The sequence below is a fragment of the Thunnus thynnus genome, chromosome 6 (assembly GCF_963924715.1).
Source record: "Thunnus thynnus chromosome 6, fThuThy2.1, whole genome shotgun sequence".
NCBI classification, from domain to species: Eukaryota; Metazoa; Chordata; class Actinopteri; order Scombriformes; family Scombridae; genus Thunnus; species Thunnus thynnus.
Window position 1 is genome coordinate 21251147 of NC_089522.1, and position 285631 is coordinate 21536777.

At 38.7% G+C, this 285631-nt stretch overlaps 21 protein-coding genes across 53 annotated transcripts in view; 11 read left to right on the forward strand and 10 right to left on the reverse strand.

The window, feature by feature from the left end:
• Positions 1-5311: 5311 nt before the first annotated feature.
• On the reverse strand, positions 5312-11999 carry abtb1 (ankyrin repeat and BTB (POZ) domain containing 1). 2 transcript variants are annotated; one of them, XM_067592540.1, is made up of 12 exons: positions 11775-11999; positions 10822-10884; positions 10676-10731; positions 10381-10525; positions 10046-10205; positions 9874-9919; positions 9102-9218; positions 8819-8931; positions 8609-8707; positions 8312-8479; positions 7717-7917; positions 5312-6480 (listed from the first exon to the last, which is right to left on the reverse strand). In XM_067592540.1, the coding sequence occupies exons 1-12, from the start codon at positions 11828-11830 to the stop codon at positions 6274-6276; spliced, it is 1431 nt and encodes a 476-aa protein (XP_067448641.1). In that variant the 5' UTR covers positions 11831-11999; the 3' UTR covers positions 5312-6273. The 2 variants fall into 2 exon arrangements, with proteins under 2 accessions (XP_067448641.1, XP_067448642.1); XM_067592541.1 differs by lacking the exon at positions 11775-11999 and adding an exon at positions 11396-11750.
• A 195-nt stretch (positions 12000-12194) lies between these two features.
• Positions 12195-20832, reverse strand: LOC137184664 (deoxyribonuclease-1-like). Of its 4 annotated transcripts, XR_010928696.1 has the most exons (11): positions 20698-20832; positions 16676-16758; positions 16438-16526; positions 16271-16357; positions 16048-16160; positions 15577-15689; positions 14739-14896; positions 14482-14578; positions 14242-14368; positions 13656-13815; positions 13347-13476 (listed from the first exon to the last, which is right to left on the reverse strand). XR_010928696.1 is itself a non-coding variant. In XM_067592546.1 (10 exons), the coding sequence occupies exons 2-10, from the start codon at positions 16754-16756 to the stop codon at positions 13364-13366; spliced, it is 978 nt and encodes a 325-aa protein (XP_067448647.1). In that variant the 5' UTR covers positions 16757-16758; positions 20698-20832; the 3' UTR covers positions 12195-13363. The 4 variants fall into 4 exon arrangements, 3 of the variants coding, with proteins under 3 accessions (XP_067448647.1, XP_067448649.1, XP_067448648.1); XM_067592546.1 differs by lacking the exon at positions 13656-13815 and having other exon boundaries at positions 12195-13476; XM_067592548.1 differs by having other exon boundaries at positions 12195-13815.
• Positions 17983-21592, forward strand: LOC137184662 (keratin, type II cytoskeletal 8-like). The gene is made up of 9 exons (XM_067592543.1): positions 17983-18243; positions 18436-18644; positions 18761-18821; positions 19097-19192; positions 19326-19490; positions 19707-19832; positions 20689-20909; positions 21103-21158; positions 21267-21592. Exons 1-9 carry the CDS (start codon positions 17983-17985, stop codon positions 21350-21352), a joined length of 1281 nt encoding a protein of 426 aa, XP_067448644.1. The 3' UTR covers positions 21353-21592.
• A 2656-nt stretch (positions 21593-24248) lies between these two features.
• si:ch73-233m11.2 (NACHT, LRR and PYD domains-containing protein 3) lies at positions 24249-29159 on the forward strand. 2 transcript variants are annotated; one of them, XM_067592538.1, is made up of 9 exons: positions 24249-24390; positions 24582-26197; positions 26305-26466; positions 26548-26721; positions 27159-27332; positions 28188-28361; positions 28465-28638; positions 28738-28905; positions 29020-29159. In XM_067592538.1, exons 2-9 carry the CDS (start codon positions 24594-24596, stop codon positions 29087-29089), a joined length of 2700 nt encoding a protein of 899 aa, XP_067448639.1. In that variant the 5' UTR covers positions 24249-24390; positions 24582-24593; the 3' UTR covers positions 29090-29159. The 2 variants fall into 2 exon arrangements, with proteins under 2 accessions (XP_067448639.1, XP_067448640.1); XM_067592539.1 differs by having other exon boundaries at positions 24262-24411.
• LOC137184663 (ceramide synthase 5-like) lies at positions 29137-36223 on the reverse strand. 2 transcript variants are annotated; one of them, XM_067592545.1, is made up of 11 exons: positions 36112-36223; positions 35692-35848; positions 33888-33990; positions 33539-33669; positions 33369-33426; positions 33155-33205; positions 32867-32959; positions 32243-32371; positions 31830-31936; positions 31453-31609; positions 29137-29894 (listed from the first exon to the last, which is right to left on the reverse strand). In XM_067592545.1, the coding sequence occupies exons 1-11, from the start codon at positions 36119-36121 to the stop codon at positions 29751-29753; spliced, it is 1140 nt and encodes a 379-aa protein (XP_067448646.1). In that variant the 5' UTR covers positions 36122-36223; the 3' UTR covers positions 29137-29750. The 2 variants fall into 2 exon arrangements, with proteins under 2 accessions (XP_067448646.1, XP_067448645.1); XM_067592544.1 differs by having other exon boundaries at positions 35692-36223.
• Positions 36224-36300: 77 nt separating this feature from the next.
• LOC137185268 (uncharacterized) lies at positions 36301-61248 on the forward strand. The gene is made up of 20 exons (XM_067593615.1): positions 36301-36397; positions 41167-41351; positions 41715-41774; positions 43916-44044; positions 44186-44260; positions 44367-44666; positions 45114-45351; positions 45512-45683; positions 48965-49099; positions 49570-49652; positions 54382-54466; positions 54575-54620; positions 55948-56074; positions 56807-56963; positions 57828-57941; positions 58049-58181; positions 58468-58625; positions 58740-58794; positions 58888-58988; positions 59980-61248. Exons 3-20 carry the CDS (start codon positions 41723-41725, stop codon positions 60157-60159), a joined length of 2340 nt encoding a protein of 779 aa, XP_067449716.1. The 5' UTR covers positions 36301-36397; positions 41167-41351; positions 41715-41722; the 3' UTR covers positions 60160-61248.
• A 97-nt stretch (positions 61249-61345) lies between these two features.
• On the forward strand, positions 61346-64523 carry kctd6b (potassium channel tetramerization domain containing 6b). Of its 2 annotated transcripts, XM_067592550.1 has the most exons (3): positions 61392-61529; positions 62400-62501; positions 62852-64523. In XM_067592550.1, the coding sequence occupies exons 2-3, from the start codon at positions 62475-62477 to the stop codon at positions 63536-63538; spliced, it is 714 nt and encodes a 237-aa protein (XP_067448651.1). In that variant the 5' UTR covers positions 61392-61529; positions 62400-62474; the 3' UTR covers positions 63539-64523. The 2 variants fall into 2 exon arrangements, with proteins under 2 accessions (XP_067448650.1, XP_067448651.1); XM_067592549.1 differs by lacking the exon at positions 62400-62501 and having other exon boundaries at positions 61346-61529.
• Positions 64524-66497: 1974 nt separating this feature from the next.
• On the forward strand, positions 66498-72624 carry LOC137184668 (small integral membrane protein 4). The gene is made up of 2 exons (XM_067592552.1): positions 66498-66804; positions 70256-72624. Exons 1-2 carry the CDS (start codon positions 66651-66653, stop codon positions 70345-70347), a joined length of 246 nt encoding a protein of 81 aa, XP_067448653.1. The 5' UTR covers positions 66498-66650; the 3' UTR covers positions 70348-72624.
• ognb (osteoglycin, paralog b) lies at positions 70526-72799 on the reverse strand. The gene is made up of 6 exons (XM_067592551.1): positions 72533-72799; positions 72339-72417; positions 71923-72087; positions 71630-71832; positions 71419-71511; positions 70526-71279 (listed from the first exon to the last, which is right to left on the reverse strand). Exons 1-6 carry the CDS (start codon positions 72626-72628, stop codon positions 71109-71111), a joined length of 807 nt encoding a protein of 268 aa, XP_067448652.1. The 5' UTR covers positions 72629-72799; the 3' UTR covers positions 70526-71108.
• Positions 72800-76904: 4105 nt separating this feature from the next.
• On the forward strand, positions 76905-81749 carry LOC137184672 (14-3-3 protein beta/alpha-2). The gene is made up of 6 exons (XM_067592561.1): positions 76905-77060; positions 78121-78422; positions 78563-78686; positions 79328-79491; positions 79626-79721; positions 79809-81749. The coding sequence occupies exons 2-6, from the start codon at positions 78129-78131 to the stop codon at positions 79863-79865; spliced, it is 735 nt and encodes a 244-aa protein (XP_067448662.1). The 5' UTR covers positions 76905-77060; positions 78121-78128; the 3' UTR covers positions 79866-81749.
• Positions 81750-82032: 283 nt separating this feature from the next.
• Positions 82033-95101, forward strand: pabpc1l (poly(A) binding protein, cytoplasmic 1-like). Of its 3 annotated transcripts, XM_067592559.1 has the most exons (17): positions 82033-82178; positions 83761-83965; positions 85360-85553; positions 87059-87174; positions 87386-87472; positions 87888-88027; positions 88143-88237; positions 89044-89181; positions 89429-89524; positions 90204-90464; positions 90780-90867; positions 90981-91097; positions 91186-91322; positions 92779-92887; positions 92997-93127; positions 94516-94591; positions 95026-95101. In XM_067592559.1, the coding sequence occupies exons 2-16, from the start codon at positions 83773-83775 to the stop codon at positions 94576-94578; spliced, it is 1965 nt and encodes a 654-aa protein (XP_067448660.1). In that variant the 5' UTR covers positions 82033-82178; positions 83761-83772; the 3' UTR covers positions 94579-94591; positions 95026-95101. The 3 variants fall into 3 exon arrangements, with proteins under 3 accessions (XP_067448660.1, XP_067448659.1, XP_067448661.1); XM_067592558.1 differs by having other exon boundaries at positions 94516-95101; XM_067592560.1 differs by lacking the exon at positions 87386-87472 and having other exon boundaries at positions 94516-95101.
• A 3148-nt stretch (positions 95102-98249) lies between these two features.
• On the reverse strand, positions 98250-106412 carry LOC137184669 (RNA-binding protein 39-like). Of its 2 annotated transcripts, none has more exons than XM_067592554.1 (15): positions 106321-106412; positions 104656-104713; positions 103013-103062; positions 102710-102901; positions 102195-102248; positions 100990-101107; positions 100752-100904; positions 100352-100489; positions 100188-100253; positions 99905-100109; positions 99533-99619; positions 99336-99432; positions 99106-99211; positions 98889-98967; positions 98250-98780 (listed from the first exon to the last, which is right to left on the reverse strand). In XM_067592554.1, the coding sequence occupies exons 2-15, from the start codon at positions 104704-104706 to the stop codon at positions 98680-98682; spliced, it is 1497 nt and encodes a 498-aa protein (XP_067448655.1). In that variant the 5' UTR covers positions 104707-104713; positions 106321-106412; the 3' UTR covers positions 98250-98679. The 2 variants fall into 2 exon arrangements, with proteins under 2 accessions (XP_067448655.1, XP_067448654.1); XM_067592553.1 differs by having other exon boundaries at positions 106181-106393.
• A 3663-nt stretch (positions 106413-110075) lies between these two features.
• Positions 110076-111536, reverse strand: rh50 (Rh50-like protein). Its single transcript, XM_067593616.1, has one exon. The coding sequence runs from the start codon at positions 111492-111494 to the stop codon at positions 110076-110078; it is 1419 nt and encodes a 472-aa protein (XP_067449717.1). The 5' UTR covers positions 111495-111536.
• Positions 111537-113617: 2081 nt separating this feature from the next.
• slc12a5b (solute carrier family 12 member 5b) lies at positions 113618-163823 on the reverse strand. 2 transcript variants are annotated; one of them, XM_067592556.1, is made up of 26 exons: positions 163395-163823; positions 134777-134880; positions 134420-134560; positions 131374-131520; positions 129709-129763; positions 129472-129602; positions 127277-127524; positions 126976-127187; positions 126705-126872; positions 126401-126499; positions 126222-126279; positions 124716-124890; positions 124359-124477; positions 124115-124213; positions 123099-123218; positions 122168-122272; positions 121834-122002; positions 121470-121665; positions 120761-120930; positions 120473-120604; positions 120157-120264; positions 119797-119913; positions 118989-119164; positions 118738-118752; positions 118496-118629; positions 113618-116878 (listed from the first exon to the last, which is right to left on the reverse strand). In XM_067592556.1, the coding sequence occupies exons 1-26, from the start codon at positions 163447-163449 to the stop codon at positions 116787-116789; spliced, it is 3345 nt and encodes a 1114-aa protein (XP_067448657.1). In that variant the 5' UTR covers positions 163450-163823; the 3' UTR covers positions 113618-116786. The 2 variants fall into 2 exon arrangements, with proteins under 2 accessions (XP_067448657.1, XP_067448658.1); XM_067592557.1 differs by having other exon boundaries at positions 118989-119191.
• A 19312-nt stretch (positions 163824-183135) lies between these two features.
• LOC137185271 (probable G-protein coupled receptor 139) lies at positions 183136-184382 on the forward strand. The gene is made up of 2 exons (XM_067593617.1): positions 183136-183313; positions 183487-184382. The coding sequence occupies exons 1-2, from the start codon at positions 183136-183138 to the stop codon at positions 184380-184382; spliced, it is 1074 nt and encodes a 357-aa protein (XP_067449718.1).
• Positions 184383-189612: 5230 nt separating this feature from the next.
• On the reverse strand, positions 189613-201840 carry eif2d (eukaryotic translation initiation factor 2D). The gene is made up of 15 exons (XM_067592562.1): positions 201601-201840; positions 199810-200000; positions 199630-199713; positions 199464-199554; positions 199271-199378; positions 197467-197720; positions 196976-197093; positions 196847-196892; positions 196633-196739; positions 196366-196521; positions 194952-195041; positions 194328-194423; positions 191830-191950; positions 189910-190084; positions 189613-189803 (listed from the first exon to the last, which is right to left on the reverse strand). Exons 1-15 carry the CDS (start codon positions 201654-201656, stop codon positions 189733-189735), a joined length of 1764 nt encoding a protein of 587 aa, XP_067448663.1. The 5' UTR covers positions 201657-201840; the 3' UTR covers positions 189613-189732.
• A 2608-nt stretch (positions 201841-204448) lies between these two features.
• On the forward strand, positions 204449-219383 carry LOC137184674 (MAP kinase-activated protein kinase 2-like). 4 transcript variants are annotated; one of them, XM_067592565.1, is made up of 10 exons: positions 204449-204602; positions 212295-212434; positions 213075-213139; positions 215147-215226; positions 216127-216253; positions 217083-217158; positions 217240-217364; positions 217892-217977; positions 218078-218158; positions 218353-219383. In XM_067592565.1, exons 1-10 carry the CDS (start codon positions 204567-204569, stop codon positions 218500-218502), a joined length of 966 nt encoding a protein of 321 aa, XP_067448666.1. In that variant the 5' UTR covers positions 204449-204566; the 3' UTR covers positions 218503-219383. The 4 variants fall into 4 exon arrangements, with proteins under 4 accessions (XP_067448666.1, XP_067448665.1, XP_067448667.1 ...); XM_067592564.1 differs by lacking the exon at positions 204449-204602 and adding an exon at positions 207636-208265; XM_067592566.1 differs by lacking the exon at positions 204449-204602 and adding an exon at positions 207638-207910.
• A 260-nt stretch (positions 219384-219643) lies between these two features.
• Positions 219644-224951, forward strand: fmodb (fibromodulin b). Its single transcript, XM_067592568.1, has 2 exons — positions 219644-223215; positions 224791-224951. The coding sequence occupies exons 1-2, from the start codon at positions 222306-222308 to the stop codon at positions 224943-224945; spliced, it is 1065 nt and encodes a 354-aa protein (XP_067448669.1). The 5' UTR covers positions 219644-222305; the 3' UTR covers positions 224946-224951.
• Positions 224952-226742: 1791 nt separating this feature from the next.
• csf1b (colony stimulating factor 1b (macrophage)) lies at positions 226743-235386 on the reverse strand. Of its 7 annotated transcripts, none has more exons than XM_067592570.1 (9): positions 235129-235386; positions 233244-233363; positions 233092-233154; positions 232801-232971; positions 232421-232622; positions 232197-232333; positions 228145-228188; positions 228013-228047; positions 226743-227840 (listed from the first exon to the last, which is right to left on the reverse strand). In XM_067592570.1, exons 1-8 carry the CDS (start codon positions 235222-235224, stop codon positions 228014-228016), a joined length of 867 nt encoding a protein of 288 aa, XP_067448671.1. In that variant the 5' UTR covers positions 235225-235386; the 3' UTR covers positions 226743-227840; position 228013. The 7 variants fall into 7 exon arrangements, with proteins under 7 accessions (XP_067448671.1, XP_067448670.1, XP_067448673.1 ...); XM_067592569.1 differs by having other exon boundaries at positions 228013-228050; XM_067592572.1 differs by having other exon boundaries at positions 226743-228047; positions 233244-233357.
• A 5695-nt stretch (positions 235387-241081) lies between these two features.
• ren (renin) lies at positions 241082-244819 on the reverse strand. The gene is made up of 9 exons (XM_067592577.1): positions 244554-244819; positions 243969-244116; positions 243373-243496; positions 243165-243283; positions 242845-243041; positions 242156-242278; positions 241908-242049; positions 241712-241810; positions 241082-241619 (listed from the first exon to the last, which is right to left on the reverse strand). Exons 1-9 carry the CDS (start codon positions 244628-244630, stop codon positions 241458-241460), a joined length of 1191 nt encoding a protein of 396 aa, XP_067448678.1. The 5' UTR covers positions 244631-244819; the 3' UTR covers positions 241082-241457.
• Positions 244820-263486: 18667 nt separating this feature from the next.
• The window catches only part of LOC137184680 (membrane-associated guanylate kinase, WW and PDZ domain-containing protein 1-like), a 96898-nt gene continuing 74753 nt past the window's right edge, over positions 263487-285631 (forward strand). For 4 of the 13 annotated variants that reach the window (XM_067592583.1, XM_067592582.1, XM_067592581.1 and 1 more), the window contains exon 1: positions 263497-264334. In XM_067592583.1, coding sequence (XP_067448684.1) covers positions 264037-264334 — 298 coding nt within the window. In that variant the 5' untranslated portion in view covers positions 263497-264036. Of the gene's footprint in view, positions 264335-285631 lie in introns of all 13 variants that reach the window. The other 9 variants (XM_067592580.1, XM_067592585.1, XM_067592586.1 and 6 more) reach the window with 5 other exon arrangements.

The following is a 285631-nucleotide window of genomic DNA, read 5'->3' on the forward strand; positions in this document are numbered from 1 at the left end:
TCAGTGATGGTTTCACCCTGCAGAGAACAAAAGCTCTGTCAGCAGGACAACTGCTTTCTGATGCCTAAAGGGCGAAATGGCCAGGAAACAGGAAAGTGACTGGAAAAAAATGCAAGTTTGGACGCTCACTGTTTGTAACTGTGACAAAAACAAACCTTGAATCTCAAGTAGCCGAACACACACGGAGGAGAAAAAAAAAAAAAAAAAAGCTTTATCTAACTTGTGTCAAGTCACAACAGCAGGCATGTTCAGAGAGGAAACATTGTACTTTGAAATCATTCGGACTCAGTTTTTACATCTCTTATAAAGCCATAATCACGCACTATTTAGAATCCTTGCAGCAGTTTTGATGCATCTACTCGCAGAAGGCCGCCTGATTGTTTACACTGAAGAGTTCGGGGACAGAGGTTGTTGTCCTAGATAGATTTAGCCTGTCTTTTGTTAGAGGTCTGTCTAAGGGCAGGCCAGTCACATGGTAACAGTGTAATCCTGTCTCACATGCAGACGCTGTTTGTATCTCTGCAGAGCCGGCCATGTTCTCTTCCACTGGCAACCTTGTGACTCACCTCAGGTGGAACATTATACACAAACAAACAAGATAGAGGCATGAAGGAAGACATGCACACTCAGATATGTATCAGAAAAATAAAACCACTATCTCCCCTGCAGCATGTTGCTCCTGCACACATAAGGGCCAGATATATTCACCCGGTTTGTCAGAGAGCCCGATGTCTTTGACAAAGCTGACTAATAGGACCACTGCTCGCTTGCTTGTCTCTGCCCCGGCTGCTAATACTTCAAGGGAGCATGTAAGGCTTAATCCCATATTACCGTGGCTATGTTAAGTGTAAGCATCTGACTGTCACACACTTCCAAGAGGAGCCTCCATGCTGAGCAGGGAGATAAACAGAATTCCTGCTTGATAAGCTTGAGCTGCAATCAGTGTTGTCATGAAACTTTATAGGCATCCTCAGCCTGGTATTTGCATGGCATGTCAGTGGAAAAATGGGGGAAAGTGACTAGCTGCTGAAGTGCTCTCATTTCAAGACAATCCTATAAAGAGATCGTCTTGGCGGCAACCTTTAGTTCAATTTAGTGCGTGCGTAGTCTTTACTGTGCCATTTCTTACATAATGGCTGGCTGGGACTATACAACCCTGGTGTGAGTCCTAAGTCTGTCTAATGAAATTTAAACAGACTTCCTGCTATGCCAGACTATGACTGAAACTGCAGCATACGGACAAAAATAATGCTTACATACATGTTATGTGCGTGTAAATTTCACACAATGTTGTTTTTTTCTGTGTGTGGGAATATAAAAGTTGGGTATCTGAGAAGTATAGGAGACAGAGTCAGGGAGTGGAAGAGAGAGCCAAAGCTTTTCAGGTCGGTCTCTGGCTAAGTACGGGCTTACCACTCTCTCTCCCAGGTGGTAATCCCTAACTAATAGCAAATTAGGATATTGGCAGTGACAGCAGCAGTGAGTATGTCTTCCTATACTTGAGGACAAGGTCGCAAATGTGCAGGTCCATCACAGAAAACAACACAGTTATGGCTATAACACCTTTAAGACAGATGTTGAACTAGATCTTGTAGTGAAGAGATCGCAAACGATGTGGTAGAATTACTCTATAAGATCCAGGAAAAATACTAGTATTAGTATTCAAAATCTGATTAATTGTATGTCATTGTTATGTCACTGTATTGTCATTACTGACTCATGAATGTGTAAGCAGCATTGTAATGTTGCAGCTGGCAAGGTTGAGGTGATTTAAACTACTTTATAGTATACTCTTGTATAGTTTAACCTACAGCAGTGCATTGTATCAAAGGTTTTGTAGGTAAAATCGTGATTTGCAAAGCAGTGGTGAAATGTAACTAAGTACTCAAGTATTGTACTTAAAGGATAGTTTCACAATTTTTCAAGTCTGTCTTAAAGCAAGAGTCAGGTGCCCAAAGGCACATTGAAACAGGTTTTGCTCACTGTAATCATTCCTCCTGATCCACCCAAAATGTGTTTATAATGTCAGTGATGGAGGACAAAATCCACAGTCCTTGTTTTGAGAAAAAAAATGTCTTTAAGAGTTTATCTGAAAAAAAAATATAATAATATTTCCAGCTGTCACAGTTTGTCAAATAAAGTGGATATCTTCCACAGTTACAGTCTTTTTAGTAAAAATGTTCCTCTTTGTGTCACAGTGGACAATGTTTTCCTGTTCAGATTCTAACAAAAAGAGGAAATTTGGCAATGAAATGACAGTAACTTTGAAAGATACTGATTTGGAGAAATGATTACAGCAAAAAAAAAAAGTGTCAATGTTCATTTGGCAACCTGATTTGAAACCAGACTTGAAAAATTGTGAAACTATCCTTTAACCCTGACATACTGTTCAGGTCAAATGTGACCCATTTTTACATTTGAGTGCAGTAAAAACACACACAAAAAAACACTTAAGAGACTAATTATGAGGGGATACTGTGAAGAGTTAGAATATTAACAGTATGTAAGGATTAAGTAAAATTTTGAGTATTTCTATTCTGTGCTACTTTATACTTCTTCTCAATTACATCTGAGAGGAAAATGTACTTTTAACTCCACTAAATTTATTTGACAGCTATGGTTACTTTGCAGATCAACACTTTATACACAAAGTAAATGATCATTACACACAATATTATGCATTGTTCAGACATTAATACACCTCCTACAATTATATATAATAGTATAACACTCACAGGGGGTCATTTTTCTGCATTATAAGTACTTTTTCTTTTTATACTTTAAGTACATTTTGATGATGATGTGTATGTACTTTTACTTAAGATCCTGAATACAAGTTGCAATGGAGTACTCGTACGTTGTTGCTACTTTTGATACTCCTGCGACCACTGCTGCAAAGTAACTAGTAACTATAGATTTCAAAGAAATGTGGTGGAGTAAAAAGTACAATATTTCCTTCTGAAATGTAGTGAATATTAAGTATAAAATAGCATAAAATCGAAATACTCAAGTACAAAAAACAGAGTAACCACACACATCTTACTCCTGTCATCAGCTTTATATCTGACCACCTGCGGCTGTCTCCATCTGCTCCAAATGTAATGAATCCTACATGTGAGCCACATATAGAAGGACGGTTGAGATGAACACGTTTCTTCCTGGAGAGACAGGCAGACAGATGGTATGACACAGCCCTGCATGCTCTATACACGTCATCCAAATAACACCTGAAATTATATTTGATAATGAAACAGCAGAACCTGAATGTAAGAAATTAGCAGGAAAAGGTGAACATGGTGGACCTGAAAAGAAAAGAAACTCTATCTGATTCTTATCATGTTGTTATTGTGAACCAAACCTCCTGTGGTTGAGCTTTATTGTCAGAGAGATTCGTGTTTATTACACTGCACTAACACCTTGGTAGAAAATTAAAAAAAGGAACTGGTAGGAGATTAAAGGAACAGGAACAAAACAGAGCTGTTTCTCTGTTTGTCTGGTGGTTTTCCACCCTTGCAGATTTCTGTACGAGGAGACAGATGTCACCATGAAGTCAAAGTGAGTCACGCAGAGGCATGAGTCAAGAGCCAAGCCAAGAGATTTTACCCTTTGCTGCCCTCTTCAAGATTTCTTTTAGTTTTGTCTGCACAAACACATGGAAATTGTCAGTGCAAAAAAATGTTTTTTTAGGACTGTGCTGGAATAATAACAGACATGTGAGTCATAATTTGGCCTGAGAATAAAATGAAAAAAAAAAACAGTTTTATTACAAGTCAGTGTCTTCTGTAAAGAAGGTTGCAAATGATATGAAAGGAAAATGATTGTATTAATCATGATTAAAAGCGTCTGGTGTGTGCCACGTTAAAATGGATAGACATATATAGGTTTGATTATTGACTATTAGAAAAATCAATTCATGCTGGCTGAAGATGACAATTAACATGTAAAACAATGACTGACAGTGATGTTAAACCTTAGACTGTTTGATTAATTGCTTTACTGGCTGTAAAGAATATTTTTACTCTACTTTTCCAAGAAATAAACTGATCACCTTCTTCAATTGTGACTAAACTGACAACCAAAGGTTTGTGCAATCAAGGTGATGGGAAAAAAGAAGTGTCAACAGACATTTTAAAGTCAGATATAACTGAAAATATCTCACTTTCAATCGAATTTAAACTCAGTTTTCAGGACTCACTCTATGTGGTTCTGATGTGGGGCCAGTGTCGAGGTGTCGAGGAGTTGAATGGGAACTAGCTGAGGCACCACAGAGAGGCTGGTTTGACTTGTAAACACAGTCTCCATGGAAATTGAATAAAATGACCAAAAATATAAGTTCCTCCTGTACACTGCATAAATATCTGTTTGTCCTAGCAGTGCAAAGTAGATCTGAAACCCAATAAACTTGACTTTCCCACCCAAAACCACAACGAGTTGCTTAGCAACAGCCATAAAACATTTGTAAAAGAAGCTTGCTGGGGTAATAACTAATTGTGTTGTCTATTCTTGTCTTTTTCAGCATGTTAAGCCCTCAAGACTCTGGGCTGGAAGCCAAAGGTTTTGTTTTCTAATGGATGGTCTTAGTTTTTCGGTTGAACTGCACTTTAATGTGTTCTAACAGCAGCTTCGCTCCACAGTGTAGGCCTACACCCTGTTGGGATTTGAACTTACCCCACTGTCCTGAACCTCAGGGCTCCATTAAGGTGACACACAGCTTTGTCTTCACCTAGAAGACTCTTTGAAATGAGAGTGATGGAGCCCACAGGGACGCCAATTATAAACTATAGTACACTGACACTGACACACACACACATACACCCATCTAGATCACTGCTAACATGTTAACAGTAGCTCACTATTTACTGCCCCTCTTTATACCTTTGTGAACTTGTGATGAATGGCTGATTTGAAAAACGCACAGCAGTCAAACAGCCCCATTCAGGAAATGTTCCCATGAGTTCAGAGGCCTTGATGAAGGAATTATTTGTTTGCATCTCCAAGGAACAGCAGTCTGTGACAGCGACAATAAGCTGAGAAATGGCGCCATCCTCAGGTGTCTTCCTAAACTACTGACTGTATTTGCAATCGTTTTCATAGAATAATAAAAACAAATGGAAGGAAAACTTTTTATTTTTCCACTTTATTCCACTGGTTAAACTCTGAATATTATGCTAAAAATTTTCCCACAGCTGTAAGACTTTCAGATGATGGAAAGTAAAATATAACTTTGCGAAATAAAGCTGTTACATTTATGAACCCATGACAACATACGTCCTAATCCATGAGATATGTTGAATGAGGACAACACTACTCATGCTTGTCATACTATGCTTTTAATAACCAAAACAAGAGCAGTTATTTATCCATTTTTCATAGCAGCAGGGTGAGAAATGAATGACATCACCATATTTCCCTGTGTTAATGGTGGATTTAACATGCTAATAGCTTGGTAACAGCTTTATTTTCTTGTGCATACGTGGGGGAAGAGAGGTGTGCTGTCATACAGGGAAGCATGAAACAGATTTATCACTTTAGGGTTAAACAAGCAATGTGCTCAAGGGGGAGTAAGTGTAAGTAACCATGCTGGAGGAATGTCACAGGTCTAACAAGGTGTTAAGGTGAACTACAGCCACCAAATCCAATCAAATCAAAAATAAAAACTGCAGGCAATTTATCATAAAATTGCATTCTATGTGGCCTAAATTAAGAGTTATCAGCTAAAAATATCTTCTGGATGAAATGAAAATAAATGTCTTTTTTTTGCGAGTCAGTACATAACAAGGACTCATTTGGCTTTCATTTAGCATAAAAATAAAATTTCATGGAGTTGGATATGAGGGCTGATGCTATAACAGTCTGGGGCCAAACTACAACTTAAAAGAGCTCAATAAGCAGCTGGTCTACATTCTAGTAGCTACAAATTATGAAAAAATAAATTCACGTGCAATACAAGCGTAATCTGTTGTAAATGTATAATCAACAGATTCCTTGATCATCTGCACCATCTTGCAGAACCTTTACAACTTATTCACGTGATACTTGATACTCAAGATCTTGTTTTGAGGTTCAGTCTGTCAGACAAAGACACTTTCAAACAGCAAACATTAACAGATGTCTCTGAATATGCCCTGCAAACTCAGTACCAGCGCCTTCTGAAAATATATATTCTGTACAATATACTGTAAATAAAATAAACTTTCAAACATACAGAAGCATATGTTTTTCTTTTTCTTCTCACTACAGATACGTCCCCAAACTCCACAACCTGCCGACCCCTCAACAGTCAATATTAATGCTTGACAGCAGCTCCTCCAAGGCAGCCAGTTTCTGATTGGCCTCCTCGATGGCGCTGTAAGTCTGGACGTTGCTGGCGATGTGGTAGCGGATGTCGTCAACCAGGGGGACAGAATCGGTCTCGTGTCTGTCCTCCAGTGACGAGGCGTCTTCTTTGATGATCTCGGCAAACTCGGCCTGCTCCACCAGCTGTGACAGACAGGTACGACAGGTGTGAATTTCTCCTGGGGAACTGAGTGTGGCTGACCAGAACATCCAGAACATCCACTTAATCTCACAGCTGTTATACTGTGAAAAATGGGATCTGGCTCATGTAGCTCCCAAATCAAAAGCTTAAAATATGGCCTCATATTCTTAACTTTACTGTGACCTTTGGCATAATGCAGATAATATGTAGACCAATAATGACAGTAAAACATTTACCAAAAACTAAAGTCCTTGTGACTTCTTTTGATCTTAATTTCCTATTTTGTGTCTTTTTACTATTTTTCGGCTTGCTCTTTATACTACTTTTTGTACATCACTTTGAAATTCTGGTTCATGGTTAATCTTCTACATAAATAAACTTTGTATTATTTAAATATTACTTTATAGTTTTTTATTATTTTTATTACTAGTGCATGTATAGTATTCTTTCTTCTAAGAGTTATACACATCTAAGAACTAGTTCACTTACTATTAGGAAGAGTTCACATAGCAACCAACAAACACAGTATGTGTTTTTTAGAAGCTAGAGCCCTTTAATTCCATTAAAGGAATAGTCCTACATTTTTGGGGGAACAATGTGTATTGCTTTTTCTTGCTGAGAGTTGGATGAGAAGATTGATACCACTCTAACATACAGTGTGTCTGCTACATATGAAGCTAAAGCCAGAAGACAGTTAGCTTAGCTTAGCATAAAGACTGGAAACAGGGAGAAACTGCTAGCATGGCTCTGTCCAAAGATAACAAAATATGTCTACCAGCACCTCTAAAGCTCACTAATTCACACGTTATATCTTGTTTTTTTTAATCTGTGCAAAAACTGAAATGTTAACAGAAGGTTGTGATGTTTACATGCTGGAACCATTCTTTGCTAGTTGCAGTGACTTTGACCCCTGCTTCCAGTATTTATGCTAAGCTAAGCTAATCACCTGCTGGCTTTAGCTTCATATTTGGCAACCAGACACAAGAATGGCATCCCATTCAACTCTGTGAGAAAGCAATTTGCTGTATTTTCCAAATTGTCCAACAACTCCTGCAACAAAGGAGTTAACTTCAATTGATTTATGTACTTCACTGACACCACCTGTGGTCTTAACATCTATAACTGTACATACACAGTACAGTGAGCATGTACTTGACATTTTGTGTGCACTTCAGCCACCAACTGCAAGATGCCAGACAGTTTCTTGCTACCCAGCCAGTGTCAACACACACACCCACCCGCTCTATGATCTTGGCCATGAACTCCGCACAGTGATCCTCCAGCCTAGAGAGACGGAAAAGCTTGGCCGTCTTCCACATGTGCAGAACATTGTCCTCACATATAGCCTTAGCGAGTGTCTTCCCACACAGACGCTTCAGCCCCGGCAGCAGGTACATGTCAGCCACGCACAGGACGTCAAACACGTTCTCCATTGTAAGCTGGACATAAAGGAGAACCAGTCAGTTGTCAGATAATGATGATGAGCATTCAAAAGCATTACTTTTGTTGTTTAAGGGGTTTTATGCACTCTGTAAAGGTGTAAATACTATTTGGAATATAGCAGAAAGAGCTGTTAGTCAAGTAATTATGATTATAAACTTATTTTAGGGTTATATAAAAGAATCAACAATTCAACTTTTTTACAGGCTCTTTCCTCTCAGTAGGAAACTAGTTTATCAGCCACAAATTGATGCATAAATGTGAACCTCTGCTGGTAGACTGATAAGCCATTTTTTCTAATTTTCATGCAACAATGACAAAGTTGCATTCCTGATAGACAATGAGCAAAAATCGAAAAAATCACTTCAAACTACAGTTAGATTGCAGTGAAACCTCTGTGTCATCACTGTAGATGTAATACATGACGTGGATGAAGATTTCATGGGAGATGTTGTGCAGAGTGATCACTGGGGTGCTGGGCTGGGACTGTAGCTGCTCTCCCTCACTGAAGTGGTCCTGCAGTAAGGCTTTAAAGTAATCACTGCGCCCACAGAAGAACACCTGAGGACACACACACATAACCAGACATGCAGACAATGCAACTCCAGCACTTGTAGTAACAGGATCTGGACAGGGTGTGGGGATCTGTAGTGAGCCTGAGGAATGTTTTAAGACCTTTGTAGTTTGTACCTTATGACACAAGAAATTGTAACCATCGACTCTGAAGCAGACATCAGGATAAGTGGGTAAATGGTCGACTCTGTTAAAGGGAAGTTCTCCAAATCCAACCTGGGGGGAAAACAGCAGAGGGACCCAAAAAAAAAACATGCTCATTGAAACTGTAGCAGGAGCTATAGTAAGTGTTCGTTTAAATTATGTTTTCTGCTATTATGTCCTTACTCTTAGTTCAGTGGGCAGTGCGCAGTCTGCTAACTGAGCCATCTCTTCCTGGAGTCGACAGCTGTGAGGCTCCAGGCTGAGAACTTTCACACAGATCCCTGGCTTGTTGGATACTTCAGTGTGAAGAAAGAAAGAAAGAAAAAAGAAACAGACAGTGAAAAAAAAGTCAATCCAAGCTCCCAAAAAAGTTTTTAGAAACTACAATTGAAAAAAGACAATGGAGACCAATTAGTGAAGAAAATTAGTTTTGGTATGTGTTTATTAATCGTAATTACTATCTTACCAAATTCATACACCTGCTTGCATTTATTCTCCAGCTCCTCTATGAGATCTGCCATTTTGCACTGTTTAGCAAGTCGTCTGCACTCCTCTACAAGGCTTACATCAATATCCATACGTCCTGTAACATCAAGGAGAAAAATGGATAAAAACAATTGGGCACTGTTGTTTGTATGTTATGGAAAAATATTATATGACTGTATTCAGCTGTTTTATATAGTTCTTAAAAGGTTACCTTGATTTTTTTTTGTCTGTACATATTTTTCACACACTGTAAAAGCTGATTAATATGTTTAACTGGGTTGCTAACATTCCTCATTCAAGGTACCTTGTTGTGATTTCTTATAAACAATTTTATAAACAAGAAACAATTGTATGTTTATATTTTATGTTTACATAATGGTGTTTCTCACCAAAAACACTGCGTGTATCCTTGAGGCTTGAGAAATATGATGAATGCATTTCCTTCCTCATTTTTGAATATTTCATATTGTTCATTGTTTACATCAAAGTTTGTTCAAGTTTCTTCACTGCCTTTGCAGTTTTTCATTGCAAATCACAAAGAAATCAGGAAAAATATAAAATGCACTGCAGATACAAGATGAGGAGTTACACAATTATGTTATCATATCATGTATATTTTTATTTTTTGATTGGGTTTCTAATTAATCTTGTGTGTTAAAACTTTTTTTGACACATTAAAAAATAGTATGGATTTTTTTTTCCTGCAAACCCTAAAAATTGCAACAAAAGTAGATGCTCTAATATTCACCCACCTGTGTAAATATATTGCAGGATGGCTCCAAAGGCTGCAGGGTTGATCTGAAATCAAAACAGCTTTTATCCATATAGATATATAGATACATTATGTGTCTGTATCGTTGTATATTAGACATAATAATCTAATAACACGCAGCAATTAACCAACCGGAGCATATTTTTACCTACCAAAGGGTGTTTGAGGGTGATCAGGTTCTTCCCTCTCCACTTGGACTCAAACATTTCAGTGAAGTACTCTGAGTGTGCGCTGAGAACGCAGCGATGGGCTGAAAATGTTTGCCCATGAACGAGGAACTTGACGTCGCTGTGTTGACCTTGCTCCAGTAACCTAAAGCAAAAACACACTTAAGTTAAGATTAAATTGACATATTGGAAGGTGGTTCAGCAGGTTAAAATGCAAACTGTACTTTTCTTTTGCAATTAACTAAAACAACTGAGGAGAATGAACTGCTCCGTCTCCTGCTCTGAAAGTTAAGAATAGCTGATGGGCACTCGACACTTACATGTGCAGAAAGTAGTTAAAATCATCCCGCTGCATGGCGCGGACACTGATACACTTATAATCTTTGAGCAGGCGTCGAACAGAGTCATTCAACGAGCCGTACACACAACGTTCGCCATCAAACGTGTTGGCTTCACACTTGGCACCTGAAGGCAAAGCAAAGGAGAAAAAAATAGGATTATACTACAGAACATTTCAGTGCAATAATTATAAGGCTCACCATAATATCACAGTATAGTGGTTTCGCCTTTTATTATGTTTGTAACAAACAATAGGTAACTAAATTCCAGTCTTACCACTAGCCAACAGGTACCGGACCAGCTCCTCATGACCACAGAGACAAGCATAATACCTAAAGAACAAAAGTGTCCACAGTTCAAGGGTTAGACTGATGATCCTGTGTCAGCCAGAGAATTAGACTAATTACCTGAAAAATACTTACAATGGGGTGCTATCCCATTTATCTCTTACATTGAGGTCAACATCTCTTTGCTCAACAAGGTATCTTGGAGAGAGAGAGCAACAAAACAAGTGGTTACTAGAGTCTGCAGTCACCATTAACTGATTAACCACTGACTGCATAAACATTTTCACTTGCAAATCAAGGGAGGAGAGTGGTTGTAAATCTCTAAACTGTGTGTCAAAATGGGCAAAATGCACTGTTCAAAAAGCTGCATACATGCGATATAAAGTACATAAGCAATATTTAACATACAAGCCTCCGTCTGTTTGGTGACCCCTTTAATTTTGGATTTATTATTATATATTGATTGCTGTTTTCATCAGCACAACAGAAGCAAAGTATTGCTGTGCACAAAGCATGTTTGTATTCACTACTAAAGAACTGTACATCCATTAAAACCCTTTAAATTGGTTTGAAACAAACTCTATGTGCTGCAGTGCTGGAGAAGTCTAGGCTTGCAGTTTGGGACTAGGTCAGCTGAATAATTAAAACTGTGCATAGTTCTGTCTTGACGTGACTAATGACTGCTGTCTTTGTGATTAGCAGGACATACCAGTCTGTCTCTGAGCAGGGGGAAGTGTCTTACATCTGTCAAAATATCAGCTAACACTGGCAGCTAGTTATCTACGTACGTTGCATCTGGAAATTGAGGAGCTGACCTACAAACGTAAGCTAAAGTTACCAGCTGGGTCATGACAGCTAATGATAGCAACCCGTGTTTACGATGCAGTGAGCTTTGGGTTTGGCTGCAGGACTGCAATCCACAGCTGGCTAAAACAAACGATGGCTAATATTTTGTAAGACGGAAAAGAGGAAAACAAAATATAAAAAGATTAACTAGAACCATGTAAGGAAAATTACGTGAGCTTTTAGCACAGAGACAAGGACAACCCAGCCATAAAAAACCGGTCAGCTGAGCTGCTGGTGGTTACCTGACTCTACAAATGTCGCCCTTTCTGCAACTGCTAAACAAATCGTACACATCCATGATCCCCTCGGTGTTTTCGGTTCTCTGTGAGGCATTGAGACGGCCTGTCTGCTGGACAGGTAAGCGATAACTTAGAGAAGCTTCAGAGTTTGCTCGGTCGACGCGGAGAAAGTTGTTCTTAGCGGTCAGACCCTCTTGCACAGTTGTTGACAATCTAGCACTCGGAGCCTGGATGTTTTGGTCGAAGAGGTCCAGCGGTCACGTGACTAGAGCGCGTCCCCTTCACTTGCTGTACGGTAAACTCATGGATATACAGAGTTCTCTTTATACATCCATGGGTAAACTGAGGACGCTTTACAAGACGGCAGGAGTTTACTGTCCTCCAGCGGCGAAGGTTAAGTAAAGCTTAATTTTATACATCATACGAATATCAGTAACCTAAACCTCATTTTAATACAAGTGATCGTAATACAAGTGTTATCGTTTCTAAACCACATAAATGTAACTTCAATGAGCAACAATTCGCGTTTCCGGCTATGAAACTGCTGAAAATCCGAGCTCCCGCGGGACACTTGAATGCAACATACGTCAGCGTATTCTATCGACCGTTTGTTGCCTTTTATGTATCAAAACCTGCAATAAAACTGAATCAAAATAGCGCCATCTACTGTAATTTAGGGATTTTCTCTCGGTTTTATCAAAGTTTACAGCTCAGCCTCTCAGCATCTTTGTGTAGCACTTTGGTGCAAAACCTATTTGCTTTTTAAAGTGCTATATAAATAAAATAAACTTGAAACTTGAATAAAATCTGTTTCATCCCACCTTTCGACTAATTAGACTAGACAAACTTTGCCCCAGTTTGCACCTCTCATAGGCACAGTGGGCCATTACAAAGCCACAATGTTGATTTATATAAAGACAGTTTGTTGTTGGGCCCCTACAGCTGAAATGATTAGATGATTAATCGATTAGTTGCAACAATTTCGTTAATTGAGTAACTGTTTATGAAGTCATTTTTAAGCAAAAATGCCCAAAATTCACTGGTACCAGCTTCCAAAATGTGAATATTTGCTAATTTCCCCAGTTTTCTGTGATAGTAAACTTAACATCTTTGAGTTTTGACTGTTAGTCAGACAAAACAAATAATTTGAATGAGTTAACTTGGGTTTCAGGGAATAACAATCAGTATTTTTCAGTATTTTCTGACATTTTATACACTGCACAATCAATCATTTATTATAAAGAAAATAATTGTCTGACCTAGATAATGAAAATAATGGTTGGTTGCACTCCTGGTGAGGAAATAGGATGGAGGATGGAGGACCTGTCATGGCTGATATTGTACTTCAGTGGTGCAAACTTTTAACAAATTTGCTATTAATCAAATAATGTAACCAAATTAAATGGAGTAAGTCTGGGTTTTGGGCCTGTAATATTTATATCACCAACATTACATGGCAAATAAATTAAATGGCAACATCTGTGCATGATCCATTATTTATTTGTCTTTTAATATAAACTGTACATCAAACAAAAGTGATGAAATGGAAAGAAAAAAACAGCTTAGAAAGAAATTGTCTGATCTTTTTTTTTCTAATGGGGTTTGACAAGCCGTTGTTTTAATAAGGCAATCTGAAGTTCAAGTTTTTCTCGCTCCAGCAGGAGGTTTTCCTTCTGCAGTTTCAACACATCAACCTGCAGATTCTCTGTCAGTAGAAAAACACACACAAACACACATATAATTTTGTAATTCCAGATACATAATAATCACAATCATTCAGATATCAGGCATGTTATAAAATTTTGTTTCAGTACTTAGCAGTCAGAATACGTATCACAAAATATCATTTTGAACAATTTACTCAAGTACAACGGAGACACTTACCAAATTATGTGAGTCTATCTTAAAGGCAGGTGATACTCTAAATTGCTGTTATTGTCAACAAATCCCATTAAAAGACCAAAATCAGTGTGTTCATCCATCTCTCAATACTTTTTGACATCCCCATCCTGTCTGTGGCCCTCAGCCTCAAACTCATTTGGTCCTAAAGAAGACATTTTTAAAAACTGGTTAAAAAAAAGTATTCGGTATATAAAAAGTATGTACACAGCACAATGGTGTACTGGGATCAATTGTTCATCATATTGAAATAATATGTCACCCAGTGTGCAACGGTGTGGCTCATTGATGAGTTTGTAATCATTTTTGGGCAACAATGGAGATTTATTGTACAAAAGAATAAGATATCAGATCGGACTACATTTGCTAGTAGGATCAATTCGTTGATTGTTTTGGTCTTTTAATGAGATTTCTAGAGAATAGAGATGTCATTTGATCTATTTGATCTATCTATTTGATCTTCAAATTTGAAACACATGCCACACAAAAGTAAGGCTTTTCATTAGTAAAACCTTTAAGTTGAGCTGTAAAATTGATTTACAACAAACACTCCCAAATTCCAAGCATTTACCTGTGACAGCTCTGCTCACAGATGCTTGCGGTGCATCAACACTGCTTTGGTAGCTCTTTCTCATCCAGAGAGGAGGGGAGCTACGCAATTCTACCTCAACAGGGTAGTGGTCGCTCACTCTCAGGGCCTGTGGGAGTGTACGTATACTGAGTGAGGACTATGCCCACAAAACAGAACATAGAAGTGCTTAAATATGCATAATGTGTTGCTTATAAGGGAAGAATTACTCCACAAACTGACCATTTCTTCTGTCATATCAAACTCTTGGTGAAAATTGAATGGTTTGGCTGAGTTTGGCACGATGGCTGCCAGCATGTCTTCTCCATACACGACAATCCTGCATGTAGAGAAATTAATTACATGAATTAACATGTAACGACAAGTACATTTTCTTGTTGACAGAAATAATCCTCTAATTGCTCTTTGCTTTCTCAAAAGAAAAAGACAACCGTCCTCTCTTGAACTGTGTGAATTAAGTAAATTAAATATACACATACCTGTCATAGGTGTGCTCATTTGTTGTTTTCGCAGTGGTGTCGACGTCATCACCAATCAGCCAGTGGAAATTCTTGTTGCTGCGAATACGGATCTCCTTCATTTCTTTGTTTGTAACGTATGCACCATCTGCGTTGAAGTCACCCAGGATCATTATGTTCTAGAGGAAATCAGAAACTGACATTTCAGCAATCTGAATCTCCTATATCCCTTAGTTTAGCATCAGTTATCTATAAATCATATTAAAAAAAACACTTAATAGATTAGCCCCAAGCTACATCTCTGACATGTTAAGCTCATATGTACAAGGGCTTAAGGACTTAAGGCAACAGAAAAAAACATTCTCGCAGTTGCAAGTCTAGACTTGTAACCAAAGGTGGAGACTGTGAAATGCATTTCTGTTTAAAATCTACACATCTACTTCTGTATTTTCTTTTAAACATCAGCTAAAAAAAAGCACCTTTTTATACTGGCTTAAACTGATTTGTATGATTTTATATCTCCTGTTGAATATTATATAATTTAATATAATTTATCTGCTTTAAATTTACTGTATTTTTTAAGCACTTTTCTTAACCATGTTAAAAAAGTGTTATTAGTATTATTATTATCAAAATGCAGAGAAATCCAATCAAAAGTGGCCACATTGCAAAAGTGTTCAGTGACAATTTATAGGCCATACAGTCGTTGTGATTCCAGTTTCTAATCCATATAAGCTTATATGAAATAGAAGTATTTGTGTTTATACCTTTATTATTAATATGTACTATTACATTATTAGTTTACTGTGTCAGGGGGAACCATGATGTTCAATTGCTGCAGAAGGACGATGCAACTCACATCAGTTTTCCATTTGTCTCTGACAGCCAGGAAGACCTCATACAGCTCATCCAGCTCTTTCTCTGAGTCCGACGGTCTGGTGTGGACCGGGATGAGCACAATGTCCTTCAGCACTGCAACACAAAACTGTCCAATGAGCTACAAACCTCACATGACACTCCCCAATCATTACATGAAAAATGTACACAGAGAGGATGCTGGTTGACAGAACTGGAAAAACCTGTCATTTGCTCCTTTGAATCGCAGAACTACCTAAGGGAACTATCAGACTCCCACATCTTAAAAAAAACCAAACAGGTCCACATATAGGCTAGACATGATTCAGACATACCACAGCAACCACTGTTGTTACAGTGTCAACAGCAACCGACCACAAACCATAAAAACAAACATGCTGATATCTATATCTCCATGCCATTCCTTTATGTGTGTGTCACTAAACTTTCTGTACCATAAAAAGCAGATACTGACCGGTATTGTGCGGTTTGAAGTGCAGAATATACGGCTCTCTTGCGAAAGCATCCATGTCTTCCACCTGGTTGTCTTCATATTGATAGCAGTCAATCAGGTTGACCACGTCATCCCTTCCAGTGGGGCAAAAATGGCTTTTAGTGGAACTGTTTAATGGTAATACTCTCTACATGTGACATTAATGATTACAAACATATAACAGTTTGATGATTTGTTACCTTACCTGTAGAGAAACAGAAACTGCTCCTTGTATCTGTTCCTTCCCAGTCGGACACTGAGCTGCAGAGTGTAGTGATGGGTTGTGTTGGCTCTGTGAGGCACAGGACAGTAATGAGCAGGCAAAACATCAACAATCTTTGCTTCGTCAAGACAGAAGAAACATAAACGCACCTGTTCAGTTCTTCCAAGAACACTTTGACAGCATTGCCGCTCACATCCACCACCTCCAGAATCAAGATGATATCGTATCGAGACACAATCTACAAAAGGAAAACAAGCTCAGTTAAGTAGAAGTGTGAAGTTTAGATGAAAGATGAGTCCCTACTGTCTAGTAAATGCCTGAGATTTGTAGAAATCAGCCACTAGATGCTTTACTGTGCCCCAACATGTCCTAGGAGACGTGTTTTACCTTAACCAGAACTGAAAGAACATCTAGATCTGAGACTTTCGTCAGCCCAAACCTCTGGACGTTGAACGAAGCAATCTTCATGTCTGACAAAAAAGAGAAAATAGAGATGTTTAAAATATTGTTTTTACAATGATTCAATATTATTTTAAATACACATAAAAACAAAAAAAACACTCTCTTCTTCTCCCAACTTTACAGGTACTTACCTACAATAATGTATGGATACTTTGTGAGGTACAGTAGTTGGCACAGTGTCAGTAGCGCACAAACCACAAGAATACACAGACACTTGGTTGCATGAGAAACTTGTTTCTCTGTAACTGTTTTTTTAAGGGAGGGCAATGATTGGACAATCCATATGAAAAGGGAGACAGTCTGAAAAGAAAGCCAAGATTGTATTGAGAGGACAGACCAGTTTGTTTATAACCGGCTCTCACCAGTGTTGGTTTATGACGTAACATTTGACAGATAGTGGAAGCTAATCTGGCATTCATAACATACAGTACTAGTATGTGTGGACACACCTTTCCATTCACTTGAATGAGAGGGTGTGTTTTGAACAGAACTGTATCTGTGATGTTTTGACTCAATACCCTTCTGTCTCTGATCTTAACTGTTTTCATGCTTAAGACTCATTTCTCAAATATTGATATGATCTCTGAAAGATCACTGTGATAAATGATAAGACGCTCCGGAAGCCAGTATATTTTACATGATCTCATCATGTTTGGGCACATTTTCTAGGTAATCTATATATTGTGTGTATTATTGTCCTTTAGTTTAAGCAGCATTTGTGACCTTAATTTTCATGAAGGATAGGTTAAATCACTCATTTGTCTTTAAAAATCTGTTTCCTTCATTGTTCCTGCAGCCCTACAACACTTAAATCTCAATCGGGCATAAAGCCAGTATAAATAATTCCTCTGATCTGACAGATGCTCTAATTTATTGTCACTAAAGATTTTGGCTGTTGACATCTTCTTGGATCACAGTACTGACTCTTCTTCTTTGTGACTTTGAACAGATCAAGCAAATGCCTTGCTTAAGTGAAGCAAGCCGCGGAGCAGGCCCGGATTCCAGCAAAACAACAGAAACAATGCAACCTGCACAGAGGGGGTAGGTGGGAGAACAGGAAGCATGCTTCAGACTGGTTTACCCACATTGGGAAGCCACATAACTTAACTATCACACCACACCCAGTCTTGCCTATAAAGTAGCACCCAAAAGATAAGAGATGCACAACAGAGCTCACTTGCTGCCTGATCTCTCCATCGTTTCCATCAGTGAAATCTCCACACAGCACTACCATGAGTCTGAGAAGCAAGCACAGCAGCCGTAAAGGACTGCGTGTGTCTCCAGGGGGATTCAGCAGCATGTCCATGGGATCCTATTCCATCCCTAAAATGAGCACTGGGGTTAACCATGCCCAGATTACACCAGTGACCATCAACAAGAGCCTGCTCACCCCTCTGAAGATAGACATCGACCCCAGAATCCAAGCTGTTCGCACTCAGGAGAAAGAGCAGATCAAGACTCTCAACAACCGCTTTGCCTCTTTCATTGATAAGGTAATAACAAATTTCACAAAAACTTTTGCTCAGTGTTGATTGTGAGATTTAAATAATTTTGAATATCCTGATAACCTGTTTAGATACACTATTGGCTGAAAAAAATAATGTTGAAAGCTCAATAATTTATCTTCTTTCTATAAAAAATGTTGATCTGTTTGATTTGTTTGGTACTTCTTTCTTGTCTCCCAGGTAAGATTCCTGGAGCAGCAGAACAAAATGCTAGAAACCAAGTGGAAGCTGCTGCAGCAGCAGACTGCCACCACCTCTAAAGTTGAGCCTATGTTGAAGTTGTACATCAGCAATCTGCAAAGACAGCTGGAAATTGTCAACAATGACAAGCAAAGGCTTGACATAGAAAACAATGTCATGCACAAAAATGTGGACGACTACAGGACAAAGTAAGATTCCAAAAATGTAATGCAGTGCTTGTGTAAGAAAGTGATAGTGAATGAAGTAATGAAGTGCATATTGACAACATCTGCAAGCGTAATCTGATATCTGTGGGCTGTTTCAGGTATGAGCAAGAGATCAACAAGAGGAATGATGCAGAGAATGAGTTTGTCATGCTCAAAAAGGTCAAGTATGCAGTCATGATGATACTTGTTTTAGTGTGTGTGTGTGTGTGTGTTTTAGTAAAGAAAAACAACAAATAAAAAATCCAGATTAACTTCTTGTGTTAACTCTTATTGCATCTATAGATTTACAAGCAATTTCTCCACTAATAATGTTTGTTTTTGGGTTACTACTACAGCTATAAGGAGGTAAACTTCACCTAAAACATACCTGTGTCTGCTAGAGGTAAAAGCACAGAGAAAAGGTTGTTTGATGTTTTTTTACTGACTCCCCCCAGGACGTGGATGCAGGTTATTTGTCCAAGGTCGAACTTCAGGACAGAGTGTCTTATACCAACGATGAATTTAACTTCCTCAAGGCTCTATATACTGCGGTATATACAACCATTCACTGTCAATCTTTTTTTTTTAAATATAAAGATATCAAAAAAATATGTGTGAGATTGTATAGTGTTTTCTTACTGTTGCTTTGTGTATGTTGTTTTATTTAAAAAAAAAAAAAAAAAGGAACTCCAAGAGCTGCAGGAGAGCCTGAAGGAGACCTCTGTGGTGGTGCAGATGGACAACTCTCGTGGCCTGAACATGGATCACATCATGTCTGAGGTCAAGGCTCAGTATGAGGAAATTGCTGCACGCAGCCGTGAAGAAGCCGAAAACTGTTACAAGAGGAAGGTAAGGAACAACAACAAATGACGCTGGATGTAATGTGAATACTTAAACGTAGCTGTGTTGAATGATAACAAGTTTATCCTTAAAACTAAGAGTGTGAAAGGAGTCAACCCATAAATCTTCCAGAACATCCTGTCTTTTTGACACGAACCACCCTCGTCAAACCTGATAATCACTGATGCCACGTTTGTTTTCATGATTGATCTGTGCCGGCACCAGTTTGACCAGATGTCTGCCGAGGCTAACCAGTATGGTGACGAGCTGCGTAGCTCCAAAGGGGAAATAGCTGAGCTCAGTCGAAAGATCAACCGTCTACAGAATGAGATCCAGGCTGTAAAGGGACAGGTGAGAGAAAGGTTTATAAAGTGCCTGATGTGTTGAAAGTCAAAGGCAGCTGCACTTGCTGTTTGGTCTTAAAGCTGCTCATCCAAAAGGTTTCACCAGTTGAGATAATGTATGAATGAAGCATCTTAGAGCTTTGAGCACAATATAGATTGGTGAACCAGTTTAATTTGCTGATACAAATCGGTAAAGAATCAGGTGCAAAAGGGAATACAAAAAGCAACTATATGACATTTACATATACAGAGGGATACAACTAACTATTATTTTCATTATCAATTAATCTGTCTGTTTTCTCGACTAACTGATTAGTTGTTTGCTCCAAATGTAAGTAAATGGTGAAAAATGTCCATCACTGTTTCCCAGAACCCAAGGTGATGTCTTCAAATGTCTTGTTTTGTCCACAATCCAAAGATATTCAGTTTACTATCATAGAAAACTAAAGAAACCAGAAAATATTCACATTTAAAAAGCTGGAATCAGTGAATTTGGACATTTTTCTTAAAAAAAAGACTATTAATTGATTATGAAAAAGTTTCTGATTCATTTAATAATTGGAAACAAATCAATTAATTGTTGCAGCTCTACATATACGACATTTTTCAAACTTAATACTCCTCCTCAGGCAGCATCAATCACATTAAGAACAACAGAGTTAACTGCTGTTTACAAGACTGTTAATAACAGCCTGTGGAAGATTTAAGTATTTTGGTTTGGTTACCACAAGCTTACAAAATGACGTCACACCTTCACAATGATATAGTCAATAATAAATCTCCAATCCTGTATTTTAAAGAGTTGATTGTTGGCTCAAATCTTACTGAGCGCTTACACCATCCATCCCTTCACTTTCTTTCAGCGTACCAACCTTGAGGGCCAGGTAACCGAAGCAGAGAGGCGCGGGGAAGCAGCCGTGCAGGATGCCAAGGCTCGCATCAGGGACCTGGAGCTGGCTCTGCAGAGGGCCAAACAGGATATGGCTCGGCAGCTCAGAGAGTACCAGGAGCTCATGAATGTGAAGCTGGCCCTGGACATAGAGATCTCCACCTACAGAAAACTGCTGGAGGGAGAGGAGGGAAGGTGAGTTGTACAGTTTTCATAATGTAATTACTTCAGAACTGAAGGCTAATTTAGGATTTTATGGCAAAAATCCTAAATTTCTCTAAAAATCTAAATTACTTTGCCTCATGACGATCAGTTAATTGGAGCTTACAGCTTTTACTTTACCATTACATCACTGCTCATAGTGTATGTCCTGCTTTTTCACAAACAGACTTGGAAAGGAGTCTGTTGTCAACATCGTAACAGTGCCAACCAAAACTAAGCAAAGTAAGTCTTTTCAACTGTAGATCACACCATTATTATCACAATCACTATGACCATCTTTCTGTGTGTGTGTTTGTGTGTGTAATCTCTTTACCGTCTTCTTCCCAACAGCCAACCTAGATCACAACCAGCAGCAGCGAAGATCAGGCCCAGTTCTCATCAAGATGGTGGAGACCCAGAACATATCGTACAACTAAAGCAGAAAACACACTGCAGTACATTAACCTACTGGATCACTTAAGCCTTTCACCTTTAAATTAATCTCTTTGTAAGCTACAATACTGCACTGATGAGCCAAATGTGTATGATTGTTTATTTTTCTTCTTGTGCTGAGTGTCACATTAATTACCACTTTCTGTGTTTAAAGTAAATGTACTCGGCTGCATGATCATGTGTGTCCTTTTTGCTTGAGCAATAATCAAAAGACATCGAATTCAGTACATTTCATCATTCTCCTTTTTCCATCCCCATCAAAACACACTGCAAACATCAGCAACAGCTGCTGATGTGACAAAAAACTGACAAAGAAAGGAAAAAAATAATATAATGGTATATACAAATATTATGGTAGCCATAAAAAATACTTATATCTATATATCAAATTGGTAGTTTTCCAGAGATGTTTGTATTGTTTGCAGGTGGCGAGTTACTGTATAGTTACTGTATATGCAAATAGACAATGTTGCAGACTTTTGTTCTGACATGTTATGTTTGTGAAGTAAATAATGTAAACATGGATTATAAATAAGTTGGTGGAACAATGAGACAAGAATGGAAATGCATGTACCTGTAAATAGACTTGTCACCTAATTGTTTTTTGTAATTCCAACACAGTTTGCTTTTCAATCTGTATATTAGGTCTGAACAAAAGTATGTATGTCGCTTTAATTTAAAATAGGAGTTTTGAATGAGAGGAGACAATGCAGATTGTTGGAAATGTAAAGGATCTGGAGGGACGTTAATGCTTTGGGAATAACCTCTTGTTCAGAACTACTGGAGGAAAGTCCATAAATCTTTTTGTGATTTTTCAAATGATAATTCAGACTGGGACTTCAATCCCAGACATACCAGGTGACCCACTGGTTGTGGCAGGCTGTCAAGAATCAGATTTGACACAGACTGGTATAATGGTCAGATTTTGTTATGGGGTTGGAATCACTCAGTGCCACGTTTGAGAAAATCTCATTTAGAATGAGAGACAGGGTTGATCAGTATGTGATCAGATGGGAGGGGTTTTTGAAATATATTAATGGCATGAATTGATAATACAGACAATAAGGACACTTTGGACAACACTGAAGGTTAATGAAATGATTATTTGTAGATAGTTTTTTGTCACTGTTTTGTACAATTCTCTTACTAGAGTTTCTTTAAAATATAAACCAGACAAAGAAGATTTTTTTGGATAAGACTTTTGAAAGACTACTTTGCTCTTTTGGGTCAAATGCTGAACTTTATGTAATGTAGTTCCAAAGCTCAGTAGACCAGAACAAACCAGACTCAAACTGGTCTCTGGAAAAAATGAATAATTTGCATTGCTGCCATCCAGTGCTCATTTAAAGAAAATACAGCTCAGACTGACCAGAATAGACCAGTTGGTTAGTACAAGTGCTGTTTTCTACAGATTCAGGGAAGGTTTAGTCATTGACTCGGTCAGTGACTGTAGCTTCTTACACGCTTACACGCAAGTATGGTGCCTTATTTTGTCTGACAATATATAAATAGACAAATGGAAAAAAAAGGGGGAAAAAAGTTTAATTTTGGGATATTATTTTTGTTCAGAGAGGTCTGTGGTGGAAGAAGTATTCAGATCCTTAAGTAAAACTAGAAATACTGTTGTCTAAAAAAAAAGTAAAAATCCTCAATTCAAAATCTTACTTAAGTAAAAGTATAGACGTATTATCAGCAAAATGTACTTAAAGTATCAAAAGTAAAAGTACTCATTATGCAGACAGGCTTCTTTTAGAGTGTTATATTATTATAATATATTATGATGTTGGTTTTTACCACTAACAAATACACATAAGAACATTTTAATGTTGTAGTTCACTTTTGGTAGATTAATAGTAATAGTGCTGCATTCATATTATATATATAAGTGCATCATATGTTTTTATAATGATAATAATAATACGCTTTATTTATATGGCACCTTTCACACAGTAATGCAGCTAAAAGTGCATTACAAATCTTAAAAAAGAAATGAAAAGAACAGACAATTTATAATATTTTATGTAAAATCTTTAAGGGTGGGTTCAAGATTTTACAATGTGAACTTAAAACAACAGTCAGGTGCCCATATGAACACTGAAAGAGGTTTTCCTCACTGAAAAATTGTGAACCTGTCCTTTAATGAAGTGATTACAGGTATGTGTTTCTGGGAAGGTTTTTTTTTTGTTTGTTTGCTTTTCCTAATAGATTATCCTACTAGAGACTTTTTATGTTTGTTTATACAGTAAGATGATAAAATGTAAATCAGAAAAAAAGACTTTTGAATATGACTTTTGAAAGGCTGCTACACTTTGGGTCATACATTAACCTTTATGTAATGCAATTCCAAAGCATAACAGACCACAGCAAACCAGACTCAAACTGGGCTCTGGAAAAAATGAATAATTTGCATTGCTGCCATCCAGTGCTCGTTTAAAGAAAATACAGCTCAGGCTGACCAGAATAGACCAGTTTGAAAGTACAAGTGTTTTTTCCTACAGGTTCAGAGAAGGTTTAGTCATTGGCTTCCGACACACAAGTATGGTGCCTTATTTTGTCCGATTATAAATAAATAAATGGATACATGAATCTAAAATGAATTACAACTTTTCAATTTTGGGATATTGTTTTTGTTCAGAGAATTATTAACGATTTAAAACTATTCACACCACATGGATTCAGACATGTGTTATGTTTTGCTGTTTCTTCCTTAATTTAGGAGGATATTGCAGCTGTAAAGTGTTACGGCTAGAGAGAAATACCCAAACTCACCCTTTCTTTAGTATCTTTCTTTGTGTCGCTGCAGGTCGCCTGTAAGGCAGAATTCAGGGCTTAAAATCACAATTGTACTTCCTACTTTCAGCCACTCGTGGTTCATACCGGGATAGGCAGCTTACTGTACGTGTAGTTGCTGCAGCTGCTGCTGCACACCCAGAGCAGGCGTTACAAATCTGTCAGCTGTCTGAAGATATTCTTGTCTTTGCGTCTCATTTAATAATTGTTTTCCAACAACACTGCGTCCAAGGTAACTGATCTCTCCACTTTGGTATGTTGAACATTTACAATGTTTATTGTACTGTATCTTTTAGGACATATGGAGCAGTTTTAGGGAGGGTAGGGGGGAGGAGCAGTTTAATGAAAATATGAATGACATTTGCCTGCATGCAGTCAGTTCTTCTAACTATGTATTATATTTTATGTACCTTCTTTTAACAGTGATATTACACAATGGACAAAGACACCGTGTTGACTCATATCCTGCAGTTAAAGGGCATTGCAACACTTCTTGGTGGGGAGCCGCCTATCAGTGTGATAAAGAACAATAAATACATATCCCAGCTGACCCCTGAAGCTCAGGTGCCAGACAAAAATGTGGACAACAACTTGCCCTCCCTTGATCACGCCATCCACACTGCTCTTACTGGTGAAATCAAAACTGTCATACTGGTTGGTCCAGAGGGATCAGGTAAAACAACAGCTCTAGAGAAGCTGGCTGTGGATTGGGCAAAAGGAGAACACCTTCACAACTTCTCTCATGTGTTTCATTTCCGGTTCAGGGAGATGAACTTACTTGAAGGGACTCTCTCCCTGGAGACATTATTGTTAAACCACCACGGTCTTGTCCCTCCTGAGTCCATACCGCTTATTCTGCAGAGGCCTAAGGCTGTGTTATTAATTTTTGATGACTTACATCAGTACAAACACAGTCTGGACCCCTCCGTCCACACCCTCTGCTCTGACCCCAGCCAAGCAGTCTCAGTGTCCTGTTTAGTGGCCAGCTTGCTTCACGGATCGCTGCTGAAAGGAGCTGCCTTCCTGGTGGCGACCAGGCCGACGGGATGTCTGAAATTTCTGAGTGGCAGCCGAGTGGAAGTGTTGGGGTTTCTGAAGCCCCAGAGAGAAGCATACGTTAAGGGGTTCTTCACCGACCAAACTGTTGCCAACAAATCACTGATGCACATGGAAAGGACTCTAGGCTTTTATGATTTCTGTACCTCTCCTAGATTTTGCTGGATGGTTTGCTCTATATACAAGTCTCTAATGGAAGCAGGAGCAAAACTACCTGAAACAGTATCTCAGCTGTATATAGATATCCTGATGCACCTGATTCAGACGCTCTCGCTGAATGAGGCTGGTGTCAGAGAACTAGTGCTGGCTCTTGGCAGGATGGCTGCTCATTGCTCTCTCAGCCAGCATTCGAGCTGCACCAAAGAAGAGATGGATTCCTTTGGCTTCCAGCAGTTTCTTACCTCTCAGACTTCTGTGGGTGTTTTCTTGCAAGTAGATGGCGACCCAGAGTCAGACAGATGTGTCTTCTCCTTCCACTCCCAACTGATGCAGGAGTTTGTCTTGGCCGTGTCTTTCTTTTTGGACAAGTCAACGTTGGAGGGTGTGGAGAAGATGTTGGAAAAGCACAAAGGCCATGCAAAGTTTCTGGATCTCTTCCTGTCAGGGCTGTCGGAGCCAGTTCAGCGCAGGCCGTTGGAGACCCTGCTGGGGGAGTTCAACTTGGATCGGATCACAGATTTCAAACGTTGGTTTAAAAGCAGCTCAGAGACCACACTGAAGGGATGCTACAAAGATGCGCACCAACACTGCTTCCATCTGCTTCACCAAGCTCAAAACGAGAGCTTGGTGAAGGAGATCATCACCTCATCAGTACGAAGAGGCATCAGCTACGGTGATCTGAGCCTCCAGGACTGTGCAACACTGAATTATGTCTTCACGTGCCTCGGTGAGATGGAGCTGTTGAATCTGTACCTTACGAGGGATTTGACGGAGGGGAAAGCAGAGATCCTGGCTCCCGCTATGAGCTTGTCGCGTAAGATAATGTAAGTTATGTTTATAGAAAACATGGTAAGAAATCCAATATCTAGCCATTCACTTCATGTGTTCTATATTCTGTCATGTGTAAGATCACTCTGTTGTGTCCCCCCAGCTTGTCAAGCAGCTTTCTGAGAACTGGAGCTGTCACTCATCTGGCTTCAGCTCTCAGCAGAGGAATCACCACAGATCTGGATCTCTCTCATACCCGCCTTGGTGATGAAAAGTTCAAAATTCTCTGCACTGGACTCAGAGACTGCAAGCTGCACACATTAAAGTAAGATTAGCCAAACATGTTCTTTAACAGGCATTTCCTAAAGGTGAACGTCACTTGATGTTTTGCTCTTTATTTACCTAGACTGGTAGCATGCAGCCTGACAGAGGCCAGCTGTGAAGATCTGGCGTCTGTCCTGACCTCAGCCACCTCTCAGCTGCGTGAGTTAGACATTCTGTTCAACGAGCTCGGGGACCAGGGCATCACGAAACTATGCCAAGGACTGCATAGCCCTCACTGCAAGCTACAGGACCTCCAGTATGTACCTTATATAGTGCAGTATTATGTGTAGCTTCTTAAACGTGTCTCAAAAGTTGACCATTTATGTTTGAATCAATGTTTCATTCACATATTTTCAATATTCAGGTGCCCATATGAACATTGTAACTGGGTTTTCTTGCTATAATCATTCTTCCCGTTCATACTGACCGTTAGAAGCTCTCCTCCAAATGTGCTTACATGGTAAGTGATCGGGGACAAAATCTTTGCACAGAGGGAGGACTATGGGGTTTGTCCCCAATCATGTACATTGAAAGTGCATTATGAAGGGATCTGTGAACAGGAGGAAAGGTTACAGCAAGTAAAAAACCTGTTTCAGTGTTCATTTGGGCATCTGACTGTTGTTGACAGATTTGAAAAATTGTGAGCCTATCCTTTAAGGTTTTAAAAAATGACCAGATTTTGTTTGCTCAAAGCCTACAAGGCTGCAAGTTGACTGAGGCGTCCATGGGGGGTTTGTCAGCGGCTTTGTGTTCTGGCCAATCAGAGCTGAGAAAAATTAACCTGACACAAAACCAGATTGGTGACAGTGGAGTGGAGGCGTTGTGCAAGTCCTTGCAACACCCACTTTGTAAACTGCAGAGCCTCACGTAAGTTTCACCTTTATAAAACTACAGTCAATGCCTTTTCCTCTGATGTGCACCCTGACTTACAAAAGTGATAAAAATATTTCATATCTCTGCTAAATGTTAACACCCTAAAACAATCCAGAATGTGTTGGATAAACAATTACATCCATACAGAGTGATTTCTTGGAATAATTTGGAGTAATTTGCAGTTAATTTTCTGAACATTTTACAGAGAAGGTGATGCAATTTGGTACTAATTATTTTTTTAAAAATGTGTTGGTTAAGTGGTTAAGTCCTGACTCACTATATTTGGGTTCATACATATTCATACAAATTCTTGATAAATTATACTCCTTTAACTGACAGAAAATACTTTGTTTTCAGTGTGTAGTTTTGTGTGTCAAACTACATATTAGCATATTAGGTTGTTTCTTAAAAACTCTATTATGAGCACATTTCCTGTATACTACCACATTATATAACCTTTTCAAAGACATGCTGTAACAGCAGCTACTTTTAGGAAATTATTTTAAAAACCTAATATTCTAATATATTGTTTGACAAACAAAACTACACACTGAAAACTATGTTTGTCGGTTAAAATATTGTCGAGAGTCTAATTTATTTTTGCAAATAAACAACAATGAATAAGTAGGCACACATCAACTACTTAACACCTTTTCTTGCAATTTGTACCAAATTGCACCACACTCTCTGTAAAATGTCCTAAAATTAACTGTTAAATACCTGTAAATTACTTAGAAAATCACCAGGAAATTTGTATAAAATTAAGGGATCTGTAAAATAAAGCATCACCATAAATCCATGTTTTTTGCCGTCTGTGACCATTTATTTTTCTTTCATTCATCCATCTAGATTGTTTGATAGCGATCTGACAGGCACCTGCTGTGCTCATTTGATGGCGGCCTTGATGTCAGACCACTGCTCCCTGACAGAGCTGGATCTGTCAGTGAATGATTTAGGCCAGGAGGGGGTGCTCCAGCTCTGCCAAGCCCTCAGTAGGCCCCAATGCCCAATAGAAAAACTTGGGTAGTCACCTCAACTGAATTAACTTCACTGATTAAGTACCTTTCACAAATATTTGGTGAAATTCAGATAACTGAATTGGTGTATATTCTGCTCTACCCCGCAGGTTGACACGATGTGAGTTAACTGTGTTGGTCTTCGAAGAACTGGGCTCATTGCTGTCAAGTGGGACCTCTCGACTTAAGTCCTTGTCTGTAGGCATAAATCAAGTAGGAGAGCAAGGGGTTAAACATATTTTGGACGCTGTTGCACATCCAAGCTGCCTGTTGGAGGACCTGGAGTGAGTGTACAAAATGATACAGAAACACAAAACACTCCTTACATCATGAGCATTCTTGTCACCCCACATATAAACCTGTCTTCCTTTCTTTCATCGTAGTCTTGAAATGACTGGTTTGACAGATACCTGCGTTGAGCACTTATGTGCTGCTGTAAGAGCCAGTAAGACTTTGAAGAACCTGGAATTGAGAAACAACTCACTGACTGATGCTTCCGTTCCTGCCCTCGTCCAAACCATGCAGGACAGCCACAACATGCAGGAGATGAAGTAAGTGTGATTCATCGTGATTATAAACCACCTTATAAGCCAGTGTGGATTGACAGTTTCACAAAATTTATAGACTATCATCTTAACTACTGCTTTTATCTCCAACTCTTTCAGCCTGAGGTACAACGAGTTCTCTGAGGATGTTTTTGAAATATTGGACGAGTGTGATAAAATAAGATACTGAAGAGGGCGGATTAGTCCATCCATCTCACAGTAAAGAAAGACTGCAGGTTGATCACAAAATGTGTTTAATGCTTCAAGTTCACCATTCATAACATAATAAAAAAATCCTAAATTTTTATCACCGTGATACAATAATGTTTTATTAAGAAACCTTTGTATTTGGTATTTTAAATTGACATTTGGCATTATGGAATTTCTAAGCTTACGGGAAAGTAAGCAGTATATTCAGTAAGGCAGATGCAGTGATTTGTTTTACAGCTGTAAAATATATTACCAATCTGTAATAAAATCTATTTACATGTATAAAATGAGTTTTGACATTTGCATTTGTGTGTATATGCACTGTTTCTACATTTTAGAGCGCACACACACACAGCGAGGTGCAGACTGCAGGCACACTTGCTATAAAACATTTCTCTGTCGCCTCTTTGTAAAGCAGATGTAAACATGACACATTGTAAACCTGACACAGTAAGACAACGCTAAGTCTGTAATCCACACACTATCCAGTCCTCTCTCCATTTGGACTCAGCAAATCTTCATAAGTGAAAAAAAAAAAAGAAAAAAAAAGTTGACTTCTTTTCAAGAGGTCAAAGTGACACAGTGGGTTTCACAGGCGCAAAGGAGGTGAAGAAAAGCCACACAATATCCTCTCTTGGCACTCAATGGTCATGACTGTCTCCATTCAGGATACCGGTGTGTCTGCCGTCTTTTGGTTTTAGGGTCTGACTGGGTTTTTTACTGCAACTGGAATTAATCTCCTCGTCCGAGCTGCTATCGATGTCACTGCGGTCGTCTTTTGACACCTGAAAATAAAACAGTAAAACTGTCATTCTAACAACAGGAACAGTGAGGAAAGTAAAAACAAGACAAGCCATCCTCTGTGAGGCTATCAGTGTCATAACACGCTCACAATGACAATGCTAACATGCTGATGTAATGCATGTGTGTAATGTTTCCAATGGGAAAAGAGTAACACCCACACATTTACTCCAAAGCAACAATCTTTATTCGAATAGACTCTGATCTTCATCAGGTCAAACATGACCTTTTTTTTCCATAATGTGCAATATCTCCTCCCAACTCCCTTTTTATTGAAGGGAGTTAAATACAAAAATAAGTTTCATAAAGAAAAGTGTTTCATTTTTTCCCCCACTTTAAAGAAATCCAAACCCAAAATGCTGTTAGACAAAACCTAGGACTGTCACATATTCATACATAGCCCACCCAAATACAATCCCTGTCCTGATGTAAATATCAATATCCCATAAGTGATGTAAAGGCTATTAAGTCTCTTTGTTTTTAGTGAAATTTAGCAGATTTTGTGGGACACTGATAATTATAATCAGTGGGCAGGGCTTTATATAGACCCCAAAAATGTTTGGGAAAAGCTATCCCAATAATTCTGCTGCTGTGGGCAAGACGAAAACATGTGACTGAGACTGCAAGATGTGTTGTGGCATCTGTCCCATTTTCCATAAATATGAGAGTACATTTTAGCCAATTTTGATTTAGAAAAGGTGTACCCTATGTATAATCCTGAACTGTAAAAGACTGAAGTGGGCACAGGAAGTCGTAGTGCCATTTTTTTCTGCAGGAAAATTAGGAAATAAAGTAATAATAATAATAAACAAATGCCTGATTTGAAGATTCCTAAAAAAAACTGCTTGAGATAAATTATACTTAGTCATTAAATCCTGGATCAAATCGTTGCCTAGTTGAATAAATATTATGGCTTGGGAGTAAGTGTGTGGGTGTTACTTTTTTCCTATGGGTGCTATTTTTTAATAGCCTTGCACCAACGGGATGTGCCTATGTTTACACCCCTTCAATCTAACATGTTTTACAATGGTCACCATCTTAGTGCTGTGTGTTAGCGTGCTAACATTCTAACATTTGCTAATTAGCAGAAAACTAAGTACAGCTGAGGATACTGGGAATGTTAGTTTTGCAGGTATTTGGCCAAAGAACAGGACAAAGTGAGCTGATGATGGTGCTGGATGAAAAGTCAAGGGATAACCAAAGTTATTGCAACCCACTCTGAGGGGAATATGAACATCTATACCAAATTTCATGGTAATTCTGTCCAATAATTGTTGAGACATCTCACTTAAAACAAATATCAACCCGCTGGTGGCACTAGATGAAAAGTTATGTAATCACCAAAGTTATTAGGATTCATCCTATGGGGACCATGAATGTTTGTACTGCATTTCACAGCAATCCATATTTCAGTAAATATGAAAATATCTCTTTTGAGATATTTCTGTACAGACTTAAGTGGTGGACCGACATTGCCATAAATAGAGCCACAACACCAGCGTAGCTAAAATTATAATTCACACAACAGACAAACAGACTAACCTTTCCCTTGAATATGGCTTTGATAGCAATGCGAGCGATGAGGTAGAACCAGATAATGTGAAGAACCTGCAGGACCAACAGCAACCCATTGAACAGCCACCAGGACTGGTATGGCCCAGCTATCTCCCAGCTGTCAAACAAAACACTGTAAACAATCCTACAACAAACACAAACACACACACACACACACACAAACACACACACACACACACACACACACACACACACAGGTTACTGGAGCTCTCAATGCATTTTTTACAATTACATTTTTCATTAAGGCAGTAATTAAGTGTAAAAACGGCCTCTAATAGTTAAACATGTGACAAATTGACAAAAGTATGTCATTTAATATGTAAATAAGCTCTCATTTGTCTCACCAGAAAGGATAGATGACAAGTCGAGTGAGGAAAAAGCTTATGCTGAACACCACAAACAGGCCATCACATAGCCGCTGGTATTTGGCATAGTTGGCCAGCTTGGCTGCCTTGGGGAGTAAAGAAGGCATGAATTATTTTACAGTGATACAATAACAAACTCATCGCTGTAATGCTAGTGAAACAGGTATTTTCTGTCAGGCAGGTAGTACAAGTAGTTTGAGATGTTGTTGTTGTTGTCCCCAGCTGTAATTATCTTGCCTGTGCCAAGAAGCAGATTTACTTTGTTATCTGGAAATTTTTACTGAGTTGAAACCCGAAAACCTGTTTCTGGTGTCAAACCTTTCCAAATAACCTGCTTCTTGGAGCAGGTTCCACAGGTTACTAAACATCATCTTTATCACTGGGTTTTTTACCTCAAGAAAGATGTCAGATGCATCATGCACACACATGACCATAGTACCCATTCTTATCATGTTGTTGGCGTAGGAGAATGTGATGAGGATTATGGTGGCCAGGTGGTGGACAAGCATGATGATGAAATCCTGTCATCGGTGAAATGAAAAGAGATGACAGAAAGAGAGAGAGAGAGAAGAAAGGTAGATTAGTAAATAGGACACTCAAGCAATCCACAGTGTAAATTTATGAGCACATATAAATACCAATGGAACAATGAGACTTAGCACATTCATCACGACTGTCAATTACAACACCTCCTGAAAGACCTTGAATAAATACTGAGATGACAAGCTAATGTGAGGCTATACATAAGAAGCGTTGCATATCTGTGTGGTGCAGCAGCATTTCAGTGTCTAACCTGTTTTGCTAGAGCATAAAATCATGAGCTGATTCTTTTATATTGCCATTTGTTATAATTACTGTGACGGTTAAGCCTGTTAACACATATCCTTTAAGAAATTCATAAAAGTGGATAAGATATGAAAAGCTAGCACAGTAGTTATAATACAAATGGTGTTAAGTATTCAGTGGGACGACTGAGAGGCAGCACAATAGTGTTAGTTAAGCTGATGTTGACTCACCTTACGCTTTACGTCTATGAACTGGGAAAACATCAGAGACCAATAGAAAGCCAGCTCTGCCACATAGTGATTGTATTGTCCGGGACTCAGCGGCTTTGGGAAGGAGTGCAACAAAAAACACCTTTAACAAATATATAGCCCCACTAACCTGCCAACATTATGGTGCAGGGTTTCCCACACACAGACTTTATTTGGGCGGGCGGCCCAGGTATATTAACAACCGCCAAAATATATTTGGCAACCCATTGACAGATTGTAGAAGTAGTTAAAAACAATAAAAATATTAACCTGAAGAGGATACTTGTGCCAGCACTGCCTGACGTCCCACATCCAGGGAGACTGAGGGAAACAGATAAAATGTGAATAAGATTAAGCCTGTCTCCGGTTTGACGACATATTATTACTTCATACCTGTTCAGCAAGCTTACATGAAAGCCAAAGTACGTCAGTGCAACAATATCAGTATTGTGCAAAAAGCATACAGTACGCTAGTTCAACTCACCGTCCACAAATGGTGAATGGCATAGATAAAAATCCCCAGGTAAAATGTAAATCGCCACCTGACGTGACAGAAAAGAGTAGAATTGGGAAACAGAGCAGCGTCACTTGAACTCTTATAGAATAATGTTTACACGTGGAAGCACACAATACAGCGGTTTATTAGGAACCTACATGCTCTCACAGAACTTTTTCTGCATACTGGGCTTGTCTTGGTTGCGACGGATGCGAAACCATCTCTGAATTTTCCGTACATCCCAGTCCAGCTGCTTGGAAAGTCCCTCCAGTTGCCTTGTGTCTGGACACTTGAGGAGGACAGTACAGGACAATTACAAAGTTACCTGATTTCTGTAGCACACAAGTTTTACATGTTGAACCAGAAAGGAATGTCGCACTGAAAGATATATTTACTCAACATATCATTATGCCTGTGGTGGTGTATTCAAGTGCAAAAACATCAGTATTCCAGTGTGTCGAGGAACATTAAATGGACTACAAGACAAACGTGGGCCTTGTTTTGTACCGTTTTAGACTGATACACCCTCTCCAGGACAGCATTGGGTTGAGCTTGCCGATGCACTCCCGCCTGAATCTGAAGTATGTGGGCACAGGGCTTGGCCACTAGCCTGTATACACACAGACGAAGGCAAAAAAAAAAAAAAAAAGAGAGAGAGTGAGGGTGGGGGCAGGGAGGGGACATAGAGATGGTGTGGTATTGAGAGATATTCAGACAAGGACAGAGAGAGAGAGAAGTTACCCACTTTTTGCAGGCTGTGGGAACAGATGAGACTATTAGACAAGACTTGCAACAAGCTTCCTTCACTGACATAAACTGCTGAGCTTTCGCAGTTTGCCCACAAAGTTACATCTGACATGTATGCTAGTGTGTGTGTGTGTGTGTGTGTGTGTGTGTGTCTTAAAGGGAGAGCATAATAGAGGCTATAGGGGAGACACAGGCAAGCGTTAGAAAGAAGGGATCCCTGGGGAATGTAGCACCTAGTCTAAACAGAGCGTGATGATCTGTCATGTGAGTGTACGAGAGACAGAGATGGGACGGACGCCTCTAACCAAAATACTGATGTGTGTCACAAGATCATCCGGTTGAGTTGTCCAGTGTTCATGCTCAAACTCAGAGCCACTTGTTTATAACATCTCATTCTTACAACAACCCACTTATCTGAAATAGTTTTCCCCCAACATGGAAAAAGACCGAATAAATAGACGTGCAGACCTGGTTTTGGCCTTCCCCTTCACTGGCGATTTCACTCTAAATAAAGAGCTCTTCAGAAAGTCAGGGCCGCTTACACGACCCCTTATTTAGCTGAACTTTACAGTAAAAAGATGGTGGCTAGTGGTATTTCTACCATGATATACTGCACAGAAGCCCCTAAATGACACACTCAATGCTCTGTTCGCACATCAGACTGTGTGACAATTGTATGCCATCTATATCTGTTTCTATCCAAACCATCCTTAGAAAACTATCCCTGCTGGGTGAGTGAGGTGAACAAGCCAGAGGAGTGATATTCATGTCATCACCTCAAAGGAATGCTAACACTGTTAAAGGAGAGGCTAAGACAAAAGCAACAACAGTGAATCCTCCTAATCTATATGATCACACCCCTCCTATATTTTATCACGAAACAAAAAGGGAGAGAGGCATCTGTCACACAAAGAGACAGTGGCTGAAACAGAAGTCAAAGTGCATTTGTATAAGGGATTTTCATTTCAACTAAAATGTGTGTCTGTGTGCCTACAGAGAGGTGGTTCTCTGTAGTTTCCAGATTGTTTGTGTTCATAAAGTTTGATTGAACTGTCCAAGATCATGGATATACATATTATCTTACATATAATCATATTATCAATAAAATAAGATCCCTGCAAAGAGTATAGGATAACAACAACCTAGCCATACTTGTAGTTGTTTGTTTTCTCCTTTATGAGCACAGATGCCACATGAGCTTGAAGCCCACAATCAGAGTACTACCACAGACCAGGCATCCAAGTGAAGAACTGCACTAGAATTATTTAATTTTTTAGGTTTTTATCATTTCATGGTTTATAGTTCTTGTGGAAGTTGATAACTTTGTACTGAGGACATGATAGAAGTGAATGCATATCAATAAAAAAGGTGTGTAAAATACAAAACAGTATCTTTCATGTCTATTACCTCTGTTTAAATGATGACATTCACCTACCAAATATACAATTTAAGCCACTTAAATATGTGACTCATTAAACAGAAAACACGAGTAAGTAAATCACTGTGGCAGAAAAGTCACTGTTTAACAGCAACGACCCAACAACAAAACAAGGCCCACGTTTACCTTTCAAAAAGCAGTCTCAGAAGAAAAACTCCGACGGCCAGCGGCAGGGCGTACAGTATCTGTCCCACCCGGGGATACTCCATGCCGGGTGGCGGATGCTCCAGGTCCACCCACGAAACATTTTCGGGAAGCCAAAATCTCTCATTCCAAAACCAGGCTGAGATAGAGGAAGTCATCGGGGAAAGAGAAAACACTCGAGATTAGCAGCAGCAGCAAACTAAACCGGGAGGGTGGAGGTTTGGGGAGGGGGGGGGAAACTACTTGTCGCACATCTGGTGGTTTCTGTTAAGTGAAAACCCTCTCGGTGATGTCTCCACCTTCCTTCCTTCACATTACACTGACGCTAAGTTAAGCATCACCTCTGGAGTGAACTGGACGGACCGCTAGCTTGACACGTAAAGACTGAAAGGCAACACCCACCACAAAACATGAGGCAACCCACTCAATGAAGTTTTCCACTTGGAGGATGAACTCTTTTATTGTAGACTTCCTCTCCTGCAGTAAAAGCTTCATTATGCCTTGAAAGTAAGTAACTTAGGAGCTTTGCTGAGGAGTTAATAGCAGTTAATGTTAAAGTTAAAGTCAACCGTTTCCAACACACACACCTACAATTTACGGTTAACGGCTAACTTGTGACGTCATCTGATTAAATTAACTGGCGTCAGCTAACTAATTAACTTGACCCAAAGCTTGGAGTTGTTTGGTGGTAAGTCACGGTAGTCTAAATGGTTTTTAAAGCCATATTTAACTCTAACTTATTATTAAGTAAACTTTAATATAATATCAAGTCATTAAAACAAGTATCAGTTTATATTCAGTAACTTCAACTAACGTGTTTTTTTTTTTGGCTAACTTACCTAGCTTAAATGAAAAGCACCACTCTGATTAGCATCTAACGTTTGGTTATTTTTAGATGATTTGAGGTCAGTTTAATGTGTGGGATATACAACAGAGTATCAACAAATACTTTAAAGTATGACAAAGTCACTCAAGTCATCCAGTTGAGTACAGCTTGCTAAACTCTGATTTCCAGTGGATGCTCGTCACAAAACTTACAATTCACTGAAAGACATTCATTCAGTTCCCTTCCCCCCAAAGGATAGGTTCTTAGTTTTTCAGGTCTGGCTTAAAACAACAGTCAGGTATCTATATGAACACTGAAAGAGGTTTTCCTTGCTGTAATCATTCCTCCTGTTCATACTCGGTGTGTTTAAAGATCCCCTTCAGGTGCACTTTCAATATGATGGGGGCCGAAATCCACAGTGTGTCCATACAATCATTCTGTGCAAAAATGCATTTTAAAAGTTTATCTGAAGCTTATATGTGGCTTCAGCAGTCTGAATTAATTATATCAGGCGGATACCTGCCACATTTACATTCTTCTTAGCATAAAATTCCCTCTTTGTGTTTCATCGGACAGTGTTTCCCTGTTGAGCTGCAGTGGAATCATAGTAACAAAAAGTGGGACTGTGGCACCAACAGACTGTAACGTTGAAAGATGACCACTTTATTTGACTAGTTTGACTTCAGATCAACTTTTTAATACGTTTATGCACAGAAGGAGGCTTTGTCCCCCTCATTTACATTGGAAGTGCATTGTGAAGGGATCTTCTAATGGCCAGTATGAACAGGAGGAATGATTAAGGTAAGAAAAACTTGTTTCAATGTTCATTTGGGCACCTGACTGTTGATTTGAGCCAAGATTTATATGTACAGCCAATCGTTTATCTTTACTGCACAACTACGCAGACCTTTATGACACAATGCTGAAACATAAAGATTTTTATAGCTAGATTGAGAACAAAAACATTTCAGTGGATTACAAGTTCAGGGGGGTATTAAATGTGAAAGCATATAGGACAAAAGCCTTGGAATTTAGCATACAATTTAACTTGAAACATGTGACTCAAGGGCAGTATTTTGATCAATTTTAGATCTTATTGATTCTGTAGGCTACCACACATTTTAATAATGAAGTTGTGCACATTTTTGCTGCAGAACATAATGTCAATAACGGTGGGTGAATCATAAAGCTGAAATCAGTTTGTGTGGGTTTATCCTCACTTTGGTGGAAAGAACACTGTTTAAAAATCTTAATCCACTTAACTGAAGATAGGCTATTTTGTGTTGTTTAGAGTAAAAGGACACCTTCACAGTATCCCAAAGTAAAGCAAGGTTTTGTATATCTCCTGAGAACAGAGAAGAGGGTTAGAGTGGTTGATAATTGACTGTTAACTTAAGATGTGTCAATGATTTGCCACTTTATATCTTAAACCTTTACCTCTTGACGAGCTTGCCCAACTAAGGGCAAGGTCTCATGCCGGAATCTGGCCTCGAAGCAAAAGTCATTAAAATCTGTCCCTGGTCATGTTTTACTCAGTTCATTGGATCTCACATTTCACAATGCGAGTCCCCTTATACTTATGGTCTTGTAGTCTTAAATAGTTATTGCAATGTCCAACAATTGATGATCTTTTCCTGCATAGTTAATAAAATGAGTAGGTTGCAGCATTTTATTGTAAAGCACTACCTGCATTAATTATGCACTGATCTGGAAAACCAATCGACACAAGAGCTGTTTACATTTTTACCATTGAGCTTGTAGAATTAATATTTAGGGCTGCAATTACAATTTCATTTAGCAGACACTTTTATCTAAAGTGACGTACATCTGAGAATTGAAATAACACAAGCAAGAATCTAGTCAGGAGAGAACAACGTGAATAAGTACCATAAAGCTAAGTTCGAGTCCAACAGGATTAATTAATGATTACTTTCATGGTTGGTTAATCTGCCAACTGTTTACTTGATTGTTGTGGTTTTGTCTTTAAAATGTGAGAAAATAATAACTAAATGCCTGTTATAATTTCAAACAGTCCAAGGTAACATTCACATTGCTTGTTTTATCCAACCAACAGCTAAAAACCTAAAAACATTCAGTTTACTATCTTATATGACAAAGAAGCTGGAACAGGTGAATATTTGGCATTTAAAAAAAAAAAAAACTGAAACGATTAATCTATATATTTAAATAGTTGGTGATTTATTTTCTGTTGATCGATTAATCGACCAATCATTTCAGCTTCGTTAGTTTTACGATAATACATAATATTTGCATTGATGATATGGAATTTTACAGCCTTAATTAAAGGATAGATTCACAATTCAGGTCTGTCTGAAAATGATTATCAGGAGTCCAAATGAACACTGAAACATGTTTTTCTTGTTGTAATAATTCTTCCTGTTTGTACTGGCTATTAAAAGATCCCTTCATAATGCACTTTCAAAGTAAATGGGGAACAAAATCTGCGGTCCTCATTTTGTGCAAAAATGTATTCAAAGGTTTATCTGAAGCTAACATGAAAGGTCAACCATTCTTAGTACAATAACCCCTCTTTGTGTTTGCCTGTTGAGCTGCAGTGGAGGAATAGTAACAAAAGAGGGACATTTGTACTAAAAATATTGTAACTTTTGGAAGGTATCCACTTTATTTGATATTTAACTCGAACAGTTGAACCCCCATATAAGCTGTAGATAAATATTTGAATAAATGTTTGTACAAAATGAGAATTGGAGATTTTGTCCCACATTGCTTACAGTTGCGGTCCAAGCAGGCATCTCGGGGTCTGAAAAGTGAAGCTAGTGCTGAAGTGCCTTACCTGCATTCTCTCTAATGGCCATCGGGGGGCGACTCCAATGGCTCCAAAAAGAAGTCTTTGTATAGAAGTCTTTGGGAAAATGACCCTACTTCTCACTTGATTTATTACCTCAGTAAATAGTTTCCTAATGAGTTTATGGCCTCAATTCGTATCAAGTCTTTTTCAATAAATCATGACATTCATTTTGTAAATTATGGTCCAATTTAGAGTAAAATAGACGATAAAGCAGGGTGTGCTTTAGGGCGTGGCTACCTTTGATTGACTAGTCTCTACCACAGCAGTGTGTGAGGTTCTGTAGTTGGACCCTGGGGACATCCTCCTCAGCTCCACACTCTCATCCAAATATGTTCACTTCTCATCACTTGTGGCTCCAAAAAACCAAGATGGTGATGGTCAAAATGCCAAAGTCGAGAGTCGAGTTGTAGAAATTGTTGGAAACTTGATTGCCATGACATAGGCTACATGTTCTTTATAAGCGTATGTAAACCTTTGACCACAACTGTACATTGAACACATGAAACCTGCAGTGCAGAACTTTTACATATAAATAAACATCCGTTACATTCAAGCCCTCACCAAACAAGTTCACACAATGCTGATTAAGCCTATCACAGCCAGATAAATCTCTCTGTATTTCACAATATAGAGTTTTTAATCTGGTGTCGAGTTTGACATTCCTGTGTTGGCCAGATGAATGCAAACTTCCAGTTAGCTCTGTGCTAACTTGAACTGGGATAAATACTTTAATCATGAATCCAAATGGATCAAATTCTGATAGTGAAACGAGTCATTTTGCGAGGGCTTTGAAAACTAATTATCCACTGTCTTACATTTGCAACAGGGGTGATGGAGTAGGCTCAGTTTCAATGTTCTTATGAGTGCTCAACTATTATTTTAATACAGACTTGAAAAATTGTGAATCTGACCTTTAAATAAGAATGTGAATTGTTAAATAACAAAGAATCAAAGAAAGGGAAAGAAAGAAAGAGAAATCAGTTTAGTTACATCAATAAAACAGCAAAGTTGAACAATCTTGAATCAACTAAAGTGAATGTCCTCTAAAACATGGCCTCCCACCCCCACCTGCATCACAACCCACATGTCTGTGTGTGGACTTCATACATTATTTAAAGAATTTTTGATGTGACACAATTAAGTTATGAAAGCTTGTGACCAGAAGGACACATTTATTTGCTTACATATGGAAAAGGGTACTTAAATATCACAATTTAGGCTACTGTTGTCTTTCATTATCTTGATTTTCATCTCAGCCGTTCAATCATTTCATAGCATGTTGAAGAGGCTAACTATGGTATTTTATAGTCCAGTACAGTATAAATTAGCTGAACAACACATACAGTTTATCCCTGTAATATTTACAGTAAAACTTCACCCTGCAGGATGACATATCTATCTACAGACTACCCTAACCCTAAAGACCAATAATTCATGAATTTAAAGTGACAACAGAGTGGTCTGGAGGGCAAAACAAGAGAGGAGGTGTGTGTCATGCACATACATGACACACAGTCCCTGTTCTGTGTCATCCTGTACATTTTTACATCAGTACCAACTGGCCAGAGAGCAGCTCTGCTCCCTGAACAAAACCTCTCTGTGTCAGTATGCAGCTGCAGCTTCCGAGATGCCCTACTCGGATACATGACCTAGTGTGGAGGGGCTTGGGACTTCAACCACAGAATAGGGGGGTCATGTTTTAGAGGACATTCATCTGACTTACCTGCAGTTTAGGATTTTAACCACACTCGAGAAATTTGTCCATTTACTTCCTCTGGTTTTTTGTCTTCATCGGCTTCAGTCCAGCAGTAACAGGGAGCTCTGGTACACGGTGTTTGTCTTGCCCTGTGTGTCCTCCCCCCCCTTCACTGCTTGGACTGTTCCATTTCGCATCTGAAAAATCAGATAGTTGGAGAAGAGTTCCTTCATGTCAGGGACTGCTGTAGCCACAGCACATAGAGTACTTTAGCTCCTGGATCACCTAAGGTAATATTTCCTGTTAAGTTTTATTATTGTTAATCTTTTCTTGTTATTATTATCCTGTGACGTAGTCCTCAAAGGAGATTTCTCAGCCTCTGTGCAGCTGCCTCTTCCAAAATTGTTTTCTGTTCATAGATGAACAAGCATTTTTTGTGTTTACCTTTTAAAGACGACCCACATGCTTCACCATAACAACAGCATAATCTGAGTGAGGATAAATCTGAGTTAGGATATTTTTTATTTTCATCACCAACTCTTGATTTTGTACTATGTACATATATATATGTATATATATATATGTGTGTGTGTGTATATGTATATATCTTTGTATCTGTCCTCATTGATATGTGGTTATACTTTCTTTTACAGATAAGCAAATGGATGAGAAAGAGCTGAGTGATCCCCTGAATAACGTATCACTGATTAAAGGTAACCCAGCTGTCTTTTTTTTTTTTCCTCTAAACTTGGACAGACAGAAAGGAGATGAATGACTCGGCATTGTTTTGCTCCTCAAATAGCTCTGACCCGACGCAGGTCTGCATATCTTACTAACTGACATTGTGAAGAGAGGGGGGGAAAAAAGCATGAGTCACACTTAAAATGAGTGTCTGGACCTATTAGGGCAGTTAAGTTGGCTTTAGAGCTCACAGTGCTGTAGATGCCTTATTTTAGGGGCTGATTTCTCTAGTGTCAACAGCTTATTGAAGATGGAGTCTCTATGCACAGAGAGCACATCAGCTGACTAATCTGTGTTGACGCTGACATTTAGGGTGACTGATTAAAATAGGATGCACTGGATAATGCAATCGTAGTGCAATACAGAAAACAAAAAAAATCAACAGGGACATTCATGACTTGACAAAATGTACAGGATTATTCGTGAGTGAATCAATTTTTCATGATGAAACGAATTTGTTATGCTGCACCGCACAATATATAGGCAGCACAAAGCAAACAGTGTCCTCACGACAACAGTATCTCAGTCCTTGCTAAATGATATGGATATTTCTCAGTTTCAGTCACATATAGAACATTGTGTAGCTGTAAATTAATATCCGGGCAGTTTCATCAGCAGTTTTAAAGAGACTCATCGAAACTCTAGATGTTCAGTGCGAGCAGTGTTCACCCTCTGATTCAGTTTAAGAATGCTGTCACATTCATTTGGGAAGGAAACCGACAGCGGGGAAGATGGACCATCATGGCTATAGCCTTCAGCACTTGAGCTAAAAAAAGACTTTCTCCTACTTTTTTTTTTTTTTCTGTCGTCACTTGAGGCAGTATGATGCTCAATAAGCCAACCAGTCTGAGGGGTGTTTTTACGCTCACACACACACACACGCACAGGCTAATCCCATTATTATTTTGTCAGGTGTCATCCTGTGACACTAAGACATAATGGCTATAATGACTAATGTTACTAAAGATAACACGTCGGACGCCCTCATCTGGAATTTTCTCTTTCTCTTGTGCTCTTCCTCTCTCATACAAACTAGACACAGAAAACTTACAGGGAGCCCACTCACATTCTCATACTCACTCATTCATACTCATTCATATGCATGCATGAAGGAACACACAACCACGTACACACACATACTGGACTAAACACTGCCCGCCCGTTCTTTGTCTGGCACACAGCAGGGTGGTCATGTGCTTGAGCCAGAGGGTGCCACCAGCCTCCAGTAGTCGCTTTATAGCCTTTCATTTTAGTCACATTTATCTGTGCCACCTGATAGCACTGCTAATATTATGTGTGTGCATGTGCGTGTGTGTGTGTGGGGGGTGTGTGTGGGATTATACAGTATGTGTATGCAGCCATGTGCACCAGACACAATGAAATCACAGTTTTCACGACAAATGCAGCATTTCATGGCAGTCCTCTGATGTTTCCATTTATGGTGCACATGCTTGACCTGTTTTGACTCTTGTTTTTGCCTCTGCCAAATGCTCGGTCTGAGATGAGGTCATCTCTTTTCCTAGGCACAGTAGATTAGGGGATCAAGATATTCACCGGGTATTGCAAAGCCCAAGTATTTGTGGAGCTGTTTCCACCTCTGGGAAACACAACAGACCCTTGACAACCTTGGCTAGTGCATTCCCTTTGTGTATTGTTTACTGTAACTTACTGTTAACAACAAGCACTGTAGACGTGCCAAAGACTCGTACGGCGCTGTGGTAATGAACAATTTGGACTGAAAGCTTGGATAGAAAATACAGAAAATGCAGTTGTTTCTATTTCTGGGTGAGCAATTAGTTTATGTAATAGGCCCATTTTAATATCTTGGGAAATCATTTAGTATGTCAGCCCTGGTTAAATATTTGGGACTCAAGCTGAATGAATGTGGCAGGACTTTGAGTTATCCTTCTATTTTTATGGTTTTGAATTGCCATCATTACCTCCTGATGTGCTAGAATGGCTTCAGCTTTACTTTTCAACATCTCTGAGTCTGTACACATTACAATGACTTTGCAGATAGATAAGAAATTCTACCCTTACAGCTAGTTACTCTCATTTTAATCATAGATCTTTTAATTTGGATAATAGTTGTTGTTCTGTGTTTCATTCTCAGATGACCTCACCAAGTCAAACATGGGATCATCTGGTGACTCAGAAAAAATTATCCAGCGTTTGAATGATGAACTTCAGGCAGCCCAGGAGCTAGCTAATACAGAGAAACACAAATGCATGGAGCTGCAAGGTAACAAATTATTTTTTAAATAAATATTTGATGTAAATAAACACCTGTCTTTCCACTTCATACACATGCACACACACACACACACACACGTACAAAGAGATGACCACAAATGCATGAAATAAATGTCATTATATTTTGTAGGTATCCTGGAGGAAGAGAGAAAAGACAATAAACAACAAGCTGATGAATCTGCAAAACAGATAAAACTTCTTCAAGGTATATTTGTGTGTTGCTTGGAGCTTCCTGTTTTCCCTTGTGAGTTGGAGAGGTTTCTGTTTTTGTCATCTTAAGTAGCTGAAATGTACCACTAATTTAAATACAGGCCAGCTGCGGCAGCTCCAGGATGAAATGGGCATTCTCAGAGAGCAGATAGATGACTCCGGTTCACGCGATGAGTTACAAAGTTCACAAGATGAGGTGAAGTCACTGAGACGTGCCCTAGAGGCAGCTGCTGCTGAGCGGGACCATGACGTCAATGCTGTCCAGACTAACCTGGCAACTGTGTCGAAGGATCTGGACAAATGGCGTCAGACTGCCAACAAATATGAGCGTGAGATCGACAATCTACAGCGTGACCTTCAGCAGCAGAGCAAGCAGTGGCAGAAAACGGCAGAAATACAAGGTACTACGTGGTGCAAATACACATAATGATACAAAATATAATAATGATAGCTTGGAAAAAGGATGCTGTATGTGTCTGATACAATAAATGTAGTGATCATTTAATGAATTTAATGAAGGCAAATGAAAGGAAAAATTTGCTCAGAGAAAAAATGTGTGAGCTGGACAGTTTTATTAGTATAATACAACTCAAAAAACAACCAAATCTGCATAATAGAAACTTTATTGTGCAGTTTTGTAGTAGTATTGAACAGTTTTAAACTACAAATTTATATACTCAGATGTATACCAATTTGTCCAAGCCCGCAGAAAATGTACTGTAACACTTTTTATTAGAAAATTGTTTTGCTATGAATTTTCACTTTGTCTGTAAACCAATTAAAACACCATCTGCTGAGAGAATACAACGTTACATAAATGTTTTTTTTGTTGTTGTTTTTTTTCACAGCCAGTGAGCTGCAGTCCATGCAGGTGGAGTGTAATGGCCTTCAGAAGGAGTGTTCTGTACTGCGATCTGAAAAACAGGACATGGTGAATAAGCATCAGAAAGAAATGAGCAGTGTGCAAAGTGAGGGTGCTTCCCTCAGGGCCGAGAAGGAGGAACTCCTCAAGACTCACCAGAAAGTGTGCGCTGAGAAAGAGGGAGTGCTGCAGAAACAGCAGCAGCTGGAGAAGGACCTTGTCAGGTCAGTGCTCTCTAGCATTATCATGAGCTCACCTCAGTTTCACCCCCATCTCAGTGCTCCCTCTGTCTCATTTGCCTGACTTTTGCTGTACAGTACAAAACACATTTCTCTCCCTGTGATCCTCCACCTATTGAATACAGCGTTGTCTTTTTTCTGGTAGCTCGCGTGCCCAGAATGCTGAGCTGAGCAATAGCCTTAAAGCCCTAGAGAGATCCCAGCAGGAGTTGGAGAAGAGGCTGATGGCCCTGCAGCTCCAGCAGCAGCAAGATAGCAGCAAGCTGCAAACCCAACTGGATGAGGCAGACAGCCGCAGCAAGGCTCTGCAGAAAGAGGTATGCTTTCAAAACCCAGAAGACATCAACCTAATTCCACTTGGCCCATAATTGTCAAGCGTCTCAGAGGGAGTCATGACAGTTACCTGACAGTTGCATCCTGTCTACACTGAATTCCTTTCAGTCGCATTTTTAAAACATATTGGACTAACCAATCCAGCTGTCTACACTGGCCAAGTTAAGACTTGTGCTTTCATACATAAACAAAAACAAACCTGAGTCCATAGCAGCACTGTGGCAGAATGGATCCAGTGATCCACACTGCTGGAGGACTGCAGCTGCTGACATGCTGCTTTATATGGCCAGTGTAGACAAGGTGTTACAGTATTTATGAAATTTCCTACAGGCTCTCTCAGCAAGGGGTAGATGGTCCCCTTTAAAAGCAAAGAAATTCACAGTTTTATTACACACATCCATAAAATGAAATTAAATCCATTTTTGTGGCAGTTTCTGTGTGGATTCAACATATTAAAAAAATAACTGCTGGTACAGTATTTTTATACAGGTGAAACAAAATTAAACAGAGAAAACAGCCTCACTTGTGTGAAAAGCTACTTCCTCAAAGATAAAGGCTAAAAATACATTTAGAGAATATATAATTATAAATATAATACTATATTATATTTAGACTACAGTAAATTGATTTGAAAAATGACACATCATTTAAAAAGGCAATTTCATCTGCCTTTTTAAGTGATGTTCAATCAATGCTGTATTCTGCTCTGTTTAACTGTACGCCTATTTATTTTTTGTTTCAATTAAAATTTTGGAGCATGCCTTGGTAATGGTAATAATTTAATCAAAACTTGCCACTGCTGTTGGTCCATTTTCATGGTCCAGGCACATCTGTATTACATGGACCATTTGGCCACATCAATGATCAAGTATGCATAACCAATATATTTTGGTACTATGGTGTCTCTCCATTTGGAGTTCATCCTCTTCTATGCTTGTAGGAATTATTTAATACATGCATGACACAAACAAATCCAAATTTAAATCCCCAAATCGTGTTAAATCCTATTATGTTAATTGTTTTGACCATAAGCGACGGTGGGGAAATTGTTGAATTTGCATGCTACTAGAGCTAGAAGAAGTGGATGACTTTCTGATACCTCTAAGGAGAACCAAACAAGCTCTTGTGCAACAATTTTTTTTTGCCAGTTAGAACTGATTTTCTACTCCTCTACTGAGAGGATTTAATAAATAAAGGCCCTCATCCTTTATCTGTCCATCTAAACCACTGGCTGCTTTTTCACTGGGTATGTATTATTATACTCTAGGCATTTATTTGCCTGTAATCATGACTTTATAGTGTAGCCTATCTTACAATCACTTCAAATGTGATTCAAATAATGTTTAATCTACAAATTTGACTATCCAACAGACAGCACCTCTTTGTAGTCATCTAATCCAAACTCTGTTTTCATTTGTTGTGGCCATCAGAGACTGAGATTAACACCCGGAGGAAGGATGACTTCCCTACATTTGACAAGTGCTTTCTCTCATGTGCCTAATAGTGGGGCAAAGTATGTGATGAGAATTTTGGGCCAGTTAGGACTGATTTTCTATCCTGAGATAACTAATAAATACAGGCCCTGAACCTGTCATACTCATTGATTTTCATTAATGGAGGACAAAGTGGCAGTCACTACAGCTTAATGTTAAAGCCAACGCAGAAGTGCCTTACTGGCTTCCTCTAATGGCTGTTAGATACCGATTTCAAGAAATCTACTACTGTATCGAAATGAAACTCCCAGCACAAAATTTAAATTACCCTTCAGTCCAAACTTGCTCAACTTGCTGGCGTACTACTGTGCGCTCTCTGGCAGATTTAGCAGGTTGGATGGGGATCATCCACCGCAGTGACTCTCACACAAGAGGAGCAGTGTTGAATGACTGAAAGCAGAGATGAAGTCATCCTTAACCACAAGTCATTCATCCCAAAGTGGTTTTGCCTTTCCAGTTACTGAGTGAAAGTGCCTTTATTGAGGATAGACTTCCCTCATTCTGATTGGGCTAAGTATATAGAAATTCCGCAGTGCTCTGCTGTGCAGGAAAGACTGGTTAAGCCTGTGAAGTTCTGCTGAAACCCTCACTAAACCTGTGAGTTACCATCCTGTAACATTCAACAGTAACCAGATCAGCAACCTTTTGTCTCAGTGTGCTCCTTTATCAGCCAAATTAACATTCTGTCGCCACTTTATCAGGAATACCTTTCTAATACTTCATGGCATGGATTCAACAGGGGGCTAGAAATATTCCTTAGAGATTCTGGTCTATGTTGACATGATAGCATCATGCTGCAAATCTCCCGTTCTACCACATCCCAAAGAGGTTCTGTTGGATTGAGATCTGGTGATTGTGGAGGCCACTGGAGTACACTGAACTCGTGACGTGTGATTTGTAACATGGCATGTTATCTTGCTGGACGTAGCCATTAAAAGATGGGTAGACTGTGGCAATAAATGGATGCACATGGTCAGCAATAATACTCAGGTAGGTCATGGCATTTAAACCATGCTCAGTTGGTGTTAAGGGGTTTAATAAGAAAATATTTCCCCACCACCAGCAGCCTGAACAGTTGACATAAGGCAGGATGTATCCATGTTGCCAAATTCTGACCCTACAATGTACGTGTCGCAGCAGAAATCGAGATTTATCACACCAGGCATCATTTTCCCAATCTTCTGTTGTCCAGTGTTGGTGAGCCTGTTCCCACTGTAGCATCAGTTTCCTGTTCTTAGCTGACAGGAGCTGCAGCTGTAGCCCATCCTCCTCAAGGTTTGACGTGGTGTGTATTGAGAGAAGCTCATCTGCATAGCACTGTGGTAATGTGTAATTATTTAAGTTACTGTCACCATCCTGTCAGCTTAAACCAGTCAGGCCGGTCTCCTCTTTCATTAACAAGGTATTCATGCCCACATAACTGCTGCTCACTGGATGGTTTTGGTTTTTTCGCAGCATTCTCTGTAAACTTTAGAGACTGTATTGCATGACAATCCCAGATCAGCAGTTTCTGAGATACTCAGAACCAACCATTCCACAGTCAAAGTCACTTAGATGACATTTCTTTCCTGTTCTGATGACAGCTGAAGGTCTTGACTATATTTGCTTTCATGCATTGAGTTGCTGCCACATGATTGGCTGATTAACAAGCGGTGTACATACTAATAATAAAACAATAAAATGGCTGCTGTGTGTACACTGAAAATACATTTAAGTGAAGTAATTTTTCTTGTGATTACATTAAATAAAAAATTCTAATTTGCTTTATTCAGTACGAGGAAGCTAAGACGGAGTTGTCTGACCTGAAGGAAAAATATGAGAAGACTGAGCAGGAAAAGCAGCTGCTCACAGTTGAACTTGAGGAGTGCAAAGCCAACATGAAGGACATAGAGGAGAAAGGGACAAAGGTGAGTACTGATCCAGCTTACGCTGTCTTAACTTACATTTAAAGAGGTGCATAAAGTGTAGAAATTATGATCTGTAATTAAGTTAAAAACAGCATTATGGCTATAATTTGCATAAGAAGCAAACATCTTCAGTTGTTTTGGGTTTGGGAGCATGAGCTTTGCTTCAAATTTTGCAACAACAGAACATTAAACATGTTTTAATTTTGTGAAATGTCTCTAGGCACATAAGTGAATCTTTTGTACGATTCACAATATTGCTTTTTTTAATCTCAGCACACCTGCTCCCCTCTACTCATCCACCTTATTTTACAGTTGCTTTTAGACATTGACAGCCATGTGTGACTTTGAGATTTGTATAAACACCAGTTACAAACACAGACTACTGACTAAGGGGTCTATTAATAAAGCTACGCCCAACTAAAGTATGTCCCATTGCAGTTGATTACAATAATATCCCTTCCCTTCTGTAGACTTCCCTATTGCTGCCTGTTCAAGCCATAGTCATCGGCCTTATCCTGGCTTTGCTGTATTGGTGCTTCGGCGCATTGTGGTAGTAAGGTACACATTATTCCTGTCAAGTTGGCCTACATCTTTCATTCCCATCAGTGTCTTTTAGATCATTGCATGACATAATCAGGCTTTCCTCATTCCCCAGAATGCCTTCCTTTGGGGAAACTCCAGAAATTGATGCCTCAGAAACCTAACCTTTCTAATCATACAGTTCCAACATCTGACATCTGTTTGTCTTGTCTGGATGGCTAATGCTTAACAACTGTTTCTCTCAGTGGGCTTGAATGGGCTTATCTTTATCTTAAAGAGCTGTTTTTAACTCACATTCTCTGTGCACTGCATTGGTCTTAATGACAAGCTCCCTCTGTCAAAGCTTTGGCGATCCTTGGACGGGCGTTTTCATGAGGTGATGCTAATGTTTCCGTTTCTGTGTCACCATTTGTTTCAGAAACCGTGGATGATCTGGGGGCCTGCGGTCGCTGTGGCTCTAACAGCTGTGACTGCTGCTGTGCTCTTCAGGACCTGAGGGCAACTTGCTCAAACACACGCACACACACACACACTAGTGAATCCATATTTGTCATCAGAAAAACTTGCCCCCGTATCATATCTGCACTATTAATTAGGAGGGCTCATACTTAACCCTGTTTAATTTTTAAGATGCTCTATTTTAGATGGCAGAGATGTTAATAAAAGAATGTTGGTTTTGTGTGCAAATGATTAAGTTTGTTTGTATGTCCTTTATTTGAAGGAATCCAGTTGGGTCCATTTTTTTCCTCCAGTTTACTATTTTGAGTTATAGGATTGTCTATTAATGAATGTAAAGATACTCTGCACACTTAGGTAAAGTTTATTTATATAGCACCTTCCACAGACACCAGTCACAAAGTGCTTCACAGGCACAAAAAAATTAAAGATAAACATCAAATAAAACACATAACTAATTCTAAATATATTGGATTTCATTTTAGATGGATTGCCTGGAGTTCAAACCTTCCTAAATGTAACTCATCTATGTAATTGTCCAAATAATAAATATTGTCACAGTAACGCAGCCCCTAACTGAGTGCATGATGAACGCCCTAGATAGATAAAAATACATCAGTGGCTGTTTGTGGTGGATACCACTTAGTAACGTCCAGTTAGTGTAAGCAACATCTATGTGAAAATGGCTAGAGGCCTGTTCAGCACATTTTGGGCAAAGCTATTTCAGAGTTTAGCTGATCGTTTTTCTATCCAGTGTCGTCCTGAAATCTATTTTTGATTTATGATGATTAAAGTGATACAGCAGCACCTGATATATGTAAACTTTAGCAAAATCTAGTTCAGGATTATAATTATCCAACTCCTGTGTATGTGTTTTGACTTCTGCTTTCCATTTAAGATACAGTTGCTTAAAGGTAATGATGACAAAATATTACATTTATGTAGGACAACTCGTGTCAGCACCAGCTACTGTTTGTCGTATGACTTTATCAGATTCAGTTGACATCCTGGCATCACCCATTCACTGTTTCCTAAAAAACAGGAAGATAAAACAAAGAACAAGAAATATCAGTGTTACGCACATCATTATTGTGCCAATAAAAACACAAGTTAATGTTAGTCATGGAAATCAAGTTTATACATGAGTCACTTACTAAAGGGAATCCTGTGACATATGAAATCACAATATTATGAAGCAGTTCAGTAACATGTCCTGTTTTTTTTAAACTGATGCAACACTAATCTCAACTTGCTCACTGTAAACTGTACATAAACCCAAAACCTAAATTTGGTATTCATTCAAGTTTTTTGTCAGTTAAATGTTTGCATGCATTTAACATTACATGATCTGTGGAACATCTACAATGTTATCATAGAGTAGCTCTATTGATTTGCTGTGTTTATGATCATTTTGAGTTTGTAAATAAGTACAAAATCTATGTATTTTGTAAAGAGATGGAAAGGTATAGTTTCTTGGGTTTAAAGTTTATGAATAACTAACTGCTTTACAATGTATGAGTGACTTCAATTAAAGCTCTTAACCTCATTATTGTACCTTTTATAGTCATTGCGTAAGCACCGGCCACAAAGCTTTATCGAGATGAGCTCAGATCTCCTGCAAGATTTAGTTTCCTCTGAAACCTTTACATCCTATTGAGCTCATTGCAACCCTGTAGAGCAACACATAAATATCTGAGTTTCTTTTTTTTTTTCTTGTGTGTATTGCCCACTTGTATAATGATAAGTGAACTTCCTTTACCAAAAGATATTGTAGGTTAGATCCTCTGATATCACTTGTTCAAGCCCTGTTCTAATGACACCGCTGTATTGCAGGTGGCATGTAAAGCACCTGGTTGACGCTGACAGCAGGAAGTACAGAATGTTTTCCTCAGAGAGCGAGGTTTTCTCAGGTGAACACAGCACGCACGTCAGCTGGCCAACAATGCACCACGGAAAAAAGACAGGACACACAGTATACACAGTGATACAGTGAACACCTGCACTGTGCCTGCGGTTTGACCTGTATGATTGAATGACTGTGTTTGAGATGGGTCACAGTATAATGACCAGGAAATAATAATTATCATCTGGCATGTGAGACTGGACAACTTGCACATGGTTTTAGAGTTTTTGAGCAAGAGAAGTTCAGGCTGGTTCCACAAATTCAAAAGGGGAACATTTCAGAACATTTAGTTTACATGGATTACCTGTTATAATGGATACAGTGTTCTCTGTCTCAGCAGCCAAGCCTCTCCTATAAATCTCGCTAGAACAAAAATCTCCATATTAAAATGCCAACTCAACATACCAGGTTTGGACAGCCAGAACAAATCAAGATTTTTTCATTTGGATCTTTTTAAACAAACAATTCCTCAAATCATTGTACAATGACACCAAGATCACAAAAAACAAACGTTGCTCTTCAGGAATACCTTTATATCTGCCCACTTCAGTTGCTAGTGTTAAAGTACCAGTTGTTAACTAAGCACACAGAGACCTTTGCCTTATCTGTAGTTTTCATTTTTTATATGGTTCTGTATAGTAATCGTCTTTGGTTTGAATGTAGTTTCTAAACTTTGGCTCAGAAATCTTACAAATGCACTCATCTGCTCCAAAAGAAATACCCTAAATGTTTACATATACTATATACTGTACATCTTGTCATAGACATAGGATCCAGCCATTGTTGGTACACAGAGCGAATAACACCTGATTCTTGTAGACCTTTAGAGTTGAATCATTGTTAATTTTAAAATTTTGTAATCAATTTCCAGGGGTTTTAATATCAACTGTGCACCAATTATATATTTTTATCTAATGTTTTGTAAGAGATAACTGCCTCTTGCCATTGCAAAACTTCTCAGAGGGAGTGAGTTTACATAATCATTGCATTGTTTAAACCAGTACTTTTTCAATAATCAACAATATCACTCCTTTAAAGATGTTAAAGTAGCATTTCACTGATTTTTAAGCATGAAGGTCATCAGGTTTACTACTCATTCTCTGAGTTGTTTAATATCTTCTGTGGCATCAGGGTTATCAGCCTTCTGCTAGACCACACATTTACAACAGGAAGCTTGCATTGAAAACAGGAAGTGTTGGGTTTTCAAGAAGTGGGCATTTAGTAGGCAGAGAGTGTCTGATGAATGATGCCGTTGGGTTGAGTTATGGGAACTGGAGGATACAGTGTTTTTGGAGCTTGACTCATACTAGGAGCTTTAAGTCTGCCTTTTTGATTTTGACCATTCTTCTTTTGATCTAAGTACTAGTAAATTGCTGGAGTGGTCCCTTTAAGGGGGAGCAGATGTGATATAATATCACATAAACACAGTTTGATCATCTGCTGTGGGGACCTGAACCTCTGCAGGAAGATTACAGGGCTAAATGCTCAGTGCAGCCGCACCCTTCAAGCATGCAGACCACACTGATGGCAAGTCTGTGAGCAAGGATGCAGTGTATTTCTCAACAGGATGACAAGTCTGTTGCTAAATTTCAGATTTCACAATGTCCCATAAGTCACAGCTCCAGAGGAAATCACTGACCCTTGAGTAGATGAACAGTTTGACATGATGCACCTGATCCACATTTTTGTGTTGCTATATTGGCTGTGTCATTTCCTCTGTGCAGGCTTTGCTGTGTTAAGGATACAATGTGACGACCAGGATGACGTGACGTGAGGTTCTAGCCCAGACAACCTAGAGAATAAAATGTGTGTGTAACGGTTGATGCAGAACAGATTGAGGACAGTCCTTTCGTCCTATATAAACCGAAATATGAGAATAATTCCCACGCAAGGGGAGCCTCTCTGCGGAGTTGCTGTGTCCATTTGTTCTGCTCTAGTTTGTATGTAGGTCATCTGTAGTGGTCCAGAGATGCAGCAGAATGGCAGCACTACACTGCATGAGATGGTATTTTGCAGTATAATATTGGGCTTCAAACAGCTCTAATTTAATGCAATGTAATTCTGTGTATATCTGTAATAATTAAACCCATTTCTCAAATCACAACACTGTAAATAGCTGAGACCTTTTCTGCAATCCTGATCCAAATGTTATGAGAAATGTAACTTATTATCTGCTTCTCATAGTTGTGATACACCACATGTTTTTATGTCTCCCAGGCCAGCATATGCAGAAAAAAAAACACTGCATGGACCTTTAAATAACAGCAGTCATTTTGATTTTCACACCATCCCAGAGATCTATCAAGTCTAAATCACCTCTGGAGGGCAGTGTGTTTGTGAGATGAGGCTCTCTTGGTTCATCAGCTTTGATTCTTCCCTTCAGTCAAGGAAATCCCTTCAAAGTGCCTGTGAAAAAAGGATCTGAGGCAGAAGTCAAAGTCTGTGGTCCACAGCTGGATCAGAAGTCTGTACACCAAATCCCTCAGTAAGCTTCACTATAAGCTGATGCAGAAGTGATGACGCCCTACAGTCTGTGGATGCCATGACACCCCTCAGATCTTCACTGCTGACTGCAGGAGTCAGGGGACACGCCACAGCTTGTCTCTCTCATGACACCCAGTGGTAAGTTTTGTACTTGAAGCTTGAGCTCCAGAACAGATGTGGATGTGTGTTAAAGTTGTCTGATTTAGCCTGAGATTTTCAAACAAACCAATAGTGGATATAGAAAACACATTTGGTGCTTTACTTAAGTCTCCTTTGGTGAGAAATATGTTTTTCTTCTTGTTCCTACAGTTGAATGTTTGAGCTCCTCCATGCAGAGTTTGACACTAGAAGGTTGTTTTCACATCCATCCGCTGAAAGTGGAAAGTTTCTCTGAGCTCATTTAAAGTTCATGGTACTATGAACATGATTTGTGACATCACAAATAGTTTGGAAGCCAATCCTGGTCCAGTATTCAATTTACACAAGTGTGATATGGAAACTTGAGGCCTGCAGTGCGTAAACACTGAGAATGGATTTTACAGTGAAGTAGGAGACATCTTGTGTCCAAGAGTTAAACTTTTGAGATTAAATATGTTTGTATATCTCTAGTTTCTTTTAATGAGGGAGAAGGACCAGATGTCATTTTAGGGATTTTAACAAGATAATTTGACTTTTTTGTGGAAAAACTACAGACACAAATTATTATTCAAAGTGGAGTATTTTACATACATTTGACAAACATGTCAGGAAGGGATGTTAAAAGTAAGACTGTGAAACATGCTGTACACTGCCTGAACTCAGTCAGAAGCAAAATCTGGATTGTGCGTTCACTTTAAAAGATTGACCGAATGATGTAGCGGCCCAGTTTTCCCCAATGATGAGTAATAATCAATGAGTTTATCCAGAGCAAACATAATCTGCCGGAACTAACTGCACTCCACAGGGACACTTCTTTGTTTTTCATTTCAGAAATATAAGCTACTATTGGTATTTATGCTCTTAACGCATCAACAATACTAAAGATACAACTAAAGTATCTGCATGCTGTAAAACGAATCAACAGAATCGCAGCGGTCACATGTGCCTGCCTGTGACAGAAGAAACGAGGAGGAAAAAGTCATCTGAAAAGTAAATTTTTACATATTTGAAAAGACATTTTGTGGGATAGAAAGATGTTTTAAATAGTTTATCTGTGCACAAGTTGTATATGTAGGTTACAGACTTTCAATGTTTGTAAAATAGCTTAATATAGATGCACATTGCATCATTTTATCATCAGTTCTTTTGTGTACTTCTCTTATCATGTGTTATTTTTTAAAAACTATTATTTCTCATCATCAACAAAACATTGTATGGATGCAGGATACTGACTTTTCCCCTTCCTTCGACATTTCATGCTCTTGATATTGCATGAGTGTAATCTGTATTCGAGTGTATCATGTTTTTTTTGTTTTTTTTAGGTGAGCTATGGCAGCTGATCTGGATGTTGTGAACCTGTTTATCATTGCTGGGGGAACACTGGCTATTCCCATCCTGGCCTTTGTCGCTTCCTTCTTTCTCTGGCCCTCAGCACTCATTAAAGTGTATTACTGGTGAGGTTGATAACTATGTTGTCCTCTGCTTCACTTCATATTTCAATACCTGGTGTTAATTCCCTCTGGAAGTCCAGGGGGAATTAACACCACCATAAACACCTTCCAGATGTGCCAGAAATAACCTTTCTACCACAATGATTGCAAAACATGCTTCCAATCAAAATAAATGTCATTTGTCATTCTGAAATTAGAGATATGTAATTTCTGAAAACGTTTTTAACTCATTCATATCAAGTTTTCATTCATTTTCCTCTCAAGTACCTTAAAGGTTGGAAAAATATCTCTATATCAGCATGTTTATCTTATTCCACACTGTCTCTCAGGCTCCATTGAAGCTAGAAGATGTTAACATTGAGTTAGATAATCAAACCCAAGACTCTATGTTGCTTATGGCTGTTCAATTCCTTAAAAATAGAAAAATTGCAGATGTCTTGTATACTTAAATACCCAAAACTCAGCCTGACAAATTTTTTATCCACTAGAATTTAAACTATAATTGTTTGGCTGCACAGTGTGGCTGAAACAGTAAATGTGACCTTTATGAACATATACTGTGAGAAACTGCATGTCAGATCAAGTCAGTTTATTTAAATAACCCAAAATCAATTTGTCTTCATGTATCTAAGCAAAATTTGCATCCAAGTCCATTATCACTTTGCCTAAATTTGAATTCCAGTGCAGTCATGTCTGTGTGTGTGTGTGAGCTCAGATGTACCTGCTCCTCTACAGGTACTGGAGGAGGACTCTAGGCCTGCAGGTGCGTTATGCAGACTGCGGTGGCTATCGCTTCTGTTACTCCTACAGAGGAAAGCCTGGGATGAGACCCTCCATTTTAATGCTGCATGGCTTCTCTACTCACAAAGACACCTGGCTCACTGTTGTCAAGGTCAGGGGATCCGCAACATAACACATCACAGTTTCTGGCTATGAACTCGTGAGAAAAGCACTCAGCTGATTTCATTTAAAAAGAAAGAAATGAGTATCAAACTTAAGATTCGCCATTTTTGAAGAAGCAGTGACAGCAAACATAACTAGATCACAGGCTGTTAAATCTTAATAATAATGTAAAACATGGTCATTTAAGTACTTGAAGCATTTTGAAGAATTTTGAGGACAGACAATATGGAAGCACAGAAGGGCCATAAGGATTTGAATCTTACAAACACCTAATTGAGGAATTTACATACCTCTAATTTAAATACCATTGAACTTGTAGCATTGAAATATAAATGTATGTGGTTTGTATTTCCCTCTTTGACATGTGCGGGTCATTTCAAAAGTGCAGTTTGCAAAACCAGATTTTAAGGCTTTTGTTTGTTTGTTTTCAAATTCAGCAGGTTATTTTTGGATCTAAAAATTCAACTCAGGTAAAAAAAATTCAAGTTACTCAAGTTGAGTCAATGAAATACAGGATGAGAAATTCAACATCTGGACTGCCAAGCAATCGATCAAACCTCTGGCCAATCAGGCTACTTTCTGTCAGTCACATGATGAAAGATCAGACACTTGAATTTTCTGTCTGTATTTATATCCCCCACCCAAAAAAAATCTACTTTTTGAAATTGCTACAACTTGAAATGACCTATACTTCACTGCTATAAAGTCAGTGATGTTTAAATTTCAACATGAAGTATTCAGCAGTAATTAAATTTTACAATAAGGTGTTCAGTTCAAATTATTTCGACCTTTCTTTGCCTCCAAACATACATAAATGGTTTTAAGCTGTACTTTCTCTCCTCTATTCCTCCAGTATTTACCAAAACATCTGCACATTGTGTGTGTGGATATGCCCGGCCATGAAGGAACAACACGCACCAACAGGGAAGATTATTCCATTCAGGGGCAGGTCAGAAGGATCCATCAGGTACACTAAAGACAGAGCTACTGTATAAAATGAATGGATGTACAGTGTTCGTCAGCTGCCTAAATCATTCCACTGAAAGTCTGTTTTTTGTACCTCGTTCTTTTCAGTTTGTGGAAACCATTCGCTTAAACAGGAAACCTTTCCATCTGGTTGGAACCTCCATGGGGGGAAACGTAGCGGGGGTTTACGCAGCCTGCTATCCCTCAGAAATCTGTAGCATGACTCTCATTTGTCCAGACGGTCAGTTATTCTGTGTGTGTGTGTGTTTTAAGTCTGACAAAGAAAGTGCAAAGAAATGTATACTAAACATGGGTTTCTGACCTTTGATTTAATATGATTTGATTTCATTTGTGTTTAAAGGTTGTCATAAAGTACTGATTATAAATAATTAAGAATCACAAGACACATAGCACAAACACAAATTTTTATTTCACTTCAGCTTCAATTTTTTTGTGTGTCTATTTATGATTCCAAACAAAATGTGAGTGTCAGTTTCTAATCAGGAAACGCTGATTTTGTCCTGCAGGTATAAGACACCCAAGTGAGACCAAATTTGACAATCATCTGCAGGACTTGGAGCACAGCAATTACACATTAAACATCCCGCTGATTCCTACCACACCCGAGGAGATGGAGGACATGTTCAAACTTTGTTCCCATGTCCGCTTTAAAATCCCTCAGCAGGTCAGGTCCGCACTTGAAAATGAAGGCGTCATTCATTTCACTTTATGTGCACTCAGAAAGGATGACAATCAGAAAAAAATTGTGGGTGTTCATACATGTGCTGTCATTGTTTAGATTCTCCAAGGATTGGTAGATGTCCGGGAGCCTCACAACACATTTTACCAAGAAGGTTAGTTCGCCTGAATTTCCTGTGTAACAGTATAGTATACAGTATATGTTGCATGAAACACCGACCAGTCATTTTCTTTCTTTTTTCAAATAGTATTCATGGAGATTGTTGATGAGACTTCAAGATACGCCTTACAGGAACACTTACATCTGATCACTGCACCTCTACAAGTGTTATGGGGCAAGCAAGACCAGGTAAAATATGATGTTTCACTAACGCCGTGACTCAGCAAAGCCTACATTAGTACACAATCTGGCAGCTTTTGGTTATAAACTAATCCTGAAATTCCTGTGTACCAACTTGTATCCTGAAGGTGGTGGCTCATGTCTCTTGCTGCTCTGTTAGTGTCTGAGTAAGAATCTGTAGGGAAATGGCAGTCACATATCTACAAAGACATGATAATTAAGGAGCTGAAATGATGGTTTGATTAATCACCATTTTGATAATCAATTAATTGTTTAAGTCATTTTTCAAGCAAATATGCCAAACATTGCCTGGTTCCAGCTTCTCAATTGTGAGGATTTGCAGCATGAAGACATTGAGTGGTGGAATGTACCTAAGTACTTTTACCCAAGTACTGTACTCATGTACAATTTTTAGGTAATTGTACTTCACTTGAATATTTCCATTTTGTGCTACTTTATACTTCTACTCCACTATATTTCAGAGGGAAATATTTTACTAGTTACTTTTCAGATCAGTATCATATATCTTATACATAAAACATATGATCAGACAGACTATCCAACAGTATAAGGTCTTAAAATGTGTTCTCCATTGACAACATTAATATTCTGCTTACATGTACACATCTTTTAACCAGTTTTAATATTCAAATAATATATATATGATGATAAATATAACATTCTAAATTGGGCCATTTTGCATAATTGGTACTTGTATTTTTGGCATTTTAAGTGCATTTTGCTGACTGTTTACTTTTACAGGACTTTCACTTGTAATTGAGTATTTTTTGAATTGCAGTATTGTTACTTTTACTTAAGTAAAAGATCTGAGCACCTCTTCCGCCACTGAAGACATTGATGACATTAGGCTTTAAGAAATCTATAGATATCTATTTTCCAAATGACTGAGTGATTAATCAAGAAAATAATTGCCAGATTAGTTGATAACAAAAATATTTGTTAGTTACAGCCCTACATAAATGTCCCATATTTCTTCCAGGTGGTGGATGTCTCTGGAGCTTCAGTCATTGCAGAGATGTTGCCTGGATGCAGGGTGGACTTGCTGGAGAATTGCGGCCACTCAGTGGTGATGGAGAGGCCTTGTCGGACAGCCAAACTCATCCTGGAGTTCATCATTTTGCAACAAGAAGCCAGGGGAGGCACAAAGAAATCTTCCTGAACCAAAGACTTTTAATAATTTCCTTCTATTGTAATGCTGCACGTGTTCCTTGTACGTGACATGCATGTAGACAGATGTCCACACTTCAAAATTTACATTAAAGGAGAGGTTCACAATTTTTCCAGTCTGTCTTAAAAACAACAGTCAGGCGCCCATATGGACACTGAAAGAGGTTTTCCTTGCTGTAATCATTCCTCCTGTTTATACTGGCTGTTAAAAGGTCCCCTTCAAATGTACTTTCAGTGTAAGTGATGAGGGCCAAAGTGTGGCATCAGATTGAGTAAGACATCCTTCACCCCGGCAACACCCTGCAGCTCCTCCTGGGGGATCCCAAGGCGTTCCCAGGCCAGAGGAGATTTGTAATCCCTCCAGCATGTTCTGGGTGTGCTCCAGGGTCTCCTACCAGTGGGACGTGCCTGGAACACCTCCAGAGGGAGGCGTCCAGGAGGCATTTTAACCAGGTGCTAAACCACCTCAGCTGGCTCCTTTCAATATGAAGGATTTTGTGATTTTGTGCAAAAACTCATTTAAAAGTTTATCTGAAGCTTATATGAGTCTTCAGCAGTCTGAGTTAGTCATATCAAGAGGATATCTGCCACATTTACAGTCTTTTTAGCACCAAATTTCCATTTTGTGTTTCCTCAGATAGTGTTTCCCTGTTGAGCTGCAGTGCAAGTATAGTAACAAAAAGAGGGACTGTAGCAGTAAAAAGACTGTAACATTAAAAGATATCTATTTGATTTGACTAAATTGGATGGCTGAATCTTCATATTAGCTTTAGATAAACTTTTAAATACATTTTTGCACAGAAAGAGGCTTGTGGATTTTGGCTCCCATCACATTGTAAGTGCATTATAAGGGGTCAGTATGAACAGGAGGAATGATTATTGCAAGAAAAAACCTATTTCATTGGTCATTTGCACCTGCCTATTGTTTTAAGACAAACTTGAAAAATTGTGAACCTGTCCTTTAAGACAGTGAGCAAGGTTTATAGTGTTCCAGCGTTTCTTACATGTAAAGTAAATCACAGTGAAGCATTTAACTTGTAATGTAAACTAATCATGTGAATAAAAGTCCCAGGTATGTGCATGGTGTTGTGTTGTGTGCATGCAGAGGTGGCTGCAGATGCAGATGCAGACTGTGGCTGCAACAGGACCCCCTCTCCTCTCCTCTCCTCCCCTCCCCTCTCCTCTCCTCTCCTCCCCTCCGCGGCTCATGTGCGCAGTGTTGCTGCAGCCTGGAGCCGAGCACAGCTGCCCGGTGCGACCAGCGGTGAACATCAGCAACTATCTGGCTGCACCGCTAAATGCCAACCTCAGGCCGCTGTCGCTCAACAAACAAAAACATACAAGCACCTAAAAAGAGAGCTGGTAAGCTTTTATTTGGACGTTTATCTCACTTCTAGACTAATTAAGATCCTGGCGTTAATGTTAGTAATAGCAGCGGATAACGTCAACGCACCGCTAACTGTATTAGCTCGCTAGCTAGCAATTAGCTAGTAGGCTATACGATAAACATTTCCAATGTGGCGGTCACATTTCATTTAAAGCTACACACCCCAGTGAAACTGGATCTGCAACCTCATAACGTCATTTAACTTTGAAAAAAATCAGGTTGTGTTTTTACGATATCAGTTCGCTGCAGTTCGCTTCGTTTTCACAGCAGATAACAGTGAAAAGCTCTGAGGTTTGGATGGCTACTCTGAACACAAGCTATCAAACAGGCGCTAACGTTAGCTGGTTTCACCATCTTCCACCACTTCAGTGCAGATTGTGGTCCACTCGCACTGTTTTGTTTTTGTTTTTTTTATATAGCTGAGCAGGTTACAAAGTGTAAATCGATGGCTTTATTGGTCATATGATTGAGCAGCGCCAGGTTTCACTTTCAATTATCTGGAAAATGTCACTTAATCTGTGGATGAATCCTCTCAGTTCCTATCTGTGGTTGTATTCACATATGCTGTCGATTAAATGAGGAAGCACTGAAATGTACCCAGTTTAAAGAGTAAATAACTCTCATTGCATGATTAAAAAAAAATATCACGACTCATAAATAATCCATTAAATCCACAATGCAGCAGCATCACCTTCACAGTCAGCAGACTCACAGGAAGAACTTAATTTATCTCATTTAACAAACAAAGAGGTGCTGCAAGCTCTCAGATGCTCTAAGCACAGTCCTCCCTCATATTCTGCTTAACTTTATCACAGCTCCTGGTAATTGTGACTGTTTTTTCACAGGTGAAATTGAAGTAAGACAAACCATATCTGTTCCCTCTCTGTTTTGGTTCTGACCAAGCGGGTATTGCTCTACAAATGGATAATGGAGACTGGGGCCATAGGGTAAGAGATGGCTAGAGATTGGACTTAAATAGAGCAATGTCAGATGTTTTGAATTAAGAAATGTTGGCTTATTTTAATGTTAAATTCACTCATGAAAGTTGCAATGTTGAGGGTTTTTTTTGTTGAAGCTGTTGTTGAAGAGCTGTTTGCAATATTTAGTCTGTTCTCACTGGTGTAAAGGGTGGACAAAATATTAGAAACACCCCTTGCTGTAATGAATACCCAATGAATTGGTAATTGGTTGCTCATCTGCTTCTCATTTTAAATTCACACATGTCCTTGGCAAACACTAACTTACTTTAACTTAATAGAAACATGTGATTCTTATCCTCTTCTCCTTTTTGCTCTAGATGACTACTCCTGTTACTTTGAACGTGGGAGGCCACATGTACACCACCAGTTTATCCACCTTGCAGCGTTATCCAGACTCTATGCTGGGCGCCATGTTCCGGGGAGATTTCCCCACAACTCGAGATTCCCAAGGGAATTATTTCATCGATCGCGACGGCACACTTTTCAGGTACATCCTGAACTTCCTGCGGACGTCTGAGCTTACCCTCCCAGTGGACTTCACAGAGACAGATCTCCTGAGGAAAGAGGCGGACTTCTACCAGATCGAACCTTTGATCCAGTGCCTTAGCGATCCCAAGCCGCTGTACCCTCCCGACATCTTTGAGCAGGTGGTGGAGCTCTCTAGCACTCGGAAACTGTCAAAATATTCCAACCCGGTCGCTGTTATCATCACACAGCTGACCATAACCACAAAGGTTCACGCCCTGCTCGAAGGCATTTCCAACAACTTCACCAAGTGGAACAAACACATGATGGACACCAGAGACTGCCAGGTGTCCTTCACCTTCGGACCATGTGACTATCATCAAGAGGTGTCCCTACGCGTTCACCTCATGGACTACATCATGAAACAAGGCTTCACCATCCGGAACACACGTGTACATCACATGAGTGAGCGTGCAAACGAGAACACGGTGGAGCATCACTGGACTTTCTGTAGACCAGCTCACAAAGTTGAAGACTGAGTTCGCAGCACAGTTGTTGTGGATGACTGTTTGATATGTCATAATATTACACAATCAAAAAAAGAACAAAATTGACCCCTGTTTCAGAAATGTGTCACTAATAATGATTTCTTTGGAGGCTGAGTGACCAAACAGATAACATAAAAAGAATGAGTGATTCATCTGTTGGAGTGCAGAGTGTTATCTTAGTAAAACACTTTGTCTTCACTGCTACAACTGTATATTAAACATTTCTATAAAAATGGATACTTCATTGACGGTAAGGTGTACAAAACAAAAAAAACCCCATTTCTTATGAAGCAGAAAGACCCTATATCAATAACTTTATTTATTTAGGAACACAATATTTTACCCCATTGCAAAAGATATGCTAAAACTGTGGGCATGTTCACTTTTATAGGAATAATTTTTATTTAATGTGGTTCCAGTACCTGCCACCTGTTACAACTGAAGTCCGCAATAAAGTGATTGTAATATGGTAGCCATGATTTGAGACTCTATGCGTACATACGGTATCAAATCTTTATCTTAATAAATGAAGATCATAATTTGGTGGTAAAAGTCAAAAAGAAGAGGTTGTAAAAAGTCTGTACCACATACACAACCTCTTGGTCACAAGTTAAGCCAGTTTTGGACTCAAGACACTAAACAAAGAACTTTTTTTTGGATCTGAAGTTGTCAGGAGTGAATCTTTTTCCATAATAATAATAATAAATTATGATTATCTTTAGCCCAATTTCTTTCTGGTGAGTTTAAAGTAGCTAGATCTTAAAATTAGTCTCTCGGCTCTCTATTATCTCTTTGTACGGTACTATTTCTGGAGAGCCTAGTAGTCGTTGCATGTATGTGTCTGAGTGTCTTGTGTATGTATATGTATTTGCTGCGCGCGCTTTGCAGTATTATGTCATACTGTTACACTTTAGAGCTCATATCAACAGTGATGTGTTCAGTCATTCCAGCCCAATAAACCCATTTGTCAGTCTCATTTGTATTTGTCAGTCATTAATTTTGCTTTATGGTTGAACTTTTCATCTTAACTCTGCAACATCAGCTACTCTTAACATCCAGCCACTTATAAACTGCTTACAGCCAAGTTCACCACAATTTTTTAGAGCTATTAGGGAGGAAACTTGAGCTATGTCAGTGATCCAACATATGACAAATTGTGTTAATAACAATTTTGATCAGTATATGACTGATACAGCAAGAGTTTTTAAAATTTAGTTCATTCAACATTCATAATGGAGTGACAAATGGAGAGCTCCACATTTTACACATGCTAAACTGCTGACTGGACTAAACGTTATCACTTTCTCAATTTCTTTCTCATTAATGTTTTGTTAGAAAGTTAATTTATTTGAGTAAAATGAATGCAATGGAAAAGATGTTTTAGTAATTGCAATTTTTGATCATTCATAAGTTGAAAGTAATGTTTGGGTTTGCGTTCTTGTCATAAGTAATTGTAAGAAATTACTACCCTTGTTGATTTACATCGTCAAGTTTTCTTTTTCATGCCAATGCAACCCTGTGGCATCATTTGATTTCCAGCCAGTGACCTACTTTGGAGTTTATTTATTGAATCCCAATAGAAAAGTCATCAGGAAACCAGAAACATACTGAAATGTCTATAAATTCAACTGAGCATCAAGTAAAAATTAAGATTAAACAACCAAACCACACCAAGCAAGATTTATTTTCATGTGCTCATTATAATACACAACATAAAGGTGGCCATCATGTTAAATGTTTTAAGACATGAAAAACAATGGAAAATATTTGTATTTTTTTTAATTGGACAACAGTGTAAAGATGTCCATGATGTCTCTACAGAATGCTGCAGGTCTCCCCCTACACTAAAAACACAGATGTACAGTAATGTTGTCTGTTTCTGAATTGGTAATCACTTCTGTTAAGGTCACGCATAAGAAATGAGAAGATGAACGTATGACCAAGTTATGAAAGGTGCTAATTTAGTCAATTGTAGAGATTATTTGAATAGATATAGTTCATGTGTGGTTTTAAAGTGCACAACTTTGGCCTGTCTGAGTAGGAGTAAGAAATCTGTCTCCGTGTTAAACAAAATTTCTTTCACATAGGAGCTTAATGCATTATGATGTTATGGTTGACATGGGCTGCCACAAAGACCCCAAGAGGCGACTAATTCTTGAATATTAAGGAAATCACTTCCTCTCCAACCTTTATTCTTGTCATCAGTGATGCAGAATCAAATTTGTTCTCTTCCATGAAAGACCTTGGTGAATTAATACCATCACTACAATCAACTCTATGGATGCTAGGCCACCATCACCACAGCATTTCACATTAGAATTCCTGTCAAAACTTGACTTTGTAAGTACAGTATGTGCTCTGAGTTCGACCCTGTTTTTATAAAGCCAGTCTTATTATCTCTTTTGTGTCAGTGGTTCAACACACAGTCAAAAATAATCAATAGATTTTGTATCACTTTTCATTGGTGGGCAGGACTTTAAAGATCCAAAGCTTTCATATAGTACAGACTGTATTGTTTTCCATTCAACTCTGGCCACTAACACTTTATTTTGCAATATTAATACCCAACCAATAGTTATTGTTATTGTTGCTGTTATGTCACTCTGAATAAAAGAGCAGATCTTCTTAGGAAGTCCTTCTTTTATTTAAAGTTGTATTTTCATAAATATTTTTAAAAACAGTTTTTCTATTTTTTCACTTCTAAAATGTAATAGTTTAACAAATAAGTCCACAGAAAAAGATAGAAAGAAACTATTAAAATGTTATGTGACCTCTACAGTCTTTTCAGCTAGTTTAAACCATACGCTCGTTTACACAACCGGATATTACGTCATAACTTTTTTGGATGCGTTCGTTTTTAACTCCAACGTCCAGCTGTGATTCATTCTTCAGCGGCTTTCAGATCACCGCCCGTTTTCTTTTTGCCAGGTTTGCAAAACGAGCGCACCCTCTCATTCTCCTTGCTCTTATAACGTTTGGAAAGGACAAGTGAAAAAGGTCCATACCTGTAACATGCTTGAAATAGCGTAACTCGAGAGCCTCCCGGTGGCATTGTAGACTGCCTGTCGACACCGTTTAACGTTATAAACGTCTGTTACTCAGAATGTTTCAAAGGAGTGAAAGCTTGAGATATTTCCTGAGCCTTGTGCCGGGTAAACGTCAGTTTGGGACGTACAGGTTTCTACCTATCTTTTTTTGCATCGGAGGCGTCATGGAGTGGATCATGATCAACGTGAGGATAGGACCAGAAAGTTTCTGTAAGTGTGAAGAGACATTAAGTTCCTCTCTTAATAATACAGTGTTAGTTTAGTCTTGGTATCTAGCTAGCACCTCTGTTAGCCCCGCTCCTCCGTGTGTCATGAATCAAGTGTCTGTTAACGGCTGTTATAAACAAATAAAGAGGCTAAAACCTGGTAATTGGCAGCAGTTGGTCGCCTGGTTTGTGTTTTGCTAGACATTATTGAAAATTTCCTGTCTGGTAAACTGCGTCACTTTATTTTAAAAGTTGTAGCGACGAGACGTGGAAATTGCCATGCTAAGCTACCGTGTTGTGTGTTTACCACGAGTTTACTGTGGTCCCACTGTTATGACTGTGCTTGTATAATTTACACCCCTTGTTGACCTTCCAGATATTATGTCCTCAAATTTTCCTACACTGCAGCCTCTCTCCTGTCCTCTCCTCTGCTCCCCTGCCATTAGGAAACATGGAAAAAGTGAGAGAAAGAGGAAAAACAGACATTTTAACTAGACAAAGTACAGACAGTGAGGTGGGTCAGACAGATTTACAGCTAGGAGTGTCAAATACTAAAATATATTACGACTCTGTATCGATTAAGTGAAATAACTATCAGTGATTTCATACAATATATAATTTACAGGTGGGTCATATTGTCTCAAAGATACAAATCAATAGCCTAGATGACATTTAGTACATAAAACCATTGGTGGGAGAAGTGATTGGGTTCTTTACTTAGATAAATTTATAAATACCACAATGTAAAAATATTGCTGCAAATAAAAGTCCTGCGTTCATGACAGTACATACACTCGCAGGCCACTTTATTATGATCAGCTGTGCAATCTAACGCAATCCAATGCAACAGCTCTGCCATAAATTCTACATTCATAAAGCCTCTACATTTTCAGTTTTTTTGACATTGTCAGAAAGGGGATGATTCTCCTTTATGTTTATTATTGAGGTCATAGTGGGTGGTGGTGGTGTACTGGAGTGCATTATACTGAAAAGTGTTCCTATTTTGCCCCCCCTCCTCATATATGTTAATGGGGTGAATAAAACATTAGGAACACCATTCAATATTATGCACCCCAGTACACCACCACCGTCACCCACTACAACCTCAAGAATAAACATAAAGTAGAATTATCTCCTTTCTGATGATGTCAACAAAAACTGAAACGTATAAGCTTCATTAATGTAGAATTTATGGCAGAGCTGTTGTATTGGATTGCATTAGATTGCACAAGTGTACCTAATAAACTGGCTGGTGAGTGTATAAGTATTACTGGCAAAATGTACTTGAAGTATCAAAAGTAAAAGTAGTTATTATACCAAATTGTCCCTTTCAACATGTTTTGTATTATTTAATTATACATATACTTTATATTGAGTTAAGTAGGCTATACTGTTGAGTAGTATAACAATGCATTATATTTTCAGGAAAAAATTACTGATCATATGTTTTGTGTTTAAAAGATCTGACTCCGCAAAGTAACCAGTTACTACAGAGCTGCAACGACTGGTTCATTTGTCGAGCGACAGAAAATTAATCCGCTACTATTTTGATGATTGAATGATCGTTTTTCTGATCATTTTCCAAGCAAAAGAACCCAACATTTTCTGTTCCCAACTTCTCATACGTGATGATTTGCTATTTTTCTTTGCCATATATGACAGTGAATTGAATATCTTGAATTGAATACGTTTTTGGACTGGTAGTCAGACAAAACAAGCAAATTTATGATGTGACAGAGGTCTCTAAGTAATTGTCAATGCAATATTTTTTTTACAGTTTTTAACATTACATAGACTAAACCATTAATTGATTGAGAAAATAATTTTCAGATTAAAATGAAAATAATATATAATAAGCCTTACCAATAACTATAGCCGTCAAATAAATAAGGTTGCAACTAACTTCTATTTTGTTATCAGTTCATTGTTTGGTCCATGAAATATCAGAACTAGAGCCTGACTGATATATCAGTCTGTGGATATTATCAACCGATATTGGCCTATCACAGATATATCGGTATATTTTTAAAGGCATATAGGCAGCATTCTATGTATCTTTGATTCTTTTTCTTATTTCAAGTTTAATACATACATACATATGAAGTCTTTTTTGTTCTGTTTTTTTTATTTATAGTTATTTATGATTATTAAATTCCTAGTGAAGTTTACAGTTTCAGTGCACTGATGTCATTTTATGCAATAAATTTTATTCTTAAGCTGTAAAATATCCTGCCTCCATTATATATCTTTGTCACCAATGTTTGATAACCACATTTGAAGGATCATTGCAAAAAATGTGTGTTTATGTGTATATTCAGTATATATAAGATTATCGGCCAATATATCCATCAGAATTTTTTTACTCCCTAATATCAGTATTGGTATTGGCTCCACGAATCCAGTATCAGTCGGGCCCTAGTCAAAACATTGTTTTTAGGAAATACCAAACACAAATTTCTCAAAGCTTAACTTGACATATTTAAATGTTTTTGTTTTATCTGGCTAACAGTCTAAAATCCAGTGATATTTAGTTTAAGATCATGGATTAAGAAAGCCAGGAAACACTCAACATTTGAGAAGCTGGAACTAGCCGAGTATTTGGCATTAAAAATGACTTCCTGATTATCTTTCCGTTAGTTGACTGATCATTTCAGCTCCATAAATAAAATTTGTAAAATATTTCCCTCTGAAATATAGCGGAGTAGAAGCACTATGAAGTAGAATAATATTAATTGCACTCAAGTGCATTACTTTAGTGAATGTATTTTCCATCTCTGCATCACAGATTGGTGATAAAGTGTTGATATGTCTCAAGCTAAATCTGTGGAGAGTAGATGTTCCACATCATCACTTTAAAGATCTAAAAGAAAAACAGCCCTCGAGTGTTTCTACTCTCTTCCCCGACCCACCCTCCCTTACTTCAAATGTAGAGTTTCAGGAGAACTAAAATGACTCCTCTCCTCTTAAGAAAAAAACAACAAAAAAAAGCCCTGCATGTTTTTTTATCCTGAGGGCATTTAGAGATACAGAAAATGTTTTCCTCTACAGACAACAGACTCTAATTTCCAGTTTCCTTCCTTAGCTTGTAAGTAGTTTCCTTATCACATTCTGCACCCTTTGTAGTGGCAAACTGTTTGGCTGTCATTCAGGATTTGCAAAAATTCTGTATTATAACTAATCGTCCATTTCCACGGAAGAAATGTTGACATGTTGCAATCTGAAAAGCACAAGTGCAAACAATAAAATGAACAATGGGTGAATTTTATTTAGCTGCTTTGATTTCAGGGTCCTTGTATTGTGAATAATGGCTCACTGTCACATATCTTGGCTTGCTGGGACACTTGAATGGGTCAGAGCCATCGTTAATGTTATTAATAACACCTGTGTTCTTTAAAAACTGCCTGTTACTACAACTATGTCATTACGGTCTCTCAATTCTGTCATTTTCTTTCCAGATGATGTCTACCGAAGAAAACGGTCCGAACGGGAGTACCAGCAGAAGATAGCAGACGGTCTGATAGTTGTTAATGAGCCTGCAGCCAAGTGAACAGTGGTGTGATTCAATGTGGACTCCACGTGTGTCGTCTAAGGACACATTCTTGGACTCTTCCTGCCTTGATTATTTCCAGCTGGATTGAACTTTACAGCGTGCTATTCAGTTACAACAACAGTGTCACAATTATGAACATTTTTAAGGCTTAAAGTATGAAAGGCTGGTGGAGAAATCAACTTCCAACATGCACATTTTATTGTTAATATGGTCCTCAGCTTAAGAAACATTAGCAGTAATAATAGCACTAGTGTGAGATCAAGGCTGAAAACAGTGGCCTCATTTGTTCATAATAGCCATACCAAGGTCTCACTAATGATTTGATTCTAAAACATTGCATAGCATCTACAAAGATGAAAAAAAGCTGTCAGCCAAACTGTAACAAAACAAAAAATTACGAAAAAGTATCACTGTATTTATAGATATCTTGGATGATTTTGCACAGATGTTTTTAATACTGGCAGATAGCACCGATAAGAAACAAAAACCACTCGCTCTTTCTTCCCTCTTGGCTAAATCTTGCTCTTCTATAAATTTTATCTGATTATAAAAAAAAAAAACAGTTAAGCTGCATGAGATTCACTGCTGAAACGTTTAAAGTCCTGAACTGTACAATTGATTTATTGAGTATATAAAAATGTAACTTATGAACTGTATTTTGTAATATTTTACCATCTGTATCTGCATCCTACACTCTCTCAGTTTACACAGAATTTCCCCCAGAGGTTTACATTTGTCAAAAGCATGCTTTGGTTATTTCAGTTGTACCATCCGAGAGGGAGAGTGTGCAGACAGATGAAGCTGTTGGGATGATTGGACAGTATGACGGGGTTCCCATCCAGTCTCACCTCATCCATGTTGCTCCGTATGTAGTAACTGGTGTTTCCTTTGCAGAACGTCTCATCTGTTATCGATGCGATCTTGTTGTTCTGCAGGAGACATAAGAGACCAATCCAAGGACACTCAATTTGGCCAATTGTGTAGCTACAGTACTGCTGGCTCTAATACATCTAGTTGGCTCTTCAGGAGCTTCTCTGATTAGTTGCAGTGAATTACAGATGAACTTACATGCAGGTGCACAACGTGAAGAGACTCTGGAAGGTTGGGCACCGCTGTCATCTCGTTGTTTCCGAGGTAAAGATACTCCAGTTTCGTGAGTTTCTGCAACAAAAGACAGCTTTTTTAGAGGAGGCTTGGTGCTCTATCAAACAGCTAAACATATGCAACAATATTTAAAGTACATAATGTCACAACATTAGTGGAATCACTTGCTACTTACTTTAAAAGCATTCGCCTTTACACCCTGGGTTGTCAGCTTGTTGAAGTTGGCATTGAGTGATACTAGCTTGACGGGAAGTATGGGAAGCCTAGTCAGTTTGTTTTCCGCAAGGGTGAGCTCCTCAAGATTTGGAAGTTTTGAAAAAGCTCCATCTTCTATCTCAGCAATGAGATTCCCAGTTAGGTCAATTCTTTTTAATGTTGCTAGAAAAAAAAGAAAAAAGAGCGTGAGAGCATGAAAAGAAGACATTCACTGAAGAAGAGAACTGACTGAATACTGAGTCATCTATTTACCCATGTCTGCAAAGTCTCCATTGCTTATTTTTGTGATTTTGTTGAAACGTGCATAGAGATATGCCGTTTCCTTCGGCAGCGCTGGGACAGCTGACATTTCAGGGGACACCTCCTCGCAGTAAACGGATCCACTCAGGCAAACACACAGTAGACATGTTGGCAACTCTGCAAAAGAAAAAAAGAAGCGTTTTTATAGATTGTTGTTTTTAAGTTGGCTAATTGGTCTGAGTGATGTTACTGTGCAGCTTAAAATGCTCTTCACACAGTTTAGATGAGGACACTTGATCAGCCCCATTATTACATAATACAGGCTTTAGCTGCATTCACAAAAATGTGGAAGAATGCCTCAGCAAGTGTTGCATAATCGGCTTTGAAACAGTTGTTGAAAACTATTTATCTGTTTATAGAAACCTTACCTTCAGCTTTTGGACCTGCTACAGAGATAGTGTCTGTGTCGTGAGGGATGCCGTAGTCAGGGAAGTCTACCGTGTCTTCCTGTAAAAAGAAGAAATCCTCATAATAGCTATACTTTTCCTCCCAACTCAGACTATTATGTGTTTCTTCCAGACGCTCATTAATGAAGTGTATAAACCCCAAAAGATGTTTTTACCTCAGGTTTTCTTGCTTCCATGTATTCATTCGCCGCTGAGGACAGGATCCACGGGAGCATAACAGATGTGAAAATTAAAGTCCTTAATTTCATCATTGTGTCTGTGTTGCTGTCTGTGAGAGAAGAAAGTGCTGTCTGCTAGGCTTGGACCTGAGGTACATGTGAGCAGGAAAATTTTCCATCCAGCTTTTATTAAGCTGCCAGTATACTGCCCAGTAAGAAAAGGAAACAAACTTTAACTCAATACATGCTGTGTTTGTGTTGCTCTCAGTGGTGGGGATGACTCTTTAAGACAAGAGTATTACTATGTCTTTTTTTTTCCAGAACTAGTGATAGTGAAACAGAAATGGTGACTGTTGATGGTGAGTAGAGCATATTGAGCACAAAGTGACAAACTTGGCTGTCATTAAACCTATTGGACACCAAATTTTTCTTTCGGTAATAAGGGAAGGAATTGCCAAAGCAAGCACTGAACAGGAAAGAGAAAAGTATTTAAAAAATGTCCCTAAGTTCAAAAGCCAATTTACAAATACCATGATTTGTTCGTTTCTCTCTTTAGGGGAGTCTTATTTGCCTGTTAAAAGTGACTCTTCTTTCCAGAATCAAGAACCAAACATATCATTTCTCATGGTGAGAGAGTATTTTTCTTTTGTTTGTTAAACTGGATAATTAGATAGATAAAAATCCTTCAACAATAACTATGTCAAAAGTATAAGTACTCATGTAAGTGAGCAATACTTAAATGTTGTATGTGATTGAGGTGGAGCTAACGACTTTCTACACTGTTGGTAAATCTAATCTATAACAATCATATTTTATAAAATGAGCATATGTATTGTATGTGAAATCCTCTTCTGAAAAGTAACTGCAGCCCTTTCCCTCTAAAATGTAGTTGAGTAGGAGTATAAGACAGCAGGAAATGGAGATACCGTAGTACAAGTACCTCAAAATTGTACTTAAGTACAGTACTGGTTTAAATGTAATGTAATAGAGAGATAATACAATTACTACCACTACTCTGCATGCAGTGAACAGCCACTTTCAGCCACTCACTCTGAAAACTGTCATATAGTGCTGAAATGATAAGTCGATTCATTGGTAAGTTACTTGACAGAAAATTAGTCGGTCACAAATTTAATTGAATTAATAGTTCAAGTCCTTTATGAAGCAAAAACAATAAACATCTCTGGTCGGGTTTGCTGCTTTTTTCTGTTAAATTACACATTGGATATTAATATATTGTATCATGTTTTGGACAATTTTTGGGAATTTTGATGAAAATGTATCACTATTTTCTGACATTTTACAGACTAAACCATCATCAAGTAATCAAAAAATAATCAGCAGATTAATTAATAGTGAAAATGATTGCATATATGCACTGAGACAAAGATCAAACCATACCTACAGGAAAAATGTTACAATATTTAAAGAAGTTTTTTGTGTTTTATTGTTTTTCTATTGCTTGTACTGCAAGCAAAATGATTGATTACAGAAACCAATCGTAAACTGGGGTATCTGGTTTCAAGTCCATGTATTGATAAGCATCTGAACTACTTAAGTGTCCTTAAGCAAAACACTGAATCCCTGCAAGCTCCAGAAGTGCAATTCTGCAACTGACCTTCACCTTTGACCTTGCTGTGCAGGGTGGAGAGTAAAATGAACTTGTGTTACAGTCTCTTGAGTATTAACAATTCCCCACCTTTAATTGTTTGTGTAGTAATGTAACACATTAAAACTAAAGCTAAACTAGCTAACTTTAGCTAAACTAAAGCTAATGTAAAAGCAGATGTTCCCAGTCTTTTAAAAACCCAGAATCTAAATCATTTTGTCTGAGTCACTAAAACATTAAGCCCCAGCCAACCGTGCTGCATTGTCAGACTATTGAGTCAGCAACATACTGTGTACAGAGACTTTTTGATATAATTAATACTCTGAATGCCCACTTTGTATAAAAACCTTGTATCCACCGCCTGAAAGTGATGATGACCTTTTTAAAACCCCATTAAAGGGGAGAACGGGGTAACATGAGCCACTTTTTACGTTTGATGATTTTACTGCAAAATGAAAATGTATTTGTTTCAAATAATAGTTACTATATATACCTCAGGTTGTTGTGTACCCATGGAAATTAAAAGAAGTTATCTAATTATTATGGTTTTAGAACAATGACTCATCAAAAAAAGTTAGTCCTATGGCACAACTTACCCCAAGGAAGGGGTAAAATGAGCATGGGGATGGGGTAAATTGAGCACTCTATGGGTAAATAGTGTTACCATTAAATTCTGTCCCCTGTCCAGGGGTGAATGCTTGACCCCTACAGTGAGGGGATCTGGTGGCTCTGTTATGCTTTGGGGGGGCAATTTGCTGGCATGGTTTGGGTCTACTTGCCCCCTTAGAGGGAAAGGTCACTGCTAATCAATACAAAGTTGTTGTGAGTGATCACCTTTATCCTATGATCAAACATTTCTACCTTGATGGGAGTTGTTTCTTCCAGGATGACTGCAGTGGGAATTTAAGATGAATTCACAGAGAGCAAGTTGTCTTTCAGAGTTTTATTGCAATATCCAGAATACATATTTGCAAGTCCAGATCTCCCAGTTTGTTAGGCTGAAGAGATGTTGAATGAAGTTCAGTGTTGGTACTTGCATATACAGCCACATGCATCACAATCATCACATATTACCCTAACCCTAACAGTTATTTTTAATTAATTCACTGTATCTCTAGGGAGTTTCTTTCAGTCTCTGCTGAGAATTAAGAGTTGAAGGCCAAATCCTTATCTGTCTTTCCTCCCTGGATATTCCCCCTAAAGTTACAGTGACTGAGTCCCACATCTCACCTTTGATAATAACTGTTAGGAACATTTTCATAAGGGAAGCAGAGATCATAAAGTCTTACAATGAGCTTTTGACTATAAGGCAGTGTAACATAATCTTAAGACAATAACATAAGTGTATATGTTTCCATTTCAATGACAATGCCCCCATTCACAGGGCACGAGGGGTCACTGAATGGTTTGATGAGTATGAAAATGATGTGAATCATATTCTATGGCCTTCACAGTCACCAGATCTCAACCTATGTGAACCCCTATGGGAGATTTTGAACCGATGTGTTAGACAGCATTCTGCACCACCATCATCAAAACACCAAATGAGGGAATATCTTTTGGATGAATTGTGTTCATCCCCCTAGAAGAGTTCAGAGACTTGTAGAATCAATGTCAAGGTGTATTGATGCTGTTCTGGTGGCCCAACACCTTACTAAGACACTTTATATCAGCTTTTCCTTTAATTTGCCATCCATCTGTATGTACAGCATGTTTGTGTGTGGCTTAAACTTAACATCAGTCAACAATCAGGTATTTATTCATCAACACTGTAATACTTGTAACAGTGATCAAACATAAACATGAACAGGGTCTCTAGTCTCTAGAAAATCAGAAAATAATTTTTTGGGGTAAATTGAACCATTGACTCATCTTGCCCCCACATCACTGGTACGTTTTACCCCACTACCCCCATTTTGACAAAACTGTTTCACACAGTGGCTCAGATCCACAGTTATGCTAAGTTTATGACCTTGTTTTGTAGCTTACATTGACTTAAATTTACATGTAATAATGTCCAAAACTTATCTTTTTTAATTAAGATACAAGACTGATAACTTTAGCAATATGATGAATTCACTTGGCATGACAAAAAACATTTTTTTTGCTCTGTTTTGCTGACCACTCTCTGCATGTATTTGAGTCCAAGATGGATTGAGTAATGTGAACTATACTTTCTTAATTTGTGATCACATGATTACTTTTGCTTATGGTTACCTAGATAAAGGGGGTGGCTCATTTTACCCACTGGCTCTATTTACCCCGTTCTCCCCTACTATGAAAATGTGATGCAACGGCTCATATACAGCGTGTTTCTGGAAAAAACACTGTTATACATATGTCTACATTAATTATCTTATTTCATTTATTTTTTCCATCACTTCATTTATAGAAAGTGTCACATGTGTGACATCAATACAACAACAGAAAACAATTAGGCATCATAATGAAATAAAGATAACATAAAGCACATGACTTCACTCCCAGTTTGTTGATACAGTCAACATGGTGACAGGACAAAGGCTAAAAGTAATAATAATACATAAACAGACAGAAAAATAACCATAACAGAAAAGGTAGGCTACAAAATCTGATTTCCTGAAAAAAAAAAAAACCTTAGAGCATACTAACTGTATGTGCTCGTTTTATTTCATAGTATTAGTATTACATTCTTTGGTGTCAAATAATCCTCTTTTTGTCCAGAGTCCTGATGTATAATTAATGATCTTATTTAGTGCTTTTGAGCAGTGGTTGCATTACGTAAGGCAGATGTGGTGGGAAAAAGAGGAAATACAAGTGCCAGTGTAGCGGAAGTGGTACTGCCCTGAACGAGACGCTGAGCGAGACGGAGGACGGAGGCTGAATCGTCCAGAGAGAGAGTGAGAGAAAAAAGCAGGACTAAACGTCGCCAATATTGTAAGTATAATAATCTCACGTTTATGATTAACGCACTCTAGTATCAGATTTCCTCCGTGTGTCAGCGTTAAACGCGCTGCTTCCATCGTGTCCGGTCGGATCCTTTCGAGCAGCCATCATGCTAACGGAGCAGGCTAACTAGCATTAGCTGCTAGCTAGCGAGCTAATCGACGGATTCCATGACACTTTGTTCCGACAGGCTCGGCAGCCTGGGCGGGCCGTGCTACCGCTGCTCGAAATGAATTAAACGCGAAAGTAAAACACAGCAATAACACATTTTCTTATATGTTTGTTATTTAAATAATGGCCCCTGTTGGTTGCCAACACCCTAACCGTGGTTTTTAAATGAAAGTCGCTGGCCTAGCTAACGGGACGTTACAGTCAGTTAGCGAGTGCATTAGACAACGGCGGCTAACTAACCGTTAGCCACCGCACTCGCTTTGCGTTATCATGAATACGACAGATTAGCACTAGAAACGTTATCTAATCCAGTTAGGTTGCCAGCGTCAGTGCGAACAAAACATGATGATGATGATAAATCGGATCGGTCGCATTTTTTTAACCGGTTAAATGTGTGATATTATCAGGGGGGATCCGGGGAGGCTTCGGCTGCTGGAGCAAGTGTCGATTGAAACTTAATGTTAAACGAGTCGGTAAAAACCTGCTGTGCATGTTACATTTTCCATCACGGCAGCTGCCAAGACTGTTGACGAATTGGATTCAGACCTGTTCAGACATAATTAGGTGTAAAGACGATATGAACGAGACAGGATTGGAGGACGCTTTCAGTTAGCCAGCAGCTAACCTTAACAAGTGTATGGTTGACCCACTTGCCAAGGGGCCCAGTGTGCAGTGCTTCCTCCTCACTTCCATTTGAATGCAGTGGTTTGCTTGCATTAATACTGGTGTGTCAGCGCTAAAATAAAGTTCATAGCACATAATTCAAAGCACACAGAAGAGAAATAGACAATATGAAGACAACTGTGAAACAATATTCCTTGTCTTTTTGATAAACCACATATAACTTCTTCTAATAATGCTTTTTTTCTCTGTCCCACAGTCTAGAAAATGGATAAGAACGACCTGGTACAGAAGGCCAAGCTTGCTGAGCAGGCTGAGCGCTATGATGACATGGCTGCAGCCATGAAGTCGGTGACAGAGCAAGGTGCAGAGCTGTCAAACGAGGAGCGCAACCTTCTCTCTGTTGCCTACAAGAATGTGGTAGGAGCACGCCGCTCATCCTGGCGCGTCATCTCCAGCATCGAGCAGAAGACTGAGGGTAATGACAAAAAACAGCAGATGGCACGTGAATACCGGGAGAAGATTGAATCTGAGCTGCAGGAAATCTGCCATGATGTGCTTGTAAGGGTTTCTGATTTTTTTCTGTCTTTCTTTTTTTTCTTTTGATGTTAACACTCCTAATTCATACACCTGTGAAGACAGTGCTTATGTGTAATATAGCCTGATTGTCACAACACTGAAAAATTTAACTATTTTTTCAGGGGCTACTGGACAAGTATCTCATTACCAATGCATCTGCTGCTGAAAGCAAGGTGTTCTATCTGAAAATGAAAGGCGACTATTATAGATACCTGTCTGAGGTTGCATCTGGGGATGCTAAGAAGGGTAAGTGAGAACATTAAGTTTTTTGCAAAGTAATTTATGACACATAGTAATTTAAGTTGCACTAATCAATTTCTCAATGACAATGAGTAAAATATATTTATGTAATGTGAAAGTGGTTGCTCATTGTAACGATCCTGCCGAGAATTATTCCCCAGCTGGAGTTCCTTTTAGGTATACGTGGCTCCACGTAGCATTTTGTTCACTCTCACCATTCATCAGCTTTGTTTCTAGCAGTTAGAGACAGTTGTTTTTTAGCAAAACAAACAAAAAAACCCTTTTATATACAGACTGTAGGCTATATGCCCAGCATCAAACAGTAGACAGACAAAGTCTGCCCCTAGTTGGTGAACATAGAGGAGCATTTAGCAGGCAAAGGGCCAGATATATCCCTCAGGAAAACTAAAAGGAGAGTGAATATCAGACTTAACATTTGCCAGGTGGACACAAACATGACTCCAAATTATTGCTACTGTTAGTCTGTGTCCACTCAACATGTAATAGACAACTTTTTGCCAACATGTTGTTTGCCATTACAATACAAGGTGATGTGTCAATTAGCCAAAAAAATATTTAATACTGTTTTAAAATGTACTATAAATAGTGAATGTTAATCCTTTTTGTTCATGTTATTATGCCTACAGATACAGTGGATAACTCCCAGCAGGCGTACCAGCAAGCTTTTGACATTAGCAAGGGGGAGATGCAGCCAACACACCCCATCAGGCTTGGCCTGGCCCTCAACTTCTCAGTCTTCTTCTATGAAATCCTCAACAACCCGGACAAGGCCTGCAGCCTGGCTAAGACGGTACAAACTGAAGACATAGTTTTGAAGCTGTTTAAATGCGGATCAGTTCAAATATTTTTTATTTGTTTTGCTTAGTCACTGCCAAACTATGTTTAGAGGATGATTCAGTATTAAGTCTAATCTCTGTATTTCAGGCATTTGATGAAGCCATCGCTGAACTTGACACTTTGAACGAGGATTCTTACAAAGACAGCACCCTGATCATGCAACTACTAAGGGACAACCTGACTGTGAGTTCAAGGCCAAATGCTGTTTTGCTTCTGATTAATCTCTATTATTCACAGCGAATCATAACATTGTTCCTTCTCTGTTCTCAGCTGTGGACATCAGAAAACCAGGGAGATGAGGGAGAGACCGGAGAAGGGGAAAACTAATGGAATTGCACTGTTAATCCACCTACACTCTTATCTTAAACACAGACAGCTTATATACATCCCCCTCCACTCCATCAGCCCCTCCCTCTTCTGTATGACAAGCAGCCTGAATTGCTCCCGACCAACTAGTTTACCCCTCTCAGTTCACTGTGAGGTGACAGGGTAATTTTCAGTTGTTAGCAAATTCAGTCACTTTTGTGGAAACATGTTGTATTGATTAGTGAGTCCATGTTGCTGTTGTTTTTTTTTTGTTTTTTTTTTCGTTGGCTTTGTATGTCTGCTCGTTTGTATGTGACGAGTGAGGACGTGTGACTGGATGTGAAAGACATAGTGTGTGTGTGTGTGTATGTGTGTGTGTATGTATGTGTGGTCTGAGGGGGGGAGGGGGGTGTTGTGAATTCTAATCGTCCTTCCAAATTCCTTTGTCCCAGCTAGTTTGTTGTGCATTTTTCATCCCCCCCTTCTTTTTTTTTTTTTTTTTTGTTACTTTTCTTATTTGTGATTCCTCATGATATTTACAGGTTTTATTGTATGGTAATTAAACTGGCAGTTGATTTCCACCAAACACTGTGATGGTAGGTGTTCCATTTGCTTCACAAACCCCCCCTGAAACAGTTTTTGCGTTTTTGAATTTTCCAGACACACGTATACAATCCTCTATTCAACTAACTGCAATTCTGCTGTGGGCTCATACAGAATGGAGGCAGGCTGTATTGTGACACTGACATCTTGGTGTAATGCTCCTCGATCATGTTCATAAATTCACAGTTTTAAAGTTTTAAGGGACCCCTTAAATTGTCATGTTAGATTTGTTCAGACATAAGACATTCCGCATTATTAGGCTTTCGGAAAGGCAGTGCTCCTTTTTGGGTTTTTTTTTTTTTTTTTTTTTTTTTGGAACTAAGTATGGATTGTCTTTATAGTTTTACTCACTGTTCAGGTGCTGCTTGATCTCAGTACAATGAAAATTGTATGTGCGTAACTGTGGTTCCATGTATTTTGCAAGATTGACTATCATCTGTATGTAAAACCTAAAGTAACCTTTTATTGATGTTAATTGAAAATGTCTTACCACACTGTATCAACCCTGCTTGCAAAATATCCCTCTTAAAAGCGGTTGTTTTCTCCAAAAAAAAAAAAAAAAAAAAAAAAAAAATTGTGCCTGGCTTTCTCTTTGCAGCCTTTATTTTCATTTTGGTGGCATCATCTGCTTGTTGTTTTCAGAAAACGAACGAGTTAGACCAGACAAACTTTAAAATTGGTCAATCCTGACTTCAGTTTTTAAGTGAGATGCATCACTCTGCTGTTAAAGGTAGCTGATGTGAATTGATTGCCTCAGAAATCAGGTCTGTTGTGAAGGTGCAATTTGGAGAAGCCCAGTCCTCCCAGTTTGGAAAGAAGCTCAGTGTCACAATACCATGTTTATCACCACTACATTCCACATATTGTAGTTGAAGACACCATTCCACATTATAGCTGACAGTCTGTTTACTCTGACAATGCTCCGATGAATTGAAATAATATTCTGTTGAAAAAAAATAATGTCAGTTTATTATTATGCTTGATGAAAATGCAGTTAGTGAATGTGGAACGAAGCCTGTCTGTATATCAGGTATCTACTTGCTTTGTTTTTACTGACAAGTCTTATGGCTAAAAAAAAAAAAAATTTTTGCTTCTGTAACAGTCTATTACCCAGTGCACACACGTGGTTGTGAAAATTTTAGAATAGCTCTAAAAAGCAATGACGAAATGGAGATAAACAATGGTTGGTGTAATTCTAGCTTTGTGTTTATGTATCTTAAAACCATTCTAGTTTCACTATACATGTAAGAAATAGGAAAGTGTCAAAGACCATTCAGTGAAATAAAGTTTCGTTTAAGATAACAGGCAAATTACGTCTTCATTTTTATTCATGAGGAATGCTTTTTATTTGTTTAATCGTGCGTGGCAAGACATTTTAAGATTAAGCAGAGATTTGATGACAAAGTGTATATGTGCTGTGATTGTAGTCAGGGCCTTGCTAATGTTATGGCTTTTTTTGTATGTCACCAGTACAAAATAAATGTTACAATTGGGGAAATAACGATTTTGAACCCCTGTTCAGCGGGAACTAGTTTTCCTCGCGGAGCGTCACATCAGTTTCTCTGCCCTCTCACAGTACAACTGAAACAGAACTGCGCGGAGGAGAGATGCAGGTGTTCCACGGTCCTAATTAAACGAAAACAACCTCCCGCCCATGTGTGAAGTGTGAACTCACAACCTGCTACACTGAAAATCACATCGAAACCCAGACGAATCGGCTAGTTAAAAGCTGTAAGTATCGTCAATCCAGGTGATTTTGATTGGATTGTTTGATTGAAATTTACTTGCTTCACCTTCAGCTAATTTTGAGGTGAAATGCTCAAACAATTTATGTAAATTTAGCCAACTTTAAGTTAGCAAAGTTAGCCATCGATACTTTTTTTTTTGTTTGTTTTTGGGAACATGGCAGCTAATATTTTTTAAGCTGAATTTTGAACTCAATTTTCCGTAGTCATGTGTAAATTGAAGCAAACGTCAAACTTTGGCTAATGTAAGAAGCTAAATTTATTTCACCTCAGCATTCTAGTCACACCTTTTTCTCTTGACACAAAGCTAATTTAAACAATCAACGATTATAAATTTTACAATCAAATAGAGCTGCAACGATTATTCCATCTACAGAAAATCTGACATTGTATAAACAAAGTGACTTGATTGAGAAAATGGACAGATTAGTCGATAATGAAAATAATCATTAGCAAAACTTCTTATGACTTGTATTTATCTCCTGGTCTGTGTATTTGCACTCAGTAGCTTTGATAAATTTGTTTGTCTCAAACAACTTTTGTTGAAACTGTATTAAAAATGTATTGATTCAACTTCGTGGTCATTTTGGAAACTATAGTCGATGGTGTTGAATTTTATTTAGAGCTGCAAGGATTAGTCGATTGATTAGTTGCCAACTATTAAATTAATCACCAACCATTATGATAATTGATTAATAATTTTGAGTCCTTTTTTTTGTTAAAGGCCAAATTATCTGATTCCAACATGAATATTTTCGATTTTCTTGAGTCTTCTCTGATAGTAAACTGTATATTTGGGTTGTGGACAAAACTGGTCATTCGAGGATTTCATCTTGAGCTTTGGGAGACAGAGATCAACATTTTTCACCATTTTCTGACATTTTATAGATGAAACAACTGATCGTTGTATCGAGAAAATAATCGACAGGTTAATCGATAATGAAAATAATTTAGTCGCAGTCCTAATTTTATTGCATTATGTTTAGAGGTATTCTAGATATTTTATCTGCCCTCATTAATATAAATGGGGTGGACACAATATTAGAAACAAGCTGCAGCCTCATGTGAGCCTGTTGAACACATTTAGGAGATGGACAGATGGAAATAGTGAAGGGTGTTTCTGATGTTAGTGTGGCTGTAAAGTCATATCAACACTTCTTTGTCAACTAAAATTCAATGCGATGATCTTTATAAATATAAAAATGAATGCAGGGTTGTTTCGTAGGTTTGCATTAGATGTAACTTGGTGTATTAGTATCAGTTTTTATACAAGTTTACTGTTTAAAAAAAAAAAGACTTTTGAGCAGCATTGTTGGCTTTTGTCCAGACTAACAGTCCACAACCCAAAGATATTTAGTTTACCATCATAGAGGACTTAAGAAACCAGAAAATATTCATATTTAAGAAGCTGGAATCAGCAAAGTTGGATATTTTTTCTCTTTAAAAAAGACTCAAAACAATTAATTGATTATCAAAATAGCTGTTGATTAATTTTCTGTTCATTCGATTAACTGACTAATCGCTCTAAATCCAACATTCTTAACATTTCTTCCTGTCTCTTGAACCAGCTGTTACCCAAGATGAACAGCAGTGGACCAGCATATCCCCTCGCCTCTTTGTATGTAGGGGATCTGCATCCTGATGTTACGGAGGCCATGCTTTACCAGAAATTTTCTCCTGCTGGGCCCATCATGTCAATCCGTGTGTGCCGTGACATTATCACTCGCAGATCTCTGGGATACGCCTACATAAACTTCCAGCAACCAGCTGATGGTAAATTACCCACTTTTTGGCCAAATCCATCTAAGTTAGAAGTTAAAGGACAGGTTCACAATTTTTCATGTCTGTCTTAAAACAATAATCAGGTGCCCAAATGAACATTGAAATAGTTTTTTTCTTCCCATAATCATTCCTCCTCTTCATACTGACCATAAGAAGATACCTTCATAATGCACTTACACTGTAAGTGATGGAGGCCAAAATCCACAAGCCTCCTTCTGTCCAAAAATGTATTTAAAGGTTTATCTGACGCTGATATTAAGCTTCAGCTGTCCAAATGAATCAAATCAAGTAGATATCTTTCAACGTTAGTCTTTTTAGTGCCAAAGTCCCTCTTTTTGTTACTATACTTCCAGCACAGCTCAACACTGTCAGAGGAAACACAAAGAGATAATTTTATGCTAAAAATAATGTAAATGTGGCAGATATCCCCTTGATATGAGTGACTCAGACTGCTGAAGCCTCATATAAGCTTCAGATAAACTTTTTAAATGCATTTTGGCATAAAATGACTGTGTGGACACACTTTGGCCCCCATCAATTACATTGAAAGCACATTTGAGGGGATCTTTTAATAGCCAGTATGAACAGTAGGAATGTTTACAGTGAGGAAAACCTCTTTCAGTGTTCATATGGACACCTGATTATTGTTTTAAGGCAGACTTGAAAAATTGTGAACCTCTCCTCCTTAAATGCAATTTTTATCACTGAAAAATGGAAAAAAAACAGACATTCTCTTTCAAAGGTCCTTGCTAGTGTGATGAATGTATGAAGTTGATTTTGCTTGGCAGGTGCTATGAAATGTGCTGCAATAAACTGTGCAAGAAAGTGTCATCCGCTATGGATCTACAACAACGATGTAGAAATACAGAAATGAGACTTTCCTTTTGTCAAGAGACATAAGCAACGGCGTGAAATATGTGATGAGAAGAAAGAAACTCTCTGAAGCTGAATTTTCAAATGAATAAATGTCAGATGTTGTCATCATAGTCTGAGGATGAGGCTGCAAATTAATGAGCAGCTTGCATAACAGTGAAAATTGGGAAATGAAACAGAACATGAAGTCAAACTGGAATTCACCTGATATCCTCAAGTAATTCAGAAATGACCCTGGGAGAAATCTGACATATTGTGGGTACTTATGGGTGGAGCTTTTAGTAGCACAACGTGTTATCAGACATGCACTTGCCTGATAAATGAAATATAGTGGAAAGTACGTTCTTAATGGAATTAGAGGCAGAAGTTCAATCCTCTGTGGAGCTTTGACATAGTTTTGCATTATAAGGAGCTGTGGTGCTTTATGACATGTATTGAAAACTTAGTTAAATAGAGATGTATTGTTTTAACTAAAATGGACTCTTGGCAATAAGACATGTATTTTGTTTTAGCGGAGTGCGCCCTCGATACAATGAACTACGATGTTATCAAGGGTCGGCCTATCCGAATAATGTGGTCTCAGCGTGACCCCGGACTTCGGAAGTCTGGTGTGGGTAACATCTTTATCAAGAACATGGATGAGTCTATTGACAACAAGGCCCTGTATGATACCTTCTCAGCCTTTGGGAATATTTTGTCCTGCAAGGTAAGTGGCCTTCATCATCATCATCATCATCATCATCATCCGTCTGACTATATTGCATGGTTGCCAAAGCTCTGTGGTCTTAGACAGCTTTGTTTGTTCACTGATTATTAAGCTGATGTTTGTATACAAGGGTAGAGCTGGACAGTATGTTTTTAATCAGTGTAAATATAAATATTTTATTTAGCAGTTTATCCCAATATGGAAAATTTCTGAAAAATCACATAAAAAATATTCAGGTAAAACCCCTTTTTATACAAGTAAAACAAAAATATTAGCAACTCATTTAACTTTTAATTACAATGTGTTTAGAATATTTAATTATCACTAACTTATTGAAAGGTTAATTGTGGCGTTTTTGACCTCTAGTAGTGCTTAAGTTTTTATGAGTGGGTCCCAGTTTTGTTTGTCTCGTGCACGCACATCGGCAACGCAATGTAGTCACAAACTTTTTTTTTTTTTTTTAAAAAAAAGGATGTTGCCACTGTGACGTCACCCATTAGTTTGTAGACTTCTGTTTTGAAGCCTCAAGTTTGCATTTTGACCGTCGCTATCTTGGATTTTTGGAGCCAGAAGTGACCATACTTGGATGAGAGGGTGGAGCTGACCCTAACGCTAGCTGCTAGCTTGGTTAGCACAGTGCTTTTACAGTTTATGGTTAGCTGTGATAATTCCAATGCTAATTTTTGCTAGCAAAAAACAGGCTTAAAACCATTAAAACAAAATGTACTTACTGGAAAAACTGAACATCCAACTCCTTAGAGGGTGTTTTAACAACCAACCACTGAACAAGACTTTTTAGTTGACTAAAATGTTACAATTTACTGTCATGAACTAAAAATATACTGAAACAGTGACGGCTACGCCTATACTCTGTGAATCTGAGGTTACACCATGGTTACGTTACCTAACCAACGTTGTCGCCGTGGTAGCGACTTGTCAATCACAATGTAGCTACGGCCTAAAGCATATCCTGCTTTGTCTATTTTACTCTAAATGGAACATCATGATGTATTGAAGAAGAGTTGAAACTAGCGACTGAGACCATGAACTCCTTAGGAAACTATTTACTGAGGTAATAAATCAAGTAAGAAGTAGGGTCATTTTCTCATAGACTTCCATACAATCAGACTTGTTTTTGGAGCCAATGGAGTTGCCCCCCTGCTGGCCATTAGAGAAAATGCAGGTTTAAGTCACAACCCACTTGAATACAATCGTACTGATCTACACGGAGCTCAAATGCACCGAGAAACACAGCAGTGCATCAGCAAAGGTAGAGAAGCAGCTCGTAAACAATCAGTTTTGCAAATGTTTAATGAAGAGGGAAACTGATTCAACACGTTTCTTAGATAACAAGGCCACACACAATGAGTTTTGGTGAGTAAGAGTGAATGTAAACAACTTTTTGTTTGTATAAAGGAAAACTCTACAGGGCCCCTTTAACCTGTAATGCAAGGAACATTTTTGCAGCAGAAGTGTGGTGTGATTTAAAGCTTTTGTCTTTGTAGGTTGTTTGCGATGACAAAGGATCCAAAGGCTACGGCTTTGTTCACTTTGAGACTCAGGAGGCTGCAAACCGGGCCATTGACACCATGAATGGGATGCTGCTGAATGACAGGAAAGTGTAAGTAAACTAAATACTCTGATTTGAACAGTTAGGTTTTTCAAACAATGGCCAAACAATGCTTTAAACAATATACAATGTAAGAAAAGTAAGTTGAGGCAAAGAGTAGTGCAGAACATATTTGTATGTTAACTATATTAACTGCTGGTGACTCTGTTGAAGACATCAGACTTTTTGCAGATGACTTTCCCGTGTTTTGTTTTTTGCACAGTCGAGAGAAAGGTAAACAGTTGGCATCTGGCATTGTCAACCCAAAGGCCCATTTCCTGGGGACAAATTGTCAGTACACCCTGTTTAGGTCAGTGAATTGGTAGGATCTACGTCGAGGTTTGTTGTGTTTGTGTGTGTTTTGTAATTTTAGGGCTAAACAGGCAACAGCATTGCGCAAAGCAAGCTCACAAGAGAGCCACCATGTGTTAATACAGTGTAGATTTTTTTCTTTACTTAATTTAATTCGCAATGGAAGGAGAAATAAAGCCTTCTTATTTGTCCTTAAATGCTGTGATCTGGTGTGAACGATATTTATAAATTTACTTTTTTTTTTTTTTTTGTGATCGTTGTGTCTGTAAAAGGTTGTCATTGGTTTGTTTTTGTTTTGATGCTATGTGGTTAAGCCAAAGCCAATTTTCTACACTGTGGATGATAAAGTTTGGAACTTACTTTCTTTTACCACTTTATTTTCCCCTTGGTGACGGGTGTCATTATGTCTCTAGTTTTGTCGGCCACTTTAAATCCCGCAAGGAGCGAGAGGTGGAATTTGGCACCAAAGCCATGAAGTTCACCAATGTCTACATTAAAAACTTTGGTGAAGACTACACTGATGACAAACTCAAAGAAGTCTTCTCTACATTCGGTAATAAAGAATTTTTTTTTTAAATTATTTTGATGAATTGGTAAAGTAGTCCGTTTATATAAATATCACTTTGTATATCAGATAGTTAAAGAGTGGTTTGTGCTCACGTTCTCAGGGAGGACTCTGAGTGTGCGAGTGATGAAGGACGACAAGGGCCGTTCACGTGGATTTGGCTTTGTAAACTACGCAAACCACGAGGATGCTCAAAAGGTAGCGTGTGCCAAGTTTCTGTCTACTCAGACTGGATGTTGCGTTGAGTTATTGTTTTAGGTTAGTTTAATTTCAGTGCATTGTCAAAGAGTGATGTGCAAATAATACAAACTGTGTTCACACACAATCAAGAATTCAAGTTGCATTGAATGATGTTTGACTACCAGGAGGCAGAAAGACAAAACAAACCTGCAGTCCTGATACCAATCTGTTTTTATCTGTTTTAGAGAAGGAGTAGCATTAGGGGCTACAACTAACGATAATTTTAGGTTTGATGACTTTGTCCAGAGCAAGAAACAGACCTGAACGTTATTGAAACCCACAAAGATGAAGCTCTACACTCATATTTGCTTATTTCCACCAACATACACATGAGGAGTTAAGAGGCTAAATTAGTGACTACAGCAGACAACAGGAAGTCTGATTCACTTTGTGTAGTGGTTAAACATTTTGGTAAACCCTGCAAGTTCTAAAATAAAACTAACTGGGTGTGGCTGTTAACAGTTTTTCTGTCTCATTCATGTTGCAATTTGTGCGGAAAAAATGTGCAGAATCAGGAAAAAAGAAACAGTGAAATATTATTTGAAGACAAGTGGACAATAATGACTGTAAACTCTGCAACATTTTAAATCTTAAATGGAACTGATAACAATAATGTGATTGTGTTGATATGAAAAAATTCACTTGATTCAGTTTCAAGTCTTGTTAAAAAAAAATGTTTAACCTACCCAGAGCTGTAGGAACAATGTGACTTTCTCCCGTAAAGGTAGCGTGTTGATGATCTTGAACTCTTGCTCTGTTTCCAGGCAGTTGATGAAATGAATGGAAAAGAGATCAATGGGAAAATCATCTACGTGGGGCGGGCTCAGAAGCGGCTGGAGCGCCAGGGAGAGCTCAAGCGCAAGTTTGACCAGATCAAACAGGACCGCATCCAGCGCTATCAGGTGCTGCTGCATTATATGTATATGAGCATTTTAAAGACTTGTTAATGACTTTTATTGTTATTGATCTGTGTTCACCTCTTTAGAATTTATATGTTGAATGTTTACAGATTATGATGAGATTACAGCGATTACAAGGGTTTGTTCAGTTGATAAGTTTGGTAATTTGAAGCTTTTATGTCGATCACTTTGACTTACCGAACGGTTCAGAAGCATGAAACTCAGCATTTCTTACTCTTACTGATTCCAGGGAGTGAATCTCTACGTGAAGAACTTGGACGACAGCATAGATGACGACAGATTGCGGAAGGAGTTTTCCCCCTACGGCACCATCACGAGTGCTAAGGTATTGTCATGAGTGGAGACGACGTCTTCCTCCCTCAGAAAACACCAGCTCTGGTTTATTTGAACTAGCTACAGTGTACATGAGCAGTAACAAGTTTTCACAGCGGAGTGGGGAAAAAAAATCATCAAAACACGATACAAACTTCTGAAACCCTCCCGCTGCATAATCAGCCTCCCTCCTTTATACGCTCAGCTTGTTCCAAACGATCATATAACAGAAATATATCAAAATATGGACCGAACGTCATCTGTAGAATAAAGTCTGTGCTGCCTTTGTCATTCTGAAGTTCTCCTGCCTTCTTTGCAAGTTGTTATGATTGTTTTTTTTATACTTTGTGAAGACGTGATGGCTACAGAAAGGATAAATACAGAGCTTCCATACATTGTTCAGTCACCATGTTTGACAGCTGATTGAACAATAGCTGTTTGCACACATTCTGCCTGATAATTTCTATGGAAATGGCCAAATTTGAGGTGACTGTGGAGCCCTGGAAACCAAAGAACTTCTGTTGAAACAATTTTTGACCCCTTTTTAAAGGTTATCAATGAGCCTTATAGACATACAGTAGTCTGATATAACTTGGCTCAGGAAACACGACTTAAACTTTGACCCCTGTCGGTTCCTTCGGTGTCAATTATCTCGAACGTTTTCTGAACTGGGGCTTCTTTGTTTCCCGTAGGTCATGACAGATGGCTCCCAGAGCAAAGGCTTTGGCTTTGTCTGTTTCTCTTCGCCCGAGGAAGCAACAAAAGCAGTGACTGAAATGAATGGAAGAATTGTTGCAACAAAGCCGCTGTACGTGGCTCTGGCTCAGCGGAGGGAGGAGCGTAAAGCGATCCTCACCAATAAGTACATGCAGAGACTCGCAACCATGAGGACCGTGTCAAGTCCGATCATTGACTCGTACCAGCAGGCTGCATACTACATGAGCGTACCGCAGGTATGCAGGTGTGAACGCTGACGGAGGAGGAGAATTTTTCTTTTAATTTGTTGATTGTGTTGTCTTACATTGCATATAGAAGACATTTGGTCAGCTGCATTCCAACTTATTGATGGGCGACTCTCAAAAACTAGTCAATGTTATGATGACCTTTTTTTGATATATCTGCCATTAACACATTTCACTGGACTTTTGTCCTTGGCAGGTCTTCATAATATCTGTTTATTATCGACCAATAATTAGAAATCCCTCAAAGAATCGGGGGAAATTTGACCCCATGCAGTTATTTAAGATAAGATAATATTTATCTTTCAGCCTCCCTCTCGCTCCTACTACAACCACAATGCTGTCAGCAACATGAGACCGGTGCCTTGTTGGACGGGACAAGCACCCAGACCACAGGGTGAATGAATAACTTGTTTGTGTACATATAGATGTGTACAGTCAATATGTATTTGCTGTAAATATGCAATATGTGTACAGCTTGTTTCCCATGTTTTTTGTTTTTTTTTTTAGGCCCGTACTCATCCCAGTTTGGAGGTTCTGTTCCTCGACGCGGGTCGACTCCCATCGCTACAGTCAGACAGGCCTCCACCCAGGCGCCGCGTGTTGTAAGTTCATCACAAAAGACAAGTGAGTACCTGAATCTGCACTGACAGCCTTCTAAAATGTGCCATTGATATGAGTAGTTGTATCAGACACGTCTAATGTCTTGATTCAGGTAATATCGGGACTCAGACTGTAGGAGGGCGCACTGACATGCCTGGTGTGACCAGAAGCGGTCAGTACAAGTACTCATCTGCAGTGAGGAACCCGCAGCAGGTCATCACTGTACCTGCACCCATGACAAGACTACAGGTGCTGCTGTTTGTACTGTATTCTCTCTAATTCTGAAAAAAAGGAAACATCTGTCGAACCCAAACAGCCATGTAGTCAAACTCAGTCTGGAGTTTTCTTGTAAACTAAAGTTATGTTTACATTCAGACGCCTTCTGTGTATCCTTGAGGTCTGATAAACATGTTGATATCCTTCCTCCATCATCAGTGTGTTTACATGAACTTAATTAACCCGGTTACAGTCGGTGTTTCTCCAGAAAGCTGATATCTTAACTGTCATGTAAACGAGGTAATCGGGGTAGAGGATTAGAGAAACCAGATTTCTACCAGAAAATGCCAGTTTCTATGTCATGTACACACATAACTGGGTTTCTAACTGGCTTTTTACAAGTACGCATGCGCATAACAAAAGACTGCAGACAGGGAGCGATGTGTCATTGTAAAACTGAAACTAAAACAAAGTAGTCTGTAGAAGTTTTAAACAAGTCCGTTTCCACTGCTGAACGTCTGTTAAGTTCAGACACTTTCGTGCTTTGAGGAAGAACTCTGCTCCGTCTCCCAGACTACCTCGTCAAGCTGTTTCAACACAGACACCAAAAAAAGGGAAGTGTCTTCTATCACTAATACAGTTTAAGTCTATAAGCCATGTGTCCAAAATAAGGTTGATGGTAGACGAGAAGTCTGGTTTCTGATCTGCTGCATGTATTCAAAGTTTTACAGTAACCGAGTTATTACAGTGCATGTAAACTCGTTACCCGATTAGCCATATAACCTGGTTTCTCTGAATAAACTGGTTATTTAAGTGCATGTAAACACATGGTGTAAAACATTTACAAAGCTGATTTTATGAATATTCCAAATCCTGCATTGTACATCCATGTTTGCCAGCTTGCAGTCTTCTTTGGGTGTCACTGCTGCCAACTGTTGGATTAGTTGAACAGTGTGACACTGGTGGCAGGAATGTGTAGTGTGTCGCCTGTATGCTTGCAAGTGTGCATCGACCTGCATGTGTCCTGGAGACCTACTTGTAAAAACATTGCTCCATAGCACTACTGAGTACTTTTTTTTTTTTTTTTTTAAAGCATTAAAAGATTAAAGCTGATTAACCATTGATAAGGTCACAAAAAATATGACTTTTCAGCACAATAAGGACTTAAAGTGCAGTTCAAATGTTTGAGATGAGTTTGGCCTTGTGGCTGAATGTTAGCTTGAAAATGAAAGAATTTCATCATGTTGGCAAAAAACTGACAAAACGTGGCTCAAATTCAAAAGAAACAGATTTGACCTTTAATCGTCTCTACTTACAAATGTTTTGACACACAGAATCAAATGGGTCTAATCAATAACTTTTCTTATTTCTTGTGTCGATTTTACAGTAAAATTTCACTTGGTATCTCAGGGTGAAAATGTATTTTAAGAGAAACTCTTCAGCTCATTATTATATTACAGAACATTTGCGTTGTACTTGATGTTGTCAGGTTATTCCTGCACCTGTGATGGAGCCACCAGTGCACGTTCAAGGCCACGAGCCACTCACCGCCTCGATGCTGGCCGCAGCTCCACTCATGGATCAGAAACAGCTTCTCGGTGTGGCATCGCTCACCTCTTCCCCCCCTCCTCCACTGTTCATTAATGTAGATCGAAACAACTTGGCTGTTTTAGGTTGTTGATCTTCTTTCTCCGCTGTGATACACAGGTGAGCGATTGTACCCGCTGATCCACGCCGTTCACCCAAACCTGGCTGGAAAAATCACAGGAATGCTGTTAGAGATCGACAACTCTGAGCTGCTGCACATGCTGGAGTCGCCCGAGTCCCTGCACTCTAAGGCATGTAGTTAAGTTCACTTTTCTAAAGGCTTTTTTGTTGTCTTACCGCAGCAGGGCCGCCGCTAAGCAAAGTGAAGTAAACCTTTTTATAGTTTTTTTTTCAATAAGTGGTAAACATTTTGTACATATCAGGTCTGTTATTTATTGATTATGCAGTTCATAAAAGTAAGCTGTTTTGTAAAAATCTAACTGTGAAATGATTTACATGTTAAACATTAATTTAACCCTGCTGATATTTACATTATTCTTACTACTACTACTTTCACAATTGTAATTTTATCCAAGCAATGATCATCACTTAGTGAGGTTAAAGGAAAATAACTTCCTTTGGGGTGCAGCTCCACAACAAACGTTGGCCTCAAACTTACTGCAGCTGAAGTTTGGTGAAAGTTCATTCTTGACCTTTTTAATAATAATTTTTACAAAAAAACTGGGTTGGGGTGTTCTTTTGTGTGTATATGTCAAACCACAAAGTCCACTTACTAGCTTTTTCCATAGCTTTCAACTGCATCTCATAGTCTTCATGAGCACATGCAAAGTAACACTTTAAGTCTCCATATTTAATATTTATAATCAGTGTATAAACAGTTAATAAATGGTTAATAACACACTATAATGTAGTTTTCGCAGATATGAGACGTGTTAATCAATGAATAGAAGTTTTTGTCAACAATTATAACTTCTCCAATGTTGACATATTTTACATTATTACAAATTTGTTTTGTTTTATTGTCATTCATGATCTGTTCATACAGCAGCTTCCACTTATAGATGTTCACATTTTATTCTATTAGTAATAGAATAACTAAAAAACATTAATAAACACTTATAACTGCTTACAACTAAGTTACTGTTATAACCAATTTACTTCATGTGTGTATAAATTCACAACAAGGGAACTGTTAACAGAGAGGGATGTGCAGTGGAAAGCTCTGGAGAAAACCTGCAAGTGGACTTCAAGCTATAAATCCTTGAAAGTTTGTGCATTTGAGAAAAAAATCTTAATTAATAGACATGGGTCATTGAAAGTGCATGAACTCATATATTTATGCAAGAAATGAATATTGTTTAGCTGTGTTAGAGAAGGAAAGAGACCACATAGTCTGTGAGCTTCTGTAAAGCCTGCTAGTTCTCATTATGATGATTCTGTGTCTTAATACTAGTTAACCTTGATTCATGTCTCAAACTATGCCTTGTTTGGTCCTTGAATTTGAGGGAATTGGGCCTGAAAAGTCCTTGAATTTTTTGCAGTTTACCAGATTTGCCTGACTTAATTTGGGGGGAAAGACATGAATCTGCCAAGAAATTTGTTTTTACTGTTTTAAAACTTTGCTCTTTTATTTTTACATTAACGATCCGATTGTCTTCTGTCCCTCTCCCGTGGACAGGTGGACGAGGCGATCGCTGTCCTGCAGGCCCACCAGGCGAAGGAATGCTCTCCCAAAAAGTGAAGAGCCCTTCCAGGTCAGCAACAGCTTCTCTTCCTCTGTTGAGACGTTCTTTCAGCAGTGGAGGGATCTTTACAGTCTGTTGCTGTATATGTAGTGTGTGTGCGCGCAGTATTCAAGGGTTACAGTCAGTGTTTTTTGGTCGTTGAGACCGACCTCACATCATTCAGCACCAACAGGGCTGTGGTGGTTTTCTAATTAACGTCCTGTTGTGGAAAACCTAACACACACGTGCTACTAAGTCCCTCATACCAAATGTCTTGAAAACATCTAAATATTAGAAAAATTAATTCAATTTGACAGCATTGATGAGCGGAACATCAACAAGAGAAATCGATTCTTCCCGACAATCATAATTTGCCATTTCAGAAAAAAAAATCCTGCACAGCTGTTTCATGGAAAGTGTGCTGTGTTGCCACAAAACATTTAACCATGTCATGTTTTTTCCAGATGTCAACGACTTTCTGGAGGAGGAAAAAAAAAATATAAAAAGAGTAAAATTTGGAAAAAGAGAGAAAAAAAAAAAGTAAAGAGAAAATGTTCTATGTAGATTAAATTGACAATTAAGAAATATGTGAAGTTAAAGCTATTTTGTTGTTGTAATACCTTTTGTTAGAAGATAAAGTTTACAATACATGCATCAAACCTGTCTTGTGTCATTTGTTTAACACAAACAGTAAATGCAAAAAGTACAGCAGCCACAAGCAGCACTTGCAGGATAACGGTACGTTGAATTTCCCATAATTATCCAAGATTGTGTCACGCCTGCTGCTTTAAAGACCACCTGACTGAGAGCGAATCCATGTCTGAAATCACTCCCTATTTTGTTAGCTGGTGATTTATTTTTACTTTCCACCATATAGTCCCCTGAAACATCTTGCTTTCCACATGTTTCCTGTCTGCCTCTTCAGGGATCAATATCTAATAAAAGCATAAATGTCAAATCTTGAAAACAATTGGAACAAATGAGGGATTGTGGCATTAACACTTATTTTTAATACTAAATTCAACAATATGATCCCCACCTTTTGATAGATATGAAAGTTTGTAACATATCTGTGCAGTGATGATGCAAAATGATCCATTAGTGTCCAACAATCTCAATTTACTACATAATAAATTAAGTGTTTTATTATGTAGGGAATATGGAACGACACAGTGCAGTAAACATGTCTCAGTGTGTGTGTGTGTGTGTTCTTTTTGTGCTAACCTGTTGCATGCTGAAACATGGACATCATAAAGTCAGCAGTCTGACTCACACACGTCATTCACACTGCAGTATCTCATGTTTCCTAATACAAACTGCTGGTTACGTCACTGCAAGCTGAAGCATAAAAACCACAGAGTACTGCACTGAGGAAGGGTGTTATATTTCTTATGAATTCAAACTAAATTTGTAGTCTTTCATAGTCTCATTCCTAGATGTGTTACTGAATTGTAAGATTATGTGGTGGATGAGATGTCTGGTAAAAGTAAACCGATGTTAATACAATACATATATTATTTTTTACCTGTTTGTATTGTCCATAAGCTCTCTGTATAACATGGCTATAACCGGTTAAAATTAAGTTGGCTGTGTCAATTATGAACCTAATTAAACCTCATCAGACCTGTGTAAGTATTATGTTCATGATACTGATGGAAAACTACACATATGTGGTTTCCATTATTCAAACTCATGCCTGTGAATGTGATAAATGCCAAACAACCCATATGTGGACGTCAACCATGATCTCTATTCAAGTGCTTGTGTAAAATGGTGCAGGTCAGCAGCTCATGTAGTGGGAATGTGACTTGTATCTTGTTAGATGTTTCCATTTATATAGATATGGACAATTCGTACATTAAATGTAAAAAGTGTTAAATTAGAAACTAAGGACGTTGAAAACCACAATTCTTCAGCTCCCCATCAGCCGCTCCATTTAACTTCTCACAATCTATGATATTAACACTTTCCACGTATTATGTATTTTTATATATGATACAATTCAAAGAGGGAAATATTCCAGATCACTCCAAGTCATATTTTAAAACTAACTCTCAGATTCACTCTTACTCAACCAGACAATCATTTAATCTTCGTCTTTCTTCGTTGTTCTCATTGGGTTAAAATTTCTTTGTCCTTACAAGTCTCCCTCCACTCAAAAATGTGTTTTTCTTCCTGCTCCTACAGTTGAATGTTTGCATATCATTCTGCTTTCACATTCATCTGCTGAAATTGGAAAGTTTCTTTGTGCTCATTTAAAGTCCAATTTTCAGGGATGAGCCTCCAAGCATGATTTGTGACTTAACAAATAGTTTGGAAGCCAGTCCTGGTCCAATATTCAACTTGGACAGGTGTGCCTCCAGTGCACGAACACTTGAGAATTGACTTAACAGGGAACTAGGAGACATCTTGTGTCCAGCGGGAAAATTAAATGAAATATATTTGCACATTCATGAAGTCTGGAATTTTTAATGTGGTAGAAGGAGTAGATGCCGTTTTAATGACTTTAACAAGATAATTGTTTGTGGAAAAAACTAACATAAAACTATTTTATGTACATCTTAAAACATGTATGGATGGGATCTTTAAAGTTCTTTAGAGTATATTTTAAAAAGGGCTTCAATTTTGGTTTTATAATCCTATTTTTTTGAATAGTCTGCCTTTGTTCTTGTATATTATGTAGGTAGGTCATCAATAAGCCTAATAGGCTATTTTCCCTCTCCCTGCACAATGTTTTTTTTTACTTTATTTTGATTTATTTGCACAGGTTAAAATAAAAAAATAAAAAAAACTCCCCTCAAACTTAACCACGTCACTATTCACAAAGTTGAAACACTGAATAGGTGCAAAGTCCAAAGTATCCTGAGTCACACCCAGCCACTGCTGTGGTTTTATTCAGCTGATAGCAGCCTCATAATGTTGGGCAGCGAGTTCTGAGTGAGAAGAGTCGCAGCTCAAACTTAATCTCAGACAAACCAAAAGAGATTTGTTTTGTCTTCTTCTGATTATCTGCGGTGAAGTTTTAGCTTGTTTAGTCACATTCATATCCAGTTATTGAAGGTTACTAAGAAACTCCATGGCAACAAGTAAGAGCAGGGCCTCCATTTAAATCCAGTGGAGTTACAAATATGAATGCATGTGTGTGAACTAATTACATTATAATAAAAAATGTATATATTTATTAGCATGGTCCACTTATTCATTTAATAGGCTTGGTGGTTGAATGTTACTGTATATTATAGAGTAAATTTTACATGTATTCATCTGACAGACAAAACAATTAAGTGTAATATTTGAATATAAGGACAGATTCAAATAAATGAGTATGATAAGTAAAGACTGTCCTTCTAAAGAACGAACCTCCAACCGGGACATTTATCTTCCTCTTCCTGATATGAGCTTAGATCGAATGTGAAACAGTGTGTTCCACTGATCTTTAACTTTTTATTTCTTGTAAACATTAACGTTTCAAACAAGTTAAGTATGTTCACACTGATTCACTAAGCCCAGAGGCCGACTGTTTTTTTGTACCCATTTTCCATCAAAATTAAGAGGCTTCTCCACTCTGCTGAAGAAATTAAACCATCAACAGAGAAACGTGGCGTCCAACGTTGTAAATCAAAGGCATTTTCTGAAATTAAACACAGGACTGACAAACCACTTCCAAAAAAGTGACAGAATGACAAAATGAATTGTCAAATTTGCCAAAGTTTATTGGGAGCCTTCATACAAAAAATGAAATTATGGCTGTAAAAAGTTACAAAGGATTATTGTTGACATTGATATACTTTTGGCATTAAGGCCTATTAACCCAACACATTTTTGTAACTCTCTGCAAACCTAAAAGTGTTGTTTTAAACAAGCAGATAAGACGGGAATATTTAAAAACATACAGACCAATAGATACCTGCAGATTACTTCAGTGGTAGTTTTACAACACAAACCCACAAAAAATCTGAAAGCCAACTCAAAAACTGCCTAATTTTCAATGGTGAACACGTGAACTTGAGGCAACTTTTATTACACACAGCCAACTAATTTCAATGCATCTGTTTCAATGACATTTTCATGAATGCAAACAAATGTATGTACACTGACTTTCATAAGCTTGTCTCAGACTATCGACGTGCCGGCATTAGAAGTTGCTTTGCCGTCACTGAATCAGGGAAGAGGTTGTGGTAGGTCGGTAAGGGAACGTAGGCGGCTGTTATCATTTTGCCTGGAAGTGAAACAAGAAGAAATATTAAAGTTAAAACCTGGAACATTTTCTCCACATTATATTTTAACTTATGAGGATTCAAAACTAAAAAACGGCATTAATTCATACCTGCAAACCAGCGGCCATGAAGAGCGTTTACAGTTGCCATCGCTGCTGGTATTGAGGGGCACTTCACATACACGTTACCCTGTGTGAACAACAAAGAAGAGTGAAGATTAAGACATTTATCGACAGTTTTCCCTCTGAACAATTTCTACCAAACGATTTTCACAGTGAGGTTAAACGGGACAGACATTCTGGCCACTGCTGTCAATCTTCAACTTACTTGAGCAGAGTTCTTATCGACATAAATGTGAACGATTCCGCCATGTTTGTTGCACTCCTCGATGACATCATCTTGGATCTCGATGGCCCAGCTGGGATCGTTTTCCCTGAAAAAAACAAACAAACATGTTCAGTAATGTGAAATTCAGTGGCGTCAAAAGCTTTAAGATTGTTCTTGAAAAAAACTGGAGGTTTGGATCATTAATGAATGTTAATGATTTATATCCTTACGATTGTGGGTTGAACAGGTTGGACAGCTGAAGGCAGTGTGTGGCCAGCGGCTGTGATGGGAGGTTCAAGGCTTGGCTTGGAGCTGGGGTTGGAACAGCTGAAGGTGGAAAAAAAATTTACGAGGGTGTCAGTAAATTTTCTAAAAATGAAACAACATCAACAACCCCTCCCCCATGGTTTCCATCGTCCAGACTCACCTGTTGTGGCGGCTATGTTTCCGAAGGGTATGGACCCAGTCATCTGTAGAGCCTGCTGAGCTGCAGGAGGAATCTTCAGACCAGTTCCTGCAGAGAGAAAATGAAAAATGGTTTAATAAAAGCTAAATATAAGGCATTTAACTAATAGTCTGACAGTTTGAGAAGTAGGTTTGTTTGCATCAAATCCACTGCTGGAAAGGAATAATGGATATTCTGTGTTATGTACATGTTGAGTCTTGTTTACTACACAAAGATAATCATGGTTAGGCATCAAATGAAACTTCTCCAATTAGTCACCCTGACCGCAGACAAGTGCGCCATTGTACTGTTCATAAAAAAAGAAACAGAAAAAAGAAACAGGTTGTAACAAACCTTCTGCTAGACGAGCCATGAGCTGTAGACGCCCTGTGGTGCCGAGGTCGATGCCAGTCCTCTCTAATTCGTCATTGTCCAGGAACGAGCTGGCTGTCGATGAATCTGAGCGCTCTGTAACATGCCCCACCTTCATCGGACGCCCGGCCAGCTCAAAGCCGTTTAGTTGCTCCAAGGCCTTTTTTGCACACTCTGCATCTGAAAACTAAAAAAAAAAAGAAGCGGTTAGAGTCAAATACAGGTATCAGCTCACAATATATTCCTCCATGTGTTTATTAATTACCGATATGAAGCCATATCCTTTGGACCGTCCAGTTTCACTGTCCATCATCAGCTGTATTCCTTCAATCTATGGAAACAAAACACACCGAGAGAGAGGAATGTAATGAATGCATCTGCACAAGCAATTAAAACAATTCTCACTTGGTACTGAGACTTGTTCCTGACCTTTCCAAAAGGCTCAAAGATCCCTCGAAGCATTTCTTCAGTAATGTTGAAGTGCAGAGAGCCCACATACAGCCGCATCGGACCTGAGCTGCCCTTCTGTAGATTATTGGCAGCAGCTGCAGCTCTATTTTTCTCTGCCTGTAATTGGATGTAGATAGTGTTACATAATTACATTAATTCAGTGTACAATGTAGAGAAACCTGACGTACTCTGCGGTAAACTAGCTTTCATTTGTAAAAATCTCTTAAATATGTGTGTATTGGCTAACAAGGTATTTCATATTGTATTTAAATAGGCTCATCACTACTTTTTCAGCGTGGCTTTGTTCAATTACAAACATTTCATCACATAATAAGTGTCACATCCAGTTGTAGTCTAAATTACCATGATCAACACCCACCTGAGAGGCCTGGACGATGATGGGCACGCCTAAAAGCCGCTGGCCAGTCAGTCCGATTGCCAGCGGTACTGAGGAAGCCTCCACAAACTCAATGTATGCAATGCCCTTTGATCTCCTGGAGTTTCTGTCAGAGATCATTCTCACATCTCTTACCTACAGAGAGAAACAAGTGACAACCTTCAAGGATCGTTTCTACATTTGTTGAATTACACGACAACTGATTGCAAATTGAACTGACTTTTCCAACAGCTGAGAAGAAATCCTCCAGGTCTCGAGCTCTAATTCTAGCAGCGAGCTGCATGCAGAAAACTGTGCGGGCATCCCTCTCCTCTGGTGTTAGATTGTCAATTGGTTGCCTGAAAAAGAGAAAAATTAAATTTAAATGCATCTGGAAACATTGAAACAAGCCATTTAAAGTTACTACAAGGAACTTTCATTTTGTGTTGAGTTTGGTGGCCCCTGTGGACAAAAGCAGTAGTGTTTCCCAGAATAAAGACTGCATTTCCCATGAGCATCACTGCCTCGTTTTGTAAAGATCTGGCTAGTGTGTGCATTTCTTTAGGAAGCGATTGAAAGAAAGACTATTTTTCTGTTTTAAAGTTACTACAAGGAACTTTTAAAACTTTTGGTTATGAAACAGTCTCATGATGCCTCTATATGACCTACATAAGCAAACGAGACCATCAGTGAGACGATTGGCTGTTTCTATTTAGTTATTCTAAATGCCTGCAACCAGGTCAGATTTCCCATGAAATCAGGTTAAATGATTTACGGCACGCAGACCAGAGGAGCCATGTTTACATTACATGTAGCATTGTAACATGAGAGAATACAAAGACATTACTAGGACAAGGGGAGGATATTCTCTTCGTTTGAGAACGTTAAAAGCAAAGTTAAAACTTGTTGTCATTTTAAAAAAAGACAAGAAAAAGAGCGAGAGCAAGATGAGAGCACAAGCAAGAGAGACAGCAGCGGTGGTCGAGCGAGCTAAAGAGTGAATGAAGAGAGCGAGCGGTGGTGTGGAACAAAGGAGTGAATCTGAGAAATAAAATCTTATTTTCTGAGTGTTTCACAGCAGTTATGATCAGTATTAAACTGAGACTGTTTCATAACCAAATAAAAACTCCCTGTAGTTTCTTTAATACGTAATTGGTTATTAATACATATGACTGTGAATCAGACACACTCCCTGATTTTGTTATAGTGCCCAACAGCACCCTCATTTCCAGCTTATTTGTATGTGTATATGTCTGATCCAACCAGGGCTTAATGTTTGGTTCCTGTTTATTTACTGATGATAAAGATGAATGATTAAAGATCTGTAAAGTGAGTTGGGAGGAAATCTTTGGATTTGGGGGTGCTGTAACAAAAATCAGGCAACGTAACCTTCGACCCCAAAAAAATAGTAACATTCATATTATATATAAAGAATATTCATCTCACCTGATGGGACTCTTCTCTTTTTTGAAGGGGCTGCGACTTTTGGAACGTTTCCGGCTAAAATATAAAGAATAATAATTAACTTTTAAATATTTTTTTTAGACAGAGTCAAAAACATTGAGATGCACACGCACAGTGTGAGAAGATGAACAGGGTTCTGTTTCAGCCTGTTACATGCGCTACTGTGAAAGTACCAACATGTACAAAGATTTTTTTTAAGCCATATTGATTTAATTCAGAAGTTTGAGTAGAATTTGGGTCCAAACCAAAGTTGTGTATGGATAGAATCGAATCACTGACTCTTGTATCAGGTTTCCGATACACATCGGATAATCTTTACACCACTATAAACTACTGTTTTCAATGTTTTCTGAACGCTTTTGTTTCTCTGTCCAGGTTAAGTGCAGAAAGCTAAGAAGGCAATATTATTCTATCCTGTTTAAAAATACAACCAACAAACCAGACAGGCTCACTAGTGATTAATACTTATACACCATCAAGTTTAAAGGGTTACATACACAGGGCTCCTGCGTGCTCTGTACCGCCCAGAACGTTCTTTGCTTCGGGAGCGGCTGCGATGACGCTCTTTGCTGCGGCTTCGTTTTCTTTCTCTGCTCCTGCTCCTCTTCTTGCTCTTCTTTTTGTCTTTGCTTCTGCTTCTTTTCTTCCTAGAGCCTGGGCTCCGGCTCCTGCTTCGGCTCCTCCTTTTCCTGAAACACGTTACGACACGGCTATTCTCGTGCAAACTGAACAATTTTCAATCCGATTAAAACAAATTACTTTTGGCAGTTTAGAAACAACATGTTGCATGTAAAACTTACTTCTTGTGTTGGTCGTCATGTCCGTTTGCATGAGAGGACTTGATCTCATCCTAAGCAAGGTTGATAGAAGAACATCATGAGGACGTAGATGAAACATTTCAAGTCGTCATGGTAAAGAGGATGGGGTGGGACAAGAGAAAATGCAGAATATATTCAATTAATAATAATACTTCAAACTTCCTACTGTCATGCCTGGACAGTGTCCTTCCACCACCCCAATAGCTTCCCATCCCACTCCTGTCTTTTACAAGACTGCTCAGTACTTAATGCAACAAAGCAAAGTTAAGGGAGAGTGTCCAACATATTAGCTGAGTTCAGGAAGCTTTGACAATAGCCAGGTCATCTCCACCATTCCCCTTCTAATAGGTCGTACCAATGCCACTATTTGTGCCTAATCATGTGACCACGCATGGCCCACGGCCACTAAAAGAGATCCTGTGTGGTTGGTGTCAGTCCAGTGATCTTCACCCATTTTCGTTCTTGGACTGTAAGAGCTCGATGCCACCTCTGTCACACATCTTGCCCTGAAGCAAACAGGGATTCACACTTCTTAGTAATATTGACGCCCAAGAAAATAAATTAATAAAAAAAAAAAAATTAAAAAAATGAAATAAATCCATTAATTCAGCCACGTGTTACACTACCATTATCTTAAGTTTGCAAAATGAAGTCATATTTTTAACCTTTTGACTTAAAGAAGAAAAGATTAACTGAAAAGTAACTCACTTTAAAATACAATGATGCTAGATAGAAGTATTTATTTTACAGTCATTCTAGTAATATATCAATATCTGTGGTGTTGTGTAGCATGCAAAATCAAGATGCTGATTCACATTACAGTTGACTAATGCAAAGAGGCAGTATTCATATTTACGAGCAAGAGAATATTGTTCGCCAGTATTTTACCATAAAATCTTGACAAAGCACTATGACGCTGTGCAATGAATTTCTACATTTTCAAGCATACTGTTACACAACTACAACTGTAATTAGAACAGTTATAGTTTCATACGCATATAATTCAGTATCTATTAATTTGGGGGGAGGGGATTACACATAAACACAGAACTCTATCCATTAAGATTCTTGCTTAATTAAAAATCAAATCACTTTATGTGATTGATTCATTCTTGTAAAAACCACAGAGTTCAAGACATTTTCTCTCATTTCAGACCAGGGGTTTAATTCTGATTATAAATGTCTATACATTCAGAAACAGTGACAGTATGCAGGTTGTAAATCTGAATACTGCCTCCTTTGCTGGACAGGTAAAGATGGGCTTATCAACCAATTGGCATTCACCTTGTTGCAACCGAATAGGGATTGGATGTTCTAGGTTGAATCTCTTTTAGTCCTAAGGTGAACCACAGTACATCAGTATATGCGCAATAACTACCTTCCTTTTTTTCACAGTTCACAGTGGAATCAAAGATGAATTCATGGGAGTAGAGGTGAGATATCATTAGGGAAGTCTATAAAGAGAGATAGATGCGGATTTATTTATAATTCTGTATTGCGTTTTAAATACTCAATCACACCACACAACATTCAAGTAAACTTTGTCACAGTAGCAAATATAAAAAAGGACTCAAGAGTAAATCATAACAGTGAAACAAGCTTCATTTCTATAACTTTCAACCCACCTTTCGGTATGGAGCCTCCAGCATGGCCTCAACGTCAAAATCATCAGCCATGATGAACCTATGAAGAGAAACAATGACTTTGTTAACATGCAAACGAGAGACTGGATTACTGCGAGTTATCACCTACCCGCAAAGAATCTGATGTTTTGATTAGATTAAAGGATAGGTTCACAATTTTTCAAGCCTGCCTTAAAACAATAATCAGGTTTTTCTTGCTGTAATCGTTCCTCCTGTTCATGCTGGCTATTACAACATACACTTCAAATGCGCTTTCAATGTAAGTGAGGGGGGCCAAAATCCACAGCGTTTAGTACAAAAATGCATTTAAAAGTTTATAAGAAGCTTCAACTGTCATATCAAGTTAGTCATATCAAGTGTATATCTACCACATTCAAAATCCCTCTTTGTGTTTCCCTGTTGAGCTGCAGTGGAAGAATAGTAACCAAAAGTGGGACTCTGGCACTAAAGAGACTGTAACATTGAAAGATATCTACTCGATTTGACTCATTTGGACGGCTGAAGCTTCACATTAGCTTCAGATAAACTGTTACACACACAAAAGGAGGCTTGTGAATTAACCTCCCTCACTTAAATGTAAGTGGATTATGAGGAGATCTCCTAATAGTATGAACAGGAGGAATAATTATGGTAATTTCAGTGTTCAGTTGGGCACCTGACTGTTGTCTTAAGACAGACTTAAAAAACTGTGAGCTCATGTTTTATCCCCTTATTTACACGCAGCTGGTCTGATATCAACCTTGCCTCTGTGATACTTCCGATGTCTTCAGGGTGTTTGTTGTGCAACTGTACATTAGTTTTAGAAGAAGCAGCCAAACAATCGCATTACACAAACAGAAATATCTGGTAACAGCTTTCACGTAACCTAATAAACGATCCCAACGTTTTAGCTTACATGTTGTGTTTGCATTTGGTGCCGAAAACAAACAAACAAACAAACAAACAAACAATGACTGACTGGATAAATTGGTAGTGGGTTAAACGCTGTGAATGAACATCTAGGTTTGCTAAAAAAATATACATAAATAAGTGAGATAGCAACGATTAAGATTTTCCTTCAGATAACATCATAAATAGACACATATGACCCCGAAAGCGGTAACATTCAAGTTAAGATAAAAGTCATCTAAATTATACCAACATCGATGGTACACGTTCAGCAGAACATGGTATATTGAATGCTAGATGTAGCATAAAGGATAAACATGCGTTGAAGCTAACGCTAACTAGCCACATCAGGAAGCTACATCGCCGTCGTCTCAACGCGAGCTACCGTTAGCTTAATTTCACGGCCCATATTCATAATTAACCGCTAGATTTCTCTAAATTGATAATATCAACATCATCAGTCATGTAGCATGGCGTAGTAAGAATTGATTTGAGACATCTTTACCCCCCAAAATATTTACAGTAGTCCAAGTACGTTAGAAAAATAAGCGCTCAGGTTAACAGTCAATATGGCTAACAGCGTTTCGGCGGCAGCTGGAGTAGCAAACATTGACGTTACCGTTTGAAAAATGCTGAAAATGATGTGCCAAAGTCTAAATATCACGGAAATGTGCTGCTGAAGAGACTCGTCTCGACGCCTCCCTCTTGGCAGATCATACAAAGCGACGATGAAATCACACTTTTCGACAGTTATATAACCTTTTTTATAAAACTGTCGACGGCAGGCGGGTCGTGGCCTGGTTCCTCTTCGTCCTCCTTCTGCTTCCTCTTCTTCTTCTTTAGTATTTATTGGAGGTCGGTAAACCAGCTCAGAGGCGCATTACCGCCACCAACTGGACTGGAGTATGCAACAAGAGATAATGCAGGAAATTAAAAAAAACCCCAAACAAATCTAGATTCTTTTAGCTAAATCGGTTCATTTTAAATACTTATTAATGCCGCAGTATATTTTGCCTGCTGTTTTCCCCAAAGACATGTGAAAAGTCATGGTGTTTTGCCTTTTTTAGTGACTTAAGAAGGTGATTATTTCCCACAATGAAGCAGTACAGGTTTGAGTGTTTCTAGTTGGCTACAGTGAGTGCATTTACCAGTTGGGTGCTTGCATATTTTATATAACGTATGATTGAGACATGTGTGATCTATTCTCAGACGAGTGATGACATTTTCTTCCCTTCGTTCCCAGCCCACCATCCTCCCAGCACCAACATGTCTTATATACTGTAGATGTCTTCCAGTCTCATTATCATCACCAGTACTCCTGCCATACTTGTGCATTGTGCACGTCCTAATGAATGTCTTAGTTTCAGCTTTGCTTGATGGAACTTGTAGGTCTATATGCTTAATTCTGAGTATGTTTGGCCAGAATATCCACCTGCTCATTTCCCTCCACACCAACATGAGCAGGAACCCAAATGGAAAGTTTCTCTGACCTCACCTTCAATCTGAGTTTAAGGTATGTACATTTGAGCATGATTTGTCACATCACAACCTTATTTATACAACACAATTCATGCAGAAAATGTAACACAAATTGATTAACACAAAAACAGGCAATCATAACATTTACAATAAAACAATGATAAATACAAACGATAAAAGGATAAAATTAAAATTCATCATTAAAATATGTTTGGAAAGGATCTTTAAGGTACACAACCACTCAGTTCTTTTAGATTGAGGCTGAAAATTCAAATTTATCTTGCACTGTAATATTTTATTCATCTGTTTCTTATAAAATCATATTTATATGTGTCTTTTCATAATATATTTCTTTTATATTTTGTCTTAAACAGGCTACTTTTTACGTCTTCGGTAAAGCACTTTGAACTGCCTTCACTACCTTTTGCTTTTAGACCCTTTGACGTTTAAACTGTTGCTTTCGCGCCTTCTGCGAGGCCGCAAACAGACTCTGAATGGCGTCTGACCTTGTATGGCATCATGAGGATGTAAATTCAAAGCCTCTCGTTCAATCTGACCCTCCTCTTGTTCTCCTGTAGAACAATACTGAGGGCATAAAAGCCATGGACTTTAAAATATCGTTCCTCCTCGCGAGAACACAGTCAGGTCAGTTCGTTTCACGGCCCTCTGTTGCCATCTAGTGACCGTTGAAAGAAATTGGTTTTCTTTATTTGTTTTAAATGTATTTATTTATTTTTATCGGGGTTAGGTTTATTGACTACATTTGAAACATCAGACTTTGTTAGGGACAAGAAATAAAACTTATTTCCATTGTTGTCCCATTTTCTTCGGTTGATTTTTGCTTTTGTTTTTCCTTTTCCAGAATATTTTCATTAAGCAAACGTCACATAGAAAACAGTGAAGGAATATCAACATAGATTTTTCTTTTAATTGGGCCTATTAACCCTTTCTCCTCCAGCCTTCATATACACTGCTGTTAGCATTAACATAGTACAAAAATAATGTTAGATAGCCCATTTTAATATGTAGTAATACAGTTAGAGAAAAAAGAAAGAAAGAGAAGTCATTTATGAAAAAAGTAAAAATTAAAATGAAATACAATAAAAAAAAAAAGAAGAAAAGAACTTAAGTAGAAAATAAATAAAAGCATATATAAGTAGAACCCTTCACATACAGACGGGAAGACTCCTAATTTTATGAAGGTATTGGATCAGGCAGTACCTCTCTGTGCAAACTTTATTTTCTCACGATTCATGATCATCAAAAGTCTTTGAGCCAGAGGGCGGCTGAAAGTTTCCAGTTTAATAATGTTCCTCTTCTTGCCAGTAATGATGCAAATGCTAAAATGTTCTTTAATTTAATGTAATTAACTTAAATGTTGTGATTGATCTTTGTCTGGAACATCAAAGATAACCGTCCAAATGTTTAGCCTCAAGCTTCTCATTTGTAGCTTTGGAGAGATGCTCAAAAACACTTTTTGTTTTCAAGTGAATTTGCTTTAACTATCTTTCAAATTTAAAACAGCTTTTAGTTTACTTAGACTGACATATTCACAACATCATAATTTTTTATGTTGCTGTAATTTAAAACTTTAAATTTAAAACACCATTGGGCTGGACTAACTTGCTCAGCTCATCAGAATTTAATACTTCTTTTCATTAATTTAAATGACTGTTTTACTTGTTAACCTCAGCTGTGTTTTTATGTTTTTGACTGGTTTACTTTCACCTTTCATCATTCATTCATCTGTTCCTTTTGCGGTATTTTAACAGGTTTCATTTCTCAGTACTAAATTTAACACAATTTGGCAGTTTTTACCTCATTTTATCCCTTGTTAGTTGTTTACAGATGATAGAGATGTGTGGTGGTTATGTGTGTTTGTTATTGCACCTTTTATTTTTATTGTTATTGTTTTTTTAATCTAATTTTACTTCTTTGTTTTGTAGCTGTAGTTGACGATTCTCCCTCTGCACAATTTGAATGATAGATATAATCAATACAAAAATAGTGTGCACAGCTTAAAAACAGTTTATTTCACATCACAAACTTATGACATATAGGAGAAGCGCCATATTGGCCAAGAGAGCCCTCATAATCAATTTCCTTTTATGTTTGCATGTAGGACAATAAATAACACTTTTACTGTTAGATAGTGGTGTCACTGCACTGGCATTGTTCTTCATTTCTATCTATGATCACATGTTAAACCTATTTACAATGCATTTGAAGCAATAGCTACTGTAACACACTGTCAAAGTGATGGCATTGCGAGGTGGGGACATTTGCAACAGTGTCTAATTCCTCCAATCAGAAATGTAATTTTGCACATGCCCAGTTAACCCCTCCCTTTAGCAGGAAGACGGTGGCTAACTGTGACTTTTCCTTTTCCCTCTGGACTGGACTGAAAAGATGTTTTGGTGGTATGAAAATGGGAATGAAAAATAAAAAAAACAAATTAAGCTTTCCTGAATTTTCCATTTGCTTGGAGTCTTTAAAGAAAATAATGTTGTAGCTTCAATTTTTTGTAACCGTTCAAAAGTTTGAATGTAATTACATTGAAAATTATTGTCCTATCTTAATGAAACATGGTAAGATTAACTGCCAGACAATAGTAAAAGGCCTTCTCTATGCACAAACAAAACAAATTAACTGCAGTTTTCATAGATATAGTACATTGTAAAAACAGTTAAAATTAAAACTAAGTTAATTAGTACCATTTTAATGGATGTTGCAACCCTCCCTGGAGACTGTTGCAACTGTCCTCAGGCATGGTTTCAGTTGCAATACCTTACTTCTTCTCTTCAAATGCAAATTCTGAATTTATTATCATATGTGGAAATATTTTAATAATGTGGGTACTGAGCTAACATATGGGTTGTATATATTAAAATTCTGTTGTTCTAGTGTAAATAGTCTCAGAATAACAACTGCCCCCACTCTACCCTAAATTCTACTATTAATAAAGGAAAATATAGGCATATTTACATTTTCTTCTTCAGTCAAATGCATTTACAGCACTTGGTATGTGTGGCATGTCAGGCAGCAGAGTCCTCTGTTGTAATGGAGTTATTGAGTGTTGCATCATAGTCCGATGGAACATCAAAAAACAACTCGTCGTCAAAACACGAATCGTCGGATGGTGGTGCGAGGTATGACAGCTTCAAGATGAAGCCTGTAAGGACACCTCCTATCGCTGACACTCCTATGGTGGAGAAAATAGCTGCAACCTGGAAGAGAGCCTGTTCGCGAGCAGTCCTTCCTAAGCCCGGCTGTAAACTGGGAATCAACATCTGGAGCTCAAGCAGCTTCGGGTCCCCTTCCACAGGTGCTCTGTGGGAAAAGATCTCATACAAACTGGGGCCATAAACTTCCTCACTAGCCATCAGTATAGCGCATATCCCTGCAGCACAAGATATCAGTCCCGTTAGACCGTGCAAGTTGTGTATTCCACATTGATCCTGGATCTTGAGGCGCTGTGCCAGGAAGGGGCTCAAGTACTTGTAGCCCAGCATGCATGCAATGCAGCCCATCATACCCAGAGCATATGCAGCTGCAGGCGATATCATCATATCCACAGATGCGCCGACCGTCACGCCTCCAGCCAGGGTGACATTCTGAACATCGGCCATGGTGAGCTTCCCGTTTTTGTTGAGCATCGCAGAGAGAGCGAAGGCTGTGAGCGTGGAGGCACTGAGGCTGATGAAGGTGTGGAGGATGGCCCTGTGCTGGTCGTCTCCTTTCAGGGTTAACGCCGAGTTGAAGGAGGGCCAGAACACCCAGAGGAACAAGGTGCCCATCACAGACAGCATGTCAGACTGGTAGCTGGTGTTCTCCTTAGCGTGGCCTTCATTTAACCGAGGCCTGTACAACACAAAAGTGACACCCAAGCCAAAATAACAGGCAAAGAGGTGAATCAGAATAGACCCTCCTGCATCGTTTATCTTCAGGTACTTCAGCACGGCCCATTCTGTGACTGCAAACACCGGCACTTCCAGCAGAGCCATGACCAGCAACTGCAATGGACTCGTCTTCCCAAGCACTGCCCCGAAAGAAATCAGCACCACAGCGCAGGCGAACTCTGCATTTATGAGGTTGATCACTCCAAGGTGGATCTTACCGTCATGGCTGAACTGGAAGTAGCCCTGCACTAGAATGGCCCACTGGATGGCAAAAGTAGCAGTGAGGAAGTTAAAAACCATCCCGCCAAAGCCATAGAGGCGGAAAAATGCCAGGAGGCACCCAAAGCCGAGGAATATCATCACCTGTATGTCCGTAAAAAAAGGGTAGTCCCTGTACATTGCATTGTCCAAGGGGTTAGTTTGGTTGGTTTGAAATTTGGCATCAGCATGGTCATCGTAGGTGACAAAGATGGCATAAAGGGCAACAATAACCACCTCTGTGACAAACACAAACACAGGTAACCTCACTCGGAGGCTGGTCGAGCGTGTCTTCATCCTGAGAGCTCTTTGGAACAAATGCCTGTCATTTCTTTTCCAGCCTGGATTATCTCTGTTTAGATAAGACAGGTCCAGGGCCATTGATCAGGCGTGCTTTCTCTCAAACAAACACAAGCAATATCCCCCTCACAGAGAAATACTGCTGTGTGAACTTTGACCAGTGTAATAAGACATTTAACAGCTCTGCTGTTAGAGCAGCATTTTTGTGGTTATTTTACAGCACAATACACCATGTGTGTGTATCTATAAATCCACAATGGCTTGTTTCATAAAGTGTATACGCACCTGACATCAGAAACATTTTTTAAATAAATAAAGTGATAACAACATTAATGCATTTACCACAAAATGAGTGTCCTCTAACCTAAAAATCGTAATGTTTTTACAAAAAAAATCACGATTTATTTTTGTTTTAAATTTTTTTAAATCCTGCTAATTTCTTTTGGAAATATCAAAGAAAGTTTGCTGACCTATGAACAGGCCTCTGGCACATTGTCTCTTAAATTACGGAGTTGGTGATAAAAGCTGCAACTGGCATTTCACAATCAGTGCAGTTCAGCATGTTTTGTCCAGATCAGTCACTTTGACTGAAACATTTTCACAAGAGGTGAAGCGAAAACAAGATTGTGATACAACAGCAGGTCTCCCATAATACATTTATGCAGCCTCATTGATAGCTGTTTTAAGCTACAATTTTCTTTTATTGGGAACATTCGGCTGAACATGCATACTGTTCTCCAGAAATGCTCCACTTAACTGGAAATTTGGAGGTTCTGTGCTTCGTTAAATGATTACTCCACAGGAGGTGTTTAGTGAGGGGAAAGTGTAACTTATTTCATCTGTTCAATGCGCAATGGAAAAACCTCCAGGTCAAGCATCATGTCCTCCTGTTTTTATACTACTAGTATAATAAATTTGTTATTGTCAACAAATTTCATGTGCATAACCAAACCAACAATGAACTCATCCTACTGTGTGAGTATCCAAACCCTTATTCCTTTCTGCTGTTGACCTCTGTTGCTGTCCAAAAACTATTAAAAACATGTCAGTGAGCCACACCGTTTCACGGGGTGATATGTTCCTTCACCCCACAAATTTATGTTTGTTTAGAAACAGCTCCAAAGACTTTTAACAGTAAAGTTTTCAGTCTCTGGAGAGTAAGGCAAGTCGCTGTGCAAGGCAGGCAGACACCACTGTGCATGCACGGGAACATGGTTCTGTTTACAGAGCTTTGCTACATATCACAACCTCTTGGCTTTGTACTAATTTTTGTTTTAGAAATTTACAGTGTACAGTGTACTAAAAAAAGTCAAAGTCAAGTGATATGTAGCACAACAAGTTAATGAAGCACTATATATCTGCTGTGCACGGAACTACTCTCTGGAGACTGAAAATGCAATCACTGTTATTAGTCTTTGGAGCCGTTTCTGAACAAACTAATGTGCCCATACTCTTCGCGGTGAAGGAACATGTCACTCAGTGCAACGCTATGGCTCACTGACATTTTTTAAATTATTTTTGGACGACAATGGAGGTGTACGGCACAGAAGAATAAGATATATCAGGGTTTGAATACAAGCACATCACTTAAGTAAGTAGATCAATTTATTGTTGGTTTATCTCTGCACAGCAATATCCTTTAACCATCAAACTACTCTAGTAGAGCTGCTCAGTGGTCATCAGATCAGACTGTGCAGCTTCCAGGTGTGAATGTGTGATAATTGTGAGTGTGAACAAGTCGTTACTGACAAACGGAGGATTGTTTTCAGTGATTAATTATGAATAATTAATCACATAAATAACAATTAATAACAATAACAAAATGACTTCAAAAAAAATGATATTAATACTTACTTCCATATATAGGAGGCTGTGGTAACTTTATTGGAAACGTAGCACAGTTAACACACAAATCTATCTGTTCTTGCTCAGATGCAGTTTGTGTTTATGTGTGATGCCATTTCAACTCCAAGCACTATCAAATCTTTATTGTGTGACTGATGAGTTTAGTGATGCTGGGAAAGACTCATGTACAGTCAACATGTGCAAATTTTCAAACCATAAATGTAAATAATCTTGTTACAGACACAGTAAAAAAAAGACAGATTCTGAGCTCTCACTCTCGTATTAAAATGATTTGAATTTATTGTGTTTTGTGCCGACATACAAAATGGTTTCTGTTAACCATTACTTGCACGTAATTGTATAAGACATGGTAGAACATAAAATAAAGTTTATCATTTTAGAAGACAATACAAACTGCCTATTTTAGATCTATAAAACGTGTATTGACACATGTTACACTTGTTACCTCTAAGCCTAAAATCACAGATGTATTTACAAGTGTCCCATCTTCACTCGATCTTGTTGTTCAATTACACACATTGTCCTCACTCAAACAAGTGTCAGGTTCACACACACAGACACACACAAAGGAGTAAGGGAGTGTAAAAATTGTGACTTTTGCAGACCAGTGACCAATATATCTACCTGTAAGACTACATCATGTTCTTTTCAGTCAAAAGTAAACACAAGACTATTCAGATTTGGAAATGTAGTTCTTGTTTTTTCTTGTTGCTAATGTTCTGCACCCACACAGTTATAAGGGAAACATTGAGGGCTGTACAGATTCACCAAACAGAGATGTAATGATGAAATGAGATTCTGTATGCTACAGTACTGAAAACAATACAATACTTACAAGTCTTATGATTTTCTGAAGGATACTGAAGGCTAATAGTTTTCTTTTTGCTAGAAATTGTTGCAGAATGTCCTAATCAGCCAAAGGAAAGAAGGAAATGAAACCAAACTACTGTAAGCATACATGTTTGGACTAAAGCTTCCATCATGAACTATTAATACTAAATGCTTTGTTTGCATATTCTTGGGCCAGATAATACACGCTGGCCAAGCTCCTAGTTGATTTTGACAAGTGTTAATGTCTATGAAAAAACAACATCAATGTGCATGTGCATCAATTAATGTGTGTTCAAAAATTGCAAAACAATACACAAAAAGAAACTAAACATCTGTTGTATGTACATATACTCACACACACACACAAACAAAAAAATTCTGGGAGCTGCTTTGCAGGAAAATGTGACTCAGCATAATTCATGCTATAACGATGTAATATGCACAGTTTAATATTTCTTCTGATCTGTAGGTATTATTCTATGTCAAAATCTGTTAGTCTCGTCATCACCACAGCTCATTCATTTTTATTTTTAAATGGCATGCATTAGTTCAGCAACAGATGACAATAATGAACATTTTAAAGGTGCAGTGTGTAGAATTTAGTGGCATCTAGCAGAATGGACTTGGCAGAAATGGAATATAATATTCATAAGTATCTTTTAATTAGTGTATAATCACCTGAAAATAAGAATCATTGTGTTTTTGTTATCTTGGAATGAGCCCTTTATATCTACATTGGGAGTGGGTCCCCTTCCATGGAGGCCACCATGTGCACTGCCATGTTTCTAGAATGGACAAACCAAACACTGGCTCCAGGGAAGGTTTAGACTTTCATGTTTTTCGTGAGTTTCGTGGCTACCGTAGGTTCTCCTACACGTTTGGAAGGGGATGGTGAGGGGAAGGGTATTCAGTTGGTTGCAATTTGTAACCTCACCAATAGATGCCACTAAATCCTACACACTGGTCCTTTAAAGTAGTTTGACATTTTGGGAAACATTCACCCTTTTGCCAAGAAATAGACTCTTAACTGTATAAAATACACTATATTTCAAATTATTTAAATAAATTACATTTATAAACCTTTTTTCTGCTCCACATTGTTGAAGAAAATAAATTCTCTGAGATAAAATTTGTGACGTACTGTTGGAGCATCGCTCTCATCTTACACTTGCTTATTCTGTATAATATCTGTTTACAAACAAAACAAATGTAAATATGGGTAAACATAGTTCATGTTTTCACTGAACTGTCAAAATGAAGTAAATTAAAAAAAAACCTAACATCCACTAAGTTTCTGCTGAAGACTTGAAGAAGATAGATTGCCTGGTTCAAAATCTTTTGCAATATAACATTTAATTTCTACTTAAAATGTTTGTTTTCACCTGTTTGACTTTATTCTAAAAAAAACAAACAAAAAACGTTGGTATCAAAAACATGTTTACATTATATATTGGCACATTTTGTTCATGAGTATTCAGTAAAGAGTTTAAAGGATTTATCAATCAGAAGAGTTTTAAAGGATAACTTACTGAACTTTTTTTGTAAAGAGATACCATGTGTAGATTTCATATGCTATTAGAAATCATGTATCAAAGACATGTTTTATCCCTCATATATACTTAATAATTTACACATATATTCCAAATATTTCACCATGAAAACAACAGAGAAGATAGAGATCCCAGTGCACCCTCATCAACTAACACAACGTCTACCGCAGGATATTTTCTGGGCTTTCTGAGAAGCATGACTACATAACCAGAAGTAATAAATATCAAACGATTAGTGAATGTGCTCAAAAACTGAGTTCATATTGTATTGCAGCATGTCACTGAGTCCATTAAATCTATATGATCCCTGTGCAGCTCTGGGGATAATGAAGTCAGGTTTGGGATCATGATAATCTGCATCAAATCATTTTTTATTTGATTTTAATTTCTGTTGAGCTCTCTGTACCAAGAGAGTGATGCGTATGAATAAATAAAACAGATAAACAGATAAAACAGATAAATCCTTGCTACAGTAACAAGAACGGGCCAGCGATGATACTATTGTTGTTGTCATATTTCCACTGTGAATTAACATCTTTACTCTTCTCTCATCACCTGTGTGCTTACAAACATAGGATTAAAGACGAAAAAGAGACCAGACAGAGACAGACATGATTAGATGAATAAATACATAAATAACATCTATAATAAATAATAGAAAACAAGAAAAAAAAACATTCTTCATTTACAAATGACCAGGAACAAAAGCAAAGTTGATTAAACACATCAGAATGAGGAGAGAAATTATCGAAAACCTTCCATTTCTGTGAATAAGTGAAAAGCTTCAGAACTAACCATAAACTCATCTGCTGCTATCAGCTGACAAGTCGAGAACAGAGAGGTGACTGTTGCATAACTCTTTATGTACTCTAACGGATGAAAGGTAAAAGATACAGCGAGGTCCACATAAGGAGATGTCACCTGGAAAACACTGGAGTCTGAGGACAACACGTGGCGACAGGTGACAGGAGGTGTTTTCCTGGAATGACACAAAGCTGGAGGGAGGAGAGGGCAGAGTCCATTAAAAGACCTTAAAAGCCCTTCAGGAGTAGATGGTGATGACCTCACGTCCGCCTCCGCGCACCAGGAGGACCCGATTGAGACCTTCAGTGAGCACCTCGAGGAACTCCATGTCTGAGAGACGCTCGCAGTGAAGGAAGTTTTCTTACATAAGTGAGAAAGCGATACATTAATACAACATGTTTCATATTCTTCAAATATGTTATCAATCTATCAATCATTTTTTAATCCTGTTTTTCCATACTGTAATTTTGTATAGTTTGTTATCTTGGGGTGAGTTTTTCCTTATTTGAATCAAGGGTGTGAGGATAGAGGATGCTGTATTAATGTACAGATTGTAAAACCCCCTGAGTCACATCTGTGATTTGTGATATTTGGCTATATAATATATATAAAAACTGACTTGGAGAACATCACAAGCTGCTACATCAAGGTACAGAGAATAAGTGATGATCACTTTCAAAGACTGCACATTTGTAAAACGGCACGGTTAATGACTTCAGAAAAGCATCACTTCCATTTTCTTTGACCATTGTTCAATAGTAAGTGGAATCAGAAACTGTGGAGAGCTTTAAGTGCTTATATTGAGCTTTGACACTGCACAAGCACACAAGTTGATGGTGTTATTTTACAGATCCATCAGTGAAACAGTCCTGACCCTCTCACTGATTTGTTGGAATGGGTGGTAATGGAATTTTAAAAAAGTACTGCACTTGTACAGTACAATTTGGTACTTTAAACTAGTACAGAGAAAAAAAAATCTATGTGCAGGGAGGAAAAATCCCAGTAGATGTATTGATTACATCCACCAAAATAATATACATACATAAATATAAAAGAAAAACAAACTGTCAACTTTTGTTGAGTATTTCCATTTTCTGCTGCTTGACTTTTCTACCCTGCCACATTTCAGAGGGAAATATTGTATTTTTCTCCAGTACTCTACTTATTTGACAGCTGTACTTACTAGCTACTTTGCAGATTACTCACAGAAATATATGATAAACTTAATATTACATACATTACAATTACATATCACACATAGACATCTATGAGAGAGTTATTTCTACTGTAAATGTCTCAGATGGTTTCATTAAATTTTGAGGCCCAAAGAGGAAAAAATCACCTAATATTTCACAAAAAAGCAAAGATTAGAGAAAAGTCTGAAAAACTGTACATATTTGTTTTGCAGAACTTTCTTTTTTTGTTGTTGTTTTTCCTACCTCATTAGTTATCTCACAACCCCTCAGATTTATCTTGTGACCCTTTGAGGGGGCCTGACCCTCTGAGCCACTGGACTAAACTACCTAACTGCAGATACAGTAGTTAAAATGACTTTCACCTCAACCGTGCTGCTTACTCACTGACTTGTCAATATTAAAAATCTGATATCATACTATATAATAATACAATATATCAGTTACTTTTTATGCAGAATGAGTACTTTAACTTTTGATATCTTAAGTACATTTTGGGAATTTCTCCCCTCTGCTCACGTTTAAATAGGGGCAATAGGTTCAAGTTTTTGCTTATTTCATGTTCAAAAAATGCCCTTAATTGTAATATTCCATAAACCCCCTAATTCCTATTCTTATTGTTGCAGTTTTTCTTTGCTCTTATCACATGAAATCTTTATTGTGTTCCCTATTGCATATATAGAGCCAGCACCTTTCTTCAGTTGTCTGGTTGTGTTATTATTATGTGTTAATAAGTACATAAGACGAAGGATACAATTTTCATTGCCAACACGGTTCTTGGGTGGTCCAGGCATGTTAAGCAGGACGAGTTTTGCCTCCCTGGACTTCTTCAAGATGACCTCATTGAGTCGCATCGCTGTGTGCATGCGCCTCACGTCTGTCTGGTTCCTGATGCAAGAAACATTCGGCCACATTGGGGTTTAGTTTGGTTTACAAATCAGTCTTTTAGCTGCTCAGCTCACACAGTATGTCTCACAGCAAAATGTTAATACTTACAAGTTCTCCCATTCCCTGCAGCAGCATGCCAGGAGGGAAATAACAATGAGTGAATTACATAAAGGGCACGTGTTCACACGGGGAGCTGCATTTGTTAGTGGTTTAAGTTCAAAGTTTTATTTGTCACGTGCACATGTAACTCTTCAAAACCTGGAGCATGGGTCGATGTACACAAATATTTACCAATGGCCCACGTCATGTCTGCTTCCTGTGCGGCATAATGAGTTGAGAGAAACTGATGGGTCACTCACGGCTTCATGTTGAAGAGGTCTTTGCCTGCCTCAACATTCGCTGCTGTCAGGTTCTTCCCTTTGTCTGCACCCTTGTTGTCTGTCCAGGTGGCAGCGCCCCCTGCAGGCGCAACGGGGGATGTTGGGCTTGTGGGGCTGGCAGGTATGGAGGTGTTCTTACTGTGGATCAGCTGAACCTGTTTTGGGTTGGAGACAGCCACAGACTGAGAGAGGGACACCGTGACGCGACATTGTGACAGGGTGAAAGACAGAAAAGAGACACCTGTTAGTAAAGGTGAAGGTGACAAGCCAGTGGCCCGTTGGAAATCACTGAGCAGCCACTGGAAAGAGTAAAACACTGTGTGAAAGCTGCTCTGATGAGATGAAACATGTCTGTTTAAGCCGGGGCGCAGGGAGACAGCAGGTGGAGGGATTGAGGACAAAGGTGTAGGGTCGTGAAGCGGGAGGAGCTATTTCAGATGTCTCTGGATCCAGGAGTAAAAGTCCCCTTCATTTTTCCCATAGACAATATTACATGACTCACTTCTACGGCTTGGATCGGCATGAAACTCTTGCAGTTGAATCATCAGTACAGGAGATGAACAAGAAAATATCTGTTTCTTTGATAAAAAGTGGAAGGTACAAGCCTGTGTACATAAAAACTTTGGGAGAGAATATGATCCTTACATTATCTGGGTGTGTCCTGTGTTTCTATGTTAGGCAACATTGAGGAGATCGTTTTAAGGAAAAAAATTAAATTGGAATACAGAAAAACACTTCAGAAACCAGCGACTATTGTAAATACAGATGCTTATTTCTATGACAGTACCTCCTCTTCTGGTCTTTCTGCCACGCTGGCTCCTTCGTCAGCGCTGTGTAGGGAGCGCACAGCAGATGAGTTTTTGCGTCGGATGGACCCACGGGATGAATCTGTAATGCTCTGGATCTGTAAAGTTAAAAAAATAGAAAAAGGATATGGTTAAGTTTCTGATTTCCCTCTGGAATTTATTCTGTCTTCCCTCAAATCAGTGAGGACAAGTCCAGACTCAGACACCAACACTTCATTATAAACCAACTCACTGCCACAGAGCTGATATTTGCAGCGCACAGAGCAATAATGAAGATGTCAAAATTAATGTCACGTTCTTTACTGGCCAGTGTCACTGCATGCAAACTTTTTCTGGCTCACCTCTCTCTCCATCTCATTCTTGGTCAGATGCATTTGTTTGAGGATCTGTGAGCGTTGTTCCATTACCAGTGTCTTTTCATAGGTGTAGGCTGAGATGTCACTGTCATGCTTTGAAAGGAAAACACATTTCCATGCATTATATGAGAGTAAAATACCAAAACATGCATCCTGCAGTATTATGGGACAAGTTTGTTCTGTGCATAAGAGATTATTTCAGACCAGAAAAACACTTTTTCAACAAAGTTTCCAGAACAAAAATCCTCCCCTTGCAGAATTAGTTTGTGAACTCTGATAATGTGTCAGACAAGTCTCTCACCATCTCCACCACTTCCACTGCAGCATCTATACGCAGGTGATAAAGGAAGGTGATGAGGTCTTTCTTCATCTGGATACTATTGTCATCCAGCTCAGCCACAGTGAAAATGCGCATCTTGCACTTCCTCCACACCTACAGGACAAAAAAGGGAACACTAAGTCTGCTTTCTTTTGTTTAACCTGCTCTAATACAATTTTAACTTTAACTGTTCATTAAAGTTTTCTGCAGACAAAATCACTTTAAACTTTTTTTAATGTAAAGAATATTTCATAGTGTCTTGTTTCCCACCTTGTGCTGGCGCAGCAGGAAGGGCAGAAGCATCAGCATGCCTCCATCGTGGACAATCCACCACACATCTATGTGGCCTTCAGTGAAGCGCTCACCGTTGGACGGGTAGCTGGAGATGTTCTTAGGAACCAACAAGGCCAGACTGGCCACAGTCGTCTCTCTGACCACCTCTGCAGAGCGACAGAACAAATGCATTTGCTGTAAAATATAATGGAGTGCCTGGAAATGATTCTGCTTTAGTTAATTTGTTGAATTAATCTCAAGGAAGGGAGAGGATTGTTTCTCTGGCACTGGTGTTAATTATTCATCATAATTAACAAATTATCTTACAAATTATTAATTAAAACATTATTAAATGAATTACTAGCCCTTACTAGCTGCTACTCTCTCACAGGCCTTGACACCTTAAACCCTCAACAGGGGACAAGAAGAAAGTCCCTCAAAAATCAAAGAGATGCCCGTAGGGTAACTCAAAGAGAGACTCCCCTTACTGTATTTATTCATGGATTGGTTGTTGTTGTATGACAGAGGAATACACTTAAATAATTCACAAACTTTTTAGCTGGTTATAGTCATTTTAGGGTTAAAATTAGATTAGTCTGTCCTCCTATTTTTGGCTGCTTTTAACACCAATATGTTTTGCTTAGTTCTTTAATGAGACCATTTTGAGCCTAACATTTGAAGTATCTGTTATGTCACTGATATTTACCGATAAAGTTCCTAAATTGCTGGTGGTACTCGGGCTGTTTCCAGTTACGAGGCCAGCTGACCATCACAGTGTTGTGCTTCAGACCTCCCAGTCCTCCGACCTGGATCAGGTGGGACGTCGCATCTCTCAGATTAGAGGAGATGACCACCTGAGAGAAGCCCTTCACCTTCTCTGTCTCCATCAACTTACGCAAAGACTGCAAAGATACAAATGAGTGAGGGCAGTTAGGGGCGGTGCAAAAACATGCGGTATTACATGTCATACTTGTCATTACATGCAGTAACTGGAAATGTGTGTTGTACACACAGTAAGGGGGGCGTGTGGTGCACAAGTCAGAGTGTTTGATAGAGATTAGAGGACAGACCTGGTCTGCCCTCTGAGCCTCAGTATAGTTGTCGAGGAAGGTTCCTTGGACTGAGGTGCCAACGATGGTGAGACCCTTCCCTGCTTTCAACTGATTGGTCAGAGAAAGCAGACGAGGCTGCTCCACGTTCTGCTCAGCATCCACACTCACCAGAACCAGGATCTGAGGCCTGAAGAAACATAAACCACCAAGTCAGTGACTTAGCTCAGACATGATAAACTAGCTACATTTACATTCATCAGGTAAAAGCCATCTGATCATCACATTTCCTTTTATAATTATAACTCAAAACAAGCATCTCAAAATACAAGCTTAACTGGGACTGTTTACTGACCTCCAGTTCTTGGTGTGTGGCGGTCCCTCCTCCAGCCTCATGAGAGCGAATCGTGCAGCGCTGAGAGAGATGCCACGTATCCCATCGCCCCATTCCTTCTCAGCTCTGCCACACAGCACATTAATGAGTTATTTGTATGATTATATATATGATTATTAACATGGCCTCATGTTAAACTCAGTTCAGCTCTGTCATTCAATTAACACAATAACCTCAAGCAGAATAATTGGAAACTAAAGTTAAAGGGGAACTCCTGGGTGTAAAAAGTAGTATGAAGCCTTTTGTTGCTCCAGAAGGAGCTACACGAAAACAAATAAATTTCACTTGTCACTTGAGTCAGCGTTGATTGTGGCTGAAAAAACTCAAGGGGTGTTGAGCTAGAAAGAGGTGAAGACCTCTGTAGTTGTTCCTCATCTCTGCTTGAGGCTACATTAGTCGCTACTCACATAATACACCCAAATCTTTGACTTAACTGTCTGTGGTCAAGTTGAATTGTAGGTAATGGAGACGACAGGTTTCGACAAGGAGGAAGAAAACAGACACTATCTCTGGTTGTGCTGTATTGATTTTGATCCTTTTTTCGCCGTCAACAACATTATAATGCAATGCTAAATTGGTGGAGTACTCCTTTAAAGATAGCTGGTGAGATATCCATGACTGGCCTAAGCTAAAAGTACTATTCACCCCTTTCTCTCTGTAATTGAAAAAGACACATTTTGATGATTTATTTACACAATTTGGTGTGTTTAAGTTACCTTTAAGCCACATATTTAAGTGTATTAAATTGTTTTTATTACATTTTAAAAACTATTTTTTTAACTGTCCATCAGCCTGACAATGTTATTGGATGCAATGTTAAATTGGTAGAGTACTGTTTTAAGCTGAATGCTGAAGTACAATCCTATTCTGTGCTGTCATGGTGATTACTTACCCACAGAACTCAATGTATTTGTAGATGCAGGTGGCGATGCCCATGGCGACTATTGCGTAATACCAGGAACAGATGAACATAAGCGACAGGCACAAACTCATACCCAGGAAAGACAGAGCCCTGTGGGGGACAGGACATCACATATTTGGCCCAACTGTGAATTTCAGCCAGCTTCACACTGCTGGCTGGAACACAGCAATGACCACAGCTGTAAACTGGAGATTTTGTATTAATTAATTAAGTCTGCTGCTGCTGCTGCTGAGCCAAGACCAGAACACAGACAGACAGTTTCAGCTTGCACACTGCTCCACTATCATTAGCAAAACTGACCTCATGATGCCTGCTGTGTCTGATCTTGCTCATTTAAACCTGCTAGAATTTGCATTAAATGCAGGGGAGACAGCATATCTTTCAGCAGGGGTGTAGTCTGAAAACCTGGCTTCAAATCTTAAGCATTTCTCTAAAACAATGAATATTCATGAAAACAACAACGTTAAAAGCATATTTTGGTATTAATTATTAAAAGTTTAATGCTCAAAAACTCAATTAAAATAGCATATTGAAAAAATATGCAATTTTGGTTTTAAGGGCCTTTAAAGTGTGTTACTGTACCAATATACTGAACTGAATATTTGTGGTTGTGCTAGCTGAGCATGACCTTTTATTATATAGAAACTTTCAAACCTAAATTAAAATGTGTTGTAGATATTAAATGGCATTCATGTATGCAAAGGTTTTTAACAGTGACTTGGGGCGGCTGTGCCTCAGAGCAGGTTGAGTGGGTCGTCCATTAATTGGAAGATCAGCAGTTCGATCCCCGGCTCTTCCAGTCTGTATGTCAAAGTGTCCTTGGGCAAGATATTGAACCCCAAATAGCTCCCAAAGGCTGTGCCATCAGTGTGCGAATGTATGTGTGTGAATGGGTGAATGTTGGCATGTAGTGTAAAGCACTTTGACTGGTTGATAAGACTAGAAAGGTGCTATATAAATACAGCCCATTTACCATATAAACTCACCAGTGGTAGAACTTGAAGCGTGGCCTCCAGTTTGGTGTCCTCAGTAAAGTCTGCAGTGCACAGGCAAGATTGACAAACATATAGCACATCAAGAAGAACCTAAAGGAAGATGGACAGATGAAGGGAGAGAGAATCAGAGAGAAAAAGATATAAAAGAGAAGAAAGAAAGAGACAGACAAAGTGAGACAGTGAGACGGATCTGTGTAGCAATGAAGATACAGCACGTACTTGTGGATTTACTTACATGGAGAGGATGGGTGCGACTGCATCCAGAGAGGCAATGATGATGCCAATCTCACAGATGCAAGCTGTAAGCAGGAGGGCCCAGGTGGGCTCCCCGTTGGCTTTGCCATGTCCGAACACCTGCAGCAGCAGGAAATGATTAAATTAAGTCAAATTTTCCAGCACATTCTTGCACAGTTAATGTTATACTAATACATTATGGGATTTAAATAATGCAATAATAATAATTTGTTTCTGCAGCATAAGGCTATAGAAAATGAACAAGCCTCCACAAACAGCCTGGTGCAATTGATACAATATGTTAGTGACAGACATCTGAAATATTTTCTGCTTTTGAATGTTTCAATAACACACTCACTCTAAGAAATGGGATGATGCCGTCCCTTGAGATGGCCTGTAGGAGACGTGGAGCTCCAGTCAGACTCTGAAGCCCCGCTCCACAGGTGGAAAAGAAAGAGCCAAACACAATGACCCACGGGGACGGCCATGCCAGAGTCCCAATCACCAGATTACCATTGACCCCTTCACCAAACCTGGGGAGGGAGGTGAAGACAAATGAGCACACTAATAAGACACACACTGACTTGTTCAACAGTCACTTCAGCACATAATCTAAAATAGAGTTAATGCTCTTAATCTGATAATACACAATTTACTGTTACTAATTTTTGATTTACTAATCCTCACCCTCTTAGTTGCTGTTGCTACACTTGTCAAGTTTTATTCTATATTATAGGTTATAGGTTATATTGCTTTTGTTATTGCAGATTACATATGCAGTTTAAAATGATAATAGATTTCACACTGGGAGCGAGTAACAGTGGTACTGTAGGGTTGCAGTGTTTACATCACATTTTTCTAAGGTAAGAAGTTGAAACCAGGAGTGATTACGATGACTGTTAATTAGCAGTAACTATCACAGGATATTAGCACTATAATTTACAGTATTTGATCTGGAGCTAAATGACGGTCGTCTTTTATATAGGTTACTCAGTGAATAATGACTTAATTTAATCAATCAATAATCAATATTAATATTGATATCTGAAAGTCACAAAGATTAGGAGACACGATGGTAACACGATGTGATACCAACTATCACATAAGATGTTTCTTCCATTATTAATAACTAAATAATATAGATATTTGAAACACTGATTTGCAATACACAAAATTAGTTTGCAAGGCTGTAAAAGTCATTAAAAGTTGTTTGCTGGTAAATCCAGCTGTTTCCTGTAGAAAACAATGAAAAACAATTCAAAGCAACATGAGTCACATGACCTGCTGTGTTTTTGATCCCTTGTTAGCTAATTAAGCTTATGTTAGCTCCATGAGTTGTTTAATGTTCCCAGTTGACTCTTTTGGAACGAGAACCCTGTAAAGTGCTCTTATGTGTGTACTTGATGGCTAGATACATGATATCATACTAAAAGACTGAAGCTAAAGCTAGATGACAGCCTAACAGCATCCTCTCCAGCAGATGATCCATGTCAAAAACATACAAATAAAGACACAGCATTGTTCTTGTGTTTCATTGTAGAGCTAGTTAGTCCTCCTAGTAATATAAGTATCATAAGGAAAATCTAAGATCAAACTTATACTTGGACAAACAACAGGTTAGTTGTTTTGGAGATAATAAAACCAATCCAAACTCATATATGGAGTATCATACACAAGTTACTACAGCCCCATACTCACTGCTTTAACGTGCGGAGAAACCCAAAGCTTTACAGGCCCACCGTGCTGAGTTACAGTAGCTAAATTATCATTGGACAATCCCCATTAGAGGGAGGGGTTTCACGAATGGTTGACTCTTTTGGACTTTGATAAAATAGATGAAATTAACACACATTTACAGACTTACTTGTCTCTTAAGACTACTCCTTCTATACAGGCACCAAACAGCACCACACAGGACATGTCTGGGAAACAAACTGTTAAGGAACACATTGTTGGAAATGTTTGAGCCAAATACCAATATAATAATCATCAAAGTCATTGACTTTTTTCACTTTTTAGCAACCTTGGCTCAGTGAAGGATACACACAGTAGATGTGGTGGTGATGGCTGCAATGGTGCCGATGGGTATCGACTTCTGAGCATCACGCAGGTCTCCAGAGCGGTTGGAGCCCGCCATGATACCTGCGAGTGGAGCAAAATGAAATAATCAGGAGCTTTGCACTTTTAGACTCACAAATCACAAGGTATCACCATTAGGTTCTCAACGGGGACATATCTTCAACTGTGGAATACTTAAAAACTTTATGAATCATGTTTTTCAAAAACTGTTTGGTGCTGGGCAGGTAGTGCCTTCAGAAGTCTCGTCCTACACTTGTCTGGTGCTAACCTGTGACAGACGGGAAGTATATCCCCACCAGCAGGGTGAAGAAGCTGGTTATGTCAGCCAGGACGTAGCGGTTGGAGTTGGTTACGGGACTGTCTGGATCCGCGTCTGATGCAATTCCACGCTTCTCCAGTAACATCCCTTTTTCCAGGTAGTTACCAAACAGGTTTTCTGAAAGACAGAGGAGCATGTAAAACGTAAAACACATGAGATGGTCTGATCCTTTATCATATTGATGAGATATTGTCATTTACATTGATGAGGCACCCATTACCTGCCAGGATGCCACTAGTGACCCCGGGGATGCCCTGTATCTCTGTGACATTGTTATTGATGAAGTATTCATCACAAGTGGCGTTGAGAGAGTCAGAATCACAGAAGGACCTCCACAGTTTGGTGGTGACGGTGTCGTTGTCTATTTCGATGACCTTTGCACAGACGTCATAGCTTTTAGAGAGAAGAGTTCGATTTCCCAGAATGCAGACGCTGCAAAGAAAGTCAACAGAGGCATCGTCGTCACATATGACATACAATCAAATCTGTTTTCAAACAACAATGTGGAGCATGTCACTTACGGGAAGACAGGGGGGTCGATGGCAGTCTTGATGACTCCAGCGTAGACAGCCAGGATGGAGAGGATAACACAGGCCAGGAAGACCAGCGCCAGCTTGTTAACATATTTCACCCCCACAAACACCACCAGTGCCATAAAACTCAATACAATGGTGCCGTACACCCGCATGTTATTCAGGAGAGCAAGCTCTGCCTCCGGCCCCTCCAGGCCCTCAATCTTGAAGATGGCTGCCTGAGGAATGATGTAAATCTGACAGAATGGAAAGGTGTAGGAAGAGGACGTAGAGGGAAGGGAATGAATAAGGTGTGGTGGAATATGGTGGAGAAGGGTGGAGGCACAAGGAAATAATAATAAATGAGAATTAAACACAGTACATCCATGCTACATTTTTATACTTATAAATATTAAATATCAAATACCATATTATTTTATCAATAATTTTGATAAATACATTCCTTCCTTAAAAATTGTATTAGACAGAAACCAAATATTATTTTATTATGTCTCTTTTATGTGCAGCTGACTTATGTGCTTCTAGATAACTTGATTTATTAGATGTAGGCACTCCTCTTAGCTCCTGAATGTGCATTTTCTTACTGTCATCTGAATTTAACTGTAATAATGTATGCTCGATCCTATATATTTGTTCATTATGTGGAAATGAAATAAAACCATCAAAACATCTGAGATCTATCAAGTCATCTACGTGTACAGGATGTCCAGTCAAGTGTGTCCCAGTGAGCTAAAATAACAAGTGGGCACTCTGGCAGTTACCAGAAATATGTCTTACAAGTAGTGTGGGCATCCGGGTGGGAAATAATAAGTGTCTTTTCCTGTGACATGTTTTACATATTTATAAGGAAAAAAGTATCTCAGCTGCAACAATGACTGAAGGTTAGAGAGAAAAAAATAGAGAAAAGACAGAATAAACTCTTCCATGAGGAACAATGCAAAATATTACAGTCATCTAAGCACACACAGAAATATGTGGTGTCCATCTACTAATGATAATCACATTTAACATCGCATTGCTTAAAAAGAGCAAACTGTAATTTTATATTTATACCAAAAAGGAAGACTTTTAATTCTTTAACAATGTAAGTTGTGATTTACTCCACAAGTTCAGATAACGATTGTATCTTATTTAAAAGAAGATCGAATGTCCTTTGTTCATCCAATATTTCTGTTTTTAGTGGCCTCTAACAAACACCATTTTCCGTAAACCCTAGATTATCAGGGATTAAATGTCATGGCTCAACAAAAGAGATGAGTCCATGAGCAACTTGACGAGTCGTTAGTTTAGAAATTTTTGTGATACCAGCAGGAAAGGGATTGATTTATATAGAAAGCAGAGATTACAGCTAAAATGCCAGAAAATTTACTTTAGACAAAAGTGTTTGTGAATACTATGGACATAGATGAAACTAAGTTGCGATGACTTAAGTAACATTACATTTTTATGGGAGCTGTAATGTTTTTTGTGAAACAGAGGATATGCCGGAGATCACGTCATGATTTTGGCAATAGATTTATTAAAATGCTCAATTTCTGCAATATAGCGGTGAAAACACTATTTGATGTGTAATTTTCTCATTATAACAAGGCATTTTATCATTATAACAAGACAGGTTTTCTTGTTATAATGGCAAACTGTGTTGCAGTAGTGAAAAAAATGTTTGTTTTTTTCTAATGACACCAGTGCAGCTTGATGTATCCATTGGTTCTAATAATGTTAATTTAATAATATATATTATTTAAAGCTATTTATTTATCTCAGTGTAATTGTAACCCACTTATTAATAAGTTCATATTGTGTTCACTGTTTTGTAGAGCAGATGTTATTCCTGAAATCAGGTTTTTATACACACCCATAATGATCATAATGATTTTGTAGTCTGTAGCAGCATCATCTGCCACAGATTAAAGGCAGGACAAGACATGAGCTTATAAGGCCTTAGCAATAAGATCACAGGTGTGAGTAATTAAATTAATGATGCATCTGTTGCATTTAGGCCTCCCAGGGAGTCACATCAGTGAGCTAGCAGCATTAGATAATAGCAGGACCTGGGACTGATGATACCTGAATGGAATGCAGCCATTAATTAATTATGAGTTACACCTGTGCTTTTCCTGCTAAAATCAACACAGACCACAAGAGCACACAAAGCAAAAAATGTGTGAGTTTGGGCCACTTACCAGCAGAATTTCAATACAGCCAAGAATGTACATGGCACCTGCAAAAGTGGTGCCTAAGTAGAAGCAGATCCCAACAGCTCCACCAAACTCCGGCCCCAGGGAGCGAGAGATCATGTAATATGAACCTCCAGCTGTGAGTCACAAACACACACAAGAGTCAGTGCACTGCTCTGTCACACACACACACACACACACACACACAAACACACTAATACGTTCCCTCAGAGGTCCACTCACCTGGAACAACTCCATTTGTTGCGATGGCACTCATGGAAATGGCTGTGAGCATAGTCTGAAAAAAAGAGCAGCACACGACAAAGTCTGGGAGGCAGCAGGAGGAAATTTGAAATTAAGTATGTCTGACAGCGAGCGCTTGGTGAACTGAGGGAGTGAGCAGTGAGAAACATCCAACAGTAGAGAAGTCTCACTCATCAGGTTATGTTGGATGGTTTGGTGCAGGGATGACTGTGTGATACAGCCAGAGTTGGAAAGCAACTGATTATTTCAGTTATTCAGTATTAGATAGAAAACAGTTTTGTCATGTGCAAATTGGTTGCTAGGAAACATTTGTAGCGCTGTCCAATAAGAAGCAAACAACTATGTAAAAAGAAAGTCACTGTGGCATCACAAGCTGTAACAAAACCCAAACAGTTTTAGAGGCTAAAAGATAAAATAAATTAACTGCCAATCCTTTATTAATGTGGGTATGACCTTGGAGAAATACTGTATATGTGTTTTGTTTAGTAGTATTAAGCATGCCAGCATTATTTGGCCAATTGGTCTAACTTTATTGGCATAAAGTTTTGTAATTTCAGGTTGTCTGTTTTTTCTGTGAAATTTAAAGCGTCAGGTCAGATATATTGACATTATTCTATATTACCTCTTTTACTCTTGAACCTAAACTGGTCAGATATAAGCTAACGTTATCTTTGTTGGTTCATCTTACACAACAGTTCCACCTGGTACCTAAAAGGTATAAATATTTAACAGCTAATCTCTACTATACTCTAAGAACTAGTTTGTTTGGTGCAACCAGTTTTAATTTAGTGATTCATAAATCTCCACTTAGTAAACACTTGCGTCATAACTAGGCTAAGTTTGAACTTATGAATAGCTGATGCAACTGGCTCCTGCACAGTATTTGAGTTGTCTATTTCCATTTTGTAAAACCTTTATTCCACTATATTTCAGAGGGATTTATTTTGAGCCATGCTGGTGGCCATGAGTGTCAATCAGTCTGGTTTGGTCCAGACCGAAATATCTCAACAACTATTGGTTTGATTGTCATGAATGTTTTCTACATAACATCCATGGTCATCAGAGGATGAATCCTTTTGACATGTGTGATTCCCTGACTTTTCCTCTTAATGCTGTTTAGATGATTTAAAATTCATTATAGTCAAAGTGCAATGCTGATTACGTTGTTACGTCTTTTGTCATGCTGGATGGGACATAAAGCGGCATACAAGGAATTCTTCTTTACTTGTAAAATTTACTGTACATTATGAACTACATTTTCTAAACCAGGCTGTTGACAGAGCAGCATATGACAGATTCAAACGGGGAAAAGGTCGTGTTGGAGGTGTTAGTGGGTTTATTGGCAGGATGCCTTATACCAGGATTTACTATGTCACCTTCAGCATCTGCGTAATGCAAATTATAATTATATAGCCTGTTATAGTAGTTTAATCTATACGCCCCTAATTGGGTATGTGTGTGCTGAGGAACCACTTTAGATTGATAGAAGCTTGTGGATGGATGTTTGCGGCTCTACTGTACAGCATTAAATCAAACAAACATATTTTAATGTAACATCTGTTTCCTGAGTCGACCACAGCCGTCAGCCTACAGAGTGCAGTCGTGTTACACAACAGAAGCAGGGACGTCTGCACTTTCACTCACTGTGGAACAACACATGAAGACAATTATGAAGGAACCAAAGACGCCTCCAATCCCGACCATCCAGGTCATCCGCAGGAAGAGGATCACGCCAAAAATATTCTGGATACACGGCAAGTACACTCCCATCAGAGTGCCGAGCTGTGGAGCCTGAGACACACAAAACAATCAAATGTGAAAAATTATGAACCACATTTTTGATGTCTTAGTTTTCCATCAAATTTTTCTTATTTTCTATGTGAATGGATTGAATTGAGTTATAATCTGTTCGTATGCATTTTATTGTTCAGTCTTTGTCTCCTTAAATCTATTCTGGCATTTAAATTCATGAAAAGAGGTCTGATTCTTTCATTAGAAAGAAAGGGGTTTATTCTTTTCAAACATATAGAGATGGTAATCCTGCAAAGAGGAAGACAATCTCTTTGTTCATTTGAAATGGGGCTGTTTCCTCTAAGTAACCTTTCTGAAGAGAGGTAGGAAGATAAATGTTTATTGTCCTTTTTCCTCATTGTTTCCGACAGCAAATCTGTAGCTTTAAAATGATTGAGAAATGATTTTGTTTTGATGTAGCTGAACAGAAAATCAAATTTTGTGTCTGACAGGTCTCAAATTCTGCGTGAATATTGATGTGTACAAGAAAATACAAAGTCTACAAATGGGGCCAAATGTGTTTTGGCTTCTGTTTGTGTAAGATTAATGTCCCTTTCAGCCCTAAATCACAATAATTAATTACCTACTGTTTGTGGTTTCAGTTCTCACTTGGAAGTAGAAGGCAGTAAATTTAATAGTAACACATTTTAAACTGTCAAAAAGCGACAGTGTAAAGAATACATACAGAAAACGAAATAATTTGTCACGTAAGTCCTTGTTTGCCCCTCTAACGTCCTGATTAAGTGCTTGGGAGTCCGCATTTAAATTCTGCAGAGCACGTTATGGGGATATGTGTGTGATAAAGAGGACTTGAAAGATGAGCTGACGGATGAAAGTCACAGCTCTTGTTCTGTCCTCAGGGGAGAGCTGGTGTGAGTGAGCCCAGTGATGCTCTGACTGCCAGCACTGCAGGAGCCTTCGGATGACTCAGTCTTCACACTGAGTGACCTGCTCCTCTCACAGTGACATTCTCAAATGAGAGCAAAGAGTAACAACAAGCCTATCTGTGTGCAAATATGCACAAACGTGTTGAATGATTTACCTGTTTTATTGTCTTGCACATGTTTTTGTAACATGTAACTTTTTAAAAAATATATTTTTGGCATTTTTTGCCTTAGAGGACAGGTTCACATATATATATATATATATATAGGTTTTGTATTGAATAGTTTCTAGTTGCATCATATGCCCAGTGAGACAGTGAGTATAACCTGAAATGGGCAAGTCATTTTAAATGTGAAAAGGGTTTTTACAGAGTAGAATTATTAATTAATAATTCACCTATCCAGTATCCATGAGGTTTTTAATAGACAGACACTCACTGAAGGCAGCGGAGTCAGCTGAGCTTCAGCTAATGAGCTCACTACCTGCAGGTGTATGACCTCAGGTCACTGCCTCCAGTGCTCTGCATGTGGGAACACACAGCAGCTCTCCACCACAACACCGCACATACATTTGTAGGTTGTGAAATTAAAAGACAACATCTGTAACACACCTGAAAATGTCCTTAAAAGCAAAATGCAAACTCCTTACATATCCTTACAAACCTGTATGGATAACTTGGCTACCAGTTGTATCACATGTGGTTCAAATCTGGTCACAATTTAGGACACTCTTTGGCCCACAAAGTCATTTCAATTATGACACCCATAGTGTCCAGTTTATTAAGTCAATTGAAGAGCTATTGAATTCTTTTTCATTTATGCTAGGATACTTTCGTGTCTATCTATCTATCTAGCTATCTATCTATCCCTCTATCCCTCTCTCTCTCTCTCTCTCTCTCTCTCTCTCTCTCTCTCATTTGGTCAGTTTACAGTTAGCTTTGAAGCCAAATGACAGATTAGGGCCACCAAAGTAAACAAGAGTAGCGAAAATCCGGAGAGGATGCAGGTTATTGTGCAGCTAACTCTGTCTTATGCTCCACTGAGCACATGCAGGATAACCAACATAAACTCTGATGAGGGCCAATGTGAAATAAGTCCATGGAAGGCCGATTTAGAGCTTCAGCGAACAAATCAGATACAACATAAGCCAGTCAGAAGAAAAAAAGGTCAGAACAGTCAGGTGTCATAAACAGGATTTAATGAAACTTCTGTAAGAGGACTCAAAAGTCAAATAAACAACTATTAGTAAATATTTACTTAGTTCCCCACATTTTCCATGGAAATTAGAGAGTTCTGTGACAACAAGTATTAGAAAATGCAGACTGTAATCCATCAATTATATGAGACCTCCACCGTAAATTTCCTGTGAAAACCCTGTGCGGTTTTCAGGATTTCCTGTGTCAAAAAGTTAATGAGAAATTAAAGGCATCTGGCTAAATTACACATCATGTAACATCCGGTGACTTACTCCAACGCAGGATTTTTAATCACTTGCATTGTAAGAAAGTTTGTCCTGATGCTCTCTTTCTTTGAAATAACCACACTGAGCAATAACTTGCCACTGCTGTAGCGGATGTCTGCTGGTTTTCATGAACAGAAACTGAACAGAAACTGAGGACAGTGGAAAAAATATTGACCGTTCTTTGACCCTCCACTGACAGCTTATAAAAGTAATAAAAAAGTAATAAAGCCTTTGAACTAAATCCTAACTCATTTTTTTTGAGAAATGGTTAAATTAGGAAGTCAGTGAGGCATGCAACTGTTCATGCACATTGGCATGGTGTGTAATTTTTACTATATTATTAGTAGATAATATTTGTTTGGCAAACACTGATCTTTCTCATATTTCTTCCAATACGAAACCTCCTACATGAAGACAAAAGCTTGCAGACATATTAAAGAAGACATGTAACCCTTCCTGTCTACTGCCTGTCAGTTTCATGATTTTTAATAAAGCTATGTTGTGGTTCAAATGACTGCAGGATGGGTTGAAAGGATCACATGCAGAACTCTACCGTGACAGGTTTTTTAGACGGACGCGCTCCCTCCTCATTATTCTCAGCCTCTTCGTGCTCTTTGCTGCCTGTTGGCAGGTTGGAGTAGTTGGCCAGACTGCTGAGAAGAGAGGAGACCATTGGACTGGTATCCATCTCCTCCTGCAAGCACAAACACACACACACACACACACACACACACACACACACACACACACACACACACACACACACACACACACACACACAGATATATTAGTCCTGGGGATCCACTGTTATGAAACTCTCTGCAATTCAGAGGCCCTGAAGGACTGATTTTACATCCAGTGATCACTGATCCCAGTGTGTTTGCTACTTGGATTTGAAAACTGCCCTCACCTCAAACAGAGCCATATTCTTGCCGTCATACTGCTGGCTCTTCTCCACATCACTGGCTGCACTGCTGTTAATGAAAGGACTGCTCTCTTTGGGGTTCCCATCACCTGAAACACAGAAACACCAACCAGCAGCTTTAGAGTCGACTCATCTTCACACACAGCTGCACACAGACTTTGTAATTAGAATGCCAATAAAATTAACAGTAGTCCACCTCAATTATTTTGATAGTTATCATGCTACACAAGATGACCCAAAGAGAAACGTCTTTTCAGTCATTTTTAAGAACTATGAACTATTTTTGCACATACATATACCTACATGCACGCACATTACATCCTTGTATTGTTTTCATTTGTCCAGTCAGCACTTTGTTGGAATGCTTGGCTTGTTTGCATCTCATTCAGGCTCATGATTGGTATGACTGTGTCTGATCCCTGCAGTGTTCATGCTGCCTGCCACACACACTCAAAGCTCATTTAAATGTGTATCTACAGCAGCAGAGATGGACTCAGCCTGCATGTAATTCCGAGGAAAAACTCTCCTCAGTGCACCAGAGCCACTTCAATAAAAAGTTATTCCACTTTATTCATTTCTGACTTCTTATGTAAGATGATGTTATGATGTAGGCTACAGTAGCAACAAAAATAAGTGCTCTATCTATTCAAAGCATGTAACTACATCTTCTTTTGTCCAGTTGGTCAGAATTGAACAACACATAAACAGAGCCGTTTGCAGTCTGAACTGCCCGTTAATCCCACAGGGAAACCTCTCCACAGATGGCAGGGTCCAACATAATCCATGGCCCGATGGCCCGGGGCCAGTAAAAGTTTATGCAGGGAAAGTTGATTCAGAGTCATTTTAGGCGATGTCAACATTTTCAAGACATGTGACCAATGAAATGCATTGTGATTTGCTGAAATACACATGGGGAAGGCTGCGCTCTTAGCCCACTAGCCTCTTACTGGTGAATCTGATGGGTCACCAAATATGGTGTAACACCGTTACCCCAAAAAAATGTCAGCAAAAGAAACTAAGGAGGCTACGAAAAGAAAGTGGGGTTTTCTACTTCCATGGAAGCAACAATACTGCTGGTGGGAAAACAGTGACTGTGTTAGGTCTTGTACAGTTTGCCGGCTAACTCGCTAGCCGGTTAGGATCCTTACTGCGTAGTTACCAAGATAGCAGAGGCATTTGGCCCGGATTTGGCATGAAGCTGGCACAGCTGGCATTCAATCAACACTGGTAATAGGCATATGAATTGAACACGGCCCAGGTGTGGCAGGGGTGGCACCATCTTTAAGGCGGCAAACAAGATATGGGCCAGTTATTGAGCGTAGTATTTGGCCCAGATGTTAAATTAGAACTGTGGGCCACATATGTATGGCTGGTCTTGTCCTGCAGTTAAGATGCAAAATCAGATATTTTTGAGAAAGTGCAAATATTTTCATACACACAGTCAGATGTTTTCCCCGTCCTGTTTGCAACATGGGTTTAATGCCTTCAAGCTAATCCATCCAACAATGTTGCATCAAATAAAATGCAAGATAAAATAAGTAATAAGTGCAGTCATATGCCTTCCTGGGTTCCATACTCTGACACTACAGAACCTGGGAAGGGACATATGACTGTACTTTTTTTTAAAATTGAGCATGGCTCTGCGATACAACTCACAGATAGGCTTTCTCCTGGAGCCACATTGGAGCCTGGTAGGAGGAAGTAGTATGTCTCTATGTGTAGATATCACACCAGAATGTCTGTCAATAGGGCCTGGGTTCAGTTTTAGTGGAATTGTCCTTTAAAATCCAGTAGCCACATTAGCTGATGATACAAAAAGTTAATTTCAAACCATGTTTGCATGTATGTTTTAGCTGCTGTGAAGCATAACCAACCGTCTGACGTCTGGGGCCCCAGACCAAGAAATAGATTTCACCATGAAAAGATGGCTACATCTGGCTCCACACAGGGATGAAGGCAGGAGAGAGAGGATGAGGAGAAAAGCGTGTGAGGAAAGTATAGGTGGTTAATGGACTGATTGGCATGGCATGGATGTTCAAGAGTTGCAATGATTAGTTGATTAATCAATGTAGTCCATTGAAAGAAAATTACTTTTTTGATTATTGATTAATTGTTAGTCATTTTTCAAGCAAAAATGCCAAACATTTGATGGTTAAAGTTTCCCAAATGTGATGATTTGCTGTTTTTCTTTATCATAGTTGACAGTAAATTGAATATATTAAAATTTCAGACTATTAGAACAAGCAAATTGAAGACATCACCATGGCCTCTAGGAAATTGTGAATGCCATATTTTCAATGTTTTTAAAATTGAACATTTCATAGACTAAATGATTAATTAATGAATTGAGAAAATAATCGTCAGATTATCTGATAACGAAAGTAATTGTTACTTGCAGCCCTAGTTCATTGTCTTATATTGTGCAAACTTTTAAGGCTCTGAAAACATCTTTTCTAAGCCAGATTCTCACTATAGGTGATGAACAGATAATATGTGCCAAAGTTATAAAAGTCAAAATTACTTCCCTTGAGGGATTTCTGGGTGTGTTGTGTTTTTCACTGAGCTCTTCTCACTGGTTTGAAGTGGGTGGAACTTGGAAAAGAGTCGATGTCACATATTTCCATGAAAAATCAATAAATATTTGTTCGTAATGCTGTCGTCATTGAAGCATTTTTCATCTGGGCCAAATATGACAAGTGTGTGTATTAATGAAGTGGCTTGGTTGAGGTTTAGTTGAGGCTGACATCTGGAGCCAGTGCTGAAACTTGTCTGGTCCAACACTGGGCCAGAATATGGCCAGTTATGGTCATACTGTTTGCTGAGATAGGGCTCTGTCATGGGCCCTATGTGGCCTGTGTTCTAACTACCAGATCTGGATCACTCGTGGACTGTAATTCATTGCTGTATTTGGACCAATTGTAAGTAGGCTGTGTAGCCCGTCACTAGGCCAGAACGATTTGCTATGTGGGTATGTGCAAGTCTTCTGTGTGACAGCTGTCTGTATAAGTGTTAATCACCAAGCATGAAAACATATACAGTTTAGTTAAAACCAACAAAAATGTTTGCTGCTGATCATTTATTCCCAGTTTTGCTTATGTGACGATTTCACACAAATAATATTGTTTCCATGGTTTATTTTGTTTGTTTATTTATTTATTTTTTTGATGTGCTGGTACAGCACTTTTTATGTCCTGTAATGAATATTGTTTGGTGTAGTTTATTGTGTTTATTTTGCTCCTAAGTTGCTGGTTAGGTATTCAACCATCTGACCAACTGATATTGTTTTGGAGAGTGTTTCTTTAGTTTAGTTTAGTTTGTTTCTTTCGTCATTCTTCATTTTTGTTTGTTTGGTTGAATACTCCACTAATTGTATATATTCCTTTTTTTATTTTTTCAGAATTTGAGACCCCAAGGTGGTGGGGTTGATGTTTGTAGGTGTTGGTACCTCTTTTCCTGTGTGCTATGTTCATCTGAGCATCCCTGGGTTTTACCCTTCACCACTGTGTGTGCATGTGTGATTCGTGGTCTCTTCTGGATACCTCTCCTTCTCCCCGTCCACTGGTAAGCCTCAGCTCTGAATAATTCATCTGCTCCTTTTTAATGAGTGGATAGTATGTTTATTGGCTCTTTTACTACTTTCTTTGCTATTGTTAAATACAGAATTATTGCTGGATGGAACCACATCTCCTGCTTCCTAGTATAACAAACCTGATTGCCTCTTGGGTTATTGGCACTGGCATGAGGTAACATTTGTCCTTGAGTAAAATCCCCAGGGTGGTGTAGATTCCTTTGATTACACTGATTAATGCCCTACATCTCATTCTCATGCCACACATGGTTTTCATCTGGTTTGATTTTCAAAGCCGTACTGGTCGGCTTCATGGGTTACCTCAAGCAATGCTAACAAACACTCATTGAAAGGCGCCTTGACCCCCACTTGTCTTTTTGTCTAAAGGACTGGGAAGACTTTGACTGGGCTGGAGGTAGCATTGTTGCATTTTATTTTAGTGTGAGTTAATTTTTGAAATTCTAGGACCGGAGGTACTATTGTTGCACATTTTGGGTGCTCCAATGTAAAATCTCGCCTGGGGTACCAAAAGGGCACAACAAGCTGTAAAAACATTATCCTGTTATAAACTTGAAAAACTGTTAGCGATCAGTTGCCAGTTTACACTTTCAGCAGACGTAAGGCAACATTCATTTGGAGTCGTGTTTCTGGCCTTCTGATTAACATCAATATTCACTCTTTTAGCTCTGTTTGGTCTCCATCAACTCTTGAGGCGAAATATCCAGCTCTTTATCTGCTAAATGTGCAGCTATGTTCACCAGCTAGTCTCTAACTTTGTTTGTCTGCCATTTGGAGATAGTGTACAGTGCACTGATCAGAGTTTTTTCATTTAAAACAGCTGCCATTTTCAAATTGCACATGGTTGTTTGATCCATTGTGAAAATTAAAATATTGATCAAAGCAGCTTTAACTTTTGTGGTCAGGTTTGTAAGTCACCATGACATCTATTGTCTAAATTTCAGATGTCATGATGGATTCATTACAGTTTCCTGATGTAAGCCACGAAAAGCATCCATATTCGTTTTTACTTAGTCCAGATACAACATGGTTTGGACTGTATAGCTCACCAAATGTTGGTATCATTAATCATCTGTTCAGGGATCACAAACCAATAAATAACTTTGAGCACCTCCTCTTTAATCAAAGCCTAACAATCTTATATTTATGTTTACATTTTGGGCATTTAGGACACACGCCTGTTCCGAATTTGACAAATCAGTTTCTCTTTCTCTAGTATAATGTCATTTAAAAGCTTGCAGGAGTCATGAAGAGAGCCACATGAGGTGACTTTTTGGCTGGTCAAAGCCACACAATCAAGTTACCCTCCCAACTCCCCAAGCTGCAGCAGTGTTATACACTAATCTTTAAAGCAAAGAGGAGAGTCAAATGCCAGCCAAACTGCTCGCACACAGCACGTAATCCTTTGAACGACGGACCGTTCTCCTAGAGTTGCGTTGCCTGTCAAATTGGATTAGAAAACATTTCAATTTTATGTCATTCTGAGTTTGCATGAAGGATTAGAGCGTTTATCAGCATTCAGTCAATACCTGAAGATAACATACCCAAAATCACCTCTATGATTGTAAATGTGAAAAGACAATGTGACATTACTTTAACACCAATGTGAACGCCTCATTTTAAAGAAAATAAAACCCTTCAGTTGTAGGGGAAGGAACATTTTTGCAACTGCTCTGTATAATAACATGATCTCATGTTTTTATAGCAGACAAGAATAAAGAAACCTATTTATTAGCTGCTGTGATGAAGCAACTGGAACTGCATTTTGTAAGATTGGACCCACAGCAGGTCTTCTATTTCAACTCTTAGTTGTAGTTTTATGTTAATCCACCATGATTTTTAAATCTGCATTTTAAAGCTCATTTCAGCTCTTAGCTTAGAGTGAAATCAGCTTTTAAAAAATTGCGATTTAACCATGTTTTACTAAATGCCTTTGTGTGTGTGTTTGCATGTGTGTCTGAAAACTACTCTGTGTGCATGTATAAGTACAGTATTGTATGTGTTTGACTTATTTTGTACAGTATAGGTTGTTCATATCCCTCCTTGTGCTGCCTTACTCTCCTCCTGCCTTTAGCTGTGAGCTGTGAGCAACAGTCTTCACATCATGAAACTAAAAATATCTCTGTCTGTGTGGCAGAGGAGGCAGATTATCTGAGCCATCAAACCAAACACTTCACAGTCTGGATCTGACCTCTGTATTCTGCCTCCTGACCCTAAAACATTTTCATGTTTCTCACGCAACAAAGCCATGTGTCAAAGTCAGTGAATATGCAATGATTGATCCTCGCCAGTTGCCCTGAGATATTACCCGTGGGAGTGTTCTATAATAAATATCCTTGATTAGACTGCAGAACATTATTACAATAGTAAGAGCTTTCCAGAGCTGATACATTTGGGGGGATTTTTCTACTCAAATTGTCAATATCAGTGTTGGTTTTTCTGCAGCTGTTATTTATGAGCTGGACAAAAAACAGACCTCGTGTGTATTTCTTTCCTCAGATTAGAGACCACCACCTCCTCATCATCCTTCACTGCGAGTGACCTTGGAGTGTAACCATCCAGTCTCTCTGAAATCAATTCTGATCCATCACTGTGACAGGCAAGGTTACGAAAATATTATGTTTTTCATTTGTGCTCCTATTATACCACTTTATAATAAGGGTCATGCAGCAACATGTAGATGTCTTGACTACCAGTTTTATAAAAACAGCTCCATATTTCTATGAGAACAGGTAATATTCTGCTTTCACAGAGGCTGATCACATGCAGTCGGTCTGAAATACCCTTTTCTATAAAACTGGATTCCAGCTATTTTGGAGGCATATCAATTAATGTTTGATGATCCATTATCTTTTAAATTATCACATAACCCAAAGTGACTTGATCATCTGTTAATGGTGAGGAATTCAGCAGGAATTCATGATACATCCTGCATTGATTCATATTAAATCGTCATAAGTAATGTTAAGCATGTGTTTTTATAACCTTATTATAAAATGTTTTTACTTAACATTGTCACATTGCAAATGTTTGTTTTATGTTTAAAATGAACAATAAAAAGCAGCTTACTACTTTAAGACATAATGCCTCTCATGCCGTGAGGATGTACATATTTATACATTTACAGCAAATGCCCAGACAATAAATGAAGATTAAATAAATATTTGGTTGCACAGTAGTAATCCTGCACAGGTAAGACACAGTCTAGACTCATTTTTATCCAATTAAACCTGCCTCTTCTCCCTGTCTTCACAAATCCTCCTGCCCAGAGGGGAAAGATGTGCTCCCTGTGAGGGCTCAGCTGTGTGAAACCTCACATATATGAATCTCGTTGTCCTTCATCTTCTGAAGCAAACTACAACTCAATCCTTTACTCCTGCGGGTCTACTTTTGTTTTTCTACAGAGCAAAAGACATGGACTTAGTATTAATTGGACTACTGACACGCAGTGTGAAGACCTCTGAATTTCTGAAGTAAACTTGCATTTCCCAGCCAGAGAAACTCTCTGCATTTCTTTCCAAAGGAATGAAACTGTTGTTGCCGATATAATCAAAAATATTAGACCTGCAACTAACTAATATTTTTATTATTGATAAATCTGTCAATTATTTTCTCTATTAACTGATTTGTTTTTTGGTCTATAAAATGTCAAATAATAGTGATAAATGTCAATGTCGGATCACCATTTCACAGCCCAAGATGCAACCTAAAATGTTCTTGTTTTGTCCTGATTAACAGTCCACAACCCAAAGATGTTCAGTTCACTATCATAGAAGACTAAAGAAACCAGAAAATATTCACATTTAAGAAGATAGAATAAGAGAAGTTTAGCATTTATTCTTAAAAAATGACTCAAAACAATTAATCAATTATTTAAATAGCTGATTAATTTTCTGCCAATTACCAATAATATGTGAGGACCAGTTGTAACAGTTATGCTGATGACATGTATTTTTTTAAATTTTCCCAGGCAGGGTGAGTCCTGTAGAAAAAACAGAAAATCTTCACATTTTAGATGTTGTAACAAGAAAATGTTACTGGATAAATTACATGGAATGACTGATTTATAAAACTGTCATTGATTAATCTGATTTGTTTAATCAAGTTATCACTTATACTACCCTGACATTTTGCAGCCCCATTACAAGCTCTGAGTCCTTCTATCATTTGAGTAATATTTCCAAAATGTTTCTAAAATCTGATTCTGCATAACTTGCTCTGACCTTTGTGACAGCAGGCTGTTTAAAGCACTTTTCCAGACTTTTAAAAGAAGATCACGTTGTGTTTTTAACTAGACATGATAAAAATGCAGACCACAGATTATGTAGAGGTCATCTTGTAAAAAATATGTTCCCAAAATGTTTTAAAAGTGAGTCAGCTAGTCTGGTAGTGCTGTAGGGGGCTATAATGCAAGAACAAGAAAGCATTTTTGTTTTTTAACCTTGACTATAAAACAACCAGAAGTGCACTGCTGGAGGATTTCAGCCTTTGCTTGAGCCCATAAAAGGCATCTTGGTATAGTAGCTTGGGACTAATCCAAGAAATGTCTTAAAGGTGTTGCCAAAGTGACGAGGTGAACCCAGTAAAGCAATATACCGGTCAGTCTGTCCGAGGCACTCTGGACCACCTGTAGTCTTGGTAAGCCCTGTGAAATTTAGTGCAGATCTGATGAAATCAAAGCACAGACAATTTCCTTTTGATTACACAACACAAAAGAATCATTGCCCGGGTGATTAAAGAGTATTGAAAATGACCCACATAGATAAATTCCCACAACTGAAGAGCACTAAGAGGTTTATAGGGGTGTGAACAGCACTTAAGATTCAGCTGTAAAAGATGGCTGCAATATCTCTGAATATCCGGACATGTTAAGTCGCCACGAAGAGCTACAGCTGCTAAACATCATCACAGCAATGAAAGCGTCAGTTAAGAGCTGGAGCGAAATATAATCTGGAATCAGAAAATAACCCACATAAGGTGCTCATTAAAGCAGCAGGGAACAGACCCTGTGAGTGTATTCGAGGTGATATGTTGCTGACTGTGGGGCTGATGTGGACATGTGAAGCAGCATGCACCACTGTGCGGACTTTGTCTTTAACATATGGGTCAGATCATGACGAGCCACCCTGTCTGACCTATATTCATTGTTTCCACGGCAAATTACTGCTCCAGGAAAGGCTCTTTTGTATTCTTGTGTCGGTACACATGCACTAAAACACTAAAACACACACAATTTCTAAAGCACCTCTAAAACACAAAAATGCATTAATTTTTAGTCTGTATCTTAAAGGTTGGAATGAAAAAGTCAGATTTATTGGCTTATATGAAATTCAATTTCTGCTATAATTAAATGACACATCTTTGACGGTACAATAAACACTCTCAGTATTTAAGTTCAGCTTTTAGTGGCTTGATCAGTCAATTTTTGACCATGAAAATTTGAACATAATTATGTAAATGTTCATGCACAAAATTTTAAAAGTTTCAGTTACAGATAAGATAAGATGTACTTATTGTCCCTGAGGGGAAATTTGTAAAGTTTTGAATACAGCTACATATAGAAAAATACAAGGTAAACACAATATAGGTACATAATCTCCATATGTGCATGATACCGAACAGACACAGAAAATGCACTATTGTGCTAATGTAGATGGAACATTAGCATCTCATTTGTTTTCAGCTGATCATGACATGAAGATATAGGCTTATGTTACACCAATGTTTTAAAGATGACTTAAATCTCAGATACTCATTCCTCTTAAACTTCAAGCTCATTTGTTCACACAGTGAAAAACCATCTGACCTCCTTGGATGCTGTGGGTGGTGAGACAAGGAAGGAGAACTAAAGGTTGATCACCCAGAAAGAACAATGAATCTCCACCTTTGTGTCGTGATGCCCTAACCGTTACGATTATGCAAAAGAAGTTTTAAAATCTAAGGATTTCAAATAAAGAATGAGCTGTTATCACAACCTGTTAAACCACAGATTGTGTAAATGAAGAGTACAGAGTTTATTAGCTGGATCCAGGCTCTGCTTCTAAATTAAACTGCAACATTTACTACACACAAGATTACAGAAATAAATTGCCCCAATGCACCTCCTTCCTTTAAGCAACACACTTGTTCCTGAAAACAAAACAAAATTTGCAGATAAGTTTGTGACAAACTCAAATGTTCAGGAGCTTTAAATGATTTGTTTGCCACTAATGGATAACCCTTCTGTTTTAGCCTCAGGACAAGCAGCCATTATTGATAAGAAGTGATCAGCTCAGAAAGATGACATCAATGCAGTATTACAAGATCTGAAAATATTTATACTGATGCCGCCACAGCAGGCGCGACTTGACCGAAGCACGCAGATGAAAGGCAGTGGGTGGTGCAGATTTGTACCCTTGATGTGACATGGCTATTACAAAATGGACAGTTTATACCGGCTTTTAAAAGCTTAATAGGACACAGGCTCAAGGGGATTATCCAGCAGCTGCTGGAGGCCACAGAGGAAGGCAGACATTAACTTCTGCATGGCAGAGAGCTGCACCAATCAGCTGCACAGCAATCTCACAGCTACATCAACCACACATATACCTTATTCATTTTCACCTCGCCTGCTGTAACTGGGGAATTAAAGCTAATTCCATGAAGTCATTTGTCTAATTTAAATTTATCTCTTTACTGACTGTCTTTCACACAGAGCCTGTTGCCTCTTCGTCTCCCACTGAAATGTGACACTGAAATGTGTTGCATTCTGCCAGAAATGGATCGACTTTAAATATAAAACCATCAAAACAGGAATGAGGATAGAATATTGACTATTATTATCTTCAACAGGGACAATACTATATGATGAATTATGTCACTTGGATCAGGCAAATACCATCTTCTTTGTGTAACGTAAGCAAATATAATCAGTGTTTTTAGTCATGCTTGCAGCATGGCTCTATGGATGTCAGTGTTGGTCAGTCGGTTGGTCCACCACTTTGGTCCCTGACTGAAATATCTAAACAACTACTGTGCAAAAGTTTTAGGCACTTTAGATGTTTAGACTCTTATCCATTATGTAATACCATCAGAAATGTATCTGATTGGTCCTAAATTTATTCTGCAGCATGAGAATGACCTCAAATACACAGAGTCATGAGGAACTGTCTTCATCAACAAGAGGAACAAGGAGTCCTGCAACAGATGGTCTGGCCCCCACAGAGCCCTGATTTCAACATCATTGAGTCAGTCTGGATTACATGAAGAGACAGAAGCAACTGAGATGTCTAAATTCACAGAAAGACCTGTGGCAAGTTCTCTAAGATACTTAGAACAACTTACCTGCCAAGTACCTTGAAAAACTGTGTGTGGGTATACCAAGGAGAACTGCTGCTGTTTTAAAGGCAGAGCATGGTCACACCAAATATTGATTTCATCTAGGTTTCTTCTTTTTTTTTGAACTTTGTATTACTATTTATGGTATTATCTTTGAAAGCATCCTCACTTTAATTTTAGTGCCTAAAACCTTTGCATAATACTGTTGACTGTTGCTTAAGTTTGTACATTCATGGTTTCCAGAGGATGAATCCTACTAACTATGGTGATTCCCTGACTTTTCCTTTAGCACCACCATGAGGTTCACATTTGTGGTTTCTCAACAAGTATTTGATGAAGTACCATGAAATTTGGTACAGGTTGGTACAGGTATTCAGGTACCTCTGATGAATTGCAGTTACTTTAGTGATTCCCTGACTATCACATAGTACCATCATCAGGTCAAACTTTTAATTTGTCCAATACTTTGGTTTATCACTAAATACATGCAAAACTAGTGACACTCCCATCAGCCTCAGCTGTACTTTGTGTTTTACGTTAATTAGCAAAAGTTAGCATGCTCACATGCTAAACTAAAATGGTGAACATGGTACACTATACCTGCTTAGCATCAGCATTTTAGCATTGTCCTTATGAGTATTTGTCTTCTGACGGAGGTTTGAGAGTGGCTGTCACAGCTGTCAATTATGACGTAACACCCCCTTTTTATATTGTCAAATAACTAATTAAAAACAAACTTATCAGAAAAATGAGCACCTGGGCAAAGATCAGTTTGATAAGAGCTACCTAAAATGACAGAAACCATCTTTAGGAATAATTCATTTGATGTGATTTGATCTCATGTCCCATCCACTAATTGCTGCCAGCCACCAGGGGGCGATCGAGATGTTTTGGCTTCACTTTTGGGGAGCTGTCATGACGTCCATATTTATATACAGTCAATGGTAAAGATGAACAGAACTGAGGAGTAGAATCCATGAATCTGCATTCAGTAACTACATGCAGGTTATAAAATCACAGTGAGTGTTTCACATTAGCCGTCTCATAGCCATTTGCATAAGGTCCTGATGTCTGTGTGATGGCTATATATAATTTAATCATCAACAACACATCACCAATTCCAAGATGCATGAACAGAGGTGTATAAATTTAAGAGCATCCATCATCTTATCAACAGATTTCATCATGCTGAGTCCAAAAAGGAAAATAAAAGGAAGCAAGGAACTGCTTAAAATACAAACCAGCCTCAGCATTTCCAGATGTGACGCTTTTTCGTGCTGAACAAAACAATGTTGTTGTCTCTGAAATCAATTTGCACTTTTGCTGCTCCAACACATTCAAGCATGTTTGCCAAAGAGAATAGTGCCGAGTTACTGGTGAAAATTGGCATTCCTTGTATAACTTAATGAAATGTGTGTAAATACAGGCATAGCCGATATCTGGAGTTACAGCATACACAGTCAAAGATTAAACAAAATCAAAATTATGTTTCTAAGCCAATATCACATATTTTAACACTTTAAAACATGATGTGTTGATGATACAAACGGCTGCACAGCCAACTGCAACTATGAGCTGAAGCTGCAGAAGACTCACAACCACTGAAGACTATACAGATTTTTATTTGATAAATGCAGTTTTATGAGGAGCTTGTGTCCTGTATGTCCTGGTGCACCATTAGCATTGAAGGGGATGTATTATGTTTTTTGTCATTTTCTGTCATTTTTATACTGTTATGATGTTGGATGTCTATGTTAAACATGGTTGAAGGTCCAAAACATGAAGTGAATATATGTAAAAATGCTCCCTATGAGTCAAAAGTCCGGGCTCTGAACACTCCATTTGCAAAGTTGCCTCTACTTCCTCCTCAAGATCATAACAATGAGTCATCTCTATTCATCCCATTAATGTGGAGTTGGGGGGGGGGGGTTGATGGAGAAAGAAACATACACATAATGATGATATAATGACTTGAACTGAACGTCTCAATCACGATACTTCCCTGCATACCTTACACATGCATTTATCGTCTTGCACATACTGTACAATTAGACTGTCCACAACAAATTTACATTTGTATCTAATTTTGCATTTGTATTTTATCTTGTAAAGTTTGTATATGTTGTGCTTATAGTTTAAATTTTCATAGTTTTATATTTAATTCTCAACTCTTTGGGTCTTGGCTGGAAGGGAGCACCAAGAATTTCATTGTACAGTGTAGTTCACTGTTCCCTGTGCATATGACAACAAAGATTTGATGTAATATACAATATAGACATAGTCATACAATCACAACTGAGGCTGGTAGACAAACAGCTCACAATAACACATACCCAAACTTTAACGTATATATATTAACGTATTCTTTGCTTCAGTGACACTGGCACACTTTAACAAAAGCTTCTTTTCATAATTATTAAATATCTTTATGTTCATAAATTCATTGGTACCTCACAGCAAATCTGTCATTACGCAACAGCATGACTAATCTCAAGGATGCTTGAAAAAATGAGTCACCCATCCACCCTGATCTCTATACCAACACTTCCCACAGTGGTATAAGAAAGTGACACCACTTGCTCCTTGAATGTGTACAGCAGGTGGTTTTAAGTCACTTGAATAACAAACCAATGCTGCTGAGAAAAGAGACTTTTGTTTTTGTTTATAACCCTCTGTTTGTTTATCCTAATTCAGGTCTTTCAGCCCCTAAGTCTCTATGTCAGACGGATTAGTGTTTCTCCCTTTGAGCTTTAGCTGGTGATAGAGCTCAGCGGGGCACAGATTCAACGCAGGAAGTAACAACAACAGCTGCAGATTTTCAACTGGACTGAACTGTACTTTATGTGCAACACCGAAAGGTTCATGAAAACAACAAATATTGCTGTTAGGTTTGACATTGACCTTTCATGCTCACAAGCAGGATTAGAGATGCATATGTGCATGGAACATAAGATTGCAGTTATGACGCAAGATTTAAACATCCATAAGCAGGGACATGAATGTGGGAAGCAGATTTATCAGTACTTTTGTGGTAAATCATTTACTCTCAATTTTGGATTTTTACCGTTTCATCATGTGTGACATAATACAAATGTTTTATATTACAATGTAGAAGTATTACATATGTTTAGTAATGTTTTCACAGACCCTTTAAGTCATAATTTTGTGCATGGATTTTCATATCAAAATGTAATCTTAAGGTTTTGCAGAAATTATGAATCCAATTGATTTTCAGGCCTCAGACACCTTTTAATAATCATACTACAGCTGCGAAATCTACAGACAAAAATGAACACAAAACACCCCTTTTACACAGTTTTACACAGCATCACTGAGCAGTAGATGGTGAGAAACTGAGGTATCAGCACATCAGTCCAACTCTGAACCAATAAAAGGAAAAAGCTCTAAAGCTAATTTTCCTTTAATGAATTTTCCATCAACTTATTTGTTACAGAAAAATAAAAATGAGAAAATAAATTAGAGTAATTTTACCACATGAGGTGAATTAAAGGGATCCTCATTATTTACTGAATTACAAATCATCGTCATCTTTCTCTGTTTCTGACGTGCAGTTTGGCATTTATACAATGAACAGGTGCCAATGAAGGCACTCTAGCAGTGTGAGAGTCAAAGGAAATGTTTCTGTTAATGCATGTAAAGAATATGACAGAGTTGAGAAAGTAACGTAGAAAGAGTATGCAGCGATAAAGATGAGTAAACTGATGGAGAAAAGAGAACGAGAAGAGAAAGACAGACAAGTGTTTGTTCGGATATACTCGTCATATGGAGCCAGAACAATATTAAAGCTGCAGCCAACAACTCAGCGACCAGCCTGCGGTCTAATTTACAGAGTAAATACTGGAAATTAAAAGTTTGAGTATGAGTAGATTCTTATGCATGAAAGCCTATAGGGTATGATCATTTTAATATAGTTCGCTACAGGCTTCCATACTTATTTATGGCTAGTGTGTTCTCAATATATTCCAGGACAAAGTGCATGTCTCATAAATGTTCCTGTTGACTTACTATGTCTTTGTCTCTACAGTCAATTAACACTAATTTGATTATAGATCTGAAGTGAAGTTGTGATTTAACCAAATTACATATATACTAATAATAAGCAACAGAGAAAAGTAATGCTGCCTGCAAACCATTTTTTAAAAATCAATATGACAAAAAAAATGTTTTAATGAAGGTATCTGCTGAGTCACAAAATGTTCAAACAGAACACTGACAAAATATTTCTTCTCAACGACAATGTTTTTTGCGATTATGTTTAGGCACTCAAAGCACTTGATTAAAGACTGTAGCGTTGGTTAAATATAGAAAAAGTCAAGAGTGAAGCCCAGGGCAGGAAGTGTTTATTAGCTAAAGTTATTAACTTTATTAACTTCTAACTGAAGTCACAATCTTTCCCTAACCTTCACCAAAGTACTTTTGTCACCAAACTTAGAGAGTCGATCGTAGAGAGATGACAGGAAATGAGGGAAGAGAGAGATGAGGAATGACATGCAACAAAGGTCTCTGTCTGATCTCAAACTGGGGACGCTGTTGTTCACAGTCAGCCTCTAGACTACCAGAGCGCTCCCCTTGGCCCTTAAATAAACCTCAACTGACAAGAGTTCACACAAAGTTTGAGCATTAACTCAGGTTTTAACAGCACTAACACTAGACAGTCTAGCTATTTTGAACACTAATGACAGAAAATCTGTGTGATGGGAAACACTGATGCTCTGTTTCATCACTGAAAGTAATGAGGAAGAAAGGATTAGACCGCACTGTATTTCATAATCTCCAATCTCAGAAGACTGGGTGGGAGAGATGTTGTAGCTCAGTGGGAGGATTAGAGGAGAGCTCTGTCACTGTTCTCTTTCTCCAGTTCAACTGCTTCTGGATCTCCAAGTGTTGGCCTCTGCAATGTGATCATGATCTTAGTAAAGCCATCAAAGCTCCAGTTAGTCACTGTGAACTGACTTATATAGGATGATCTCACAGGGGAGCACAAGAAAGATGCGTCTGAGACTGTCCTTACCAAGAAAATGAGAGCATTGGTTGTTTCTCCAAATGCTTAAATTAACCTGCAAGTGTTTATATTTTTGTGGTCATGCAAATACTGACTGTTGGCAAAGGCAGACATGGTTGTTAGACTGCAGCAAATGGTCTTAGAGGACGTCTGATTGGAAGATTTGGTGTGTGACTTTGACACTGTAGATGCTGGTTTCTTTCAGCTGTAGATTAGCTTTCCACAACCTTAAAGGATAGGTTCACAATTTTTCAAGTCTGTCTGAAAACAGGTCAGGTGCCCATATGAACAGTTAACAGTTTATCTGAAGATAACATGAGGCTTCAGCAGTCTGAGTTAGTCAAATAAAGTGGATATGTTCCACAGTTACAATCTTTTAAGTAAAATATCCCCTCTTTGTGTCTCGATGGACGGTGTTTTCCTGTTCAGCTGCAGTGGAAGGATCTTTTTTTTAACCTTTATTTATTCAAGGGAATTTCACTGAGAGTAATGCTCTCTTTTTCAGGAAAGTCCTGATCACATTCACACAGTTACACACTCACACCTGGAAGCTGCCCAGTACAATCACAGTCTGATCAGCCGGCCACTGAGCAGCTCCACTGGAGCAGTTGAGGTTAAGGGTCTTGCTCAAGTGCACCTCAGTGGCAGTAATGAGCGAGGGGCAACTTCACTTTCCCCACAATCCCTTGGACCAGCAGATTTATCCTGCCGTTTTTGAAACTTTCAAATGGGTCATTTTGGAAAACACTGACAAACGTCTAATTTGTCATTTAGTTCCTTATAGTGTCTCTCTTGATATATTTTTGTGACAACCAAAGGAACCAAAAGTAAGTGCCAAAATAAAGATAATATTTGAGTCATAAGGTAAGACTTACTTTCAGTCCATATTAACATTGTGTCATGCAGTGACAACAAAGTAGTGATGTTACATCATCTACAGTAGGTTATTGATGATGGACTGAAGCTTGTCCAGTGAGAAGACATGACAGTAAATGTGATGTAGGACTGTTTATTTAGATAGAAAATGCAGCATATACGCACATTAAACATATTGAATTGGATGAATCTATATAAATGTGTACAATATGTGAAGACCTTCTTAATCCAACTTGGACATTCTGACCTCCTCACTCTGTATGGATTAAAGTCAGCACACTATACAGTCAGAGGTCAGTAATTGATGAGGCAGGACAACACGTCAGAGGATTACTGGCAATCACTTACGGTTGTAAACTTCCGTCACACACTGGAGGTAAAACGCATTAGCCTGACATGTCAAACCTGTATCAGTACTGTTACTGCAGACAAATGGTCAGTATCTTCTGTGCTGAGCCAGTTTATTAAAGCTGTAAATCAGCTGAGAATACATCAGTGAAATTACCAGGAAGCAGCAATATTAAAATTCTTTATATGATATTAAGAGGGCAGCTTTACATAACGCAGCATTACACTACAATGAGATTATACCTGATGCAAAATTACATTGCTGCTCATGTCCACTACAACTTGGTCATAGACGCAAAAGATGAATGAAACACAAACTGGTAAAAGGATTTGGCTGTCAATTTTCTATACATTTCTTGTTGTCAACAAATCTCATGTGCAGAGCCTAACCAACAATAAACTCATCCTACTAGGAATTTTTTTTCTGTTTGTATGAACACAGCTGTAACAATGAGGAGAGTCTAACTGCCTCGCTTGTCTTGATGCTTTCAATAGCATTTTGCTTTTTCTGCTGCCAGACAGCTGATACATAAATCTGCATGTCCAATGTCACAATGAAGTGGATTTATTCGAAGCAGGGCTACAGCTCCACTGTAAAACCCTGTGACACTAATGTGAACATGCATATTTGGTCTGTCTGTTTATTTACTTGTACGTTACTTGAGTATTTTTCCACTGTGTGCAACTTATAGTTTCTTATAGATTAGTTCTACTACACTACATTTCAGACGGTGATGTACCTTTTCACTTCACTGCATTTATTTGACAGCTATAGTCACTGGTTACTTTTCAGATTAAAATTTGAAATGTTATAAACTACCAAAAACTAGCTATATAAAGTAGTTAGAATTAGGTCCACCACGGCAGCACTAAAATGCTGATTACATGTCACATGTCCAGTAATATTTATGTTTAAATATGTACATCTTTTTTTGTATGAGTAAACATGAATGACGCATTATTTCTAATTGAAGACAGAGTAAGTTAAGTGTAAGAAATTGAGAAAGTGTCTTAGTTTCTGGTAGAAATGTTGTACCCCGATCAATTTAATAATGATACTACTGCTCTCACTAGATTAATAATAGCCCAGTAATGTGATAATTCAACAATACAACTACAGAGGTGACATATTTGTCCTTCTTTAATTGTCAACAAAGTAAATTAAGGTTATTTTTTCAGCTGCACATTATTCATTCACCTATAATAATGTGTCAGGTGACCCCTCTCTCTCAGTGAAATTACAATGGTGGACAGATTGCATTAACGTATGGGCAATCAGACAAATTGATTCAGATTCAAACACCAGTGGATGAGCTAACGACATCTGGCAAGCAGATTAGTCCATCTCAGTGGGCTGTTAGAGGGCAGGAGGTGCGTATGTATCAGTAACTTTAAAGGACGAGTTCAGCATTTTGTGAAATACACTTACTCGCTATTTTGACAAGTTAGAAGATTTCCCAAAGTGTTGAACCAGTCCTTTAAAGAAAAACTATTATTTATATTTTGGAAATATGTTTGTTTGCATTCTTACACACAGTGAGATGAAAATCAGTATTAATTTAATCTTTGATACTAAAAATCTATTATCATACATATTATCATACAAAATGTTGGAGTATTACTTTAGGTAGAAATAATCGATTTGTTCTCTGTTTATCTTGATGTGTCAACCATTAATCATTCGCCTGAGTGAGGGAGAGCAAGAGTGACTTTGCTGACTGAGAAGCAATTTAGTTAAAACAATCCTGTTGGAAGTGATTAATTTCAGTAACATGCAGTGACTGATAAAAGCAACCAGCATGCTGTGAGGCAGTGGTTCCCAACCTGGAGGTTCGGGACCTTCAATAAGGGTCACAGGATAAATCGGAGAGGTTGCAAAGTAATTAATTAGATTCAATTAACTTGCTCCCGAACATCTATGTTGTTTCTGGCACTTTGTGCACTTAAATGTCTATTTTTAAAGGGGACCTATTATGTTTTCCTTATTTTCAGTCATATATATAATGTTACAATGTCAGATGTTCATATTAAATGTGGTGTCAAAGTGTCAAATAATGAGGTAAATGTATGTAGAAGTAATCTCTGTGAGCAAAAAGCACTGGCTTCAGACTGCTCTGAACACTTGATTTCCAAAGGTTTTTTCTACTTTCAGTCTGACCCGACGTCAGCTTGTAATGGATTATATTTATACGGTCATCTGCTCCACACACATTGTGCAAGTTCACTGCTCCGCTCCGCTAACATTATGGCATTTTCCTGTTGTTTGGGGGGTAGTCACACTAAGCCATGACTCCATTACACGGCACAGCAAAGTAAAATATGTTATCTACCTGTTGGAGGCATGCTGGTTGTGTGCAACTCTTCATCAAACATCATCATCACTGTGGCCGTTTCTGCTTGTACTATTCCTCCCTGAATTATTTCTTACTGATCCGCTGAACAAAGAGCTCCAAATATCTCCATATGTTGTTGTGCCGACTGGTTTTTAGCGCCGCTAACAAAGCTCTGCTAATTCAGTGAGGAATATGTTTAATTTCCTGCAAATTCTTCACAATAAAGGTCTCCCATTATTTAGTCATTTAAAAGCTTTTAATATGAAGCGGCAAAAGCGGGAAATGTTGAGTTTTTATCAGCAGTAACTTAACACGACTCTGATACAGCTGCCCCTCAGCAGGCTTTTGGAAAGCTGGTCAATCAGAGCAGAGTGGGCTCATCAAGCAGGGGGCCTTAAAGATATAGGAGCTAAGACTGCCTGTTAGAGACAGAGGCTGAGCTGAAGGGCTGCGTAAACGGCCAGTATAAGATAAATAAGGAGTTTTTTGAACTGTGAATCATGTAAAGCCACTCTAGTGGAGTCCCAGAATAAAAATATAGATCTGGAAATGAGCATAATAGGTTGACTTTACTGTATTTTCATGTTTATTCTTGTGAATTACAGGATATATTTACTTGTTCATGTCTTTAAAAACATTCAAATAAAGCAAGGAGAAAAATAACCTTTTGGTCAAATCTGCATGCAACCAGTGAGGAGGGCTGCAAGAAGACATCGCTTTGTTCTATGGAGTCACAAGCCAAAAAGGTTGGAAATCACTGGGATTAAGTCTAACAGAGACTGCTGTACTGTGTTTTTTGAAGTCCTGCGGTCAATTTGCTCTGACCATATACTATACTATACAATATACTGACAAAACTACTGGCACATTTCTCTGGATCCTGGACATTTAAAGCCGTTTGTTTGATGATGAACACCTAGCCAATAGCATGTTTCCTCCATGTAGTGTGTTGTGAGTGTGTATATACTATACTGTTTACTGTATGTGTGTGTACATGTGTGTGCATTCATCTCCAACCAAGGTTTAATCTCTCAGTCTAAACAGCCCCAAGAGGACAATTCCACACCATCTGCCCCCAGCGCTCACACTGACCAACCAAAACGACAAGGTCACAGAGGTGGCTAGCAGCTTCTGTAGTCCTACAAATGTGAGTAAATGGATTAAAATAAACGGCTGTTCATCCAAACATCTAAAACACACACTTGATATGGAGAGCACTGATCATGAAAACTCAATTTTAAAGTGAAAATGAGATGGAAAATTGTTGTACTAGTATATAACTATACTTTGAATTTTTTAATGATGTATTCTTTTGAGATGAAAGTTTTTTTTCCGTTTGTAAGAACACAACTGTAACAATGAGGAGACGCTTTCAAAAGCATCTTGCTTTTTCTGCCGCCAGACAGCCGATACATAAGTCTACATGTCACAATGACGTGATTTATTTGAAGCAGGGCTATTTGTTAACTTAAACAGTATATTTGTTAGAGCTCTTCTGTTTTCATTTGTGTCCTGCATGTTTATTTGTTTTCATCTATCAGCTCCAGTTGTATGATAGAAGCCTCACCTCTGACCCTGCATTGCTCACACATGGTGTCATTACATGCTTTTATATACACTGCCAAAAATTTGACATTGACATGACCTTTGTTTATCTCCTGCACCAGCTGCCTCTGAAATGCAGTATTTTGGTGGCTACAGCTCCATTGTAAAACCCTGTGATACTAATGTGAATATGCGACATGCATATGCATTTTGTCTGCCTTCTTTTGCTTGTATTTCACTTGAGTATTTCCACTGTGTGCAACTTTACATTTTACTCCACTACATTTCAAAGTGTAATTTTGTACTTTTTCACTTTACTACATTTATTTGAAAGCTACAGTTAGCACTTCTCAGATTAAGATTTGAATTGTTATAGACTAAACTACCAAAACTATATTAAGTAATATATGCTGATTAAATGTCACATGCACAATAGTATTATGTATTATAAATATATGTATTCTAAATGGTTTATACTGTGATATTGCTACTTTTATTTGGTCAGCATTAGTATAAATATTTAATGAAAGATTAAAATACTTCATGCCCCTCTGTGCAGCACCACTATCAACAGCCTAAAATATTACTATAAAGTTTCATCCACAACTTTCAGTGTCAAAAAACAATACAAACACAGAATATTTAGTCTACTTAAACAGATAAACTGGTAACTCTGAGTATATTACTCAGTTGCAACCCAGTCTCAAAAATTATTTTTATATTATACTAATTACCAACAGCAAATATGTTTTAGGTTGTGTTATTTGTTCTGTATTTGCAAAACATTTACCGAAAACATATTATGGCTGCAACTAATGATTATTTTAATTATCGATCAATCTGCCGATTATGTTCTCGATTATTTGATTAATCACTTTGTCTATAAAACATAAGAACACTATGAAACATGTTCTTTATAATTTTACTTCTACTTTATCAGATGTCTTGTTTGCCAAACCAACAGTCTAAAACCCAACCCAGATAGCATATGAAAGTGGCCGCTTCAGACAATGATGCGGCACTGCTGGCCTTCTTCTGGCCTGGACAAAATGGATCTGAGCCTGAAATGGCCCACATGTAAAATAGCAAACATGGCCCAAATATCCCAAATCAAACGTGGGCCTTTTTTGATAAAGATGCAATGTTCTCAGGTATGTGTGTTCTGTATGTGGGCCAGTTCTGGTTTATCTGGTTTGTTCTAGGTTGACATACAGCTTGCTTGTGGCCCAGATCTGGGAAACAGGAGCGGACCACCCAAGTGCCATCATTCCACACGGTATGTGAGCCAGGTGAAAGTGCCAAAAGTGTCGGGTGTGGGCTGGATCTGGACCACAGCAATTTTGCTATCTGGGAATGGCTCTGAATTTACTATAATGTTAAGACAAAGAAAAGTGGACAATTCTCAAATTTAAGAAGCTAAAACCATTGGCATTTTTTGTTTGGCATTTTTGCTTGAAAACCAATGAATGATTAAATGATGAATCAATTATTGAAATAGTTGCAGATTAAGTTAATGCATTTAATTTGTTTTTCCTACAATATCCACTCTTATAATACAATATTTGCTTGTAGCAACTTAAGGAAAGAGGGAAAGATCATGGTCTTGGTGGAATATTGAAAAAGTAAAAAATGACTTGAAGCAGGAGACACGGCGTGTTAACTTTCTGAACATATAAACCGAAACCACAACTTAGAACAAAGTGCTCTTATTGCCTAAACATAACCACAGTCCTGCACTTTGTACGCCCACCATCCACTCTGACCACCCTCCTAAACCTTGCATCTAGTACAAAAATAAAATATAGTAAAGTAGACATAATTTCTGGGAGACATGATTGTCTATTTCCATGTGATCCCTCTCAGAAAAAGACGACTATATATAAAGCAGATCTCCCTCTATTTGACTTCCCACTGGCGACCATGAGGCAGCTCCCACCCACATGCTACTCATCCATTCTTAAAGACTCTGCCGCCTGTTGTACAAAATGCGAAAATGATAATGTTTATTAATGGATACTCCAGGGTGATTACCAGATTAAAAAGTAATTTATGAATCACAGGATAGAGCTAGCGGTGTAGACACATCAATATGGAGCTGAACAGAAAAATCATTTACAAGAAAAGTCAAAATATAATAAACTTAAATGGTTTTAGGAGGAAACCTGAACCAAGATTGAACCCTATGACAAATTCCTCTTTTAACCTCACAATCACTCCTCTTGAGCTTATTGATTAGTATCGATCAATTTTCGTCACAAGTGGACAGTGTGCAGCCTTCGGGGACCTCATAAATCTGCAGTTGTCGAAATCTGTCACCTTGCCCTCTCTGTTAAAACAGGCAGGAATGTAATAAGGTAGTATTTGTATCCAGGTGTGATCCCAGTATGCTCTTGTTCTGTGTGCTCTGTTCATGACACAATAACACTCCAGCGTGCCTACACTTGGATCTCAGAAGCCACCTCATTATTCCCCCCTGTGGTGTGATGGTGTGGCTCAAATCATGACCTTCAAAAAGGAAAAGGTCATTGTTCTCTGTTGTGTGGTCTGATGCACATAAGGAGTTGAAATTCTCGACATATACAGTAATGATCCCATGCAACCCTATTTGTTAAGCAGTTAATCCAAAAATGTCTCTTATAGTTCCAGATCTGGCTGAAGAAATAATGAGGAATTAAATGCAACAGATGTACGTAGGTATCCCAGATACATTTACATTGACAATTACTTGTGTCATTGTCAGTGCTGATTAATTAGTTCTTTCCCTTGGTTCAAATACTGTTACGTGTAAATACATGTTTACATGTTACCAAAATTCAAAGGTTTGTGCCTGAGTGTTCCTCTGGGATATTCATGATAAATAAAGCATATTAATAATTAATTTGTATTGCTATTACCGGAGATGCACATAACCGAGGCAAAGGTGTGCATGCATGGTCAAAATAAAGGATGTGCAGCACATAATACAAAAAGAGGTGACATTTTTGGGACATGGTTACTTACTGAAACATTAGGATTTTCTCTATATATCACTGGTTAGATAGCCATTATGACAAATGTGTTAATGTTAATAATCGGTTGGTAATCATGTAACTTTTAGCGTTTGTTCTTTATTAAGTGGATGTGTTTTTTTCCAAGTTAGCAAGATTAAACCTTTAGCTCCAGCAAATAGTTAGCTCACATTACAACTAGTTATTACAACTAGCTTACATTTTTTCTCTTATTTTTGGACTTTCATCCATTCACCAAAATGTCCAGGAAGCAAGCAAAATTATGTAATTACTTTGGTATTTCACCACCTTCAAAGAAACGTCAGACTGAACCTGGACATAAAAAAACGTGTATTTGCGGAAAAGTAGCTGCAGGACGTTGCCTGGCCAAGATGTGATGCAAAATATGCCGTGAAAATCCCAATCTTGCCGATAAAAGCAGTGCCTTTTATATAGAGGCAATATATAGGGGCAAAAATTTCATCAAAGTCATCCAGACCACATGAGTGTAAACTAGTGTAAACTATTGATAAGAGGCATAGCCAGGATCAGAAATCCAGTCACTCTCTTGACAGGTGGCAGAACAAACTGAATAACAGTGTCAAGCACTGTGCAAGATTTTTCTGTTGGCCTTTCACAAAGTGAAACATGCACATCCTATGCATTTATATGAGGAGGATATTGTGCTTTTCAAGAGGCTTGGAGTTAATGTCGGGAGTGCATATTATTCATGAGAAGGGGGGGCCACATCATGAAGAGCATCGCACAGGCATTCAGTGCAGAGTTGAGTGAAAAATTGAAGGCAGCTGAATTTTTGGGGTGTGCTCTTTGATGGATCAGACATAACAAAGTGGAGCAGGAAATTGTGTACATTGTGTCTGTGTCTAGTAACAGAGATTTTACCTCAGATTTCCTTGGATTATTCATTTGGGTGTGAATCAAACGGCAAAAAGTCGGAAGTCCTTCTGTTGTCCCTTATACTGCCCTTGAGCAGTGTTGCATGTGAAGGAGATTTTCACATCTCAGTATAATAAAAAGCAAGTACAGATCCTGCCTGTCAGACTCTTGCCTCTCATCCCTCATGCACGTCGACTTGTCTAAGATGACAACAGAGACTTTTGACCCAAAGCTGACTTATGGATGCAAACAGCTGATCGCAGGCTCAACCAGGGAGAAAGAAGTAGGCCTGCATCATCATCTACCATGTTTGAAAGGGAGGAAGATAGTGAGGAGAGCAGTCAGCAGGGTAGTGAGGATGACAGCTTGTAGGATAACCGTGCCATGTAAAGGGTGAGTACCAAGCAACATCTCCAGATGCTCTCTTTAGAACCACACTAAAAAAGTTATGTGCAGCCCTGGCTATTACAGTCTACTGTGTGGTCAACTACAGTAGCTTTACAAGTTAGTTTCAGTTAAACACTTTGTTGCTAGTAGCAACCACTGCTAAAATAGATCCATAGTACTTTAACTGACATTGTACATCCACCATTTTGTCAGTTACCAAGCAAATATTAATCATCTTTGAACTTATCTAGACTATAGGTACTTTATTCTTACTATTCTTATAGCTACTCTGCAATATTAACTGTTAATTATGCTTGGCTGATTGTAACGTTATTTTGTTTTTTGTTTTTTTACTTTAACTCTTATGGATTCCATGTGCTAGATTAATTGCTATGTTGTACTTCTTGCGAGACTAAGCTATGTAAAGAAGGAAGAAAGAAGAAATACAATTTTCCACTTACAAGCAAACTAAAAGTTGAATTCATAAGCAGTAAAACGCATTCTTGCTCAATTCAATACACTCAAGTTTTGCCGCTACAGCCTGATGTTGGCTAACATTAGCTAATTAGCTACAGTACCATAAGCGACGGGTCATTTTGGTCACTTATGGTAGCTAATGTTAGCGAAATTAATATAGATATTGCTTTACAGCCAGTCTGCTACTGTTACACTGCATTTTATCAATTAGGCTTTGTGGGTCGTGTCTAAATGGTAACCCTAGATTTGCGAAACTCTAGCACATGCGCACTTGATTCAGCACAGTAGTGCTTGATTCTGTATGCGCTAGCAATGGCAGATATCCTGGGAGCCACTTCAAAATATTCTTGTCTTGTCGAGTTTGAAGGACATCTGCATTCGTACGAGGAGAAAACCAAGACTATATTTGTTGCAAAAAGTGAACTTAGTGGACTTTGCTGCAGGAGACTGCTGTTTGCTTCCAGGTGTTTTTTGTGCCTAAACCTAACCTTAACCACAGCGTTGTCACAACATAAAACATAATTGTTTTGTACAATGAAAAACAACGCGCACAATGAAGAAAAAACACGTACAAATCTCCTGAGAGTTTCACAGATCTAAATTTACCATCTAGACATGAACTTCTTTGCGTTAATTGTCATTTGTGGCCACAGTGGCCATTGTTGAGCAAAACTTAATTTCTTTAATGGTTCCTTCACTGAGGATACTTCCTGGTATGATCAGAACACCTCAATGTAAGTTAGTTTAAACATGTATACTTTTCTGAATCCAGTTTACTGTATTAATTCCTTTTTGCAATACCTTCTGGCTTCCAATGCTATAGCCTATGTTATATTTCACTCTCGAACACGTGCAGGGTTTGGTGTCTGCAAACAAAAAACTGAAATTTATTAAAACCATTAGTCTACCAGAGGCTAAAATGAGAACAGCATTAAACTTCTGCTTCTAATGTGTAACATAATTAAACCCACTGAGCAATTATCATTAGGTAGATGGAAGAGTATGCAAGATAATTACATGTTTTCTGGAGCAACCATGCTTTTTGTTTTCATTAACAGATACATTTGGCCTAGTACTACTAAATAAGCACTACTAAACCTACAGGAGGTAAAAGACTGTGTTTTTCATATATGATCCACTCTACAGTTAGTTATTTTTGAAAGACAAAAAGACTACACGCTAAGAAAAGCACAGGTATGAATAATAAAATTAAAAATGTCTGAATTCCATTTAGCTGCTTTAGTTTCAGGGTCCTAAACCATCATTAATGTTACCAGTAAGCTGTGTTCTCCCCACTATGACAAGTCAAAATGCACCTGTGCATTGACTTGCAAGTATTTACATCAATGAACAGCTCTTAGAAAATGAGGACTGAATTTCCACTGAGTATAATGTGCATAACTGCTTGTAATCCAATTTTCTGCCTTTATCATTTTAAACAACAGGCCACGGGGGAATGCCAAGTAAGCTAGTCGATACACTAGAACAGAACAAAATCCTCCAATGGCAGAAAAGTGTTCCTCTGGCAAATATTAGACATTTCTGGACATCATATTAAATACTGAACCCACCTAAACAAAATTTACTTTAAACAAGGACCCACAACAAGCAAAAAACAGTCAAAATGTCTGTGACACCTCAAGTGATCACACTATAGGATGTTAAAATGAATTGTCTCTCTCTTTTCTTTTTGTCTGACAGTGTGGCTCTTTTCAATAAAACAAACTTTTTGAAATGCGCCATTAGGGTGAAATGATGTGAGCAGTACAGTAGTGTTATAAAGTGTGTCTGACAGCTGTGTGAAAATTGAAATCATCAATAGACACTTTAATAACTTGGATTCAAATGATTAAAAACATGTGATACCGACACTGGCTAGGTGGCTCATTGTATTTGGGAAAATCCCTTTGGTTTAAAGAAGCACTGGCGTATTTTTATAATTTCCCTTGTTGACCTTACACAGCCTACATAGACACACACTGGAAAAAAATAATTGTTCATAACTAATGAAAGCAAACAGAAAATAAACATACTCTGGTGAATACAAGTGGTTATGTATCCTGAATGTACATCATACACACATACACAAACACTCAGAGCCACACACTTGCACCATTATGAAAGGCAGAAATTGCCCCTGGCGGGATGTTCTTGATGGCAGAGAGACATGAATGAGTTTAAGAATGAAAAGCTGGTTTCCCCAGACTCTCTGTAGGGGCTGCACTCACTACACTGTAAACCTTTTTGGAGAGTGCTAAAAGTGTTGGACATGGATGTATGAATTTACAGATACAGACTCAGAACCTCTGGTGGACCACATCTACTCAAACAGCAAGTCACGAACATGCGGCTCCTGATAAAAACAGCTCAAAAACCAGCACAAAGGAAGGAAAAAGTCTGAGCTGGTTGAGCAGGAGGTTGATATAATGTATTTAACCCCAGGAGGTGCTCTGTGTGAGAGCCAAGTGAAGGTGCCATGACGGACAGATCCTTGACTGCGCAGGGAGCACCTGTTTCCATTCGCTCAACATGTGGAAAATTAATATGTGTTCCACCAACCTTTAACACATCAAACCAGGACTGAAAGTCAACTCTTCTTTCCATCTCTGTGTTGTTTTTTACACAAACAAGGCAGATGCAACTCTTCTTCGCATCCCTCAAATGACATAACACTGTCTTCCTAACTTTGAGCACAAGCGCACACACATGCATATGTGCGCTCACACATTCAACACCCACTCTGACACTCACACACTTACGCAAATTGACACACACTCACACACACACGCTTCTCTCTCATCAGTCTGTGGCAGGTTTCGTCACTCACCCTGGCTGTTGGGTCCCCCCTCTCCCTCCTCACAGTCCGTCATGTTGTTGAGCATCCTCTCTCCTCCTCAGGCTGTGTGCACTGAGCACGGCTCTTGATCTTGTTGCTTAGAATAAGATCTCTGTGGGCTGGAGCCAATGACAAGATGCTCTTTACTTCAGTTTCTCACTGCTTCTTTTCTTGCCACTGGTAGCTCAGTTTTCGTTTTTTTTTTTTTTTTTTTTTAAAAAAGCAGCAGAGAGAGGAGAGCAATATTTTATCCTCTCTTTCACTTGTCTTGTCTGTTGCGTGAGTCCCTCTGTCTCTCTTCAGGAGGAGGATAGAGAGACTGAGAGGCTGCAGGGGAGAGTTGATGATGGTGCTCCTCTGAGCACGGTGTCACCCACATGTACTCTCTCTGTTTCTGTGCACCACTCGCCCCCCAGTCAGTTTAAGCCCGATGACTACATTCATCATGTATTCAGATGGTATTATCCCTCTCTCCCTCCCTCCCTCCCTCCCTCCCTATTGCTCTACACGTTCATCATCATCCATCTCATCATGAGAAAGGGATGGATGGAGAGGGATTGTGAGACAGGGGATGCACGTCAGATGACAAAGTACTGCCTCCTGAGATTAAGCATCTCCTTTGATGTTCTTTTCAGATGGAGGACAAGATTCCATTTCATTACTGTGTATTCATCCTTCTTTTGTTATTTTTCCCCCACCCTGCTTCTCTCTTTTATATTTCTCTGCATGGTCATGTCCCATTATCTGTGGGAAGCGCTGCAGGCTTCACTTGTATAACTCTGTGAGCTTAAAATGCAAGTCTCTCACCGTTACCACACACACAGACACACACATTGGTTGAACTGGCCTGGTGTGAGCACACTTTTGGTCTCCTGGATAAGTGTGTGGGAGCTGCTGTTTTATAAATTGTAACTTTTATGTTTGCTTTTCATTTTAAATCTTAATCTAAATGACATCACTGAAAGGTAAAGACAAGCGCTTGGCTGCAGGCAGCAGTGTTGTGTTCATTATTTCATCTCTAAATTTAATGGATTCTGTTTTAAAAAAGGAAAGGAACCTTAACTTTGCATTAAGAAGTTGTGTCAAATGAGTGCCCACTGGATCACTCTTCTCAGTACATACTGTGAAGACTTAACCTTTCTGACTGTGAGTGAGAAAAATATCCATCAATGTCAACGAGAGGACCCTGAGCTCCAGTGAAATTGCAATTTGTGTGGAAGGCAGCATCACACAGCTGGGGTGAGACGGCTTAATGAGTGGAAATGACAGATTGTTAGAGTAGAAGACGAAGGGGAGGAAAAAAGATGTGGCAGAGGCAAGAAGATGAGGCAATTAAGGAAAAGATGGACAAAAGAAAAACATGCAGGTGGCTGTTAAAGACTAAACTGCAGGATTGTGGATTATACATTCTTGTATGTTGCGTGTATCATCCAATACTGAAGTTTAGAGAGCCCCACTAATCCACACCACCTGCCTAGTGATAAAGATAGCATGGCCAAAAACACAACTGGCATTAAATGGATGAAAGGAGGGGAAAAAAGCTTTTTTAAACCATTAGTATTTGTGTGCTTGATGTTATGTCACAGTTAACTGTGCGCCCATCTCTAGTTAGATGATCTCTGAGTTTTGGCAGATGTTCACATAGACTTTATCCTCATTGACTGAAACCACAGCTACAGACTCCATCATGCATGTTCACTCGTGTCACGTCTTGGTCTCTGGGCCTCCTATCATACTTTTTTTTTTTAGCTCCACTGCAATTACTGCAAGACAAGAAAATCACATAATAATACATGAATGACAGACAGATGATGGAGGAGAAAGGAATACTAATGTAGGGAAGGACAACTGGGTTGAAATTAGAAAAAGGTTTACAGAGTGGGTCATAAGAGGGAAAGAGGCAATTTATAAGAATAATGGGGCATTTTAGATTATAATCAAGCATCTTACCCCACTGAGAGAAGCACATTCAACAGAAGAATAGACAGCATGCTAGACATGAAATTATGGATATGCGTGAGGTGAATAAAGAAGAAGAACGTGATCATCGACAGCACACTGATCTCAAGCTTTCTTTTCACAGTGTAAATTCCAGATTTAAAGTGGGGCTAGTTTTATGATACCTGGGTTTACAGTACAAACTATAACCCTATTTCACTGGTATTTATTATATATTTATTATTATTATTATTATTGAAGCCTATATTTATTTTCTGCTCTGTGATCCAATTTAAACAGTACCACCTAAACATAAAAACAAAACATGCAAAAAACACTTTTCTCAGTTATCAACCTCTTCCTGCCTGTAATTGCATTAATTGAGACTGTACCTTGTTTATTATGTTATTCTGTTCTGTTAGTGAATCTGTTACTGTTATTTCTCAATGTACCTGTTAACAGGATGTTGCTGGAAAAGATAATATTTTCTCTGCTTACCCTGTGAGAATAAAGCTTAATATGTAAATACATTTCACTTCTACACATAATGGACAATGTTTAGCGTAAATACCTCCTCATATTATGTCCATAATAATGACATAAAAATATCTGTACTGCTCTGTGATGAACCACATATCCAGTCCGCTAACAACATGACACAAGACTTAACAGGTTAGCAAAGGTTGCCTGAAAGATAACTGGTGAATACGGGATTATGAACTAAGGGTTGCGAAGGATACACTAGTTGGGTACATGAAATTTGAGCAAATGAACGCTGTATTTCAAAATATTTCAAAAAGTGAAATAGTATGGACTGGACTGAAGAATGCATCCCCTGAACTGGGATGGTCTCAATTTCATCATGGGGTCTTTAAACCTACAGTAACTGATGTTTTGGCTTCTTGAGGACAATAAAGATAAGCTGTAAACACCACTTCAACAACCACATTTCAAGTTGACATATTGAACTTAGTAAACAGTTAGCTATTTACACATCCAGCAGCTACAGAGCAAAATTAACAGTCATTTGGAGTCATATCATGTCCAATATTCACTCTCTTTTTAGCTCTGTTTTGTTCTCCACTAACTCTTGAGGAAAATATCTGACTCTTAAGCTGCAAAATACTTTTCATTTTTAACTTTGTCTGTCTGCCGTTCAGTGCTGGGCAGGTAGCTAGTGGGTTTTTACAGCTTTTTTTCTGAAAACTCTTGCCTGCTGTTCCTGAAAACATTGCAATGAGAGCTGTGAGAATGAACCAAGATAATAAGTTGCCTAAAAATCAAAACAATGAGCTGAAAGATGCTATAAAGCTCTGTAGAGCTGAGGGGACCTGCAGAATTGGGTCATACATTTTTTTGGGTTTCTCACCACGAATGACACCTTTCCTATACATTTAGTTATTCCATCCATTTTGATATAAAGATATTGATTATAGCAGCTTTAAGTGAATGCTATTTCAAGTACAGCCCTCAGTCTTCGTCTCTGTCCCTGTAATGCTCTGTTACAACTTGTCATATATACTGAACGTGTACATCAAGTATGCGTGTGGCCTAACTCCCCATTTCCCTGCCCTGTCAGTGAGAGTGGGCTGTTGGCTAGGCTTTCATTGGCAGAGAGCCTGAGAGCCATCTTCATCTGGGCCAAGCGGCTTTAGCGCTTAACCCATGGGCACCTCCCTCCCTCCCAGCCTGCCTGCTGCTGCTCCTGCACATGTGGCTCAGGATACTACTGTTCACACACTCATTCACACCTATGTTGGTTTAAAAAAACACTCAAAACACATGCCGAACACACACAGACACACACAATACCTCTAAAGAAAGCCATGCAAGCACACCAATACACACACAAGGATAGACGCAAACACACTGCAGGGAACTTTCTGATGCCCTAATCCTGCAGATTAAGGCCATGGAGCGCCGGGCTGAAATCCACTTTTTCTTTTTCCTGATCAGCTCCTCTGGCAGCTGAGCCTGGACTGACATCTAACCTATGTCACACCTGAAAAAGATGATGCTTGTCAGAGCTGAACAACTTTTCCGCCAACTGTTGCCACTAGGAACAAAACACAGGCCAGGTTTAAAGCAGTGATAAGTGATAATAAAGAGATTTGAAAGAAACACCTGACGTTGTATCATTTGTCTTAACATTTTAAGACAAATGTTGCAAATACTGTCAATGAGCAATTATATCAAGTCACAAAGTTTGGGGGAAAAATATTCTAAAAAATGAACAAAACTCAGTGTAGTCAGTTATATAATAGTGTGTCGAGTAGTGTGTTGAACATATTGCAGTTTACAGTAAAAGGTGCTTGTTCTATTATTATGGCTCATACTGACTCCCCTTTCTGTCCTTATAATTTCATGTTAACATTTTTAAAGCTCAGAAAATTCTGACCCATCACCTCTTCTCTTTTTAATGCCTGATTGTTATCCCATGACTAAATCCTGGTTTATTCATAAGGCAAGTGCTTCTTAAATATGGTCCATGTTTGGCCTCTGACGGCCTTTAGCCTCCTTCACAGAATTTCTATCTCTCCCCTCTTTTCCATCTTAATTCGCAACAATTGTTCATGTAGGTGAATTTCTCCTATCGCTAATTATGTTTACTGTGTATGTTGTTTCATGTTCTCCTCATCTCCTCCTAGAATTGAATCATCTTCAGGATGGTAAGAATGCTTTCACTTATTTTTGGGTCCTATCTTAATGGCCTACACTTATGAAAATGCCTCACATCAACTAAGTCTAATCTCCAAAATCTCTGTGTTGTTTATCACAATAAATATTGTTACTCACTTTCAATTGATCCCTCCTCATTGGAATGAAGCTTTTGCATAAGTTCAATAAGGAAGATCTCTATCATCACACTCTGCCTAAATATCACCCTGTCCCACCCTGTCAAAATCCCTTCATTCTCAATTCTGACATCACCACATCTGACCACTGATCTTTCTATCTGCGCTCCTCTAGCCAATCAGACTCTTGGTGCTGCTCTTTAAATATCATTGTAATTCTGCACTCTGTCTTTCAGACCTACTGTTGTGCAACCTGTCTCTTCCCCATCACCACCATGACGTCCATGTTGTCAATCTCAGAGCAGCAGTTTCCTCTGTCAGTAGAGCCTGAGAGCAGAGTCGCACCAGCACACTCCACTGGGCCCTGTGAAAGGCCAGGTTAGTGTGACAAGCAGCCTCAGGGACTTTGTGTGCTTTTGTGTGTGTATTTTTCCTTTGTTTTTTGTCCTTTTCCTTTTTTGGTTGGACAGTTGTCTGTGAGTGACTGCCTGAGTGAGTGATAAAGTTACACCATTGGTTGGCCAGCTGAGTGTTAGAGTTTCCTCATTGGCCATTGCTCTTTCAAAATGAATTGGTGTGAGATGATGGAAGTGGAGGACAGCAGTATTAAGAGCTCAGTATTAAATGCAGCAAAGTCGGCTAAATTCCTGTTTAAACAGGCATGTACTGGCGTCTCTACTAGCCTCTCTTATTTTGATAGGATAAATGACACATCAGGCAGGACATCTAGGAAGTCTGACCACCCCATACAAAGGTATTGCAAATGTCTGTGTTGATTTTGCCATATTCTAATGTACATATTTTCTCAGAGAAAGATCCCAGAGACCCAGATTTTGCACACACAGGGTGGGTGGGGCCTGGAACAAGCCCAGACTACAAACTCCCCTGTGTGGCATCTAGGAAAAAAATAGTTGTTTTCTGAGCTATCAAGTCAGGATGGTGTGAGGACTGACTGGTTGAACACCCTCTGTAAAAGTTGGTCAGATTGGAGAGAATTTTTTTTCCAAACATGTCACAGCCCTGATTTTTTAGTATGCTGTTGCCACACCAAAATGGGTCACGCCCATCTTCGTTCGCACCCTGTAGCACCTAGCATTCCTGCACAGGAAGTGGGCCACCCCCCAATACATTTGAATGGGAAATTTTGATAGGATAAATGAATGGGAAGTTATACCCATATGGCAACCCTTCATGTGTTCATATTTTCTCAGACAATGGCTCAAATGGATTGAAAGTTGGGTACCAGGTCAGCCCAGACTACAAACTCTCCTCTATGGCTTCTAGAAAAAAAATGGTTGTTTTCTGAGCTATCAAGTCAGGTTGGTGAGAGGACTGACTGGTGGAACACCCTCTGTGACAGTAAGGCTGCAATCCTCCTAGTGGCACTAGCAGGTAGATGCACCTCAGTGGCAGCCTGTGGCATTCTGTCCGCAGTTGAAAGACTCTTCAACCAAATTTTCTGGCTTGTTTTTTACAACAGGTCAGCAGCCTTAAGTCTGTTTTAGGATGGTTGTTTGCCAACTACATTCAACTTTTTTGTTTTTTATTCATTTTATGTAATTACATCCGCCAAGGAGGTTACGATTTCGCCTGTTTTGAAATAAAAAAGGCACAAAAATACACTCTTACTAATCCTCCGTTTTATTATTGCAAAAGTGAAATTGTGTTATGTAAACATAATCCTCTGTTTTATTATTGTAAGAGTGAAATTGTGTTATGTAAACATAATTGCGTAAACACAGGTTTAAACATAATTGAGCAAACATAAGTTTAGTAACATGTAGGCTACTTAATAAATAAAAAAATACAATTTTGAAAAAAGACGGTTGCATGTTGTTTTCACATTTTTATTTACAAACTTGTTTGTTTTTCACTATTTCATATTTGTTTTTCAATATTAACATATTACATGTAATAATATGATGCACTTCAATACCCTACTGGTTAAGATACATGCTTCATAACTGTAACATCTGTGATTCAAATCCAGCAGTGGTCTTCTGTTGCATGTCACCCCCATCTCTCTCTCCCTTTATATCTACACTGTCCCTATAATATAATATTACAATAATAAAATGGAGGATTTGTTTTTCATTATTGTAGCTGATTGTTATAAATGACTTTAGTGAAGAGTGAGGCATCTACTGGCACTCCTGTGGCAGCTGGTGGTCTGACACTGACATAAGTGGAGCAAATATTAGGGCTTTGGGATTCAGTTGCATCAGAATGATCATGAGAACAAAAACAAACATTACTTTTGTGTGATTATATTTAAAAAAACATGGACTCACTTTAAAAACTCCAAGAAAGTGCTTGAATGTTTGGGTAAAAGGTCAAACTGTCTCCTTAAACCACAGTGGAGATGTCGACACTTGCTACACTGTGAAATTCCAAAACTACCCCAACCTTCTCCAAACTATTCTAAACCTCAGTCATTTCATTGGCTGTGCTGGTGAGTGAAATCTCTACATATCATAACACGAGTTCTGCAGCAGCGTTTTTACAATTAACTCTAAAAAGGTGAAATATTTGTATGGAGTCTGGTGAGAGTTTGTTAAGGATTAGTGAGGCTGCAGCTGGATAAAAATACAATCAAAGGAGGATTTTCTCTGTAAATCAGTGAAAACCTACTTACAGTCTGCAGGCTGACAGACGACTAGACAGACAGACAGAAGTTTAACAAATTGTGAGTGTAATCTGATTACTGTGGGTGTAATATGATTACTTATGAAACCTTTTGCACTTACAGAGCGATTTAAGTCCAAAGTGAGGGCTTCTACAGCAGTTTTCAGATCTCATCATACTTTATGTTTATATTACCCAATTTTCCCCAGATAAAATACAGTCAGCCATAGTAATTAACTTTAAATTACATCCTAAATCTGAACAAAACAAATAACTACTTCGACAAAAAATAAAATGGAAATTAAAACAATCTATGCTAACCCACAAAGCCACAATGCGGACGGTCAAAATTGAGAAGTATCTGATTTTTGCCATCTGTTTCAGCATTTTGAAAATAATTATGCAATAGAAATGCATAATTTCTGGGAAAACAGAATGTAAAACTTGCAATGACTACAAAAATCTAAAAACCAAACCAAACCACAACTCTCTGGTTTGGTAATCTGTGGCCTGTTAAACACCTGCCACTGCACTTACTGCACTCTTTGTCACAGAGAGACAGTCAACTAAACAGACTGTAATCAGCCAAGATGAAGGAAGAAAACAAGTAGTTCAGTTAAAAGGTAGCTAGCCTAGCTTAGCAGAGTAGCTAACTGCCATCCCAGTTTTTGACTGTGGTGTAATTTACACAATTAGGTTTGTTGAAGTTACCTTTAAGTCCATCCATCCATCCATCCATCCATCCATTTTTCACCGCTTATCCGGGAGCAGGTCGTAGTGGCATCAGACTGAGTAAGGAAACCTAAATGTATTAAACTGTAGATACATTTTTAGATTTCCATATGAACTGTAATAGTAGATCGTCAGACACAGGGCAAAACAGATATACATTTTATCCATATGCAATATGGACTGCAAATAATCACAATGGTTTATCTCCTCAAACAAAGATAAAATGGACAAGAACGAGGAAAAAATGTGTCTTGTTTGTAGATACAGCATTTTTATAAAGGTAGAGTGTGGTATTATATATTTTTAAGTATTATGTAGCCATGGTTATATGATAATAACTTGGAATAGCCAAAAAAGGCATAAAATGAAGGCATTGTAGCCACACTCTTTGGCTGCTCTCTGGATTTGTAGAGCAGAATATATCAGTATATCTATATATTAAACTGGCTATATTGATGTTTTGTTGTCATAGAAGCATCCAAGCTTTTCATAGTGAATTATTTAAAATGAAAAACACATGAAGTTTTGGGGCTCTTTTTGCACACTTTCTATATTATTACACATCTTATATGCCTGTACCATCTTTCTATCATGAACATCATCATCAGTGACCAACTTAAACCTTTTTTTCATCGGTGGCCTTGATGCAGCGCACACAGTGCTGCAGGTCTTGAAGCTGACAGAGTGCAACATGCGAAATTCCTTTAATACCTACAGGGGCAGATTTGTCATTATTGGCAACAGTTCCCTGGGAGGGTTAAGATTTACGACTGATATGGGGCTCTGGGAGCAGTTGGGAGGAAGGATGAGAGATAGAGCTGTTCTGAATTTGTCCCCAAGCTGGACTCTGCGAGGACATCCAAAGGCAGAAATGATCTCTGGTCCTGCCCCAAACCATCTGTCTGTCATCATCACTAGCATTTCCATGAACAACAGAGAAAGATATATATTTGCTCCCGCCACCTGCCAACCACCCATCCCTTCCCCCCAACCCTAAACGCACTTCAGCAATAAACACTGTCAGAGAAGGATTCAGCCTTGGTCGTCATTATAGACCTCGCTGCTTTCAAAGAGGCACAGGTCAATATTATATCCTGGTTCCATGTTCCTGTTAAATATATTTTGTTGATTTTATCACAGGTTCAAATGTTAAGACATGAAGACTTCTTGCACTTTAATGGAATAATTTGACATTTTTGCTTTCTTGCTGAGAGTAAAATCAGAAATCAATACCAGTTTAATTTTTGTCTTGTGTCCATTAAATATAGTTGTGTCTTCAGACAGAAGGCAAAGCAAATTTTAGAGGTGGCGTGATTGCATACATATGAATAGATGTGAATTCCCTGGGTTCAGCACAAATTGATGCAAATACACGTCCATGCGAGCTGAAAATGTTTCTACTTGAGCAAAAAAAATTTGTGTGTATCCCAGGGCTTTATGAATCTGCTTCACAAACATACAGAGACCGGAGGGAACTAACAGAAAGAATCGGAGTCTGTGATTAGTTCTGGGTTCATTCAGAAGCTGAACTGAACACAAACACACTGAAACACTCCCACACACATGGTGTGTCCATTGCTAGCTAGCTTACAGCTAATGCACTGTTGGTACAGTGGCTGTTTGGGGCCGTATTAACACCAATGGTCCAGCGGGCATGAATGATGTAAGAAGAAAATTTGCTTTGCGCTCTGTCTGAACATACCGTAAAGCTAACACTAGCAGCCACTTAGCTTAGCTTAGCATTAAGACTGGAAACTGGGGGACACAGCTAGCCTGGCTCTTGGTGCAGTGACTGCAAACAACAATTATGGAATCTGGTGGCCTCCAACGGCAGGATCATAGTAACACACAGCCCTATCATTTGGATGCCTATTCTACTGGAATGGATGCACATGTGGAATCAATACACTGTCATATCAATGATGTGTGAAAATCTATTTAAACAGAAGTATATGGTTGAAAGTTGGAGATCACATCTAAGATCATATTTATACAGTTATAACTGACTTGATCCAAACAACAACAAGACTTTCCACATTATCATGAAAGAGCTTCTATATCCTCAAGATTCAAGTTACTCTACCCTTGTTTTTTTCTCTGATGTTATATACCCAATAACTTTCAATAATCGATTCGGCAGAGCTATATCAGATTTCCAGTTAAGTGTAATAAACTGTTCATTGCTCTAACTGCATCTGGGAATATTCTTGTATTTCCATATCACTGGTCATAGACAGACCCTCAACAAAATCCAGATTCAGTACACTCAAAGACATTATATTTTATCACATAAATAATGAGTTGAGATACTAGAAATACTGACTATAAATGCCAAGTTCAGTGATCAAAGTGATGTACTAAGTGTATTAATACTGTGCTCTACCAAATAAGCACAATCCCTGTGGCCACACATCACTCTCCACTCTCTTTGAGAGTTCTTAATAAATGTTAATAAATGAAGACGGCCTTTGAAACTGTGTCTGAGCAGAATGGCTGTAAATTAATTAAGATTAATTTCAACTATTATAAAATAAAAATAGTTGATAGAAGGATGTAAAAGAGAGAAGGAGTCCCAGTTGATGAATTATGCAAAACACTGAGAGATAATCAGGTTGACAATTCATGTTACCATCTCACTTACAATGTCAGTGTGACTGCATGTGAGGGAAACAAACTTTGGGCAATTCACTTGCAGTGTTGCAAAACTGTAACTGACTGATGACTGACAAATATCCTGCCACTGAATCGTCCAGCTAGTGCGAGCATTGATCACTTGAATAGATGCAATGTCATGTTGGCCAGCGATCTTAGCCACCATGTTTTTATGGTTTTGTCCCCTGAATGACCTCACTTTGATCTGTGACATTGGGATTCTACAAGATGTGCCAGAGGGAGAGGGGGTTCAATAAAGCACTGTATTGAAAAGTATGGATTTCACATGCAAGCAGAAAGAAGGCTGTAAAAAAAGGTGCTACAAAATCCTTTAATAGAAAACTGGATTTAATGGTTCAAAAAGAAAACAGAAAGTCATTGGATGAAATATAGCACCAAAACAACACTGGGTTAAATTTACCCAGGAGCAATCTGTTACTTTGACCTGGTGTTATATACAAGCTTTATGTAAAAACTGTCACAAGAATTATTATTTCCTGTATAAAACATTCAAAAGATACACAAGTTATTAACAATCAGTAACAAACCGTGACATGTAAGTTTAAAAAGAGTAGAGTAGATTATAACATGCTGTAGTTTGGGTAAATAACTCAACAGTAAAATAAAAAATAACAGTAAAACTGGGTCAAAACAACCCTTTGTCTTGAGTGGCTTTCTGGATAACATTAACCCAGTATTGTGTTGGTACCATATTGACCCAAAGTGGGCAAAATTTTAACCCGGTGATTTTTAGTGTGTGTACATCACAACATTAAATATTGGCGGGACAAATAATAATGAAATTGAATCCATGAGAACACCAGATGGGTATAGTTTTATGAAACAGTTGCTGGATGAAGCTATAGATAAAACAAAAAACAGACAAATAAACACACAAAAAACAAAACAAAAACAAACTAAACTGGATATTAAGTTTTTAAAGGCTATTTTGAAAGAAAATTACCTTTTTATGGTATAATGGCAGATGAAATTTATGGTTTTATGTTTCTTTTGTGAAATTCCCAAAGGAAAAAATATGTCTTTTACATATTTAATAAAGAATTAAACAGAATCAAACATTGCAAAGAAGCTTTTAAGGTAGATGGAGAGATTACATTTATACTACTGTATATTGCACAGGCTGTCTCTACAGAGTGTAACTTTGATACATCTCTGCCCTCAAATAATCTTCTCCAATCCATGATTCAGCCACATCAATCCCACGAGAACATAATCAGTCCCCAAAAATATTCTGAATTGATCTACCTTCGTCATATTTTTTCTTTTTTTTTTGGTCTCTAATCAAAGTGGTTAAGCAGTTTTGGTCAGGAGAAATGTCAAATGGTGTAATCCTTTTTAGCAGTGCAATCCTCTCAGCATGATGACGTAGCCTGTCCAATGGATCAGTGACTGGCTGAGTTCAGTTAATGTATCCTGCAAAAGCAGAGGGCGTTGGCTGTATTGTAGGATTGTTGAATAACAAGCAGGTATTAGTTCAGTCTGGAGCAATGACAAACTTAACTTTTTTTGTACTTTTAAATGAAAAGAAACACATTGTAAAACAATAGTTAAGATTGATACCACTCTCATATCTGTCCAATGGGTATAAAACTGGAGCCAAAAGATGGTTAGCTTAGCTTAGCATAAAAGCAGAGGGAAACAGCTTTAACATATTTAGACAAAAGTAAAGGAGATGTTTTGGTTTAATAAGCTGCCAGACTGCAGTTTGGAGGTATTTACTGACCATCAAAAGCCAAATTAGCACTAGCTCGCAGTGACTGCATGGAGTCCCGTCTTCTCAGTGAAGTTACAGTGTTCTCCAGTAAGGTAACTGAACACACAGAGACCAAGCTTCAAGATTCAAGATTTCTTGATTATAAATTTTCTGTACTTGCATACATTGAAATGAAATTCCATTTCTCCCAGACCAAAAACAGGGCCCTTGCAGAATAAACGATTTAAACAAACTTAACTACTATCTACTAACTACTATCCATAGAGCGCTCTGTTTTGTCCTGACAGAACCCAGCCATCACCCCCTCAGCTGCTTTTCTCCCCCTCAAAACTGATTGTTGGTGATTCCACATCTAGGAATGTGTGTTTCTTTAATGCAGTCACACATTCTAAAAAAGCTCCATGGTTTACTGCCATCAGTCTTGTCCTCAATTAAAAGAGTAATAGTCCACATGGGAACAAATGACACAGTTCTTCAACTGTCTGAGTTCATCAAATGTGATTTTAACAATCTTTTTAATTTGGAAAGTCTCTTTTTATCTCAGGTCCCATCCCAACAGTAGGCTGTGGCACTTGTCATTTTAGCAGACTCCTTAGCCTTTACAACTGGCTTCAGTCTGCTTATAGGGCTCACAATGTAGGTTTTATTGACAGTGTGAATCTGTTTTGGGACTGATTGTCTCTCTTTAAGAGAGACAGAATTCACTAACTAGCCACTAACATACAGTATGCATTGCAGTCCTCTCAATCAGCAACGTTGTCACTCCTGCACCTGCTGATGTGCCTGTCTTCTCAAACAAGGATTAGGTTATCTTACCATTTAAAAAGATTTTTTCATCTATTTGCTTCTTTTCTTCCATTGTATACTCCTTATTAATGCTTAATTTATTCAATTATTGATAGACATTTATCCATAAATAAATTTATTCATTTTTATCATTCATCATTCATTTATTAGTGAGTCATTGTCTGTGTGTGTTCCCTGTATTGAAAAGAATTACAACTTCTGGTTATGAGACAGCCTAATTTGGTTTATTTATTTCCCTTCAATTGAAGGGTGGTGCCCCAATTTTAACAAGCCCTTTAATTTTTAACTATATCTAATTTCTACAAGTAGTCATATCACTACACTTATTTGCTTTCTTGCCAGGAGCTGAGAAGATTGACACCACTCTCGAGATTGTGCACTAAATATGAAGTAAGGAGACAGTTGGCTTAGCTTAGCATAAAGACAGTGACACAATGTGTTTTTATGACATAATTGCCCATAAAACCACATTTTGGATTTTGTTACCTTTGGACAAAGCTGGGCTAACTGTTAAACCTTTAGTTTTTTTCAGACATTTTGCTAAGCTAAGCTAACTGGCTGCTGACAGTACCTTCATATTCATCGTACAGATTGTAGGGTGGTATCTAAATCTTCTCATCTAAATTGGCAAGAATGCAAAGAAGCATATTTTTCAAAATGCTGAACAGTTCTTATAAGCAGACAACCTCTGTGTAAATCTAAGAGACATTTACAGTATTTTCTGCCACTATCTGGTTTTTAAATTAGACAAATATCCTCTGTAAGTGCACCCACATAGAAAAATTGGTCTGGCCCAGTGACTGGCCACACAGCTCACTTACACTTGGCCCAAATGCAGCAATGAATTGCAGTCAACGGGTGGTCCAGATCTGGTAGCCAGAACACAGACCACATATGGCCCATGACAGAGTCCTATCTCAGCCAACTGTATGACTGTAACTGGCCCTATTCTGACCCAATGTTGGACCAGACAAATTTCAGCCCTGGTTCCAGATGTCAGCCTCAACTAAACCTTAACCAAGCCACTTCATTAATACACACACTTGCCATATTTGGTCCAGATGAAAATGACAGTATTATGAATAGATTTTTTATTGATTTTTCATGGAAATATGTGACATCATCTCTTTTCCAAGTTCCACCCACTTCAAACCAGTGAGAAGAGCTCAGAGAAAAACACAATCCCAGAAATCCCTCAAGGGAAATAACTTTTATAACTTTTATAACTTTTGCACATGTAATGTGTTCATCACCTATAGTGAGTAGCTGGCTTAGAAAAGATGTTTTAAGGGCCTTAAAGTTTGCACAGTATAAGAAAATGAACTAGGGCTGCAAGTAACGATTACTTTCATTATCGGATAATCTGCCGATTTTTTTCTCAATTCGTCAATTAATCATTTAGTCCATGAAATGTTAAAATTTTAAAAATGTTGTGAAAATATGGCATTAACAATTTCTTAGTGGCCATGGTGATGTCTTCAGTTTGCTTGTTCTAACAGCCACTAATACAATATTGAAAGGAAATAGTGCTGTCTAGAATAATGGCACCTTAAAGCAAGGTCAATACGCATCATTATGCATGACACAAACACACACACACACTGCACAGTCGGCTGTTGCTGAGGGGGGAGTGGACAGACAGTCACTTCAGTCTTATGTGAAGGCTTGTGGTCTAGACACAGTGTAAGAGATAAGTGGCAAGTTTCTCACTTAGCACTTCTTTGCTGGTTATTATCCCAGTTCAGTCCATTACTGTGAGTGGATAGTGAGTGAATGAGTCAGCACCCTCAACGGCGGGATACTCGTTCTGGTGGTGTCAGCTGTACATTATGTAGCCTTACGTAGCCTACATTGAGTGGACACAGTACGTTGATAAATAGACTGATGATGAAGTTACACCATTGGCTGGCCAAATGTTGTGTGACTGAGTGATGAAATTACACCATTGGTTGGCCAAATGCTGCCACTTCCTGTATCCATTTCAAATGAAAACCCCTTGTTTCAAATTAGAAGCCCTCTAGCATTTCATACCTGGTCCAGCCATAAAGGTTTTGAACTAGACTTCTTAAAAAAGTGGATACGTTGATGTGCTGGATAAGAGATTTCACTGTTGCTGCCAACAACAACCTTTGAAGTTAAATATGGTAGCAATTATATTCGTCAGTGCAAATTGTTGGCACCATATACTTTTCATTCTTTGACAAAATTTTGGCAAAAAAAGGTCAATGACAGTTGACCTGTATCTCCAATGATGTAAATTCATGGCACAAAACTCTTTATTATAATTTATATCACATGGTTCTGTGATGTAAAACAAAAAAGTTATTAAACGTTATTAAACTTCAAACACAATCATTAAAAAATCAGGCAGAATAGTCCAAATATTTCTTGTGCATGAAATGAGATAATCAAACAAATAAAGTTGATGGTGTTTCATACTTGAAATTTAATTTGTGTTTTATTTGATGTGGGTACTGTCCCTTTATCTTGCATTTTATTTGATGCAATGTTGTTGGATGGATTATCTTGAAGGCATTAAACCCATGTTGCAAATATTGGCACCTTTCTCAAAAATATCTGAAATTACTTTTTACAACGGGACAAGACCGGCCATACATATGTGACCCACAGTTCTAATTTGACATCTGGGCCAAATACTATGCTCAACAACTGGCCCATATCTTGTTTGCCGCCTTAAAGATGATGCCATTTCTGCCACACCTGGGCCATATTCGGTTCATATGCCTTATGCCAGTGCCGACTGAATGCCAGCTGTGCCGGTTTCATGCCAAATCTGGGGCAAATGTCTCTGGGGGATATACTTCTGAGATCGTTTCATCTCTCAACAACTTAAATCAAACATGATTAAAATTAAGATAATTCATAGTCTAGTTTAATCTGTTGATCTATGTCAATAACAAGAGGTAAAGCACAATAAAATAAACACCGGCACACTATTATGCAAACCAGTACGACAACCCTGCAGTGAATACTTTCACTGTAAAGCTCACACTGTTCAAGTGAGGCTACATCACAAACTATGGCCTCAAATGTCCCCACAGTGATCTCTATGACACAGTTCCAACACAAATGTAACATCACAGCTTTAAAAGGCATTTTATTATAGGCCTGCTGGACTGGATTCACATTTTTGGATCTTCTAAAATGTAACCCTTTATATGAAACTGCTTATGTGCTCTTGTGTTCCTGCTGTGCTGGCTGGTGACCAACAGATGGCGACAGAGACTGTGTGTCTGCTAGTTTCCTGGCTAATCACTGTTAATAATTTGCACCTTTTAATTAGTGTGATTTAGGATTTACTAAGAGCTATGCTGTAAATGTTAAGGTTTACAGTATGATACTATAGGCTTTTATACTTCTTCCTTTATTTCATGTTTGACATCTGCCTCCTATGATTCTCTTCCTTGAGGTTTATGCTGTTCTGCCCTCATGAGAGGCACTGGAATTTAAATTTGGATACTCATCTGTGTGAATTGTTGGGATTCACAGATCAAGGTTAGCACCAATACCGTGAGAAAAAAAATCGAAAGAGTCATGTTTCATGACAAGCCAGAAAGACATAGCCGTTATGCTAAGAAGGCATAATTTTATGACCAAATGGAATTAACATTGATGTCTATATTGAAAAAGAACACAACACAGAACATACACAACACAGGTTTATTAGTAACCAGTGTTAGTCTTTTTTCATGTTCATGAGCCATATTAGAAGCTCAAAACACTGTTGATTATCAGATGCTATAAAAGGCAAAAGAAATGCTGGTGATTATGGACCAAAAGTAGATGAACCAGATTAATATATTTTACAACTACATCCAAATCATTTACTCATCCTCTAGGCTGTAAAATGGACTGGCAGTGATGCACAATGACCTCAGTGATCCTGACGTAAGCACAAAAGAAGCCTCACCACACACCAGCTTACGCAATCAGCAAGTTTGTTATCTAAACTGAAACTGATGCATTAGTTTAAAAAAATAAAAACAACATCAGACATACAACAGTCAGAATATAAAATTGTTCATTTAAAAATATTTAGTCTCCATAGTTTTTTATTGCGTAGCAAGTGGACATTACTTTTAAAATATGGGAAGAAAATGGCAAAAAAATAAAAAGAAGATATCAAAAGATTTGACCATCCCATAATTTAAATCACTTTCATGTATATTTCATAGGTAGCAAAATCTACACAAATCTGGCATGAAGTGTTTGATTTAGTGTAACAGTAAAAGGTGAAACAGAGATAATCTGCCACAACAGAATTACACCACAAACACTGACATCATGCCAACTACAGATTTCAGAAATGTTTAAAAACATCTTTCCTAATGACTGGCTTACAGCCTTATGTAACCTCTGAACCACACAGTAATCACAGTCATATTTTGTGCAGTGTTGTTGGCACAGCATCAGTAAACTCAGATATCTCCTCAGTGGGTGGCTGCAGGGAGGAGCAGGGACCCCTGCTGTACGTCGTGCTAAGTAAAGCCAGATCGCTGTGGGCAGCCTGGGAAGAAGCCAGTACATGTGAATTATTAGATGACCCTTCATGCAGCCAGAGACATGAAATCCTCTCCAGATGAGTCCTCTTTACTCTTGCTACAGTTTTTACTCAAAATGTTATAGCAAAAAAGTGCTATAACGTTTTGAAGATCATATGAATGAATGCTTTTTACATAACTTACATAATGCCACTCAGGTGTTTGGGTTGACCATGGAGGTGTTGAAGGTTATGAGAATTCAGCTGGAAGGATCAGTGAAAAAAGCTGGAGGTGTGTGAAGCTACAGCTCATCCAATTGAGATTCTTATTTGTGTTCAAACTGACTCAGTCATCATTACTCCACTAGACAAGCCTAAAATAATGGAGTGCTTGTGCTTTATGGAGAGGATGATATCTGTGGCCAGGTCAGAGTCAACTGACTATTAGAGTCATACAGGAAGGAAGGTGATGAGACTTCAGACCATGGAAACCCTAATGCAATCCAACTGGAAAGAGCCTTAGAGGACTTGTCATGGCAACGAACTCATATGGCAACTTAATCAGAAGGTGAGCCAGTCATCTCTGTCATGAATGAGCTTCCTCCAAACCAAGAAAACCTTCCATCAGCCTTTTTTAATATGAATGCACCATGTTTGAACTCAGTCCTTTATATTGTCCTGGCTCAAACTGGGTTTTTTGTATTTTAGGGCATTTCTAGCTGGGGGGAACCCTATTAGGAAACTGATTTCAAATCAAGCCCTGCAGTAAATGTGTATGACCACTAGTTTCATTATTTGTTCTCCTTATATTCCTGGAGCTCTTTCCAGATTTAAGTTTTAAGAACTGGCTTGTTTGATTTAAATTTCAGGAACTGGCAAGCGTGCACTGCCTCTCATTTAGTCAGGTCATCTCAGATTGAGTTAAACTGGCCAATTTCTTAGTCAGTGCTGCCAAAAGCAGCTAACAAAGTTTGCTACATGAACTTCATATCAGACAGCAATGTGTGCAGATGTGCAGGAAACAAGTTTAGGTTTTCTTCTGATTGTGTCAATGCATCGCTGGGAAAAGTCACAAAGAAGTAATAGCTGTCTCATGTAGCCTCACTCCTGAAAAAAAACCCACATAAAATCTTTTTACAACATAACAATAAATGTCAGAACTTTTGTGTTCAGTTCATCAAAACCAACCCAAATATTAAAACTTCTTCTGGGAAAAGCTGCACACAGTTAACGCCTAGCTGGTAAACATAATGAAGTATTTAGCAGCTTAAGAGCCAGATATTTCCCTCAGGAGATGGTCAAGACCAAAAATAGAGCTAAAGGAGAGTGAATATTGGACTTACATTCACCAGGTGAAAAGAAACACAACTCCAAATGAATGATAATGTTGTTCTCTAACTGCTGGATGTGTAAATAAGCAACAGTTTGCTATCTAGTTAATAACTTAAAGGTGATGATATGTCGGTTGAACTTGTTTCCACTGCCCCTAAGGGACCACAAAATCAGTTAATGGAGGTTTAAATTATGAGTTTATGTTGTTCTTAATCTTTGTCTTTAGTTAGCACTAAACACAAGTACAGCTAAGTACAGGCTAACAGGGATGTCATTAGTTTTGGAGGTATTTGGTCACAAACCAAAGTATTGGAGAAATTTACGTTTTTACCTGTTGATGAAAAATAGATAGAGATATTTCAAGCTGGACCACAATGAACAATCGACTGACTGACATTGCTATTCCTTGTTCTTAAGACAGATCTCTCTTATCAAACTTCTACTACCTCATAGACATAGATAAAACCCAGTTTCATCAAATGAGGATTCATGGTTTTTCTTCTCCTGTTATCACACTGTCATAAATCCCCTTTAATAATCAACACTCAGCATAACACCAGGCTGTTGACACACTGTCATGGTTTGTATGTTGAGGGGTAGGAGTGACCGTAGGGGATGGGAGTGACCAACTTGTACCTAAGCAATATGTACACATTGAGCGAAGAGGCTTCCATGATGCTGCAGTTCATGGTACAGTCTGTGGTACAAGAGAATATGAGCCCTCAAAAGAAACACTGGATGGTGACACTACAAGAAGTTTTCTACCCTGCCTTAGCAGCTGTGGGCATCCCCTGTAAGTATATCTAAACTCCACATCCGAGTTACAGCTGTTGGCTGATTTCATACTGTTTTATGGCATTTTGAATGATGCTGTTAATGTGATGTGTGTGTAAAGCAGTGATACTTTTAGTTCTTATGACGGTTTGAGAAATGTGATGCCTCCATTGACACAAGTCCTTTTCTTAGCCAACATCATCACCTTATTGATCATCTGGAGGAGGAACTGCATGCTCTCCAGGTCCAGCACCTTCTATCTGATGGCCATCTCTGTGGCTGACAACCTTGTACTGATCTTCATTGTGGTTCTTGAGCTTTCTGTTAAGTACCACCAGCAAGAGCCGTTTTGGAGTTACGAGCCCTGGTGTAACCTAAGGGATATTTTTAACTACGGTGCCTACAATGCCTCAACGTGGCTGGTGGTTGTGTTCACAGTGGAACGTTTTGTCGCCATCCACACTTGGAAAATGAAAACCAAAATCTGCACCTCAAGATGTGCAGCATGGACTATCACAGCTGTCTTCCTCTTAAGTCATTTCTTTGCCATTCCTTACTACTGGTCTAATGTGTCAGTCTTCGAGAACAACCTGACCAGATGTATTTACAAACCAGAGGCCCCATCTCATTTCATTCATGCACTCATTTGGTTTCAAACATTGCAAGCCTACATACTGCCCTTCCTCATCATTCTCACACTTAACGGGCTGACTCTGCGCCTGATCTCTCTCAGCAACCGTGTTCACATCACCACAGATTTAACCTCCAGGGTCCACAAGGTTATGCCCCTGCTGCGCTCCAGGAGGAGAAAATCTGTGGTGCTTCTGGTGACTGTGTCCATGAGTTTTGTCCTGCTGTCTGTCACCCGTGTTATCACTCAAATCATCCTCCGCACGACTCACATGTACACTTTGGATCGTAATGATTATAATCTCCTGATAAATATAGCAGCTGACACTGGCACCATGTTGAGCCTGACCAACGCTGCTGCAAACATGTACCTGTACGTCTGCACCCAGTCCAAGTTTCGCCAGGAGTTCTTAGCCTGTGTCAGACAGGTGTCCTTCTACTGCAAAACAAAAGTCTAGACAGAAAAAAACCTCCAGTGTCTTTGCTACACACAATGACCAACACATTGGGCCTCATGAATGAATGTTTTTTCTTATTTTTCTTTTATATTTGTTCTTGCACAAAGCAGTAAGAGGAAAATAAGAAAATCCTATGTGGGATTCAACAAACTCTCTTAATTTCCTGAACTCATAAATCGCTCATTTCAGCCTGATGAATACCACCTGTTCATGAGGAGGTGCGATGTGATTATTAGCATAATCCATGACCCTAAAATTGGCTCCATGTTCCATTCATTGACTGTATATACATATGGACATCATGACAGCTCCCCAAAAATGAAGCTAAAACATCTCAATCGCCCCCTGGTGGCTGGCTGCAGTGTTCTTATCATGCTGATGTATGTGCAAGTGCTCATTTTTCTTTTAAGTTTGTTTTTAATTAGTTGTTTGATGATATAAAAAGGGAGTGTGACATCATGATTGACAGCTGTGACAGCCGCTCTCGAACCTCTGTCAGCCCGACTCTACTGTGCACTGGCTCCAAATAATGTCACACAAGTGAGATGGCAGCCCCTGAAAAGGAGATATTTTGGCTTCAGTAGACGTAGGAAGTGGAGATGCGTCGTTCATATTTATATACAGGCAATGGTTCCTCTCCATTTGTGGGGGAATTTCATTCAAAAAAAGTTCCCAACGAGCAAAAATACTGCGCAGCTTCAAGCCCTGCTTTCAGAAACCAGGCGACAAACATGTACTGAATTTAGGAGTGTCAGTGGGAGACCCGAAACAATTGATGAATGCCACAAATGTTCTTAAAGGACCAGTGTGTAAGATTTAGTGGCATCTAGCAGTGAGGTTGCAGATTGCAACCAACCTCACCCTCCACTTCCAAGTGTGGCCACAAAACTCGCAACAAAACATGAAAGGTCCTCTCTAGAGCCATTTTTTGGTTTGTCTGTTCTGGGCTACTGTAGAAACATGGCAGTGCTACATGACGCTATCTGTGGAAGAGGATCCGCTCCCTATGTAGATATAAAGGGCCTATTCTAAGGTAACGAAAACACAACAATTCTTATTTTCATGGGTTTATACACTGATTAAAACATATTAATGAATATGATATTCCACTTCTGCCTAATCTGTTCCTCTAGATGCCACTAAATTCTATGCACTGCACCTTTAAACCACCCGCATGTGCATTTTAACTGAACTGATTGTATGAGTGCTTTTTGCATGAGGCCTATTGTGTTCAAGGAAGTCTGTGCAGGTGCACTTTCCCACTGTTGAGGAACAGAGGAAATGATTTCATGGCAGTCATAACCGGGTAATGACTTTGTTTCTTCCAGCAGACAGTAAGGCCTTTAATTGAACTGCGACTCCATAAAACATAATTTAATTTTCTTTATTACTGTATTACTTGTTTTACTCATTCTGTCCTTCTGTTAAAGGAGGGAGGTGACTTTTAGCCTCCACAATAACAATCCTGACACACATCTGCACTGTTTGACAAGACAGTTTAAATTTCAGAGTTAATTTCCTGTATTGGTTTCCAGAGCCAGAGCAAACAAACAAGAACAAGCACTGACTTGACAGACTTTTTCACTCTTGGCAAGACAGTTTGCAGAGTCAGACAAACAAGATGAACATACTGTATGCCATGCCTGAATATTTCTACCCAGAGTTTTTTAAAATATGGAGATAAAAATACATTTACAATCAAAGTGAATTATACATTTAAAGACTTTTGGAGTTTTTATTACTAAACTGTGTGAACCAATGATATTTTAATATTCAAGCATTTGTTCATATTTGATTTGACTTCATCACTGTAAGAGCAATTGTAGACAGCAGCTCATAACCTAGATCAAAAGATCCACAGTAGATAGGAAAAATAAATATTTTTGATTAATGATAAAATATTAAAGGGCTATAAGCTTAAAAAATATGTGGAATTGGTAATAAATGTTTTACTAAATATCTGATATCTTCATAATTTGTTGGTCACAAAAATAACTCTGATCCCTCCGTTTCACTTCAATAATCTTTGAACACATCTTACTAGTGCTGTTCAGGTTGTTTCTGTCAGTATATCTTGCAAATATTTCTCTATCGTTGATCTTTTTTAGACTAACTGTGTTTAAATAATATGAGAAGAATAATTATTATTTTCATTCATTTATGTGTGTTTTCCCAAATTAAACACTCCCCAAAAAACACTGGCCATTACAAACTCAATAATTTGACAAGTCACGGTGGATTTTAGTTATTTTCTCACAAAACTCCAATGTATGCTATTTCTCTTCCTATTTGTGTCGCCCAATATCACAAATTTACCTAAAGTGTCTTTACAGTCTCTACAGCAATACAACATCCTCTGTCATTAGACCCTTAATCTGAGTAAGGAAAAACTCCCTAAAAAAACCCTTTAACGGGGAAAAAATGGAAGAAACCTCAGGAGGAGCAACAGAGGAAGGATCCCTCTCCCAGGACAGACGCCCGATGTCCAATAGATGTTGTGTGTACAGAACAGAACACAAATTACAGAATACAGCACTGAACAGGATAACAAGATTATAATGGACTCTAATATATATGAAGATGCTATCTTAACCATCCATCTTGACATAATACTCCCCAACAATGGTCCATGTTCTGAAAAACATAAGCTGTCCAAAATATATATATAATATATATATATAATAATCAGCCATTGCATAAAGGCAAATGTGAGCTATACATCTAAGTTGTTACTGAATAACACTGAGAAATGTACGAAATGTAGTGATCTTGCCAAAGCTAGAGAAGGTACAATACTGCACTACTTTCCCCAGCGGCACTGCGGACAAGTCCTAAGCCAACTGAGCCAACTTAGCTTTTCATCGAAAAAGTAAGAGTTTGTGTTCCCTCAAAACTAGTGGAACAATTAAATAAGTACTAACAAAAAAGTATTGCATTTCCCAATAAGTTATGGATAAGTTGAGAGCTACTATAAGAACAAACAACAGGAGTTGGTTCCCAGAACCTCTCCTTGATGCCCTCTCCAGCTATTTGATGTATTCCACAGTCAACACATTTATACATAATTAGTTAAATTTGCTGTTGGCAGCATGTAACAAACACACTCTAGGGGCATCCCATATTTGCTATTTCAAGGAGAGGTTTAGAAATGACTAAGTTAACTTAGTTTGACAGACATAAAATAAACTGTGTATGAATGAGACTATTTCCAGAGAACGAAACTCAGTGGAAGACATAAAAACATATCTGCATGGAAGAAAATCACTTATAGGTCACTTCCTGAAGGTACAGAAAGTAATCCAGTGAAGTGTTGCCTTAACAGAGTCAAAACAAAGAGAGGAAACTCTGTATGAAATGGTCTTGTATGAAAACAGCCTCACGGAAAGCCAACGAGAGACTGAGAGCACAACTTACCTAAAGCCACAGAGGGGCTGGAAGGAAGTTTTACAAAGACGACAAAATGTCAGAAAATGTGTTGGTGTTCAAGAGGAGGTGAGGTGGCCATTCTGTCATGGTCTGATGCATTTCCTACAGCGGCATAGAGGATATGGTCAAAACTATGAAAACATTTAGATTTTCTTAGAGAAAACAACAGATTGGCAAAAAAAATGCCATCTTTCACCACTACAACGTCCACAAAAACACTAAAAAAAATGATAAAGACTTGGAAAGCAAATTTGCAGATGGAACACTAGATTGGTCACCACAGAGGCCTGACCTCAGCATAACTGAGGCTGTGTAATTGCACACAGCCTCAGTTTATGTCGAGTCCATCACTAAAGAAGCACAATAACAACTAAAATCAAATGAAAAATTATGGCAAATCTTGCCAGGAGCTTGAAAGAATTTACCGCAGGAGAAATATAAAGTTTCCTTTGGTGTGGTGACTTTACCAAATACTGCATTTTTGAATTCTAAGAAACCCAGCACAAAATACTGACTTGTTTAAAACGGGATTTTGTTACTTTTTTTTTGCATCCATGTTTCTTGGTGTTGCTGCAAATACATATCCTGAAATGTGGTGGTTAATGTGTTGAAATAGAATTATTTATCTGGACAATCAGGTGTCCCAAAACTTAAAAACCTGAACCTGAAAGTGGCTGGTCTAGGAACAGTAGGGGGCGGGGGGGCCTTGCCCTGACCTTATTACCAGCGCTGTGGAGATCTTGTGCAAGGCCACTGATCTTTGACTGTTTAAGTGCAGCTGCACAGTGGCCAGCAGATCACTAAAGTTTTACTGAGCAGCTTCCAGTTGCAAATGTGGGAATACAGGCTAAGAATTGCTGTATGGAGGCACCCTGCTGGTCTAGAGGTTAAGTCAGAGCCATGAACCGCAACGTCCCTGGTTTGCGTCCAGCTGGGAACCTTTGTTGCATGTCACTCACAGTCTCTCTCTCACCTCATATGTACTCTGTCGGCTGTTTAATGAAAGCATAAAATGCCAAAAAAAAAACAACTTTGAAAAACCAATGGCAGTATTTAAATCTACGTTGTTTTTAAAATCATGAGGAACATGCTTACTCATTGAATATAAGCAATCAGTATGAACACACACATCTTTTTTGCTGAGTCCAAAATAAATTGTTCATAACTTCTGCTTCCAAAGGACACACGAGACTGTAAATTTCCCTCCCTTTTTTTATGTATGTCTTTATTGCATTTAGAAAGAGTACAAATTTTCAAGCCCAAATTGGCTTTTCATCAGGCTGAGGCCTTTTGTATGAATATTTTAAAAAGGGAACATTGTACAGTGTTTTGAGTTTTTGGGAAGCAGAAGGTATTCACTGTATATAGAAACAATTTAATCCACAAACCATAACATTTAATAAAATGTTAAAAGTTGAACACTGTGTGCAGTCTTGTTTTGAGAACATCAACCTAACTGGAGAAATTAAGTCAAATAATTTGAGAAACACTAATGTAATGAAACTTCCTCCTCTTCTGAAATGCTTTCAGGGCCGAAATGTTGGGCATAGCATTAAACTGAGTGTAAGACTGCCATGCTGACATTACTGTTTGATCAGTTTGCATTGAATGTTTAATATGACAGTTTTGAACATCTGAATCTGAGAGAAGAGTTGTCTCCAAAAGTTATCTTTCACCATCAGAAACGAATTACCATGCAGTGAAACAATGCTGGCCTGGTTCAACTAACCCCATCAGTAAATTTACTCTGAAACATCTCTGGGAGCAAAAGGCAGAACAACACAAACAGCCTCTTTCATCAATCTTCAGAGGGTGACAATGAATCAACTTTATTACATGAGTGGCCAACAGTTGTTGTTTTTGTGTTTACATCCAGTAAAGCAGCTCTGAAGACAGTAAATGGTTGGTATAATAGGTTGAAATGCTACTTCTTCTTGCCACTTTTTGGAGCTTTTTCTAATCCTTGGATGTACTTGCGAGGGATTTGATAATGATCTGAAATTGAAATAAAAGATTTGACAAAATTAATTTATTTGTACAAATAAATCGATTGAGAAAATAATTTTAACCTGTAAGATATTAGTGTTATTAAGTTCCAAACCTTGCAACAAATGGCCGACTTGTTGAATCTGGTTGCCTTGGATCTGGACCAGGACTTTGTCCTTGGCCCCAGGAATAGGCTGTAAGACAGAGCTGGCCTGGACTCTGTGCTGCAAAGCAGTGGCCACGACTGAAGGATCCAAACCGTACACTTCCAGGTTCTTTATTAGAGTCACCTAACGGAAGCACATGGAAACAATTACAGTCAAGGTAGCCAGGCAGATATATCAACTGATGTTACATGTTACCGAAGACACACACACACACAAATATTTGTATGTCAGTAAGTAACAAGAAACTGCGGTAGAAGGTATGTTTGAGGTGATTGAGAAACAGTCTCCATTACATACGGTGCTTTCGGACCAAACAGTTCTGGGGGCTCCCTGAGAGGAACTACCCACTGGGGAGCCCTCCCGAGAACTACATACCTTCAAAGGTTTTTTTTTCTATTTGCATTCGCACTGCCAATAGGAACGCTGGTGACGTAAGCCGGCCGGCGGTTGGAAAAGGAACATCACTTCTGCACGAGCCACAACAACAACAAGAAGGAGGATGCTGTGATCGGAGCTTTGTGTTTGTTGTGTGTCAAGGGTTTCATGATAATAATGGAGTTGGAAAGGAGACGCTTGAATTCAAACTATGCGGTTGTTTTACATTGGTTTTGGTGGTTGCCGGTGATACATGTGTTCGACTAATCACAGTACACTTACGTCACTCAAGTTTCTTCTTATGCTGGGAGAGTATCTCCCCTGAAGTAGGAGCTAAACTAGGAATACCACTCGCGGTTGTATGTCTCCGCCAACCAGTCAAGTTGCAGTTTACATTCATGTCTGTCTACACTCATATAATATTTGTACTGAAGACTTTGAAGGAATTTAATAAAATCACCACAGTTTCAAGGTGGGCAACCAAGATTAGTGTCAACAATTCAGTATCTGACCAAATGTGAAATATGGTCATTATCTCCCCTTCTGTTCCTGAGTTATAGCATTGAATAATGGCCAGAAAAGTCTTTTTGCAGAACATTATGACATCACAGTGAAGTTAACCTTATACCTTTTGGATATAAAAAGTCATCACTTCATCATTTTAATCCTATTAGACATCTGTGTGAAATTTTGTCATAATTAGCATAATTAGCATGAATTCTTGAGTTATGGCCAAAACATGTTTTGTGAGGTCAATGACCTTGACCTTTGACCACCAACATCTGATTAGATCATCCTTGAGTCCAAGTGTACATTTGTGCCAAAACTGAAGAAATTTCTTCAAAGCGTTCCTGAGCTATCACGTTCATGAGAATAGGACGGATGGAGGGACAACCCAAAAACGTAACGCCTCCGGGCCATGGCTATTGCTGGTGCAGAGACATAAAATGTCCCTCAAAACGGCCAGCCTGTTGTTCAGTCCACCACTTTGGTCAAGATTTAAAAAATAATCTCGACAGTTACTGGATTGCTTGCTATGAAATTTGTGTAGACATTAATGGTCCCTAAAGGATGAAGCCAAATGACTTTTCAGGTAGCACCACCAGCAGGTTGTCATTTGTGGTTAAGACTGAAATGTCTCAACAACTACTGGATGAATTGCCAGACAGACATTCGTGTCTTTTAAGGGTGAATTGTAACCACTTTGGTGATCCCTTCACTTTGCTAACATGCTAACGAAGATGGTTATGGAAAACATTCCTTTTAAACATCAGCATTTAAGCATTGCCATTGTGGGCATGTTAGCATGCTTAAGTTAGTGTTTAACTAAAAGCTCAGCTATTCCCGAGTACAGCCTCACAGAGCCACTAGCATGGCTGTAGACTCTTGTTAAACTCTAAAATGTCAGTATTGTTATAAAGAATTTTGAAGAAAACCACAATGATCAACAGCTGCAGCAAAATAATGTTATGGATTGTACCAGAAGTTATCACCTTCTTATTGGAGCCTCGAGAAGCCACAGTGATGTCTATGGGCTCAATGTGGCCCTTCTTTATTAACGGTGCTTGTCCAGGAAACACAACTTGATAGCACTCCTGCATTTTTCCCAACGTCCTGTGAAATGAGGAAATGTTTAAGACAAAAGTCAGATGATAGAGAGACAGAGACTGGTGCAGATACTGTTGAACTGTGTCTGCCTGCTATCTATCCATCTGTGTATCTAACACTGTGATGTAAACTAAAGCTGTATTTATACTTTTTTTTCATTTGCTTTCTCAGAGGGTGACAGTGTAGAGGGTTGCACTGGAATTAGCTTTTCTACCTAAATTAAAAATACAAATACTTAAAAAGAGATGATCCCAAGCCATGAAATCCTTATTTACTCTCAGTAATGAGGAATGCACTGAAGAATGCTTTGATACATCACAAAATATTAATTTGTATGGTGTTACAGAAAAGAATACTGAGCCTTTCTTCACCTTGCCATGTTGTCCTCACTATCAACAATCTCTATTGGCCAAACTCACCAATCAGAGTCCATTGACCATAATGTGTATTTGTATTTTTTGAGGAGGTGCATATCAGCTTCAGCAGTACCTCCCATGGAGCTACACAAAATCTGATTATAATTATAATAAACATGTTTTATCATATCTATAAGAAAGATAATAATTTGCATCTGAAAATTAGTTGATATATGGGTGTTGACCCTAAGACATCTTGGTCATGAACCTTCTGCAGGGTTGGGCTTAAGGACATGTTGCTATGACAACAGCTCCAGATACATTTTAAGCCATCTTTGAAGAAGGGGTGGAAAAAACACAATGCAATAAAGGTTAGTGTTGAACTATTTTGCCCAGTTATTAGTACCATCAAATCTCACCAACGCTTTCCCATTAAAGCAGCACATGGATTGAGGCAAAAGGAACTAAAAACATTATGGATCATGGTCCTTGTTTCTTTGATGATTTAAGTTATTTTTCATAGCAACAGATAAAAACCAGATGCTCAAGCGTCAGACCTCAGAGCTGCAGAGATATTGTTGTTTACAGATCAGATTTGGATTACAGATGGCATTGGGATTATGGTGATTATTTTATCCTGCGTCCTACAATGATGATGCTGACTGCCTCCACCTGCCCACATTAGAGTAAACACAGTGTTTTTACATGCTGACTAATGATGGTACACATTACAGGATGATGATGTTCAGTCAATCTAGAGCTGCAACGATTAGTCAATCAACAACTAATTTTATAATGAAATGATCATTAATAATTAATCATTTTAAAGGCAAAAATGCCAACTTTCAACTTCTCAAATGTGAGGCAGAGCTGTTTTTAAGTCTTTCGGCCCAAGTCTGAGTCAAGTCTCAAGTCTCCATCTCTGAAGTGAGGATTTTATGCTTTTCTTTGGGGCTAACTAAGGATTATTTTCATTATTGATTAATCTGTTGATTATTTTTCGGGATTGGTTGATTTGTTGTTTGGTCTATACAGTATTATCAGTATTAGGTGAACTGCGGTCTGGGTTCAGACCCAGACACCGTCCTATCTGGACCCAGACTTATATCTGATAAATTATTGAGAATTCTTGAATTTTGATGGAGCGTTTCCATTTTAACCGGTGCAGCTTTTCTAGCCTTTACGGCACTGGTTTACCAGCCCAGGAAACTCACAGACTAATAAGTCTCACCCACCTGGTAGGAGAAAACAATTTATTGCTCTCAATTGACTTTGTATTGAGTGAAGGTGCCTCTTTGTCACTTCTGTCTGCTAGCAAACAACAGAAAAATGTCTAAAAGCTGCTGTGTGGTGGGATGCACAACTAACAGTGTAAAGAACCCAGAACTAAGTTTTTATAAGCTGCCGAACAAATGACACATATACCTGGACTCGCTGTTAGTCACAGAGAACACGCAGGTTGAAAGTCAAAACAGAACAGTTGTTTAATTGAAAGGTATTTGTGCAGTATTTGTTGAAGCGCCACTACAAGACAAAGCATAAATCTTCTGAGCAAACATAACACTCAAATCCAAACTGAGAGCACAGAAAATAAAACATCTAAGAGCCCAATATGATCAATCCACCAGAATCCTAACACATCTCAGATTTAAAATCCTGGCAGGACAAACTACAGCTGACTTCTCTCACTTGGTTGAGACTGGCAAGATATGAAATGGAGTTAACAAAAAGAGGAAAAAGGGAAACTCAAGCTACACTTTTTATTTCATTTTTCTAAAATTATGCACTTTAAGATGAACATTTTTTAAAAGCTCTCTGTTATGTATTTTATTATTAAACACAGCCCCTATTTTACTTGTAATGAGAAAAGAACATTTATTTATTATTAGTTATTATTATTATATAATATATATTTATAGCCTGTCAGAATAGTAAGGATGGGTAGAGCATGACGCATCAAATGGCAACAGTTATGTTTAATATTGCACAAGGTCTCCTATAACATAAAATAAAATACATTTTTTTACCTGCTAAAGAGGTCATCCCACTTGAGAGACTCTATCTCCTGGTACTCTGATTTTTCCAGCAAGCAGTCACATAGAGTTGGGTTTATGGTCACATAACTGGTGGAGGGAAAAAAAAAAAAAAAAAAAAGTGAAATAGATGGATGGCACTAAACAGGACACACGCTGCCTTGTTAAGCTATGTCAGTGCCATGCTGCATTTTATTTAATTTCTTCCATCCCTCATTATCAATTTGTTACACATCGGAAGATGCACAAATTTTCATGACCTAAGAAGAAACATGAGATGCCTCTTCAGTTTCAGAGTCACATTTATTCATTTTAGCCAATTATAACAGCATCAAATGGCCAAGGGTCAGATCTGTATTTGTTCAGTGGCCATTAAGGTTGCCCTTTTACCACCGCTTATGAAAGGACTGGCATGGTGGTTACACTTAAACCCCAACTGAGCTCAATATTTTTTTACATTTTACACCTATAATGGAGGGTCTTCGTCTTTTTATTGTGAGATGAGAATAAATTCTTATATCTCCATGTATCATAACCTCTACCAAACACTGTTGGTGAAGGTAATAATAAATCTAATGCCTGTGGTTTGTGGTTTCAAAAAGTTAAGCATCTACTTACTTCTTATTAATTTTATCCACCAATTCATTCTTCTTCACGTACTCTGTGACAATACCTCTCACTTCAGTAGGCTGCAGTATTGTCCCTTTCCTATAGGTGCAAGAATGAACATGAAAATGTGAGAAATCTATTAAGATATGTTCAGCTTTAAGAAAGGCATATTTGGGAGATCTTTAATGTCTTTGTCATTCTGCTGAATTTAACGCCAATTAAAAAAAAATAAAGAAACAAAGCTGGCAAAACCAGCCTATTTCCATTTGAACACAGCTATTTAAAGATCTCCTCCAAACATGGTTTAAGACATACAAAAATACTCTGCTTGGAATAATAATAATGTGCGTCTGATGTGGTTTTTCCACAAAATCAAGCTCAATAAGCTTGTAAAAAATTCTTGAAATAGCATCTCCTCCTTCCCCTTCATTGAAAAATCCAGAATCTATGAAGATGCAAATATTTTTCATTTCAAAAGTTTAACTGCTGGACACAAGATGTCTCTTACTTCACTGTAAAGTCCATTCTCATTGTCTGGAGACTTCAAGTTTCCACCTTTCACTTTGCAGCTGCATACCAGCTTCCAAACTAGTTGTGATGTCACAAAGTCATACTTTTACGTATATGTCTTAAACTCAGATTTTCAATGAGCAAGGAGAAACTTTCCCTCTTCAGCAGTTAATAGAAAAACAGTCTTCTTGTGTTGACAAGCGTGTACAACAAAGCAATAGATATACTGACTGGAAAATGAACCATAACTGAAAAAATGGCCTCTGATGACCTCATATTCTGAGGGTGAGATTCATACATTATATTTTGACATGTTCAAGAGGGAAAAGTAAATCGTAGAATTAATGACTGCTGTATTCCACTGGGCAGCTTCAGTTTCATGATCCTGGTATTATGAACGCTGCTTAACTGTCACAGCTTACTGACAGACTTGAAAAGAAAGGAGCCAGTGTTAATGTTATTAGTAACACCTGTGCTTTTCCTACTTCCTGACAGGTCAAAGTGTCTGCTTTGCATCATATTTTAAAAATGTCAGTGGTGTGACACTATAGCTGTTCATGATGAAACAAAATGACGATGATTCATGAGGAATCTCAAGTAACTGCACCCTGTGGAGTAAACTGTTGTCCGCTTTATAGGGAGTAGGAAATGAATGATCAAGAGAGTTATTTTGGAAACAGCCAAGGATTAAAAAATGTATGACTTGTGTCACGGTAATATTATCTTACCCCCTTCACAGGGAGTTCAGAGGTCGAGGTCAGCAGCAGCGCAGCCCTCCTGTGTCATTCAAGTGAATATGAAACTTGTAAAGGCTTTCGGAAACACAAGCTTCAACTCTTCCTATATCCCCGTGGTGTCTGAACCATGCAAACATGTGGGTGCATCAAGAATCAGGGTTAAGAAACACACTCACCTCTTGTTTGAATCCACAAAAAGAGGCTCCAGCCGAGCTGACACAGAGTACAGAGTTGTGATCTCAGGAGGATGGTACGGAGTTTCCCCTTCTCCTGCATCCTGCACTGGAGCCGCTTCAATATCAGTCTCCTTGGGAGCAGCGAAGGAACGCAGTCTATAAAGTGTTGATGCAATGAAAAGTAAAAGGCTGGTCAGTCTGAATGTAGGTGGGCTGTGAGTTTGAATCCAACCAAGTTTCTTTATGTTGAGGCAAAGCTTGACTCACTCTCGATTATTCCAGTCTACCTCCACGATGCTCTCTACACCCTTGGTCAGTTCTTTCACTCGCACAAGGTTATGCTGCTGCTGCATGGCCTGTAGAAACTTGGACAACTGTTAGAAAAAAAAAAAATCTTTGAATAAATACTTACTGATTCCAAACTGACTCTTAATAATTATGTTTATGTGTGTTAAATGTCACATTCTGGATTTTGATATACCTTTTTATAGCTGGATTTTTTGATATCAAGTTGTTTTCCACTTGGGCTGGAAAAGAAAATATAAAAGATGTTTTCAGTGCTAAATTTCATCCCTCCTCAGTGCTTCTTAAAAGATGAATGGTACATTACCAGCAGGAGAACATGTGGTTGCGGAGAAATGTGCTGGTCAGCAGAGGGAGCTCTGACTTCTTCACCTTGCTCTTGAGAGCGTGGAAAAAACACTGCAACAGCAGGGCGTCCATTATCTCTGTGAAATCAGGGTATAACTTGGGTCACATCCTTTTTTCTCTGAACATGCTCCCAGTTTGCCACATCAGAAAATCTCCAGTTGGATCAACAAAAAACACAACCACATGGTCACAAAAGTAACTCAGCGAGCTCAAAAGCCTGCTCTGCAACATCTTAGTTGTGAATGTCTCAGTTTGATTTGAATCTGGGATAACAGTACTTATGAGGCTGTAGCCGAGTCTTATTAAAAGCAGATTCAGCACAACTGTGGTGATAAGTACCTCAATGCCAGATCCACAACTTCAAACTCTTTTTATTGACATTTTAATACTTGCACTTCCCAACAACCCGTTTACAATTAGACAAATATGAGATGTGACTAAATCTGGTACCTTGTGGTGTTCTCAGGTCATCATCTTCATCTTCTTGTTCATTGCCCTTTTCACCCTTCTCTTCCTCCTGCTCAGTCAGGCTCAGCTCCTCAGTACCAGAACAGACTTGATCAATGACCGTTTCTCCGGGACTCTGCTCCTCCTCCACACACTCCTCAACCTCCTCATCGACCTCATACTCCTCTCCATTCACCCCTTGTCCTTCACTCTCGGCATAAGATAAAGTAGGAGGACATGATTTATCTCCAAAAGCCCTAGAAAAGTATATAAAAACACATGTGAAATGTTTACTCAAATCATTTTGGTACCAGTTCTACATTTGAGGCAATGTATATTGTAATTTCTATTTAGAGGATTATTGAGCTTAATAAAAGCAAATAAATAATAAAAATGGTGGATTATTTTGATAAATAGAGTGAACTCAATATTAAAAGAATAGTTTGACATTTTGAGAAGTACACTTTCTTGATGAGAGTCAGATGAGAAGATCAATCTCACTCTCTGTCCGGTAAATATACAGCTACAGTGAGCAGCTGGTTAGCTTAGCTTAGCATAAAGACTGGAAACAAGGGGAAACGGTTAGCCTGGCTCTGTCTGAAGGTAACAAATGCCTCCTAACACCTCTTGGCTCACTACTAAATGCTTTATAGCTCGCCTATTTCTTGGCCAGGTGCATTGACTGAAGTCTTGTCATAACCATGAGGTTGCCAGGCAACCAGCTGAAACCTGGTGTGCCTGGTCAAGAAATAGTTTAAATATAATATTAATATTAATTATTAACATTAATTATTGAGCCATTGAGGTGCTGGTAGGCAGATTTTGTCACCTTCACACAGAGCTTGGTTTAGCACATATTGAATGGACAGATATGAAAAAAAAACAACCAAACCTTATTTGCTTTTTTGCACATATTTTTTGATATTCCCAAAATGTCAAACTATTCCTTTAAATGCACAATATGTAATTTCAGCTGCTAGGGGTCTCTCAATCAAAACAATAACAAAAGACAGAGTTTGATGACATTGTGAAGTAGCGTGGTATCATGGGAGTTGTTGTCTTCATTGTTAAACAACCAGCTTCTTTGGGTTAGGATTACTCCAGTTTTCATCGTTCAGGATGTTTGTACCAGGAGCCAAATTATCTGCAGAGGTCTCATCCTCTCCAAAACAAACAGACTCAGTGATTAAAACAGGTAAAAACACTGAATAAAGCAGTTTCACATAAAAAAAATTTAAAAAAATCAGTGTTTCTCTGACGCTGTTCAGTGAGCACAGGACATCAGGTAGGAGCTGCTAGCCAAACTGCTGCTAACGTTTGTGCAGCTTGTTTCTCTGATAACTTCAGATCCAGACATCCCATGACTAAAATCCTTCATCCGGTTAAAAAATATATTTAAAAATGACCAAGATCTAAAAAGTTTATTATAAAAATGTGGCTTAAAACTGAATTCATAACAGTTTCTGGCAAACAACCACAACGTCGATAGATGCCATTGTAGCAGACAAACGACGCAGATGTATGCATCTTGCGCACATATACTCTTTGGCAGAGGGGGTATGACACCATTGACAGGCGACCACATGAAACGGACCGTTACCTTGATTAAAATTACAGATTTCTCTGGTTTGAAAATTGGGGATAATGTAAGTACATAATGTAAGTTCACAACTCAACAAAATAAAAAAAATAACATAGGTCTAGTCATTTTTAGACATTTTAATGCTGAATAGTTACATATTATAGCTTAGCTTAGCTATAGCAAAAATATATTTTTTTTAAATGTAGGACGATGGAAGCCACTCACCAGAGATTATCCATGTATGTGTGGAGAACACACACTCCTCTCCCTTTCATGCCCAAACTATGCATTTCTGCACTGGACACTGCAGCAGTGCCAACTGCAACAGGAGCTCTGCAATCAACCAGGAGAACACTGTCACACTTACACATGAGAAGGACATATGAGAGGTCTTTCCAAATATTTTATCATGACTTACCTATTATTCACTAATGTAACAGCACAGCAGTCCCCCTGTCTCACATCTGGAAGACCACTTGAAGGCACCACCACACCTGGGAGCATGAGATCTTTGGAGAAGCACAGTTGTTTAATCTTCAGTCAATCAATCTAAGTGCATCTTGATCTTAGAAAAAGAAGCATACCTGCCCCTCCAACCAACTTCTGAACCACAGGAGGCCATGTTCTGAATGTCGGCAGGGCAGAAGGGTAGCGCCAAAGCATATACACTGAAAAATATGACAATGAACAGATGAATAAGTCACTTAAAGGAGAGCTTTCAATACTTTCAACCATCCAAATGCAGTTTAATAGCTGTTTAATACCTGTAGGATAAAGTCGTTTCTCCAGTTCAAAGAACAGTGGATTTTTGTGAAGAACGTAAAGTGTTACAGCATCTCCCTTGTGTGCATAAATCTTCACAACATTTAATTCCTCTTTGTTGGGGACCAGGTCGGACAACTCATCAGCAGACAGTGCAGGAAAGGCTGCAGATATGTCAGCTTTGAGCTTTCTCCTAAAAGTAATAACAAAAACAAAAGTCTCATTTATTGGATAGTATCATACATTTTCATTTAGTAATAACTACTGCTACAGACAGACGTTTTGAATGACTGAATATAATGAACTAATACTTTTCACTTGCATACATCTGTACCCTGCAGTAATGCCTTCTGTTGATTTTTACATACACATATATTACATACACATAAATAACAATTAATAAATAATTAAGCCACACCTTCTGCACACTTCTCGTTTGGCTTAACACGCACAAATTATTGACTGTAGATACTGTACTGTGTATTTCTTTTTTCCAGTAAGATCCACTTGCCAAATAAATATCCCCAGAAACATATCTGTGCATTCAATCAACAACTACTGTTTAGTAATTATTTTGTCTCAGTGGACAGAAATTTGCCATTCATCTCGCCCACTCAGGGTGACATGTCAGCAGTAACTAATAACCAGAAGAGCTGACTTGTTTCTATTCATCACATTAGATTGCATAATGAGAGAGCCAGACTGAAACTGTCATTTTCAAATGGCAGACCAAGTATTTTAGAGATTACGCTGGGATAAATCTGACTGAATATTTGCTTTGTAGTGTTAGAAAACAAAAGTGTATCAGACAACCGTATTAGTAAAAATTCCAAGTTAATACAACAATAACAAACAAACAATGCCCTGGCTTAAACATATCACCAGTTTGTATGATTGATTCTTTTTTTAATTTTTGCTAAACAGATTACGGTTTAAGATTCAATCCTGATGTACAAAGAAAGATGGTCTGTTGATGTTTGGTACAAACCTAAATTAAGAACATATTGCCTGATGAAAAACAACCACAGCGTGGAGCCTTACGAGAAGCAGAATTTATCTAAAAGTCAAAGACCTCCGTGTGCACAGTTATGTTCAGAAACATTACCATCAGCTATAAAAACAGGCAGGTTTTACTGGTCTCCCTGAAGAGAAAAGACTGTTTGCTGTGTGATTTAAGTGAGACTGGAGTCCATTCTACATTTTATTGCTCATTATATAATCATTTAAGGGCTACACTATTAGTAAAATGCCCTTAATTTCTGATTCATTTTTCTGGATGAATGATTGTAAAAAAAAAACAACAACTTGTGCTGTGTTTCAAGAAGGGAACATTTTGTGTGGCTGATTTTAATTGTAGAGGTTGGTACAGAAGACAAAGTTATTTACAAAGTAATGTGAGAAGTTTTGTTCTCGTCTATGTTCGACAAATGTTTGACCAGTGCAGCTGTAATTTGGTGTCTTGTCCATGTGGGCTGGGCACTTGTATGTGCATTACTGAATAAATAAATAAATAACCAGCTGGTATTGAGCTGTATTTTTTGATAAATATTCATTAAGTCAACCGGACGCGTGTTTGCAATTAAAAATAACTAAGCTACAACTGATATGCTGGGGTCTGGATCTGTTATACTACTATGGACAAACATGAGGCAGGTGATGTTATTTTTGTACAGCCCAGTGATGCGTTTAAGGTTTAGTTTATGTGGACAGAAATCAAACTGCAGCTATGAATAAATGGCGACAAACAGAAGTGTGGGTTGAGCTGTCAGCAGGCAGCAGCAGGACTGACTCACCTGTCTGATCCTTTGATTACGGTGTTGGATTTGACACGAAACGTTTTGGCAAACATCTTCTCAGAAAATAAAACAATGCTGCGACGAATTCAGCGTTTCCGCTGTTGAGATCATAGGTCTGTTTTCAATACATGAGCTCAGAAATCAGATATAGCCAATTATATTTCTTATTGAGGATTTACAGAACTCAGCCGATCCTCGTTGGTTATGATGGTCCGACGGATATTTACTTCCGATGGGAAACTTCTTCTTCTTCTTTATTGTGTATTGGAGGTTGGCAAACCAGCTTAGAGGCGCACCACCGCCGCCAACTGGACTGGAGTGTGGAACAAGGGATTATGCAGGAAAAAAATCCTCTAGATTCTTTTAGCTAAATAAGTTTCGTTTAAAAACTTAATAATGCCACCGTATATTTTGCTTGCTGTTTTCCCCAAGAGACCTGACAATGAAAAGTCATGGTGTTTTGCCTTCTTTAGTGACTGAAGAAGGTGATTTCTCTTGATTTTGTGTTTCCTACAGTGAAGTAGTATATGTTCGACTGTTTCTGGTTGACTACAGTGTGTGCATTTTCCGGTTGGGTGCTTGCCTGTTTTATATAATGTATGGTTGAGACCTGTATGACCTATTCTCAGATGAGTGGTGACATTTTCTTCCCTTCGTTTTCAGCCCACCATCCTCCCAGCACAAACATGTCTTTGTATATCATGTACCGGCAGTTTCATTATCATCCCAATACTCCCGCCATATTGATTGTATGTCCTAATGAATGTCTTAGCTTCAGGTTTGCTTAATGGCATTTGTACGTTTACATACTTAATTCTGAGTGTTTATGAAGCGGAAGGGATGGGATCCAAGAGGCAGGGGCTGGAAACCATGACTGGAAGATAGGAAAGATTAGTGGAGTCACTCAGGAGGGTGACCAGGAGGCAGGAAAGAGGGGTGGAGTCACTTGGGATGGTGCCCGTAAGGCAGGACAGATGGCTGGTGTTGCTCTGGATGACTATCAGGAGGCAGGAAAGATGGGAGTCACCACTCAGGAGGATGAACGGAAGGTAGGACAGACAGCCAGTGTCACTCTGGAGGGCAACCAGGAGGCAGGACAGACGGGCAGAGTCGCTAAGGAAGGGCATGCGGAAGGCAGGACAGACGGCCTGTGTCGCTCCGGAGGGTGATCAGGAGGCAGGAAAGATGGGAGTCACCGCTCAGGAGGGCAAACGGAGGGCAGGACAGACAGCCAGTTTCGCTCTGGAGGGCAACCAGGAGGCAGGACAGACAACCAGTGTCACTCTGGAGGACGACTAGACTGGCTGAGCTGCTCTGGAGACCTGCGACATTGGTGGGACTGCTCTGGAAGGTGACCAGACAGCAGGATAGATGGGTGGAGTCACTCTGGAGATAAAGCATACAGCTGAAGGGCCAAACCGGAGGCCGGCAACTGGAGTGCAGGACCAGACCAGAGAAGACAGACAGGTGAGCCAGTGGAGCCAGGGAAACAGGAGGCTGCTGAAGCACAGCCACAGGAGACTGCTGCAGCACTGGAACAGAGGACCCCTGCAGCTCACTACAAACAGGGGACTGCTGTAGCTCAGCAGGAACAGAGGATAGCTGCAACTCAGCAGGAACTGGGGACCCTGTAGCTCAGCAGGAACAGGGCATTGCTGCAGCTAAGGAACAAGGGACTGTGACAACTCTGGAACAGGAGACTGCTGCAGTACAGCAAGTGAGGACCACTGCAGCACAAGAAAAGGCTGAGCCTCAGTAGTGGCACTGGGCAGCGTCGGGAACCATAGGGACCACATCTCCTTTTGGAGACTCCATAGTAGTCTGTGAAAATGGCAAGGCAAGTCCCTTCAAAGGGTGACCGCTGGACATCAGGGTGGCTCCTCAGCTGATCCATATTCAGCTCCTGAGGTTCAGGGAAGGCAGGATCAGGACAGGCGGATTATGGGCGAACCAGCTCAGGACAGACAGGAAGCTGGCTAGCCAGCTCAGAACAGGTAGGTTGCAGGCATATAAACCCAAGCCTAATCGACTAGAGTGCAGACTGGTTGTGAGCTGTCCAGGGTGCACCTGAAAGCTAGCAGGCTGGAGTGCAAGCTGAGGTGCAGGCTGGGATGTGGGCTGAGGTGCAGGCCGCGGTGCAAGCTGGGATGCAGGCCGAAACACAAAGGAGGCTGGAGTGACAGGCTCAGGTGAAATAGGACGGCTTGGCTGCTGGGGGCGAACCAGTTTGGAGGCTGGATGGCTACTGCTTGGCTGCTCCAGGGAGACATTGGGAGACTCTGAGGAAAACCAGGTGGCTGAAATGTTGGGCCTGGGAGGAACAGCGTTAAAAGTGACTTTCCACCTGGAGCCAGGGCCATCTCAGAATCCATCTTCCAGAAAGCAATGAGGAGCCTAAAAATTCTGGCTCTGTATCAAGAAGAATGTCTCTTGGTACACCAAAAGCCTCCCAGGTACTTGGGCTGACACCTGGATTCCACCAGGCATGACTGTGTCATGTTCTGGCTGCAATGTAGTTCTGTTCTTTCCTCCACACAGTGTCATACTCTACCAGGAACATTTCAGAAGTGGAGCACTTAATCCAGCAGCGCCAGAGAGGAGAGAGCCACCCCTCTGCCTGGAGAGGAAGCCAGGGACAGGGGCATGGCAACAGTGGTGTCATGACCAGTTGACTTCTGGCTTGGTGCCACCAGTTACAACGAAATGTTGATGTAGTGATGTAATATACGATTGAGAGTCTGCATAGGGTGTTTTATTTTGAAATCTCTATGCACCTGCTCTATGCAGCTTGACACGGCTCCTGTCAAAAATAGACAAGGCACATATGTTTAGTGGAGTGGAGAGCTGCTTCTGGGCCACTTCTGGGACGCTTCTGAAACACGTTGCGGTGCATCTGGTTGGATCACAAGCATTCACTAGAGTAGCCGTGATCAGCTCCATGGCTGTATCAGAGCTGTAATGCAATGCTGACGTACCCAGTGGAATCAAATCACGAGCAGGTGAATGTCTGCTGGGTTCCTGTCTTTGGCCAGATTGTACTGTTAAGTGGGGGAGAGCAGTTGAACCCAGGTGCAGACACAGACGAGGAGACCGGAATAAGGTAAACTGATATTTATTGCAGAGCATGGGGGAGATGGGCTACAGGCTAGGGGAAGCTTGAGATGGTAGCTAAGAGCCAAGAACTGAGACTGGGGAAGGGGCAGTTAGGGGCCTAGGAAGCAGGTCCGGAGACGGATACAAGGACACTGAGTATACAGGGTTCCACGGCAGAGTAGCAAGGCTGAGGGCCAAACGGCAGGGCAGACCAGACGAGGGGCAGGAAACAGGGACCGGAGTCAGAGCAGGCAGGACTACAAAGGAAATTGAGAACAGTCTGAGTACTTGCGTAACAGGCAACAAGAACTAAATGCTGAATAGCAAAACTAGTAATAAGTTGGCTTAAAGCATAGAAAACTGACAGGTAGCAGAGTCTACGATCTGGCAGTGTGGAAGTGGCAGAGCTGAGTCTTTGTAAAGGCCTGATTACAGTGATGAGGTCCAGCTGGTGTGGCTCTGCCCTGACTCCAGCACACCTGTCTCTACTCACGCAATCACCCAGACACACAGGGAGAGAGAGGGAGAGTGCCACTGGGACAGCAGCATTAGGCTAGGGAGACACTGAAATGGAGGTAGAGGGCATGGCAGATGATGTCAGATGTAACAAAATAAATATATTTTACAAAAATTAATAAATAATGAAATCTCTGTATTAAAATTACAGAGAGATTTTGTATAGTGAGGCAATGTATCCTGAGAGAAAAACCCACCACATTAAAGGGGGAGCACAAGGGGGTCTAAGCTTGTCAAGGCATTGGATCCCCTGGCTCCTAAACCATTACAGGTTGACCACTAAGCAGTTAAGGTGGTGAGAAATTGTGGCCCAAACTGTGAAAATAAGATAAAGTTTTTGACGAAGAATTTTTGCTGAAATGTAACTAGCTAAGTGTCTTTGCAAATCCCTTTAGATGATGGAGGGCCATGGAGACAGCAATGTCCAAGTCATCAATCATGTAACATTAAGAAAAAAAAAAACACTGGTGGCATGTGATGGATGTCAAACAACCATTTCTTTCTATGTAAGCCCCTACATCGGTGGTGTACTGACACCAAGCCCCAAGAAACAGCACTGATGCTGTGAGGCGATTTTACCGTAGTGACCACACTTGCTAGTGCAAGATCACGCAATGTACAACACCAAAAGGCTGCACAGTGGTTTATAATATGCAGATCATAATTCTGGAAAGTTGTCACAGCAGCAACTACTTTATCTTTTGTCACAATGATTGCAAGGTTAAAAGTAGATACTCCGTTCATGATACCAAGTAATACAGGAATGTGCACTTGCATGTATGTGACTGGTCACCACCTTGCTGGATGATGTCACGTTGTGTTGCAGCCTGGTTAAACTTTTTTGCCAGACGACCCTGTATTTTTTTTTTACCATAGGTCTCCATGCTGGCAGGCCTGCTGCACCTCCGGAATATGCCCATCTATCCTCTCTCTCTCTCTCTCTCTGTCTACTAAAGGAAGGACTCTGTCTGTATGTATGTCCTTTCGGTATTGCTTGATCTGTTCATCCGATCGACTCCACACTTGGCAGGTGTATGGCTTGGGACCCAAAGGAGTGCATTTTGAATTTGCTGCAATTTAGACATGCAATGCGTATAATATTAATAAATTGTGAATAAACCAGTGATCAGCGAGCCGCTCCACTCTGTGCAGGGGCAAGGCTCTGCCAACTGACTCCAGCATGTTAGGGAGAGACGAGAGACGAGTCATGACATGAGTCAGAGAAAAGTGGACAGCAAAACTGGTGAAGTTTCTGTCTGGATTTAAACCATTTAATTTATTAATTCCTTATTGTTTTAATTGATACGTTTGTCAATTGATACATATGCGGTTCTCAAGAAATAATAAGCAACCAGTCTGTTCCAAACAGGCATATTTTGAACAGGCACTGTGCTAGTTTAATTTAAAGGCATTATTGACTGATTATACTTGGTACTAATGTTGAGGTGAAAGTTTATTTAATAAAGGCTTTTAAATGGGACTCAATATTTTATTTTTTATATAACTTTGAGCCCATGGTTCTCATGTTCAGAATTTTTTTTTAAAAATTAGCACTGAAATATAGTTGTTTCTGTGATATGCAGTATGCTTTTTATCGAAGGAAGTGATTACATATCACACATCATCGGTAGTAATTTTTAAACATTTTCATTATTTTCCTTTGCTTGCAATTTTTCCCAATTCCTGCAATTTAATCCCAATAAGAGCACATAAAACACTGTAAATTGTATCATAGTTTCGAGAAAACATTTATAGCTACAATAATATGGTTAATATGGTTAACATATGCGCTTCAGAACCTATTAAGTATAATTGATCTTGGACGGGCTAGGCCCACCTGATTTTCTCTGTGTGCACCATAGATGTAGGAAGAGAACTGGAGTTGGAAGCGGGGCCTCGTTCATTCCTATGAAAGTTGCTCAGTGGGGCATGAAGCTAAAAAAGCCATTTCTCACTGTAAAGACATTACCTGAATGAAAACATACTGTGCATGCTTTATGGGCCATGGAGCATGCTCACTACGGGACTTCCGTTGGCTGAGACGGCTGACTTATATTTCATTGTACAGTGTAACTGCCAATACTGTGCATATGATAATAAACCTCTTGAATCTTGAATAGGGATAAAACAATTCAATCATGTGGCTCTTCTAGACTTTCGAAATGAGATCAGACGTATGGATCAAATTGTGATTGTGAAACAAGTCATTTAGCAGAGGTTGTGACACTCAAAAAAATGTATCCACTGATTTATAGACATCTCTTTCGCAATGTAAGTCTATGGGAAAAAGTCTTTCTGGGCCAGTGTGCATCACATGACGTTGTAATTGATGCCCTGCGCTGCTCCTGTATCCTGTATCTCTTTATGCATCCATGGTGCTCACACTTCTGCCTATGCTGCCCCCACCGCGCCTGTTTTCCGCGTGTACGCCCCTGGCTGCCATACTGTTGACGAGAGATGCTGCTTTAAACGTCCAAACCATGTCTGCCCGAAAGTTTGAGTATTTGTTTATTCATTTATAATATTCTTTATGTAATTTAATTTAATTTAATTATTAAGTGATAAGTTTACACCTGTGTGAACTCCGGGCCAAGATGTTAAACTCTCTTTCTGTTTGACAAGAATCACAGTTGACAGAGGACTTCCCGGACAGTCACCCGGCCGGTAACCTGCAGCTGCTGCTTGGCGGAGGACTTGAGTGAGAACTGTCGAGCTATATTCTGACTAGCGGTGGGCTAATATCATACAAGGACAACATGAGTTTATCTACAAATAGCTAAGATACTTAATCAGACAGCGAGAAACGCACCTATCAGACAGTTATCTCACTCATGTGTTGCCGATAGTTAAACATGTCGAACCAGCAGCAGGCGGCTCTGAGCTCTGATCCTTTCACACAGTTTGTCGTGAAACCTCTCAGCAACCCTCTGCAAATGAAAAAGACTGTCATAACAGAAGATTACAGGGTAACAAGTCAGGCGCTCGGCATGGGGATAAATGGCAAAGTGCTGGAAATATTTCACAAAGACAGTGGAGAAAAATATGCACTAAAGGTAAACATGTTGATTGTAATATCTTGAAAGTCTTTAACTAAGTTTTATTAGCTACTATAAAAATTGACATCAGAGTGTGTGTTTTGTCTCATAATAGTACAACTATTATGAGAAAACTAAATGAAACTAATGTCAACAACCAGAAATAAGCAAAACATTATTTTCTATTGTGGCTATCATTTTGTATTTGTTTGTAAAGAGCAGCAGTATTTCCATCTTAAATAGGAAATCAACAAATAACTGTGAAATGAGACCTACTTCTAGTAAGTGATAGATATTTGAGCCTGATTCCCTTTTATGAAATAGCAGTTTGAGTTCAGTCGAGGGGATGTGTTTGTATGTAACTCAGGATGTGTCAGAGCTGGTGAGCTCAGATTTGACACTTGAACCAGTCATATCAGTTTCTGTAGGAATCAAATATCTGGGCGGATGCTTCACTGTTGGTTTCATGTAATGATAACCTTTCTATCATCTCTAGAAACTGCACAGTCTTGCACTTTATATAGACAACAGTATGAGAAATATTCCATGGCAAACACTAAATCTGTCTGCCATGTGGTTTAATTTTGACCTACTGAGCCAAATCCATTATGACCACAAATGACTGCAGTTCTGTGGAATATGAATTGGAGATTTATGTGTCTTTGTTGATTTCTTAGCTTCAGAGTGTAAACATTGCACAAGGGCAGTACTACTGGGAGCTCAGCTGTGCTTTGTTTTTCCAAATAATAACAGTCATTTATAAATCAACGATGGAGTTCTGAGAGGGATTGTGGGGTATGTTGTCTTACTCTGGCTGCTTTTAGTTTCAAGTAGAGCTGAACGATTAGTTGATTAATCTATTAGTTGCCGACTAATAATTAATTGCCAACTATTTTGACATTCAATCAATCATTTTTAGTCATTTTTTTAAGAAGAAAATGTCCAAATTCTCTGATTCAAGCTTCTCAAGTGTGAATCTTATCTGGTTTCTTTACTCTTCTGTGACAGTAAACTGAATAGCTTTGGGTTGTGGACTGTTGTGGACAAAACAAGACATTTAAAGACGTTACCTTGGCCTTTGGGAAACAGTAATTGACATTTTTTCTTACATTTTATAGACCAAATAACTAATCGATTAATTTAGGAAAATAATCATCAGATTAATCGATGATGAAAATAATTGTTAGTTGCAGCCCTTTTTTCAAGGTCAAAAAACAGTTAAGTACCCAGAAGATTTGATCACACTGAATCGTACCTAAATGTAATCTGTATTAATAACATAAATTTTAACCAAACAGCATTGTGCTATTGATTAGTTTCATGCACATGTATCCAACGTTTTGATTAGTTACTGTGGACTCTTTGCTCCAGTTAGTTTGTTAGCTACATTTCTGTGATTAGAGAAAGATTTGTTGGAAGCCTTTGTGCATTTTTGTGCAGTAAACAGGATCAAAGTCTGGCTATTGATGACTAGCAACCTTCGTGCATCGAGGTTATTTGCTTTTTGTCACATTCTCAGAGCCAATCAAAGAAAGAGCTGTCGAGGCTTAACTCAGCTGAGCTTTGAAACTTAACAGATGCTTTTCTGTTATCTTTGATTTTAGAAAATCTGCTTCCCATACTCTGTTTTCTTTTTCCTTTCCTCCAGACAGTATGTGTCCCTGTCTAAGTCTCAGTTTCAGCCAGTAGGGAGAGATGAGTGAATATGGACAACATCCTGATATTACGCCACTGCATTCCCCTGGGATCAATCAGTCACTCCTGAGGCATGTGTGATGGGTACCCAACTACAGAGTACCTCTGTTGATTGGTGCTTTTGGCATGACAGGCAGTAATTATAGTTCAAACTGCCTAAGTTCACGGGATGGGGTCACTGTTGGCATCAGATGTGAGTTATAGATTTTTTTTTCTCATGGAAACCTGTCATTTTCTGGCACAACAGATGGCTTTGTCAGGGTCTAATTTCTTTCCCAGAGTTTGTAAATTATATATTGTCTTGTAGCTCTGGCTTCTGGTCCCCATGTTCAAGAGTCTCATTTTGAAAGAAGAGTGTTGACTTTTCCTATCCAAATGCTGCCAGCCAGAAAGAGAGAGGGGAACATGCCTGTGTCTAAAAGTAGCCTCATGCGAGAGGCCAGAGATGGCTGAGAGATTATGACGTTTGAAGGGGTACAGCATGCAGGACAGGGTGTCATTCAAATGGCACACTATCAGCTTTTATTATGCAGTGAAGGTGTTTTGAGCTGTGTAATCAAAGTGAAGAAACTAGCAAATAAGAAGTCTTTTTACCTGACTTTTGTTTGTTTTATACACGTATGTGATTATTGGGTTGTCTCTCCTTCAGTTTATTTTTTTAGAGCCACATATTTTTTGTAGACTACAGTTGCTAATTGTTTTTTAAGGAGATTATTCCTCTGTTTCTGTCTGCATTTGTCATTCTTCTTCTTGCTAGAGATTGGTGGTTAGAATGGTTATAATAATAGTATCGGACAGATCTTGTCAATGGCAGATTTTTGTAATGTTTTCTTCTAGGAGTATGTCACGTTATATTAACAGTATTATCAAGTCATATGGCCTTTTTTTTTTAAAGAAAAAACCCACTTAAAAAAAAATGCTGAGTTTGACTTTAAGTGGACAGATATGAAGTGTCACAAACTCTTCGGCTTCTGCAGCACCTATATGAGGTTAAACATCCAGTGACAGATTGTGATTCATGATTGACTTCCTCGTCCTCATTTCCCGATTTCTTGATCATCAGTAAACAATTCATCATCTTCCTCTTGCACCTTGTTAGACCTTAAATACGTCAGTGTATTGACTTTTCTTATGTCTTGTGAAGGCAGCACATCTCAGAAAATAAGAGAACAATTTATTATAAATGTATGAGGCAGACTGATCTACATCTAAAGGTCAAGGAAATGATTGCTTCTGGATGTACCACACTAAATCAAAATCTGAGGTCCTCTGAAAGAGTCTGATGAAGAGGGTTGTCAGCTAGAGTTTTGTTGGGAACAAAACTTGAACTTGGACTTTGATGAGGCTGCTACATATTTATGTAGTGAAAATATCACAGATGAATGCAACTGAAAATCAGCATGTAGCCGTTTTTCATCATTAATATTTTAGCAGTATTTAGATTCTACATCCAAAATCACAAAGTTGTCTACATCCAGTGAATCACTTCTCTCTGTACACATGCGCAATTACAGCTGAGACAAATGTAGGGCTGCAACTAACAATTATTTTCATTATTGATTAATCTGTCAATTATTTTCTTGATTAATTGATTAATCATTTTGCCTATAAAATGTCATACAATAGAGAGAAATGTATGTTATAATTTCTTAAAGCTCAAAGCGACGTCATCAAATGTCCTGTTTTGTCTGATCAAATGTCTAAAATCCAAAGATATTCAGTTTACTATCATGTATGACACAGAAAAACTTTAAATTCTCACATTTGAGAAGATGCAATCACTGAATATTTAGCATTTTTTGCTTAAAAATCGTACAACCAATATTTGGTTATTAAAATAGTTGCCGATTAATTTTCTATCAATCAAGTAATTGATTGATCAACTACTCGTTGCAGCTGTAGACAAATGTATCTTCCATATGATTAAAGAATTTTGTTTAGCCCCGAATTATTTGCCAAGAACTGATGCAATCTCTGACCCACAACAGGTAGGTTTGAAGGAAAACAAATAGACCACACTACTCACTCAAGTAGTAAGGATTTGCACAGAGCTGATTTGCAACTGAGGCAAAACCTTCCTGTAGTAAAAAGTGACCTTACAGGTCAAATGTCCAAGCCTCAAAATCTGTTTTTAAAACAGATACTTGAGCAAGGTCACGATCAGTATCTAAATCTTATTAATCTTACTCATTCACATCGACCTAGAATGGTGTTTGTTTTAGCTAAATTCATATGAAATAGAACATAAAACCTACAGAACAGGTTTACATGACTACATTCAAAGATAAAACCTTGTCTTACTTTCTTATTTGTTCATTTCTCCGCTTCATGTTTTGTCACCGTGTGTTTCAGATGCTTTATGACTCTCCAGAGTCAAGACGGGAAGTGGAGCTTCACTGGAGGGTGTCATCGTGTCCCCACATTGTACCCATCATAGACGTTTATGAGAACCTCTATCAGGGCAGGAAGTGTCTCCTTATTGTGATGGAGTGGTGTGTTCTTTCGCATATGTACACACACACAAACATACAGATTTTCTTCCCTGGACATTGTTCATCTTTGGATGTCTCCTGGGAGTTGTGGCTTGTGGTAGTTGCTCTGTGTTCTGGTTGAGCCAGCTTTTTTTAATGCACACCAACTGAGATGAATTGTTTCCAGAACACTCCGGGGCAGAAAATAATAAAAAGCAGGCAGAGGCTGCTTTGTCTAGAATATAATAAGGCAGGCGTCTACCTGATGTCTACAGCCACCTCGTATGTTACGAAAGATAGAGAAATGTGCTCAAAGCTGGGTAGGATATGATCAGTGGAGTGTCAATAGGATAATATATGATTTATGATCCATGGCACATCAACAGGATAGGATATGGTTTATGATCAATGGCATGTCATGATTGAATAATCCTGTCCTTGAACATAAAAGTGGCTAATGTTGGCTTTTGCAGGTTTTTAGTCAAGTGTGCAGTGTTTTGCAGCTGTAGTTCATTTTGATCAATCGATTTTAACTTAAACATTTTTTTCCATAGCAAGCAGCATAGAATAGAAAACATACCATCATTTGCAGTTCACAGAAAAAGATGAATATACCCTTACTGTATTACATATCATTATTCTTCTGTCTTTTCTTTTTCAGCATGGATGGAGGTGAATTGTTTAGTCATATCCAAGACAGAGGGAATCATGCATTTACAGAAAGAGGTAAAGAAATTATTATTTCTTAAGCAAGTTAAAGTTATAATCCTTAAGATTTCTGCCGACAACTGCGGTTTAACACTATGGGTTCTTGGCGCATCAGACACTCTTCATAGTAACTACTAGCTAGTTTCAAACAAGTGATTTACTACACCAAAGTGCACCAGAAATGTCTCAGCTAGTAAACACTGGATTTCAAAAACAATTTCAAAAAATAACAGTTATAGAGGCCAAAAGATAAAATGAACTTAATGGCCAGTCTTTTGTGAATTTAATATGAGGTTTAGTGTATTTCTTCTGTGAAATTTAAAGTGTCAGGTCAAATATGTCAACCATATTCCATATTGCCTCATTCACTCTTCAGTCTAAATGGGTCAGATCATAGACTGTATGTAAAGATGGATGTAGTGAGGAGTGATGTCACCCACTGGTTTGCATTGGAGCCGGTTGAAGCCAAGTGTTGCAGTTCACAGTCGGCGCCATCTGAGCCGGGACCTTCCAAATAAATAGTATGGAGTGTTGCCTTTCATGCTCTAGACACATGCCCCGCTACCTTGGACCAGAGCTAACGCTAGCTTACTGGGAACACCAAGTGAACACTTATTAGCTACTTTAGCTAAATTATGCTAACATGGCAGGTATCATTATCAACAATAAACTTAAAGATTTAGACAATAGTCCAACTCAGTGCCAGTCCAGAAGCCGGGGAGAGCAGTAGGTCAGTAAACTGTCAATCAACGCCCACACAACAGACACCAAAACTACTATACGTCTTCAAATCTTACTAGCAGAGCAACAATTTCCAAAATGACCACCAGCACATTCATTAGAGGGCCAGAATTTAGCGATTGAGACCATAATGACTTGTTGAAAAACATTATTGACTTAGTATTTTTAGAGAGAAGTTGATGCTTTTTGAATGGGAGTCTATTGGAGCCAGCATCTAGTGGCTGTTGGTGGCTTTGCACTTTAAAAGTACTTCCGCATTGGCTTCAGCCTCAAGCTATGGTAGTTGCTGCTTGGGTCAGATATTTGTCAGCTGGTTCATTCGGCTAGCTTATGCAACAGTTCCACCTGGCAGTTAGTAGATTTCAGTATTTATTAACAACTAATCTCTATGTAACAACTAGTTTTTGTGGTGCAACAGGTTTTAATTTAGGGATGTGTAATCTCCACTAAGTAAACACTAGCAACCAGCTCCAGAAGAGCAGCTGGTGTCTCTGTTGACAGTGCATTTTAATAAAGAAGGCAGTCATAATTTGGCATGGTTCCATCTTGGTATGAGAAAACACAATCTGATTTCATGCTGGCAGAGCACAGTGAAAGGAATTAGTTAGCTTGTTGGGATGTTGGAGGTGTGCAGGGAACAGCTCACTGTGGCTGCTCCTTCTTGTTCGGTTAGTCCTTGCAATATTTAAAACTTATCCACTGTCAAAAAATGGCCAGTGTCTTGTTTTATAGAAGCATTTTTGATGAACCATTGCAGTCAGTGCTCTCCTTCATGACAAATACTTTGCGTTTCCTGTTACTGCTTCACCATGAAAGCCATGTTACGCCGGTTGAACACTCTTAATGTGACACAGCAGCAGCAGGAAATGTTGGATTAGCATTATCAGTAACATAAAGCAGCTTTGATGCAGTGAACAGTATGGGCTGATGTCAATTAGTTGAAATTAAAAACAGTAACACTAGATTACACGCTGCATTGTTTCCTGCAAATCCTTCATGAATGCCTCAGTTTAAATTCCAGACAGGAATGGTGGACTCCACCACTAACAATGAAAACTACTATATAGAAAAGTAATTTACAGAATGTTAATACATTTAATGACTATAGCGGGAAAAACGCAGACTACAGATACTCAACACTTACACTAAATACTCCATGAAAATCTTAAGGATTATAACTTTAACAATCTCAACATGTGGTGCTGTATGTATGGTTTAATCTACCTGTTTCTGCATTCACTTCATCATGTCCATGTCATTTTTTTTCACTATCTTGCTACTCAGAGGCGTCGGACATCATGAAAAGTATAGGAGAAGCCATCCATTTCTTGCATTCCATCAACATTGCCCACAGAGACATCAAGGTAGTACTTCACTGTATATATACACTGTGTATGTATGTATGTATATATATATATATATGTATGTTTGAGAAAAAAACCTGTTGTAGAAAACAAAACTTTCCAGGAAAAAAAACTTGCAACAGTGGACTATTTTGTGGAAAGAAACATTCATTCTTTAAAAAAAAAAAGTGGTGATGATTACATTTTGACAATTTAATATCCTGTGCATGTCAAAGAGCCCATATTGAAGGCCAAGTAGAAAAATCAGGAGCGAAACAAGAGATAAGAGAGATATAAAAGTAGAGTCCTCAGGGCTTTTGTACGTAATGAACCTCTAATTGTTTACGTATGTGGAGTAAGCCAACAATGAATGGCAGCTGATATAGGCGAGGTGGACAGCTCCTAATGGAAAACAAACAGTTCCTTCCATTAACAAGTCCAACACTGGAGGTCTTTCTGCACCATTTTCTTGTCTGTTGTAGCATTGAAGCACGTATGAAGTGTAGTTTATATGTAATTATTAATTTAATTTACTTAGTGGATAGTTAAGGGTGACGGTAACCATGGAGAGACATGGTTTTTTTAGAGTATTGCTGGAAATTGAAAACAAAACTGATTGCTGAACCTTGTTAATTTGTTTTGTAAATCATTTTGTATCATACTGTAAAAAAATGGAGAGGCTTGCACATTATAAAGAAATATGCATAACGTATTTTTAGTCTTACATTTGCTATTTGTTATATACTTATATATATTGTACCGGTCAAAAGTTTGACAGTGTCTCATTCAAGTGAATGGGAAAGTGTGTCCAAACCTTTGACTGGTACTGTATTTTTAAATAATTTGCTTCTCTCATGGTTTATGGCCAGTCATCCAAATTCTGTTTCCCAGAAGCTTGATCACTGTTCCCGTCTCTTCCAGCCAGAGAATCTGCTATACACCTCCAAAAGCCCAGATGCCCTCCTCAAGCTGACTGATTTTGGGTTTGCCAAAGAAATCACAACTTTAAACTCTTTGGCAACACCATGTTTTACCCCTTATTATGTTGGTAAGACCACTTGCTTGACTTGCAGAACCATCTCAGCTGTTCACAAATCACACACTTTTCATATCTGTGACACAATATCCCATCTCATCTCTACAGAGTAAGCTCTGTGCTCTTTGGTGATCACAGCTGTGAACATGTAATCTTGTTTTGATTAATATCACATTGAAATGTAGCAGCTCCTGGCAGATTAGACCTCCTCATGGCAGTGTCAGCCATATATGAACCGTGTCATCAAGATAATCTCAGTTCTACACATTTTTGAGTCTGCAAGACAAAAATCTGTGGCTTTCTGTGTGTATGTGTGTGCGTGTTGCGACATATTTTCAATATTGTCTAGGGATTTTAAAAGTCTTCCAAGCGCAAAGCCTTACTTGTCTTGATACTGCACAGAACATACAATACTGCTTTGTGTTATTACAAAATTCAAGCTTCTGGCATGTTTTTAAGATTGTCTCCGGATTTTGAGAGTGTCAGTGTAGTACTTGTTAATAACCAGACTTAAAATGATGACATTGTTTCCATGTGCTTTTTGAAGTGTCACTTGACCCTGTCTTAGTGTTGAGTGCTTTCCCTGAGGGGATTTAACAACAACAACAACAAAATCTGCAGATGGTTTTCTTCCTGTGGAAAATGGCTAGACTGATGTGGGCCATGAGAGGTTATATCCTGTGGACTGGTTGGAAAATCCTATATACACTTCTTTACCTTTACCTTTTTTTTAACACTCAATAGTTTTTTTTTTATGTATAAATATCATATATGCATTAAGTGTGAATCAGAAGTTATTTCTCCATTCAAATTTGAATTATTTCTCTTGACACTGTGGCAGCTCCAGAAGTTCTTGGTCCAGAGAAGTATGACAGATCCTGTGACATGTGGTCTCTGGGTGTCATTATGTACATTCTGTAAGTCAAACAGTGACTCATCCTTCACACTGAAGCTTCTCTAACTTGATTTTGCTGTTAATTGATCCTTCTTGTCATCAGGCTTTGTGGATATCCTCCTTTTTTCTCTTATCATGGTTTGGCAATATCTCCCGGGATGAAAAGACGGATCCGTAATGGACAATACGACTTCCCCAAAACAGAGTGGTCCGATGTATCAGAGGAAGGTGAGAGGAAGACATGTTGGAAATATATATGTTTCTCCTGGGAAATATGTTGGAAATATATATGTTTCTCCTGGGAATGATGTACCCTTCCTCTACCCCCCCCCCCCCCCCCCCCCCCCCCCTATTTGTTAGTTTTCCATTTTTTTCACTCTCTTAATTTTTCTAAAGTGGTGCATCTCTAAATGGAATTTTTTTTTTTTTACGTATCTCGATATGATGATCAGTATGAACAGAAAACTCAGTTTCAGTAACTCCAGTAACAGTATTTTCCTTTTGCTTCAATACTTCAATACAAAAGCATAGCAGCAACGCACTAATAGAGCGGATTGTTTCTTAAAAAGTTTGCCTGTTGTTTGTGGATTGTGTGCATCATGCATTGCCATGCTTTCAAGAAACTAGATTGATGACACTTGGAAGCAACGATTGGCCAAAAATATGTGCAGCTATTGAATGACAGTCAAAGATGTGTCTCATGTTTGTGTTTTACAATATAAACATTGACTGATGATGATGATTTGTCGTTGCAGCCAAACAGTTGATCTGCCACTTACTGAAAACTGAGCCCACCCAGAGAATGAGCATCACAGAGTTCATAAACCATCCCTGGATTAATGTGAGCAGCTCCATGTACTGTAGGCTTCATCTGTCTGAGCAGCTGTTGGTTTAGTAAGATGTTTGTGAGATTGATCATCCATATTCCTTCTCAACTGCAGCAATCGGTGGAGGTCCCACAAACGCCTCTTCACACCAGCCGCGTACTGCACGAGGAACAAGATGTCTGGGAGAAGGTAAAGGTAAGTGTTGGTGCATGTGGGTCACTTTTTTGCTAATACTTTAGATGGCAAGAGAAGTTTTTGATGTTTTTGAAACAGTTTTGTTTTAAGCTGCTACTCCAAATCCAATCAATTTAAAACTGTATGTGCATGTCATGCATACTGTATTCACCTCGGTCATGTATGATAAAAGTGATATTTTTTGTTACTTTTAGGAGGAAATGACAAATGCCCTGCAAACGATGAGAGTGGACTATGATCAAATTAAAATCAAAACTATTGAAGACTCAACTAATCCTCTACTCTTGAAGAGAAGAAAGAAAACTAAAAAACTCAGCCATACAGACTCCTCGCTAGTGAAATAAAGACTTTTTAACAGGTAACACAAGCACACATGCATACAATTTAGATACACGGTTTCAAGAAGAGGTTGAGGGGAATTGGACATTGTCAAGAGGCCCTAAAGTAATGCCTTCATTATATACCATATTGGAGTTGTTTAGCTGTTTTTATTTCTTTCTGTTAACCTCAGATGATTTTTCTTTTTCTTTAAAATTTGGCATTTTAATGTGCTTTAAGGACTTTTGAACTCCTTCTATGCATTATAAACTGCTCTGTATGTGCATGAAGGCTTCTGAATCAATCCTCTCACCAGAGGAAACAAATCTACTGTATGTGCTGTACGTAAGGACAGCTTTTACTATTTTGATGTACATACTCAGTGAGACATTTGAGAGAGCTTTGTGGGCATCAGCTCACACAAGTTCTTTTTTGGACTGCTAGTGTGTTCACAGTTTTGGAAACCTTTTAGACATTTCGCCTTGAGGATGTTGAGAAAGTTTGCCAGCATCTTTCATATTTGTCTGTTGACTGACCATTACCAGAAAACCACAATGTTTGTTTTATGTGCTGACGTGATGTCAGAAGTGTTTCCTCTTACCACAGAATAGGAGTTTTCTTGCCACCGTGTGGAAGTGGAGCATCTAAAACTTACTTACCATGTATAGCAGTAAACGTGCTTACTATGCCTCTGAAACAGGTCATAGTTGCATTTGATTCACAAAATTGTGCCACCAACTGGACTCTACATGCTTCTGTAGCATTTATTTTCTCCAAAGCAGTGATATAAAAGTAGTGCATGAAGTCTTCCATGTGGAAGGCACGTAACCTTCAGAGAAATGACGAGATGTCGTGGAAACGTCACTATTATCCTGTCTGTCTTGATTAAATCTCACTGATATTCTCAGTGGTTTTGCATGTTGTTTGATCATTCAGATATTCACTATTAGCATAAAGTCAAATAAATGTGCAGCTGGCAAATTGTTTCTAAGAAATAAAAGATGTTTTTCAAGGCATGTTATCAATTAAATTCATATTTTCACTAGATTAGTTGTGCCAGTGAAAATGAAAGAGGCATGAATGCAGGATCGAAGAAGGTGAAGATTTGGCTTTGATATTCCCATCAGATAAAGGCTGTAGATTTGTCACAAATGGAGAGGCAGAATCTAGTGAGGTTTCCTAACAGTTGTTCTATGTAGTGTGCAGCTGACATATTTCCAGGTATGGCTATGTAAGAATAATCAGGGTGCAACGACATGATGATGATGGGTTTTTTTTATGTCCACTCCATTTTTCACTTGAAGACTACAATCATATGTGGAGGCAGCTAGAGTATTTACATGCTAAAATGTATCTCAGCTAATTTACAAAGCTAAAGAAAAAAAATACTGGAAGTCTAAAGTCCTGTAGCTGCAGCCAGAGACTGTGATGTTCATTACACCACATGTTCGGGTTGGATCATGGAGCAGACAGAGTCTTTTCTCTAGGGTGGCTGAAAGTGAACTTATGAGGGTTGCACCAAATGGAAAGCCTTTGATGAAAACATGGGATTGATTATTGACTTACAGTTTGGTGCGTTTAAGGGATGGTGGGAAGCTCCAATTGTCCAGCTTTCAAACTAAGTCCTGAGAATTAGGTGGCAAACTGCAACCCTTTATCGCGCAGGAAATGATTTAAGTTAGCTAAATGCCAAATATGATGCATTTTCAATTCTTAGCATGTTCACATTGGCATCTCAGCTTTCCATCATAACATTAAACATATTAGGTAATTTTGAGTTATTTTGAGGTATACTGTCATTAACTGAAGTGACAGGTGGACATTTATTTTATTATAAATTTCATGTCAATCCAGTTTAAGATATAGCTAGAAAAATGCTAGCTAAAATGCTAGCTAAAATTGATGCTTTTACAAATGACCAGCAGTACATTTTTTAGTAAATGTGCAAAAACACATTTAAACACCTCCTTAAAATTGGACACATGCAGATACCTAAACATACAAAAATCTGTTTCAAATTAGCATTCAGTTTCCTTATAACAATCCATCCCATATGTAGTTTCTAATGAAAATAAATAGTTTGGGCTTTATCTAATGGCCCACAACAGCAGAACAGCTCTGGGATGCACATTTATTGTGTGTGGCCATATATTTGGGACTCTATAGGCTTTTAGGCTTCTCAGGCTGTGGTTTGATCCGTCAATAAATGACGCCCACACAGAATGTTTTGGATTAAACATGATGTTCTAATTATAAGATAATACTTTCAGGATTTGCATCCTGTTTTAATTCAGACTTTCTTTGTGGCGCATTCAGAGAGACACACACACACAGAAAACAAAGCTGTCTTGACAGATAGATTGAATATGGATTGTAAGGATGTTTGGTCATTGTTTGATCATAACTGTATGATAAATCACTGATAAATCCAACATCAAAGTTTTAAGACAGACATTGTTTTCGTGGGAACTTTTTAATTTCCCCCACCAATTACTACTACTTTGGATACATTCACAAGGATGGATTTCCATTTATAAATAATGACGACAACACAGACTGATAGAGATAGCTTCTTGAACATAGGATCACTTGGAGAAATAGAGTATATCAATACACAATATACACCTTCTGTTGCATATTTGTTCTTATGTTTAGACTAAAGGTTGTTTTTTGTCCAAAGAATGTTCTGCTGTGACTAAAAATCTGGCAAATCCTTTGTGCAAAAGAGTCCCATCTGTGTATCCTCAGGTTCCCTCTCCTCCTAAATGGGATGTAATTGTTTAGTGATTAAGGTCTATTACTTGCTGAACGACTTCCATTTTCAAATCAGCACATTATCTCTTACTTCCTCAAAGGGACTGGGGAAGCAGAGTGAGGAAAAAAAACAAACATTATTTCTGTAATTCTGCCTCAATTTTTCCTGCTCCAGTGGAGGATATGAATGACGAGGCCCATTCTGAAAACAGAAGATGATAATGATGCTCTTCTGTCTGCAGGCGCCAGCACAAACATATGTTAACTTTCTCCACAGCTTGAACACTGTAATTAACAAAGTGGTGAGTACCTGGAATGGGCAGGAACAGAGAAAGCGAAAAAAAAAAAAAGATGATGATTGTGAACAAATAACGGGGTTTGTCACACTTTGTATATGTTGAAATATTCAGCATATAATGCACAAAAGCACACAACTTAATATTTTAAACTATACCTCAGTTGAATTGTTTTATCTGAGAAGCAACACACCGCTAATTATGTCGTCTAGTCTGGTTCGTTAAATTTTCTATACCTTAACCCCCCACCCTCTCCATAACCTCCACAGCACAATAAACAGCAAGCCAGACTTTGAGTGGCCGTGCTAATGATAAGGCATGACATAGTAAGGGAAAACAAGGTTGTTAAAAAGCAGATGTCTGCACCGGTTCACAGATGGAATTGATATTGACATGGCTGGAGGTGATATGTTGTAGTGTAGGTTGTGCATGCAAAGTGGAAAAATGTATGTGCTTTAATGAGCCTGGGTGGCTGGGGCTGCAGCTGCGGAGAGAGGGGGATATTTACTCTATACCAACAACATATTCCACTCAGTCTGAGAAAGACACACGCAACGTGAGCAAGGGAGGAGGCATCATCTCTGATCAACCAACCGGTAGGTGTACTGTACCTACTGTACATTTAAGAAGTGGAGCAGAGAGAATTAGATGTCTTAAATTGCTACACCAGTATAATTCAGTGTTAGTTACAAAACATTTCCACAAGTATTGTCAGTGTATTATAGTTTTGGGATTGAAATTTGACTCAATATCAACCTCAAGTGACAATTTTTTTTTTCATGGGTTTTCAATCAGTGATCATGCGGACAGTGGTGCTCCTCCTCATAATGGGAATAGTGGATCTGAGCATCAGTCAGCATTACAGCCAGTTCCAGTGGTTGTCCCAGCTGCGAGGGCGGCGGCGGTATGCCGGCTGGCAGGCTGACGACGTGGACTGCCCCCTGGAGTGCGACTGCCCTTCAATCTACCCCACGGCTATGTATTGTAACAGCCGCAACCTTCAGCACGTTCCCTACGTTCCCTCACATATAAAGTACGTCTACCTGCAGCGTAACCAGATCACAGGCATCCAGGATGGCGTGTTTGACAATGCTACCAGCTTAGTCTGGGTTGTTTTGTTTCACAACCAGCTCAACTCAGACAAGATCGGCAAGAATGTCTTCAGCAAGCTCAAGAACCTGGACCGGCTGTTCTTGGATCACAATGAGCTCACCCGTGTTCCTCCCAACTTGCCCAAGTCTATCACGGACCTGCGGCTTGGTCACAACAAGATCTCAAAAATCCTCTCCAACTCATTCGAGGGGATGGCCAACCTCACCAGCCTTCAGCTCCAAGCAAACGCCTTAGAGGACATTGGAGGTGTGTTCAAGGGACTGAAGTCTCTGACCCTGCTGGACATGAGGAAAAACAAGCTGAGGAAAATCCCAGACAATCTCCCGGAGAGGCTGCAGCAGCTATACCTGGAGTTTAATAACATTGAGAGTGTGCCGGCGGGCTTCCTTATTATGTATCCCAAACTGCAGTTTGTCCGGTTGTCTCATAACAAGCTGACTGATAAAGGACTTCCCTCCAATGTCTTCAATATAAGCACGCTGGTCGAGCTTGACCTTGCCTTCAATAAACTGGAGAAGATCCCCATTGTCAGTAGGAACCTGGAGAACCTTTATTTACAAGCCAATAAGATCAAAGGTACGGACAAATCTATGTTACTTTTAGAACAAGAACTTTTAGATCAATACTTCACAGTATTGATCCTCGACATTTTGAAGGGTATTAAAGTCCCATTGCTATTATAAGAGTAACATATACAGTAGTAATAAAGTCAATTAAAATTAAAATAAAAATACCACTAGAACTATTATACGATTATGAGACTTTTTACTCTTTTTTTAAAAAGAAAAAACAGCACCATAAATGTTCAACATTGTTTTTTTTATTGTGCAACCAGTCATAAACTGTGTAAAACTTGCTTTGAATGTTTTGATTACAGTTATTATTACTTAATAGTGTATTTTAAATGCCACACTGTACATGGACTCTGCAGCCATGATTTCCAATGCTGAGCTAATGTTGTTGCAGATTCTCCCTCTTTTTTAAAAAAAAAAAATATATATATATACATATATTTTATTTTTCATTTCTGACCCTTTCTTTAAAATCATATACATGAAAATCTACTTTACTCAGGAGTAACTGCTATAATTGGGTTGGTTTGCTCTCTTACTCTGCAGCTCTCTCAGTTACGAAGTGAGCAACAAACAATAAACAAATCTCACAAATCTTTAATGGCACAGGTAAAAGTTTTACACTTATGACCTTTCCTAAAATGACCCACCAGCTGGATAAGTTAAGTCACAGGACAAAGATGAAAGACGTTTGATTACCAAATAAGGCTTATTAGTTTGCGAGCTAGTATTTGTGTCTCTTATAGACAGTCACGGTCCCTTCTGTTGTGCATAAGTGTGCTCAACATGCCTGCCCCCCAGAGATTTAATGCACTCCAGTTGCATGTGTGATTTTGCACTGAAGTGGAGTTGAGGCATGCACAAGTTCACCAATATTATTGCAATATTTTTTCTAGCTTCCTTGTTTTCATAGCACAGTACCATTTAACTGTTTTTGGAAGTTCAATATCATCCATCTCCAAATTTAGTGGTTCAACTTCCTTCAACTGAATATTTTTTCTATCTCCATTTCTTAAAGTTGGATTTGTTACACATTTCACGCCCAACAGTAATGCAACAATGCACATCACTTTTGGGGCGGAGACAACAAACAGAAAATTTCAACCACTAGATGATGGCAAAATCAGGATTTTTAACTATACGCATCCATTTTTGAACTGATGCTCTTCCCCTGAAGAAGGGGTTTTCCATATATGTTCTGTCCAGTGAAAGCTCATACACAATACAAACACTGTAAAACAAAGTTTAAAATTAACTTCAACTTAAGAAAACTACAGAAAAACCATTGACTGAGTGTAATCGAACAATAAAAATAATTAATATTTTTACTCAGCTTTTAGAATAGCTGCATTATAGAAATGTGAGGATCAACTCTAAGCTTTAGCCACAGACATACTTAAAGTCCCTGGATGAATATATTGTAGTACTCATTCTCATTATGGTTGGCTTGGTTTGTTAGCACTTGTGATGAGAGTACAATGATTGCTGCTTGACATGACACACGGGATAACAGCCTACAAGAGAACATGTAGCCTCCCTTCATATCTGTCTCCTCTCTTCCACCTCTTGTCTTTTTCAGAGTTCTCCTTGAGCAGTTTCTGTGGACATGGCATAGACATGACAAACTTCTCCAAGCTGAGAATGCTGCGTTTGGATGCCAATGAGATCAGTGCCAGAGACATTCCTGCTGAAGCTGCCTACTGTTTGCGGCGTGTTGCCTTTATCGATGTGTAATGCTTCCTGATATCTCTCACTGATGATGTCTCCACTCATCCAGGGTGTTGCTTTCCCTGCAACACCCCTACCTTTTGTCCCATGTCACTATATTTATCTTATATTGTTCACAGTCCTCTCTATCAATGCATTTTTGAGATAATGTGTCCTTTAACTGTTATGAGAGCTACTATTATTAATCCAAATGATTAAACAGTTCCAGTATTAGTCAACGGGAAATACCGCAGTTGTATAATCACGTATCCAGATGACAGGCACATGGATGACAAAGAGCAATGAGGAATGGCCAGATGACTGGCATCCTTAAACAAACTAATTATAATATCAGTCACAGTATTCTGGCAAAATTATACTGTAAGTTTAAATAAGTCGTAACTGATGACAACAATTTCTTTTTGTGTCTGTTCTGGCAAATATATAACCTGTATAAAACTGCCAATCATCAGTGAGAGATTCAGTTTGGATCTTTGCCTCCACCATGTGGCACAAGATGATAAAAACAGTTAAGCAGCAACAATCCTCAATGATTCTGACTACTATTATTTGGCAAGGTCACTTTTTAAGCAAAGCTGTATACAATTAATGATGCACACTCAAAGCTGTATTTACTGTTTGACTGTGCTGGCTGATAAATCTATAGAATATGGTAAATAGTAAATGGACTGGACTTCTATAGCGCATTTTTACCTTAACGGACAAAGCGCTTTACAATTTTTGCTCATTCACACACACAGTCACACACTGATGGCAGCAGAGCTGCCATGCAAGGCGCTGGCCTGACCATCGGGAGCATCTTGGGGTTCAGTGTCTTACTCAAGGACACTTCGCCTCATATGATATATAATGTCTGTTCATAATTTAACATTTAAGGTTATATTATCAAGTGTTTGCATCTATAACTGATGAAAAATATGTATTCCTATTCAAATGAGCCTCTGAATTATCCAAAGCTAATCATATACTGTTAAATGTAATCTAATTGTTTTAGTTATTTTTTGTTAGTAACTGTGTTTTGTTATCTTAAACTCATTCACTCTGTAAAAATATTTTTAGGGTGTAATTGTTGAGCCAATGTGTATTGTACTGTATATCACACAGAAATGTGTGTTTGACAGAAAGTTAAAATTAGAATTGGTAACATCTGAATTGACACTATTTAATTTGTATCCACTTAGCCACAAAGCTATGAATAATACATTTTTGTTTGTCACTCTTTTTCTAGGAATTCACCACTTTGTACCTTCTATTATTATAGCGAAGAAAAAAATCTATTTCCAGAGTTATTTGTTCCCCTGACTGTTGACAGTGGTATATTTTTAGCAACAACAACATGTTGTGTTTCCTCTAATTTGAAGGTAAAAGAGGCAGAGAGGTTGGGAGAGAGAAAAAGGGCGGCAGCCCTCTTGACAATTCTAACTGGTCTTAGGCAGTTCCCACATATTTATTGTTGAAGACAACTTGCCTTTTCATCTTCCACAGCTGCCTTTAATCCTCTGCAGAAAGGCACTAAATTGAATTATAGAAATACTTTCCTTGTTTTGTAATGGAGCAATGTCTTGGGATGAAGAATGGATTTCTGCCAGTGCAACAGTGGTTTGCACACTGATAAGTGGTAGCCTGTGAAATTAAGTGTGTTATAGATCATGTTATATTGCAGGCTGCACATGGTTCTGCAGAGGCTGTGGGGTAGGGCTGTGTGTTTTTCCCCTCCTCCGCTTCCTACACAGATTCTTCAAAAACAAAATAGAGGCCAGCACACATGCACACGATCACATGTGGGAATCTTTTGACAGGGGAATTGTCCAATTCTTCTCAAACTCAGACATTATGCAATTTATTATTATAAAACATTAGGCTGGACCATCACTGAGTAAACATGAGTGAAAGTCATGACAACATGAGGGAATGCACATGCACTGCCTTTTTTCTCTCTCTCACTATTATCCTGTTATGTGCCAATTTCAGACAGTAATGATTAAATGTCGTGCACGTATATGAGTAAACTGTAGTAGCACGTTTTTCCCACCAAATCCTGTCACGCCCTGTGCTTGTAAAGCTGCAGCAGCAACTGGTGTGCATCTATCGTTTCTTCACCTCTCTGCCAGTAACAGCTCAATGTGTTTGACCAATAGCAGAATATTCTCCAGAGTTCATGTTGAAACTATTCATACTGTTTTGCAATAAAACTGGATATACAAATCCTCGGTCATAACTTTTAAAAATTGGTCCCGTGTTAGACTTTGTATTGATTAGCAATGTGGGCTGACAATGAGGGAAACTAAACTACTTTCTAAAGTAGAGGGAAAGATCTCTTGCCAAAGATAAAAGCATTTTTGACTCCTCATAAAGTGTTATGTCAAACAGGATGTAGGCTATAAAATAAAGAGGCCTAAATCCTTTAATGAGGTTATTAGCGACTCTTTAGATGTGATTTCACTGTGTTCATATATGAGTACACTGGTAGCTGGACAGCTGGAGATCATTAAATTTTGGATTTGATATTGATGGTTAACTTTTATTATCAATACAGTGATTGAATAGATCCAAACTAATAAATAAAAATTGTGGAAATGTGGCAAACAACAATACAAACAGTTGGTTAAGTGATAGCAAATGGAAACACATTATTCAACATACATAAGTAGTGTAAAAATAAAACTTTTTTAGTGAACTTGAAAAGATATCTGCAATAGATAACACATAAACATAATATACATAGCATATTATTCCAAGTAAGGTCCATCTTTGCTCTCAGTCAAAGCGAAGCTTCCGATTAAACAGGTCAGCATGATACAATACACACACATTACTGATATGAAAACTTGTTCATGATGGACAAAATGTACAGCTTCACAAGTGCTCCGTCTGCTGCTGCAGTGATGTGCTCTTTACTGCCTGAGGAGACAGAAGAATACTGAAAATACAAAGAATATGAAGACAAATGTGCACTGCAGTCATACTTTACATTGAGCCTGGCACAAGCCTTAACTCAAAACAATGAATCTGTGTGAGCTCCAGCTGTTACAACTGTCCATAACACTTTGATGTAGGTTAAAAGGATACCCACATTATTGTGGCTCCATCTCTATGTCCTGCGGGTCTCTGCTTTAATCCAGATGACAACAGTATGCATTAGGATGAGTTCAATAAACATGGAATATCTGATCATGTTTAGTATGTTTATACAGTATGTTCTTACCTTGTGTTTGTATATGATCTTGATCTGTGATGAATGTGGGTTTTCTGTTATGGAAAGAGAAGACTTCATGAAATAAAACCAGCGGACACTTAAGATGAGCGACTACAGGGTGGTCGACAAAGTAACACACAACTTTTCTTAAATCTTGAAGAAGCTAAATCACTTGCAAACAATAAGCTAGAGCTCTGACTGAAGAGAGAGTAGGAGGCAGGCGACTGGTAGGGTTATATGTAAAGACTGAGACCAAAAACAAAATTAGTCATATGTTGGCAAAAATATGACAGAGTTGGAACATACTGAGCATATGAATGAACAGAGCAGATGTAGATTTTGCTGCAGGAAGTAGAAAAGTTTCTATGGGTTTTTTTTCCACAGTGGAAACTTTATTAGAATCATTATTAGTCCATCATAATTGCTGCTATGAATCCAAGCTGAACCACAGTCTCCATTCTCCTTGACGGAGAGACTTTTTAGAGCTAACTCTCAAATGTACAGCAGGAGAGCGCCTCACACTCAGAAGATCAGTTTTGAGTTGGAGTATCACTTTAAAGTCCTTGGCAATGTCATGTTTATGTTATTTTTTTTCTCATAGCCTGTAGACAAAGCAAAGCTAGATCCTGGTTCCCAAGGTGGGTCATAGGTCAGTTTCAAGAGGATCCCGGCCAAAATGGAACTATCTTTTGAAGTCCCAATGTATTTCCAGTTTAGCACTTTACGATTTTGACATGCCCCCTTGTGCAGGACCAATGGGAATTCCAGGTATTTTCAGAGACAGTTAGTTTGACCCTGGGCACTAAATAGAGCCGTATGTCTGGCTCCTGTTTGGACCTTCATGCAGTCACAAGCTGGCTTCCAGTAAAGCTTTGATATTAACACAGTCCTATTGCCCAAAAGGTGTGCAGATGGACAGAAATCGCATGTGTCAGAAACGGTTTGGAGTTTATGGCCAAGTTATAGCTGTGAAATCTTCCATGGGGCTCAACTTTCAATAACCTATACATTACGACACCACTCAGAAAATTTGGACCATCTGCCTTTGCACAGGACACAGAGTCCAACTAAACTGGCTACTTTGTTTGTCTTTGCAGGATTTCTTCTTGCACATATACTGAAAAACCAGACGCATACGGTAATTACACAGTTGATTCACCTGATAGCCATTAAAGAATGATTGTGCATGTATAAATACAATTTAATACAATTTAATATGGCATTCCAATTAATTATGTTTGCTAATCAAGGCTTCAGGGTACAAAAAAGGAATACAGCAACTCATACAAACATACTGATTCATCAGCTTTTCATTCAGGGGAAACATCTGTGTTGTTTGAACTGCACTTATTGTAACTGCAAACATAAATCAATCTACCCCAAATAACATATGATTTCCCAAAATGTTGCCCACTTGTTCATACAGTACTTGAAGCCTCTGCATCCTCCTGCAGCCACACGTTTATACTGAACACAGATTATGTTAATTAAAGTCTTAGAGGGTCCAGTGCTAAGAGCTTGGGCCTTAAGGGGAAGTTTGCAGGGCAATATCTACCCAAACACTGTGGCGAAAAGCAACCAAGACAGTAAATAGCGTAAGTATGATCGTTAACTATAAAGCTACAGGAGCATACATGGCTAGCAGCCTAAAAATAGCAGTCCAGCATTCTTCTAAGAGGAGAATCATGCACCTCATCGAACCCTCTATCAATGTCCATACATTTACTGCCAGACTTGCAGCATCCCCTCTACTTTACTGCTTGTATTATGTCACTGCATGAAGTTAGCTTAACAGGGACATAGAGATCGATCCCACCTGTGTCAGTATTTGGCAGATCAAAGTGAGTCAGACTGCTCTCTAAGCTATGGAGGAATCAGTCATAACAGGAAGGGAATGCCACTACTCAGAGTCCTGATTGAAATGAATGGGGTGCAAAATTTGGTGTGTGTTAAGCTGATTCAGTTAGCCTGCTGAAAGCTTAGAGATCTATCTTAACTCTGACTCTGTTAAGTCTAAACTTGAGAAGTCGGCATCTGACTAAAAAGTAGTGTTATTTGTGCATTAAAGGGGACATATTATGCACATCTCCAGATCTATATTTATATTCTAGGGCTCTACTGGAACATATTTGCTTGATTTACAGTTCAAAAATTCATGATTTATCTTATACTGGCTCTTTATACAGCCACTCAAGTCAGCCTCTGTCTGAAACAGGACATTTTAGCTCCTGTCTCTTTAATGCCCCCCTCTCAATGAGCCCACTCTGTTCTGATTGGTTCGCTTCAGGAAGCTGCAGACTTCCACCAGCGCTGGAGGCCACGTAAACCAACAGTAGTTGTAAGATTTAACTTCTTTTTCTCGTTCCTTACTCAAAATGTCATCTTCTCAAATACATCTGTACATATTCGAGCCAAAATCTGATCCAAAATATGCAAGTAGACAACACCAACAACACATAGAACAACCTTAGCAACAAAGTCTACAGAGGAGACAGCCATTTGTAGGCATGCAGACAATCTGACATCATTTTGACGAGGAAGTAGAGGTAACTTTGCAAACAAAGCATTCAGAGCAGGTTGAAGCCTGGGCTTCTGATTCAGGGAGTATTTTTACATACGTTCACCTCAAGTTGTGGAACTTTTACTATGTTTAACAAAGACATCATAGCAGTATAAAAATAGCAGAAAATCACAAAAAGCATGTTATGTCCCCATTAATTGAGCTAAACACAGCACTTACATCACACTATAACTGCTTGTGTGGCCATACAATTCACTTGGAAGAATAAAAGCCTCAAAATAGTCATTTTACTGAGAAGAATCTTGCTATATATTCACTCAAGCAAACTACTCAAAAAGAGACATTTGTTTGCCATTAACCCACCATTTGTGTGGAGCTTTAATGTGATTCTGTGCTCAAAGTCACTGATGTAAGCCCTCCTTCAGTTCTGGTGTAGCATGTACTCCGCATGTTCATGTGGCACTACAGTTACGTTCCACAGGCATTAGCAATACTCCTTCAATTGCTTGACCAAAGCACTGGCCTCAGAGTTAATCCCTGAGCTCTTTGCTACGGCTTCCCAATGCTCCTAAATATCTATCTGTGTTGCAGAACACAGATGCAGAACACAAATTTCTCCACAGGGATCAATAAAATATAGCTTATCTAACTTGACAAAGTGAACCCTAAATACACAACTACAGTCTTGTTTTCCGTCACCCAAGACTTTCAGAAACATTCCAAGCTTTTATGTCAGTTCACACCATAAAACGTTCTTTACATCTCTAGTTGGCTTGTCAGCAGCTGTGTGAGTATGTTTGATTTCCCCACAGATAAATTCTTACAAAAGTACAAACTGTATTGAGACCAAATATAACTAAACCACGGCCAAGTTGTAATTCAAGAAATTGATTCTGCTTTTTTCACTTTTTATCAAAACATTAAGTGTTGTTAGCAGGCCTATTAGCATATTATTGCTTTCTAGAGAGACTTTTTTATTTACTGGAAATGAACTGTGGCTGGTACTGCTTCAGTGCTTTTATTTTATTGGGTTCCTGTGCTCTTACTACGCCGTTTTGTCTGTTTCATGTTTTTACTAGTGCATAAAAGCATTGTTATTACTCTAGTATGTATTTTGTGAAATAATTTACAGTATTTTTTTGTTTACATTGTAGGTTTTGTCAAGGTCATAACTGAGTCCTAATGAATGAGGACAAATGTGGATTCTGAGCCTCGGCCAGTTGAAAACCACCGCTCTGAGTCACACAACGTATTATCTCAAATAATATGGCGCCAATAGCCATATAAATGCACTGTTTTGAATTTACACGTTTGTGCATGTGCTGCTTTCATTTTTCACCAATAAGTCTGGACTCCACCTTGTTTTGTTGTGCTCAGTATTTACCAGACAGGAAGGGCTGGTACTTCTACAAGAGGGAATGCCCCAGAAAGCACAGCCAGGCTGCCAAGGCGTACTTTATTGCAATATAACTGGAATGCATGGCTAAACTTTATAAGGGCACATGTGATCTTGGAATTAACAAAACAGGAGTACTGGTACCTTTTGTGTGATGAGACAGTAGAGAGTGAGTATGAACAGCAGTCCTCCGCAGATGGAGGCGATGATGAAGCCGAGCTTGTACAGGTCTCTGACCGGTCTTCTTTGAGAGGCCTTCACTGACTTCCTACCATAACTGTCTGTAGAGAAGCACATGTGATTTGTGATGTCAGAGGTTCAACACATTTAATTCATCACAGAACTTTCCAAAAGATTGAGGTTCCCACCTGTAAAGTGTTGTGTTGGTGACTCTGTGGATAGCTCTGTAGTAGAGCCAAAGACTTCTGTGTATTCATGTTGGCATCTCCAGTCTACTGGTGTGTCGCTCGTCGTAACCAGCTCCCAGTAAACAGACAGTACCTCTGAAGCCCTCTGCAGGGCCTCTGAAGGAGACCCTCTGTAGAGCATTTCGAAACTCTCTGGCTTATCCTGCAGCAGATTCCGAGAAAGTTACCTTAAATATTTTCACAAGTATTGAAGAAGTTTTCCTGATTTATCTCCTCATGCTGAGCAGTTTCTCATATCACATATTTCTTATATTATAGAAAACTTAATCCTTCTGTCCTGACAAACAAACTGCAAGTTCAGAGTTCAGACACTCACTCACCTCAACCTCTTCATTAATCTGAGGCACACATTTCTGAGAGTAGATGTTAAGGATGAGAGCTCTCAAGGACTGAACGTAGCCATCATTGACTGAACCTCTGCTATATTTGAAGTGGGTGGTGAGGAGCTCCAGGATCCAGGGTAAAGCAGCTTTTACAAAGCAACATTTGCTCTGTGGGAAATCAGAGTGCGAGGTAATAAACATGAAAGTGTGATACAGTTGGAAAAGTTTGGAAAAGTTTGAATTAAAGGCTTCAGAAGGAAACAGTCACATAAACAAAAGTTACCTTACCAAACTTCTCTGTTCTATGAATGTGTAGGTTATCGAGCACCCGCTTCTCAACTGGTTATCCATCTGCAGAAACAATAAAATGGAGATTTTAGCCAAGACCGCATGGCTAATGTTTCAAACGTAAGTGTTTCTAATGCTGTTTCAACACCTACCAGATGCCCGACTGTCAGCAGGTGCTCCCTAGTGATGGAGTGTCTGCATGGACCAGGAACCTCAGCCATAGTCAGAGGGAAGCTCAGGAACATAAGCACACACAGACACTTAACCTGCAACTGACACAACCAAACATTATCCTCACATCCCTCAGCTCTTCATGGAGGGGCTGACACACATACGCAAGCACTTACTCCCAGGAAAAGAGCTCTGAATCATAAGACAGAATTTTACTCTGCTCAGACATAACTCAACTTACTCAAGTAAATCATTCATCCTAAAACTGCAAAAGTAACTCTGATGAAAAATAGACTTAACCAACAATTCAACCATGACCCCATGAAAGAACCGATGTCACATGTAACTATTTCAAAATGAAAAACACTCCACATGGCAGTCTCTCTGATTTAGTAATCCCTCCCAAATCCCGATCATCTTTTCTTCATAAGAAAGCTTTCTTATACATTATTTTACAAGGAAAACCATGTTCAAAGGCAACTTAAATGTCATTTCCTTGCAATTGTGCCATAACAGTATAAGAGTGGGCATCTGCGTAAGTAACTCTTGCCTCTCCTTCCCAAATCTGCTTAACAGCCTTCAGAAGAATGTACAATATTGCTCAGTTACAGTAAAAGCACCACTTTCTTTCTACCCCTGCACATTATTTGTGTGTTAAAGTTCGGCAACGCTACTTGGGTCCTGAAAAAGTATCAGGTTTCGAGTTGAGTTTGGGCAATGTGCCTCTTTACTGCGACACCATCAATGACCGACGTTTAACTGTGCATGACCTCAGAGGAACCTAGCTTGGTGTTAGATAAGTTCCAGTTGTGGTCAAATAGTGCCCTCTAACACGGGAGCATGGCCCAGGAGAGCAACATGTCCGCACTCCTCATGTAACTGGTGATGCCTGCTACCAAGCACCTTTTGGCAACTGCAACAGTAAAATGGGCTCCAGATGGACTTAATCCTTCTACTCAAGATTAAAACGTGGTGACAAGCATATGTTCCTCACACTGCAGGCAAAATGTTTGCACTGGAAGGTATTCCTTGATAATCATCCCGTTTACTCTCTTTACCTGTGAGTTTGATGCAGCTTTTGCAACAAATAGTCAAGACAGATGCCAGCCAAACACTGAATTGAAACAATAAAATATGATTTATTTGTTGCGCCGTCAACTTCTGAGATGTATTAAGACACAAAAGACAATTCTTGGAAAGGCACAAGCGAGGAGAAGTATTCTTTTCATATTTTGTTGTCTGTTCCTCATATACTGCTGAGCTGTACAGTTTAACTCTTGTTTAGGTTTTTGAATTATGAAACTTAAACTCCACACAGCTCCTTCACAGATTATGTGACATGATTTTCCATGAATACAAACTGCATGTGCATGCATTTCATTTCCAGGACCCCAGTAAGGAAAAAAAATGATCGCGCCATCCTAGTTTTAACTATCAAAGCAAATTTTGAAGAAATAATAATCTGGTAAAAGTGACATTTAAAGCAGAGGAGAAAAAGTGATTCTCAAAGCAGAGCAAGACTCTACGTGTGAGCTGAAAGACCATTATGTCAGCCTGGGACTGTTATTGGGAGCCCACTTAATGATTGATGATGACACATAATCAAATTAATGTAATCTAATAAAACTATTGATGTGACTGGTATGTGGCAAATGCAGGAGCACATGATGCAAATGTCACCTATCACATGATTTGTTTTCTCCATGCTGTCCATGATATCTGTATGTAGGTCAGCAAAATGTTCTATCAAGCATCAAAATTCATTCACGGACTAACACAAGCATGCTCTACTCTTTTCTTGCATTGCACGGAGAGCGTCGGTGGTGGATTTTTTATTGCAGTTATTATAGAAAAGTTCTCACCTACCTTAGCTTTGCTCTGAATCAGGGTTGACACAAGGATGGTCATCTGGTACGTGTTTGACAATGGAAAACACGTACCAGACTCCTCTGTCACACACATTGAAGCAAAGAGATCCTTTTCATATATTCAGTTCCACTCCACAGAAAAGAATTTGCTGTTAAGTAAATTTGACACTTCGTCATGTGGCGTTGTTCTTCAAAGCATTGCCTGATGTGCTCCTCCTGCACAGAGTGAGTTCAAACCGAGACTAACTGTCTCAGCTGACAGACAGCCCTTTTAAAGACCTCCCACCTCTCTTCTGTTTGACAAGATACAGCGTCCTGGGCTCTGCAGATGTGTTATGACAAATTGTTTTTTGTGCTATAGACTGACTGGATAATGTATTTTTTTTTAACATTGCTGGAAAGGGTTCTTGAATTTAATCATTTTTTAAAATTTGGCAAAAAAGAGCCTCTGGGTTTTTTTTAGTGGGTACCGGTAACATCTGGTCTTTTTCATAAAACCCTCGTCCCTTGAAAATGACCTGCATTTAAAACACTGCTCCACATATGATCCCTTAGAATAACAGTTTTGATCATGGGCCATGCATCCTCGCTTTCCTCAGGAGAGTTAAGGCTGTGATCGAGTGGACCCAACTGAATGAACGTGAGGAAGAAGAAATGTAATGGACTCAACACTCACAGAGAAGATCCACAGATCACTGTGGGTGTCTGCACAGGCTGTCAGAGGCAGGTGATGTCCCATGCTGCTCGTGGAATCCTGAACTTGTTATTTTTTATCAATGTCACGTTGTGCAGAAAAGAATGTCTTATTTATTGGGACAGTGGGTGTGTACTACTATTTGTAAGACCTGACCTAACCCGACAAAGAGAGACAGACACACACAAGTTTGCATAAACGCCTTTATGAGCTATTTTCGATGGGAAATTCTTCTCATAACAGATCAACGAACTCCAGCAGAGAGAGAGAAGAAAAAAAACTCGGCCTGGGAGCTATTAACACAGGAAGTGAATTCCTACACTTTGCATTATGAACACATTCCTAAACCTACCGTTGTAAAGTCATGTATCTGAGTCATTTGTTGCTGTCATACTATGGAATGTGCTTTCTTTTCTACTGTTTTCTACTGTTTAAAATTGAATTAGTGGTGGAAAATAACAAAGTACATTTACTCAGGCGCTGTAATTAGTACAATTTTGAGGTTTTTGTGCTTTGCTTAAATGTTTCCAATTTGTGCTTCTTTTTACTTCCGCTACATTTCAGAGGGAAATACTGTACATTGGGCTCCACTTATCTTGTAGTTATTCTGCAGATTAATATTTTACCTACAAAACATACAAACAACAAATAGAACATGATGCATTGCTGCAGATTAAATTATTCAACAGTATGTATAGTAAAATGAGCTTTTCCTCAATCAGCAACAACATTGTGTGTTGCTTACATGTTACAATATCAATAATCATAATATTAATCCAATATATATATATATATAAAACACTGGAAGAGGCTATTTAGTATAATGAGAACTTTTGATACTTAAAGTAAATTTGGTGATAACACTTCTGTACTTTTGCTAGTAAGTTAAGTTAAGTAAAAAATAATAAATCATTTTTACTTAATAAATAAACTCAGGACTTTTACTTGTAACAGATTTTTTTTTTACACTGAGGTATTGCTACTTATTATTAATAATTAAAATATTAATTATTTTTCTTGTTGTCAATAAATTCAATAAAAAGACCGAAACCAACAGTAAATTTATTCTACTAAGAAGTATTTCTTAGTAGTCTGATATTGTTTATCATTCTCGTTACCAGTGTTGGGCAGTAACGTGTTACAGTAATGTGATGACAAAAAATGACATCACTGTTACTGATCCCAGTAACACTGCATTACTTGCGGTCCTCCTGTGTATAAGACAACTTTGGAAGTTGTCTTATACATTCAGGAGTCACCTAACACTGGTTTTGTTCAGAACTGAAGGGTATGTAAATTGTGAAGCTGAAGTTGGGACTTCTGGAGTGTTGTGTGCAGTCACTGAGTAACTAAATCCTACCAAACTGTATCCTGCCTGCTTGTTAAACCACAAACATCTCATTTTCTATTTCTTCATGTGTTAAAAACACATGATGCAGCGTGTGGGTGTGGAGGATTTTGAGTTGTTTAAAGGCCACTTTGACAGAGCCGACGACTGAGTAACAAAAGTAACAAGTGATATAACGTTACTTTTGCTGCTGAGTATTAAGTAATATGATTACTTTTAATTACAATTTTCAAGTAAGTTGCCGAACACTGTTCAACATTACAGCCTGTACTTTATTTTGAGTCAATCCCACGTACACTGTCTCGTTACAGTAAATGTGTATTAATCCGCTGCTAAAAACAGTCCCCAACAAATGCTACGATTTGAGTGATGTTAAAGTGATGCTAAAAATGTCTGCACCCAGCTGTTTTAGGGAATTATTTCACCTTTTAAAAAATTAGATTATATTATATTATATTTATGAGCTGTTTTTAAAACTGTATGTCTTTGTAGGAACCAGTGAGCTTTGGAGTACCACAGAAAGGGTTGGGAAGGAGAAAAGTTTTGAGTGACACTAACTGCTGGTTTTATTGTTTTTCTGGGATTTGTGAACAATAAGAAAAATATAGAATAACACAAGATTTTACTTTAAGTACAGGGGCTTAGTGTTTTTTCCACCACTGAATTTATCTGACAGTATCATTTCTGTGTGTTTGGGAACATGTGATCAAATTCTAAATTCAGGGCATGGGAATAGAAAAGGTGTCTTTAGCCCAGCTTTTTATGTGCCTCATTTTCCATTGTGGAAAAAAAATTCACAAGGTCCATCAAATTCTTGTGTGACTCCATGCACCAACTGCACCTGAAAAGAAAACCAAATCACGTACAGAGCAGTGTACCGTTAAAACTAACAAAAGCTGACAAAACTCTGTCCAATGTACCATGCGAAGATTTTTATTTAACAGTCATTTTCCATCTGTTTCATATGAACTGTTTTAGTATTTCTAGTATTGCACAGGATGTCCAGAATAAAACTACAGGGGGTTGAGTTATTGCAGCCTATCCTTAAAAGAAAAACAACAGTATAGGTCGAAAATTCAGCCAGCAAAAACGACTTATGGTAACATTTGAGTGACAGACACCATCTAGCGGCTATAGTAATTATGACTCGGAGAAGTGACGCAGTTCAGATGAAGTCAAGACAAGGTGACAAATAAACAGAGGTAGCAGGTTTGGTGAATGGCTAGATAGTTAGAAGGCGAAAAGTGGACTTAGCTGCAACTGACCACTGTTCGCTTCCCGTTTCTAATCGCAAGTCAGGGCAGTTTTTTAAAAACTGTAACTACAGTTGCCGAGGTGTCTTCTGTTGCAATGACAACGAAAGTTTAAGGAAGTAGTAACTTTAACCCACACCAGGTTTCAAGTGATCTAACCCAAACCACAATCTGTTCCTAACCCTAACCAAGTGGTTTTTGTGCCTAAATCTCACCAGACCTAAACCACAGCGTTGTCACACCATAAAACATTTTTTAACTGTGATTTGTAACAGTTTTGGAAAGCACCGATAGAGGTGGCATATCAGAAAATGCTGCTCTGGGTCAGTCTGGAGTGCATGGTACAATCGACCTATGCCATCATTTAATTATGAGGATGTGAGTTTTGATAAATACCAATAAATTACCTCACAAACTGCTGACATATCTGTAATTTAAGTATCTCACTCTGGCCCGCTACTCCCTTTTGGAACAAAAACTCCCCCAACTGAGATGACAAAAGTGCTGCTGTCTCAAATTAGGGCTGCATGTCAGTTTAAGGAAATGTTTTGACATTGTGGGAAATACGCTTATTTGCTTTCTTGCAGAGAGTTAAATAAGAAGATTGTTACCACTCATATCTGTCCTTTAAATATGAGGCTACACCTAGTAGCTTAGCTTAGCACAAAGACTGGAAACAAGAGGACACTAGCCTGGATGTGTCAAAAGGTAGGAAAATCCACCTACCAACACCACTAAGGTTGCTAATCAAGTTATATGTCGTTTGTTTAATCAAAAACTGAAGCGTCATGGTGTCATAGTTCAGCACATAACCCCTACTGAAAATCAAAAATTGTCTTTTTAAATTACCACCTTGTATCTCATTTGTTTAATCCATACAGAAAACTAAGATACGGTTTACGGGGGGTTATATAGCAGACTATTTCTTGGTCAGAACCAGGAGTCTCTGCTGGTTGCCTGACAACAGTTTCCTTCTTAAACACATAGTCGTTATCACCTTCCAACCATCTGTTCTTCATCCCCTTCACTCACATATTTGTATGTATAGGCACCCAGAAAGTTGTTTTTTATTGATATCCTGTATATACTAGCTAAATAATTACACTTGCAGGCTGTTATCTAATGCATTACTGCTGTACTGTACAACATTTTTTACACGAATTAAAGAAGCAAGGTGTTAATTAGTTAGCTATAGAGGTGCTCGTAGGTGGGTTTGTTACTTTAAGAAAGAGGAAGACCGGCTGTTTCCCTCTGCTACCAGTCTTTATGCTAAACTAAGCTAACCTGCTGCTAGCTCCAGCTTCATATTGAATGGACATGGCAATTTTCTCCTCTAACTCTCTGCAAAGCAAATAATATCTCCCAAAATGTACAAATGTATGAACTATTCCTTCAAGATGTGTCATTTGTCATGTATGACAGGTTAGCTTTGAGACTGCAGCTTTGTACATAAGAGGAGAAAAACCATTTTGTCTTTCATCAGTTATACATTTTTTAAGGACAAAGGTTGAATCCAGAATGACTGTCAAGAGACAAGACAATATTCCCAAATAATATCAATTTGCTGTTGTAACAGCTCCAAGGTCCATAAGAAGCTGTTACAATAATAATATAGCTAGGAATAATACAGCCAGGAATAATATAGATTATATTTTATGAAAATAATGCATCTGTTTTTTGTTTTTTTTTTGTTTTTTTGGTGGGGGGAGGGGGCTGGGATATGCCTGAGCGGTTGTTTGGGCAAGTTTCCAGCCTAAATAGCTCTGTTGACTCGTACAGAGAGAGATGTTTTTGCAGTGGTTTGAATATGCTGTTGATTAAATGCCAGTACAGAGACATCCACCTTCACCTTGCTGTGTACTGACAACAGATAAAATCCAAAGCAGACAATTCATGGATGTGAGATCAAGGAAGTATGTCATCGCCACTGTCACTTCATGGTGGTATGGAAGGACTTTCCTGAACAATAAAGAGAGAAGAAAGACAAAAATATCTGACAAGAGCATCTGATGAATATGTGTACTTTTATTGTTTTGTTATCTTTGACTCTCTTCAGCCTGCTAAGTAAGCAGAAATAACTGTCTTGGTGGGGTCAGTCTTAAGATCCCACTGAAGATACATCTTTTAAAAGAGCCAGGGCTTTTTTAAGATGTTTTACTCTGATACTAAAAACTGGAATTCAGGACCATCGCTACACCATGGTTTGCTTGCTTTTTTTTTTTACACCAAAAACATAACTTTTTGCCCCAGAAAAGGAGAGATTCTCACAGTGTCATGGATCTCAAGCTGCACAGAAACTTGAAAAAGGATGATTTGATTTAGAAAATATGATTGTGACATTATATCAAGCCCTCGCTCCTAAGCCCTGCTGTACAGACGTTTCACATCACACTGCAGTGCACATGACTGCCACACGAGACGAATGTGTATCCAATTGTTTTTTACCTTTTTAGCTAATAATATAAACGTTTATATACAGTTACTCAATAAACAATGTCAAACATATCCGTGACTGATCAGGTGTGGTTGATTAAATATGTTACAGCAATCTGTTTTCAACTTGGCCTTGACTTTCACGTGGTCACAAAATTCATTCGATTGACTCGGATGGAAACAATGCATTCATTAATGCAGACAGGATGAAATCCAATTGAAATCCCAAGTAAACAAGTTTATTCTTGTTACGTCAGTACAATACAGATATGGATTTTCACTGTTGCTGTATGAGATTATTCAACAGAGTCACACACAAACACAAAAACTTTGCATTTGCTGGTAAATTCTTATAAATAAAAAAAGCTCAGAAGGTGTTCAGTGCAACTAGTACAAAATGTTATATAACAGGAAAGAAGAAATGCAAGAAATGGAAGGATGACATTCTTTAATGTGTACTCTTCTCTACCTTTTTTATAAAACAAACTTTATCTGGTCATGAGTGATCATAAGAAGCAACTGAAGGGATGACTGGACAAATGGGAGATAGCAGCAAAGATAGAAAAGGAAACAAACAGAGCGTGACGTTTAGCTTCCTGTCAGACTGCTGTGGCAAAGCCTATTCGATTATTGCGACGGTCAAACTCTGTATAGTAGCGGGCGATGAAGTTGGCTCCCAAAATCCAGATGGGACCTGTAGGTGGTGGCACATCCAAGCCCCTGAAGGTGACAGTGCAGACATCCCCTTCCATCTGTGATTGCTGGAGCCACAAATGAACATTTTAAAATCAAATTAAGCCTGTATGACAGTAATGTAATGTGAAAATGTTCCAGCATTTGTAATCCTGCTTACCCATAAGATATAATCCTCCTGAGTGAGTGAATACTCCTGGCCACCCAGGTGGAAAGTGATACTGGGCAGTGTCTTCACAGTGTCACAATTGACTTTGTACTGATGAACAACATTAAGTAATGGGTGATGACGGGTAATGAATTTTTACAGGCAAATGTTTTCTGTGGGAAACCATGTTGCGTGTGTAAAAACTTACTCCACTTTCATCCAGCTGTGCTCCAATGGTTTTCATCAGCAAAGACACAGAGGAGGCCGGGCCTGTGATGTAGGAGGAGCCGGTGTCTATCACAGCTGTGCAGCCCTCCACACAAAACACCATCTCCGTCCCCACAGAAACGCTGGGAGAATGAAAAAAGTGGTGGAAAATAAAACACATGTTTCTGAATGGGTGCGCACACACACTCACGCACACATGCTGTATAGGGTCTGAAGCAAAGATCTTACCCTTTCATGGTAACTTCCCATTTGCCTGTCTCTCTGGTGTCCATGTAATTGAAGTTTCCGGTGTAGTAGTTTGGGTCAGTGCCGCCCAGCACCAGCTCTCCACCTGGGGAGTGTTTTGGATCCCTGAAAATAATAAATCACATATTCAAGCCCCATTATTAAAGAACACAATGCAGAGCATATTGTCTTTGCTCCTGCTGGTGATTTTCATGTTTTATTTTCAAATGAACTGTAAAATATTCATTCAGCTGGAGCTGAATCCTATGACTTCTGATTCTTACAAAGTCCCCGAAAGGAAAGAAAAACACAAAAGAACAACTCATTTTTTTCTGACTGGTTTCTTCTGAACATAACTGAGCATAATAAATGAAAAACAAGTACGAAAAAAGAGACATAATAAATTCATATCTAGTTTGTTATGACACCCTCTCTAGGTCCAAAATGAACTCTTCTTAATTGTTTTTCCAAACTGTTTTTTTTTTTTCTTCAGCTCTGCCTGTCAGATCAAAAATATTAGATTTTTTTTCTCATTGAACAAATTCAAGTCTTAACAGCAACTAAAATCAACAAGAAAAATCTTTATTTTCTTGCTAATCTTTAATATGATCTTATGAACCTTTCTTATTAACTTTTCTGGTTACAAAATTACACAGAATCTAGAGCATGTCAGTTCGCTCAGTTCAACCCACCTGCTGTAGTAGACAGAGAACACCTCCTCCTTGAGGACATGCTGGGACATGATGCGGTCAAACACCGGAGTGATGCCATCGATGGCCACGTTAGGGTAGCCCATCCCCAGGACTCCATCAAACTTGGCAAAGATGAAGGGCATGGCAGACAGTGAGGTGGCCTCAGCAAACACTTGAACCACAGGGATATCACCAACCTGCAGGAATAAAACAAGCTGAGGGTCAAACATGGGTTGGGAGTGTAACCGCTTAGAGGAAGTTGCAGCATTTATGTAAAAATGAAACTCCTTTATCATACAGGTCACTGATTTTGAACTCACCACGACCACATCCTCGCTCAGAAATCCCCTGACATTTCCAGAGGCGTACTGGATGGAAAACCCTGTTCCGTTCTCGACGTACGTCCGCGATTGGGAGGCATCATACCTGTTGTGAGTGACTAAAAGTTCAAAAATTCATTTGAGTCACAAAACAAAAGTCTTTGAGGGAAGCTTTCATTTGTTTTTTTGTGTACACGTGGACACTTACAGCAGGCAGTGGAGAAAGGAGAGCAGCTCTGCGAGGGCACCCACAGGTTGGCTGAGCCTGTGTCAAACACCACGTTGAACATCTGGGCTGGAGAGCCGATACTGATTTCACCAAAGTACTGTGTCTTTTGGAGGGACAAAAACAGGAAAATGTGTCTTTATGATACAAATTCAGATTTTCCAGTGTTATTTGAGTATTTATTCAAAAACCTTTTATCCTGGAGCAGTAAGGCAATATTATTTGAGGGTAATGTGACATTGAGAGTATGACTCACACTAAGAATATTTTAAAGCACTAATTCAAAGGCAACCGGATCTGCTGTTTTACTCTTGATGATATTCGTCCAAGAGAGCTGGTGAAGGCTCCTGGATTAGTTGCTGTTTTAACCTTCAACACTAAAGTCTGCTTTTGTCTTCAAGGCTAAAAAAGCAAATCTGGTTGTCTTCAACTTCTGAATTTTTTATCACCTGCATGACTCAGAGCCTTCACAAATACACACACACGCAAACACACACACACACACACACATGCACACACAAGAAGTTTCAGAATTTATATTTTAAATATGTAATACAAAACAGATAAAAGTTTCTCACATCCAAATAGTTGGTTAGAGGTGTGGGAACGGTCCCGTTGTTGGTGTCGCCTGTGCTCTTCTGGGCCAGCTCACTCAACACCTGCTCCACAGAAACGCCCATCTCCTGCAGTGTCTCTCTGATAGATGGCATCTTCTTCAGCGTGATCCTGGAAAGCGAACAGACAAGCAGGGAAAATTCATCTTCACGCGAAAGAAAAACTGAAAACGAACACAAAAGAGGAATTGTCGACGCGATGACTGAGGAGTTGCTGAAGAAGTATGCGAATATTATTTTTCATGCATACATATATGCCTGGTCATCATGCCAGTATAACAATGAGCCCTTAATAAAGTACAGACTGCTTTGCTCTCAGTGCCTAGCCAGAAAAATGAACAAAAACACATGGTAAGCCAATGCTGAAAACATTAGCTTTTATAATGAACCAATAAAACACATTTGTTTTCCTGTCCTTATTTGTTTTGTAGTTTGCTGTCACTACTTTGCTGTAGCATGTTTTGTCTTACGTGGATCCAAATTATATAGTAAATCTGCACTGCTCTTGTTTCTTGAAGCTAAATAGGCAGGTATATAAGAGTTTCTTACCTTCGCAAAGTGTGGCTCGTGGTCACTGTCAGCGACAGAGCAGCCAAACACATCCAATAATTCATCAGTGCGGCCATGGTGACTTCTATAATAGCAGGCGGTATATTCAGGTAAGTGATGGAAGCTGTATGTGCAAAGTTGGTTTCTCCAGTTTTGTGAATATCCCACGTTTATTGAATCTGAGTTTGTGTCTCTCTGTGGCGTCTAGTCCCTCGACTCTTTTTATACCATGTCCTCCTCACTGTGTTCTCACCCGTGGGCCACTGGCTCTGGCTGGGAGCTTTCCTGGAGGTGTCCACTTGAAAACAAACTCTCCCCCCCCTCCTCCTCCTCCTCTCCCTCCCCCTGCCCTTCTGTCTTGGTCACACAACCCCTCCTGTGATAAACAGGTCCTTGTGAGAGGTCTGAACTTTGACCCTCTTAAAAAACATTGAAGACAGAAAGCAGGGGTGCAGAGCTCCTGAGATTGCTGACGTTGGTAGGCTGGACACCTTGTCTGTAGGGCTGTGAGAAGCTTTAGAGGGACTGAAAGATGCTCTGAGCAGTCAGGGACAGATTAGTTGGATGTTACTTCCTAAACTCAGTTACAAGTCGTATTAAATCTCAGGTGCTGCAGCCTGCACTCTACAAACGTACTTTAAGGCATGATTTCTATGTTTATATATCCACTTCACTTGATACTGATCTGTTCTGGTCTTATAACTCATTTGCTATAAATGTTTAACTTAAAGATCAGTATGATTTAAAATGTTGATTTCAGTCTTTTGCTGCTTGTCTTGTCTCTTTTTCCCACAGCCATCATGTGCTCATCTGTGGAGTAGACAGGTTTTACACCTCTCTGTTTACACTCAAGTACTGATTCCTCTTCTCATGTAAAGTTCACTGCAGCTTGTGCACCACTTTATTGATTTTCCCATCAAAAGGCTAAGGGTGAAGGACAATACACATCTGTAAGTTCACTTTAAGGTCTTAGACAGAGATCGTTAGCAGGAGATGGGGCCCATGTTGAGTGTATTATGTGGCGTAGGACACTGGCAGTGTTCAGTGTTTTCATACTGCACTGTACTTCTTTCTGTGATGCTCAGACTCAACAAGGACTAACACCTAATCACTCTGTGGTCGTTCTCACTGGGTTTAACCAGAGGGAGGACTCCCGCAATATCTGGCCTGTCAGGATGGGGTCGTGTGTTGGTACCGTACCCAGTCAATCCTGGAGATATGTGAGTTTCCATGTCAAGCAAAAGCTCAGACAGCCATAGCTGAGGTCAGAGGTTGGCCACTGAGATAATCCCTGTGGAAATGATAGCATGGTTACACACAGGTTATAGAGGCAGAACTTACTTACAACAACATTCTACTGCGGCAAGATTGACTGATAATTTGTGCTTTCTCTCTTGTGTGCAACTTGTAAATATGAAAATATGTAAATAGCCTCTATGTTGACCTGTTATAGATTTTATTTAATGTCTTTTATTGCAGAAACAATTATTTTTGGCCACTTAGAGGCAGTTGAACAAGCTCTAAACATATGCTTCCCTTTTTACACATCCAATAGACACAGCTAGCAACATTAGCATTCATTTGGAGTCATGTTTCTGGACACGTGATGAATGTAAATCAAATATTCACTCTCCTTTTAGCTCTGGTTTGGTCTCCACCAACTTTTGAGGGACATATGTGTTTTTATATGTTTACTAGTTAGTTGCTAACCTTGTTGTCAGCACTGTTTGGTGCTGGTTAGTAACACAGTAAAGTTGTAAAGACGTGGGTCAGAAAAAACAAAGAAATAAGCTGCTAAAAAGCTCCGTTGAGTGATAATTTTCTGTGGGTTTGTTACTATAACTCATGTTACATGTAGTCATTTGATGCATTGTTATTATAAAAATACAAAACAGCTTTAATATTAGACATTTTACTTAATAAGAGGCCAGTGTACCTGTCTTATCTATCCTGCAATTAGGCCTCAGAGGCAGATTTTGACAGGACATTTTGGGGACAATCTCACAGACATCTGACTCTTAACCTGGCTGACTAAATGCATACCCATAAGTCTCTTTCCCACACTGCCTACAGGGACCTATGCGTCACTCCTGCCTGGCCTCCCACCTCTCCAGTTAGTCCACTCCACGGGTGGGCATGGGAAATGTGAAAGTGTCTCCTGAAGGATGATTTATGTGATGTTCATGGGTTTTCAGTGCTACTCATATTCCCTTGTAGGCCTGGACAGTACATGTACTGGAAAATCGGAAATAAACTGTACAAAAGTCTTCATTCAGCCTTACAGCTCTAAACGGTAAGATAACTCTCTGGTCTGAAAACAAAATAAACCAAAAGATTTGTGATGATAAAAGAGGAGGGTGTTGAAAAAGGTGCCACAGACTACGCCTCAAACGAGTTTCTGCCGACAGACGCACATCAGAGGCAGAACACACGCAAGAGGATCTTGTAGGGTTGTGAGCTATCTATCATGATAAGAAAGATATGAAGCAGAGCAGTGGTTGTTTGCAGGAAATGAGACTCGAGGGAAGTTATCACTCAAACAAACAAGCCTGACTCCCAAACCCACAAAAACTCAATTTTAAATCCTGACCAGCTGGCATGATCCATTAAATGCTAAGTGTTTGTATGTTTTTGGCTTATTTCTAAGCAGTTGCTTCATACAATGAAGTGCGCATAAAAACAGAGAACAACAATTTGGTTCCACTGATTTTATTCACAGTTATGTTTTTGAATTTGAAGCAATGAACTCCAAATTAGAGATGACGAGACTGTGATTCCATCTGGAGACAATATGTATGAAAATATGTGAGACAGTCTTCGCAACAGGAGGTAAAAAATGTAGGAATTGAGACCAAAAGATGTAGTAAAAACATATTTTATGTGCAACAGTATGATATCCATCCCCAAGAGCACTGTGTTACATTTTTTTGTGGGCTGATTTATCTTATCTAATTAATGTTTTAATTTTTCACATGATTCTTTTTCTTTGGACCGTGTGAAAAGTAAACATGTATCACTGTATCACTCCTGGCCAGCAGGGAGCAGCATTGGACTTAAAAACACATCAGGGCAGAACAGAACAAACAAGACTTCACCTGAGGGAATCATTCTGTACTCTAATCACATGCAACCCTGAAGGAAAACATTTCTTATTGTCAACAAATTCAGGAAAAAGACCAAAACCAACAATCCTACCAGCATTATTTGTCCAAAGCCTGATACAGCTCATTCCTCTGTGTCATAGACCCCCAGTGTTGTTCAAAAACTATTAAAAACAGACCAGTGAGCCGCACTGCTGCACTGAATGACATGTTCCTTCATTAAAATGAACATGGACGCTGTGGTTCATTTAGAGTCAGTCCCACATGGTCAAATACATTTCTGATCTGTTGTTTTGTTATGAAGTGTCCAGACCTCTCAGATCGTCTGGAACAGGTCTGCTTTCTGTCACCAGAGACAAAACTAACCACGGAAAAGCAGCATTTAGTTTTTATGCACCACATATCTGGAACAACTTCCAGAAAGCATGAGATCTGCTCCAAATGTCAGTCCTTTTAAATTGAGGCTGAAGACTTTTTTGTTTTGCCCCCGCCTTTTATTAAATTAAATTTGGGACTGTTTATTCATATCTCACACTGTGTTGTATTTTTTTTTTTATCTATTTTATTCATCTGTTTTAAATCCTATTCTAAATGCTCTATGTTAAATGTGTTTTTTATATTGTCATGCGTTTCTTTAATTGCTTGTCTTAATGCCTTTTATGTTTTATGTGATGCACTTTGAATTGCCTTGTTGTTGGAAGATGTTATATAAAAATACTTGCCAAGTGCACCAAATCAGTCCCTAACCTATACACTTTTTACTCCAGTTTGAGTAAATATTTCTAAAAACCACAGTGCCCGGCTGTTTATTTAGCTGTTTATGGAATTATTTATATTAAAAACTGAAACTAAAGATTTACAAATTAGTTTTTTAAGGTGGCTATAATCAATATTTTTTAAATAACAATGTATCAAATGACAATGTGTAATGTGAGAGGTGTCACTTGTAGTGATGAACAGAGAATTATCATCCGACTCTGCAGCTCCTCTCGGCTTTACAGAGGTTCATAGTGAGTTTCAGCTCATCGTTTAGCTGTCCAGCTGCAACTTTACTGTTGGTTCACTCTCATCGCTCTCATACCATAGTGTCGATTTTTCAGCCACAGCAGACAGCTGTTTTCAGAGAAAAAGCTCTAAAAACCCACTGCACACTACCTGCTCAGCACCAAATGCAAACAGTTAGCGACTAGCTGGTGAACATAGTGGAGCGTTTAGCAGCTGAAGAGACAGATATTTTTGTCCAGAAGTTAGTTGACCAAACACAGAGCTAGAGTGAATGATAATGTTGTAAATAAGCAACTTGTGTGCTAACAAGGTCAACATGTTAACTTGAAAGCTAATGATTTGTCAGTGTCACAACTTGCTTCCACTGCCCCCAAGTGGCCAAAAAAATAGTTAATGCAGGTTAAAAGAATTACGACTTTAGTAGTAATAATGAATGGGCTCGGGGCTAAGCGCCACAGAGACAGTTTTGAAAGGTCGGAAACTTGTTTTCTTTCATGGGTCTCTTTACAATAAGAAAAATATAGAATATCACCTGTTTTCTCCTTAAATGCAAAACAGTAACAAGCAGAAATTAAATAATTAATTAATTAATTAATCAAACAAGAAAATAGAAAGGGGAAGTAAAAATAAAACAAATTAGACATAATTCATATAAAAATATAACTTATATGTAGAAAAAAGAAATTTTATATATATATATATATATATATATATATACAATATGCATAAAATCAGGTTAACAAGTGAATTTGTGAAAAACTTCTCTGATCTGTTGCTGGTGGTTCAGCCCTATATTTACTTTTCAAGTTACATTACACAACATGGTGAGTATAAATGTAATCTGTGACTTATCTAGACAAGATAGTGTGTGTAAATACCTGGTTTGTGTCTTGTGAAGATGAGCTGCTGCACTTCGATTCCCAGGGAGCCTTATTAGGAAACAGATGCTCTACAAAGACAGAAAACATCTGGTGAACACTCGAGAAACCATGGCAACTGCACTTGTTGTGCTGCTCAGTGTTTGCGACACAACAAAGTGTGCCAATCCATCACCTGGACACATGAATATTTAATGTGAGCTCACTGGCAGTCACACAGTAATGTACGTGTGGATCGCCTTACTACTATTAAGTAGCTCTGATGGGTACTTGTTTGCCTCATATATCTTGTTGACAAGCTGCTTCATTTCCTATTCATTTATACAGTTCAACAGCATACTTCTGTATCTACACATAATAATAATACATTACTGTAAACAAATGACAAGCCTAAAATTCATATTTGGCTTAAATTAAGAAATAAAACTGTCATTTTTTTTAAATGTGTGTGTGTTATGCATGTGTAAGTGAGCATGTGTGTGCATATCTTTATGGCTCTGTGCACAGCATCACAAGATGAAGATACCAAATGCAGCCAGCTGATATAAAAAGACACCCAGCAGTGACAGCACTGGAGCCAAAATGATTCAGTAAATGAGGGAGCAAAGCCATGGTACAAAGCTTTGTGAAGCCAACTGATTTGTACTTCAAAGTCTCACTAATATCAAAAACAAGGCCACTCAGCAGGCTGCCGGCAGTCAGAACATGTCCCATGGCTTATATAGACGTCCAGCAATTAAAAGCTTGTTGCTTTGTTTAAATTGAGCCATCCTGTGTAATATGTGCAATGTTTACTGCCAACAGACACATTAACATTTACATCAGTTAGCATTAATGTGCAGCACAATACCAAATCTTTTAACTGGAAATATGTCCTACTGAAACATCTGAGTCCAAATGTGGCCTCCTACGTCTGATCTCAGAGACCGCAGTGCTAGTGTGTTGTGAATGCTCCTAATTCAACACATTAAGCTGGGTGAAGTTATTTTGATGCCCTCATATTCAGGAACATGTCATCTGTTAAATGAGAGCCCTTAAAAACTTACAGGAGCAGGGGAGAATTTGTAGAAGAGGCATTTCATATTTTAAAGCTGCTATAATTATTAGTCATTTTGTCACAGTCATTACAAAACCACTAATTGTTACAGTTTAAACTGCCCAAAAGTATAGTCTATAAACTGGTTGTAATTAGCTCCACCTTGACACGTGACGCTACAACATTAAAATGCATGTTATGGTTATGAATCAGTAGGAATAATCAAGCACTATAATGTATAATAAATAATATAACACTGACTGTTATATAACATAACACATAACACTGGCCATTCTGCACAATGTGAGACATTTTGTGCTTGTACTTAAACCTGCATTAACTGATTTTGGTCTGTATCAGCTCCTGAGGGAAAAATCTGGCTCTTTAGCTGATAAATGTTCCACTATATTCACTAGCTAGTCATTAACTGGGTCTGTTTGCCATTTGGTGCTGAGCAGGTAGTGCACAGAGCTTTTTCGTTGAAAACAGCTGCATGCTTTGGCTGAAAATGATGCTGTGAGAGCGGTGAGAGTAAACCAAAACAGTAAAGACAGCTAAACAATGAGATGAAACTCACCATTAAGCTCCATAAAGCTGAAGGGAGGCGCAGAGTCAGGTGAGAATTCTCTATAGGTTCATCACTATGCTATAGCTGCTTCAAGTAAGACTTTTAATAAAAGAATTTTACTTGTGCTGGAGCATTTTTATATTGTGGTATTCTTCGTTGTATTTAAGTATACTAGAATCTGAATACTTCTTTAACCACGTGTCTGCTGGACGTGTTAGGACACTTTTTGCTTGCAAATTCTTTATTTTATCGCTATGTTGTGTTTTTAGCTAGTTCTGCTTCCAACCCAGGTGGCAAAAAACAGCAATACATGCAGCTTTAAGGTTATAAGAACTTTATAGGTCAGCATTAAAAAGAACATTTGTCTTTGCAACATGCTCTCATACCCTGCTGATAACAATTTCTTGCACACCATGAAGTCGTGTTGATAGGCGCATAGATTTAAAAACCCTTGACTGTGAAAGCAAAAAAATCCCAAATGAAAGTCTGGGGAACAAAACATTGTTAAGAAAGTGAGAACAAGTTGGTTATTTATACTTTTTCCCTGTTTAAATAAATTCATTTAATCTATTAGTCATTGGATGGATCTGTGTGGCAGTGAGCAACAATGACAATATCTGTCACCACTATTAAATCTCTAAAGAGTCAGTGCTCTCAAAGTTGTTGTGGTTACCTCGTTCACATGACAGGATTGTGTGCACAGGATATCCTCATTAAAAAAAGGCATCCTCCTCTAATTGCTTAGCTTTGTGACTTCCTGGACAACAAGCTTCCATATCCTTACACCCACCAAACATCCTCTGTGTGCTGTTCACAATAGCTGACTCGTCTCTGAAGGCAGATAATGGAAATGTCTCATTGTTTCAGTTCTATTGTTGTTGTCATCTCTGTTGTCTCTAAGACTTATTTTTTCTTCATTTTGGGAAGAGGCACTTTGCATTGCATTTCCCAGAAATCTGAACTATGTCACCAAAAGCCTCAAACAAACATCTTCTGTTTTAAATATCTGCAGCCTTGTGAGACTGTAATTATCATTACAAAAAAGAAAAAAGCAAAAAAAAAAAAAAACAGGAAACAAAACTGTTGAATGAATGAAATTGAGAAACAACTTTGTTTTTTGAATGTACTTACCACTAGTGGGACAAAAAATGTGAGAGTGGCTCCAGAATAAAGGTCACGACCTCTCAGATAGCTGAGGCTAAGTTCTCTGTTAGTGTCAGTGGTGCTTTGATCGGGATACTAACATGCTAATATTAGCATGTCGAGATGTCTTCAGTTGACATGCTAACCTACATTTTTAGTTATTACCTAACATGCTTGACACTTTAGAGTCAACATCATTTCAGTCATTTTAAAGAAATTGTTTGGGAAATACGTTTATTTGCTGTCTTTCCAAGAGGTAGATAAAAAGATTGATACCACTCTCGTTGAATATGAAGCTACAGCCGGTTAGCTTAGCTTAGCATAAAGACTGCAAAAAATGAGAAACATCCTGCCTGGATGTTCAAAGGTAAAACAATCTAACTTGCAGCACCTCTAAAGCTAACTAACTAACATATAATTAACATATATATGTTTGTTTAATACACACAAATACAGAAGTGTTAAAACAAAAATTTGTGATCATTTACGGGCAGTTACGTGCTGGACTATACTTCAGTTTTTGATCAAACAAACATCTAACGTGTTCATTAATGAGCTTTAGAGGTGCTGGCAGTTGATTGATTTTACACCTGGACAGAGCTAGGTTGGCGTGCTTTCCCCTGTTTCCAGTCTTCATGCTAAGCTAATGGGCTACTGGCTGTAGCTTCATAGCTTCTCATCTTACTCTCAGCAATAAAGTGAATAAGCATATTTCCCAAAATGTCAAACAGTTTCCTTGTACAACAATTTGTTGACATGCTGTTTGTTAATGCTTCAGAGTCAACAACAGCGATGGTTTTAATTCTAGTCAATTACAGAGTTTTACAAGGGATACTGAAAAGGTGGAATATTTGGGTTGTTAAAGCTCTTGTAAAAGACCTACTATGTTGGGACGCAGCTAGAGCATAACAGACTCATTTCAGCTGAGGTCAAAATCATATCAGTCCCGTTCTTTCCCATCTTTGGGTGCTTTTTATGTTGGAAACACATGCTGATGTTCTCTCTACTTTTAGCACAAAGATAATAAATTTGCTTTCCAGCAGGTTTGCTGTAAATAGTTTCCCTCTTCGGGCCTCTGTTGATGCAATTTGACTGTTGTGGGTATTTTTAATATTCGCCTTGGGAGCTACAGTAGCCATAACTCCCAAACAATAGACTTTATAAAAAAACATTACTTCCTGTATGCCAAAAGGCCTTTTACCCAAAAAGTGCTGTCTGATTCCAGGTGTTTACATCAGTGAAAAAAGCCTAATGAAGTGGTTCACTGCAAGGTTTATATAAGCCTATAAAACTGTGTATTAATACTGAAGAAATTGGGCCATAAATCACAATGAAAGCAAATCAGGAAGAAGAGATGATAGAAAAGCATTACTGTGAAGTTAAAATATATAGCTGCAATTAAAAGATTCCTCACGGTTGTTTTCTATCTCTTTATTATTGAAAGTGTCTTAATTATGTTACAAATCTTAAGATAAAGTTTAATTACTGTCTGAGGAGGACATGTGATGTTCATGTGGATTTGTGGTGTTTGATGGGAGGGTTGTGGCGGCATCTCAGAACAAATGACATACCTCTTTGATGCCTGTTGTGAAAGATCTCAGCTATCGATCTCAGACACAACTACAGTGATGTCTTGATGTAAGAAAGTAGCCTAAATAAAAACTTCAAAAAAAATCAGTACCTTTATACCACAGATCAGCTATTCCAGTTAATTCAGTTATCATCTATTCGGTTTTCTGCGTTTTCTAAATATAAACTCTGTGATAAATATGATGTCCCATATAACCTTACCTTCAGTTATTAAACTGTCAGCCTCAACCAGGTAGATTGAAGATGCCTCAAAGGCACAAATGTCCCTTATTTGTCATTCACACCCCCCGAGATAAGCTATTAAAGTAGGTAATATTGGAATATTGGACACTACTGCTTATTAACGTACATTAATAACCTGCAGAACTGAGGGTTTGGCTAAGCTTTTGTTTCAAAAGAGATCTGAATGTGTCCATAGGAACCCAAACAAACTGAACACACATATACACATATGAGTACAGAGTAAATATACAGAGGCCTTTTTAGACAGGATCTCCAATCCATGAGGATTTTATTTATGTTAACAAACTGCAGACAAGTTAGATGCAATTATTTATTGAAGGTAGTGAATACTCATGTTTAGTTGTTACTTTGTGAGCTGTTGAACACGAACATCAAACATGTGATGTCTGAGGAAATTCACATCAAATACCGTCCACTTCCTCCTACTTACTATTTCCAACCAAGCAAAGACCTTAATTGAAGAGATTAGAGAAAGAAAGAAAGAAAGAAAGAAAGAAAGAAAGAAAGAAAGAAAGAAAGAAAGAAAGAAAGGACACTTGTTTTGATCCTGAAATGTACAGAGTTGCTCACCTCTTGTCCACCTCATTGGCTGAGATGTTTCCTGTTTGTTTGGAACAGTTAGCTGATGACATGTAGAGGTGGAAGAAAGCCGTATTATCTTGTTTAGTGAAATATTTTTAAACCAAGCATGAGGTCTGAGGGTGATGTGAATCTCGTGGTTGGTGATAAAATGCGTTAGAATGATATGTGCTCTGGTGTGTTAACGATGCAGGAGGGGAGTGTGTCTGTGTGCGCACCAGTGGAGGAAGAAGTTCTCAAAACCTTTACTTAAAGTAGCAATATGCAACCTCAGTGGAGGTTCTGTTGCTTTCAGCCACATATTCTAGCCTTCATTGATGGATGGAGTTTGCTTACTTGTCATGGATACAAGTAAAACAACTCCATTACAAGTTTTTATCACAATTAAGTCCTGCATTCAAAATGCTATTTAAGTGAAAGTACAAACGTAGATTACAATTCACAATTTCATTTAGCAGACACTTTTATCCAAAGTGACTGACATCTGAGAGCTGATACAACACAAGCAGAGATCTAGTCAGGAGACAACAATACAAGTAAGTGCCATAAAGCTAAGGTTGAGTCCAATAGGACGTAGATGCCAACAGGCAGTGCACCAAGGCAATGCATAGAGTGCATAGATTGCATAGAAGCAGTAATTTTGTAATTTTGAAGCTTTTTTTTTTTGTATTTTTGTTTTTACCTTCTAGCTTTCTACCTTCAGTCCAGAGGTCTTTGCGAAAGAGCTGGGTCTTTAGTATTTTCTTAAAGATTGAGAGGGACTCTGCAGATCAAACAGAGTTTGGTAACTCGTTCCACCACTGGGGAACTACAGAGGAGAAGAGTCTAGCTAGTGACTTAGGGCCTTGTTGTGGTGGTGGTAACAGGCGCCTTTCATCGGCAGAGCATAGTGAGCGAGAGGGATTGTAGACCTGAATGACGGAGTTTAGGTAGGATTAATGGTCCATTAACATGTGAGCAGCGTTTCAATCCCTTATTAAAATATACTTGTTAAGATATTTAATCTGTAACAATGCATCATATTTTATATGTTGATAATACATTTTGTATATATAATCTTAATCTGTAAAGTTACTACAGGTGTCAATGTCAATCATAAATGTAGTGGATTAAAAATACTAAAGTAGTTAAAAATAAACCTCAAACCTGTAATAATTTCCATCCACTTGGGGGCAGCAGAAACAAGCTGTAAACACAACATTGACATATTATTACCTTCTAAGGTGACTTTTTAGCAAACAGTTGCTTATTTACATGTCCAGCAGTTACAGAGAAACATTATAATTCAATTGGAGTTCTGTTTCTGTCCACCTGATAAATTTAAGTCCAATATGCACTCTCTTTTAGCCCTGATTTGATTTCCATCAACTCTGGTGGAAATATCTGGCTCTTTAGCTGCTAAATGCTTCACTACGTTCCAGCAGCTTGTCTCTAACTTTGTCAGAATGCTGTTTGGCGCTGGGAAGGTAGCATACTGTGAGTTTTGCCTGCTGCACCTGGAAATTACACTGATGAGAGCTGTGAGAGGGAATCAAAACAGTAAACAATGAGCTGAAAGACACCACAAAGCCCCGTAGAGCCGAGGGGAACTGCAGAGTCAGGTGATAATTTTCTGTGGGTTCATCAGCTACATTTTTTCACATATAAATAGTCATGTGATCCATTGTTAATATACAAAATATTGATTAGTGCAACTTTAGGTAAAGTACAGTTACCTCAAAATGGTACTTATGTATAGTACTTGAATAAATACACTTAGTTATCTTCTATCACTGGAGTTCACACATGCATAATGAACGTTATCATAACAAATAGCACATTGAATCACACACACACACACACATTCACACAGAATTTGACAGTAACCAACTTAGGCTTTTCTAAATCTCAATGCTCTTCTTTCCAGACTAAAGTCAACACAGCTCTTTTCCCTCCATTGCTGCAATGTTCTCTGTGCCTGAATAATTCAATATTGCTCACTGTCTGCTCCTGTTGTGTACTGCATGGTTAAGAACCAGTGAAGGGGAAGTCTCAACGCATGGGGACAGGCCTTGTTTTCTACGCCCGCAGCCAAGCGTGCTTCTTATGTAAGGGAGGGGGTTGGACGGCCAGAGTACAACATACACTGCATGAAAACTCCTGTCGCGTTGTCATTATGTGTGTCCCCATCCCCGCTCTCACTTCCTATGAGTTACATCCTCACTGATGCCCTAATTTTTAATGAGCAGTCAAAATCATCGTCATGAACGCTCCGCCATCGTGATATCTCATTTTCTGTCATTCCGTTGAGTCGGTCTGTGTTTCCATATCTGCCTTCAGCTCTTTCTCTTTATCTCTCTTGTCCCCACCCCCCACCCTCTCCTTGGTCTTCTCTTAACAGGCAGACATTTTGACAGCAAGATCATGATTACCATTTTAGACTTCTCAAGGAGCACTTCATTTGGTAAATGATGAGTTACCATCATGAAATTTTGCTACAACATGAGCAAATGTTGTTTGTGAATGCACGATATATATACACAAAAAATGAAGATTGGGCTCATTAAAATGTAACTGCGGCTCACTGCATCCATTACAGGTTTCTCTAAAAGAGAAGATTTGAACCTTGTATCCTGTGAGACATCTGGAATATGAGGATTCAGCTGGTAACTCTTGCATTATTTAACAAACCCTGCAGCCATCTGATCCTTCGCAGGTGTACATGAGTCTGTTTCTCATGATTTCACTGCACACAAACACCCTCAGATGTTTCTCTGAATTACAAATAGCCAGTGAATTCATCTTTGTGTCAATACACTTTGTACTCCGCACTTTGATGTTGTTTGTTGGGCTTTAGTAACACATAGATATAAAATAGTGCAACAGTTTAAAACATTCATTCATCAAATGTACAGCAATGTGGTTAAACATATGTGAAAAATGCATTGTGTGCATTGCAAAGTCAGGGCATGTGGGCATTTTTTTTCATGAGCAACAGAAATAAACATCGCTAAACTCCACTGACCAGCTGTTCACTAATCTCTCTCACATGCACAAGAAGGTAACTGAAGGCATCAGCCTGTCCAGCACACACTCTGCTGGCTGACGGGACTTTCAGTAACACTCACTTAACGAAATTAACTTTTTCTGTCTTCGCTCCATGTTTTCTGGCTGCCCCTTGATCTGGACAAATAGCATCCAACCATGAAAATAACCGACGTCTATGAGATAACAAGCAAGCGTTTTTTTTTTTTGTTGGAGCCATGATAAGAAAGAAAGAATCATCATGTTGAAGTAGGACAGTTTGTAAACAAGGAATTTTCTACAAAATTGGATATACTGTACTCATGCTTACCACTTTCAAAAACACAGACACTTTTTTGGCATTCCTAAACCATGTGATAATATGTCCCGTTATAACCATTACTCACACTGTGGAGCAACTACATTTTCTTCATTTTCTTTGTATGGTTTCATACTTGGCTAATAAAACTGCTTCTGATTCTGAGCTCTGTGAACTTATTTATATTGCACTAATTGATAAGCAGTGTTTCTCAAAGAAAATGGTATGTTTTTCCAAACTCTACCCTAGCTAATTGCTGTATTAAAGTGATGGTTGGTGGGTTCATTCTGTTTGTCACGAACATTTGGGTCATCTTCATAAAAAAAACAACCCAAAACTATACTTGTAGCAAGTTTCCAGAGCAACACTTTAATTTTAAGTACCATTTCCCGCTCTCTAGTTAGTAGCAGTGTTACAACCTTCTCCTTAATACATCTACGGTTACAATATGCAACTTGACTGTACAAGTAATCTATCGATGCCAGCTGTGTGGGTCATGTGACCCTTCCCTTGCACGTCTGAGGATCTGAGGAGTAATATGCCCTGTAAACATATTGATAATGTATTAATTGATAATCAGTGATTCTCGAAGAAAGTTTAATTTTTTTCCAAACTCTACTCTAGTTAATTGATGTTTTAAAGCAGCGGTTCCCAACTTGCGGGTTGCAGTCCAAAAGTGGACCGCGAGTTCATTCTGTGTAGGTGGAAACATTTGGGTCAACATCATCACAAAAACAAAAACAAACTATAAATACAGAGCATTTCCAGAGCAATGCTTTAATTTTAAGAACCATTTCTAGTTGGTAGCAGCCCTACAACCTTCTCAATAGATCCACGACTACAACATGCAGCTTAACTGTACCAGTAACCTACCAATGCTGGCTGTGTGGGTCATGTGATCCTCTCCTTGCGTGTCCGATCACTGTAGCGGCCTTGCAGAGAAAGAGAAGAAGTTTGTTCCACAGGTTGAACAAAACTGACACAGAATATATTCAGTTTGGTTTTACTAACACTGAACACAAAAAAAGATGAAAAAAAGTGAGTTTTAGGCCTGTTTATATTGTGCTGAAAATACAGTTTTGAATAGGGCTGAATTACTGCTGTTGCAATGCTTCTGTTTTTTTAAATGTTGGTTTTAAGCTCTATATGCACTCTCTTCCTACAATGCTTATTTTTATTTAACTTTAAGCCTCATTAGTTGTTTTAGTTTTAATTTATTGTGTGAAGAGGCAGTAGCGGTTAGCTCTGTCTCCTGTGTTAAGTTGGTCAATGTTTGGACCGTGACCTGATGTCTGAGAGAAAATCTGCTGCTTGAGGCAAGGAGCAGCTGGGAACAACTATATCGAACACTAGTATATCCTTACTCCAAACTGTCAGAGGTGTTAAGTGTTTGAGTCTGAGAAGTCTGAGTGAATATTTTATTTGGATCCTTCAAGCTTGGGACACCATATGCGTGAAGTGAAGACCTTAATTGTAGATAAATAGAGAAAGAAAATAACAAATCCAAACTATTTTCTAGCTTCTTGAATGTATGGAATTCACTTCTTACTCTTTTTTCTTTTTTAGTGTTTGTGTTTAATGATTCATAAAACATGAATAAATTCAGAAAGATGATGAATAAGTCAGTATAACTAAGAGAATATTTTACAAAGTGATTGATGAGATTCAACCAAACACCTTGAGCTATCCCAGCATGATCTGTCTCTTTGTTGTCACCAGCGCCATGACAGATCGATACAATGTTTGACTAGCTGGTTAATATTTAATCACTCTACATTGATTGTGGACTCTTGGTTTGGATGCCCAATTACTGTCACTCATAAAACCAAACAGTCTGTGTTACACAATACTGGAGGCTTTGCATGTATTACTTGACCAGTCATTGCTGTAGGCTCACCTTTATGTACCATATAAAGTGAAGTTTTTCTCATTTGTCTTCACAAAGCGACTATCTGTACTAACTGTTTACTTTCTATTATTGTAAGAGAAACAGTTTGTTCAAATTGCTAAATCTTGTTTAGAGTCAGTAACTGAATGGATAGAGAAACTCAGAGAACAAATATATATATAATTATGAACATAAACATTTTAAACTAATTTTACAAAGTACTTCACCCGATACTGTGATACATGGACAGACTAGTGTTGGTGTGATTTAGAGTTGATAAGGTTTCCTGCTGCACTGCAATTACTCTGTCCGGAACTATATGATCTTGATAAATACTGTATCAATGATTAGACCTTGCTTCACAATCTCCTTATGGTGCAGTCAGACCGGACTACAGCTGGTGCTCAGGGAAAAAGCAGTGGAAGGATTGCAAGCATAAACTGCAGGAGCAGTATGAGTGACAACGGCAGTACAGGAAGCTGTGAGTAGTACAGGTTTTTTTTTAATCAAACTCTTTACCTTACATTAACCTCTGTTACTGTCTTTACACTGACTAAAGCCAAGCAGCATTCCTCCTGGGTGCAGAAAGTGAAAGAGGTTGGTCAGTTTGTGACAAACACATCTCACTCTGTTCGTCATAGAAATGAATGGAGAGTGAAATCTGGCCTGACTGCACCTTCACTCACCTGTTGTGTGCGTCATTCTTATTGGTACTTTAAGTGTGATGACATAATAGTTTATAAATTTTCACAGCAGAACATTTCGATATGCAGTAGGAAAAGTACAAGTGTTATTGATAACATTAACAATGGCTCTGTTCCATTCAAGTGTCTCAATAAGCTATGACAGCGTGGCAGTGAGTCAGCATGAACAATGCGACTCTGAAACTGAAGCAGCTAAATGGAATTCAGCCGTCATTCATTTAATTATTTACACCTGTGCTTTTCTTACTTTGACATGTCATAATGTCTTCTGAGAAAAAAGGCCTCCTGAAACTGTTATGGTAGGACAAATCACACATTTGTCATTGAAGCAATGGGTGTCGTGACCTTGTTTAATTCATTACATAACTTTGTCCAACTTCAGCCTGAGCTGAGCTCTAATTAGCCAGAATAACTCAAAACACCTGTGTGGGTGTGCAGGGTCTTTAACTTACATACTTACTCACATAAAATTGTATTTCAATTTCTATTAAAACATTGTTTTTTCAAATGAACATGTCAGATATTTTAGCCTACATTTGTGGTCAGATTTATGGATAAATCAATTTTCTTTCATTTTTATTTGCATTCTACAGATTTAGACATATGTGGTTTGATCATTTATGTTTTTACCAATCATTGGTGTGATAATTGTCTCAGGTGTTTGAGATTTGACTCCCCTTTTTGATTTGAATCAGAATCAGAAACAGGTTTATTACCAAGTAGGTTTGCACATACAAGGTGTCCTGCTGTGCTGGTGCATAACGATATAAAAATAGAAGGTAACAGAAAAACACAAGTACTTATACAAAGTAAGAGAAAAATACAACTACCACAGGAGACAGGTGATATAAATATAGAAATAAAATTTACAATCAAAAACTAAAATATAGTAAAAATATTTGTTGGTTGTTACAGCCTGTGGCTTCAGTTTAAAGATACAGTTGTTATGAATTTAATAACTGATGAAAGTCCATAACCGAAACATTGTACTGCTAATAAAATACAGGGTGCAGAAATTCAATTTTTTCTTGAACATCGGTGCAGCAAATAATCTGGGGCTGTGACACTCATCCATATGAACTGTACCATTACAGATAAAATCTGTATGTATGCAGAGGAGTTTCTCAGATGGTGTTTTGATCACAGGGCAGTTTGTTGGAAACAACCTCCCCAGTCGGAGCACATCAGCGCCCTGGATGTGTGTCATGTTCAGTGGCCTGCAGCCGTTAGCAGTAAGTCCTCCCCACTAAGAATGTCATGTGACATGTGACTGGAAGAAGAGGGCCCACTTTACAACACAGAGTTAATGATAGCATGTCATGTATGTTGTTTTTCACCATGCAGACAAATACATATAAATCAAATGAATGCAGACACACTTGTGAGAACTGCACGATAAAAATAAAGAATGATGGCTGTAATCTAGCTGTTTGAGACAAATACCGTCTAGGCTATATGTCATGCAGGAGAGGTAAAAGTGACACAGTTGAGTCACTGTGAACACTCCCAGCACTCAACACTGAGATGAAATGGGTTGGAAAGCTGCCTTTCATACATGGCTTTTCAGGCCACTGCCCTCGCAGCCTGTGGTAGAGTGCCAGTTACTGTACTTTATCTGAGCAGGCAGGAAACACAGAGAGCCTGTTTTCCCCGTGCAGTGGCATGTGTTTCTCACCTGATCCCTCCTCGCTCATTCCAAACTGCAGGCGCCCCAGATATTTGCATTATTGTAGATAATGTTACTGTCAGCCAGTGACAAGGGTTCCTTTCTCTGTCTGAAATCAAATTGGTTTGGCTTTTTTTTAAGGGCTGTTTGACCTACAAAGTGTCAACAACAAGGCTGGTAGGAGTGACGTCCTCATATCGATCAGTCATGCACTGCTTCAGCAGAACAATGTTAAAAGGAAGATGATATAAGTCAGATTGTTTTTTCCTGTGAATACATTTAGTTAGTTTTAGTTTGTTATTTATGAAGTTAAAGGACAGGTTCACAATTTTTCAAGTCTGTCTTAAAACAACAGTCAGGTGCCCATGTGAACGCTGAAACAAGTTTTGCTCACTGTAATCATTCGTCATGTTCATACTGACCATTAGAAAATCCCTTTGAGTAAAAATGTATTTAGACATATCTCTGAAGACAATATGAGGCTTCAGCCAATTGAGTTACTAAAATAAAGTTGATATCTTCCACAGCTACAGTCTTTTCAGTAAAAAGAGGAAAACAAAAAAGATTATTAATCTTTCCTTTAAATGTATAAAACAGTGTCTGTATTTGAAGCTGTCCTGGCAACATCCTCCATGGATACACACCATCAGACAGTCTTCTGCCAAATGAATTAACTTCAAAATCATGTATTATTTTAAATCTAAGGTAATCAATGCTACTTCTACTAATATAACAACAACAATAATGTAAACTCAATTTAAATTTAACACTGTGTAATTCTAAAATGAAATAGAGAATTTTTTGGATGTTTCTTTTTCTTTTTGTCTGTGTGAAGAAAGTTGTTGAGATGTTTTGAACAAATTAATGCAAACAAATGTAAAGTAGAATTTGTGTTTGCAGCCCTGAAGCATTTGCTCTGAATTTTAATATACAGTAGATCACCACTCTTGTAAAAATAAAAAAAATACAGTACAATACAGTTAATGTACCTGCTGGTTCTGAGTTTGAACCAACAACCTTAATAAACCTGCTGCTCCACATAGAGAGTCCCTGCGGTGCGGCTGCATTATTTATGAATAGAGAGTAAATGCTGAAGCTCCTGGGGGGATTAGACGCGGAGAGCTCTGTAATCCGTTTGGAAACGCGTGCGGGCCGCCGGGCGGGGAGGAGCTTTAGGACCCGGTAGGTGTGGGGTCGGGTAGGATTTTCCCTCGTGGAGTAGCAGCTGGACGCATGCGCCCCCCCTCCTTCCACTTTTCTCCATCCATAGCGCAGGAGCAAATAGGATGAACTTGTCGTGTTACCTGCTTAAAGGCGCCGCTGGTTGAGTGAAAAACTCAAGCAGATCACGGGATAGGTAAAGGTAACAGTTTTTATCTTGTAGAAAGTTAAAAAAAAGAGAGGAAATACTCGACAGAGGAGGAAGCAGGAGTGGAGGATTAATGAGAAGAAGAGTCTTTGAATGTAAAGCGGGCAATCAGAGAGCGGATTAGATCCCTATAGCGAGGAATCAGAGCGTTGTTAAAGATGCGGAAACAACAACAAAGGAACAAACAATCTGGATTTTGATCCATCGGGATATTTACATGAAGTGGCAGCAGCATGCCTTGGCTCAGGAGAAGGGTGAAAATGTTCCAACTTGGAGTGACACCCAAACACCCTGAAGTTTTCAGTCTGTTGGGACTATCTCTGTGCTATGCATCGGCTGATTTTTACACGATTCCGCGGAACTAATGGATTTGGTTTGGATCTGAGTCATCATGTCAAAAGTCATTCAGAAGAAGAACCACTGGATCACCAAAGTGAACGAGTGCGCAATTGTCCGGGACGCGTGCGGGGAGCTGAATGTGGAGCTGCGCGGCGGAGCTGAGAATGGAGAGTTTCCTTTCGTCGGGCAAGTTAGAGGGGATGCTGTGATTTACCAGGACGGTAAACTCATCGAAGGGGAACTGCTCCTGGAAGTTGAGGGGCTACCTGTGTCTGGATTACCCCTCTATGACATTTTAACTGTGATTAAATGCTGCCAAGGTCCCATCAGGTTGAAAACTGTGCGTCAAGGTAAGAGAAATGTGAAATATAGGAGTAAAGGTGTGTCAGAAAGATAGAAAGAGCGTTTGTGGAAGATTAACACACACACATACACACAAGAGGGGAGAAATCCCAGTGGAAGTTGTTTTATAATTGCCATGTGGCACAGCATTATAAGCACATAGCAAAATGGAGATGTGTGTGTGTGTGTGTGTGTGTGTGTGTGAAATAGGGCACATCAGTGGTGCTGCTGCTGCTCATCTTCTCTCCACAAGCAGCCTGGAGTTTTCACAGGCTTGACATGAAGCTGCCCTGACAGTCCTCCTGCCCTCGTTTGTCTAACATTGCTCAAGCCATTCTGGGTCAAACCTGCAGGGTCACAGATTAGGCCACTTACTGTACAGTGACTACAGCCCACAACACACACTGTCAATTAGCTTCTCTCACAAGTAGGTGGATCAAATTCCCAAACTTTTGACACCTGACTATACTTTCCTCTCTGCCAAAGACTTAAAGGCCGCTATCTGTAAGTGGTGTGTAATTTTTGTCTGGTGACAGTCCTCAGTCTGCAGTTTAGATTTCACAGCACTCTGTAAATTGTGTTAATGTCAACTGAAGGCTGCAGTGTTTGTGAGTGAAAGACACCTCTCATGTGCAGCTGGGGTTAGTATTTCTTGAAGTGCTCCTTTCATGTTAGATGAGTTTGACCCATTGCTCAGGGTCTGCTGCATCTGCATCTGTCTGAGAGCCTCCAATGTGTTGCGCATGGCTTTTGTTGCTCTCTAAACCGGCCAAATGTGTATGTTCTGTGACACCTGAGTGAATATTGAAATGAGCCTATGTTTAAGTTTCATTTTGAGCCCGAAGCACGTGTAGGCCTATATTTTACCTCAGATGTCTGCCATCGGCCTGCCATTCTGGTTTACACACACACACACACACGTTGTCTCTCTCTTGCACACACAATATTTGACAAAGCTTTGCAGTGCCTCTCTGGGGAAATCATTAACTGTGTTACATAACAGCGGTTTAGTTCAGTGTAGCATCATTGCCTTTCTGGTGTACTGTATGTCCATTAGCGGCTACACTGTGAATGCTTGACCTCTGAAGCTGAAGTCTCGACCCCTGGGACGAGAGCTCAGCACTAACACTGCTCTGTGTTTGCAGGGCAGGCGTGCGGTCACCCTTTGCTGTCAGTATGAACAGACTAGGCAGATTTTTAACATGCATAAATAGCTTTCTAACTACTCTCCTCTCCTGTGGAAACACCTTGTACTTTTCTGTGGACATTAAGGATATCCTGAGCTGTGTTCATAGTTTCTTGCATGAATCAGCAGATTCTCCTCGTCTCTAATTAAAGGAGCAGGGGTATTCTTTGACTATCTGAGTAGCTCACAAGACTTTCATTGTGCCTCAGAGTCTGTTGGGCTCCCATGCAGAACCAACCTGGGACTGCGATCCGAGCCGTCCCACAACAGATGACAGGCTGTCTGTCGGGACAATCTCTCTCCTTTCCTCTCCAAAGATCTGTGGCTCATATTACAGGGGGGCCACATCACATCAGTACTGTAACTTTATCAGTGTATGCAGGTTGGCAGGTCGTGTCTGTGGTACACCGCAGCAGCCCCACAGGTGTGTTGTCTTCCACTGAGGAATGCAGGAGGAAAACCATCTGAATGAACTCTGAGCATTCCTGTGGAGAAGGTGTAATATTACACTGCTGTAGGTTTTTTTTTTTTATTAAGCTCTGTAAATAACTCAGGAATGACACAGCAGTGAGGGATAATTTTCCAAAGATGTCAAACATTTATTTACACAACAAACGTATAATGTTACACCAGTATATTTTGCCTTTCAATCCCATTGGCCTTTTGTAGAATATGTACATTACTGTGCAAAAGTTTCAGGCACTTTAGATTTTTAAATTCTTATCCATAATGCAATACCATCAGGGAGGCCTCTGATCGGTCCAAACTTTATTCTGCAGATGACAATGACCCCAAACATATAATTGAAGTCATAAAGAAAGAACTATTTAAAAACTATTCATGGCATTATTTTTTTAAAGCATTCCCTCTGTACTTTTAGTGCCTATTCAAACTAAAGTACATATGCAAATATACACAGTGACTATGCTATGTGGTCTCCTTTTAGGCTGTGGTCATCAGTTAATATCAGTTGTACTTTGTTTACTGGGTGAATGGTGAATAGATTTATGGTATGGAATAGTTTTGAGGTGAAAGTACAAAGAGGGAGTACTTTCAGGCACATTAAGACTTTGACCCACCTGTATAGTTCTTGTCTGCTATCATCAGCTGATTCCAGCTCACAGGTGAAAGATTATGTCATAATTGTCTTGTCCAGTCATTATTTCAGTCATCACCAGATAACCAGATAAGATACCTAAAGGTGCAAAGGTTGTGCATTACAATTGGTTATATAATGATCAGAGCTGCAACAATTACTTGATTAATCATTTAGTCGATCAACAGAATAATTAATTGGCAACTATTTTGATAATCCGTTTACCGTTTCTTTCATTTTTCAAGCAAAAAGGCCAAATGTTGTCTGGTTTCAGCTTCTCAGATGTGAGGAGGATGTGAGGATTTGCTGCTTTTCTTTGTCATATGTGACGATAGATTAAAAATCTTTAGGTTTTGCACTGTTGGTCGAACAAAACAAGCAAATTGAAGACATCACCGCCAGCTCTCACAAATTGTGAATGTCATTTTTCACCATTTTTTTAACATTTTATTGACAAAACAATTAATCGATGATGAAAATAATTGTTAGTTTTTGCCCCAAGAATGACAGTTGTTGGTTTAAAGTAGAGCTTATGTACAGTATAAACCTTTTGAGGCTGAAATATGTTGCACATGAATAATACAAAATGAAGAAATAGGTATGAACAACATTATTACAACAGTTTCTCTGTTTTACAACTCGTACATTCTTCTTGGCAGTTGAGTTTTAAGTGAACCACAATCTCCTCCAGCACCTAAAGTATCTGTGGGTTTACGACACTCTGATCATGGGTGGGTTTGGCTGGGTGGCTGTCTGATCTCTGGAACAAATGGCCCTGGGTCGCCTTAGATCTTGCCTTCACTTCAACCCAGCCAGGGAGTAATCTGGACCGCCTGCTGGATGCCAGGCATTCCTGAGAAGTGGGGCCAGGAGTTCACTGGTACACCCCAATGAAACATTCATACCCAAAATTCTCCATTTTGATACGGTTTCACCCCTTCTTCTCAGGTCTTGCTTTCTCCGGTCACCCTGCTCACCCCTTGGTGGCAGGGTTGCATAGTGATTAGGCAGACCATCTGTTTAATCATTCAGACCTTCAGGATAGTAAGCATCTGTCCTGCTGAAGTGTCCTTGAGCCAAACTTGGCGTGTATACCAACCAGGGTCACTAACAGCCAACCCTACGCTGTGGCCTCAGGGTAGACAGCAGAGCAAAAAACAAATCAATGCTGCATCACAAAACTGTTAACCTTTAGACCGGGAAAGGCAATTAAAGACAGACATAATGTTCTTTAAAGTCAAACTGAAAGTGAAATTCTCCTCCCTTCTGTGTAAGACAGGGGTCAGCAATTAGGTTCAACCTTGGGCCAGTTTTTTCAGGATGTTTCATAGGCCGGCAGAGGAAACAAAGGCAGTATGTTTTCTTTATTTCTTTTAATTCATTCAAGAATAAATAGATTTACAACACTGTTAAGGATTGTATCTGAGAGCAGACATCACTTTTCCTATTAGTAACTAGGGGCTTACAGTTACAACTAAAAAAAACCCAACTAATTTGGCTAAAAATACCTAATACGCAAATATAAGTTCTGTGTTGCACTTCGAGACTAGAGACGTACTTTACTGGTTATCCGCCCATATTAAACAGCGGCCTGCTTCATTCACAGTTGATATAACGTACTGTTGTGGTTGCCTTATGCTTGCCTTCAATATTGCATGTCACATTGTGCCAGATGCCTGTGATAAAATCTTGGTTCCAATATGTGTCAGCCTGTGTAGTGTCAATTTGAGACAGATTCAGACTGTCAGATTGTGCGCTGAATGTATGGTGAATCTTAGCGCTATGATGTAAACAGAAAAGAGTGTATGAAAGCAGCAGCACATCATCAGATGTTTTGAAAATGCAGCAAAGTTATTTTTCATTTCACCTCCATCAATTTGGTTTTTGTGACATGAATGTATTAAGGAGAATGAGTGGGTTTTCTCCCTAAACTTTATTTAGAAAACTACACTTGTGAAATGTCATGCTGGCCTTGTGTATTCTGTGTCCATGTTGTATTCTGATCGATTTGTTTGTAAACGTGGGTTGTAGCAGCAGTCACATTGTGAGAATTTGGGCTTACATTTCTGACAGAATGTTGCCTCAGGCTGTCTGTCTTTAGTTGCCAAAGCTCCTCATCAGTCGTCTGTGCACGTGTCTCAGTGCGATCTAGGACCATTTTACCACGTTTCTCTCATGATTCTCAATTTTGTCACAGACAGCCCAAAATCAGAAAGTGTAAAGGGGCTTTAAGAAAAAAATGGAAAATCTGTTATGGTTAAGTAGTCTAAAGTTGTGGAGGAATTCAATTTCATTGCTGTTAGTTTTAGACTTAATTTCAGCACTATGCATTGATCTATGAGCATGAGGCAGCCATTGCTTTAATGCCTCCCCCTGTGGGGGCAATAATAGATGTAACACAGTTACATTCATTGGGATTTACATGATTGTATTATATTTATTTTGTTACCTGCAGCAGATCTGTGATTGTGCAAAATTTTTAATGTAAACTATGAAGTCAAAACTTCTGCTTTCGTCTGGGAGCCAAATATTTTTGCTGGAGGACCGGATTTGGCCCACGGGCCAATATTTGCCTACCATTGGTGAGAGGAAATATAAACTGTAATCATAATTTTCCATTTTTCAAAAGAGGTTAAAACTGTTTTGGACATATCTGTGGAAATAGTGTCTAAGTGTTTGACCTTTTGGTGGCCGTTTCCCATGGCAACAGTTAACTGACGTTTGGCATTGGGAGTCGCTAAGAGACAAGCTGTCAACTGCTGGCTGGAGCATGGACTGTACAAACGTTGATACAAGACGTTTTTTTCCCCCTTTTTCAACAAGCATACACAATGTTGGTTATGTGCCCATTCAAACATCGGCTCCTAAACGGATGGGTCCTCCCGACCCATCATATGGATGGGTTGGAAAAGGGAAGCTAGTTAACCTAGCCTGCTAACATTAGCTTAGATTCCCTCTTGACGTTATTTTTTGTTCATGTTATTTCAACACCTGCTGAGTCATTGGCAGCTTCTGCATACTCAGTGATGTGTTGGTCCTGCAGTAGGCAGGAGTGGGGTCTATCTGGCTTTCTCTCTCTTTCATGGGTCCAGATGTGGTGATGACAAATGAGCACGCTGTCAACCCCCCCCCCCCCACAACAAGTAGCCTAGTTCTATGACCTCAGTACTCCATATGTTACCCTGTGTTACAGGACACAGAGTACCACATGGAGGGCTTGAATAAACCACAGATGGGGCTAAGCAACGGCTGACAATGTCGACCCCCCAGCTGGTTAGCTGACTGTGTGTCTGTTGGAACTGAAGTCATATTACAAACTCTTTTTATTGGACCCGGACCAACAGTGACACTCTGGAGAACACTTATGTAGGGGGCACTATCATACCAGAAAAATAACTAAAACTAAAATTTCTTCTTTTTGGTCATTTCAATTTCAACCAAATAAATACATGTATTATAACAAACCCCAAGGATGAATATTCTGATTTCTTAGTGGCACTGAATTTTAATTTCGGTTTTAATCCTGTTTTTACCGTTATGTAAAGATTGCACTAAGTTGTGTCACTGAAATTGTGTCTACGGCTTTTGTGCGTGGTTAAGAAGGCTTACACACATCATGAGGATGTGAGGGCTTTGCAGACACAGATCTCCTCTGTGATGTGCTTGTCCCAGAATGCAAGTCCCTTACATTTTCTTATGTATGAAGACTTTGTCAGTCTTGATTAAGTGCATACGACGTATATCCCGAAAGGCTTGTCAAAGGCTTGTGACATGAATCCTACGGCGGTCTCTCTCCCTCCTCTCTGTAGCCTCTGCTTTTTCCTTTTCCTTCCTCAACCACTGTCCCTTTATGAGCGTTGTGTTTTAGGCGGTGAGGGCTCGGTTGTTTTGTTTGTCCTTATCTTCTCATGTGTTCAGCCTTCTTATCCAGAGAGTCTGACATTATAAGAAACTCTGGTGTGGATGTCTTCAAAGGAACTTTTGTCTACTGATGCACGTACTGTAGGAGCAAATTTTTTTTAAAAGGTTTATACGTTGGAATTTTACTTTGACCTTGATGAAGTGACTGCCAAACATTTCTAACAATGGCAGAATACCAGCAAAGGGGCAGCACCACCACACCCAAACAGCTTGTGTCATTTAAGCTTCAGCAAGCGGTTGTGTAATTCAGAGACTTTGCCTCAGGTGTTGTAACAGTGAAGTTGGAATAAACGCAGGCCAATAAACATCAGTACTGTGGATGTGATGCTGGAACAGGCAGAGGCGGTCATTGTTCTTTTTAGTTCAGTTAACTGTGGGGTGATAACAGTGTTTTGCCATGTGTTACATCATGTTTTTGTTACTTTTTTATTATGCTGTATTCAGACTGGGTATCATACCTCATCACTTTATTGGCAACACCGCACAAGGAAACTGGCATCAAATGTTGGGTCCGCTTTGTAATCTTGTTGACTTACTCTTTGATCAGATAGCAACTGATTTTAATCCAAATTTTTGCAACTTTATACAAAGTTAGACAAAATTAGAGAGGTTTGGCTTCTTTTGTTACAGAAAACATGGTTAAGTTTGTCATAGTAAGGTATCAAAAAAAGTATCATTTTGGTTTCTGTGTCGAAATTCAGGTAATACTTTGGCACAAGTGTAAGTAAAGTTTAAAAAGTGAGTTGATGTTACTGGAGGCTGATATTGAGGTTCATTCTGAGGTACTCGTTACCTTAACTATATCAAAAATGTGTTAAATTATTACTTGTACTATCATACATCTGTAAGAATAGTTTTCTGACATTGATATATATGTAAAATAACATCACAAAATGAAAATAACCAATATACTGCCTTCCACTATTATGTATTTCATCACAAAACCTCCACACATGCAAAACTAAAACCTTTATAACTCAGTATATTAGTTTGTTCATAAGTTAATTACAATGTGTTTGGAATCATTCATTTGGATGAGAGAATTTCGTAAAATGAAAAACAGTGTTTCATCTTTATCCAAAAAATAAATTTCCTTGTGTTCCTAAATGTGTAATATTCCTCCAGTGCTTGTTGAAGTTGATATGAGCTGGAAGTTTAGTGTGTTTGTGTTTCTTTGGATGTGAGTAAGTGTGTGTGTTTGTCTGGAAGCTGGATGGAGACGTGAATTATTTCACCGGTGCAGAAAACAGGTGTTACCGCACAGGGAGCCAGGAAGTCTCGTCTGAGCCTACGTGTCCACACACACACACGCACACACACACACACACACACACACACACACACACACAGATGTTGTGTTATTAACTGAATGATTCAGTTGTGTTTGAAGTGGCTTCAACATGTGCTCAGATTTTGTATTTCTCATCAGCTCTTATATGTAAAGGAGAGTTTGAAATTAAGAAATTACCTCAGCTTGAAAGGAATGCTTCGGGCGATAAAGGAGAGTAAATCTACGCCTGAACCGTAGGTTCATGAAGAGATACTCCTCCACAGCACGCCAGTTACACTATCAGTAACAAGCATGGGAAGCCCTCAGGGCGGCTAAAGTACATTTGTGTCTTGTGGAGTTCACATGCATCATGTTCACTTCTAACAGAGTCCTAACAGATACATGTTTACCATGAAGCTCAGCGAAAGCACCAAATAGGAGATGTTACTGATACACTTTAGTTTCCGTAGCAGAACAAAGTAGAATCATGTCTTATCTTTTTTCTTCTGTGTCACACTGCAGCTTAAACTGAAACAAACTGTTAAATTTAAGTGAACTTGAACTCAGTTTCACTTCAGTGTGACGCATCTTGTTTGGGGAGGAGATGCAGCCTCAGACTCCCAGAGTTCAGTTCAGTCCTCTGTGGGTCAAACCTTGGCTCCTGAAGACACACCGTCTTTTTTAATCTCAAACCTTTTATCAAACCATTTATTAATCCTAGTATCTGTTTCACTCTTGTATCATCAGCATCTAAGCATGTGCTTGTACATAAAGTATAACCACCATTAAAAAAACTACATCAAAATGATGCAACAGTTTTAAAAAATCATGTTTGAACAAGTTTTGTACACTTTGTAGTAGTTTTGTAGTGTGGCAGTTAATTTGGAGCAGACGCACAGCCTGTTAGTCCTGTATACTGGTGTGTTATAAATGATCCTTTATTACTGCAGGAGTTTGAAACTATTTAGTCATAGTCAAGTGGCATCTACCACAGCTTGAGGCCGAAGCCAATACTAAAGCACCTTAAAGTGCAATGCCACTGACAGCTGCTAGATGCTGGCTCCAAAAAATCCCTGCATCCAGCAGACTCCCATTTTAAAAAGCATCATCTTCTCTCGAGAAATACTAAGTCAGTCATTATGCTCTCAATCGCTAAATTCAGGCCCTCTAATAAGTGTGCTGGTGGTCACTTTGGTCAGAGGTAGCGGGACGTGTTTCCACAGTCTGAAAGGCAACACTACATACCCCTTATCTGGAAGGTCCTGGCTCCAAACGGAAAAGATGGTGGTTCAGACTGGCTCCAATGCAAACCAATGGGTGACGTCACACCTCGCTACATCCATCTTTATTACAGTCTATGGTCATAGTTCCGTCTCCTCATTTTCACTTTGTCACTCTTCTCTGGAAAATGCATCCTTCTTTAAAAAAGGTTTTTAATGGATATTCAGCTAAAGCATGATAAATATATTGTACAGAACAAATAATTGAAATGCCTCATCATCACAAATATTTTGCCACTTGACTGACGTATTGAAAGGCCGCTTCTTCACTCGACAGTGTTTGCCTGTCTGGTTGTTTTTCTAAAAGAGGTAAATCACAACAGGTAATTATAATGATCTAATCTTTGTTAACAAGATAAAATCCAATGGGAGAAATGTAAACTAGCAAATACGTGAACGTTTTATCTGCTCCAACATGTCAGCAACTGAAAGGGAATTTAATGTAAATGTACCATTCAGCTGTAACATTTACATTGCTGGTCGTAAATGACCATAATTATTATTCATAATGATAATTGTTCTCAAAATGTCAACATTTCAAAAATGAAGACAAACAACCTTTTTAGTTGATCTAACAGATTGTTTATAAGGTTTTCATGTGAACCCATATGATACATGGAGCATGTTATATACTCACATAACATAATGCCATATGGTATTTCCTATATTTTCACGTGGACTGACATGTTTGCCAATGATTAATTGTGGTCGTGTTTGTTGTCTGAATGTGTGAAAATGTGATGTTGCAGGAGCTGCATACTGAACTATGACCTCTGACAGATAAGATGCTCTAATTTGCATAATGAACGAATGAATGGACAATCAGAGTGGGTGTTTTTGAGACCTGCTTAGACAATCTCATCTGTATTTGGCTCTTTATTACTTTGTTCTGCTGCTGTGATGGATTGATGTGGATATAAGTAGAATCCCTCGATGTTCTAAGGAAGATCTGCCTAATCTGCACTTCACTGAATATTTTATTATATCGAGCGGCGTGGTACATGACAGTTCTCGGGCTTTTCAGTCTGGTAATACAGCCAGCAAAATGGAGCTGAGACAGAAATAAAACACATAACACATTATCCCATTAGTGTGAACAAGAACAACCAAACGGCACTAAATAAGATTCTTATATAGTCATTTATATTACAGTGTGTTGTCTCTTATCAGCTGTCTCTCCACTCCAACTGTTGTTTTGATAAAGAATATCAACTGATCAAGTGCGAATATCCCCAAACACCTAAATGACAAGCATGAACCCACTATAGGTTTGATGAGAAAGTGTGAAATAAGAGGATTTTCTGAGCAGCAGTGAAATATAAAGGATGTACTGCTAATGCATGTATTGTTTGAAATTATTTATTTGGTTAATCAACACAGGACTCTGTCTCTGTGAGCTGTTAGAAGTGTAAACTCACAGCTGATTAATTAAAGGATAGGTTTGTGTTTTTTCGAAATACATACATACAGTACTGTATGTACATGGAAGCAGGTCTTGGTTGCTGTAAAAATTCCTACTCTCCATACTGGCCCTGAAGCTATTCTCTCTGAATGAGACTATGCTGTAAGAAATAGGGCACAAAATCCACAACCCTCGTTCTGTGTAAATATGCATCCAAAGTTCAGCTGAAGCTAAAATGAGGCTTCAGCAGTCTGAGTGAGCTAAATCGAGTCAGTAGCAAGTCATTTGCTGAGCGGCGGCGGAGAGATACAGTATGTAAGTTTGTTGATGATACTCAGCTTGCACTATTCAAGACAGCTCTCACTCTGTTTGTAATGTGAGTAAAAAGCCGGTTCAAGATACAAACCCACACACCACTGCTAGAATATATCCCTCCGCCGCAGCTTGGCAAGAGACGTTCCAGGAGAACCAAGAGAGGGAATTTCCCTGTCAACAGACTGTAACTTTGGAATATCGCAGCTCGATTAAACTAATTCACAAATTGTTACAACGACCAAGACCAATTTCCACATACATATTGGCACATCGGTATCGTTTAAAGAAAGATGTTCTCCAGTGTGAAAGCTTCAGTGCTGTTTGGATTCTCTTCTCCTCTCTGAAGAATATGAAAGTTCAAATGAGGTGATCCAGAACTTGTTCACGATACAGCTTTAACAGCTTGCCATTGGACTCCCTCTCTAAGTCTGTTTTAAGGTGCAGTCAGACAAGATTTGTGATGTGGCAAAAAGCAGATGGGACAGGAAAGAGCGTGGGTAGGGTTGTAAACAGACTAATAGCAGCAGCAGCAGTCATTAACCTCCGTCACTGTCCTGGCACTCACTACAGCCAAGCAGCATACCTCCCTCTCTGCTACTTCTATTATTTTAGGCCTGCTGATAATGATTATTTTCGTCCTTGATAGATCTGTCAGTTATTTTCTTGATTAATTGTTTTGATGTAATTCCTCAGGGCTCATGGTGAAGTCTTCAATTTGCCTGTCTTGTCCGACCAACAGTCCAAAACCTAAAGATTTTTAATTAAGTGTCACATATGACAAAGAAAAGAAGCAAATCCTCACACAAACTGGAGAATATTTGGCTTTTTTGCTTGAAAAATGACTGAAACAATTATTTGATTATCAAAATAGCTGCCATTAAAGCTTCTGTCAATTGACTAATCAATGAATAATCGTTGCAGCTCCATATTATTTCACTATGCAGTTACAGTATATAAACCAGGATATAGACAGTCAGTAGGTGGTGGAGGTGGATCATTTCCGAAGCAAATACGTGTAACTCTTGGATGAAACGAATGAAAAGTGAAATCGAGTCTGAAAGCACCATTACTCTATTTCTCTCTGCTGCACTAGCATGCACGTGCAGTGACCTACACGCTCACACATGCTCCTACTAAGTCACACAGTCAATCAAACACACACATGCTCACTGCAAGCGAGTCTCGTGGAGATAAATTGACATTTAAGCTGTGCTCCTCCTAGATTCACACATCTGGAAGGGATTACACACCATTACAGGCTCCGTTTTATACACATGAATCATAGATCTACTTTTAGTCCGTTTCTTTGGTTTTGTTGTGGTTTTCATGGCACAGTAATTACACCTCCCTTAAGATGCAAATAGAGTATGGTGTCAGAAACGTTCTAATTTTCCCGAAGGTTCCTCTGTCATCAAGTTGGATTTAACAGGCTGGAGCAGGATTTTTATACAGGAACCGTCTATGCTCATTCAATTGTTTCTAAAATCAAATGCTTGTACACTATTGTAACATTATTCTCTTTATATAAACCTTGGTGCTTTGTTTAGCCGAGGTGAAAGGTTTTCAGATGATCCTTAGAGGATTTCTCTTGCTGCTGATCTCTCTATCCCTCCCCTCCTCCTCCTCTGTCAATATCCAGAGATTCAGGTTGCTCATAAGCTCTTGAGAGGCTGACCCGACCCTGCTTGGTTTACTAGCGTATAAAACGCTTTATGCACTATCATCTGATATCCTGACACTAATGCTCACACAGCTGCTTAATCTGAAAACACGCTTCTTATCTTCTGTGTATCAAGATGTTATCCTACAACTCAGTTTTGTACGGCCAGTTATCATTTTGAATGCCGAAGCAAAATTACAGCTCCAGAAGAGCCAGATTTAGTTAACTTAGCTTTACGCCTGTTGTTTAACACGTCAACACTGTATCAGCGATGAGCACTTGTACAGTTAAAAGGATAAGAGGTTTTTAAGCCTTTCTATTTGTGTGACGCTGCTTGTTAATATCTAATGAGTTACAGGGTTGGTTATTTAATGTTATAAGACAGAGGTTTTCAAACTATGAGTTGAAGGGAGGGAGAGATATGAGGCAAATGTACTGCCTGAAGTGAAGGAGACAGGTGCATGCTGGTGTTATAACACCAAAAGGAAGTTAGGTACTGTAGTTTGGTGGCTGATTTGGCTTCTTATCAACACGGTCAGTGGTGGCATATGACTCATGGAGGCAAATAAGGTACTTTAAAACCCATCGAGTCCGATTGCTGCAAGTCAAAATTTCTTCTGAGGGTCAAATCTGAACACAGACATGATAAACATACTTTTAGATTCAGTGACTTAAACTTTCTGAAGGTATTATTTCTGTCTATTTCTATATCTAATAATAAACATCACGAAACTCTTGTTCTAAGAGGTTAACTTGACATTCCCTTTGTTTTTTTCTATTATAGCTAGCTAGTAGTGCTTCTGATGTTGTGGTCCTCATGAATCACACTTACTTTATTGAAACAACAGAATAGTGAGGAGGAGGTAGAGGAAGAGGAAATGTTTATCTGAAATGTTTTCATGTGGAATACTTTCACTGGAATATCTTCAGAGAACTGAGCTGTCATATCTGTTCAAGTAAACAAAGTACAGACTTGTGTCTGGTTTAGCATGCAGCCTACAGTCTTGGATGAAGTAGTGATATTTGCAGGTGGACAGTAAAGCTGTTATGACTTAAATAGGTCTGTTTATCCCTTCATGCAATATCAGCTAATCAAGGCATGAAATATGATTTTGTTTGACTGTGGTAGCATAACATTTCATACAGTGTTTTCTTCACGGCTTTGATTTTCATTATGCTCTAAAAGCTCAATTGTAAAACAGTGTTTTTGCTGAAACTTAGTTGTAATTAAAATGTTTTGTGGAAAATAGCTTATACATTTAGACAGATATTAGTCATGACATGTTGAGTAAAGCATTACAAATGTAGCCTTTGTTGGAAACGGTGTGTAATAATACAAACATTCAGTGCAGAGGAAGTTCCCTGGAAAAGCTGGACGCCCTCGTACTGTCGGTGTGTAGCACTGCAAATGTCAAAGCCTTTATTAAATGTCTGTAGGTCTGTTGGCTCACTATAGCATCAGCTGGCAAGATAGAAGCAAAACACACATTTATTTTTTACAAAACATATGGGGATGGTTACTGTACTCCAGACATTTATCAGGTGAAGCTGTTGACAATTAACATGTAGTCTCATGCATAGAACCCTCTAGTGGTAGAATCGTGTACTATGATGATGGTGGATCCAATGGACTGAGGAGGGCTTTCATCACACGTCACTGACAGATTGTGAGTATAAAAACCAAATGTTTAATCAACATCATTCAGGTGTTTCTGTTCACACGATGAACAATAGCTCAACAGAAAGGTCCAACTGCTTCATATTACACCTAAAATTTACCATACACACTGCAACGAGGGTCAGGAAGCAGAGCAGGCTTTGATCTTTGAAGTTTAGAGGAACCCAACTAATTTTCCCATGAACTTCTTCACAGAGTTTTTACCCTGGAAAAGGTGAAAAAGTTAAGTCACACCAGAGGACTGACAACTTCAAACAGGTGGAGAAGATGAGTACACCGCTGGCCTCGGGGTTACGGTGCTGACCATAAACAGCAGCGTGTTTGGTTCGTGCCTTTTTTTGTGTATTTTTTGGGAGCTTTTTAAGCCTTTATTACAGAAAGTGGAGAAACATCAACAAATGAAGGAGATAGAGATGCAACAAGAGTCCCTGACCAGACTTCAACTGGTGGGCGGTTCATAGTTGACGTTCTCTGTAAGCTACATCTCTTTCCTATCATCTCTCTACATTCCCTGTCAAATAAAAGTGTAAAATAACCTAAATAATTTACAAACAAACAAACAAAAATAGGTGGACAAGAGACTTCTATACTGCCGAGGTTGAAACATTGTGTATATCACAGCGTCTCCTAACATCCATATTATCTCCTCCACTCCCATCATATATCTGAGATGGCAGGTGGAAGGACGTCTTATCTAAATCAAAGCAGCTTTGCAGAAACTGGCTTCCCCCATCTGAGATTCTCATTACTGTCAAGAAGCTTGAAGACTGTTCCGGTTGTTGTGGTTTGAATTAGTCACAGTAGCTGCGAAGAAGTAGGCTACAACAATGAAGATGATAACTAATGTTAAGTAGATTCATTCAGTTCTGTTGCAGTTTCTTAAAGGTGCATGAATTAAAACAACAACAAAAAAAGTAATGTCAGAAAAGATTACTATTTCAGAACGACAAAGAAAGTTTTAATAAAGAAAATCAACACCACTCTAGAGTCCATGTGTTCAGCAGCTTTGCACTGTTTGATTGATGTGTTGCATGTAAACAGCTGTGTGTGCAGCTGGAACTCATCTGCATAATACCCATAACACATTTCTCTGTTGAGTGGCACAACAGGCTGATCAATCCCCATCCCGCCATGCTGACAGTGTCGGTTATTTACAAAATGTAACAGAAAAAAGGTTTCTGTTTTGAAAATGTGGCTATCAGTACACAGGCTATCAGTCAGTCAAATTGGTCCCCTAACAGGAAAATGTTGAAATATCTTGGTTTTGTTTTACATTGTAAAGGAATTTCTGTCCCACAGATCAGTATGTCGGAGTCATCCGGATAATGCAATGAGCTCTTTTTTTATTATAATCAATGTTCCAGATTTGATTTATTTGATTTTTTACATGTTACCAGATAATTCAGTAAGCCTGCTTTGTGAGACATTTGCTTTGCAACCTGAAACATCATTATCCTCAAAAGAAATTGTAAAATAATACTTTATTAAAGTATTTAATTAATTATTATTAGGTTAAGTTTGAAAATGGTGAACTTTGACAGTGTCATTGTGAGGTTAATAGGTAACATTAGAACTTTATTTAACTATTAATCATTCTATCTTTCTTTTTTTACCTAAAAACCCCATAAAATGTCATAAAATAGTGGAAATGCCCTTGATAATTTCCTATTATGCTAAGGTGACGCCCTCTAAGCTTCTTGTTTTGTCTGATCAATAGTCCAAAACCCAAATATATTAAATTTACGATGATATAAAACAAAGAAAAGCAGCAAATCCTCTCATTTGAGAAGCTGGAAACAGTTGAACGGGTACTTCAGAATGATCATAAACAATTTATTCTCTTTTTTTTGGATGAAGCTCCAAAAAGGGTGGATCCTTCATTTCCCATAATGCAAGTCAACAGTGTCTCTCTTAGATCCTCCCTTGCCTCCCAAATGCCCACTTCTTTCAAACCTCACATCTCAAGTTTGTAATATAGACTTTTTGTTAAGAAATTAAGATTGATGATGTGAAAAAATGTTTTTTCTCTCTCTCGTTCTCACAGGATCACAGACATTGAATAAGTTCTAAAAAGTGTGGTGCCCTTGTCTTTGAGAAACCATCTACTGTTGTCTCTGAATGCTTGATCTTCCTGTCTATTATTATTACTATTATTATTATTTAATTAGTATTTTCTTTTTATTAATTTATTTAGTTAACAAAATTGAAATGATTCTGCTTGTAACCCTCCATTTAATGGTGTTATTATCTCATTTTCATATACAACTTTCTTGGTTGGCCTTTTAGTTGAGTTTTATATGTTTGTGGTTTTTGTGTGGCTGGGTTAATGGAAAAAAAAACACAGTAAAGCCCTGTTTGTTTTGTTACTTATTGATATTCAATTAAAAAAAAACCCTTTGGACAGTTTAACAGGTTTTAACAGGCTGATTAGTACACATGGGGGCAAGTAAACTGAACTTGTAAAATTGGTGCATAACCCTTTTAATATTTGCATTTTTTTCTTGTCGAATTATTTAAAATTGCTAATGATTGACTTACCTTCAATAATTCGACCAATCATTTCAACCCTTGTCTTCTTTAAGTAATTGAAAGCCTCCACAGTTCCTCCAGCAGACGTATAGGATTCTTCATTTCTCTGTCCTGCTGCACAAAACTCTCTCTCTCTCTCTCTTAACGACCAGTGGGTAAACATATCACATGAGCCTTCCTAAAAAACAATATTTTCCTTCAGTCCTCTGGCCTGCTTTCACATACAGATTCACCACAATCTGACATATGCCTCCACCAATCAAATCAGTTGCTGTTTCTCTTCCAGTTGTGGTTCTGAATCACTGTATTTCCAGAGTAAATTTAGACTCTCTTGACAAAGTGAGATAATGATGGGAACTTTTTTCTTGAGCTCTTGATGTCAGCTAAGCTTACTGTAAACACTTAACTTGTGTAACTCGCTCTGCATCATATCTTGTGTTATGCTGCCTTTATAAACCTGACCTGAAACTGACTCAAATCTCAAGGAGCTCTCAGAGGGAAAACAGTGTTTTATTCTTTTATGTTTTTCTCTGTTCTCAATATAGAGCTTCAGTGAGGTTATATATGGTAGCTGAGTCTGTTTAATCAGTTAACCGTCACTGGAAATGCCATGATGTGACTGAAATGTCTTCAGATAACTGTTTTCAAAATGAAGAGCAGAGACAGAGGCGTATTTTTAAAACCCTCAACAGGCCAGATGATAAAAGCTAAATATCTGCTTTTGCTGTTCCTCAAAACAGATACACATGGTATCCTCCAACTCAAACATGGTGTAGATTTGTTCTGTTACGGCCTGGAACTGTTTGCTTCTGTCTGTCCGAGGGAGGGGGTGACCTTGGGCTGCAGCTGTTTGTCAGAAGTTGGCACCATCTGGCTGTGCTGAAGGGTGAGGTGTGGTAGCTGGAGAGTTGGCTGCACTGAGAGGAGAAAAACTTTCTGCTGAGCAGGTCATGGAGGGTAAAATAGAGGGCAGGACTGTAATTTGGGCAGCCATTTTTTTTTAGGGTGAAATGGAAGGAGTCTAACACATTAAACAAAGGTGAAATTAATAATGCTTTCTTAGTTTGGCATGTTGTAGTCTATTAACGACAAATTGTGCACACTTGGAAAGATTGATCTCCAGCAGAGTCGAAACACTTATACTGTAGGTAATTCATCACAGTGAACATTTAGTCCTTCCAGAGTTATCAGAACCTGAGGATGCATTTGCAACCAGGGACTGTTCTGAAAACACTCCGTATTGGTGTGTTCAAGAAAACAGTGTTTGTCTTTGATTTGTGATGCCATAGCACACGGGTGTAATGGTTCTTGGCAGCCAACACTGAATGTCAGAAGCTTGGAGCATCCTTGAACTAACATACTAAGAGACATAGTTCCCGTTTGCAACTGAATGTTAGTAACACTATCCAGAGTTCAAACGAGATATTTTCTCACTTACCTCAAGTGGTATCTGGCCAAGAAGATAGATATGGTTTTATTTGCTGTGGTTTTGAGTTATTGCTCTCTGAGATTTCTGCCTCCACTCCAACATAAGTGAGGTGATTAAATTTGCGGTGCTCACAGCATCAAAGTGAGATATGTACTTTTGAGAGAAGAAATAACACATTCTCCTTCTTATAAATGAAAACCAAATTAACAAGCAATAAAACACTACAATAAAAATAAATAAAATACTTGCTCAACTGAAAGCACTCAGGGTTGCATCCTTACTTGGTCTGGTATGACTGTGATCTGTGTACCTCATGTTGGCTAATGTTAGCAAACTTAACTGACACAACTGAGTCAGTTTGCTGACTTTATGGCTCTTTTCTACTTGTGTTACTGCTACACTGCATTTTATTTGTGGCCACATTAGCTGCTGGTCAGCAAACGTTATAAAGACTCACTTGAAGGAATGACATGTTTAAAATTCAACATTGTAAGTTTTTGTTAAGTGTAATAAATGTGTCAAGACTGCAAGCCAGAGCATGGAGGATTCTGTCCTAGGAGACGGTTTTACAAGCTGTTCTTAAATTCAAACTTTGCCTAGTTGCAGTGTATGTTGTAATGGTTTTTTAAGGTTCATTACATTTAAATGGGACTCCACCACACGATAGACATTAATTGTTCGTAAATATTTACATGTACTAACTACCAGGTGTAACTGTTGCGTAGCTAACTGAACCAACTGACACTGCTAACATTAGCTTGCTAATAATATGGTTGAAAAATCTGAAAGGGCACTTAATAATAATGTGAACTTGGAAGATTTTAAATCACATTTCCCCCAAAAAACACAAATCACCTCTAATTACATTAAGTTATGACAATAACGTTAGCCTAAATGACCATTTAGCATCAGTTAGGTTAAATGGATATTTCCCGCTAACTCTGAACTGTATGAAGAAACTCTGAACTTGTGTTTCACCATGTATGAATATATACATTTTAAAAAAGTGATATTTCCATTTAGAAAGGATTAGTTTATGATAAATTTCAGTATATCATTCTGCCCCTAAAAGGTTGTTTTCATAAGATATTTTATAGCTCGTGATGCTACAAAACATTTTTTTTTGTCAGTACAGATGTTTCTTAGCAACTGTTTACACATTACTAGAGAAGACATCTCTAGTACTTGTGATGAAACTTGATTTGGTAAATCACTTGTTGGAAACGATTTTGTAGTGACTAAGAACTGAAGAAAGACTAACAGACAAACTTAGTGATAGATTCACAAACAGCTGGTGCAACTCAGTCCTGGATCTGTGTGAAGTGCAATTTCTCTCTGTCTGACACCCTATTTTTCAAGGGCTCCTATAGTACCCATCGCTAGTTAGAAGTGTATCATTAAGTTTTAAATACTGTAGGAAGATGAAAGATGTAAGAGTTTATAATTACACAGTGAGTGGTGTAACAGTGTCTCAGTCTTTAATATGTTGGATGATGGAGATTTATTTTATAATAATATATACTAAAAGGATCATTTATAAGTAGGTATGTAAGTCTGTGTTTGTGCATATGCCACCGTAATGTGTGTGTGTGTGTTTTCTACACACACATTGAAGTGGCAGAAAGTCAAGTTTTTACCTTTTGGCGATTGTTTTTAATGTAACAATATTAGAGGATAATGGTAGGCAGAAATGAAGATGGTATGATGGTATAACTTTCAGCAGAAGCACTGATCCTGCTGCAGCTGTTATCTCAGTACTGAAAGCTCCTTCTCAGGTTACAGATAGCACAAAAAATGAACTCTGAGCTTCTTAAAATGAAATTCACTCTCAGACTGAAACAGAAGTGGGATAATCTGAGGAACTGTGAAAGAGTAGTTTACTATAAATCATCGAGACAGACTAGAGCTCATTGTTACAGTCAATACTGCAACATTTTACTTTAACCGTCTTGTTTGGCATTAATATCTTTAATATACAAACACTCTTGTAATTAGAGATGATACCTCGTCAACTAACACAAACTGAGAGTGCATATCATTGTGCAGAGTCGTTTTCAGTCTGTCCTTCTTAAAAATGGAACAGTTAAATTCACCATGAGATAGCCAGAGACATCTCGCCACCTGGAGTCACAACAGTCATGTAAACTGCAGCAGGTGTGCAGGTAGTGTAACTAATCATGTCACAGTTTACGGGACTGTCGTGTCTCAAAACGACTAATGTAGCCAGTTATCGTCTATGCTGTTTTTTGACTAGAAGTAAACTTATTGTGCATGTTGTAATGACAAGACTTTCACAATTTAGTTTTACACATCGTGCAAAAACAATAAATCTAATTAATTCAATATATCATCCAGCCCTACTTCGGATCATATATCGTATCGTATCATATCGTATCATATCATATCATATATTTTACTTTGTGAACAAAGATTTTCAGTATTTTCCAGTCATGTATCTTTCTGTTTCATTGTCCTGCATGGTTTCACCAGGAAAAGCTTTCTAAAAGGCACAAGGTCTTTACTATATTTGGCTACAATTAATACGCATCCTTCCTTCTCTCAGACCTTGAACTCATCACCGGCTTGAATATGCCTGGGTAAGCATTGGAAATTGTCCAGTTCTATTGTCATTGCCTCTCCAGCTCTGGTGGATTTCTTGTCATTAATATGAAGGATGTGGGAAGGAAGGAATTACTAATCTGGTTTTACCATTTATGTGACAATGGCCTTGAATGCAGTAATGACACCACGGAGGCCAGAGAAGGAGCTTCAAAAGAAGAAATCCAAAATGTGAAAATGGCTCAATTTTAACAACCAGATGAGGGTCATTTAGAAAATAGAAAGGAATAGAAAATACAGTCAACCAACTGTATTATGTTTTGTCATCAGATCTCTTCATAATTTTGTGTTATACAGTGTGCTGAAACGTGATATATAGATGTCCATTTTGTATGACAATGAGCTCTCATTAAAAACAAGCTCAAAAGGACGAGGACTTGATATATTATGTCACTTCAAACACAATGAATCATTGCCTCGTTAAAGCACTCACAGCAGCCACAATTAAACACTGCAGAGCCAGAATTTGAACGAGCGGGAAGCAGTGCTTGATCTCATTTCAGTGATCTCAACATATTAATGTTAACTGTGATTATGTAATCATTTCTGACCCAGAGAAGTGTTTATTTTATAGTATTTATTTTTAAAACTGTCAAAAAATTCTTTGCACGCATCAAACAGTCAACATCAAGCATTCACAGTCTTTTTTCTCTATGTTTCAAAGGGACAGTTTATGCCACAGGATCCCATTTTATAAGATTTTGTCTGAGCGCTTCATATTCGGTGCAGGCAAACTGTTAAAGCTGGAGGTAGGGAGATAACGATGGGAAGCTTAGAGGCTTTGATCAAAATATTTTAGATGTTCCTGTGTCGCTCTCTCACTCTTTCTTTCTGTTTTGCTCTCTTTTAAGTTTAAATTAGGACTGCAACTAGCGATTATTTTCATTATCAATTTGCCTATAATTTTTTGATTAATGTGT

Bases quoted from the DNA above. Each gene is read 5' to 3' on its own strand.
- abtb1 (XM_067592540.1), bottom strand. From the start codon at position 11,830: ATGGATGTGTACGATTTGTTTAGCAGTTGCAGAAAGGGCGACATTTGT. The intron at 10,526-10,675 runs GTAAGACTGGAA...CTTTGCCTTCAG, and splicing joins CCGGTACCTGTTGGCTAGTG to GTGCCAAGTGTGAAGCCAAC. The intron at 6,481-7,716 runs GTGGGTGTGTGT...TGTCTGTCACAG, and splicing joins TGGCCAAGATCATAGAGCGG to CTGGTGGAGCAGGCCGAGTT.
- LOC137184664 (XM_067592546.1), bottom strand. From the start codon at position 16,756: ATGAAGATTGCTTCGTTCAACGTCCAGAGGTTTGGGCTGACGAAAGTC. The intron at 16,358-16,437 runs GTGCGTTTATGT...TGTGCCTCACAG, and splicing joins TTCTTGGAAGAACTGAACAG to AGCCAACACAACCCATCACT. The intron at 14,579-14,738 runs GTATGTGTATAT...CTCTACATGCAG, and splicing joins AATGAGCACACCTATGACAG to GATTGTCGTGTATGGAGAAG.
- LOC137184662 (XM_067592543.1), top strand. From the start codon at position 17,983: ATGAGTCTGAGAAGCAAGCACAGCAGCCGTAAAGGACTGCGTGTGTCT. The intron at 19,491-19,706 runs GTAAGGAACAAC...TGCCGGCACCAG, and splicing joins AAAACTGTTACAAGAGGAAG to TTTGACCAGATGTCTGCCGA. The intron at 20,910-21,102 runs GTGAGTTGTACA...TTTCACAAACAG, and splicing joins CTGGAGGGAGAGGAGGGAAG to ACTTGGAAAGGAGTCTGTTG.
- si:ch73-233m11.2 (XM_067592538.1), top strand. From the start codon at position 24,594: ATGGACAAAGACACCGTGTTGACTCATATCCTGCAGTTAAAGGGCATT. The intron at 26,722-27,158 runs GTATGTACCTTA...GTTTGCTCAAAG, and splicing joins TGCAAGCTACAGGACCTCCA to CCTACAAGGCTGCAAGTTGA. The intron at 28,639-28,737 runs GTGAGTGTACAA...CTTTCATCGTAG, and splicing joins TGCCTGTTGGAGGACCTGGA to TCTTGAAATGACTGGTTTGA.
- LOC137184663 (XM_067592544.1), bottom strand. From the start codon at position 35,867: ATGACTTCCTCTATCTCAGCCTGGTTTTGGAATGAGAGATTTTGGCTT. The intron at 33,670-33,887 runs GTACAAAACAAG...GTCCTCCTCAAG, and splicing joins GGGTGTATCAGTCTAAAACG to TGTCCAGACACAAGGCAACT. The intron at 33,206-33,368 runs GTGAGTTGAACT...TGTTTCCCTCAG, and splicing joins CCATTCACCATTTGTGGACG to TCTCCCTGGATGTGGGACGT.
- LOC137185268 (XM_067593615.1), top strand. From the start codon at position 41,723: ATGGATGAGAAAGAGCTGAGTGATCCCCTGAATAACGTATCACTGATT. The intron at 44,261-44,366 runs GTATATTTGTGT...ATTTAAATACAG, and splicing joins ACAGATAAAACTTCTTCAAG to GCCAGCTGCGGCAGCTCCAG. The intron at 54,621-55,947 runs GTAAGTTTTGTA...TTTTTAGGTGAG, and splicing joins CTCTCTCATGACACCCAGTG to CTATGGCAGCTGATCTGGAT.
- kctd6b (XM_067592550.1), top strand. From the start codon at position 62,475: ATGGATAATGGAGACTGGGGCCATAGG. The intron at 62,502-62,851 runs GTAAGAGATGGC...TTTTTGCTCTAG, and splicing joins ATGGAGACTGGGGCCATAGG to ATGACTACTCCTGTTACTTT.
- LOC137184668 (XM_067592552.1), top strand. From the start codon at position 66,651: ATGTTTCAAAGGAGTGAAAGCTTGAGATATTTCCTGAGCCTTGTGCCG. The intron at 66,805-70,255 runs GTAAGTGTGAAG...TTTTCTTTCCAG, and splicing joins GATAGGACCAGAAAGTTTCT to ATGATGTCTACCGAAGAAAA.
- ognb (XM_067592551.1), bottom strand. From the start codon at position 72,628: ATGATGAAATTAAGGACTTTAATTTTCACATCTGTTATGCTCCCGTGG. The intron at 72,088-72,338 runs GTAAGGTTTCTA...TTTCTTTTGCAG, and splicing joins AGCAGGTCCAAAAGCTGAAG to AGTTGCCAACATGTCTACTG. The intron at 71,280-71,418 runs GTAAGTTCATCT...TGTCTCCTGCAG, and splicing joins TTCACGTTGTGCACCTGCAT to AACAACAAGATCGCATCGAT.
- LOC137184672 (XM_067592561.1), top strand. From the start codon at position 78,129: ATGGATAAGAACGACCTGGTACAGAAGGCCAAGCTTGCTGAGCAGGCT. The intron at 78,423-78,562 runs GTAAGGGTTTCT...CTATTTTTTCAG, and splicing joins AAATCTGCCATGATGTGCTT to GGGCTACTGGACAAGTATCT. The intron at 78,687-79,327 runs GTAAGTGAGAAC...TTATGCCTACAG, and splicing joins ATCTGGGGATGCTAAGAAGG to ATACAGTGGATAACTCCCAG.
- pabpc1l (XM_067592558.1), top strand. From the start codon at position 83,773: ATGAACAGCAGTGGACCAGCATATCCCCTCGCCTCTTTGTATGTAGGG. The intron at 87,473-87,887 runs GTCAGTGAATTG...TTATGTCTCTAG, and splicing joins TGTCAGTACACCCTGTTTAG to TTTTGTCGGCCACTTTAAAT. The intron at 91,323-92,778 runs GTGCTGCTGTTT...TGATGTTGTCAG, and splicing joins CACCCATGACAAGACTACAG to GTTATTCCTGCACCTGTGAT.
- LOC137184669 (XM_067592554.1), bottom strand. From the start codon at position 104,706: ATGGCTGATGATTTTGACGTTGAGGCCATGCTGGAGGCTCCATACCGA. The intron at 103,063-104,655 runs GTGGGTTGAAAG...AACCTTGCTTAG, and splicing joins TGGAGGCTCCATACCGAAAG to GATGAGATCAAGTCCTCTCA. The intron at 102,902-103,012 runs GTAAGTTTTACA...AACGTGTTTCAG, and splicing joins CATGACGACCAACACAAGAA to GAAAAGGAGGAGCCGAAGCA.
- rh50 (XM_067593616.1), bottom strand. From the start codon at position 111,494: ATGAAGACACGCTCGACCAGCCTCCGAGTGAGGTTACCTGTGTTTGTG.
- slc12a5b (XM_067592557.1), bottom strand. From the start codon at position 163,449: ATGCTCAACAACATGACGGACTGTGAGGAGGGAGAGGGGGGACCCAAC. The intron at 124,214-124,358 runs GTAAGTAAATCC...ATCTTCCTTTAG, and splicing joins GTCGCACCCATCCTCTCCAT to GTTCTTCTTGATGTGCTATA. The intron at 119,914-120,156 runs GTGAGCCAGAAA...TTAACTTTACAG, and splicing joins AGAATGAGATGGAGAGAGAG to ATCCAGAGCATTACAGATTC.
- LOC137185271 (XM_067593617.1), top strand. From the start codon at position 183,136: ATGGGAGTGACCAACTTGTACCTAAGCAATATGTACACATTGAGCGAA. The intron at 183,314-183,486 runs GTAAGTATATCT...TCCTTTTCTTAG, and splicing joins AGCAGCTGTGGGCATCCCCT to CCAACATCATCACCTTATTG.
- eif2d (XM_067592562.1), bottom strand. From the start codon at position 201,656: ATGTTTGCCAAAACGTTTCGTGTCAAATCCAACACCGTAATCAAAGGA. The intron at 197,721-199,270 runs GTGAGTGGCTTC...ATACTTTTCTAG, and splicing joins ACATACATGGATAATCTCTG to GGCTTTTGGAGATAAATCAT. The intron at 196,893-196,975 runs GTAATGTACCAT...TTTCTTTTCCAG, and splicing joins AACCACATGTTCTCCTGCTG to CCCAAGTGGAAAACAACTTG.
- LOC137184674 (XM_067592564.1), top strand. From the start codon at position 208,065: ATGTCGAACCAGCAGCAGGCGGCTCTGAGCTCTGATCCTTTCACACAG. The intron at 217,978-218,077 runs GTGAGCAGCTCC...TCTCAACTGCAG, and splicing joins TAAACCATCCCTGGATTAAT to CAATCGGTGGAGGTCCCACA. The intron at 218,159-218,352 runs GTAAGTGTTGGT...TGTTACTTTTAG, and splicing joins ATGTCTGGGAGAAGGTAAAG to GAGGAAATGACAAATGCCCT.
- fmodb (XM_067592568.1), top strand. From the start codon at position 222,306: ATGGGTTTTCAATCAGTGATCATGCGGACAGTGGTGCTCCTCCTCATA. The intron at 223,216-224,790 runs GTACGGACAAAT...TGTCTTTTTCAG, and splicing joins ACAAGCCAATAAGATCAAAG to AGTTCTCCTTGAGCAGTTTC.
- csf1b (XM_067592569.1), bottom strand. From the start codon at position 235,224: ATGTGTGTGACAGAGGAGTCTGGTACGTGTTTTCCATTGTCAAACACG. The intron at 233,155-233,243 runs GTAGGTGTTGAA...TTGTTTCTGCAG, and splicing joins TGCTGACAGTCGGGCATCTG to ATGGATAACCAGTTGAGAAG. The intron at 232,334-232,420 runs GTGGGAACCTCA...GCTTCTCTACAG, and splicing joins ACCAACACAACACTTTACAG to ACAGTTATGGTAGGAAGTCA.
- ren (XM_067592577.1), bottom strand. From the start codon at position 244,630: ATGGCCGCACTGATGAATTATTGGATGTGTTTGGCTGCTCTGTCGCTG. The intron at 243,042-243,164 runs GTGAGTTCAAAA...TTATTCCTGCAG, and splicing joins TGAGCGAGGATGTGGTCGTG to GTTGGTGATATCCCTGTGGT. The intron at 241,811-241,907 runs GTAAGTTTTTAC...GTTGTTCATCAG, and splicing joins CACAGCTGGATGAAAGTGGA to TACAAAGTCAATTGTGACAC.